This window comes from Rhea pennata, chromosome Z, assembly GCF_028389875.1.
Source record: "Rhea pennata isolate bPtePen1 chromosome Z, bPtePen1.pri, whole genome shotgun sequence".
NCBI lineage: Eukaryota > Metazoa > Chordata > Aves > Rheiformes > Rheidae > Rhea > Rhea pennata.
In genome coordinates, this window is record NC_084702.1 from 57561960 (window position 1) to 57850317 (window position 288358).

Consider the following 288358-nt stretch of genomic DNA (forward strand, 5'->3'; position numbering starts at 1 on the left):
TGGTAGTGAAGAAATGCTGAAATTCTTCAGAAGACTGCCCCTGATATTTAGAAGCATTCAGTGTCCACAGCTACAGACAGAGCCAATGTGACCTTCAAGTAGTTTGCATGATCAAAGCAAAATTGGTCACTCAGTAAAGAAAATAAGACTGAGCTTCCTCATCTGGAATAACATCTAGTCTGTGCAACCACTAATAGCATGAATAAACAATAAGGATGTAACAGAAGTTTATGGCAGTGGAAGAGCAATTCATCTGAAGAAGCTTATATAACTGGATAACATTTATATAACCTCCATTGTTACAGTTTCTCAGTGCTCTATAATCTTATAAAGTGTTTAATTTTACAAGAACTCAGTGAGGTAGGTTAACTACTGACCACCCATTTTGTATGCGTGTAACCAAAGCAAAAGAAAAGGAAAGGGCTATAATCGGACTGATTCGCATAGGTGCCTAACTTTGCTATCATAAATACTTCCTCCACTGATTGCACAGGGCAACAGAGTCTTGCAGTCTTGTAGAGACAGTGCTATGAATTGCTGAGCTCACTCTTAAACTGACATGCCATAGCAGTTGCAAAATCAAATGTTTGAACTGATAGTGTGTGGCTGGAATATGGTCTTAAAGAGTTTGTCCATGGTCATGCAAAGTTTACAATAGAGCAGAAAGTTGAAGTTTGATGTTTCCTCGGTCACACAGATCAGAGAGGAAAATTTTTGGGAAAGCAGGATCTCTGTAAGTAATCTTTTAAAGTAATAACAGTTTTAGGTGAACCAGAGGAAAGCTCACTCCCCTTATCTGGCTTATGAACGTCCTGTAGGAGTTTCTGGCAGGCAATAACATACCTGCTTTGCCCCAGGATTGCTTTCTTCCCAAGAGCCAGTTAGCTCCCTCTTCTTTCTGTGACCTTTTTTTACTTATAAGAGACCACAAGCCTCATTTTCAATTTGACCAAAGATGATTATAATTGATGTGAATTATGCAAAGTGTTGTGCTGCATTTTCCATTCTGGCTGATTCAAAGCCCTGGGTCTGAAATCCGCCTCTGGACTGCCGTTCCCAATCTAAATCTGCAGACCAAGCCTACTTCTAGTTTCAGAATTCTTTGTCTAGCTGATCATAATAATTATGATTTGTATGAACATAAGTCACAAATTTAAATTTGAGTTAGTGGATGAATACCATCAGACAAAACCGCCCGTAAGTAAGTTCCTTGCAATACATAAATAACTCTGCTGAGAGCATAACAAAGGCCCTTTGTGTTCTTGCACAGCGGAGCCAAAAATGTTCTTGAAGCAAGTTTGTTTTCAATATAATTGTATACAGCTCATACATAAAACAGCTTGTCGTGCTGTAGCCAAAATGTAGTCCTTTAGATTCCATGAACATCTTCAGCTATCTATATTAAGAGTAGAAACAAATGTATGGTAAGACTATTTATATTTCACTGTGTCCATTTTTCATTCCATTTGATATATCACTTCTTCTAAGGACACAGCCCTGCAAGAATCTTACTGCTGGCACAAATGACTGCCTGTAGAAATCGCCTTGCAGCACTGGGGCTTTAGTCTGTATTCAAAACTGTTTAGATATAATTTGGTATAGTGCCTGATTGGGCACTTTAAATTTTGCAGTGATAGAACTGAAAATAAAATATAGGAAATTCATTTTCAAATAGAGTAGAAAGGCTGAAGAATTTGGAGGAAATTCTTTGTATTAGGTGTGCTAAAAACAGAAGGATATGTTCAAATTTTCCAGCAAAAGCTTAGATGCCTAAGATTTTATTTTAGGAAACAGAAAGTTTTCCCAGACATCTCTATCAGCTGAAGCATCCTGTCAGGATGAGGCATTTGGAGACTTCTCAACAACTAAATAATCCTTGTGCACTTGCAAATGATGGAAACAATTCTGAATTTCCTATAGTCTGTGGAGAACCAGTTTTCACTCCCTACAAGAAAGTATCACATTTCTGCTGGGAAATTTTGTTCCTTTGTCATTTTTCTTCATGTTGCTGCATCCTTTCATTCCACAGTATAATGACTGTAAAGCCAGATGTCTATTACAACCTGATTCTCCCTTGTGTTCTCTCTTACGCTTCAGCATTTAATATCTTCCTTTTTGAGTGCACTAATGGATGATAACTGAAATGATGGTAATCCACAGGCAGTCTCATTCTTCAGTAGAGTGCATTTCTCTGCCACTGAAACATCTGGGTTTAGCTTGTTCCAGGAAAAAAAATGCCTTTTATAGAAATTATTTTCATTGTATAGAAATCCATACTTAGTAAAGGGCTGTTATAGTGACCAATCTTATCCTCATCCTTACTTATAATGAAAGGAGGATGTCCCTTGGACAAAAGGTGTGCCCATGGCCATGCCATGGTGAGAGCTGGAAGAGACCAAAGGATGATGCCCTTTTAAGCCCAGCAAAGAGAAATATTTTGTGCCAGCGAAGGGAAACTCTACATATAAATTTCAAATGTGTGTCACAAGTAAAAGCTGGTAGATAAAGGATAGAGTAAAGAAGAATCTAAAGGACATCCCTTCTTAATTTAAAATTACAGAGAACGAAAACCCCAAAATTTAACAGCAATTTTTGGACTCCTGAAACTTCAGAGGGAATAGAGTCTGCCAAAGCCAGACTGACTATCTGCATCAAACCTCGAGGTAATTCTGCACTTCAGCCTGAACACACCATAACCATCTATGTATCTCTGAAAACTAATACCACATTGGCTGTCTGGGCCCTAAATTCTATCTTTGGACACTAAATGCCTGGACTCTGATAAAAGCTTCAGACTGAAATAAGGAAAATATTGATCAGATTCACTAGGCAGAAAAGAAAAACTAGAAGTCAAGCTGAAGTTTTTACTAACAAATCTCATTAAATATATGGAGCTTAGACAACCTAGTGCTCTCTGAAGAGAACTGTCCCAGAAAAGGCATGTAGAGAAGTAGAACTAAACCCTTGTTTTCTGCTCAGTTTTCTACATGTGGCATTAAAGTGCTGTTTCAGAATAATCTGCACTGAGAAGTGCTACAGGTTCCTAAACACAGATTAGTTCAAGGTATTACTATTAACGTAGTGATTGTGAAGGTATGTAAATAAGAGACTGTAGATTTTTTAAATAACAATTAATATTGTGGTTTTCAAAAACAAGTATTATTGATCAGTCCCACACTGTGCCATCTGCAGAAAGACAGACTCGAAGAATATTCGGTAGTTCTCCACTAGTTAAGTTCTCAGTGAATATATCTTTGATCTCTGGGCAGTCGCACCACTTAGCCAAAGTGGCTGGACATGATAATTACTTCCATTCAGCCTATTTAAGTTAACAACTGATAGGGACCCCTTGGTTTCAGGAGGGCAGGTTAGCAGAAAATCAGTCGTGTGTGCATGTGTGTGAAACAGAGAAGTGAAGAGAAACACTGCAGATGCAGACAAGGCAGCAAAAAAGAGAGACAACCAGAGAAACAACAGCAGGAGTATGACTATGAACAAAAATAAAGCAAGCAAGAGCTTTTGGGCAAGTCTATACTGGAAAAGGCTTGGAACCAAGATTAGAGAAACTTACTTCTTTTACTTGAATCCAAATATACTCAGAGAAATATATTCAGCCTCTGCAAAAGCACTGGATTACATTAAAAAATACCTAGCTGCATCTTCAATTTCTTCTCTTACTGGAAATGCCCCTTAAGGCTCCTCCCAAACTGACGAATTACTCATGCCAAAACAGGGAAACAATATTGAGGCAGAAAACTTGGGAAGTTGTAGAGTAACTGGAACAAAAATAAAAAAATCAGAAGATTATCTGGCATGTATCTGCAACTGGTTTAATTTTGGGGGGTTGGGTGGATGATTCTGAAATTGAAAGGAGGAATGCCTTCAGCTATCTGCTTTATGATAAGTTACACAATGTCACATCTGTCATTGATGTCTATATAAAACTATTGTCTAAAAACCTGGGTTGGAATTCAGTTTTGATGAGAATGCAGTTTCTTGGTGCTTTCTCTCAACAGCCAAACTCCTTCTTCCAGAACGGAGACTGCCAGCTTATTCTAGTCTGCTTCTTCTTTACTTCACTTGTCTATCAGAAAGCAAACAGAATGCAAATACCATCAGTGTTAATGAGAACAGCAGAAGTTGTTACTGAACCAAACTGATATATTACAAAAAAAATCCATTAATTACACACTTTGCTTGAGTTCCTTTAATTAAAAAAAAAAAAAAAAAGATTTTGATGAAAAGAAGGAAAAAATGTAGAGATTCAGCCTGACCCATCTACTATATTTCAGGGTAGCTGTGCTGCTCCACACATTACTTTAGTTGAGGTACAAACCTGCATACTTGCCAAATACTAGAATATACTCAGAATATTATTTTTCTCTACATTGTTGTTGCAAGAGTTTATGACAGATAATAATTGATGCCCTTTTCGTAGAGATGACTACCCATTGGATTCAAAAGACTGCAGAAGATCTCGTGGCAACTGAGAGCGGTAGCTAGAAATCAGAAATAACCATGCGATTGGATGTGACAATTGCAAAATGAAAGAAAATAGAAGTAAAAGCCCCCAGAAAAGAATTGGCCAAAGATAAACATGTAAAGACTATTCCTTTGATTAAGATTTTAATGATTTTTGAGGGAAAAATAAGAAAATAAAATATCTTTGTAATGTATACACTCATAAACAAGAGGGAGAACAATATGAAACTTTTGAGAAAATATTCTAGGATCAAAAACTAAATTCAATTCAATTGTGAAATTTTGTCACATATCGAGAATATTTTAAGTCAAATTACTTTTTCTAAGGAAAAAATAGTTTAGAAAATCCTCTTTTTCATCCAAAAATGTAGTGAGATATTAACTGGGCTACGCAAAGAAAGCAGGCCAAGCAACAAGAATGTAAGTGATGGAATTAGAGAGAAAAAAAAGGTGGCGGGAGGGAGGGAAGTAAATAAAAACAGAGAAAGCAGAATAGGAGAAGAGAGTGAAAGTAGGCAAATGAGCTGTTTGTCTCTCACTACAGTGCTTTGAAAGGCTTTCTTCTCCTCTTGCCTTTTACACTTAGCATCTTCCCTGAGGATCTCAGTGTTTCAAAACTGCAGAGATGCATCATCATGAAGATGCATTTACATCAGTGCGCATCCTACATTATTTCAACCTCCTTTTTTCTTGACTTGCTTCACACCCTCATCATTGACTACAGTCCGTGAAAATTTAATAATTGCTTAGGTTACATTTCTGAGCCATCAGTCTGTCTGCAACAAATTCATCACTGCCAATTCACGCCCAGCATTATGGTTTCCTGTCCGCACCTTCCATTTCCTTCCAGGCTGCATCTCCTCTGGTTGATACAGTTCATAGGTGATAAAATGTATTCATGTGGCTAAATAGGCAAGACTGCTTCTTTCAAGGTAATGAAAGAGCCAATTACAAGATAGTCCTTAGTCCTTATTCAGGCATCATCTAATTCTTCCTGGGTCCTGAAAGCCTTTTATCTTGTAGATCCGAGGCAGAATAGCTTGGTTGCCCTTTACAAGCCACAGTAATACACACAAAAGAAATGTGAAACTGGTATTTCACCAGAAAATGTTTATTTTTAAAAATCTCAAAATTTAATTTTTAATGCATTCATAATGAAACAAAAATATTTTCCTTTGTCTTTTGAAAAAGACAAAATCATTTTGTTTACATTTCTATCCATCTAAAACAGTTTTTGAAACTAAAGTTATATAAAGCTTATATAACTAAAACAGTTTTTATTTCTAGTCAGAGTGAAAAAAAAAATAAACAAAGCCAAAACGGTCTTTGGCTTCCTTCAAATCTTTTAACACAAAACCACATGCTTCTGCCTGCAAGCCTAAGGGAGTGAAGGGTTTTGGCCTCTCCCCAGAGCCCTCAACTGAGGGGCAGAAACTTATAATCCAAATTGTCCATAGTGCAAAAGTCCATTTCCATCTGTTCAAAGAAGATATTCTGTTAATCTGAAATTGTATGTTAAAGATAGAACTACTAAGGAAACGGTATCATGGGATATATCATGACATGTGGGTTAAGAGAACATCTGCTGCTGGCTGAACAATAATATGGCTCTGATGTGGAAGCCCATCCAGAAAGATTATTTTGAACACTAGGGACAGAAGAAAGGTAGAGAGGTAATTTGGTCCTAAATAACTGTTCCTATAATAGGAACAGTGGCTCACACTATCTGATATTCAAAGGCACAATGTGCCCTGAGAAATCTGAGACTGGGAAAAGATAGCTAGGAAACATCAGTGTCAAGAAGAGGCAGCAGGTTGTAAATATTATTATTTAGAAAAGTCAGAAAAGACTAAAGCTAGGAAAGGTCTCCAGGTGTCCTTCCAAGGCCTGTGGTAAGATTGTTCGTCAAACAAGTAAATCCACTGTGACCCCACTGGGTCTCCTTTCCTTGTCCTGGGAAAGGGTCCTAGAAGCTCAGCCAGAAGAGGGGCTATGTGATACTGCCTCTTCTAGCAGCCTTAGCAAACACACCTGTTGGAGGACAGGACACGCATGCCTATCATCTCTCGTGCCCTTTCCCTTCCCCACCATATTTCTTCTTCTTTCTACTTTTCTTCCTACGCCTTCAGCTCAGTACCTGTCTTAGCCAGCCAGATCATTCTCTTCAGCAGCACTGCTGCAAGTCCAAAACAGGGAGGCAGAGGAAAGCAATGCCTTGAAACAGCTCCGTGATGATACGGGTTAGCCAGGTCTTGGAGTCACCATGTGCTGTGCTCATTCTCTTCTAGAAACAACCTTGTAAATTAAAGCCAGGAGCAGAAACAGAAGGTGCATTTTCTAACTTAGCTGTTTTTTTCCTTTCCCTTTTGTGTGTGCTTATCTTGATTTATCATCAGGGAGGCAGATTCAGATTTTTACCACAACAGTAACTTTTTCTTCATCCAAAAAGGGTGATTATTACCATATTTAATATCACCTAAAAGGCTGCCAAAAAAAAAGCAGTTTCCCTTACTATAAGAAACAAAACAAAACCAACAACCACTACTGCAGTTACAGGGAAACAAAATAAGAGATGTGGTTAAAATCTCAAGAATCTACTTTTCCTGCTTTGTTCTTTTCTTGGTGGCTAAGAAAGGTTTAAACCTTCTTTTCCGATGTGGATGTTTATTGAAGGACATTTGGGCGTCTATGAATTACCAGACTTAAACTATTCAGTTTCATACAGTGGCTCATATAAATACTCCTCTGACTCATCTGTTCCAGTAAAACACGCTGAAATCTTCTAATTAATACAGGATGTCACTGTCACCTCTCTACCCCCCACCAATGACTCTATAAGCACTTTGCCATTGTCTCTTCATTATTTTTCTCTTCTCAGTGCTTCTCCTCTCACTGCTTAGCTGTCATTCCTTGGGTTGCCTCCCCATCCCTCTTGACTTTGGAGCCCCAGCCACCGCTGGTCTCTCCCGGAAATAGAGGCTGTTACACTGATATCCTTTAGTGAGCTGAAAGGCTATCCTTTACGCTAAAACCTGTAGGGTTTACTTACTCTTGGTTACCTAATCTTTCAGTAAACATGAGAAAACACAACACTTGGATGATGACAGGACAAATCCCGGGGTCTTGTTATAGTCCAGCTCATTCTTATTCTTGCCTTCAAGATTCTGGCCTATGGCTGCAGTAGAATTTGTAACCACTTTTCAGTTCACCCCTCCTCTGGCCACAGCAGCCGTGACAACAATTCTATTTCTTCCAACTGCATCTCTCTCTGCACTGTCTTCTGTGTAGCTGCTTTTCTTGGAATGACTCTGTCTAAGCATGCCAGGTTTCCAGGCATCCATCCTCTCCTAATTTAGTACTCCCTGTTAATATCACAGATTCTAGATGATATCAAAGAACTTCACCCAATATTAAAACTGCAGAAGGTAAATTCAAGTTAGATGTGAGGAAATACCTTCTAATTGTAAAGAAAACTAAGTAGTGTAATAGCTAGCCTAACATGCCTGTGGAATCCCTGTCACTGAGACCTGAGAAAAGAGGCCACAGGGACATCCATCAGAAGCAGGTTACATGCACAGGACTATGCCTGGGGAGAATGAGATATTCTGCCCAATCTGTTGAGGTCCCTTCCAGCCATAGTTTTTGATTCTATAATAAAAGTAGTAATATCTGACTCCAGGTAACCCAAGAAAGCCTACCATGAGCTCTGCTCAAGTGGCCAGTTAAAAGTTATGATTAAATTACACTGAGACATGACTCCTGATAATTGTTTAACGTAAGAAATATGTTGCCATCTACGGCCCCACTGTATGTTGCCCTTTTTATATCTGCCTTTTCCCATACCACCTCTCCCTATTTCTTAGAGTCTGCTCCAACTGCAAACACGTCCAGACAAATAGCTTACGTGGAATACTACTTGGAATGGAAGATGTTCCTTTCAAGTCAGTGAGACAATTCACAGTAGTAAAGTTAACCATGTCCACGTCCATAAAATATTAGTGTAATGACAATCGAGATTCGAGGAACTGAAGACTCACATTCAAATAACTAATAAGGAATTACAAATTATCTATATTGAATTTATACTTTTGATGACTGAAATGGCATTGAAACTTTTGCAGTTCTACATGGTAAAAATAATAATAATAAAAAAGTTTTCATTGCCAGATTAAATACATTTGGTACTACTCAAAATCCTCAGGAAAATTCTTAATGTAATTTGTGAAATTGAAATGAAAGGATGCTGAACAAAGACACCTGATGGGAGCCTCCTGTTATTTGCAGGGTAACCAGTGAAACATCTCCATTCCCAGAAGGAATTGCTTGAATTGTTCACTGGAGCAAGTGTAAACTAGATGTGAAGCAATGCAACTGTTGATTCAAGATGTTGAACTTCTTTGACATAGCCCATAAAATCAGAACACATTACATTGGACTTAGTCACATCAAGTGAAGATCTTTAGTAGATCAGTTTCTATCAGCAGACCTATTCAAAACTCTGGCTAAAAATGAACAAAAGACAAAATAACACAGAACAAAAGAAGTCCCTCAATCTGCTCTAAAGGTTTGCAGAAAACAAAAAACCACGAAAAAGAATGCAGCTGTTAATTACAAAAGAATCGGTGATATTAATAAGCACAAATTGAATGATTAATACATAAATGAGTTTGCTGTGTGGGTACACAAACAAGGAACTACCGAGCAAAATAAACAGGACCATCTTTCAGCATTCAATAAATAGAAATAACACAATCATTAAGAAAAGCATTCTTACATCACCAGAAAGGATGCCATAAGCTGTGCAAATGCAAATGCAAATGCAAAAAAAAAAAAGAATTTACCAAGTAACTACTGAGTACTCAATTAACAATACTTAAAGAAGAGCTTGTTCTCTTTTTCCCCAAATATATTTGTCTAAAAACAGATACATCTCTTCCTTCCTTTAAACATTGGTAGACCTATTTCTGATAATTATGGTTATGCCAACTTGAATATCTTCAAAGGGAGAAGTATATAGCACATATTTTTGATATAATTAAACAGAAAGAATTTGCCATGGTATGATGACAATACATTACAAACACGAACTTGAATGACAACTCAGAATTCTTTAGAACTTGAATCAGCAAAGAATGTTAAGATGTGTTTGTTGTATGATGCAGTTCTAGAAATAATGACTTGCTGGAAAAGACATCAGCTGATAATTAGCAAGAAGCACATGAGAAGTCATTAATGAGAGCCATTCCTAGGGATGACCATCTACTTTGCAAAAAGCAAGCAAATACACAATTTTGCTATGAAAATTGGCTTGCCTTACATATGCTATACCATCTTAAAATCTAACAGAGGGTTGCTAAAATATATAGTAGCTTATATTCTCATTAGGTATCCTTTCAGTAATGCCAGGCACGGAGTAAATTTGTAGAGCAGACTTTGAAAGTCAATTTTGATAATATGAGGAGTAGAGCCTGAGCTAGCAAAGCTGAAGTGCCAGGCCCAGAACTCATTGCTTGGTATGCTGTGTCAGCCTGATCTCCTAAGAAAACAAGGCTTTTACAATTGATACCAATAGGTCCAGATCTCTGCCACTTCACTCCTAATAATATTTGAACATGCTAACCGGTTTTAACCAAATCTGAAAACAGCAATGAATCATAATTCAGGCTGGATGAGATCTCGGGAGGTCATCTAGTCCAACTGCTTAAGTGTAAAGGTAACTGAGTTTTTTGTAAGTTTCATAAAAATCATCTCTTAACGTACACATATAAATACAGCTTATACTTTGTACCAGCTGGTTGACCAACCAAAACATACATACCTATATCAACATAGCTTTGGGCAAATCGAAGCACATACTGACTCTTGCCCACATAGGTTGGAGCCTAGGGGGGCACAGAGTGAGTTAGGATATTAAACTATATACGATGATATAGAACATAAATCCATATAGAAACAGTTTTGAATAATTCTATTGGTCATAATGTAAATTATTTGCTTGAGGCATAAATCTTGTAATTGAAAACAGTAAGGCTCATTAAATGGGCTAGAAAATAGTAATGTTAGTCTTCTGCATAAAATGTGACCTAGGTAACCTTCTGATTTCAATTAAATAAGCCAGTTGTCATTTCTGCTTACAAACATCCTTGTAAAGTAACATGACATGGATGTTGTTACTTTCTGATTACAGGCACTTCACAGTAGATTTTTTTTGCACGAAGGATTTGAGATACTGCTTAAGAGGAAAAGTATTTATTTCTAAAAATAAAAATGTATTGCTCTCCCTTTTTACAAGCCTTATTTGCTTTCAGCCCAGCTATTCATCAACAGTCATGTGAGAGTAGTAAAGAATCACAGAAAGAACCACTTTCTACAAATGCTGAACTTTGTTTGGATACAAAAAAAGTGCATTATTTAGAAATAATGCTACACCCTCTCCCATCCCACATCCTTGAACTTCTCTATTTTGCAACAGAATGTCTACTTAGAAGCTTGCCAAACTGTAATGCCTAGTGACATTACAAAAGGAAACAAAATACTTCTCCCCTTAACTACTTTAATTTAAGCTACAAATCATAGATCCCTGTGAAATCTATCTTGGATTTCACTACCCTTCAAAATCTGCTCATGTAGATGTAAGGAGGGATTTGTCCATTCATTTGGTAGCATGTGGGCTCCTCCACAGATCTGGGCTTCTTTTTAAAAGGACTGTTCTCCTACCTCAGTGCTGCCAGTGAGCTCTCACGGCAATTCAGCTAAAGATGGAACCAGATGAAGATACCATCTGTTTCTCCCATACTGAGGAACTGGATCACACTCAAGTATGTAGCAGCTTAGGGTGTAGCTATGTCTAGCTACAGCAACTTATCCTATCCAATATTTATCCAAAAACAGTTTAATCAGGATGAGAATTTCCTTCATAAGTGAAGCTAAATGTCAGGCCTTCTGTTTAGAGGAGAACACAGGAGATCTCCCCGGGTTAGGGTTCTCATCCTTTGATATGAACGCTTGAGATTAAGATTTACCTACTTTATCAGTGGCTTTATTGAGACCTTCATGCCATAAATAGAATTTATTCTGTTGTGTGGAGTGTTTCTGCAGTGCTCTGGAGGATTCTGTTGCAAGACTTCCTCACTAGCATGCATTTCTCTATCCAGCAGTCTGCTCTCTTCATTGAACTGTCTCTAGTCTCGCAGGATCCTGAAGTGCTGGAACACACACCGGGCAAATTGTAGTTGCTATCAGTTATTGCTTCTACTAAAAAGCTGATACAACTTGGAACTTTTCTATACCCTGCTGACTTGCATTTTATTAGGAGACAAAATTTCAAAATGCCTAGGAAAATACTCTATGTTTAGTAAACATCATACAAGTTTAATATTATTTTTATATTCCAAAGTCTGTTAAATAATACTGGTATTAATCTGCTTTGTGTTTTAACATCTGCCCCAACTCTGCTTCTATACTAGCATACTTTCTTGCTGTGTTCTGATGAGCAGAGCTCAATATATATATTTTCTAAGATGTTGCTCTTTGAAGACTTTAAGTATGTCTACTCAGCAGTCAAACCTGTGAATCTTGCTTGAATGTATACAAGGTAACTTGACAAATATTAGAATATTTTGGTAAAAAAAATATATCAATGTTCTTGTGATTTTATAAATCAGATACTTCATTTGATAAGTGATCAAGCTTAGAATCTTTTTTGCCTACAGTACTATCATTTAATTTATGATCAACTTCTTTTTAAGTGTTGTGATTTTGCCCAAAAACCACACTGCCACAGAACTACTATCAATTAGCAACAGTGTTCCTATTTAATTTTACACTTATCGGATGTATTTGTTACTCACACTATCGCATTAATTTAAAACTCAAGGCCAGTATACAGACAGAGCAATGAGGATTAATTGGACAGCATAAGCCAATGTTCCTGACACTCCCTGAGGTGTTGACTTGCTTGGGAGTATCAGGAAGCAGAATTCCTTGACTGGTAAAACAGCTTGGAAAGTTACATACAGTGCATATAACTTCTGACACTACTCTTTTCAGTCAAGTATACTTTATTCCTTTCTTTGCTCAGTGGAGCTTTTTTGTCACCTTGATAGACAACATTTATCAGACTGAAGCTGAGAGTTCTTGAGCACTGGCTAGAAATGGTGTATTTTCCCTTAAGCAGATATTTGAGCAACTTATATCCACTACTCAATCTATTCTTAGCTTTTTAGAGACTGTATTTAGAAATTGTACCATCCAAGTTGTGACCCAAAGCCTGTGTTGGCTGTGCTCACAATAGTCTGTTATGCTCATCTCAGCCAGCGTAGACTGCAGTGACACAAGGCCTGCAGAAGCTTGCAGAGGTCAGATGGCCTGGAAATGTAACTGGAAATATAAGTGACTCATCTAATAGTCAAAGTTTTTCTCTCTCAGACCAAAGGAAAAATAGCTTTATGGGAAATGTTTATGGGAAATGCCAGGATCACACACTAAATCAAAAGCTAGTGGGGCTTCAACCCACTCTTTTCATCCAGAAGTCAATCCATCTGATGAACATTAGCTACTGTTCTACAGATAGCTCCTCAACCTCTCAAAGACTGCATTTTAGCACCTCATTAAAAAAAAAAAAAAAGAAAAAAGAATAAATAAGTCTAGAATTCTATAGCTCCATCTCCTTTTTGCAAATGGGAAATTACTAAAGTTTCCAACTAAAATAAATATTTCATCTTAGTAATTTCATATGATGGAAGGAAAAAAATAGTTCCTCAAAAGGAGGTATTTTCCCTGATTTAGATGTGAGGGATTTCTATCTGTTTATCCTAAACTTCAGGTAAATCTTTCTGGATACATTTGAATTTTTAGTATAGGCCTGGTGTAATCTTGCAGAGAGTTCAGTCTGTCAGCCTATCAATCTCTCTATTGGTCTATCAGGGATAGAGAGAAGGGAACATCTAAGGCTACTTAAAAAAAAAAATATGAGTAGTTTTCTTGTCATATGTCATGCTGACAATGATCAATCAGAAGACAGACTATTCACTACTACAGGAACTATAGTTTCCATTTTTATTTTTTAAAAAAAGATTTACGTAGGTATTTTGTCTAACTCGACGCTTGTTCTGTGGTTTGTGGCTTCCCCTGTCTAGTTACAAATGTTCTTGAATGACTGAGTTGAATTGTGGATGTGGCTAAGCATATTGTTTCCTCTTTTCTTGATTAACATCTTCCAGTGCTCTGCTAGTGTCTTGTATTGCTGCACAGCTAGACATACTGTATTTAAATCCAGGCAAGTATTCTCTTTATATTTTGAGAAATCTTGAAATAATTCAGACTGGAGTTTTTACTCTTATCCTCAAAGAAAATGTCACTTTTTGCAAACTCTTTTATAAAGTTATCTTCATCTGACTAAGCAAGAAAAAAAAGTATTTTTTTAAGTTAGAAATATTTGTTGTATTTTTGCACTTAATATAAAGAAAACAAGTACTTTTTATAACTTAAGATTTCTCAAAACTACAAATTATTCCTTCCATCATCAGGATCGTTTTCCCTATCCCCATGTACTTGGGTGGAGCATATCAGAATGAAGTTTCTGTAAATAAACAAGTTGAAGAATTGCTTTGTAAGCCACTAAAGAGCTGGAAGCACCATCATTCCTGACTCATCAGCCTGCAAGACTGCACTGTTCCAGTTGTGCCTCTTGTTGCAAATTGCTATTTTTTTTACCACAGAGACCACTGATTAGTGTTATATAATTTAGTAAAATTCTTACTTTTATTAGTTAAACTTAGAACTTTTTCCACTGTAATGTCACATTCAACTTGGAAACTTCGTTTTTGTCTCTTCTGAGTTTTTACAGGGGGATTCTTGACTACTACCAATATAATTTTTTCTTCATTGAGTTCAGTCTGCCTTTCACTTAACAGCCAAACTAACTTTGTTAGAGTATTTAGGGGGTTAAAAGGGAGAAGAATGACTTTTATGAATGATTTATCTCAAGGAAAGTTTAATTTGTATTTAAACTACCGGGCCCTCTCAGCAATAAGTGAGAGATTATATTACTCATTTAGCTTATCACACATTTGTAAAGCTTACCATACAGTAATAATTCCACCTGTTCTACCACTGTAATAATATTTGGTTACAGAAAATTCTCCAGTTCAGAGCCAGCATAAATATTCACTGTATACAGTTATGCATTGCTGTTATCCTGGGTCTACTCTGCAATGCAACTCTTTGTGCTTAGAAACTACTCCAAACCTCTTCTTATATCAAAACAATTAAGGGTAGACATTTGAAGTATTCCAAAGTGCAGATCCAACTATTGCTAGAAAATATGCTTTTGGGTAGATGCTTGACTGAAAGAGTGTTAGTAAGCCATCACAAAGTCAACAGTGCTTTCATGCATTTCCTTGTCTCACTTCCTATAGGCACACTCTGAGAAACACTCTCCAACTTTTGCCAGAACAAGACTCCTGTTAACAGATGTTTCTATTTGGCTCGCCCACATTAAAATTTGAATCACACCACCAACAGAAACCTATTAAAAATGCTTGTCAAGCATAGCTCTGTTAGCCAAATACTTACTAGCAATTTCAGAACAAAGGAAAAATACTCAATGCCACAGTATTTTACAGCGTAGTATGAAATACCCTCCCCTCTCCATCTCAGCTACTGTAGGAAACTCTGCAGCTGCTTGACCAACAATACAACAGTCTTGCATTTGGATAAAAATCATGTTACAACAGCAGTAGTTTGGAATTGATTAAACTCTAAATCAGGCTTCTCGGATGACACCTGGCTTTCTCAGAAATGCTTTGTACTAAAACTAGTTTATCCAAGGTGTTTAAACATTCAGATTAAGGGTGTAATTTCAGTTCAGCCTGAAGCATTCTGTAGGAGTCACAAACTAGGTGCTAGAATGTTTGTATAAACATTTAAAGGAGTGTTTTTGCTCTTGTCCACAGCATCAGTCTGCCAAAGACAATTTATACATCATTGGATGAGATCACTTTGCAGTGGTTGAGGTGATTCACTCGAGAGGACTAAACCTTTCGTCACATGAAATAGCTCATCTACCCTAAACATGTGCTGGTATGTATGTGCAGTTCCATAGGGTTTCATCTTGTCACCAGCCCTATTCTCCATCTATTACTTATGGATCTCAATCTACCTGCAAACTACAATTAATTCAGCTGAGAATCTTTGCTCTGTCTCCTTCTGTGCTAAACTTGGGTCTTATAGTTGCCTTGTTTTACCTACACCAGTGTGAACTGAGATTGTGTCTGAGAGCAAGCAGGTATAGGCCGAGGGAAATGATACTGCAAGGCAGAAAAAGCACAGTTTGCGAACCTACCCTTCACTGGCTTGCTAACTCCAGATCATATAAAGTATTACTGCTGGAGACTGCCCAGTGTCAGCAACAACTCAAAGTACTGCCTGCCGTAAAAGTTCTGGGCTTGACACAATTCTTTTTAAAAAAGAAATGACATCAATTAAATTTGTAACCTGGGGTTTCAGCTTACTAGGGTAGAGCACTTTTGGCTCTCAAAAAGCTTTGGTTCCTTGAAACATAATAATCCAGTTTGTTAACTGAGTAACTTCTACTTCAATAGCCCTTTTCATAAGGTTAACTAGGCCTCTCCTGTGTACAGTTTCCAGTTTAGTGATGGGATGCACATGCATTTAACTGTCATGTCCCAGGCAGCAGCGTTCCAGCAGCTCACTTATCTCCAGGCTGTCCAGGTTTTCTTGAGAGAGAGACATTCGCCACTAATTGCTTCAGTTCCCACAAACTTTTCAACTTTTTAAAGTGTGGGAATCAACCACAAACCAAGCTGATTTGGAACTCCTTAACCCACTCCTGCTTTGTGATGGCATATATTCCACCACAAGTTCTGTTCAAAAGCCAATTACTAGCCTTTAAGAATGATAATCTGATTTTTTGCTGTTTCATTCTAAGGTGAAATTGTGTAATCACTATTAAGAACAATTCACTTAAATCTGAAAAGCTTGCCCTTTACATTTTTATCAATGTCAAGTTATGCATTTCTCACAAGTCACTGTGAAGGCTACTCAGTGTTCCTAGATAATGTAATTTTGAATAAGTTCTATTTCCTTGCAACTTTTTTTTTCTGTGAGGCAAAATAAAACAATTCAAGAGCTGATAGCCAAGCCTCTCCGCTGCATGAGAGGAGAGGCATATCAGAAACTTGTTTGTAGCTGTGCAATTTTCATTCTCATTCATTTCCCAAATGTTACATTTTCCTGAAATCTGTTTTAAATTACACCAGCTTATCCCTCCACTATACAAGAACAACCAGACTTCAGAGACTTTGGCTCTAGAGTAACTTGCCTGGAATACCAGGACTCTGATTCTTTCACTGATGAGAGAGTCTGAATCCATGTTAGCCTGTCTTAAGCCTGGATAACATATTCTGGCTTGTCTTCATTTTTAATAATGCATGAAAGAAAAAATTTTAAAGACAAAATTGGACTGCTAATTGTTGAAAAATTATTTTTAAATAAATAACAGACTACAGTCCCTCCTCCTATATGTTCTTGCTTGGATACTTCTAGATGGTGTATAATCAAATCTTCCAAGTCATTTCACATGTTTGCTGATCTGATGCTTGAATTTACAGTAACAGAAAAGAATGCAGTTTCTCTAGATTAAAGCATACATCACCCTTAGCTTTAGGGCCCAGATATGGTCTTTCCTCAAGCTTGTCCTTTTTTCAACAGCCATGACTCTGGATATTCAAGACGTAACTGTGATTCTCCTGGATACAGGAGGTCACTTTGTTAATGACTGGAAAATGTTTGAGTTGTCAGAGGCTATCCTCAAATATTTTACCTTTCACGAACAGGATGCTAGTCAACGTATTAACCTTAGAAAAAAGGAGTAACTCTGACTCACTCGGCTTTGCTGACAAACTCAACTGAGGTTTTATTCCCCCAGTGCTTCCCCTACTTTGGAAGATGGCAGCAATATCACTGGCGGGGCAATGCACATTGTCTACTGATATTACTTTTGACATAAATGTTTTGGGACCTCTATATTAAATTATTTCCTTTCTCATTTATACAGGAAGTAAAATGGAATGTCCCAAAGGGCACCAAAAACCTGACTGTTGGCCTTGGAATTGCAGGTGATTAATCATTCCTTTAGGCATGCTTATGAGAGTTGTCCATGCTGGCTTACTGTAACCTACGTGCTCTGCAATGCACTTGGAAGTCTCCGAGAGCACTGAAGGCACTGCCAATTCTTAAGTAGGACAGGCCAAAATGAGCATACAGCTGCTGTGTCTCGGCACAATCAGTTAACTGCGGTTACAGAAGTCCAGAATTGCTCAACACAGCTCCTTCAGAGCTGCCCCCAGCTCTCATTGCAGATGCTGCTCTTACCCAACAGCAAGTGCTGCGTGGAGCACCACCTCGCACTCTCGGGAAGGACCTTTGAAATACCTGGATTCAATCTCTAGTCAGAATTAAGCAATACAGACAAGCTAAAATAAGCTACCAAAGGCCACATCCTTTATTACCGCGCAGAAAACCACTATGGGGAACAGGAAAAGCACAGACATCCTCTGCAGATACAGCCTTCCCGTGAGAGGGGTCACTGCCTCCGCAGACCCCGTCTGCTCCCCACCAGCAGCGACCCCAGAGGGCAGGGGTAGCTGCAGGCGGGGCGCAGCGGCCTCGCGGGACAAGGGGCCCCTCGGGGCCGCGGGCAAGAAGGGACGGGGCCGAGGCGAAGCTGGGGGAGCCTCAGCGACCGCGGGAGGCAGAGGCCTCTACCTCCCTTCTGTCCTGGGAGCCTGGGTCGTGGCGTGACAAAGGGGGCGGGCGGATTTCGCCCCTCAACGGCGCCCTGCCCCTGGGCGGCCGGGGCTCAGCCGGTACCTGGGGACATGACCGGGCTCGGCCGTGGCGAACGGGCGGCGCGGCGCGGCCCTGCCCCGCGCGGCGGCTGCCGCCAACGGCCGCGGGCAGCACGTGTCCTCCCCAGCATGCCCAGCGCAGGGCCGCTGAACGGCTGCACTGTACGTACCAGGGAAGGGGCGGGGCTCCTCCCGGGCCCGCCCACCAAGAGGGGGAGGGCGGGGGGCCGCGCGAGAGGCCCCTCTTGTGGCAGGCAGGAGGGGGCGGGGCCAGAGGCTTCGGCCGTCGCCGTCGGCCGGAGGGAGGGAAGTGGGACCTCGGAAACCACGGCGGGAAACCAATGGGAAAGGCGCCGCAGGGGCAGGGGGCGGGGCTTCGCGAGGCCGCGGGGCGGGGCGGGCGGCGAGTTGCCGCAGCGCCACGGCCGCTTGTAAACAGATTCTGCCCCACGTGACCCGCGTGAAGTACCTGCGCGGGCCGAGCGGGGCATTGTCCGCGGCGGCGGCGGGCTGGCGACCGGCGGCGGCGGGCCCCGAGCGGAGGGGCGGTGATTCCTCCGCGTCCTCCCTCCCTCCGCCCGCCCCGTGGCGGCGGTCGGGCTCCAGCGCATCCCCCCCCCCCCCCCCCCGTCCCCGCTCCGCTAAGATGGCTGATGGTGGGCAGTGAGGCCGCGGCGCGCGGGGCCGCGGGGAGCCGTTGCCGGCCGGCGCGCGGCGGGGGCGGCTGACGGGCCGGGGCGAGAGCGGGGCCGGGGCCGGGGCCGGGGGGAGCCGCGCAGCGCCATGTCCGCCTTCGCCCTGGAGGAGACGCTGGAGGCGGACTGGGTGGCCGTGAGGCCTCACGCCTTCCAGGAGCGGGAGAAGCACAAGTTCGTCTTCATCGTGGCCTGGAACGAGATCGAGGGCAAGTTCGCCATCACCTGCCACAACCGCACGGCGCAGCGCCAGCGCAGCGGCTCCCGCGAGCTGCGCCGCGGCAGCCCCGCGGCCGCCGAGCCGCGAGCCGCCCCCGTGGCCGGCGGCCCCGCGGTGCGCAGGAGCGCGGCCTGGGGCGCGGAGCCCGGCCTGGGGCGCGGCGCCGCGCAGCCCCGCGCCGAGGCGCTGGCCAGGAGCCCGCTGCGCGCCAAGAGCAGCCCGGCGCGGAGGCCGCCGCGGGGCCCGGAGGCGGCAGGTGCCGCCGAAGACATAGAAGTGCTGGAGCTGGGGAAGGAGGAGGCGGCGGGCGCCTCGCTGTCGCTGCCGTGCCCCCCGCCGCCGGCAGCCGAGCCGGCGGCTCCCGACGCGGAGCCGGCGGGGGAGGAGTGCAGCTGGGCCGGCCTCTTCTCCTTCCAAGACTTGCGGGCTGTGCACCAGCAGCTGTGCTCGGTGAACTCTGAGCTGGAGCCCTACCTGCCGGCCTTCCCCGAGGAGCCCTCGGGCATGTGGACGGTGCTGTTCGGAGCACCGGAGCTTTCTGAGCAGGAGATGGATGCGCTTTGCTACAAACTACAAGTTTACTTGGTCCACAGCTTAGACACCTGCGGCTGGAAGATCCTTTCGCAGGTGCTTTTCACCGAGACTGACGACCCTGAAGAGTATTACGAGAGCCTGAGTGAGCTGCGACAAAAGGGATACGAGGAGGTGCTGCAGCGGGCCCGCAAGCGAATCCAGGAGGTGAGGCTGGCACATAGTCCGGGTCCCTTTACCTTGATGTTGCCTGTTTTTTACCCTGTGCCATCTTACTTAGTTGTTCTCTCTTGCTGCTCCCCTCTCCCTTTGCAGAACTGATCAATTCACAAACCAGAAAAAAAAGGTACAGGAAGAGAAAGCTGTCTCACTTAAAGATAAAACTTCTGAGACTCTAAGAAAATGAGGCTTAACCCTTTCCAAGATCTCTGGTGTCAGGATTAAGAAGGTGCAGATTTCCCTGGTCGTTCAAGTGTGGTGGAATTCTTGTGACCAAGAACCTGCTGGTTTGGGCAGGGTCCTACCACCAGACTTCTGTTGTTGCATTTGCTTTGCACCAGGATGTATTGGAGTCTGGGTTTTTCTGTTTAATAGGAGCAGCAATATGTAGTGTTTGGCAGTACAGTTTAGGCTTCTGAAGACAAAAATTTCTAGTTTCCTACAGGCTCTGGGTGCTGAATCTAGTATTTCAGTTGAGATGATGTTTCTGTTGGAATTGGAGTAACTACACTTACGTTAAGCTGGTAAATCTTCAGAGCCTGCTTCATGGTTTTTAGGATTTTACTGGCAAGCTCTCTGGTCCTAGCAAGTTTTTACTGCATTGCCATTGTCAGTCAGCATCTGACAAGGCTTGGATGTTTCAAGTCATACCAGCTCTCTCTTTCTCTTACTTTTTTCTGTTTAGGGGAAAAGTAGTTGAGGAGGTTGATACTGCTGACACTGCCTCAGCCTGTGAGATTTTTTTTTCCTGCTTTTTTGTGGACTGAGGTACCCGAGGACCCAGATTTTCCCCAGTAGTTTTGAGGATTTTACACCTCTTTTTGTGTTTGTATGTTCTGGACCAAGGCTACACAAGGGTCTATCTAGACATGGCTTTATGTATGAATTAGATTATGGAATTTCTAATTTTGGAAATACCTTCTAAATTCTGTTGTATGGATATAAATCAAGGTTGGCTGCTCCAGCTCCTTGTATGCTGCCAGTACTGCATGTTCAAAAATGTGTGGTAGTGAACTTTTTTTCTCCTGTATGAACAGTTCTGTTAAAAATGTGGATGTGGGAATGATTATCTAACTCAAAGTGCATGTTTTTTTTGAGAACTGTTGGTTCAGAATTACTCTGCAAGAACTGTTTGTTATCTGAAGAATCTCAAATTCTGTTAGCATCACTAACATGGGCAAAAAATGTATCAGTTATTGGTAGATTATACAAGCCTTATCTGTCAGGATTTTTAAACTACAGCATCTTATTCTCGATTAATATTCAGAATGTGGTGCAGATGAAATGTTAGCATGTATATGTGTATTTTACCACAGTGCAACCTTCCTTCCCCATGGTAACCAATCTAGTGGTGTACCTAAAGTCAGTCAGTTCAGTTGTACTTCTGTCACTGTCTATTGTGTAAGTTGATCCTTCTTTAATTAAAGGTAGTTCATGTTTAAGAAAAGAAACCAATAGAATGAGCTGCTCTTTCCCTTCTGGCTCTTGGGTTTCTATTTTCCTTACCACTAGTGGTTTACTTTGTTCATGATGTCTGTCTTCTGAGAAAATATCATTTGTCATTGTAATTCTGAGAAAATGAAGCAATAGATGATAGGTATTGCTGGATATTTCTGAAATAAAGGTTTTTCACAGCATCAAGAAAAACCTACGGAATCAACATTTCATCTCTTTTTTTAATTCACTTTTCCATTTGTACTTGAAATCTTCCTGTCAGCTGTTGGGAATGTGGAATTCCTGCAATTTTAGATGAGTTTACCTCTTATCAGAACTTTGAGGAGAGATGAGTAAGGGACTGTGTAGAATTTGCAACTGAAAAAAATATCAAGGAGTATAACAAATAAGGAATGCAAGCTTGGTCTAAAAGCAAGTTTAGAACATGAAGACTTGGGCTTAACATTTTAAAGAATGCTTCTGAGGTTTATAATTATTTAATATTTCAGAATATTATTTCCAGGACAAGTTTCTCTGAGCAATTAAAATATTATTGTGAAATGCTTGCGGAGTCTGTTGATTGGTTTTTGGGATGGAGAAGCCAAGTGAGCAGCAAAATCTCTTGTGTTCATTGTTTCAGCATCCCCTGCTTGGCCATCTGCTGTTTCAAAAGTTAGTCACTAGCCTGTTTATTTTCACAGCAGTTAATAATTGCTGTGCTTTATAATAGGCATTTTTATCTGTTTCAATTATAAACCTTTAATAAGCCAGAAAAATGTTGCAAGTAGAAACAGATCCAAGATCAGGAAGAAAAAATAGTTGGAGAGGAACTATATGACCTGGAATTAATTTCTTCTGCATAATTTGCCTTTCTGAAATAGTGTATCTTTTTATTTTTTTCAAATAAAACTATTCTGAAATATTTTAGGAACAATTTATGCTAAAGTAAAAACTTGTATCTGTAGGAGGAAATATTTTTCTACTTTATTTTTGAATACTAATAAACGCTTGTTTGGAGCCCTAGTTCATTAAGTTTATGCCTGTTTAAAAAATTAATCAGATACTTAACTAGAAGACAAAGCTCCCAAAGGTAAGCATGACAAAGAATCAGTTAATGGCTAGATAAAAAATGTTATTATTGTAATAGAAAGGCTGCCACTGAATCCTCATTTGGGATTCCATCTTCTTGGCCAGTATTACCAGTATTTTAAACTTCTGCCTCTGGAAGGCAGAAAAAGTTCCTTTCTGTACTCCTGTCACTGCCAATTTCATGGCTATTATAATGTGGAAGATGTTATTGTAGGATAAGTGTACATACTTGTAAATTTTTGTCTGGTAATATCAAAGATGGTGGTGTATCTCTTGTCATTGCTATATTGGGAAAAGGTTGCATGTGGCTACCATTTTACTGAAGAAGCGTAGTTATTTGTGTAATACGAACTAGATTAAGAGGGATTGGGGACTGAATCATGCTGACAAACATAACCCATTGCACGCTTATTCTTTAGACAACCACAGTTGTATTAAGTTTGACAGGTGACAGTCTATAGGATCTTGAATACCAGTTAACAGAACTAGAGACTTGCTTTCATTTTGTTGTTGTTCATGAAAATCTTTGAATTCTGGTATCTGCAGGCAGACTGTTGAAAGATGGTCTTTGTGTTCTGCGTGTTCAGAAACACTTTTTGTACGTGATTAAAATCTGAAGACATTCTGAGACCATCATGTTTTCTATGGCTAGTTTAAGATTGTCTTGGAGTGAGGACCTACTGATAATTTTAAGCTCTTTCCCCTGTGTACTGGAAGATTTTACTAAGCACCAGAAAAGCCCTGGAGACTTTAATTTGATGTTGATAGGCTTCATTTTACTTTTGATTTCTAAGGGCTAGAAAGATTAAGAAAAGTTTCCATCTAAACCTTTTGTCTATTTTGTTATGGATAACAACTCATTGTTGTATGAGAACAAAACACAGGTGTGTGTGTGTGTGTGTGTGTGTGTGAAAGCTGTATTGTCATTTTATTTTCTTATTTGGTGTGTTTATACTTTTTTTTCCTATGACGTTTGCACAGCTCTAGTAGAGAAGTTTTGGTTTTGAATGAATGAACTCAGATTGTCAAATCATACATGTTGATAATGACTTGGTCCACTTATAACTGATTTCACATTTGCTGATTTCAAAGAATGTCACGTATTTCTGTGTTCATCAAAATAACCTAAGTAACAGCTGTGGTTTAGTCTTTGTTTTGTTGAGTCTGTTCTAATATTTAGTGAAAATAATATTTGTGATGGTCTCAGTAACCAAGAAAACTTTGTTCAGTACTAAAATAAATGTGTTAGATAGCATGGCACTATATGAATACTGTGACTATTCCAGAAGTAAGGTAGCTGTTTCTATTGGCAGTTTAAAGAGTTGGAAGTTTTTTGTATTATTGAAACATTGATTTTTTTTTATATATATATTGATTTGTATTAACTTACTTCTGGATTACTGAACAGTTTGGTGTTGAAATCACTATCAGTTAGATTTTCATACAAACCAGTGAAATACCTTCTGTGCAAGAGGCAAAGACAACTGAATCCTGTATGTTAACTGCTGTAATTAGATTTAGAAATTTCATAAGGTATATTGTGAGAAAGGAGAACACTGGTTCAAATTTAACTTTGGGAACATAGTTAAAAGAAGATGTGCTGTTTATATATTTTTTTTTTCTGTTGATGTGAATAGAACAGAATTAGACTAATGCTTAGCATTCTGGAAATCCTACCAATTTTTGCTAGAAAGCTGTTTGTATGTGCTCATTAGCTGTAGAGACAGCGCTTGTTTTCAGCAGAACTGTTCTGATTTTCTCCTCAATACTTCATAAATAGACTGTTTAAGTATTGTACCAGTACTGTAAGTTAGTGCTAACCAAAACTTAGCATCTGTTAGCAGCTGTAGGGTATGCTGTGTAGAATAGGTAAGTAGTCTCCAAGTTCCTACAAAACAGCCACATGATAGTAATGCGCTGGCTAGTACTTCTGTTGCTGTCCAAACGAAGACATTTTCTCAGTGTTTATCCTTGCCAGCCGTCATCATTTTATTTACATAATCTGCATTTGGAGTCATTAGCAATTATTTATGGCTGTTTTGAACTAGTCTGAAGTTAATAAGAATTTTAAAGACTCGGCACCTGTAGAGGTTGGACGTCATACCTGATTCACTTGCTAAGCCTGAGACCCAGCAGTAAGTATACTGTGCTGTATTTTCAGATAAGCAGAATGACATGTGGAGTGATGCTTTTCCCCCTGTCTTCTAGAAATAATATAAATTAAAGTCACATTGATATTTTTCTTTTCAAAGTGTTTCAGTGAATTTCTGAAATGTGTCTATATATGTAAATATATGCTACAAGTTAAATATTCTGTTATGGCAGATGATACTAATGGAAGACATAGAAGGATGGAAAGGATTTTATATCATGCTTTCTTGAGATTCCTGAACCCTTTTAGTAGAAAGGGTAATTAAATAGTGCAAAGCCTAATCATATAGCGAATCATATAGTTGCCCAAAGTCTTAAGATATGATTGCATTACCACTCTGAAACACATGATTTAAAATGGTTTCTAGGATTCAGTATTTGGAAGACATTAGATCACATCACTACAGTGTTTGCTTCTCTCCTTAGCTTGTGAAGTAGAATGTTCTAAGCTCGATAAAAATTTCAAATTAAAAGGTAAATAGTAGATTTTGCAATCATTTGTCCATTTTCCATTCCAGTGTTTGCCATTTGACATCTTCCCAACTCAGTGCTTCCCCCCCCCCCATTGCTGATTTCTTTAATTCTGTTTTATGGGTAGCATCAAATAGCTTGAGATCTGTAGAATTGTGCTTGTAGGGCTACTTAGAGGTTTAGCTGCTGCCGTTGTTTTTCTCAGTCTTTTTCTGTTGTCTTTTCCAGTCTCAGTAGGATTCTTCTCCTAGATTTTGTGTAATACCACCACCTTCCCCCCCCCCCCCCCGCTTCTGCAAGTCACATATGGCATACATATGTGGATAGACTTCATGTATTGTTTTATTAATGCCTTGTTAGTTTGGCAAGAGCTAGCTAGCTAGCTGAAGATGATCTGGAACACTACTCGATTTGAAAAGAGTAGAATGCTTTATAACTGTGTATTCCTTCAAGACACAAAGAAATGTAAAAAATATATATATACACAAAGAAAAAGAACTGCTTGAAGAATTTGCTTACCTGACAAAACTTAAATCTTTCATCAAAATAATAGTAACATTCTATAAAAATATAGCAACACTGTTCAGTATGACCCTTAGCCCAGTAAACTTGACCTTAATTTTTAGAAATTAAAGAAACAGTTTGCCAATCTCTTAGTTCTTGTCCCTATCCAAATACCTGAGAAGAGAATTAGGAAAAAACATTTTCTTATGATTATGTGGAATTTCCTGTGTTTTGATTTGTGCCCATTGCCTCTTATCCTGTCACTAGGTACCACTGAGAAGAGTCTGGCTTCATCTTCACATCGTCCCATCAGATATTTATAAACATTGATAAAATTCCCCTGAGTCTTCTCTTTTCCAGGCTGAACAGTCCCAGTTCTCCCAGCCTTTTCTGATCTGAGAGATGCTGCAGTCCCATAATCATCTTTGTGGCCCTTCATTGGACTTGTTCCAGCAAGTCTTTGTCTTTCTTGTACGGAGAAGCACAGAGCTGGATGCAGCACTCCTGATACGGCTTCCTCGGTGCTGAGTAGAGGGAAGGATATATTTGAGCTAGTATTCAGAATGCTATTTGTTGAATACTGCTTGTCCATAAAATAAGGTTGTGTTGTGAGATGTTGAGTGTGTTGCTTTAGCTGTTGAGGGTATCTTTTAAAAGTAGCTCAATCCACCTTGTCCTTTATTTTCTCCGGAGAAGAATCAACTATTCAGATTTGGTGATACAGCATTACCCACAGTAGAATTATAGTATGGGTATACTGTACAAAAGTAAGGGAAACAAATGAACGCTTATTGAACTCTATAGAGGAATCTGTGCCTAGAACATATTTTGCAATTTTGGGTAGTTCCAGTGCCAGATGCCAGTAGTATGAAAGTTATTCATTGTTTTTTCCCTCTATCCCAGAAAACAAGCAGAACTAATTACAAAGAAATTAATTTCATTTTAAAAAGTTGATGTTAATTTACTATGTATTAAAAACTTGTAAATAAGATACTCTGCTGTCATAAGTATTTTACTGTGTTGAAAAATGAGTGTTTAGAAGTTTTATACTGCTACTGGTACTCAGCATGACAGTAATCTGGAAAAGTGGCATATTAAGATAATGGCAACTGTAGTTTTAACCATATTATTTATACTGATCTTTATTAGAAGACTGAGAATTTTTAAGGAAGGGAGCCAAAGTTAATATGCATTGGAACAATTTATTTAAAATACTTAAACATCTTTTAGGTTACTAACATCACCATAACTATTCACAACATAGTTCACTGAAAGTCCATTTGAGTGCAGTGCTATTTAGTACCAAGCATGGAATAATGTTTAAGAATGAGAATGAAAGAATTTTTGTGTCCTTACAGAAAGTAATAATATGATCTGATCTAGAAATCTGATGGTGATACCTGCTAGAATATGGATGAGTCTTTAAGAAAATTACTGAAGCCTATGGATAACTCAGACGTGATTATAAAAATGGTCCAAATCTTTTGGGCAGGGAGATCCGATGATCTCATAGCATCTTTTAGTCATAAATACTATAAATTAATATGGGAAATGTGTTTTTGTTTTAGTTGTTGAAACTTGGCCAACCATTTTCTGAAAGAGATAGGCCTGATTATAATTAAACTAAACCATTATCAGTTGTGAGAATATTAACAAACAGTGCTAAATTCATCCCTACTATAAAAAGTTACTTATCCCACTGAAAGCTTTGGGAGACATTCTGCTGTAAAGCCTGTATGAGTTTTTTAACTTGCATTTTTTTCAGAAATGTCTCCTTGTTTACTAGTTCTTGCTTTTCATCTCTGTCCTTTCTTCTTAATAACTTCCTGTTAGGGGTTTATTTGTGGAGTTTGAATTTTACGTTTTGATTAGCTGTCCTAGCAATAGCCAGAGAGGTATTTTGATGTGAGGACAGCGCCCTTGGCAGGCTGGCGTTTGAAACTTGTCACGTAAAGCTGTGTAGAATAGATGCAAATAGAGTGTTGCTGCTATGTCTGCCTCTTAGTCCGTTGACTGGTTGCAAAAATTTTGGCACAGATTGTTTTTAGTTGAAAACCTTTTATTGGTAAGTTTTTTTTTGTTGTTTTTTTTTTCCTCTGGATTTTCTCTCCAACTATTTGTGGTATTTGTACCGTAAAAGCTACCAATGGGATGGAATGGTAAGGAATTTTTTTTGTAATCTATGAGGCAGACAAACGTTAACCATTCAGAAAAGTTGGAATGATTCATGGACATTAATTTAGTTTTTGGCTACAGGTTCCTTCTGAAAAGGTGTTATAAAATACTTTTAGTGTGTCATTCAGCAGTGTTTTTCAAGGTTTCTGAAAGTGCAGTTGAGTACTTCTGCTTTTGGAAAAGATGTTTAAAATTGTTGTTTTACACTACTATTATAATACTTTTCAAGATGCAGTTGTAAACAACTGTTCATATGATCTTCCTTTAGAGAAACTGTCATGTTATTGGTATTAATGGAACAGGATTTGTTTTTCCTTTGAAAAAGATGTTTTAAAGATTTAATTAGCATTTGTTTGTGATGACTTGCAGACAATTTATGTGGGTCATCTTAAATGAATTGTAGCATAACTTTTCACAAAACAGTATTGCATCATGGCTTGTTTTCAAATGCTTTAGAGAGAGAGTTTTGTAAAAGTTTTTTTTGATAACTTGAAATCATAGATTACTGAATCACAGAATGGTTGAGATGGGAAGGGACCTCTGGAGAGTATCCAGTCTAACCCTCCTACTCAAGCAGGGTCACCTAGAGCATGTTAGACAGGATCATGTGCAGGCGGGTTTTGAGTATCTCCAGAGAAGGACACTCTCTAGAGTCTCCTATTATGTTAGAAGATTATTTTGTTAGAAGGGATCTCTGCAGATTGCCAAGTCCATCCTGTGCTCAAAGTAGGACCAATTTAGATTAGTTCTTCTTTTAAAAAAAGAACTCAAATGATACTGTGTACTTTACATCTCTGTTTTAAGGAAAATTGAAAAATGCGTGAATGCAATTGTGAAGCTTTTGAGGGAGGCAAAACTGTAGATCAGTCATACACATTCCTAAAAAGTTACAGTTTTCCTAAAAATTACTCTATGGCTTCAGAGCCCAAATTATTGCAGTTTGCCACCACTAGAAATGAGTATATGACAGGAGTTTTGTTTTTAAAAAAATCCCAAAGTACTTTAAATATTGGATCAATCTGAGAAGAGTTGGATTAATAAATAAATTGTATGTATTATTTCAACTGTGTTTTATTGTGCTTCTTTTATCTGTATGGTTCAGCATTCAGTTTTATCAGAAATACTAAACACCCTTGTTAGAGTTGGCTGGATTTTGTTTCTCCCTAACATTTCATTGGTATGTCCTTTCTTCCCCTCCCCATTTCTCTGTGAAAGTAGGAACAAAAGCCAACCCAAATGGATAACAACACAGAACACAACCTTGATACTAATTTAAATTACTCTGTTCTGAATGTTGTACTGTTAGGAAATTCATTTAATAGTTTGATAATTACATGCTATTTGCTGTTAGAGTGGGAGGAAAAACTGTGCACAATATGAGATGCCAGAAGTTTCTTGATACCTTATTTAGCCTCTTACTAGTTAATAATACTAGGCTGTAAATGTGGGGATTTTGTTGCTGGGGTTTGTTTTTTAATGTTGTATTCAGCTTTTACATTAAAAAAATCATTTTAGTTTAGAAACTTACAAAGTTTGGCTTAATCATGCATAGTGTTAAACCTGACTTTCCGTGCCTTCGCCTTTGGATAAGGTGCTGTAGAGGTTGGTTCGAAGTTGAACTGTAGTAGCCTTTGGAAGTTGCACAGAGGTCCATTGGAATTACCCAGCAGCTGTTGCCTAACATTTGAAGGTGGCTAACAAGCCAGCCACCCTATCAAAGGGAGCTGAAGAGCTGGCTCATGTCCGAGTACATAACTTACCTTTCATCAGTTTACTGATGCTGAAATGGGGAGATCCTACCTCTTCCTTTCCTTGAGTTGTGCTAATTCAACTCATTAAATTGCGAGAAATTAATCTGAGAGAAGTTCCAAAAATACTCTTCTGCCAGATACTCAGTTACTTTGTTGAAGGGTCTGAGAAGGACCAAGCCAGTGTAATGGAGGGAGTGGGAAAATGTACCTGAGAGCGGATGGAACAAGGAACTGGGGTGGAGGTGGAAGAAGAAAAGGAAGGAGAATGGAAAGTGGGATCTCCTTTCAGTAGGAGCAAGCCATTAGTTCAGCTCAGTTTTAAGAAATAAATTCACCCTTACTAGTGCTCTGAGTCTGTTTTTGCCACAATGCTCTATCTCCTTTAAACTAGATTTTAAAGAAGTCTAACATCAGATTAATATTTTGCAAATATTATATATCAGGCATTTAAGACTATCTTCTACCACACCAAATGCATTGTAAAACTTGTAAGAATACTAATTCAGTGCTGATGATGGAAGTTCCATGAGTTGACTTCAGAGTGAAGTTGTTTATACCTTAGAATTTTTTTTTCTTGTTTTGACATTTGTTTTCCTAGGAGAATTGTTTCCTCTTTAGCAGATTAAGTGTTTGGCTAGACCTCTGTGCCCCAACATTGCAAATCTCACACAAAGGAAGGGGCTCTAAGAGTAATGTCATAATATTCACTTAAATAAGTGCATTCATTGTATGCAAATTTTATTCGATTTAGGTGGTTGTTGGTTTTGATACTCTTGGAAATGTTTCCTAATGAACAGCAGAGATAAGAAACACAGAATGGAGGATCCGTGGACCAAACGTTAGTGTATTTTGTGGCACAGCATGAACACTTACCTTAATGTGTGTTCTCACTTATCTAGTTTTTGGGTGTTTTCGATCAAACTCCTGCAGGAAAAGTTAGAACTTATTAGGATGCGAGTAGAGTATAGCTCTTGCCAAGCCTTCAGGGTGAGGTGTTGCCTAGAAGTCTTTTGCTTTAATGTTACTATGTTCCAACTGATCAGTGATTCATTAATGACTTTCTTTTGGTATTTTGCCTCTTTCCAAAGGGAGGAATAGGAATCTCAGAGTTAACTTTGAAATACGGAAAATTCATCTATTTTGTTTACCAGGTTACACTATAATGTAAATACTTATTTGTATGTTACTGACAGCAGGAAAAAAAGCATGACACTCCTATGTAATTAGCCTTTGTTTACTGTGATTTAAATAGCTTATTTGTGGCTGTGCCATTCCAAGTGATACATTGAATTCAAATAGCTGGTATGGTTCAATTTGATATGATGGTGTAACTCTGGAATGGCACATCACACAATAGGGTGAGTTATTTAAATCAGACAAGTGCTGTCTTAAAATAAAAGCAACTCCTACCATGCTGCCACACATATACTTTTATTGTTTACAGAGAAGGAGATGCATGTTTTTTAATCGTTGGCATCTCTCTCTGGAACTTTCAGAAAAGATCTAATGTGCAATACTTTGTAGTTGGAGTTGGCAGCTTTAACCTTGAATCTTTTGATATTCCAACAAATTATACACCCCACCCCACACAATATACATAGTTCTACTGAGATGTCTACTTAAATTTTGTGTGGGAGGAGAGAAACTATGTTGTTCAATAGCGATGCATACATAGAAATGATGTTTTGTCTCACTTGGCTACCTTGAAATACTACTTCAGTTCTTACCGATAGTTCAGTTTTTCCTTTTTCTGCTGACTAGTATTGCAGGTTGTGTATTGAAATGAGGTGCATTTTGGTAGGCACTATAAGTGGACATGACAAAAGTGGCAGGTTAACGGCTCCTGGGGCAGTAACAGAGTTTAAAGGAAGATAACTGGTAAGAGTGAAAGATGGCCAGTCTACAATCTGCAGAGTGATGGTCCTTGCCTGCTGGTGTGCTGTCCACAGTCCATTTCTCTAGTAGATACTAGGTAAAAGACTGTTTTAAATAGGGTTTAAAGAGTAATGCGGCTCCCATGATGTGAGCACAGCTCTTCACAGGCCTAGAAGACAGCATAAAACATTCTGTGGAAGTGTCTCTTTTCTTGCTTTGGTACTAAACACCCTTGTTACTACTTCCCAATACCTTGTTTTGGTTTGCTATTTGTTTCTTAGAATAACTACAAACCTTGATAAACTTGTTTGCTATAATTGCTTTTAGTTTGGCTTGATTATTTTAATTAACTTAGTCCTTTTATAAACAGCCATACAGAAACCCCCGCCAACACCCAGGCATTAACCTTTGCTTTGCATTGGCATATAGTTCAATCCCCTATCCTCAAAAGCCTGGCTGAGAAGATTGAATCCTTCAGCATTTTGTCCACTTAGTAGGTGGATGATTGCTTTATGTACCGGTTACCTTTGTGGTTTCCAAATCGGTTACATACGCGACTCGACTGTTTGTATCTTCCTCTGATCTTAAGAAGTTAGACTAATGTAGCACTGATTCCAGCGCTTCTCATGCTGGGTAATACTACCTTGTTTACTTATGCCACCCCAGCTGTCTGTATACATCTTTTGCATTCTCTTAGATGATTTCCATCCCAAACAGTAAAATCTGTTTTAGATCTGTGTTGGAGAATTCAGTAATGCAGTCATGCAAGCAGAAAGCTGAATGTTCTGGCAAGACTTGATCTTTCAGAAACAAAAGGTAACATTTTAAATAAGGGATCATGTGTATTAGAGAGAGGAAAAGTAAATTACCTAGCTGTAACACAGATTTCATGCGCTTGAATATGTTGCTGATTACTAGGAGTTGTGAGTATGTTTATTTTTAATAGGAATATTTCTGTTTTAAAAACTGCTTTCTAGAGAGAGTTTTAAAAGAGTTTTAAAGTTTAAAAAAGTTTTAAAGCATGCTTAAAAACATGCTTTAAGCATGTTCTGATATATCAACTCACAGTCTAAATTCAATTACTGACATTGCATCCAAATTCTATGCACTCTGGAGTTTTATTTCTTTGGAACTTATTGTCTGGAGCTCATTGTAGTCTATTGCTAGTTTATCAATAGGAGGATTAGATGATTTTTGTACTTAGGACTGCTGTTTGGTAGAAAGGATGGAGTATATAACAACTGCTTCATCTATAGCAGTATACTGCTCTCTGAAAATAACTACTCTTCAGTTTCCCTTGTGATTTTAAATATGCTTCTCCAATCAAAAAGCTTTAAAATTGTTTCTGAAAATGGCAAGTAGTATGGGCAGGCTTCTGAGAACCTAAATTCATATGACAATAGGTAATTCTATTGTTATTGTTTTAAAATTATGAAAAAGCCTAGTTAATGACTGAGAAGAATCTTTAATACTTATTTTAGCTAAAATTGGATAGATGGCATATTATGATGTTTTACAAAAATACACAAAATAGGAATAACAGATGATGTTTTGAGAATAGCAAAGGAAATGTAAGAAAAGACTTTTCATTAATTAAATCAAGCTTTGGATTTTGCTCAAAACTGAGGTTAACTCGCATATAATTTCACTGTCCTCTGTATTGCCTTTAAAGCTTTATAGAAAAAGTAGTGGTTTTTTTAAATACTGAAGACAGAAATAATCTTTGTTCTATAGTTCAAATAAATGTGCTGTTAAATTGGAGAAAAAAAAGAAAAAAAAAAAGGCGTTTCCTGTGGGTTAGAGTCTATCTGCATAATGGTTACCCAGAATATATGGATTCATTTAGTTGTGAACAATGTAACATCTGTGAAACATGATTCTTAAAATAAATGCAGTATTCAATGGGTCTAGCACTAGTCAAGCCTGTACAGGATATTACTCTTCCCTCCTCCACCCACTTCTTTTAATAATATAATTTAAAAATTGCAGAAGTCAAAAATTTATATTGAGGCTGTTGAAGTAAATGAACAGTAACACTGAATGTCTGTGATGGGAAATAATCATCAGTGGGACATAAAGTATGCCACAAAAATTTGTTCACTTATTTTTATGCTAATACACGGAAAACTGCATAGTTCTAAGGTACCAGGTTGATTTAGGCATTTGGCCAAGTTAACTAATGTCTCTGTGTTACTAAAAGGACTAGCTGAATTTTCATGTATCTGATACACACTATCCTCTTGATACTGGCTATGTGAAAATTTGAACATATTCAATTAATGATCTGTGAGACTGGAGGGCCTGGTTTGCCTTACGACATTATTAATTTTGTGGGTTCTGTGCTAGACCCAGCATTATTGCTACATGACAGTCTTGAAAGCTAAAAGCTGAATGGCAGCCAGCTAAAAAATGGTTCATCTGACTTTGCTGCGGGACAAGAAAGCTTCCACCAGGCAACTTTACAGAGCAACGTGGGAGGGATCCTCTAGGCGGGCAGCTTAGCGCCAGCTGTCTCCTGTGTCAGTGTCCCCTTCAGGGCTGGCAGGCAGCCCTGTGGCACGAAGGCAGCCTGGACTCTTCATCAGGTTTATAAGTAGCAGTATCTGAATTACGAGTCTTCTGTTCATGCCATACTGTACTGATGAAGCTTGTTCTTTTAGTGGTAACCACGTCAGTTCTAAGAAGTGAGTGAGAGTATTTTGACTCTTACGTTTAAACATCCAAACATAACTGTCATTTCATATGAGAATCGTTTTTTCTGTATTTTGCTTTATTGTCCCAAACTGGAGGCTTTCATAATTCTCTTGTGTTTTCTTTCTCTCGTTAGCCTTTAACTCAGATGAAGTTTGAGGCAGCAATGTTATATTGTTGATTTGGCAGGACAAAATTATGTAGATGTGCTTTTGAGCTGATACGCAGCATTTCTAAGGTTAACGATCAGATGTTTTCCCCCGAAACGTCATCTGACTGAGTCTGTATGGGAACACATTAATGGGTGGGTGGAAGTGATGACGCTGTCTCTTCCAAGGCTCATTCTGTCACGGCTTGGTAACCTTCCTGCCTGTTGTGAAGAATGTCCCTAGTAGATAGCTATCTGGTCTTTGATCCAAACCAAACAAGGTGGTACTCCTGGGTTTTCAGGTTGGTTTCCAGTTTTGTTATGTCTTTTCTGACAATTGTAGTTTATATGAGCCTTCATCTCTATTTGCATTCAAAAAAGTGCTCTTTAGGCACAGGAAATAGTCTGTGTTGGTGCTTGGCTCAGAAAGTAAAAATAGCTGCTTACCTTTTGTTAACAATTTGAAAATGCATATTTTATATGTGAATAACTTGCCCTCTCTTGTACTTAATAGAGTTTTACTCCATGATGGTGTAGTATTTTTGGAGGAGTTGAGGAATAGTTGGATCTGCTCTCTCTGCTTGTGTTCTAGGCTTAGGATTGGAGAATCTCCACTAAAAGCAGCAGACCAATAGGATTGGATATTGGCAAGATGTTGTAAAGATCTTCATTTACTTCTCTTTTCTATCTGCTGGAACACCATGATACTTCACTACTGTATCTGTACCATTTCCAGCCTTCTGTAAAAATTATGACTGTCTTCCAGAATTTCAGAACTATTAAATATGCCTTGAAAATGGTCTGTGAAAGGAGGAAAAATCCCATATATTGTATTGTTCCATTCTTGATATTAGATTACTTAAGGTTATCCTTTATTGGTGAAAAGTTTACTTTTTTGTCTGTGGGATTTGTATCCTAAAGAATAGTAGGAGTTCCCAGATGAAATAAATATGTAAACACATGTGTAATTCCTTATTTAATAAGCAGATATTAGTAGCCTGAACATTGAAAAGAAAACTAACATTAGAGTGTTGTAGAGCTCTTAAGCATAATAGAGACCATTCTTGTAATGGGTTATTTAGAAGATTTGTTTTCTCAGGATCTTGACAGAGAGATAACTACAGCTTTGGGACTATAGAAGGGTTTTGTGATAGTGCCAAGTGGAAGTAGGAGAAGGCTTGAGTATGGCAGCTGCTTTGACACAGTAGCAGCAAGTGAGAGGAGCTGAGGAAGAAGGTGGCCTTATAGACTAGGAAATTGCTGGCCAGAATAACACATAAAATTCATAGGAACCTAGGACTCAAAACCAGGAGCATCTGAGTCCCTGCAATTGTAGGCAAAGTTACATGTGTTCAACCCAGAAAGTTTGTAAAGCATTAATTTTATAGCCTGCAAGCCACAAAATACTACCCAATATTGTCCATAAGAATTCAAATGGCACAGAATATTATGTGCTGCTGGAAGAGAGCAGAAGCACGTAGCAAATGATCTTGCAAAGAAACGATTTTCTACGTGAAATGATCTAGATAATGCAGCAAATGTTTCAAGCTGCTGAGGAATAATGTTGCTTCCTTTTCCCTCTGTCGCTCCTGAATCTCTTTGCCTTGTCTCTGCCAAGCCTAGCAGAGGGAAAGCTCTTCCTAGCTTGTCATCTGACAATCTGCAGGCCCCTCTTCTCTTCTAGTAATGGCACTTGATGCAATTGAGTATACTGAGAATATTTCAGGTAGCTGGGCATCCAACTTTAATAAATGGATATAAGATACAATACCTTTATTCCTTAGTTTCCCTAATCTGTGTTCAGTTTAAGTAAATCTGGACTGTGAATATGTGCTTTTGAGATGATACTATAAAGGGCAAAGGACTTGGACTTTCAATGTCTGAAAGTTACATAAGAGGAGAATTAATTTCAGATAATCTTATTTTTGTAAACATATTGAGTACTTCCAATATCTCTGTGAGATTAGTTTTAGTTAAATATTTGAATAATTTTTTAGAAATCATAAAAGATTTACAGCTGCATGTGAGGTCTGCCCAGGCAAATGCCCAAAATAGATGCAAAGCAAACATGGAAATTAAAAAAAGGAATAGTGAATTTGTACAAACAGGAATGGACAGGCATAGTAGGAAGCTACTGTTTTGGGGTTTTTTTTAGATGACTTAAAAATAATTTTAGTACTTTAAAGTTTAAAATACTTTGATAATTTCATTTAGAAAGACTCCAATGGAAACTTTTTGAATTTGAACTTTTGTGCCTGAACTATCTAAGGTAAAGTCATAGAACAGAAGGTAAAATTACCAGAAATTTATATCATTATTTTGTTTAACACAGATTTGTGTGTCTGTGTGTAGTAGTGTAGCCCTGATTTGACAGGTGGCTGTGTGGGTCCAAAGTGCCTGCAGGCTAGAAGAAAAAAGGACTAGAAAAAACAAAATGCGATTTTTCTCTTTATTTCCTTTCCTGTCACTCCTCCTTCCCCCCCCCCCACCTGAAAAGTGGGAAATGTGTGAAATAGCATATTGGATTAATACATTATAGATTCTTACACTGAGTTGCTTTTCCTGCTGTCCTTGCATCTTTATGCTCATGTTTATTAGCGTTTGAAGACTGAAAGCAGTAGGACTGAAGAACATTTTGAGTTAAGGTTTTCAGAGAAGTACTCATACTTGGCTGGCTTAGTTCAAGATGTGGGTGGGGATTAAGATTTTTCTTAGTATGTCTGAGTGATGACTTTGTGGGTGAGAGAAGATAACAGAAGAGGATAGGCAAATAAAAAAAAAGTAAAAAACATTTAACAGGAGTGTTTGAATACATTCACTGAACTGGCATTTTTCTCGCTTTTTCACAGCTTCTGGAAAAACATAAGAATACAGAAAGCATGGTAGAGCTGCTTGAACTGTATCAAATGGAAGATGAAGCCTACAGTAGTCTTGCAGAAGCTACCACAGAACTCTATCAATACTTACTACAGCCATTTCGAGATATGAGGGAACTTGCAATGCTTCGAAGACAGCAGATAAAGGTATGGGAATATTGATATTTCAATATGAATATATTAATATTTTCCATATTAATGGAAAAATCATACATTTTATTTACTTGTAAAGTTGTGATCTAGGTATTTCTTACTGGCTAAATTCTATTTTTAAGAAGTTGTTGCTGCTTGTAAGCTTTTGTCTATTCTAAAATACATCTCTATGCAATTTGAAGGCTTTCTGTAGTTCTCCTTAATTTTTCACAGATCAGCACTCTGCAGAATATAGTTATGTCTGGGCATATAAGGCTATGCACATATTATCAGCAAACATGCTGTACATGTGTATTTTGAAGTGCATTGGGCTTTTTCCTCTGTTTTAAGTGCTTAAATACCTAGTGAGAAGTGAGTCTCACCTAGAGACTGCTTTTATTATATAGTATATGCAATGAAGATTTCACCACTAAATGACCCTATTCCTTTTGGTTTCTGCACTCAGAGGAGCACTTTTGAATAGTGAGCACATCTCTGCACACGCAGCTAACTATTACCTGCTTAACTTCCTGTGTTTGACTTTTTAAATTGATTCCTAAAGTGAGTAGGTAAGACTTACAACTTTGTGTTTTCTAGAGTAGTGACTAATACCTAGAAGAGAAGGAGACACATGATCTATAAGATTGGTATTATTGTAATTTTTTTAGAGATTGTTTATTTAGTAGCTTATTTTTTATTTTAGTTTAAGATAATGTGATAAAATATTAGGAGTCAGTGTTTCTTATGTTGTGAAGCATTTATACATGGAGAGTATATTAATAACATGTAATTTGTTGTAACATTTTAAAAATATATTTTTCCAAAGAGTTTAAGAAAAGTATAGCCAGCTAAAGAATAATACATTTTTATAGAAGTATTTTATAACATGTTATATGTGTATACACATGTACATTGTATATACATATAACATGTTATATTTTTACTATTTTAAAAAGTAATTATAACCTCTTTAGACATTTTACCTTTTCTTTTAGAGACTTGACTGAAAATGACAACTATGCTCTGTTGCATGTCTGAAGTACTTCTGGACAGATCAAGCAGTTCTTAAACAGATCCTAGACTGTAGCTTTCGTAGTTGTTTTGTGTTGTGACATAGGAGCTAAAATGGGCCTGTTCTAGTCTAAATTGCAGTTGTCATTCTGTTCTAAGCTTGCTTCTTTATTCAGGTAGCCAACTTTGTTTTTCCTGGTTTCAGTTTTAGAAGATAGTGTTTTTTCTCTGAGTTTGAGTATAGAACGAGGGAGCCAGGCAGGAGGATTCAAGATTTCAAACCAGTTTTATTTTTACCTATTTCTGTGCCTATAACTAAAGTAATTTTTCAGAAACATAAGCAACCTGAAACTAATTCACTGAGTTAATGTAATGATATTTGAACTAGAAGTGCTTCCCCAGTGTGGTAAGTGTCAGTGCATGGATAATTGGGATGCATATCTTTTTATACTGTTGAGGATTACGAGCAATATGCTGTGTAAAAGCATTGTTCAGAGTATTATGAATTAGTCTCCATTTTATTTGAATTTGTAGTGTAGAAGGCTTTTTGTTCTTCTGTCAAGCAATAAAAGATAAACATATTGAATATGGAACATGAATTAAGAGTCTGTTTTTGGGGGGGTTTTGTTTTGTTTTTATAACCTCATTACCTCATTGATATCTTGGTCTTCAGTTTTAAAAGATCTCCTTTTTGTTTTTTCCTGAAAGAGTAACTTTGGTAAACTTCAGAGACATGTTCTGTGGTTGATTATTTTAGTAGTACGTTACTGCATCTAATGTACATTAAGTTCCCTTCCTAACTTGGCAATTTTTGAGCTGTAAAACTTGGTCATCTGTATTGTGTGGTAGAGAAAGTTGCCATCTCTTGTTTCGCATTTCGTTGTCTGAGAGAAAGCAGTACTTGTATCTAAGATGACAAAATATATATTATGCTGTGTAGCGACGGTAGATGAATTGGTTTATAAATAGAACTTGTACATGAGATGGTTTGTGTTAACTTGCAGCATGTGTGTTTGTGGAAGGCTTGATAATGGAGCAAAGCTTTTACAAACCCTCAGGGCTGGGGTTAGCTCTATTCTTGCACTTCTTCAGTATTTCACTTCAGTATTTCTGAAGCAAGTACCTTGGTGAAACGGGAGCTGAGGACAAACAAAACTGTTTAAATGAAGACTTGCAAGGAGAAAGATAAAATTTGGATGTAGAGTAGGGTAAGGAAAGAACACCGTGCAGAATGAGTTACTAAAATTGAAGAAAAAAAAGTTACAAGGATAATTCATGTTGAATACAAATAGCAGTATTTATTCAGGATTGCCCATGCCTTCTGTAATTACTTTATTTGACATTTTTAGGTCTTTGCTTTTCTGTTTTGGATATCTGTCTCTGACTGATTTGTGTGGAAGTTGTTTTGTTTTGCGTTTTTTTTTATTAATTTCTTTTTAATTATCTAAATAACTTTAATTTTGTCTTTCAGAATGAGACAAGGGAAAAAATCAATTACCTGTGGTGCTTGAGAACAGTCTTTAGTGTCCTCTCTTTTTGGAGTATGACATAAAAATTGAATGATAGATCCCTTAGGTATTACTTTTCTGCTGTTGCTGTGAAAATTTAGGCAAGGGACAAATTTGTGGGAAGGAAGGGAGAAACAAACAAATGCACAAAACTGTATGTGCTTAGCAGAAGCCTATTAGAGTAGAACAGCTGTGCAGATGCCTTCTGCACTGAATGTGCTCCCTCCTCCTGAGAATTTTAATGAACCAAACAAAAATATGTAATGTTTTTGATCTTAAAATTTGTGGATAGAAACGGGAAACATCTTTTCCAGTTATCAAAATAGATTATTTTCCTGTAAAAGTTTATTCTTAATGTAAACAAAATTAGCAGAAAGCTGGGAAGTATTAGACATCAATATCTGGAAAACTGGAGATACTGAGTTATGCTATGGTAGTCTTTATACTCTTGGATTCTTTCTGGGAAAGGTTGTGTGCCAGTCTCTGTTTATATTCTCAATTAGACTGTCCTGTCTAATCTGATCTTCTTGATTTTTAAAGCTCTTCTTTATAAGAATTATAAAGAATTCAGACCAAAATGTATTACTGTTTTTTAAAAACTAAGATTTTGTATACCTTTTTCTTTTGGGGAGGGGTGGGGAAGGTGCTCTATGCTGGCAATGTGATGAAAGGCAGGCTGGTAGTCTTCAGACAGTGAGGAGCCTGAGCTCTTGGTATGAGACTGCTGACTACAAAACCATGGCATGTAACCAGTGTTTGGATCTGTACACTCCCCAAACGCCTCCTTCCCCCCCCCCCCCCCAAAGAAGTAGTTCCCTCGCAAAAGACTTGGCTGGAAGACTGGTCAATAAAATGGCAATTTCGTTGTCAATAGACATAAAGTAATGCACGAGTGGAATGCTGATTACAGCATTTGTAGGTAATACACACATTTGTATGCGCTTAATTAGCTATTACTCCTGAGCTAAAAGGTATGAGAATCACTGTGGGGAGTTTGCTGAAAAGAGCTTGCTGTTCAGCATTTTTAAGAGGAAATGAAAGGTTTTGAGTTACCAGAAAAAACACGAAACAACATTGCGCCTCTGTAAGTATCCATGATATACTTGCATCTTAAACACGGTGTACTTTTGATTCTCTCCCTCTCAGAAGGATACTGCAGGATCAGAATAGTTAAAGGATGGCAGCAAAGATCGTAAGGGTAAATGTTATGAGTAGCCTCAGCACAGAGACAGAGAGCATAAATGAGATCACTTTTGTTTGGAAAGTGTAATGTGCTCTCAGCTTGCTTTTGTTCTTTCCTATTATTAACCAATCTGTTTTTGGTATATCTTATTTTTCTCTTTTCCTGCCTATTATGAGTCCATCTAGGAGAACAGTAAAGAGGGGAACTGTTAAAAGGTGACAGATCCCTCTCTAAGTTATAATGTGACCTGGCCTAAATCTATATTCTGTCAGTCTTGCCCCTTATTGTCCCAGCTTTCTCCAGAAAGAACCTGGAAGATAATGAAGATCCTTGAGGAGTATTCCTTTAGATAGATACTATCTGAAACATAACAGAATTCTGTAGTTGCAGGTCTGTTTCGCATATATTCTATCCATAAGCTTACTTTACTCTCTTTAGTATGAGTGTTTAAAAGAGGAGGAAAAAAAAAAAAAAAGGCAGAGTGAACCGTAATAAGTGTCTGTGAATTCTTCCAGAGGAGAATGGCTCTGTACTCCAGTGCAGGAGTCTCACCTTTCTGATTCAATCTCACTTGCCCACAGGCTGGAACAGAGACCTCTTTTCAGTTTGTTTCCTCTGAAGAAGTGATTGCTTTTCTTTCAGGAACATATCTGTATAGTGTAGAATATGTTCTTTTATGTTCCATTACTCTGAACTAATAGTCAATGAAAATAGATATTTTCAAGAAGTGTTGAAGTAAATGGCTTCTGCTATTTCTTGGGAAGCACACAAGAAGAGGAAGAGCTACTTTTGTGAAAGTGCTCATAATTTTCTTAGTTCCAGTGCATTATTCAGTGATGCAGCCTGCAAAATATAAAAGCCTTCAGAAACAAATTTTATCTTAAGATAAAAGTTATGGTAAAACTGGCTCAGGAAAAAAAAATAAGACTTGTGTTCTTCTGAAAGTGAATATAGCTTAGGACGAATTAGCTGGAATGTCCTTTTTGGTGAAACGGTTACTAGAAAGCAAGCTGTAAATTTGGCTGTGTGATCTACTTGCAAGATGAGAGCTTTTCCTCTTAGGCTATGCTTTTTTTTTTTTTTTTTTTTTTAATAGAACTTTGAGTCCAGATGAGAACAATTCGAATCAGTAAAGTGAGTTTGAGAAAATATTAGGGAACTGAAAAGTCTTATAAGTTAGAAAAAAACTTCAATCATATTATCAGAGTTCCTTAATTTTTAACTAAAACAAATTTTTACTGAATCAAAAATAGATATGTATATTTAAAAGAAGTAGCAATTAGATGACAGTATGATTTAGTTTTTCTTTCCTCACTCTGTCTATTTCTATCTTTTGGTACCTTCTCTTAGTCATGTCTAAGTTGGACAGTAGTCATTATAATTATATGTTACTGTTTATTCTATAAAACATCCTGTGCTTTTTTTTGTGGATTATAAAATCAGAAGATGCTGGCATCATAAAGATGCAGTAAGCAAAGGGAAGCCTAAACGTATTATGCATGCGTTGCAAACAGTAATGGAATGCGGAGGCATGTAGGAGCTTCCTTTAATTTCTTAATAAGTGTTACTCCCTTCAGATATATTCATTAAAGGGGATTATTTATTAGAGGAGAATATAGCAAATAAATCTTTAAACTCGTGAACCTGTTCACATTGCTGTTTAATGATCCATGTGTATTTCCCATTTCCTCATTAAATTCTCAGCTAGGATTAGCTGTAGATTTGAGTCATCTCTTCCTCCGTTGCATGAAGGTGTTGTAGGGGAAGAGGCAATTTGCTAGTTTGAGAAAATTGATCAAGCTGCCATATGTTCCTCATGAGTTGCAACCTCCATAGAAGAGTTCTCCCTCTCTCTGCCTCAACTTTTGTCCATATTACTGCTGTTATCCTCCCTTGATTAAACTACTGGTGTCTAGGTCTTGCCTTCAAGTTCATGTAATAAGGCACAACACTAAAAAAATTATTTTTATATATAAAGATATATTAGATCTTAAATTTAAAGTTTTTTTTTTATTATTTTATAATAATATAAAGTGTTTGGGTATATTTGCTGCAGTGGTACTGTGGAGGACTAAGTGGAGTCCAGTGTGGAGGAAGGATTGTCTAAATGGAGAAATGAACTGGAACATAAGGCTCAGGCAACCATTTGGCAGGGGACAGTGTATATCTTACTACTGACTGTTCTTCATCTCTCTGTTGATTGTCTATCCTGCTGCATAAGGGTGTGACAAGCATAAATTTCATCAGTGACTGAGATAATCTAATTATCTAGGTAGGTTGCACTTAAACAGATTTTTTTCCCCTCCCTTAAGTAATTGGTGGTTGTCAGGATATACATTCACAGTGTGACTCTTCTTTTTCTGTCTCCCCAGAGTGTGCCAGGTACCTGACCAAAAGTGGCAGTTTGCATGCTCTCTATTGCTCTCTGTCTTTTAGTTTATATCAGTTATTTGGCTTAGGCTGTATAGAATGCCAGTAGTTATATTTGGAATGGTTACTATTGGTATTTTCTTTTACACTTGAATCTTATTTTTAATGACTTTGTTACATTTCTTGATGGAGAAATTAAATTGAGTGGAACCCACTGGCTAGAAGTGAAGAGATTAGTCTTCCTCTGAGCAGCACTGGAGCATGTCCAGGTGGTTGGAGAGACTCCTGGATGCCACAGGTCTGTGTGACAGGCAAGCCTGGAGCAGGGAGCTTCTGGCTTGGGCAGAAACGCTGCATTGCTGCCAAGAGAAGCACGGAGAAGCAAGCAGCTGGGCCTTGGAGGTGACAGCTTCCAAGGGACCAAAGGGGACTTTGCAAAGTTTGCTGCCACTGAAAAAATCAATGAGCTAATAAAAACAAAGCTGGGAAGCAAGGACCAGCCTTTAAGGACACAGTGTAGAGCGTGTTCATGGAATACCACTCTGGAATGTCCTTCTGACAGAGCCTGTTTTTTTTACAGGATGAAATCCTCTCTTGAAGTGAAGTATTAAAGCAACCTGATTGCTTTCCTTCCCCTTGCATGAGAATACCTCTAGCTGTTTTAGGTAAAAGGCAACTTTTGTTTGAAATACACAATGCAAAGCTCCTGGCATGCTGACAGACGCTTCCCTGAATATTGTTTGATTCATCTGGCTACTGCTGCTCCATGAGTTGTGTGAGATGCCTTCAGCTGGCAGCAAGTGCCCACAGTGTATTACCTTAAGTATGCTATCCAAAGAGACAAATGCCTCTTTGATTGAGGACCAGTCACTTGAATCAGCCCAAGAACCTAATCTGAGTATGTTGCATCTCTCAATTCCCAGGACTCTGTCCTTAAGCCTGCTTCCTCTTCCATCATTTTGTGGGTTCAGAGTCTGGAAATGGACATTTTGTGTGCGTGTGGGGGGAGACAGGCCGCCTTTCCTGCTGCATAATGCAAGGCCCAGAGCAACCTTGTGTACGGTCCTTGTATATCATGAACATGAGACGTGCCTGAGTATTTATTCTACAAGATGCTTCAAGAAGTCACACTCTTACAGTTATTGAAGGTTCTGTCTTGCTAAATAACAAGCTATGTAGGTCCAGGCTGTAAGACTGCTAAGTAACAGGGCAGGCCAGCTCAAGCAGCATTAGTGAAAAGCGTCCATCCAGTGTGTCTGCTGGCTGGGACTCTCTTCAGGCTTCCATTAAGCATGACACTGTTGCTGAAGCCTCAAGGCATGATGTTGGGCTGGTTCTTGGTGACCTACTTCCAGACAGAACTTCTTGTGCTTTTGGTGCCTTGCCATATGTATGCCCTCAGTGTGAGTGAAGGTATGGAAGAAATATTCAGCGCTGCGGTTAAAGAAAAGATGCTTCCCTTTTTTTGTTGCTTGTAAATACCTGTGCTGGGGAACAACTTTATGGCATAAATCTCAGGCTTTTGCTGTGTGTGAATAACATTTTTGGCAGGCAAATCTATATGAAGAACTATTACATTGAGACTTTTATTCTCTTAGAAATGACAGCTGACAAGCATGCTACTCACATTGCTCAATGATCCCGTGTCAATTCCAACAGTATCTTTACCTAGGAATAGAGCAGAAAGACTTCTGACTGCTTTTTTTTTTTCAGTCCTACTTTTCAAATGAACATGCTATTTCATGTTCTCAGTACTTGAAAAACATTAACTTCACTAGTCGTCATTCACTGGTATATACATATGCTTTTACTTTTTTTGGAAATTTCCTTGTCTGTCTGCTCGTAAGCATTCCCTATGGAAATCACGGAACATTTGTGTTTCAACAAATTGCCCAGCAACCCATCCAGTAAAATTAATGGTCACCTATCATTTGTTCACATTTTTACTTTGCCTGTTGCCTTTACAAAGAATTTAGTTTAGTTCTTGTATATATACTTCTTGTATGTTTCTATTGTTATTAAACTGTGTTTTCTAAGAAATTAACAATTACATAGAGGGCCTTGTGCATTTTTGCTTCTGAAAGTCATTTATCTTAGAAATGGGGTAAGTAGAAATTCAAAGGTAGATCCTAAACTGTCACTTAAAAGTCTTCTGTTTGTAGTTTGCTCTTTGAGACCAAGTTGAAGTTTTGTAAAATTAACATAAAAATTTGAGTCATTAGAGCTTCAGGTTAAAATAGCTAATGACCCAGAAGATTATGAGCACTTTTTAAAGTGTCTATGCTATAGGGCGTCTTCTTGATTGATATAAATGAAAAATATTCAAAATTAAGACTTTGGTCTGGCAGGATCAGGGTTAAAGAATTATTTAATTATTTCAGTAGATAGTCTGTTGTCTGCAGTGGGGGCTACTTAGTGAGGACTAAGATTATAACCTTAATTTTGAAGATGTGTGGGGAAACAAAACCAGTTTTGGGAAAAAAAAGCTGTATGTTTACCCCTTTTTAAAAGAAACCTTGAATCTTTTACTGACTTTAGATAGTTATCACTTCAAAACAAAATTGTTCTAGTTTTAGCAATGAAAAGATATTTAAAATCCCATTTATTAGGAAAATGTTTTTAAAAGTCATATGCAACAAAACGTAGAACACTACATCCCCTTCATCCCCACTTCATCCCCCCTGCCCCTCACTTCATTTTGAGGTAAGAGCATTCATTTACTTCAGTATTGGAGTGTTACCTGCTGGAAGAAAGCCTGTGTAGAACATGCTTGCTATATGAAGATAATAAGATATTTAATAATAAGATACTGGCAAATCAAACTTATATTTGAATTTGTTGTGCTTCCAGTAAGAACAGTAATGAAGCCCTGAATGCATCTTTTTCAGCAGAAGGGAACACTTTAAAGTCTCCCTCACCCTCCCTCTCTCCCCCTCTCCCCTTTGAAATGGATTTCTGTTGGCAAAATAGCAACAATTCATTGTGTTATTAATTATGGATTGATTTATTTTCAGATCTCGATTGAGAATGATTACCTAGGCCCCAGAAGAATTGAGAGTCTGCAAAAAGAAGATGCCGATTGGCAGAAAAAAGCCCATGTGGCTGTGCTTTCTATTCAAGATCTTACAGTTAAATACTTTGAAATAACAGCTAAAGCACAAAAAGGTAGTTATTTTCTACTATCCTATACTTGAAATAAAAGATCTTTAAAAGCTGATTTAATGTTTACTATGTTCTGTATTGTCCTGTGTAGCTCTCCTCCCCCTCTCGCAATTACTCCTCCCTGAGAAAAATGCAGTCATCATTGCTCATTCATTTTTTCTGTATGTCTTTTGAATCTTTCACAAATGACTCTTTCCAGAACATCATCAGAAGCAAATAGAATAGATTTTAATTTCCAATGACCTTCTCAGTGTCATTGCCTTAGCTGCTCTGTTTGTCTGCAAAGGATTTATGGACCAGAGTCCCTGATGGATTTTGTCCTCTGTAGTGAATGTGGCAGACCACCATAGCAAGTGTTCATTACCCTTTCGTCTCTCTCTCTCTCTCTTCTCCCCCACCCCCCCGTCTCCTCGGGTACCTTTCTCCTGTGCCTTTCAGTAGATTTTTTCGTAGCTCTAAATATTAAGCAGCAACTCAGTTTATCTACTCAGTGAAAATTGCTCTGTTGTTTAGAAGTCTTCATGCAGCAGTTTTACTAAAGAGATGTTCCGGTTAAACCAGGGCATGAGACTTGCACCTTTGTCTGCACTCTTTTGCTAATATCATTTTAACTTAAAGCATGAGTTAATTAGGGCAAACCTGAGGATGTTGTTTCCTATTGCTTCCTTTAGTTTGACTATGGGCTGAAACACTGAAAGAGTTCGTGTCCCACTCTTGTCTAGCTGACTGCAGGTTCCTGTCTCTTTGCATTGGTAGTTGTAATTGTGCAACCAGATGAATTAGCTGTACTCCTGGAAGAAAATCCTTATTGATGAATAGGTCTCCTGTCATCTCCCTGTATAATTGCTAGATCTGTCTCAAGGGAAGCAGTCAGTGCAAAATGAATCCTTTCAGTAACAACCCAAAATAAGAATAAAATGAAACTGCAGCTTATTTTGCAAAAGCAGCTAAACCAGTTCAAGCATATTGGAATCTATTTAATTAGAGCATGTTTTAAATGTTTATAATTAAATTGGTTCCTTTTTATATATAACAAAGACACCAAATAAAAAACTATTAGTTGGTAAAGAATGTATTTTTATTGTTACCTCCTTTCATTTTGTTCACATACTGTTTTTATGTACAGGATCTTTTTAATGTTGGGATTATTGGGGAAAAATACGATGAAATGGAATACCTGAAGACTATTAAAAACTTCGGTGCACAGGTTGCCTACCTGTTTTGTTTTTGTTTTGCTTTTTGGCCTCCTGTGAGTCTATCACCGTGATGTCTTACATACCAAAATAATAACAGACAGCACAAGGGAAAAAACAGATGAGAAGAGTGATCTTTTTCTTTTCTAATTACCTAGTGACAGCATGTAGTATCTTCTAACACTTAGGGACTGGATGCTGCCCATTTTGATTATGTGATTTTCATGGCTTTTGCTTTGCAAGCTAAGCCTACAGCATCGCGTGCGTATTAAAAATGGCAAAAATCTCGTGTGTCAGCCGAGGTGCTGTCTGGGGCTCAAGAAGAGCAAGTCTGAATCAGGCAAAGGACTATTGCTACTCTGAAGTCTTTCTGGAGAAATTCTGATTCGTCTCTGCATAACAAGGCCATGTTGTACTTTGGAATTAATACTGTAAAGAAACCTGCTTTCTTATTTTTTTAAAAAATCGTTACTTTTGTTATTTAAATTCAATTGAGTATTCTTATAGTATTCAACTTGAGGTCTAGGTGAAATTTTTGCTTTGCAGATTTGTATTAAACTTATGACTTCACTGTAGAAGTTGTCAAGGGAAATTGGAGACTAGTAGCTTTTGATTGGGGCTTTCAGAAGCAGGGAAAGTCTGGGATGCAATATAAGAACACAGGGTTGCATTAACTGAATATTTTTATTAAGTCAAGAGATTTTGAATCTCTGGTTCTGCGCAAGTACTTCGAATGTTTCGTCTTTGGGTTAACAAAAAAAAAAGGTGAACAAATCAAATGAAAAGGAATTATAATGATAAGATGGTCAACAAATGTCTAATTGCCTATTTACAAGAATCCCAACAGTACTTACATCTTGGATATGAAGGCTATTAGTCTGCCAAATGACTGCTTTGGATGCAGAAGTGTGTGTAGTCCTACCATAGGATCACTGCTGATCTGAAAAGTAAACTGCTAAGCTGACTGCTTTTTTTCCCCGTTTTGTAGCTGTGTACGATCGAATGCGAGCAGACCAGAAAAAATTTGGTAAGGCAGCATGGGCAGCAGCAGTGGAACGAATGGAAAAGCTTCAGTATGCCGTTTCTAAGGAGACTTTGCAGTTGATGCGTGCTAAAGAAATCTGTTTGGAGCAGAAGAAACATGCACTGAAAGAGGAGGTAATTTTTCACTGCAATAAATAGAAAAATAAAACATGCAGAAGAAGGAGAAGAATGCAGGACTGATGCACTTTGAAATAAAAATAGACTTGTTATTTTTCAGCTTTTCACAATCAAAATCTATAATTTGTTTCCCCCCTCTCCCATTCTATCATGTTAGACAAATAGAGTTCCATTGCATTTTTGTGCCACTTACCTGTTTTCCTTTCACTTTTTCCTAATCAATCTCCTTACTAATAAAACACAAAGGTACATTTGATTACAAAATGATTTAACATCATTTTGAGATACTTTCTTGCATAGTAACAAATGTTGCATTTTTTTTTTACTGTTAATTTTTATAACTATCTGCTGAAACGAATAAAATGGGGAGAAGGATAGGAACAGGAATTTACTGCTATGTAATCTCCACACTTCAGCTCTCAGAGGCGTAAACATCTTTTTGGAGTAACTTTTACATTCCAGATGGAAGGTATCTGAACATTAGTAAATATACACACAAGGACTAGCCTCTTGTACTGCATTCACTTTCTCTACTTACTCTAACTATAAGGCAGTGTTACGGAGAGGGTGGTGCTGGCAACAGTTTTCCTGAGGAAAGAGACAGTATACATTAAATTGCATTTAAATGTCTTGGCGGAAAGGAAACACACTTACTGGATTTTATGTCATCTGCTATGAAGCAAAAATATTTCTCTTCCTCTTTTAAAATTCTTTATCTTATGGATATTCTAGGAACTTCGTTATCATACTAGTATTATTTTACATCTTACCCATACAGTTACTTGGTTTTTGAGTGCTTTCCAAATGCTTGTTTGTCAGTAGAATTTCACTGAACTTGTGGCTCCTTTATTAAAAGATTGTGTGGAGAACTCAAGACTTTAACACTGTCTAGATTGGTAGGTTTGTAAGCCTGATAGAACTATATGCCCGTTTTAGAGCTTCTGTAGAAGTAAGTATCCTTGCTTGTGTAGTTTTCATTCACTATATTAATCAAGCACTTTTTGTTTCTTGAAAAGTGTTCACATTATAAATATCTAGAATACTACCATGTTTTTCAGGTTACCAAGATATGCAAATAATCTGCCTCTTTATAACCTAGGTGGTAATAAAATGTATTTCATGATGTGTAATACTTCAAAAAGACCTTCTGTGAATAATTGCATTTGCAGAAACGGCATCTTCTGATTTTGACTTTAGTACAGAATTTTCCAAGTACTGTATGCAAAATTGCTAGTTTAGCTGGAGAAGATAGAGATTAGTATAAAAATTGCAAAGTCAATGAGGCCTATATAAACTGCAGGTAAGAACAAGCTGTGTTGGAAGGAGAATTGTAGAATTAGAGAAGGAAGTTTGTTAGTGTGGCTTCTCAAGAATCAGTTTCTGAATTGATCTTCATGTTTATTAGTGATGTTGTCACAATAAAGGTTAAATCTGTTGAGGACAAAGTTGGGAGACTTCCTTATGAAAGAATTGAAATGTTATATCATACTATAAGAATTGGACAGTCCTGGAGACTAACATTGTAGAAACAGAATGGATTTACAAATTGCGAAGTGCAGCATTTGATTACTATACTTTTTTTCTTTTAAAAAATCATGCCATTACATATGGGTTCATCAATTAGAAATAATGAATCAGTGGAAATATCTGGAGATACTACTTGAATACAGAGTGATCTTGTACATGTATATGCTGTACTGTAAAGTAGTAGCTAGACATACCTGAGTTAACTCTTAAGTTTGCCTGCTCTGATAATGGAAATGACAGTCAAATTGCCATGGTACTGGCCAAAATAATTTCTGGGAATTTTTCTGACCAGTTATATTCCTTTATTCTTCTGCCAGTGCTGGTCTTAAATAGCTCTTTTTCCTGCTGTGCCTTTTTTTTCTCTGATTTATTTATAGAAAAGTCATATGCCTGCTCAGCTTTGCTTTTGTTGGAAAAAGCAAGACAAGATAGGCTCTGTATTCACCTGATTGTCCTGGTAACCCCTCTGTGTAGTTGTTCCACTTCCCACTTGTTTCTTCAATAGAGGTAGCCAAAATTACCTGTGTTATTCCAGAAGTAAAGCTAGTGCCGTGTACAATAGTAGCAATACGCCTCTTTGCTGAATGTGCTTCTTGCATTAAACGTCAAGGAGCCGTGTAGCCCCTGCCTCTAGGTAGCTCTGTGGAGACATACCACTGCCTGTTACTCTTCCCTGTACCTGTACAGCAAGCATCTGTTGCATTGTGAAGGTCTGGATTTAAGATTTCCCAAAGCCACCAAAGCCATATTCTCTGCTGCTAGACAGGCTGCAGCCTCTCTGCTGCTTGGTGAGGCTGTCGGGTACAGCTGATACTCGATACCGCAGCCAGCTGCGCCCTGAGCGTGGTCCCCTGGGATACATAGCCGTTTTCTTTAGAGGAAACCACGCTAAGAAGGTAATCTGCAGAATATTGTTAGAGGGTTGTATGGACTATGAAATGATATACTTGGAATTACCTGTAGCTTTGGGGCGGAATAGCTGCTCTGCTGCTATTTGATTCTTTTGAATCTTTGTGGATGTTATTTAGTGGATAAAATGTCATAAAACTGTGGGAGGTGGCAGTTGAATTTTAAGAGAGTCCTCTTTTTAGTATTTCACTTAATCTTTATACCATTGTAGCAAATTCTGTTAAAATAAACCAAATACTAGTATTTTCTTTGTGTATGTGTGTATATATGTATGTATGTATATATGTACATACATATACATATATACACACACATATACACACGCACACGTATAGGTTGTTTAAAGACTATTCCAGTTGCATGTTAAAAACCACTTAAAAAAAAAAAAGGCCCAGTGAATGATAATGTCTTAAATTTTAATAAAAGACCAATTTTAAGATCTTGATTTATCTAGGAGAATAATAAAAATTACAGTATAATGAAGGATTTGGGCAACTGAGGTACAGTAGGAGAAGCTGCCTTAGTTGTGAAGTAGGGCATGTAACTTTGCAGATGTACATACCTGGAATTTGAGCATCTGTGATGTCTGAATTGCAGATTGTTAGTTGTAATCACTTTTTTTAATTTTACAGATGAAACTGTTTGCTGTGTTGTTATCTATATTAAAAAGAGAGGAAAGACTTAACCACAAACTACATATTGAGCTTTATTATTTTCCTGATTTGTTCTTCTTGAATTCCATCTGTTGTTGTCCTGAGTTTCGTTTGAAGGGAGCAGTGAAAACTTTCCTTTTGAGGTAGACCAGAGTCTGTTTTTGTGGACTGGTTGCCAAGTCTTGTTCTCATGACAGTAAACAGAAGCCTTAAATCACAGTGAGAGCTCTTTTGTAATTCTCTAAGTATGTAAAATAGTTTGGACAAATGGAAGTGAATTTGTGGACATTTAAATTCCAACAAATCCCTTTTTTGCAGGCATAGACTTCAGTAACTCATGTTCTCTTTTGCCCTTTAAAAGTGGATAATTCTGAAGATTCAACTTTTACAGTAAATGTTTTGTGGTATTCTTGTAAATAAAATCATTTTCCATCAAAGTACTCTTTCATTTTGTGTATATATACATGTATATATACATACATATATATATTAGTTTCATAATTCTTTCTTTTCTGTATATTGAGCATGGTCAGTCCAAGACATACTTGCTTCCAGTGACTTTGAGGATTTAAGTACATCCTGGAATTCACAACTGTCATTTAAGTTTTGCCTGAGTTGGAGGCATCAGCAAAAATTAAAATTTTGTTAAGAATTCTATTCAGAATGCTTGGTTAGCTATCTATAGCAAATGATCTTTCTGTAAGAAATTAATATAAGATGCAGTATAATAGTTTCAGAAAAGAATATTTCAATGTGATAGCATTCCATGTATCTTAACTGCTTGTGTTTTGGACACCATTTTGGAAAGGTTAAGTAGCAAACTAATTTTGAAATTTAAAATAGTTTGAATTTGAGGAATTGAAATAATAGCTTGATAATAATACATACTGTGTTCTGGGAAACATTAAAATCTGTCCATAGTCCCCTAAATCTGGAAATTTTGAAGATTTATTTAAGTATATTTGAATTGTTATTTTTAAAACAGTTTAGTCTTCACTTTCAGCGCTCAACTTGACAAACTAAAATTGGCAGTAAAAATGACCATTCTTATTTTTTTCCTTTAATGCTACATAAGAAGTTTGTGTAGTATTCTTAAGTTCAAAGGATTTTTTTGAATTTTTGATTGAAGTGAAACAAAAACAAAAAGCTATTTTTAAGTGGTTACTTTTCCTTTTTTTTTTTTTTTTAAGAAAAAATAAGATTCTAAGCACCTCAAGTAAAAGAGGAGGTACATTATATAGACAAAACTTCTAATAGGCTTCTAATAATGCAGTTATTAATGGATAATTTTCTAGCAATCTACTTTGGTTTTAATAGCAAAATTCCAGGTAACTTCTTTTGAAATTGAATGATTAGAACTTAATTTACTTTTATATTCTTTTTACTGGCTAATGACTAGATGATCTATTTTAAAGCGTAAGAAAGGCAAAATCCAGTTGAAAAATAATAGAAAAATCACAGTTCAGAGGCAATATTACTGTTAAATATTTATGAGAACAGTTGGTTCAGCAGGTTGTCTACATGTTTTTGAATATTTAGTCTTGGAAAACAAAAGTTTATAATAATAGTGATAAACTTTCATCATAGGGGAGACATGCTTTTTCTGATGGCTGGATTTTCTTTATATAGCCCAGCATGCTTTTTATGAGTGATCCTCTTAACTTTATTTTCTATGACATTTTATCATGTAGTATCATGACCTGACTATAGTTGACTCTTGGTACGTTATTGGATGAAAGGATACTTATGTACCACAAGTTGCCAGATAGGAGTAGGAACTTGGCTTTCATAATTGGCAGAGTACTTCTTGTTTCCCATAAAATCATTTAAGAATTCTTTAAAATGATTTTCTACTGCTTTTAAAGATGCACATTCGTATTCATACTTCAAGACTGGAGTTTTTCTCTGATGTTTACTCACCTTCTTTGGAGATTTTTCAGAGTAACAGTGATGAATTAAAGTGAGTATTTGAATTAGAGAACAGTCAGTATTCACGTGCGGTATATTAAAACGACTTTGTATTTTATCTGAACAACAGCGGATGACTTAGAGGACTGGATAATAGAAAATTTAATAATAGCTATTGATGTGTTGGATGAGTAGCAGGAATTTTTACTGTGAGCTGCAAGTTAGTCAGTTTGTAAATGAGAGCAGGTGAGGATGACCGTGGTCTCGCTGGCAGGTAGCGCTGAGACTGAGCCAGCAGTGCGGCGAGGTGGTACAGCAGCAGAGGCCTTCCGGGCTGGCAACCCAGGTGTCACTGTGCAGGGCACTTGCAAGATTTTCTTCCACACCTTTCTGGTCACCCCAGCAAGATTAGTTCTAACTGGAACAGGTGCAGAGAAGGGCTACTCTAGTGATCGAAATAACCAGGAGTTTATTTTACAAAAGGAGTTGCAGTATCACAGAATAGCTGGTGTTGGCAGGGACATGGGGGGATCGTTTGAGCGAGGCAGGATCGGCTAGAGCAGATTGCCCAGCCCAGCTAAGGTTGTTTGGGCAAGTAAAATAAAGGCTAAGGTGATGCACAATCTCCTCAAATATGCTAATGGCATATAAATTGGCAATAAATACCAGTTAAGAAGAGCTATGTGTGTTGATGCTGAGTGTTGGCAGAAGAACAAATGGAATTATCTGTTTGTGAATACATTTGGAAATATGGAAGAAAACTGCAGTTAGGCAAGAGGATCTGGAACAGCCTTCCAATAGGAAGAACAAATGCGGCGTTTTGTGGAAGCTTAATGTTTTAGTTTTACAAAACCAGCGCAGCAATAACAACATGGACATTATTTTAAAAATTCCCATGGTGAAATTGGTTAATTTTAGTTAGCTGCATGAAAGTGTTCTGTGATGGTGGACAGCTGGATTGGATGACCCTTGGTTCTATGTTCCATATTTCTCTATTTTTCTATTAACTTTGTCATGAGTTCTCTTAGTGTGCATATTTATGGTTTGTTAGAGGCTTTCTATGTTAATCCATGTATCTTTATTGCCTTTGTGTTGATTTATAGATGATATTTTTTTGCCATAGAACTGTTAAGAAAGCTAAGTTGCTTTTGAAGTTCTTTTGCTTAATATGAATGAAATAACAAAGACCTTAAACAGTTAGCTAAATTAAGGCTACAGAGATTAAATTATTTGCTTGAGTTAATACAGGAAGTTGAAGCACAGTGGGAAACTGAACTCAGATCTCTTAACTTGTAGTTCTTTGTCCAGCTGCAAAATGTTTCTTTCCTGTAATTGCATTCTTGCTTTAGAAGTTCTCTGTGCTTCTTTCACTGTGGTGACCAGTCTAAGATTTTTTTTTACATTCATATCTTTCCTACCATGGATACAGCAAGTTGCTAGTACAGATTAGATAGCAACTCTTATTCTTAAAGATTGAAAATATTCCATGTTAAATTTTTACTAAACAGTGCTGTAACTTTCTTCATAGTGCTAATGTTAGAGTTTTGATACGTATATAATATCTCACACAAAGTTTAATACAAACGGTTTAAATAAGAGGTCCCCTCTTCTTTCCCCCTTCTTTCTTTTTCTTTTTTCTTCCTTCTTTCTTTCTTTGTCTTTCTTTTCCCCTTCTTTCTCTTTTTCTTTTCTCCTTTCTTTTTCTTTTGCTTCCTCTTTTTTCCCTTTTTTTTTCTCTCCCCCCCTTCTTTTTCTCTGTTTCTCTTTCTCTTTCTTTCTTTTCCTCCTGCTTTCTCTCTCCCTTCCTTTCTCACTTTCCTGTCCTTTCCCCAAGGGGCTGTTATCTGGCTAGGATATCTGGCTGAGTGCCATATTGCAGAATTAATTTCCCATTGCTATTGCACTTGAACTGAATATGATGTTGTTGTACCATTAAAACGGACCAGTTGTCTGGCTGCATCTGTAATGTATGCCTGCAGGGCTTTCTACACTTCGGTTGTCGGACAGCTCCTTTATCCAGCAGAAGGACATTGATGCAACTGAAACAAATTTTGAGCTAGTATAACTTGATTAGTTAATACTTTCTAAAATGTCCAATTTACAACTCTCTGCAGTCTGTATATAAAATCTGTGGACTTAAATTTGGGACTATCTTGTTTAAAGAAAAGATGCATACTACTTTAAATCTGGATGAATTTCAGAGCTGACTGACAAAGCACAAGTTCTTGCTTGTGGTAAAGCTTGAATGACATTGAATTAATTTGCTGAAAAAATATTTTTTTGCTATGGTATGTCATTTTACAATGAGAAATGAAAATGCCAAATACTAGGATTCCCTGCCTGGAAAATTAACGTTGGCCCTCTTTTATGGGGAAAAGAAAAATAAGGTTTAAGAGAATTGGTCCTTTTATCCTTTGGGAAGATAGCCTCTAATTTGCTACAAGTGTGCAATCAGTATGTCACTTACTATTTTGGTCACAACTAGTAACTCAGTAAGGATGCAGAGTAATAGACTGGCATAACAATATGTCTTGGTGTCACCATTGGCTGAAACATATAAATTATATAACACTTGAAGACTTAATGATCCTTTTGAGTTGATAACTTACATACATAAAATGCATTCAGTAAATAGGCCGTGAATTAGAAGCAGTTTTAAAAACGGAACTTAAATGGAAGACCTGTGAATCGATTCTTCTGTCAGTCTTCCATGGAAAGAAGCATGGCTCAGAGAACCGTTTCCATGGTGTGTAATTATCTGTGAAATCCCTATCAGTGGGTAATGATGCAGACGCTAAAAGCTTGCATGCCATCAAAAAGAGGTTGGACAAATTTGTGTAGTAACATCAGTAAGACTACATAATACGCAAGGCAGTACTGTGACTTAAGAGGTCTTGAGCTGCAAGTTTCACTAGAGGCTGGGGAAGCATTTTGAGGAAATATCACTGTACTGCCTACGATGTTTTGTCTTCCTAGAAATTTGCTGTTATTCTTTGTCTTAAACAGGATATTGAGTAAGATTGATCTTTGGTCTGGCTCAGTACAGATTTTTCCTGTTTTAATATAGTTGTACTTAAGCATTCATGTAAAACAAAAAACAAACAAACAAACAAAAAACCTTAGAAACCCATTTCTGGCATAATTACAGATATTACTCTATGAAGAAATCACCATAAAGTAAAAGTCTATCTAGAATCTAGAATTACTTTCATCCTTCATGAAAGAGAAAGTATGAGATTTATTTTTTGAGAAGGGGGAGAAAATTTGGGTGTGGCTCTAACTCTTTTCCTACTAGGAGGTCTTAGAGGTGCCTAGCTTTGAATTCCCTCCAAAGCGAGACACCACATAAGATCTCCTGGTATTTTAGTATTTCTTGAGTATGAGATTTTTGTGAGATTTTTGGAGGAAAAAATGAAAAAAGTATTATGAAAGCTTGTGGCTAGGTAGATGTTCTACTTTGTTATGCTTATATCTTATGCTTATACAATATAAGCGTATAAAATACAATAAAAAGCACCCATTTATCTCTTCACTCAAACTTTTCTATTTGTAGAAAAACTCCTCCAAGTTAAGTTACTGTCATTTCAAGAGGATCAGTGCATGTAATTTTTCCTGTTCTCGCCCCTTCTTACTTTTTTCCTCACAAATTTGGCTTTAATAACAATTTTAACTTTAGTTTTCTAGATGCTGTTAGCAAAACAACTTTTAGACTTTTTGGATTGAAGATAAGAAAATATTCATTTCATTTTATTTCTTTAAAGAGTCAAGTACTGGAATAAAAGGGTGATGGGAGTATTTCATGCTTCATATTTATTGTATGACTTGACAGTCACAGAAAGTAATCCAATGCCATGGATTCTACTGCCCTCATATGTAAAATACAAGAAGTATCAGAGATGTGTGAAGACATGTAGCTTATCAAACTTATCAAATACGGTTTTCTGTCATTGTTGTGTGTAATTTTACCATGTTATGTTCAGTGTACCAGACTGTATCTAGCTGTAGTCATATTTAAGTTGGTAGTTTTGTTCTCCTGATATCCTAGAACTATGTGTATTTTCCTTTTCTCTTTACATTTAGATGCAAAGTCTGAAAGGTGGTACAGAAGCCATAGCCCATTTGGACCAGTTAGAAGCTGACTATTATGATCTGCAGCTTCAATTATATGAAGTGCAGTTTGAGATCTTGAAATGTGAAGAGCTGCTGCTGACAGCACAACTTGAAAGCATCAGAAGACTGATGTCAGGTACTTTATGCATAATAATAATTAACATATAATCTGCAAAAGATCATTCTCTTCATAAGCTTCCAGTAAAGCCTATGGGAATTAAATGAGAGTAGTTTCTTTACCATACTAAGAGCTGGATCTTTTACCATAAGTACTGTTAAATTAAAATCTGCATCAGGTCATATACAAAAAGATACAGAAGTTTTGGACTGGTTCTCATGTCAGGAAATAAACATATAAGATACTATGTAAAGTTTGAAAAAACTGCTTTTAGGGAGGAAAAAAGTTTTAATTATTGGACTTTCATTAAAAATTTGTATTGACCCTAATCATATTCTTGAAGTTACTGATTCTCAAAAGGAATTCCTGCAAACTTGAATCCTTCAGCTAAATTTTGAAGCTTGTTGTATTGCTATCTTACTGATTAGAGCAGTGATGCAAACCTTACAGTTCCATTTGTACTCACAGACTCTGGAAATGGTACAGGCAAATCATACGGTGTTTTTGAATCCTGTTCTCTCCTTTGGACCTTTCTACACTTAAAGCTTTTATTCATATAAGCTTTGTGTTATTGTTTAGTACACAGTACTTGCATAGGAAACTTTTATTGAGGTTAGCAGAGTCATTTAAGAGTAGAGATCTGAAATGAGGTTGCATTGTGAGTTGCCTCTGGAGAAAGAGAAAACATGGGCATCCTGGAGCCTTCTCTCCCACTCACTGTTGTGTGCATCTCCTCCTTTCATGCTTGTCGTCTCACGGCAACAACATTATTTATATGTAAAGAAGCTGAGGACTGAAAACTTCGTAAGTGACTTGAAAGAAATGTGGCAGCTTGAGCTTGTGCCTCTGTGGGCAGCTAGTTAGTGCTTAATAGACAGATAGTTGTTCGCACTTGGGAATCGATGCACTTACTTTTGATATTGAAATCGCTCTACAGTTTGCTTATGTGCAGACTGAAGAAAATCCCTTGAGCAGGAGACTGAGTAGAAAGGAAATGTGTGTCAAAATCCTTACCTTGTTGAGGTAATAATAGCAAAACTTAAGGGCCCTGAGAGATTAGGCCTGCTGTAAAAACAGCACAGGTCATTGAGTTGTCATTTACATTTTCCTCAGAAATCGCAAAAAACCCTCCACAACCTGACTCAAAATGAAACAAAATCCCCCATTCAACAAACCAGACAACCCTTTCCTTCCCCAATGGCAACTTAATTGTTCACTTTTCCGGTTTCCTTTGCTGTTTTAAATTTTTAAAGTACACTTTAATAAAAAAATCAAAAAAGATTTTTATTTTTGTATTAAAGGTAGCTGTTTACTTCAGAAGTAATTACAGTTTTTAACAATTCTCAGCTATACCATAGGACAGAAAATGAAAAGTGTCTTTCTTAACTGTGTGGGAATTTTGTTTGAAGGACGAAGTTATCTCTTTGGAATTTACTCAGACAAGGTGGGGATAGAACAATTGTGAAAAATGTTGCATTTAAATGGCTGCATCTGGTCAAAACTATTCAGTATCTAGTCTGACTGAAGACATCTGTCAAAAATATAGTGGTCTTTTAATATTTGGTGTTTCCTACTGAGCTGAAGAGAGAAGTATTGTCTTGCATCTTCTGTTGTTCTTCCTTTTTAAAGTGTAGGTACAATCAGTATAGTACCAGCCTTTTAATTGAAGATGTTTGTATGATTTGAAATATATGTGGTTTTGAGACTTCTAGAAGCTGTTGCTGTTTTTTTTCTCATTAAATGTATTGGCTCTGCGGCTATTTATCAGAATGTTTTGGATTCTGTTCTGATCTGTGCAAAATCAGCAGAAGAGCAGATGAAGCTCCAACGGAGAATCTTTTGAGAACAAGATTTGATTTGACTGCCAGTTTGAATCTGCAGGTTGTAAGTTAGGAGCAGGAGAACATTTTGCAAATGCAGCACTTCGGATCTGAAAATTACTGAATGACAGTAAACTTTAGTATTATAAACTGCAGTGTCTTACTGTCATTAATCAAACACCTGCACTTAAATTCTCAAACTTGATAGGTTAGTGTTTTAAAGAGTCTTATCCTGTCCGTACAAACTATCTATGCATCCTTGTAAGATGGATTTTTGGTGATTTTAGTGCTGTCAGCAGAGAACATGATAGTTGATTCCTATTTTATTTTGATTTTGGATGGCTCTTTTTTGTTTAGTTGTTTTGTTTGGTTGTGTTTTTTTCTTTCTTTTTTTTTTCTTTTTTGAACAAATGCAAATGTTGTGGACCTTAGGGGAATTATTTTATTTGATTTATTTTAAGTGTTTGAGTTGCTAGCAGTTTAAGCACTTGCCAAATTAATATAAATTTTAAAAGTTCAAAAGATGTTTGTGGACGACTGAGAATTTTTGATAGAGGATGTAATAGAATTGCCAAATTTTCTTGGATATTTGGTATTTATAAGCACTGTTTAATGCTACATTTTTTGGAACTGCAATGTTTGACAGCTCTGTAGCTGAGCTATTAGAATTTCATTTGTAAATTCCTCTATTTCTGTTCTAACTATGTGTTTTCCTGGGGGGGAGGGGGGGAATCTTTTGATTTTGTTTTTTTTAGTCATTCATGTCTCAAATGGTTCTAATGACTTGATTGTTTAACTATGGATGAATTATTTGTTGTTTTTTTTAAGCTGAATGCCTAAGTAAAGACTCAAGCAGATCTGTTTCTATTAGGTTCCTGTTCCTCCTTTTCTGGTAATATCATGTCTTCTGCTGAGCTGAAAGTAGCATGATACAATCTGAATTCTGTTCTATTCTGTGAATTTTGGTTGCAGCAGAGACCTTGCATGCAAATAATATGAACGGCAATTTTTTTAAAATGGATATCATTTTGAAAAAATCCCTGCCATTCTCTCCAAATTATCTTGTAGCAGAAGTAGGAGGAAGCTAAATAAAATGGAAATTACAGCCTTCTTGAAAGGCAGTTGATGCAGAAGAAATGAGAAGGTAGTGTGCCAGTGACACAGGGAGCAAGCAGTCTTCGCTTCTCCTTCGTCCCAGCATTCTGCAAAGATTTATAATTCTCATTCTTTTCCCTCTTGGCAAGAGATGAGAAACCAGCCTTAGAGATGAGCTCAATGTTATACTGCGTGCTTCACTCAGGAGGCTAAAAATCATGAGTGTTGATAAAACTGTTAGTAATGACCTCCTTTTCAGGCATGTAATGCTTTGAAGGATGGCCTCAAAGCTACCCTCCCACTGCTGCCTCTGAGCAGAAGCAGTGACTGGGAGGTCAAAAACCTCCTAAGAGAGAATTTTTAGTGTTGTTGTGTTGTCCAACTCCCCTTTCATGAAATTAATAGTAATTTGTGATAGAGGAATCTCCTGGCAAAGGTTTTTTGAAGAGCCTGTATGTCCTGAGCTTTGTAGTGATAGACCAGCGGGTATTACTGTGCATCAGGGGTAACTTACACTAGTTAAGAAACCCAAAGATATACACGGGCATCGTGTTGAAGTTAGACTACAGACACATTTACGGTTGCATTCGTTTTTTTAATACGCTGAGCTTACCTGCGTAACAGGCTATGCTTCATTAGTGTTGATTTCTGTTCTTCATGCAAATTTTAAAGGCTTTGCTCTTTAGTGCTGTCACTCTGACCTTTTGTTTTTGCTCTTCCTCTCAAACGACTATAGCATTCCTCTACATTAAATCTCGCCACTCAGGAGGGGGGTTTTGTTGTTGAACAAAACAAAATGTTAATCAAATACAAAATATTGATTTGACTTTTTGTTGCTGATATTTTTAAACAGAGAAGAAAGATGAAGTAGTGTATTATGACACTTACGAAAGTATGGAAGCCATGCTTGAAAAAGAGGATATGGTAACATCTGTACATCTGCAAAAAGAGGAACTGCAGAAATTACAACAAAAAATCCGCCAGCTGGAAGCCAGGCGTGGACGTATTTCAGCCAAGAAAGCCTACCTCAGAAATAAAAAGGTACTTTAAATTGCAAAATTCTAGCATAATTAGCAAACTTAGTGAAACTTTAAAAGATTACATTTCAGATGCAGCTTCTAAGTCTCCCAGAATTTTCATGGATTATATTTACTATTTACTAAAATTTTTATGCTGTTAATAGACAAAGACAATGGCATGTTTTTATCCAATTGACATATTTAAAATATGGTATATCTGTTTAGCTTTTAGGGAACCTTTAATCAGAACTGCAGGAGCAGAACAGGAACGGTAATCAACAGTTATTCTTTTCTATTAATGAAAATACTTGTGGAGATTGTATCATATTTTTACAGAGAGTATATTTGTATCTTGCTTTTTAATTCAAAGAGAATCTTCAAGGATATTGTTTTACTAATGAGTATTTCATTTTCTCATCTCTTCCTTTTAACTTATGTATTGTGCTATTGATTCTCTGTTTCTCGGTATTCATCAAATACACATTAAAGCCACTATATATTTTTAATTTGTAAAACTAGGTAGTGGTTTTTAGCTATTTTGTGCTATTTACTATTAGTGCAGAAGATTGTTTGTAATATGGCTAATGTTTTGAAATTGTATATTAAGTGTAGGTGAGTATGTCCATTCCTTTTTCCAGAACAACTTGTTTATTATTCCCTAGCAGTTTGCAATTGCATCAATATGCATTATTAATGAGCAAGGAAGCTTAATGAATATAATATATCAAAATTCTGAGACGGCAGTGTAATACTTTTTAAAAAAATATGTTTTCATCCAGTGTTGTATAGTATAAAGCTATACAGAAATCTCTGCTTAGGAGCAGAGGATGGGAGGGTTATATATTACCAATCATATCACATGATGTGGGAGGTCACACCTTTATAACAGTTTCAGTAGGTTCAGGGAAAAGATTTGTCTTCCCATTCACAACTAATACATCTATATCTAAACCTGAAGCATAACAGAGGAAATAAAGCAATAGCCAGAAGCTGGTTGTTGTTCCCTGCTGACTTAGGGAGGAGAAGTTGAGAAGTGACCCTGAAGCAGGAATAGATTTTTCTTTTTCTTTTTTTCTTTTTTAGCATGACTTCTTATCTGTATAACTAGTCACTTGCTGCTGGTTCATTCGTATGTAACAAATACCTTGTTGAAGCTGAAGCAATTGCTCATTCTAGGCCCTGTCGCTAGGTGCAGCGTGCCTGCTTGTGCACCAAAACATGAAGCAGAGGGTGTGTAGTAGCATGGCTCTGCATCTCGGGAGTAATACAGCCACGTGTGCGTAACACTGTGCTGGAATAGTGTGGCTGTACTGTTTTCAGGACCTGAGGTAATGTGTCCATGTGAAACTTCATTGCTGAGCCTGGACATCACAGCACTCTCTGAACTAGTTCCAGCTCTCTGTACAAACTTCGTTGCCCAGTGTAGAAATACCTGCAGTTGAATGCTGTACTCAGATGCTTAGCTTTCAGCTCCCAAAGAGAACGTAGATTATAATAACACACATTTAAACTTGCAGGAAGAAATAATAGATTTTGATTTGAGCAAAAAGAATAAGTGGAATCAGTTGTTCTGTGCCATTTTACAGTACTTATTGGGAAGAACACAGCCATTTTTATGAATATTTATGTTAAACAGGCATTTACTGTAGCTGCTCTTGCTATTGCTGAATGCACCTCTAATTCAGAGTCCTCCTAACTTTACTGGTGATTACCTGGAAAGTCAAGAGTCTTGCGTCTTTGATTCAAAGATAAGCAAGCATGATGTCTTGAATTACTACTGAATGATGTTGCAAATCATATTGTTAATGAACGTTACTTATAGTGCCTGCTGCGCGTAGTTGTACTTTATAAACCTGTGAGAAAACAAACTGCGAACTCTTCCGAACAAGAACCTTAATTTACACGTGCAGAACAACGATGCGGATGGGATGCAAAAGTGCAATCTGGATGGCGAGAAGGAGCAAGTCAATGGCTGAATGCTAAGTGGAAAAAGAATGAGTTTTTGAGGTTGGATTTGGAAAGTACACGTGCGTTCAGGAAAGAGATTTTCCATACAGTATGTCCCACTCTCGCCATTAAGAAACATTTATTGGTGAGCTGAGAGTCTAAGATCTCCTCAGTGCTTCGCAGATTGTGTTCCTGACTCTGCTTGATTCAGCAAAGTATCTTAAAACATAACGGTAAACAAGTGGTTTTCTTCTTGATAGGTCGATAATCGATAGCAAAAGTAGGAAGCTATGCATTAAGTGGTGCGTACCATAGTGTTGTGATATATGTAGGAATATAGAAGTTATAGCTGTTGCTTATTAGCTTTTTGGTAACTGAAGGTACAATGGGAAGTAATTCTCTTAACATCAAGGTTTTTACTTGTTTTTTTGGAGAAGGCTATTTCATCATCGAGCTGTTTGAAAGTCCTGCCTGTGTGTGAAAGAGGATCAACTACTATGTGTAGACCAAGACTTTACAACACCTATATACTTTTGTGGTTGCAATCTCTCTTCATTCTACTTTTTAGAAATTCTTTTTTTTTTTTTTTCCACCTGATGCTTCTTATTTTTTTAATACTGCTGTCAAATAATTGTAACAAACTTCTTTTTTTATTTAGAAACTTTGGCTAAAGGTCTCTTGTTAGAGCCCTGATTGAGCTGTGATTTTGAGCTACAGACAGCACCTCTGAAGATAACGGTTTTACGGAGGTTGTGTCCTGTCTCCTCTTGCGCTGCACTAACGGGAGCATAGGCTTCCTTCTCTCATAATTTCTTCCCCAGACCATACGTGCATTCGTTGAGCAGGCATTTCCTGGTGTTCCTTTGTGTTGATGCTCGGGAGCTAGTTGTTCACGAATCGGATTTCAGCAGTCGTCTCGTTTTCCCGTGTTTCTGGAAAGCGGGTTTTGCGCGCAGGTGTGTCTGTTAGCCGAGTCCGCCCCCTGCTGGCTGCGCGGGGGCACCGGTGCGGCTGCAGGCTCGGGGGTGATCTGTTAGGGAGCTAGGTAGCACGGAAACGAGGTGAAAAAGACGTCGCAGAAGGCATCTAGAAAAATATTTTTGAAATTGAATTATATGTGGGAAAAACTATTCCTTATCCTAAGTGGACAGAGAAAAGCAGCCGGCTGGGGAAGCTGTTTGCAGCGTGTTCGTAGCGCGTGCTTTGACCTCGGGAGCTTCCTGCCAGGCTGTTCTGTGCGGTTGATGTGTCACCTGTGACTCTCTGCAAGCATGCGGTTTAAGGAATAGCTAACGCCAGGGCACGCGCTACGTAGTAATAGTTGAAATATGATTACTTCATGTGCTTTCATATTATTATTATATTTTAAAGACTTAACAAAACAGAAATCATACAAAAATATGCTTTCTGCACATACAAAGCTTACTAAATGAGAGGCTGATTTTTCTTTTGGGATGCTTTTCAATTTGAAAGATTGGTTCGTTGGAACTGGCTAAGAGACCTATATTAGTGTTATATTTAATTTCTGTATATTATGTGCCAATATTACATTTAACTGCGGTAGTTTATCCAGTGCAAAGGGCTGAAATGGTCCATTGGCTCCCCTTTTCTGCTTTTCAGTAGAAGTGCAATTTGACATTACAGAGATCGGTCAGGTGAATAAGAGAGAAACAAGCAGTATGTCTTGTTGCTCTCTGAATTCTGTGCAGTTGGTCCGCATCCTTACTGAAGTGCGGCTCCATCCGACGTGATGCTCCAGCTGAAGCTTTGCTGAGTGGAACAAGAGCGTTACTGGAGACGTGTTGCAGGCCGCATGCACCCAGTGCACCTATTATGCTTTGTGTTTTTTTGTTTGTTTGTTTGTTTGTTTGTTTTACCAGTTTGAGATTGTTGATTTATGGTCAGCTTGTCATCTGCCGTAATCCTCCGGATCATTTTCTTCAGCGCTGAAGCCCAACCATTTGTTCTTCATCCTCTATTTGCAGTCATTTCTTCTTATCAACAGCTAGAACGCTGCGCTTGTCCCTGCGAAATTGCAGCCTTTCTTTCCTTAGATCATTTCTGTAATTACTTAAGATGATTCAGAATTCTAATCCTGTGCTGCAACATGTTTTCAGCCTCTCCTAGTTTTTTGCTTTATTTCTTGGAGCCCTAATTACATTAAAGTAGGTCATTTCTTTCTTAGTATACAGTCAGTACCAAATATGTTCTGGTCCAGTTTATCCTCTTTCTTTATGTATTTAAAATATCTAGCGTTATTGTTCTTGTGCTGAAAGATTTGAATATTGATGCTAAATAGAAAATATTTCAGAAATGTTACAGCATCTCTGTAACATTTTGAAGTTATTGCTGTGCTTTTGAAATGTAGAGATTAGGTAATTTGTACTTTTGCAGTTACAAATTTAATGGATTAACATTTCCGGTTGTATCAATTGAACTCTTTCCATCAGTATTAACCCCACTACACAAAACAAAACAAAACACTAGCAACAGTCTTTAGCTATATATCTACCTCTGAAGTTGGGAAGAGAATTTTGTGCAACAGCTATACTGTTGTCAGAGCATTACCTGTAGCAGAACTGATGCTCTTACTATTTAGAAACATGTAAGATGTTGTGTTTCTCAGATATGCAGGGGCCCTGGCTACCTTTTATGGAATCCCCTTGTGTCCTCAGTCAGCTTTTAGGAGAATGCAGCTTTTTCTGCAGTTCCGTAGAAGTTAATGTTGCACTTTTTGGTCCCTCCCCAGCTCGTCCGCCTGGTTCTGGCGCCACCGCGGTCCCCCCCGGGCCCCCGCGTGACCGTGGGGCGGTGAAGCTCGGTGCTGCACGTGCGCAGGGCAGCCGCCCCGCTCCAGCGAGCCCCTCGGTGCGGCGCGCTCGCAGCCGCCCTCGTGCTGCGCGCTGTTGGCTGGCGCTGCCCCCTCCGTTCCCCTTTAACCACGCGCCTGACCTTGTTCGGGCCTGGTTTCGTTCCCCGTGCTGTCTGTCTTCCTGGCCTGCGGGACGGACCTGTGCACAGGTCCGTCCATCTCTGGGCTACTCTGAGTTCCTATAGGTGCCTTTCCTTTGTAGCTGATGCTTTGTGCAGTTCTGATTTCTTTATAATCTGCCTGAAGTTTGTGTCCTGCCTCATCTTGTCATCTGTTGTAACTTGTCCTGTTTCCTTTTTAGTTTGTTGTTCTTACTCTCAGGCGACTTAATAAGTGCTTCCTCTTAAATGTGACATTTCAGAGGTGAATTCTGTATAATAAGGGAACCTGTTTGTGCATGCATGAAATTATAACAGTTTCATCAATGTTCGTACTTGCAGATTGGTTTTACCTGCAAAAGATGAATTGACACTTCTGAATGGGAAGCTTCCTAGCTGCATAAGCAGAAATACAGTGTGTTTGAGAGTTAGTTACTATTATCCATGTATACTAATACATGGAACTACACACAGATTTTATGATCTCCCAACTATTTGACAAATCATCATGTCTTGCCACTTCTCTACTGATATCATAGAACAGACTTGTCAAGCACTGCTACTTGTATATAATCTTTTGGCAGTTAAGAGTAGTAGGTTTGGGTTTTTGTCTTGATTTTGTTTACATTTTATGGTTGTGTTTATAAGTTAAAATAGCCTGGTTGAGAAGTTGTCTGAGATTAAAAAATTACAAAAATATATATATTTTTTAATTCTTAGTGTGGTTTGCTAAATATTACATTTCACACTGCAAACTGATACTTGAAATATATGTTTTATAGATAACATTTTATTTCTCTGCAGGAGATCTGTATTGCAAAGCATAATGAAAAGATCCATCAGCGTCACCAGAGCGAGGAGGAGTACAGAATGCACCATACTGTGCAGCTAGTAAGTTTGAGTGTGCTGCTGGTGAGGTTAGCCTTTAGCTAATTGCTTGTATTCCTCATTATATTTTCATTAGCAGTTTTCCGTGATTGCTGTTTTAAACAGATGAAGTGCATCCTTGACCTTTGGACCATGGACTTCTGTACCAGGTTATGCTGGCGAGAGGAAGTATATGGCTGTGTTAGGATGATACCAAACCTAAGCAAATAAAACAGTTCATTAATTGCAAGTTCTTAGTCTAAGTGATTACTGTTAGGCTAGGGGTGCATGCAGAGCTTATTCACATTTGCATATAAATAATTCTGAACACCTCTGAACACAGTATCAGATATGCTGAAATGAGTTTTTTTAAAAAAAGAACGTACATATTTATTTTCATGTGATAATAAGATTGCTAAGATTATTCGTTATTTTTCTTTCACTTGCTTTTTAAAGAAAAAAGTCATTTGAATCATGTTGTGTAAAGTATGTAGTTCCAAACACATGCTCCATGAGTCTCTGAGCAGTCTTATCACAGAAAGTGAGCTAGTTAATCCAACTATTCTGTTGTACGTAATAGACTTATCTTAAAGAATATTCAAATTTTGGGCTAGGACTCGGGAGCTGATATAGTATCAATATTTAATAGTGATGGCTTTGTCAAAGATGCATTGAAATCCAAGTCTTTTTAATTCAGGCTCCGATTAGATCACTGAAGGTGATTCCGTTTCATTCTTGCACATTTTTAACATTGATATATTTGTCCAGGGAGTCAGCTGCATAATCTAATTTACGAAAAGGCTACTAGTGAAAGACGACATGAATTGGCATACCCTTTCAGGAACTTGGAGCAATAAAGCAAAGGCCTTTGCTGTATGGGTTGCAGTTCATTTATCACTTTTAAGAATAAGACTTGCCAATGCTGAGGATCTTTTTCTTTCTTCTCAGACATTACTTTTTTTTTTTCTCATGGGCTTGACAAATTATATTAAGAACATTATGCTATTTGTAATCTCTTTTTCTATTAATAAATTGATTGAAAGTTCTACTATTATTTTAAAATAGGTTTTCAGCTAATTGTTTTCAAAATTTTTCATGAATACATAACCTCAAAGGTGTCCAAACCTGAAAGCGGATAAGAATTGCAAATTCACTATTCTTACATTTAAAAAAACCCCTCAAGTTCAAGCCTTTGTTTCAGGAAAAGTTCAACCTGATTGCATATGAAACATTCAGGTGTGCTGGTAGGAGAATTGTTCTTTTTTCTTCTTGCTGTAATCTTTTCTTTATGCTTCCCTTGTAACTTTTTAGCCTCATTGTTTTTCTTTTTAACCACATGCTGCTTGTCCTCGCCTCCTTTTTGTTTTCTGTCCTTTTTCAGCCATGCGCTCCTCTTCCTCTCCCTAAAGCCTCTATACTTTCCCCCTTTGAAGGTGCAGAAACTGGGCCTTTTATAAGGATACCAGGAAACTCGCTGGCTTGTGAAAATGGTATGCAGGCACTGCTTCTGTGATGGCTAGAGGAGAATGAAAGTTCACAAAGGTGATCTGAGCTGTTAGTGATCAAGATCAGCCTTCAATAGTAACGCTTAATGTTATGAGACTTGTAAGAATTAACGCTGCTGTTTCTGCTTGGAAAAATTTCTTTACAGTCATCTCTTCTATCATTTTGTTACTTTCCCAGTTGATAATTTCTGAATTTACAAATCCAGTAACTTTTTGTTAACTAGTGTCCACTTTCAATAAACCTGTCTGAAGAGTAGTCTTTCATTGCAAAGATGTAGTAATTTTGCTTAAGTTTTATGAAAATGGATGAATAGTAAAAGGAGGTGGATTCAAATGTGTGTTTTCACTGAGGTGAGATTCCTGGACAAGAAAACCATGCAACTGTGAGGAACAAAACTGGCTGTGAGGAAGAACTTCAAACCTTTATTTAGACAAGATTACAGAAAATCAAGCTGGATTAAATAATGACATATTAAGTTCATTAAATACAAAACTCTAGTTTACTATTATAACTTAATTATAATAATTTACTTCAAAGAATTTGCTAAATATCAGCTTCAGAATTGTGACGCTGAGTTCTGTGGCTTCTTGCACTGTGAAAATACTAATATTACTTATTTTAAATGTGCAGCCTTACAATTATTATCCTTTTGTTCCTGTTATGAGAGAAAATGAACACTGGTTTGCTCTCTGGCTAATTTATACCATTTTAATTTATACTTTTGAGGCTGATACTCTGTCATCTCTTCTGTTATTTATCATCTTCCAAGGTGAAAGGTTTCAGTGTTTTTCAGTCTTTCTTTATTGAGTTTCATGTTTCTTCAAGGTTATAAAATACAAAATGCATAATAGCTACTATTTTTCTTCTAAGGGGAAAACAAAAGCAAAGCTTCAAAGTTCAGAAATACGTTTATTAGAAAAGAGATTGTTAGGTGGTTCCTAGCAATCAGATAAAGAGTTACTTTAATTCATGTTAAACATAGCACTGGATGTAGTGTCCAACATTTGCCATATATGTTTTTCAGAAAAGAGATCAGCTGCAAGATGAAGAGGAAAGAAAGAGTTCCTGGGTTAGTCAGGAGCGACAGAAAACACTGGACAGACTTCGCACATTTAAACAGGTAACAGAAGAAGAGCTATTCTCCTTTTCCACCATTTTCTTTTGAAGAGAAGATTTTCACTGCGTTCCAGGAGCATACAGAGTAACTGAATACTGCTGCATAGAGCATACAGAGTAATTGAGTAATTAACTGTTCTTTAGAAAACTTACAAAAGAATATGGCATTGATGGCAGTGAAGTTCTGTGGCCATTGCCCTCCCAAAGCCGTGATAAACTTCTGTTTGCTGTCACGTATATGCATTGTGACCAGGCGTTTAGCGGACTTCCCTAGCAGAAGTGTAATCCAAGTGGTATTTTGCACAAAGAGCGTTATCGTTTGGGGTATGCCCTCCCACTCGCACTGATCTTTAGACACTTGCCAGTTCCTGGCCCCCCCATTACGATCTTAAGCCTTAGACAAGGAATAGAAGATGGAGAGAAAGGGAGGCAAGGATGGGAGGGATGAAAGTGCAAGACAACAGAATGTACTGATTGGTGAAGACTATTTTTGTTTATGTTGAATATGTAATAAAGTACTAGTATGGGAGGTTGGATCACTGGAAAGTGGTATTGCTCAGCAAAATACTATTTAAATCCATATTCTTTGTAAAGCTTTTATACTGCATAGCCTCTGTAGATTAAAGCAAGATTACTTACTACAACCAATACCTGTTAATGAACTTACTTTATATTTGAATATGTTTGTGTTGATATGAATTCTGTTGCTTTGGGCTTGCCACAATGTTTAAAACGGTTTAGGCTTGACTTTCAGAGACAGCTTTTACTTTTGCATAAAAATGGCTATGGGTGAAACTAGTTTGAAAAGACAGGCTGCAAATTTAGGAGCTAAATCAAAAACACATTGGAAATTCTCAAAATATTTGATATTTTCAAGAGACACCTTATTAGTAGCAAGATTCACATCAAAGACCAGTGTATCAGCAGGTTATTTAGGACTTTGTTGCAGAGACAACCATTGCCTAATTTTAGAAAAGGGAAGCAAGAGGGAATTTTGAATTATAGTTTCCAGAAAAACACTATTTTAAACACAGAATCTGATTCTTAGTGGATCTCATTTTTAACCCATGTATATCCCTAACTAAACCAACCAGATCTATATTAAGGCTTAACCAAGAATTAAAATTAAGAAAAATGAATAATTTTTGCGTTAAAGTGAGGATATTCTTGCTTTGCTTTTACATTCAAAACAAAATGAATGAAAATATTTAAATGAATTGTGCTTGTCAGACAGGCAAAGCCTAATGACAATTGCTTAGTATCTAAAATAGTGTGTTGCATGTACGTATCTAATTGTAAATAACTGCTTCACTTTAGCGGTACCCTGGGCAAGTAATACTTAAATCAACCAGACTACGACTGGCTCATGCAAGAAGAAAATGTACAGGCAGCTCAATATCCTGTGTAGATCAGCCTCAATCTTTACCAGCAACGATACAAACCCAAGAGAAGAGTGAAGAGGTGGAACTGGAAAACATAGTTCAGCCTTTGCAAGTGCAGGAATCCAGAAGCTTAGAACAACTTCAAGATATTTTGTTACCTCCCAATGGCGTTACCTCTGAACTGCCTCATGTTAGTGCTTCTCCACACATTAATAATGAGCTTCAACCAGAGACTCTTACTGTAGTACCACTTCCTCCTCCTTTGCCTCCTCCACCCCCACCTCCACCCCCACCTCTGCCTTCCAAGGAAGATGCTACCAAATCCTTAGAGAAAACCGATAACGTTGTTAAACGCCAGAGCGAGGAGAAGGGAGTCCAGCACTCTTCCAGTGTCCCAACAGCACATCTGTTTGACAGTAGTCAGCTAGTCAGTGCCAAGAAGAAGCTTAAGAAGACAGGTGATCTAGAGGGTTTGCAGAGGAGGAGAGGTAATGTTTTTGTTTCAGTGTACTTAGTTGTAATGTACCAATTCCTCTTTTGAATTGCTATGTAGGAAAGTGTATGCTCTGATGTGTGAAGTATTAATGCAAAAATTGTTAAATACTTTTCAGCTGAAGACTGTTAACAACTTGAAGAAGTGTTAGGATCTCTGTGTCAGTGCACTGTGTACTTGTTGAGTTAAGCAGGAAATGCTTATGAAAGGGATTATATGCTAGACCACGTTATACTGCCTAGAAGAGGGAGCTACGCACTGACTCAAAGAGTCTTTTTCTGTCTTGTTTGCAGTTAGCAGCAAGTATGATGCGCTTCCTCTGAGGATTCATTGTTTTTCAGTAACAGAATTTAACGTAATTTATGACCTAGTAAAAATGAATGCCTGTCTTGGAACATGGGGAACCTTTAGAATGCTTTCTTCAGGATGTCTTCAAATTTTTGTCCAAAAATCCACAAATCCTCAAGTTCCCCAAGAGCTGAGTGACAATATTTACATTTAACAACAATTAAGAATTAGATCTTTAATCATTCAGCAAAACATGTTAATAAAGAGTTGAAAGATCAAAAAGTTAATGGGAAACTGAGGTGAGTGGATAGAGCGCAAGGCCAAGTTGGGAAATCTGTTAAAAACTTATTATGTGGTTCTGTGCTAATTATTTTTAACCATCTGTTTATTCTTCTCCTGTATAAAATAGGGAGAACGATATACATGTTTGAACATCGTAATATTGACTTTTAGATGAAAAATGCTATATTAGAGCTAAGTTTTCAATTTGAAAATCAGTGATGGGATTTTTGAAAGCACTCAGCTGCGCTGCTTCACTGAAAGTTGCTGAGAAAAAGTGCTTTGAGAGGGCCTTGATTCACATTAGTGTAATATGATCGGAATAATCGTAAATTTTTTTATTAAAAATTCCAGACATCTTGATCAGTTAAAACTGTAGGAAAAGGTTGACATTTTCACTCATCCAGATAAAAATCAAAATTAGGAATGTTTTTGTCTTACCAGACAAACAAGTATGTTTCCTCTAGAATTCTTAATCCCCTGAAATACCTTGAAGCAACTGAATAGTAACAGAACTGTTAGGTTCTTCAGAGCCGTGCAGGTTGCAGATGTAGTGTTTTAAATCCATTATTAATTTTGGTGCTGCAGGGCTCCATTTTTCTTTTCCTGTGGTCTGTTTATTTTTCTGATACTATTTTTCCACTAGTTCAGCTTTGACCCATTTTATCTATCAATTATATATAAAACTGTATTGTGTGGATAACTTGATATGTGTGACAAATACAAAATCAAATTACATCCTCCCTCTTGAGAGTATTGTTACTATCTGCACCTGCTCTCTACCTGCTGCTCTGTTCCCTAAGCTTTAGCCTAATGTTCCAAACCTCTTCAGAAATTTCTCTTTTACTTGACAGATGAGTGTTTTATTAAGATCTGTCTTTTTCCCTTCAAACTTACTATCCTTTTTTCTTTTACTTTCAGTCTTTGTCTTGTCTGTTCTTGTCAGTGCCTTTAGTCAGATGGATGAAGTCTACTCATAAATGCAAAGAGTTTTAAAAATGTATTCTACAACATAGAAGAACTGGAGATGGATATTCATCTATTAATTGATATGTTGCATTGGGTGTGTGCTGTCTTGTGCTAGCTAGTTTTCAAGGTTGTACCATGAGTATTATACCACATTCTCAGACATAGATATCTTGCCTATTTCCCGCTCTTCAAAGAGCTAAAGCCTCGTTTTATTTCTGCAGAGGACTAGTTTCAGGTTGGTGGTAAAGGAAGAACTGGTGGTGAAATAACCGTTACTTCTCTGCTTTCAATAATTATGAGGGAAGAGTATTTATATGAGCATACTGTGACTACGTGCTCATACGTACCTGAATCAAAAGCTCCATGTTGGAAGTGGAGGAGCAGAAAATTGTATGTTGTTAGAGTTGACTGTACTGCTGCTTCCCTCACTGGTGTAGAGTAGTAGTCCTACAGTTAGGTAAAATCAGCTACAAAATGCAAGCGGTGAGAGTGTGGGTTCTCCTCTGTGCTTGCGCTTCGGTGGCTGCAGAGTCCAGTGCTTAGGATACGTGCTCGTGACCTGAGTTTTGATGTCAGGGTATAGAATGTAAGAAGGGGGCAGGTTCAGCTCAGTTGGTTAGAGCGTGGCGCTACTCGTGCCAAGGTCGCGGGTTCAGTCCCCCTACGGGCTGTGCTGAGGGTTGGACTAGATGATCTCCAGGGGTCCCTTCCAACCTTACCCTTCTCTGATTCTATGTATTTTAAGAGTTTTGTTCATTGTAGCCATTTTGATTCTCCTGACTGCAAAGAGGGAAGTTCAAGGTTTTACTACATACTTATATGTAGTGAGGTCACTTGGTTTCAGAAATTGTATTTGTTTGTATAATCCGTTTTGACCTGGTAATGAGGAAGATAAGTTTGGAGGCTAAAGTCAAAATCCAGCTACAGAATGATAAAATTGAAAATACTAGTCTCCTTTACATGATACGGAACTGTTGCATTAGTTGCATGTGGCTACTTTTTCTTCTATAGGAAATATAAATGAAGATGCTGACTGAATAAATTTAATAAAAATAATACTGAAAGTCTTTTGATTTACTGCAGTGAGTTCTCCGATGGATGAAGTACTGGCTTCCTTGAAGCGTGGTAGCTTTCACTTAAGAAAAGTTGAGCAGAGAAGTCTCCCTCCTTTTCCTGATGAAGATGATAGCAATAACATCTTGGCACAGATCAGGAAAGGGGTGAAACTGAAGAAAGTGCAGAAAGATGTTTTGAGAGAACCTTTTACAATTCTGCCTGATACTGACCCTCTGACAAGGAGCATCCATGAAGCATTGCGACGAATTAAGGAAGCATCACCTGAATCAGAAGATGAAGAGGAGAGTTTGCCTTGCACAGACTGGGAAAATTAACCTGTAATTAACCTAAATTTTAAAAAAGTTATTTCTTCAACACTTTTTCTATAACAATAGCTGCTAAGCCTCAGGTTATGCATTCTAGGAGACTTAGTATGAATGCAACTAAACTATCCTTGACTTTCAAACTGATAGAAGTGCAAATATGAACTTAGTTTCAAATACGAATTTAGACTTTTTAAAGGTATTTAAGGTTTATAGTAAAAAACAAAAAACAAACTTTTTTAGGCACCATCTTAGAGGTTTTTTTGCTTGAATACTTTTGCTGAATATTAACAGAACTGCTCCTGTAAAAAAGCTCTATTTTATTTAGTAAATTGAAGGGACTGTTTGCAGCTTACAGAAAAGCTTTAAAAAGCTTTTAACTAACAAAGCAGCACAATCACTCTTGGGCACACCCTATACTTCAGGTATTTTCTGATTGCTTCTGGCATTGTAAAAAACATAGTGTGTTTAAACACTTCAGACTGAATAGCTCCAAACTGAGGATGATTAGATTTGATCACTGTACACACTGAAATCTTGTTGGCTATTACCCTTTGTGGCTGGCTGATAGCTTGCTTTTGAATCTGTGAAGACTTTGACTTCATGGAATTTCAAGAATATAAACAGTAGATTTACAAGTACAATTTATACTTCTGCTATTCATGCAAATTCCACCAACTTGCATTATATTAAACTTCTGTGCCTGAAAGTACAGATACTAGAATTCAGCAGATTAAGTTAATAAGTTCAGAACAAAACAGAAATTGGCAAGAGATTAGTTTTCGTAATTAAAACTGCACTAATAGTACAAGGAGATTCTTGATTACAACTGTTCCTCTATGGTGGTTCTTTTCTGCTACTGGCACATGGATGAAATTAAGTGTAAATAAAGGGTTCCGGTAAACTTTTCTGCAAATATCAAAAATTTAGAGAAAAGATACGTATGACAATCTATTAAGAATTTAAAAACCTGTTCAGAAATGAAAGAATATTTTAAAAGAATGGAAAACAAATATTTATAAACTTTTCAATATATCTAGCAGTAGGAAGAAGATAATGTTTTTCGATGTTTACAGTGAGGCAATTCTACCTTAGTTATTACCATAGCTGGGGAGTGACTATTGATAAAGTGCTACAGCAGTTTAAAAAGTGATGGTGACTTACCCCGTCATCTCCTGTATATCATGCTGATTACAAAATACTGTGTTTCAAACTGTTCTACTGGTATGCTATTTTCAAATACTACATTCTAAGTTTTTTATAAGGAAAAAAATGTTGCCTTTATTTCCTCATGATGTAGCCGTTGACCACTAGTAACTCAGTGCAGTTTAATTACAGCATGCTGCTTCTATACCAAATGTACTGCTGGTTTTGGACATGGAAATCCAAGAGTGGAGTTGTACTCAACTCTCACTGAAACTCACAGCGGAAGCAGTTCTACTTGGATCTGCCTGTAGCCACTGACTACTCTGACTTATTTTATTTGCATCCTGAAAACTCCTACTGCCACAGCCATTGAGCAATTAAGTCATAGCTAAAATAAGAGAAAACATAAGTTGGAACTGACTTGACTTTCTCAGTGCATTTATTCTCTTTTAATTTCATAATTAATTGACCAAATTTAAACTTAGTGATTTAACTTTGTGGTTTTAATAGGCCTAGCTCATTCTTTGGGATCTATTTACATTTTTAATAAGAATACTTTTTTTAATACTATGAGACATAAGAATGGAAGGAATATATCTAAGAGTAGTATGAATCATTTTACCCTAATTGGTGAACTGCTAAACATTCTCCATTGGAAGTACCTTCTCTTTTAGAAGTCTTATGTATTTATTGCTGGACAATATACGTGCATATGGGTTTTTTACCTTTCGCAGCCCTTTAGAAGGAAGTCAGAGTGCAGGTTGAAAGTCACTGCTATGACGTACCTTTAGTGCACCAATTGCTGTCTCCTTTTCAAGACATACTATGTTGGATGTAAGCTGTTCTACCAGTCCACAGTTATGACGCTTTCCCCCTTTAAGATGCAGTCCTGCCAAATGCTGAGGTCTGAGTATGCTCCTTGGAGATTTTTCACACATCTGGGGCTTGCTTTCTCTCACTAACAATATATCTTATTAGGAAAATAACATAGATCAGATTATTTAACAGATAGTACAGATGATTAAAAACCAGATGTATATGCAAGCTAACGAGTCAGAAAATAAAAGCTTGCCCATGCAGTGGAAGTGCATGAAATAATCTGATTTTAGGAACAGAGAGACTGAAATATAGTCTTAGTGAAATTCAGCTAAATAAATACTTTTTACGTAGATGAATGTGCTTGCTTGAACATATGAAATGATTACCCAGAATTCATTACACAAGAATAAAATCTAATAAAATCTGTTGTAGAAATGGCAGAACAGTTTTCTTCTGTAAAGTTAGTAGTTTAATACCATGCTTTATTAAAAAGATTGATCTGTTGATTTTTAAACTGTACACTCTGCACACAGTTGCATAGAGATTTTAGGTTGAAAACAGTTAAACAAATTATGTGGGCCCATACATTGCATAGTTTAATACATATTCATCCTTATGGGCTAAATGTAATGCAATTAATTTACCTTAAGAAGGAAAGTTAAATCCGATATAATGATGTATGTTTATCAAATGCAGAAAAGTGTCTTGAAGTATATGCAGCAATGGAAAAGGAGAATACTAACAATGCAGGACTAATAGGCTGTTTTCTTTAATTATTGAGGTTTGAAGACATAGTAACTGATTGCTACAGGCAGTCTAGTTCTCTCTTGTATACCTGTTTTGTGAGTTAATTTCTACATAAAGTTACATGACTGCCTTTTTTAGGAGCAGTTTCTTCCTTACAGTTGCACTAAACCACGTAAAAAATACTGAGGCGTTTTGTGTATTTGAAGTTCTAGCTGAACAAGCAGTATAAAGATGTAGTAGCTCTGTGTGAGAAAACAGGCACTTATGGGTTATCAAAAGCAGCCTGAGCCCTTCTGTGTGCATATATGTAGTGGTGGCACCCCCAAACGCCCGCGGTGCATTTTGAGCACTGCAGGTAGTGTGAGTGCTGGGGTCCTGAGAGTAGTGGACAAAGTAGCTGGGTGAAGAAAAGACCTGTCGTTCTCCACAGTCTTCTAATGCAGTATTTGAGGCCTCTTCGAGCTCTGCTCTGTGTTCACTGCCAACACCTCCGTGAGGCAGAGGCAGCCCCGGTCGTACGCTGTGTGTCCTGGCCCCTGAGTTAGTGTCCTTAGTCTGGGAGCAAAGAGAGAATCAAGGCTGTTAGAGAGACTGCTCAGTATCGCATGCTTGGAATTGCCTGATGCATTGAACAGAGGGGATTTGTTCAGCTGTTTAGCTCTTCAGCAGTTCCTTTTTTTTGTTTTGTTTTGTTTTTTTAAACAGGTGATTCACAGCCACTGAAGTGAGAAAAGAAACCCCAGTGGAAGATTACTTTTCCTCTTCATTTCTGAAAATTCAGAGCCAGCAGTTTTGACCATCAATTCCACAGTAGGCTTTCTTTGGCAAAGAAATAGGCTTTCTTTGGCAAACAATTCAGTATGTGTGGGGGGGGGAAACCTGAAATGTTGATTTTTTTTTTCAGGTCACTTTTTTTTTTCTTTAATTTATTTAAAAAATTCTGGGTTGGACAGCAAGCTAAGTTTAGATGTGCGTTTTATATAATTAAGAAGAAAAGATCTTCCAGATGCTAACCTGATTCTTAAGCACTTTTAATATTTGTGTGACTAATGTGTGGCCAGTTAAGTGTGAGAAGAGGATTTTTTTGAGTGGGGAGAAAACTTGTTGTTAGAATAACTTTGGGATCCGGTTAAACATCAAAACAGCTGTAAAACCTACCCTTCTCTGCACCTGCACTGAATGTATCATCTGCTTGAAAACTGACTAAAGAGCTCCTTGCAGCAAAGCTTGCTATGTAGCAGTGTGATATTACAGAAAAGAGCAGAATTCCTAATTTACCAGGACAGTTGCACTACAGTAGCTGAAATTCAGTATTGTGCAACTAAGTTTTTTTTTTTTCCTTAGTGTGAAGAAGAGTATGTCAGTGTGAAAAATAACAAGTGACTACAGCATAATGAGAATTAAGAGTTTGTATTCAGTACATATTCCAGAGTGTGTGTGTTTCCAGCATGGTACACTAGCAAGGCGTACTGCGGCTCCTTTTTGAAGGACGTATGTAGTCTTACAGTTTTTTAAAGTAGACATTTTCTTGCTTTTTTAAAATAATATTTAGCTATGCTGAACCAAGTTAATTATATCGTAATCATTTGTTATAAGAAGCAATATTTTATAATTTCATACTTAAAATTATTTTTCTCTCTTGGTTAGAAATGGCTTTTGTTTGATTAGTGTAAGTAGCCTTCTTTAGAAAAGATCAAAGCACTTAAACATACTGATACTTCAGTTATGAAAATTACGCTTCTTGTCTTGGTTTTTATTATCCCCTATAGTGGCCACAAGTATTTCTTTTTCATACCCAAAAGCCTGTAGGCTGAAAAACAAGTTCCCTTTTGATCTTGAACTTTGTTAAGAAGGAGAGTTGGAACTTCCTCTGCAGTGTATGCTTCGAAATAACCGTAAATCTCATGACTAATGGCTGCAGGCAGCTACTCTTACGATATTACAATTCTGAGAGTTACATCAGTACAGAGATACAAGTAGTCTTGTACCATCTAGAAAGTCACCCTCTATTACGATTTTAAGTAAACTAAATTTTCACTAGCATTTTATTTTTAATAGCATGACATTCACTGTGTTTGAGAAAAATACCATCCCTTTCCTTTATAGGATATGTTCTTCACTGTTCCTTTTGTGAAAGACAAATTACGATGTGGTGGTTTTGGTTTTTGTTTTTTCATTAAGTGGAGTTATGTATTGCTGCTGTCATATAATGGAATACATACAGTGCTAATGTTTATAACAGGAGATTTCATGTCTTGCCATTTATTTTTTAAAATAGGAACAGGAGTACTTACCTTAGCAATAGGTTATATAGCCTAAAGGAACCTCAGATCTTGGACCGTTCAGCTGTTTTGCTGTGGCTGTCCTGAAATTAAAGTTCTGTCAAACATCCCAAAAGGATGTCACTTCACCCTCGCTATTGACAGGCATTCTCTCAACCTTGTTGCCTTATTTTTAAAGTTAATGAACACTCATTTTCTAAGCACCTGTGAGCAGCATTATTTCAGAGTTGTATCAGTTCTGCTTTGTGAATTACGTGTCAGGTCTGTGTTCCTCTCTCATGACAAGACCAGCTCTGTGAAACACTTGAGTGTTCCCAGGCTTTCCAAGAACCTGCAAATACCAGACACTGCCCGCGCCCCCCCAGATCTGTTTCTGCAAACCCAGAGTTGCATGATCTGGTTGTGAGTTGCCTGATGCTGTATTTGGGCAGCAATTATTAGAGTACTTTTCAAAATTTTTCATAATCATTTCACATAGCCTGTACTGAAGGTGGTGGTGTATTTTTTTTTTTCTCTACATTTCCATTTTCTGTATTTCCAGTCACTCCACTCTTTAAAACTGAATGAACTTATGGCCATAACACAAAGCAGATCTATGATTTTGGATGGTAATTCAGATGATACAGTTCATGTGCAACTTAGTGTTAAATTTGTAGTATTGATTGGGCAACGTCTATGTCCATCTTCTCCTGTTTCCTAGCCTGCATTTTTATTCCTTATTGTATGCATATGGGACACTGGCAAAATTCCAAGTCAAGGGAAAGTAGTATGATTTAACATATAGGTGTAATGGTCGTCTTGCACAATGCTTGTGTCCCCAGTTTATCACTGTTGCGATGTATCCAAGTAGCTCCATGCTGTGCTGTACTGCAGGGTTTTCAGACTGATTTGCCATGTGGTCTGTCAACTTTGCCTTGAAAATGTGTGCATGATTTCAAAAAATAACTGTTCTTGGTATGTTTTATACCTAGCTAAAATCTAAGGATTCCTATAATAGCTTAGTTTATAGAAATGGATTTCTCATAGGAACATGTATTTTATGCGTACTCAAAAATTAGTTATGCCGAGTGTAGTGGTTTATATCAGTTCCAGTTGCCATTTTCAATGTGGAAAGTAAATATTTTTTCACAGTATGTGGAAAAAAAAAAACAAAATTGAAATTTTAATCTTCCGTGAGTCGCTAGATGTCACGATTTCACATAATTCTCCACTTAAGTATAAAAATTGTGCATATGTAATATACAGGCTGATGCATAAAACTGTTCCCATCCATCTTAGTGGTGTGAAGATTTGTAGTGGGGCAGCTGGAGCAGCTAATGGGAAAAGTCTAAGCATATTCACAAGAATCTTAAATTGCGACAATCCTGCATTGAGTTTGGCACCTGTCTAGCTGAGAAAAGCTCTGATAAATATGTAAGTGCTTGAGAAATCATAGTAAGCATCTTCAGGGAACGGACATTTATTCTTAAATACATGCAAGGAAAGAGCCTCCATGGAAAAGCATACAGATTTCTGGTATTTGCCGTTGGTGGCTGGACTTCATTGTTGGGGTGCGCTGCTCTGTTGCTAGTCATTTCTCTTAAGTAACTCGCCAGCTTTCAGGATCTTCCCATGCCTACAAACTTGCTTTCTCTGTTCAAACCAAAACTCTTCTAGTTTAGTATAACAAATCCAGTGAGGTGAAGAGTTAGGATGTATAATGGTTGTTCTGCAAGTGCGTATTTGAGAACTGAAAATCTTTCATGAGTGGGAACAAGAAATGAAATACTAAATTTCTACTAAAATAACTAAAATGTAAGGTAAACAACAATAACTTTTTGATCAGAAATGGAATTTGTATCAACGTAAATTTCATTTTTTCCTTCACAGAGGGCCCAGATCCCTTAAAATAACCAGTATTCTTATTTTGTTCACTTTCTTACTGTGTTTTCATATTTTAGTAAAGCTGCCTTTTTAGGGGAAAAGCTTTATTTTTCTTAAACATCCCTTTCAAGTTTAAAAAAATATCTGACAGCCTGCATTCTACACCAGATATCTGTAAAAATAAATTAGTATGATCATATGTTGTATTCTTTGTGGCTGCATCAGGGGTAGAATTCAGCATACTCTACTACATTATTTGTAAAGAATCATTTTGGCTATGAGCACTATATTCTTTAAAGTCTAATATTAAAGTAATGACTGTTACTGAAGATGCAACGTCATGAGAAGAGAAGCAGAGAACTTTACTGGTTAATGTAATCCTTAATTCTGTTTGTTGCACTGAATTTCAAGAGTGTAATTGTAACTCAAGATTACTCACATGTGTAAGCAGATATTATTTTCATTGTAATGCTTATGTAATTAGCTTACCTGTATTTCCGGTAATGATTCCATAAGCATGAACAATATATTGTTATGGTTAGTGCTAGAGAAATAATGTTAAGAACAAGCAAAGATTATTACAAAGAGAAGGCGTAAATAGAAGCACCTTACTGGGAGAATATGTTGCATGATTTGACTGCTACTGGAGGTGACACAGTAGCACATTGTAAACTTGATTGCAAATTGCTCTTCAGTGTAGTAAGCACATTGACATATTGCTATCAGTGCTGTAAAAAGTACAGCGATGGCTGTTTTTAACCTATAAATATACTGTAACTTAATTTTTTTCCTACAAAATGAATTTATATTTAATTGCTGCCTAATACCTGTACTTAAAATTAGAATTTTTAGGAAGGGCAAAGGTGGGTGGGCATGCCCGTGTATTTTGGGAGGGGCTGTTGTTGTATATACATTTCTTTGCACTTCCCACTCAGTTTGACTCTTAATCCAAAACTCCCAGCTCTGACCATGGTGAATTTGCAACCTGACATATATGTATTTGTATTGTGATTCAGGTCTTCTCTATTCTGTGGCCTTGAGCTTCAGAATTTGACAGAAAAGGTCATCTTTCCATTCTCAAATGTGAATGCTCTGAGGTACCTCTAATATGGAAAATGACCAAGCAATGAATTTTACTCTGTTGAGTGTAATATCAATGTAGACTATTATTTAAAGCTGATATCTAAGGCTACTAACTAGTAGTGTGCCCATTTGGGGGGGGGGGGGGAAATGATTGCTGTTCTAGTGAGTAAAGGGCAGACACTTTTATTCAAGAGACTGTCACCAGTTCAGTGACTTATTTGCCTTAGACTAGCTTGATTTTTAAGATTCCTTTAGGAAATTTTTTTGATTTCTGAATTGGCAAATAGGCGTTGGGAACGAGGGACACTCACTTAGCATCTCCCAACATGTTACTGTGGTTGCTCTATATGTTTTGGGTTTCACGTATTTACAAATAACATCATCATAAGATGAAAGCTCAAGAAATGCAGATGGCTGCAGATTGTCTTACATGAGTGAAGGCAGTGAAGGTTACTGAAACTAACTGCATTTTTTTAAGCCTGTTGAATGAAAGAGAAATAATCAAAGGAAGGCTGATTTGCCATTCACTAGCTTTGTGCAATACTGTAGGTAGAATCAAACACGAGCACACTGTGCTTGGCTTTAAGAAAGTTCTTTCACATCATTATATTCAAAGGACCTATTAAATGCATATTTTATTGTAAATGACTCTGCAAATTTACTATACCTAATAATGCTCAATGTTCTAAAGTGTTAAGCAAAAAGCGTGTTTAAAATAAGGTTAAAAAAACCTAAGCAAGCATTTCTAGTAATACCTAAAAACTACAAAGTTTTGACTTGTTTGCCTTTTGCTCTTTTTTATTTAGTGCAGCTTTTCTGCAATGCAAGTTTCTTGCTGTGTATTTCATGTTTTTTACTATCATGACTCAAGTTTAAACCTGTACACTAAGTACTGAACTCACCTTCTTGTACATGCGATGTAACATCATACTCACAGTTTTGGTGCTTAAATATGATTCCTTTTTTCTTTATTAAAGGATATTTATTTGATCACTGTCTTGTTTTAAACTCAAATGCATACCTGCCTTTAAAAAGAAAAATTTAGTACAGTTTGGGTCCCACAGAAAATTTCATATCATTCATTTAAGTTTCCATTATTATCATTCTTTTAACTCCTCAGGCTGCCTAACTCGGTCATTGCTTTATGGCAGATGGTTGTGCCTAAGCTGTGCTGCACCATAAAAATAATTATAATTAGGTAACATCTTTGTAAATTAAGTCACATGAAAGGATGAGATTTTTATAAAAGAATCTTGCTTTTAAAGGATGCAGGATGGTTGAGCTTAAATACAGATCAAAAACATTTTCCAGATGTTTCTATAAAAACATGAAAACTCTTTTGACTGTCTTTTTACTCTTTTCTCGTGAAAAGAAGAAATACTGAGTGCCTAGACCCCTTAACTCTTACCTTTTTCAGGCTGACAAGTGCCAGTACTATAACATGAAGAAAGAACAAGCCTCCAAATGCACTCACTCAATTTAAAAAGATCAGTAACAATGATAATGTAAAAGACTAAAACATCTGACTTCTCCAGTTTTTTTCCTATATATGTACAATACAATCATTTGGAAGCAAACTCAATTACATATAAAGAACTCTTATTTTAAAAGGTTTGAAAAATATGTTGCCTATGCAACCTCAGTTTAGGTTTTCTGTTAAATGTGCATTTTGAAGTTTACTGCATAATTGCAATTGTTTTGTCTATGAACATCTTTTCTGGTTTCGAGTACAGCAGATGCCATTCTAGGTGGGGCTTCTATGATGCCAAAGTGAGTATGAAGGGTGCGTGTGTGTGTGCGTGTGTGTGTGCGTGTGTGTGTGTTCAAATGTCAGTCTCTTGCCCCTTACGTTTTGTGAAACTCTGATGAAAACAATACCCCAAAGCCTTTCTGTCTGACAGATTTCTGGTGCAATTTATGGACAGCACCTTTAAAAGTCTTTAATACTTTCCACGGTAAGAATTGTGACAGCCTAAACACAGCCATCATGCTGTGTACCTCTGTAACACTGTATTTATACAATAACTTTTTGTTTTGAAAAGTTTTGCTTTTTTTTCCTGGAGAAAAGAAACCAAAAATATACAGCTGATCATTTCCCAGACTACATTTGTCATTTTACTTATCTATATATTCATTTTGTGCTATTACTAATCTAAACGTAGACCTTATTAAAAATATTCATGGTGTGTGGGAATATGTTTGTATTGTGCATCTTTTTCCTTTCACTCCTGTGTTTCTGGTACAGGAACTATATTGCAGGTAAGTCAATGTAGGCAAGATTCTAAGCACAGATGATACATTAATACGAGAAAAAAATAAAATGTGTATTTATGGGAGATGTCTTAACAGATACTACTTTGCGCATATAATCCTGAGAAAACGGGAAGAAGCCACCATATTTTTAAAACCAAAGTGAAAGCGGTTGTATTTCTAGTACAATTGAACACTGCAAAATGTCTTACGAGAAAATAGTATACAGTTTTTCTAGTATGTTTTTTCAGTTCAGATGATAGTGGCATAGGCTATTGGTTTTGGATTGAGCTAGAACCAGTATGAAATGTGTGAAGTGCCTGAAATTAGCAAGCTGATCATCATTACTGTGACTTCTTTCGTGAAAGATCAGGGTTATATTTGCAACCAGGGGCAGTTCCTAAATGCTTTCACTGTGCACTCAGCAGTGTGTGATCACTCTTGGTGTGGTGCGTGTCTCCATACCTGCTGCTCTGCAGAGAACACTTGCCCATAAGAATGTTTGTTGCCATCAGCTGGTGCCGGCTTTGGCACTGGCTTGAGGAGCTAGGAGCTGCATTTCCTGACTTACCTTTGTGAGTATTCTTTCTTAACAGCTTGGAAGGATATTTATTTATTCATTAACTTTCATTTCCAATGCATGCATTAAACACATTTAGAAGGCAGAAGTTAGTTACGCAGAAGACCTAACTGTTTGTACAACACACAGAAGATGGGAGATGGGTAGAACCACGATTTATTATTTTTGTTAGTTACATGTCAGATGTAAAGGAAAGGTACATCATTGTAAATAAATCCTCATTGGGCCCCCGTCCTCAAACTTAGAGAAATAAAACAACATTTCTTTCTCACAGAAATCATTGGCATATTTAGGCTTAATTTCTTTTACACCAGTTAATACTCGGCAGAGGGGGTGTGGGGAAGGGAGAGAACTAAAAAGCGGAAGTGAGTTTGTCAAATCTCTGCTGTCAAAATGTATGAACTGCTCTTTTTCTCAGCAGTTCTCACCACTGCTTCCCATCACAGACAGAAACCCATTTTGCAAGTGTTACTCTTTCTAGAGTGGAGGGAAGCTCACAAGCATCCTGGACTTCTAGGGTAGCTCTGAACCAACCAACCAGCAGTGTTTCACCACTGACGGCAAGGCCTGCGCGTATGTCACCAGCTCTAATACCATGTCTGTATCTTTCAGGGATGAGGGACATACATACATACATACCTAATTTACCTGTTAGAAACATCACTTTTTGCTGATACAAACTGCACTATAGCAGAAGACCATTGTTTCAAAGGTTTTACCAGTCAGTTATACCAGCATTGCAACATAACCTGTCTTGTTCACAAATGCTGCAAGCTTCTGGCCAATCTTCTGTCCTGCAAAACTGTAGACCTGTCTTATTACTACTGAGATGCCTTCCTGTCCTTTCCCTTTACTCTCACTCAGTTGTGTCACTTTCTCTCTCCTGTATGCAGAGCTACGCCAGTGTCATGTTTTCTGTCTAGACTTTCATAGGCTTAATGAAAGACAGTGTATCTCCCTTGGCACCCTGCCTCAGCTTGGAACAGGAGGGACCAGTGGCTAAAATCGTGCACAGGTTCTTACCTGTGCCACTGCAGCTGCTGTCTGTCTGCATTAGCACTGGGGCTCGCGCTCTTCACATTAACCAACAACACCTGTAGCTAAAAATAATTCAGACTTTACCTTCCAGGCTATTCCCTGCATTTGCCTTCATTCCTGTTATGTGTGTGGGGGATATGTTTGCAGGAGAGGCTTGTGAACGCGATAGTTGGTTCGTTACCTTTATATCTTCTTTTCACTCTTTCTCCTCATCACTAAAGACAGTAGACTTGACTTCTCTGAAACATTTCACTATGCCCTATGCTGCTTATATAAGGTCGAGGACATTCACAGTCTTTCTTTAAAATGTAGCTTAGGGTCTACATCATGCTTAAACTTCTGCTCTAATTTGTATCACACTCCCTCTGCATACTATTTTCTAAAAGTCATAGGAATGAGGAAAAAATAAGAATCATGCAATTCATACAAAGCGTTATATTAGCTATACATTTTTTTCCTCATTACAGATTTTATTGTAATCCCACTAAATTTTTGTAGAAATGTAACTCAGCTCTTACCTTACAAAGTTATCAATGCATGCTCTAATTGCCATGCATGTTAACTGCACAATTTTAAACAACACAACAGCTGTTTTTTATGCATCAGATTTATACGAAGCATCATGTAAAAGTCTTCCCTGCTCCCCAACTTACTTGTTGTGAGTAAACTGACTGTGACCTGCAAAAACAATTGGACAAAGAAACCATTGAACACTGCTGATCACTTGGTTTCTGCTGCCAGCTCGGTGAAAGGGGGGGGGGGGGGGGGGAGAGGGACCCAACACATAGCATAGCTCTTTGTCGCAGGAGCACATACATATACTTGCATCATTCCTATAGCAGTTCCTGAAGACTATCCTGATGGAAGAGCACAGCCTCTCTAAATGATCCATTCTGTTTTTTTCTTCCTTAATAGATAACTGAAACACGAGCTCATCACAGCTCATCCTGCCTGTTACCACTGCATGAACAAATTATTTCCATTCTCCCTGCCACAGCCTTCTATATGCTGCTCCCCCGCCCCAACTCTTTTCTTTAAATTGAGCAGCCCTGAAGGGGTCAGTCTGTGATAGACCCTGTTGGGTTAAAGCTCCTGTGAGAGCTCTGCGCAGTCAGTCACTGCTGCAGGTGCTCGTGGCCAGAACAGTGGACTGAGCAAAGCACCATAACAGACTGCTACGCAGCACCTATATACTGTAAGTTAATCAGTTCAGGGAAAGGACAGACCGGTGGAATGCAGGCTGCTACATTTCTTCAGTTAAAGGTACAATTAATTAAAAATGCTTTATAGACCAAATTTCTGTTCAGGAAATGCACTTTTCTGAAAATGTGTCTACTTGGGTAATATACATTTTAGGGTTTTCCCCTGAAAAGCTGCTGCAGTTTGCATGCCATGGCATGCTTTGCTAAGCTTTCTACACAAACTAACATACATATATAATTACAGCAGTTACAGGCCCAAATTTATAATTCTTTCTTTTCATTTTACCACAGAACCCAAAAACTACTTACTTACACTTCAGCTTTTCCTTTCAATTTGCAGTAAGAACCCATTCTCTAAACAGGAATTCTGTAACCAGCATCTGTCAAAACACTATTTGCTGTTTGGGCTAAAGCTGGGTTCTGCTCCCAACCATCAGCTGACCAACAAATCTACCTTCTTTCTGCCTAATAAGGGCCAGATGATACAAGAAATTGCTGAATTTGTTTAGTGGCTACTCACTCACTCAGATATGAAAGATTCTTTCGATTAGTGAAGCATTTAGTAGTGACTCTACTAACTTGGTTAAAGCATTAAACCAACGCAAACTTCAGAGCCTGCTCCCTTTGGACTGATCCAATGGGAAGAAACTAGCTGAATCCCAAGAGTACTCTTAAGATTTTTTCCATTATCCGTTCAGCATGTGGTTGCACTAGCAAGTCTTGTGATTTCTCAAAAAAAGCCTTGTAAATATACTGACATGCTGCAAATTAAAATAATTTCTTCACCTGTTATTTGCCAGGACCCTTAAGTAAATGAGGGCGTGAGCCTCTGAAACACTGCTATTTGCCATTACTGCCAATTATTTATTTTCCAAGTAGATTAGATACACACCAGTTTTTGTCTAAAATAAGCCCGGGCTATACTTACGGCTGTTCTGGAAGTCAGCTTCCAAATTCCTCAGACAGTGGCTCCCCTTGGTTGCTACACCTCAAGAGTGATTTTTAAAATATCATGGCAAATTCCAGAGCCAGCTAGCACGTCCCGAGCCTCTATTGAAGTTTAACACATTGTCATTTTGTCCTACAAGTAAGTCCTCCTTTGCACCAGGTTTACTGAAGTGATTGCCTACATTTGGATGGACTGAGGTTCTCTGGTGTGCCTCATCGCTCATCCTTGTGGCTGGCTTTCTCTGTGGTCTGTCATGCCTTGATTTTTTCCCGGATCCTATTTTTAGATACAGAGGTCCTTGCTACAGCTTCATTATTGCAGTTTGGCATTTTTTTTCTCAGTTTCCTGGAAAGACTTAGGACCTACAGCACAGCTTGCTGCTTACCTATCCTGCATGTCCAGGCTGGAAGTCTTGTAGCTAGATTTCCCAATCTGATTCAGACACGTTGTACCTGCTGTGCAGAGATTTGCTCTAATCTTTCAGGTTCTCAGCAAAATTTCCAAATTTTTCTTTAATTCCTTTGCAACGTATTCGTCTCCTCTCCTAGATATTCACTGACATTCTCTGGCTTGACCAGAATTTTTGCTGCCTGGCATATAATGCCTTTCATTTAGCAGAAAAATCACCTGTTTCTTCCCTCTGAAAACAGCCTACTAACCCTGACATATTACTGTGCCTTAACCTGAGGAGTTAAACAAATGTTATAGGAATTTGCTATTAGGAAAAATTGCTGACAGCCAACCATTTCCACAATACAGTCATCATAAATAAAGAAAGAGCATACAAACTCCTGTCTTCTGAAAATACTAGTTTTGCTCACTGTTCTAGTCAGCTCTGACTCAGAATACTCTGTGTTGGCATTCCCCAGCAATGCTGGCTTTGAACATGCCTGATGCTTCCTTCCTGCCACTCCTCTCTGCTGCTTTGGCCTTCCTGACTCCTTCACTGAGGTAAGAAATGTTCAGAAACACCATGGGCAGCACTGCTGCACCTACATTTATCTTTTATGTGCTTTTGGTTTGGGTGGCTGATGTGCCTGCTTGGAGAGGAAGGCACTTTTTTTTTTTTTTTTTTTTTTTTTTTAATCTATCTGGTTCCAGGATAGAGTTTAGCGCTTTCTTACACTTACCGTAAACTTGTACTAGGCTGCTCCAGGTTTAAAAACAAAAGATAAAGTTTTGACTTGAAGATGCAAACAATAACAATGACCACCCAAAATAATGCTTTCATGGTTTTTTCTTTCAGAGAGGTGGGAAAATGGTGCTTATATCAAACCAGCAGCTTATTCTGCTTCTCTCTGATCTGTTGAACAAAATTCTCCCTCCATCTTCTGCTCCTGCAAACAGAGTTTTCTGCCCCTGCTCTGGAGCAGGACTGCATTAGTAACATTGGTGCTACAACTAGAAACAGACGTTTCTGAATGAAGGATGACAAAATTCTCTGGGATAGTCAGCGAGTGAAGTATATATAGCAACGACTGAGTTGCTTTTACATGCATAGCAGTGAGGATGCTTAAGCATGACTCCAGTGAAGGCAGCCCACACCGGCTGCATGCTTGCATTGCTCAGCGACACAGAACCATCCTGGCTCCTCTCACGAAGGGTGAAGGAGCTGGGACACTGTGCCTCTCGCTGTTTTTTAAGCCATATGTCTCTCTGGTTCCCTGCACTGCTGAGGTTACTGAGAAATGACACTGCTGGAATTATAAAAGAACAGCATATTCAGATGCAGATAATTTTTTTTTTTTTTTTTTTTTAACATTTCCATCTGGGGTAAAGGGCTGTAATGCCTCTCCTTCGGGAAGTGCAACAGGATCACTTTGCTTCCTACTTCCTTTTCTTTTTTAAAGAGAACTCCTGTCATCATTTAAAGAAATACAACCCAAACTCAGAGAACCTTAACAGTCCTGTACACACTCTGAAAAACTTAGCTTGCAAGTATCTAAATGACCATATTTAATTTAGCTCAGAAGGGGGGACTCCCAGACACAGATTATATTTAAACATACCTTGTCAGTGCAGCTCTTCCTCTCTCCTTAGCCCCTGGATGCACATACTGTCTGCGAAGGGTCTGCACTCTGCCTCCTGCTTGATTTACGGGGAAAAATTCTTTCTCTTCAAAAATTACTGCAGTCACAGAAATGCAAGTTGTCTTCATAGAAAACTTCTGGCTTGCTATTCTGCATCTAGCGGAAGCAAAAGTGACTGACACACTGCTGGATTCATGCAGTGAGATGAGAATCAGACGAGAATCCCCAGAGCAGGGATGGACAAGATCTAAAACTATCTCAAAATTAAAGAAAGGAATAGAAAACCCCCCAAATCTAGCTCAAAACTTTGCTATTCAAGCACCACAGGGGACAGGCACTGATGGCAGAAAAAAATAGGAAGTGTCTCCAACCATTACAGATGACTAATACAAATACCAGATTTCCAGAGTTGTGAAGTTAAAAGAAGGAAAGGAAGTGGGGTTGGCAGAGTGGCAGAGCTCTGACCATGTTTATAAAGCAGACCTAATCCTGCTCTTGAGAAGCCTATAGCAGTCATCTTGTTGGCACCCATTCAGTAGTGGGGTTTAGGGGCAAGCTGAATGTGCTAAATACTAGCATGATGTGAAGACCTAAGAAAAGCAAGACCCCTTTCAATAAACCTTTTGTTGCTGATGCGCAGCTGAGGTGTGCTGCCTGTTGCTGTACAATCATTCTTGCGCATCTTAGAGCTACCAGTGCCAGGTAAGGGAATCCTTCTGACAACTGTTTCCCCCCCCCCAAATCTAAAACATCTTTGAAGGTTATTCCTCCTTCCCATGCCTACCAGCATGAAAACTGACATTTGAAAAGGACACAAAATGCCAGCTGTCTTTTCCAGCTGGGCTCTGCTCATGCGAGACCAAGCTGTGAGGGAGAAAGCGGCTAGAATTATGCTTGGGTTTCTTTGGTCCTAGGCTGAGCTGCCGAAAGCACGAGGCAGTACTAGCAGATAGAAGTCCCTGAGAGGTTGTGACAAGCAAGCTGCGAGATCCCCACATGGTGCAAGAACCCACTGCACTACCTAGAGATTTGCCTGTGCGGGTGGCATTGAGATAGGAAGAGTTGCCAGAGCAGAGGAGATTAGCTGAACTGGAATCTAGGATCTATCCCCAAACTCTGTTCATTGTTGCCAGGCATTTAACGTAACGGGTAAAATTAATCATACTTATCTGACGTAACTGGAGTAAAACAAGGAACGAATGCTCTTAAGTGAAAATACAGATTTAAAAATCTATTATTCAGTGATATGTTCTCTGCTTAGCACCATTTGGAGGTAATGCACATATGCAGTATTATTAAGAAAATGTAAACAAGACTATTTGAACGTTGCTTTACACTATTAGGTCCCTTTCCTGAAAAGAAACAGTGTGTAACTGTGCACTTAACTGACATGTCCACTTACTGAGAATACACACTTTTGGCCAACGTTTCTTGATAGTTTTTTTTTTTTTTTAATTGCCTTTTGACAGCCAAAGCTGATTTCAAATCAGATTTACATTTGGCCTCAATCTAATCCAAGATTTCTGTAATCAACAAAATTAACTGATTTTATTGACATGCACAGTTCTGCAGAGAATTAAAGATTGTGACATTTTTCCATTCCTCTTCCATGATGTATTTATGAAAAAGTCTTGATTTTGCTTTTGAAATGAACTTCCTAATGAATATGGTGTACATAGAATGCTGTTCAGTAGCCATTTCAGTACAGAATATAAAAGATGATTAAAAAATAGAGGTTCAGACCCTTATTTAAGTTAAACCTGAAGTTAGTTCCTGGTAGAAAAATGAGCAGAAAGCAGAAACCTTCCACAACTGACAACTGAAAAGGAACACCTCAAAATACTCATCTTTAATGGATGCACTGTTCATTCTCACAGGGTTTTCTTTAAAAGAATTACCCTGGGAATGCCACCAATAGCATTAAGCAATACTTATTTGTGTTGCATCTGGTTTAGCCCTTTATTTATTTATATTTTACCTGAAAAATGTTTCTTCTTAAAGACCTTGTAACAATGATTTCTGCATTATCATTTTGTTCTCCTCTTTCCTGGATATTAGCCAGGAAAAGGAATTCCCAGTTTGTAACAGACAGATCAGTTCACATATTTTAATTTGTACACGTAGAAAAATGCAGTTTCTGGATCATTGAGGCATACGGATTAGGAACACGACACTCCAAAAACTAACTATCCAGACAGGGATATACTTACAAAAATCTTTTATGTCAAAGTCAGGATTTCACAACATAACATGCTAATGCAAAATCCAGTAGCACCTGAAAGATTAAGGTAGCTGCTGCTATCACTTGCACATACTTGGAAAAGAGTAAGAAAAAAATAAAAGTACATTCTCCAGAGAACAGCAAGTGTGTTTCAAAATAATAGTTTGAACTAATAAATAAAGAACTAATGATAGTTCTTTTCTTTCTGTTTTTTTTTTTGTTTTGTTTTGTTTTCTTTTTTTTTTTTTAATTCTTGACTCCATACTTGCCATATAACAAGTTATGTGCAATGTGACTGCTCTTCTCTCCTGGGCAAATTCATGTAGGCATTTTCAGGCTATAGTACTCAAAACTTTTCTGATATATATATATATATATATTCATCTGAAGATAAATACAATGTCTAAACACGTGTCTCTGGGAAAAGTCATGTTTCAAATAGGCAAATTATTATCTTAAAACAAAAGTGGAGAGGCTACAGTAGGTATAGCCACCTAAATATGAACTTTAGATTAAAATTTCTAAACACTTACCTACCATAAATAAACATTTTAAGTACTCTTAATAACAGGATGTTATTTATATGTGCACGTATGTCCACCTTATCACATATATACATTTGATGACTATTTGGGAATTCAAAGGTGCAGCCCTCAGTAATTGTATTATTTAAAAAAGTGAAATGAAGCCTATCTACTGTATGAGAAAAGAAATTCTCAAATATCAATTTCCAATTTTAAATTTAATTTCAATAGGAAAATATTAAAAATGTGCACATCTAAATTTTTCCATGTTCTGTATATACATATGTGTGTGTACGTATACATAGAAATACTCCTGTACCACACATACACAAAATTTAAGTGGAAATATTTTTGTCCACTATTCTCCCACATGTAAATGACATCATATTTCTAAAAATGTCAATAATAATATCATTAAAAATAATATTACATTTATTCCAGTATCAACTTTCTATTGTTTTTATTCTTTCTTCCTCCTAATTATGTCCACTGAGCACTAGTCAGCCAGATTCCTCCGTACACTTTCACAAATGTGATACCAACTGGATGTTATTGACGTCACTAGGGATGCATCTGGTTTACAGCAGTGCAAGTGACAGAAGAATCAGGCCAAATATCCTCAGGTAAATTAGAACCTGGTGGCATCTTTTCACCTGGATCTGATGAAGCTATACACATCACCATCTACATTCCACCAAATGAAAAACAGGCAGCTCACCACAAAGTTTTCAACCAGTAGCACGCTGAACCAAGCTCCCCCCGCCCCTTCTATAAATAAAATAGGTGAGAAAATACCCTAAAAATATGGAGAAAACTCAAACATTGTGTACATTTCATACAGTATAATACATGACGGTTTAGCATTTGACCTAAACCATTTTCCTGACTAGTCAGGAGACACCTGATAAATCACTGGTAAAGAAAAAAAAATGTATTTTATAAATAAAGCATGTATTTCTAATATAAATGAGAACCTGTGTGTATTATATGGTATATACATACAGTACACACATAAAAGCAAACCTATCATTTCTAGTTTTGAACAGCAGTCTCTAAGTGGAGAAAATTGTATTATACAAATTTAACAAGCAGCTAAATTTCATGTTTAACATTCAAATTAATTTGGGGAGCAAACAAAGGTCAGTGCATCTTTCGACTCTGAAGTCCGACACTCATTCATCTATTTTTAAAAAGCCCTCTTCAACATTACAAGAAATTTATGGCAAGAATGTACTCTGACGCAAGACACGTGACACCTGGCTTACCTTTAAAAGAGATTTTTTTAAAATAAATCTATTATATAAAGAAATGTGTGTTTGCCAAAAGTCTGTTAAAATTACATCAAAACAACTTTAAAACCTGCTCACTGAGGATAATTGAATTCAATTTCCTGTTTTAAAACATTTAGTTAACAGTTCTAAATATTGCCTGGTGTAGCTTCAATAAAGATGTGATATGAAGACCCTTAAAAAGCAAACGTCTCCATTTCAATTTGCTATGACAACAAATCTTCTAGAAATAGCCTTCTTGGCTGGACAAGTTCAATGTATGAGTAATCCCTTGCAAAAGCTCTATGCCTTAATGATGTCTGTTACAAACAGTGCTCCCCATAAGCCATTATCCACAAAGCCTGAAATTCATATGACATAATGAAAAAGTCTCCTGCAAAACAGGTTAACAGTTAATTGAACATATATATTTGATATTTAATAATGCCAGAAAATAAATCACTGGCTATTTCTTTCTATTTGAGCAAGTAAAATTTTACATTTAAATTTTTTTTTCTTGGGGAACTCACCTGCCATCATTGGGTGGCTTCAAAATATATAGTAAGGCGGAAGATAGTATCTCACTGTAATTACATGAAAAAGTAAACCTTACACTGGACAATATTGTAGAACACCAGAGTAAACTTCATAAAGAAATATGGTATCTCCCAGTATGTGTGTGTGTGTATATATATATATATATATATAAAATAATTTATATATATGTGTGTGTGTTTGTGTGTGTATGTATGTATGTTTGTATACATATAAATATATATACACACACACACACACACACACACACAGAGACACAAAAAAACAACCAACCAACCAACCAAAAAACCCCGAAGGAAGAACTTCATACAAGCAGGTATAGTAACTTTGTTTCAATTAAAGATGCAACTCTCTCTCACTCTTGGCAAGAATAAATTTGTAACGGCACTGCTTCTCAACAGTGCAAAGTATCCTGAGAAATTATTAAGATTACAACAAAATACAGGGCTGTCATCACTAAGTTTTTGCACAAAACACAGCAATTAAATATCTTAAATAAATAAAACAGCAGATAACCTATAGTGTATCCAAAACAAAAAGGGGATGTGACCTGGGACACTGCTAATTCTTCCATCACTAATAATTAGAAAAGGATTGCATTCAATTACTGTCAATATCTTTCAAGTTAACTATGGCCAATAATGTACACAGAGGTAATTTGTAATTCAAGTCTTTTTGTTTGTTGTTGTTTTTCTTCAACTAGCTACAAGCTGAGTTCTAAATTTTACACTCAAATATGACTCAAATTTAAAATAAGCCCTCTTAGAGGGGCATTTTCTAATTTTGTGCAACTTTGATGCAGAGCCCAACACAGTCCTATGAAGAGAGACAGTGCATCTTTAAGCTGATTGGCACTGAAATCCCGTTTTCTTTAGCTGCATTCTATTAGCTTGGCCAAGTTATCTCGTAATTCTGTTAGTTCAAATATTTTTCCATCAAGAATTTCTAAAAGTGTCTTCAAGTTATTGCGAAAAGCTTCTTGCTCATTCTGACTTTTCTCCAGACGTTGCTCTAGATCAGACAGCTGTCCTTCCAGGTCTTTGTTTCGAATTTCTACTTCCTTCAGAGAAAATACATAATATGTTAATGTGTTGTCTATAAACAGATAGCAGTCCAACCTTCTGCTGGCATTCATGTGCTAGTTTTGTCAACTCTGTTCTGTAAATCTGTAAAAAGATTTGCGATCCTTCCAAGTTTCCACTAAAACAAAATCAGAATCCAAATTTTTGTAAGGATTGAATACGTACTATCAGAAGCAACTCCTTTCTTCGATCTTTTCATTAATTCATCTAAAGAATAGAAACTTTTGGATATGGATAAAACTATTTGATCAGTGATTTGCACAAGAGTCCATATTATACAGTCTCATAACTCAACAAAGATGACTGCTTCATGTGTGAATTAGTACTGCCTTACTACTGCCCCTACTATATGCTCTTTCACACCAAAAATTGAGACTGAAATACAAACTAGCTATACTGATCGCAAGGTGAAATCAACTGTAACAAATTTAAAATAGCAAATGCTAGCTGAATATCTTGCTTGCTGGAAAAAGTCTTTCAAATTTTGTCCTCTGCTCTGGAGCACTAGCCTGCAAAATCTGTAATGCAACAGCTTCTGGAGCACAAAGCACATGGGAATTACTAGTGAGCTTCCATCCTACAAGTCGTTTTAACCTAGCAGGTGGAAAGATGAAGTAGCAGCACTTGGAAGGTAGCTGAGCATATTTGACACTGAGCAAGTTCTGCTCTCTTTCATGGGGAAAGAGAAGCCCAAGATTGCCATGAGCAACGGCACAGCGCCACTTTGCCTCATGCCAGCTAGAGTGAGGGGGAGAGCTCTGTGCTGGGGCCACTAACAACTCTGGGCTGAGTATGAAAGAGAAGCGAGCTGCTCTAATTTATGCAGGTTGAGTCCCTTCTCACGTCAAATTACCAGTATGTCTGGTCTGGAATAGCATATTGCTATTTGTCTCACTCACTGTACATTTCTTAATTTCATAATGAATTTCATAGTTTCAGTTATGAAAAGCACTTTCAAAGACAGCACAGGGACTGTGCGCTTAGTGCACCACACACCCTGAGCAGTCAATCTCTGGAAAAGTGCAGAACAAATTAGTATTTATGTACATTAACATTTTTTAATCACCACTTACCTTTACAGCAGCCTTTTGTGTCACAAAGGACTATTACAAAATTGTATTTGGAGCACTTAATGGAGCTGCTATGAGTTTTTACACCACCTTGTTTTGTCCAGTCGCTAGAGAGAGCTATTTGGCATCCTGCTGCAATCATTTCCTCCCATTCTGACTAACTCTCCTTTCTGTCTTCCCACCCTTCTACTGTTTTTATTATTTTATTTTTCTCTTCTCTTCAAAACAAATGCACATATTAGCATTTACACTGGTGATCTCAGTTGCATCACATGAGACACCATGACCCACACAGAATATGTATTTGGGCATTCAAGAGTGACAGATTAAAAGGCAGCTTTGTGCCAGAGTCAGTTGCCTAAAACATATTTTCACTTGTAAGGGGTGAGATGGCAGTGTCCATCTGCTGTTGTACCTCTGCGCAGATGAGTGATAAGTCCGATAACCCGTATCGGACTGTGCTGGCTCCCAGTGTCCATCACAGGGGTGAGGTCTGGGACCCATGCAGATGGAAACGGCAGAGAACATCAGGGAATCACAACTGAGAACTTAAAACCACAACCCTTCTGAGCTGTAGCAAGGCTGGGAGCCAGACCTGATTTTCACCTCTGTAAGAATGCTAGTATAGCCAAGGGTTACACTCAAATTAAACTTGAATACTTCGTTTGCTTCTTGTTTGTAAATGGGCTAGTTAAAAATCACTGAGTTTTGATCGCTGGTCTGGAATAGTACAGCTGAAAGCAGGAATTACCCCTTGATTCCATGATCAACACAAGAATTATTTTAATTAGTTAAACATGGAATAATACAGTTGTGGATGCATTAAAGGAAACTAATTGAAATAGAAACAATATAAATTAAAATACATTTACTTACATAATGAATAACTACCTCACAGTTGATATAAATGAGCAACTATAACTGAGGCCCTATCTTTTATAGGTTCTCCTCCACTGGGCCTACACTCCTGCGCTCCAAACTGAGTATTAGACAAGCACTAAAATGACTGCACAAAATTGAGATTTACTGTGTCATAATGACTGTAGTAGAGGACAAAAAAGGAAATTTAGGGTTCTGTCAGCTCTGCAGTAACGAGTCATTCCTTTCTCTGGCCACACACAACTGACTGCTGTTTTTTCACCTTCCCTCATGCTTCTCCTGTCAGTACTCCTCTTGTACTCCCCAACCTCATATGGCCTAGGAGTTCTCCCTGCCACTGTTCTTAACCAAGAGATAATTAATTTCTGTACGTAAAGAAGCCAGCGATAAAAGAAATCATTTTGCAACAAATTCATGGATATGAACATTTTATTTGAGAACACACATACCATCTTGGTCTGAAGAACAGCACATTGGCCTGTATCTAGCACTGAAAATCTTCTTTCAGGCCCTTTTCAAATGCTTTTAAACTTAAGAATTGTTCTGCTGTGAGACGTTAGGGTGACAGCACCCATGTTAAAAAAAAAAAAAAAAAAGCTTTATTCTAAATATAGTAACTTCCTTATTCATATCTACCATAATGATTTTTCTTTTAACTCTCCATTACTGTTCCTTGCCATGTATCTTTCAAACTAGAAGAGTTCCTTTCTTTTGTTTAAATTTCCACCTTGTGTATGCTTTTAGTAGTTTGTATTCCATTCTTAACATCTCTTTTCTAATTAATATCCATTTAGTTTCCCAAATATTTCCTCAGATACACTTTCTTTCATACTTCCTCCTATTTTAGTTTCCTTAATTTGTGCTTAGCATACTTAACGTGTTATGGGAAGCAGGACTAACTGAAATATGCCAGAGGCTTTTGCTCCTAACTTCTGGAAAATGCTGCTCCCCAACTTCTACAGCAGATCCCAACACACATGTATCCTAGATTAGTACTAGTGATCTTTGCAATGGCATTGCATTACAAATTCATATCCAGTTCACGTGCAGTTTACACAGTCTGCTTCAATATTGTTACTTTTTGATGGGAAGCAACGGAGAGCTGTTCATGCAACGTATTCTGTACTCCTAGTTGCAATTAATCTCAGGCAATAATCAAATGACTCTTCTAACACATTTAGCACATTTAGAAGGTTTATTTTATGCCGTCTTTTTCAAACTCCTCTTATAGCAGGCATAATTTCTTGTATATATATATATATTTCTTGTATATTTTATTCATTTAGAAAAGACATAAACTAGTAACAAGTTAAGTTTGTTGTTTGCACTGTAATAATCTCTTGCAGCATTCAGTGCAAGGATGAGAATAAAATAGTCAAACTATACACAACAGCTATGTTTTGGAATCTGCCATGGTCATAAAGATGTCCTGATTTACTGAGAGTCATACTGATCATGACTCATTGATATGCCTTCTCTACATTGCTAATGAAATTATTAGGTAACAAGGGCCTTGATACTTACCCTTCACTGTAATAACAAACTGCTCCTCACTGGAATTTACCAGTGATGGATTTCTAATTCGTTCTCTTATATGAATGTGTCAGAAATGCAGTATACCTTGATAAAATAATTTCTTTGTATAGTGGTTTTCATACAGGCTGAATTCCAAAATATTTAGAGTTACATAATCTATTTGCAAACAAAAGCAGGAAAAAGTAAAGCATAAGAAAAAAGAGCAGGATGAACAGATATGGACCCTGGAGCAATCACTCTGAAAACAAATGATGAGTCAACTAAGTGAACAGATGTAGGATGGTTAGTTTAGAGCTACAGAAGAAAATGCTCTGCACTGACGTCACAGGTGTAGGGTAAAGAGGCTCAGAGAGGGCCAATGTTATCAAAGCAGAAAGACTACAGTAGTTAGCAAAGATGTAAGATCTTCTACACTGGCTTTAAGATGAAGAAAGACAACTTTTAACTTGGATACTATGACAGCTTTACACCTTTTTGTATAAATTTTGAGAAATTAAGTGATTACTTGCAAAGTAACATATGGACATCTATACGCACTATATTCATTTAGTTACTAAAGATATAAATATACCCAAAAAAGCCACCGAACTTCATAATTTTTAACAAAGGAGGCTTAGCTTTTTCTAATTCTAAAACATCTTTAATCTTTTACTAGTCTCTCACAATTCTGCTCGCTAAGGATAACTAATTCCCAGATCATTATTACTTTTCTTGTGATCTTATACTGCATTTATTGTATATGCTACTGTTAGATCAATTTCCAACTTTCTTTACAATTCCCTTTTGGAATCTCTCAAATAAGTTCCTTTGCATCTGAAAACTTCCATGCTTAGTCTAAAGCCAGCAACAATTTTTAGGAATGTTGGAACAGGCTAGGTCAGATATATTCAAAATAATCTTTAAAGAAACACCATCATAACATATTTTTCACAAATAATTTGACTTAAGAACATGGAACAATGATTAACTCATTTTGTTCTTATGTGGTTTATTCTGCAGGCTAAGATGAGATTCAAAGAAGTTTGAATTCATATAATGAATTTCAAAGGAAATCTGCATAATAATTTTTAAGTTGTGGATTGTTTGATGAAGTTTGTTTTTAGTATGACTTAGGTCAAGCCTTGGAACAGTGCGGGTCATCTTTAAGCACTTTAGATTTCAAACTATTTAATGCCTGAGTTTCCACCTGTGTCAAAATTCTTAAGCCTGAATGCAGAGTTTAAACTCATCTAAACTTTGGGCCAGTCTCATTCAGAAGGCTGGTGTTTCACAAGAGAGGCATGTCTATGTTGGCTAGTTAGCCTAGCAACAAAAGGACGTGGGCTCAGCGTACAAAGGGAGGGTCTTAGCCACCCATGCATGGCTTCATTCAGGAATTATTGAACCAGGCAGTATGCCCTATAAATCCCACAGATTCAATAGTAGTTTACATTGAGTGAAAACATTTCTATTACAAGGTTAGTAAACTGGCAGACTAAACAGCCTTTATACTGGGACTTACTGTAAACCAATTCACAGAAGTGGAAGGCTGCGTATGCTGTTTCTAGTAGGGTAAGGTATCTAGCTTTACACACAGTAAAATAACAAGCCAGAAAAACAAAAAGTAATTCCAAGAAAATGTCAAATTTTGCTTCTAAAGTCTCTACTACACAAGAACAGTTTAACCTTTACCTTATCAGCCTATGTTTAAAAGCTAACTACAGACTCGTTCTAACGTGATCATACAACACCTGATAGTTCAGTGGCATACCAGACCTGTGGAAAGACACTACTGTGAAAATGAGATCCGTATTGCCCATAACGTACTAATGAAGGACAACTGCTAACAGGAGAATATTCGGTGGAATTCTAAATGAGATCTGAACCTTTTCCCTCAAGAGAAAAATATCATGTTACAGCAGGTAGAAATTTTGGTACAAATACTCGAAAAGCATCCTGACCAAATGCTTTGTGACACAGTTGAACTTATTTATCTGGTAACATCAGTAAAAAGAACATAAGTTGCTCACGTGAACTGCTCACCTGTTGATCATTTTTTCCTTTTCTCTAAATTAATATAATGCACTGTAGCTCACCTGTAACTTCTGGGTCAAAGAATCCCTCTGTGCCTGGAGCTCTCTGGCATTGTCAATTTCTTGTTTCAATCTTTCTATTTCCTGGGGGAGAAGAAATGCTCTCTTTAACACCACCTCATGAGACTTAGGCTCCATGCAGGTAAGCTGGCTACTGATGCTTCTCTGGAGCAAACCATTCTAGGGCCACCAAAACTGCCAACTGGCTACTGCCTATCATGGCACAGGGAGTTCAAGGTCTGCTTCCCACATTCTTGCATCTCAGTGCCAAAAGATCAATTCCAGTGTGAACAAACAATACAGGTAAGGATTTAATTTGCTATAAAAGTCCAAGACTCTCTTTCCCACAGAAAAGATCTGAAACATTTCTTTTGTGGAAAATTAACGGTGCTCATAATTACAGAAACAATTTTATGCTTTAAGTTCTATTTTAGTCTACCTCAGCACTCTTTTAAGCCAAAAATCCAGTTTGCATCTGTGAGCTGCTTATTATGTCACTAGCAATGGGGCTGAGCATAAAAAGAATTGTCTGCTGGTACCTTCAATTTAGGAAGCAGAAAGTAATAAGGTATAAAAATAACAAAAATATATGAAATAATGAATAATGAAGGAGAACTTTGCTTTGCTTACCCTCTAGAGAAAAGAATAGAAATTGCTAATGAAACTAAAAAGTATCAAACTTCAAAAAGCTTCCTTTCTGAGAGATATCTTTGCATCCAGTAGCTCAGCATAATTCAAAGGAGCACCAATATAGGCAGGCTTAAGACCTGGATACTAATCTCTTAAGCATGAGGGAGTTTGGAGAAGGCTTTTCCTTTTGGGATGAAATTCTTTGTAACTGCTGTGTCTCCTGCACCCTCCTTTGAAACAGCACCCTAACAACAGCCATCGTTAGGGACAAGAAATAGAAACAGACACGCTGCTCATCTGAACAAATATGTTAATGCCTACTGTGAATCACAGAAGTCTCAAGGAACCTGTTATTACACAGGGCAAATGCTCCCTCAAATTTACTCCTTCCATCTCCCTTTTCCACCACTATACAGGGGCAATTCTGTATCATTTTAGGATACAAATCCATTTTCCCTTAGGACGTGTGCCAAAGCAGGTGTTACTCTAATTCCTCATATTTCCTGCTGCTGGTCCAGCCCAAGGCTGATGGCACAACAAACATAATCAAATACAGAGTGGGGGTCAGCATACATTTAAGAAAAGGACTGATCTTAGGGATCATAGAAGTCATTTATATTAGTCAGAAATAGTCTGATAAACAGACTGGCCTGAAAAAGAGATTGATCTATTTCTTGCTATGAACTCTGTTCTCCACAAAAGGGAAAGCTGTACTTACAACCGTTCCACTTCTGAGTGAATTTGGACTGCATCGGTATGATGAGAGCACTAACGAAATCATGTGTCCCTATGCAGACTTACTTTTGCAAAGAACAATGTTTGGTAAAAGCAAACAAGAAAAAATCGTATTTTTTGTTGTTCAGATACCCAACTCTATATTGGGCTGACGTAATTATATACAGGAAAAATATTAACCATTTCAAAGAAGCTGAAAAATGATTTTTTACTTCATAATACCTATAGGAAATAGCATAGTATTTATCAACTCTCATAAGGTTAATATTGAAAGCTTTTAGCAATGATACACCCGAAAAGGTAAGAATAAATGTTAGGAAATACCTCTTCCTTTTTCTTCAGTGTAGATTCTAATTCCTGTATTGTCTGGTTTAATTCTGTTTTGTGTGTGTGGACTGCATTGGCTTGACTGCTCACACACTCTAGCTCAGTCACCTGTTGAAATACGGAGACGCAAGACATACAGAATTAATGGAAAGAATTTCAAAGTAACATTACTACTTTGCATAAATAGCTGCATTTAAAATATACCATTAATTCTGAGTGATATACATTAAATTGGTAAGGGTGTTTCTATGAAGCTAGTATAAAATTCCTTGACAAATTGTTTTGCATAAAATGGTTGCTATGACTTCTAATATTTACTGTAATATCCTAGAAACAATATATTTTATATATCGTAGTTTAAAAGAACATTAGTTAAAAGTAATACTTACTAATTATTGAAAATTTTATGGAAGAACCTAAATTACCATTTCAGAATGAGTAACGCCTAAATGATTAAACACAGATCTGTCAGCCTAACTAACCTCTCCATCTGACACTTTTTAGTGTTGCACCATCTTAATCAACTAAGCCACAATGCTCGCCCACTTCCTAGCAAGCCAATTAACATTTCACAGTCTCAATTTCTGATTCTGCACCACCAATGTAATAGCAGATACTCAGCTATCAACATGCAGCTGCCAACTTCTTACTTCCTCTAGTTTCAGATCTCTTCTCTTGGTCACAGAGCCAACAGTTAATTGCACAATTTGGATTTGTATAGTTCCTCTTTATTAGCAAGCAGCACACTATCTCCATCTGCCCTTGGATGAGATAAGATACCTGGCACTGGCATGCTCTTTTTTATTTTATCTTTTAATTGAAGAGATGTTAACATGCCTGCTATTCACAGACAAATGGTCATCAGAAAATAGCTTATGCACCAGTGAAAAACAATCCATGCAGCAAAAACTTATGTAGAAAAATCTTCATTCATTCTTCTCAAACTTCAGACCAAAATATTAGAGTCCTTTCAAACTGCATGTCTGCATAGATGTTTGCACTAAAACATTTTTGTTTAATAACAAACTGTCAAAATAGTAAAAATGCTACTATTCAAAACCCAATATCCCATTTTTTTTCTAGAATATATGTGCCTATCAATCTCAGTAGTGTCTGTCTACAGAAGCTAACAAATCTGGCCCAAAATTTCTTTGAACCAAGTGTATTATTGTGCTATCCAATTCTGCAACCAAAAAACTTTTAGGTCTTCATTTAATTTCTTTAGAGAAGTAGCCCCTAGATGGAGGTATGGCCTGCGTTCTCCAGGACAGTTTTCTTTCTTAGAGGACAAAGATCTTGAGGAATCAACGTTGGTGCCCTCCAGTACTGATGTAGTCCAGGTAATGAAGCCATTGTGATTTCAGACTCCAGGCTGTTTGTAGGCTCAAAAGGTAGATTATTGAGTGCAGGGACAAGTGAGGAAAAGCCAAGGTGAAATACGAAAGTTAAAACAAAATCCCTATCAGCTTCTCCTTTCTGAGATCCAGGGTATAAACTTTCACTCTAACAGCCATGACTAGTCTAGTTTCTTCTATTGGAAAATTACGATGAGACATTTTTGCACGTTAGGCTTACAAATAGAGATTACAACAATTCTTGGGAGGGGTAAGGAGAGCAACTTGCTACAAAAAACCCAAGAACCATCTTATTTGCTGGGACTGTCCCAAAAGAGGTATCTGTGCTCATGGCAAAAAAGTAATAGCAGTTAGCTCAGTTTTATATGACACTGAGCATTATTGTTACAGTTTTGGATCATTTACTTAATTTTAACAAATTGAGAGAAGATATTTCTATTTAGATTCTTTGTGAGTGATACCAATAGAAGTATTTCACTACTGTAATTACAAAAACATAAACAAGCAGAATTGCACTACCCAGAAATCTATGGCTAAACAATGTCCATTGAACTGAACCAGTATCTAGACACAACTGGAATCACAGAGTTGCTGAATAATTTAGGCCAGAAAGGAACCGCGGAGGTCACCTGATCCAACCCCTCTGCTCAATACAGGGTCAATCTGAAGTCACATTTGGTTGCTCAGGGTCTTACCCAGTAAAGAATCCTTCCTCTTCTTCCAGAGCTGCAACACGCACATGCAGGCCCCTATATTCCTGCCCTGGGCATATGGTGCCTTACAAAAAGCTCTAGAAAATTTCTAACCTTTACTAGGGCTCTCAAACTGAGTCCTTCACCCACCTCCATCCTCTCTTGAGTTTAACATGGTAAATTCAAGCTCTTCTGCTGAACTGAGTCTTGAATTAGAGGTAGAAGCCTCTGTGAATCCAGAGTTAGTGTTGGGAAACCAGGTTCAAGCTGTCTTTTACTTGTTATGTAAGATGGACTGGAAACGCAGGCACACTAACCACTGTGTTACACAGTAACCCACAAGCAGGTCAATCTCTCTGTTAAAGGCGCGACACTCAGCAATACCTGTCGGTCTTGCCAAGCACTGGCAAACGAATGCTCTTTACACAAGTGGAATAGCCCCAACAGGATGGACAGGGAAAACCCAGTCCCCCAACCACCTCTGATCTTATGACAAAGAAAGAGCTTGGACCCACTGCTCCCCATAGTGTTTTCTCCGGGCTGGTTCACGTGGCAATAATGCATCTGCACTGCCAGTGCAACCCTGGAGTCGGAGGCTGGCAGATCGAACTGGTGTGGATAACATGTACTGTCCTCAGCAGCTTGTATCGCTCCTAGCTGGAAATGCCTCCAGCAACAGCCCTGCCAGTTGTTTGGGTCACACAAACTCTCCCCAGTACGCACTGGCCCTGCTAACTCAAGACACCTATTGAAATCGCTGAAGCCAACACAGCTGGTTTTGCTTGAGCAGAGCAGGGAGTGCTCTCACAGACCCTCATGCCAACAGCATGGGGGGCAGCACCCTCTGTCAGAAGGGCAATTAATTATTCACAGCTAAATGGGCTGTAATGCCTTACACTGGGCCAGGTTTTCCCTGGGCAAACATCCATCTCTCATTGCTTATGAAAGAAAATAATGTGCTGTTCAACTGTTTTGTTCACTGTTCATTGAAAAATCAGTAACTTGAAAGAAAAAAAAATCAATTAAAAACAGGTTTACTTTAACCACAGTCTTATTTAAATGCCCATTCCTACAGAGACCTGAAAAGATTTCAGATATCTTCATGATGTTATCTTCCTAAATGTAACTATAAAAAATAAGATCGTATTGTGACCCTTTTAAAAAATCTGTGGACTAAGATGGGCTGGAAAATGATGCAATATAAAGAATGTGCATTTGAAAAAAAAAAAAAAAAACCCCCGAAAGATAAAGCTCTAGGCAAAAATCTGGATAGCTTTTACTTGCTCTATTTACTTTGTTTCAAATTGAACTTATTATTCTCATGACCAGTGGTCCAAAAATCATTAAAAATAATTGTTTAGGCGTTATACACAGAAGGGGGCATAAAAGAAAGCTAAAATGCTTTAGCAGACCCTCCTACCTGCTATTTTCAGGGGCATCTTCTTGTTCATTTTTTCATGTTTAAGAGAAAGGCTCAATCAATCATTCAAGCATTTGCACACCAACAGCAAGCAACGTAACTGTGATTAAGCCTTGTTTCCAGTACAGAACTCGGACCGAAAGAAGTCTTTGAACAGTAACTGATTGCAAAGATTAAACAAGGTTCTTCTTCTGTGCTATTATAAGACCAGACTGACTTACCTATCCAAAACACTCAATACTGTGGCTTCGTATTTGAGACTTAAAAACAAAAACACAAGCACAGTACACTCTGCCTCTACTTCGGAGGAGTGGGGGGTACATATTTAGAATCCAGGGAAGGATTGCATGAAAGGAAAGAAAGTCTGAGAAGGGTTTTTAGTGACTATTTAATGAGCTAATTCTTCTAGTATATGGCCATTATTATTTTTAACTGCATACTTCAGTGAGAAACATAAGTCAGATAAAACAGGACAGCAAGCCAACTTGTTCTAGTAAAGCCTAAAACCTTCTCAGTAGAGGCCATAGCAGAATTTCCTAGAATTTTTCATCCAGGGCCAGCAGCCTATAAGTAGAGGGGTAAGTCCAGGCAGAAATTTTCAGTATAGCATGCAGCTAGCATACACTGAGCTGCAGAGAAGCCTGGAAGAGGAGGGAGGCTTTGGGCCACGTAATAGAACGAGAAAGCAAAACAGACTTGACATGAGCTTAAGACAGGGACTGCACAAGAGTTTCAGAAGACTGAAGAATCCCTCAAAGAAAACAGACCAAATCAAAACACAAAGAAACAAAGAGAAGAGATTCTATCAAATCCCTGCACAGACGACTGCTTGACAATGGAAGAGTTTGGTCAGAGAGAGGCAAAGAAATGGGAATGACAGAAATACCAGGAGCCGTCTCCCTCCCAGAATAGTTGCTGCCGGAATGAATCAGAGCTACTTTTGCTGAGGTTATTTCATTTTCTCAAACCATTTTCTTGAGACCAATTCATACGCTTCTGGTCTCAAACAATAATACGTTTTACTTGGTACCTTAAATTCAGTAACAACAGATCATAAATTTCTTTCTAAACTTCATACAGAAATTACTTCAACTACCACAGAAATGCAAAGACAGACAGGTTAAGCTATTTTCAGCATAGCTTTGGCCTATTCTATAGATACACCTGACGCTGTTAACTTGCTGTTTCCTACAGATATTTTTATCCCTTGTTTTTATTGTGGAACACAGTATCAGAGGTCTATTGACCCAGCCTATCATGCAGAAGAGACAGAGAGCTCATGTGTAAGACTGAATATATGCATTAATTATGTGCTTTTAGCTAGTTGACTTACGTCCATAAATAAATCCTAACTATGACTATGATAAAAATATTGCATCATTAATTCAAGATGTACCCCCTACAAACCCGTTGCTTTCTACAATGAGAAGAGAAATGATGTTGTGTGGCTCAGCAAATCTAGCAAAAACTGCATAAAGCTTTGTGTATTTATGCAGAAGAACCTTCTCAGTTCTTCACGGTGGATAGAAAAGACACAAGCCAGCACGCAAACAAACTGATCAGTAAAATAATTCCGGCACGGCTTTCAAAAAATAAAAATCTAGAAAGATTTTTCGTGCTAAGAAATGTGAGTATGCAGGAAACAAGGAAAATTGCTTTTCAAGGTTGCTGCTGAAGGAACAAAATGTGCACCATAGTATTATTCATATACATCATTTCTGACAGCAAATTAAATATTGTAGTTTCCAAGATTTACCCATAGATAAATGACAACCTGGGGGCAGAGGCGAGTTTTGTGCATTACCAATAATATATTACTTTTTTGAACTGAGAAAACAATTAAAGATTTTGCTGAAAAGGACATATTTTTCTCTGTGGGCATTGATGCCTCAAGCCATGGAAATATCAAAATATTTTCCACAGTTATTCATTACTACTGAGATGAAAGACAAATAATCCATCATCTGCTTGCTTCTGCGAAGAAAACAATGAAATTGCAGTAAGAATATTTGAAAATATATAAAGTATACTAAAAGCAATAGTTTGACCTTCAGCCATGCATGACTGCATGCAACTGATAATGCTAATACTAATTTCAGGGGACATCCTTTTGTCTACAATCTAATTAGAAAATATTTTTTCCAGCTATTTGACCAGCTCACAAAATACATGCAACAGCAAACATGGTACAGATATGTCATCCTTTAATCTTGAAGACTTAAGTCTCATTTCTTCATTCTTCAACAGAGTTTTAAAATTGTAAGAAATATTTCACACTATTGAGCCTTGACTACAAGAAAATGTTGTGGCATGCCTCCACAAAATATGTTTTAAAATTTGCAGATAGAAGGATCTTAAAGATTTCTTAGCTTTTTGAAAAAGATAGGATGAAGACCCATATGAGGATAGGGATGAGGGGCTCTTCAGTGAAAAAAGCTTTTTTCTTTCCCAAGTGACAGTGCTTTGCTTGTTTTTTCAAATAGAATCTTCATTATGACACTTCTATATAATACCACATTTAGTGAAGGTGCACTTCCACAAAAACCTGATTAATGTCTTGGGTCATAACTGCAAACCTGCTCTAAAAACAAATCAAGGTAAACAGGAAAAGATAGTAAGGACTTGCCTTCAGTTCACACCCCACCCCGGCCCTCTGCAAAAAAACCTAAATTCACATTTTGATTTCAGGAAACAAAATTACCACAACCCGATTCACCTGTTTTGTCCAAATAAATACAGTCTTTTTAGGAAACAGTAAGTATTAGCTAAGTAAGTATTGACAAAGCCTAGATACAGATTATTCTTATCAAGGATCAAAGCATACAAAGAAAGCTGAGACTACATGCTAAGATTTCAGAAATCTTTTCCCAGGAAATGCTCTGATACTCTAACTTCAAGATTGACAACAAATCCCATTTTAAAAACAAATAGCCTATTATAAAAAAAAATAAAAAACAATAGCTTATTATAACTGAAATGCATATTAGGGGAATAAAAATATAGATGAGACAGAAAAACACACATCACTTGAAATAAAATGCTCTTATTTTTCCTTTGCTTATCCCCTAATTCCATGCAAAGGAAGTGGTCAGTCTTCACAATGTTTTCTGTTCTCAAGGATTTTTAAATTATTACTCCAGATTTCTTTTAATTAGAAACTAGTTCCTCTGTGAGAAGGATCAGTATAACAGTCCTAATGCAGATAATTACAGCCTGCCCTAAAACACAAAACTTTTTTTCTTTTTAAAAAAAAAAAAAGCCTGTCCTCCAAAATTAGAAAACAGTCACTATTTCCCCATGTCTTCTAAAATCACAACTGTAACAGTTAAAACAATTAGCCTTCCAGATCATGCCGCATGGTTTCTAACTCTAATACTCACCCAGAACATTTCTCTGGAACATTGGTTGACATTTAAGATTACAACCTCACTTATAAAATCACAAAAGGCTGCCTTTGCATTTTAGGGAGTTTTTAGTGTAATAAGGGTTTACTTGTAAATCCAGATTAACTATATACATGAAAATACGAATTACTTGTACATAACGGCAGCCATTTTTTATGCACTCATGATTTGGTCCATCTGCACACATACATTTACTTCAGTTAAATAAGAAGTCATAGAAAATGCATAGACAAATACTAGCCAAATGATAATCCCACTGTTTTGGCATTAAACTGCCAAATTAACTATGCTTACCCTGCAAAATGCTTATCTATTTTCATTATAAACAAACGGTACCAAGCTACTATCTAGTCACCTGCTAATTATTATAGTTTAAGAAGGAAGTTATGCTTTCATAACATTTTTCTTTTAACTAATCAAACTAAATTTAACAAGTTCAGATGATTCAGATAGTGGGGTATGAGGGACATAGACTTGAGGGGAGGATGACAAGAGATGGGCATCACATAATAAAAGGTAATTGTTAATAAATTTTTGGATCAAAACTCCCTTTAAAAATTTTTAATTACCATGCTGTCACCTTATTTTAAATTTCCACTTTTAGAAAATGTCTTTCCTCAGTCATACAAGACCAGACTGAGACATGTTAATAGGCTTCTGTGAACAGTTATTCACACAATTAGTCCCACAGTAGTGCTAAGAAGTTATTCAATAGCATTGACTTCTCAGTATGTAAAGAAGTCCACAACATGGCTGTGATTTAGCAAGCAACTTTATCATACATCTGCATGTTCAAAATTGGGTCTTAGTTGTTCTATTACTAGTTCAGATAGTGGAAACATGGATGTTAGTGCTAAAGGGTCTGCAAAACTTTAAAAGATTTTCTACAGCATTTTGGGATAATCTGAGCAGATGGCTCATATGCGGTTCCATAGCTCTTGTGGAATTTGCTAACTGGATTTAAAGATACTTGTTTTCTTTAAGTTGCACAGAAGTAGCCCAGGAAAATAACCCTGGTTTTATTTCTTTACGCACATGCATTCTTTAATATCCACTCTAGAATTTCTTTTAACAGTGGTGAAATCAGGACCTACTATTTTTCAAGGATATTTTTTTAATGACCACATAAGATGGCATGATATTTGTTTCATTCACTGAATGAAACAGACGGATGAAGAACTAGAACACAATAGGCTAATTTTGTCTTATTTCCTAGGAAATAATAAAATAACAAGCTAGAATTCAAGAGTTACCTCTCTATTCTTTTAGGAATACCCAAGAGCTTGATCATTTGCCTTCATCTCATTCAGGCTGCTTTTCCTGCAGATGAATGATCTTCAAGGACTACAGCTCTTTTATTATGCACTGGTGTTATTACTCTGTGCTATTGCCCACTGTCATAGGATGATTTACTTTAACAGTTAGCATGCAAGAAAAAAATGCACAATTTTCTTTTTTTTTTTACATGACAGAGATGAAACTTTGGGTTACTTTGCATAATTCATATCACCATTCAATCCTTTGCACAATATCAGGATTAATGTTAGTGCTGAAGCCATTTCATTTGTCTGTAGTAGCTCACTTTAGGTTTTTTTATCTGTTACTGAGCTGTTCTAAACTCATGAATTCCTTTTGACTTCAAAAAGATATGCAGGGTGTGTAGGAGTGCTCCCCCAAGCCCATTTAAAGAAATCCTTGTTGTTAAGCTGCTTCTGAGCAGATTAGTGGGAAGGAGGCTCAGAGCTCTAAGGTAAGCTCCTGACTGGGCATCATATCTTCCCAAAACTGTTATCTTTTTGTATTTTAGAGGGAAAAATCCAAACATTAGGGTAGTAAATTTTTGAACAATGTAGTGTGTGACAAAATACTGAAGTGTAGTATTTTTGACTTGAGCTCACAGTATACCAGAAGAGAGCACAAAACTTTAATTTATTGAGAACTTTGCACTCAGCCACACTGAATCTGTATTATATTTCCTCTCAGCTTTAGGCACTACTAATGCAGAGAACAAATGGGAGAAGGAAAACAAAGGCATCAGAGAAAGCAAATAATGTAGGTTAATATGAATAATTGAAATGATGGATGAGGAAATCTTAGACTTAATCAGAAATAGTAGATAATAAATTAAATTAAATAGAAAACAATCAAAGAGAGAAGCATTTTAGCTTCAATATCAATATGCATTACTTCTCCGCACACACCACATTTGACACAGAGGATACAAGTCTGCTGTATCTTGCAGATAAGATGACTCAGGCACCAAAACTTATTTATATACACCTAAAGTACATAAGGACCGAATACCACAAGTACATTATATAAAAACCACATAATATATTATTAAATTGAACTAAACATAGCAAAAAGTAGTGGAAGATCTAGTCTTCATTTTGGAGGCTGGTCTACTTCCTACAACATTTGCTTTGTCACACAAGTATCTCGCTCCAGCACATGTCTACTTACATTGTTCCTCCTCAGTGGGCAAGATGCTGACAGCACCAACTTTTGCCTACAAAACAGCATCTAGATTTCAATTTAGCCTGCAAATTCATTTCCAAACCTCCATGTGTTCTTTAAATCACTGTTTCTAAGACTATTTCTAAAAACCTGGTCTATTCAGCTTTTCTCAACAAAGTTTCTTTTGGATCAAACTGCATTTTTCTTCTGAATCGGCAACAGACAAGTTGTGGTATGGCAAATTCCAATTAGAATTAGAAAAAAAATCTTCACAATGAAGGTGGTCAAGCACTGGAACACATTTCCTGGAGAGGTTGAACGATCTCCATTTTTCAGGACTTGTCGTGGCCCTGACCAACCTGATCCTACTCTGAGTTGGACCTAACTTCAAAGTTGGTCCTGCTTTGAGTGGGTGTATTGGAGCAGATGACCTAACCAAAGTCCCCTTCCAAGGAAAGTTATTCTGTGATTCTGTGAACTAAAGATGGGATTCATCCTACCTGACTAGAATTAGGGCTATGGGACACCTGTTCTTCATGATGTTTTTGTCCCTCTATGACTTATAAAAATAAGATGGCAATCTTAGACTAGATGTATAACTTTTACGTAAACTCAGGTGAGATGGGTTTCAATTTAAGGAACAGGTTTTTTGATCAATTTCAGCTATGTGCTTATATTAAGCTTAACAGATAAACCTAGAAGAATGGTAACACCATTCAGTGACTTAACACTGCTTGTTCCCACATACACCATAGCCAGCAGTCTTCAGGTCTGCCCTTTTAATAGCATGTTTTCTGCCTTTGTAATGGAGAAGTATCTGACTTGTAGTTTCTTGTTAAAACCAGAGAATATTTCACATTTGAAAGATCAGTCTTGGGTTAGACCAGCTGTTGTATCTCATTATATGGATAACAGATTGAGATTAATTTTTTTAACATGATCTGCATACTCTTGCCCAATGAGTTTGACTTAGTAGGTTAGCCACATCTAACTTTTTCTAAAACCAGTTCCAATAAAAGACAGTACTCTTGATGAACTATCCTGTAGTAATTTACAGGCATGCACAAAGAGTCATAGACACAGAGCATTACTATTTTGCATGTGAAAAATAAATAAGAGAAAGATTTAATATGAGCATGTAGAAGGCAACCATAACGGCACAATGCAGATGATTCCATGTTATAAGATTTTGTGTTTTATCAAAATACATAATAGACAATTGTAAGAAATTTGCTAGGCAAAGGTTAAGAAAAACAACGTTATTAATGCATGTAGGCACAAAGACTTGCTTACTACTGTTGTTAATTGTACAATGAGGTACAAGCAGAATCTCATTTTAAAGTTACCTACATTCATTAATTCTATTTTCCAATACCAAATTTTTAAAAAAGACTAAGAGTGACAGTATAATTACGTAAAAGAGATCTTCTACCATACTGCTATGCCTGTTTCGTCTTTGCAACAAAAGCTGTGGATACATTTTATTATGAAGAATGCTGTCTTGCTAGGTCTGCACTTCAGTGATGCCTTCTTCACTGGAAAACTTATGCTGGAGGTCAAACCTACCCAGTCTTCTGCACTGTATTAATTAGTAGGTTATAATTTAATCAATATTAATTACAAATGACAGCACTGTTATCTATTAACAAACCTGGAACACTATGTTTAGAGTTTCTGCCCTTCCAAAGGAGAAATTTAAATGAGGCAGCAAAGTGAAAATCTCTGTTTATACAAACATATATTACAAGCTTGTGTCTTGCTGGAAATTTTCTGAATAAAACCAGTTTTGTCTGCAACAGCCAATTTCCTGAAATGAAAGAACTTTCAAAAACCATCAGTTTTAATTGCACTTCATGCACCTCATGCATTTCAGCCAGCTACCACACATGCAATTAGGGCCCACTAGAAACTGCCATTCTTCCCTTTAACTCATCTAACTAGGACTTCAAGATCTTGTCTTCAAGTCAGTCAGGTGTAGGACTGCCCCAATAACTTGACATATCCCCATTTTTCCAGGCTCGAGGGAACTCTTGCTACTCTTCCAGACCTCCAGGCAGATGCAGCCTGCTGAATTTCTCATTCTCAAATCACTACAATTCTTGTCCCTGTGACTGCTTACAATTGCCAGTTGTAACAATAATATGGATAGGTCCACTACACATTAAAAAAAAAATGCTTTGCAATTTGCAGATGCATCTAACTGTATTTGCCATACTTTATTTCACATAAAGGAGCAGAGCATTACCAAATTAAAAGATTTGACCTATTTGCTACATGTCCTTTTCCTTCTGTCAGTATATCCATGAAAGTGGCTTTCATGCAAAGATATATATGGGGCTTGTTTGTTTTTATTTCCTGCTCCATGATATTTTTCTAAGTTAACTGACAGTAACATAACTATAACACAGAACCATCAAAGACAGCTTTCCTCCCCATAAACGCTAGTTTTGCCTTCACTTTGCATAAAAATATGTGCTAAGCTTTGATGACAAATTGAAATGAATAAAGGTGGATATGTTATACCAATATATAAACATTTACAAGAGAAAAAAAAAGAACAGAAAAATATCATACACTTATTTTTCTAATGCAATCTTCAATCTTGAATAGTTCCTTAAATACCCACTGCTGCCTCCATTGGACTCTAATTCCTGGTCTGCAATATTACAGTGAGAGAATGGGACCATACCCCTCCTGTACGAATGCATGAGCAGATCTTTAATTACATATGATGAACTTGATATACTTTTTTTTGATATACTTTTCTTTAGGTGCAAGGATGAAAGGAAGGTGTTGGTCTTTGATATATGTGGAAGCTGGAACATGGTTCTTTTAAGCTACAGATCTGAGGTCAAGTTTCTGTGGGCTAAAATGCAAAAAGGAGTCGAGTGTAATGCTACAGAGAAGGTTCTGAAGCAGATGTGATGGAGCTCACAGAAAATGAAGAGAGAGCAGCTAGCTAATGTGTCCTAAGTAGTGTGGCTTATGTAACTCCTCCTGCAACAAAAACCTCTGCAGAAAAGAAACTGCTGAAAAGGAACAGTATTTCCTAACTGAGGAATATTCCTTCAGTAGCTCCTTCCACCTCCAAGACATACTCCAGCTACAGCTGCTCTGGACCTTCACCTGGAGATTTTGTGGGAAAAGATATAGCTTCCATCCACCCTTGCTTTTGTTCTTTGTAAGCTTGTCCTCCAGCTTACCTAGTCATTAGGCTCCAGGCTGTATCCTTGTTACAGAGATGAGTTTCTAAGTCCTCTGTGTCATGTGGAAGAAAGGATATTCATAATAGAATTTGGGTGCACTAGGGGTTGACAGGTATCCACACAGAATAGTGACACATAAAAGGAGTGTAAGCACTTTTGGCTGCATTTGCCCAAGTGCTTTGTATGAGAATCCTGTGTATGTCAAAGTGATCATTAATTTCTGTCTCAAAGACTTACCTAAAGCCCCAATGTTAAGCTTATTTGCTTTGGTCCAATATGAGCATATACAGTTACCATCACTTCCTTGTCAGATCTTTAAGGATCCTGGCTGTTTGTCTTTCCTTACCCGCTTATGAAGACGTTCTGCTTCCTCCTGATACGCAGCAAGCTGTTGTTTCCATTGTTTTACATTGGCAGTGGATTCCAGCAGGGCTGCCGTGAGCTTAGCATTATTACCCTTGAGTGTGGCCAGTTCTGCCTCCCAGTGCTTGCTGATTGTCGAACTGCATAGACAAAATAAGAACAGTCAGAACCCTGCAAACCTCCTCTTGCTTTTGTTTTCCTTTAAATGTCTTATATTTTTTTAATATTCAGAAGAGAATTGAGCAAAAATCCTTTAACTGAAAGCTCAAATGAGAATGCAAGTGCTCAAAAATCAACAAAACTTTAAATTCAGAAAATACTCAAGAGAATTGCTAAAATAGGGATATAATTATGTGAAAATAAATTATACCCTCCCAGTTCAACATTGCATTTTATTTTATAAGATACTATAGATAATGAAATTCACATCAGTTTCCCCAAAGCAACAGCATCTAATTCTAGAATATTTAAATGATTAGGCACCATTTTAATAGATAATATAGTACTTTTTCAGCTATTACTTCATGAAATATATTCTAGGAAAAGATTTGTCACCAACCTGATCTAACCTGATTAAAAAGAACTAATGTAGTGCTTTGGAACTGACAGCTTATTTGCCTTAATGCAAGCCTTCTATGCCTGAAATATATTTTTTTTATTAAATACCATATTTAATTTGTAGTTACAAATTCAAAGACCTTGAATTTCACCACCATAAAACTATCACTGTTAATATGCCTTTCTTCAGCAAGATCAGCAAAGAAACTAAAAATTAAGGAACACGGAGCTATTATTGCTTTATTGCAAAGAGGGAGCTGAGGTTGGGGTTTACTGGAGTAGCCTATGAAGAAACAATTTATTCTCTGAGCAAACAAAGGGCTTTAATTTTCACAGCTCATTAGTCTGCCATAATCCACAGTCCCTACTTTGCACACAGTATGTAAAGCAAATCCATCTCAAACACATCAGGTGGATGTATTTGTATACAAACAGGTCATTAATGTTCACTTGTATAATGCTGATAGAGTGTGAGGTGAACACCTATGTGGAAAACACATACAGAAAATCATTCACTTTGTCTAATTAGATTGCTAATGAAGGTATTGAAAAGTGATGATCTCTAACTCTGGCAAAAATTACTTTGCATATGAATACCATTTTGCATATACATTTATAGCATGCAATTTGAACTCTGCACATATGAACAGCTAATAGTTCTGTCACCTTTTTACCCACCAACTTTCCTTTTTTCACTTCATACCTCTGCACAGTCCATCCAACAACAGTACCTTTCAAAAAGGTACTGTTGATTACTGTATGATTACTGTAAAAGATCCTTAGGTATTCAAAACCAACTAGCCACTAAGGAATAATCATTATCAATTCAGATCACATCTACTGTTCCACTAAAATATGAGGTCTGATTCTTCAGTGCTCCTGCATTTCCGTCTAAATACATACTTCTTACCCTTTGAGTACAAGTGCTTTTTTTTTTTTTTTTTTTTTTTTTTTTAATTCCTATAGCATTTCTTGATCTATTCCACTAATTAGAAGCTCATCACTGGAAATTTTAAAACTTAAATGACTGAATTAGAATAATAATAATGATCCTACTTCATCAGGGAACACTGACTCATACACTAAAGAAGGTAAGGACTAATTTCTGTAACAATGTCTACTGTTATGTTTCTCTGATCAGATTTACTTTTCATTTAAGGTAGCACAACAGATAACAAATTCTGTAAAAAAGAAGCTAACAAAAATCTAGCTCATCATCACATTCACGTTTCCTCTGTGGGGTTCTGATCCTGCAAAAAAATATCTACACCAGAGATTTCATGTAAATGAGTAGTTCCATTCAGTAGCCCTGCTACAGCAGAACTAATACTAACTATGTGTGTGTAATGCATACATTTACAAAACATGCCTTGCTACCCATCTTTCCTCACAGAAGAACGATATGTATAAGATTTTATATTTATGTAACATAGCAGATTAAAAGCTTTGTATCCAATACAGTTACAGGCTGAGAACTCCTTGATCATTTAATGTCGTAATCTAACATGTAAAAAGGGTAGTGAATGGATTTTTTTCAATATAATAATCTATGTGCTCAGAGTGATACAACATAAATGAGTAAGTAGGAAGTTTCAGAAGCTAGCTCCCTAGCTGTTGCTTAATAAGAAAATAAGTGGGATTCCTTGTGTTTTTCACCTTTATGTTTTTCCAGTGTGCTTACTACCCTGCCAACCCCCCCCCCCAAACTTGTGCTCTTAAGTTATTGCTTCTATACCAGAATGTCAGCATTAAATATGAAGCACGTATTTTCTATTACTGCTACAGTTACCTAGATTTAGAACTCTGAAGTTGTCTTTGGAGCTGTTAATTTTTAAACTTGCCATTTTCAATAGGACTGTACCAGTATAATTTCTCAAGCTTACTTTTGTCCCTATGTAATCTATATAGTAGGCACAAATACATCTATTGAAACGTATGTGTCATTTTGTTCATAATACATTGTTTTTTCTATAAATAATTCCTACTGTACCTTCCACAGATTGTACTATGGCTCTATAAATATATTTACTTAAATTAGTCTAGCATTATACCTTATAATACATACTTCCCAATAGTACTTCCCAACTACTTAGGCTTATTATTATTTTTTTAGCAACATTCCACATTCTCTGAAATAAATATAACTATGGGATAGATATCATACAAAATACTAAAGACTTGAAGGTTTTGCATTTCCATGCTTGATAAGATCAGGATCTGGCTGAAATAACCTTAAACCAATCCCAGTAGCGCTGATTTACTTTTTTTTCAAATAATTTCTTACACTTTTAACAATTTCTTGTAACAACATAATTATTGCTCAATACCCTCTTCCAGTGTATGTTTGAAAACACAGAAAACACTTAAAACTGAGGATTGTGATCACTGTTAAAACTGGGAGTCAGGATCATTAACTAAGATACGAGAAAGTAAGAATGTCTAATCAGACACCAATATAACCTTATAATATCTACAGACCCTAAGCATTGAAGGAAGAAAGGGGCTGTGGTATGTCATCCTCCAAGTACTTTCACACAAAATGTGGGGTTTATCTAACTCATGGCATATGTACTCAGCTGCTAATTGTTGCAGACGGCAAGACTGTGCATGGAAGTTAGCAGTGGTGGGATGCTATATTTCAATCTGCCCACAGTTGTTCCAGACAAACTAAAAATTGATAATTAAAGTTAAGTTATGCTTTTTGAAGTATTTCAGTTAAAACTGGTCTTACTTTGATTTAAATTAATTATTTTAGGATGAGGTAAAAGGACTCCTACAGCAGGCTGTTCTTAAGCCACACTAAGAGCATCTGCATTTATGCCTTTATCTATAGAGCTATGTTGGTTCAAAGTCATAGACAACTCCCAAACCACACACTTTTGGCACAATGAGAATTCTCCTTCAGTTCAGAAAACACGGAGGCTAGCATCTGGGACAAGAAATACATAGATCCAGAAGCTGAAAGCACAGGCATGGAAAATTCAAAGGGCTCACGACATAGTCCGTGGCCAGAACTTTGATCATGACATGGCTGCACTACAGTCCCTCAGGATAGGTATGATAGGACTACAAATACTCTTTCTTTTCAAAACTTTTGCTTAATTCCTGTTTGAAAGGCTTTTATTAGAAGAAATCAATTTTACCCTCAAAGCATTAGATTTTGTCACAAGAAATATAGAGCTGTCAGATTGTCTTAAAAGTTGCAATTATCTATCTAAATGAAAAACAAAATACCCTTCATGTGTTGTGAGATTATTTGTCTTAAAAGCACATGAAATTACTTGCTCAAAGTGATCCAAATTGCAACGTAACTTCTACCAGAACACCTTTCAGGTTTATACTACAAGGCAAAAAGCACAGCTGTATGTATAAATAAGGGAGAAGAGAACACACACATTTTGAATCCTGCAGCATAGGAGTTCAACCTATATTTTGTTTTGTTCTGAAAATCATGCACCCCTTGCTGGCAATATCACAATTTTAATGCTTATTTCTTCAGACTTGTCAGAAGTAATATCACTGACTTCCTGGTATGTTTTAAGTTTCAAGATGTCTTTCAAAACAGAAACATTCTTAGCACTTCTGCTTCTTGCCTGTTTCCAAGCATGAAAAATTCTACGGAAATTTTTTAAAACGTTAGAACATAATATAAAGCCCACTCATTTTCCTGGTGAAATTTCTGAATGTCTGAAAATAAAGTAACAAGCAACTTTTCAAATAGAGCCACAATACGATAGGATAAAACAAACACAAGACGGCAAATGGGCTTGTGATGGACAACAACAAAATACAAGTTTTATTGAATGAACTGATAATGTTATACAAAAAAATGTTTCCATAACAGAGGCTTAGGTTATATTGACTGTAAAATTATCTTTAGAATGTCAACTATATAGAGGATTATAACTTGTTAGCGAGTAAGTGCTCTGAACTTTCCCTAAATCTCAGATCTCTGGTGTAGATCATGGTATTTAGCATGAGTTTAATATCGGCCATCTCTACAGTCAGAAAACACTGTATGGTGCTCCATTTTTAAGGTAAAGGATTCAATATCAATTTTTTTTGATACCTACGACAGAACAATTTGATCACTAACGCAAAACACTCTCAGAGCAACTGCCTACTGGTGTTCTATGTCGTAACTGTGACACTCTCTTAAAATTAAAGTAGAATTCAATGATCCTCCATATTTTTAGGCATTCTGACCAATTAACAGTGAGCCTATTGCCATTCCCATCGGATATTAGTTACAACTCCAGTAAGTCACTAAGGAATAGCTTTGCTATCTGTCCATCTGTGACCTGAATAGACTGCCAGAGGCTATAAATGCATGATTATCTTTCTCAGTAAAGTAGGTCACTTAACAAAAATTAATCCTAAAAGCTCCAGTCACCACATTTTGCCAGTTGGAGGAGAAGACTTGGAAAGGCAGGAGTGCAGGACTCACATTAGTGAGTTGCATTTAGATGGAAGTTATTTCAAGAGATGCCTTCATGAAACACAGCAAAAGCAATCCCAGTCAAGAGAGACTTTCTGCTCTTCGAATTAATCAGTAATTTATCTAGCTGGCTGAGTCATATGCCGTACAAAAAATATAAAACATGCTTTAAGTTTTATTTCAGATTTATAGAAATAATCTATGTACAGCATTTTGCTTTATTAATATTTTGTTTTTAATATTTGATTGAATAAAAGAATTACTGCTTAAAAAAGGAATAAATCTGAAACTGTACTCTACTGTAGCTGCAGTTGCAAAGAACTACATTTACTCAAGAGTAAGTAAACTCTTCAAGTACTGCTATGATCTGCACTGCAGATAACTGGTGAACAGTACTATCTTGGAATAGCAGAAATGAGGAATTCGGTTGAACAGACTGGAGCGCTTCTCTACAAAATTTGGCATCTGCTATAGTAACTAAATCCATAAGACTTGACAAATATGATTGGAGCATTCTCCATGTAGCCGCTATGCAGATTATAAATAGTGGCATACTTTGGAAGCAGACCAGGAATCTTGTGGAGTGAGTATTACCACTCTGCAGGAGAGCTATGTCAGCCAGCTGGTAATAATGCATTAGCTGTGCTGGCAGCAAAAGGTGATCCTTTCTGACAGTCTTCCTGGTGAACCTTATAGAATAGCTCTTCCCCAAGCTTAAGGAAGCAGGAGGGGAATTGTGAATGATTTGGATCTGTTATCACAGTATCAGAGAGCACTAGTGTACCCACACTTTCTTCTCCACTTTTGAAGTGCAAGGCAATAGTTTAGGTTCATGTAAAACTCCCAGGGGAATCAGGGAATTAATTCTGCACGAAGTCTTCATGGAGTTCCCCATATGAAAGAAAAGCCATGAAAGTTCTTCCACTAGGGCTTGACACTGAATATTGTTCCTGGGTGAAGTAATGAAAATTGAAAACACTGCTGCGACAATAAGAGGGTGAACTTTGAAGAGTGCTTTAAGGTGACTCCATATAATGCTGAGTTCCCAGGCTGGAATGGTGAGAACTCTGCAATGGGCCGTATTTCTTATCGTCTCCATCCAAGTGACGTGACTGTCCCATTAAATATGATTGTTTACTTGGTACAGAGCATGACTGCAGCATCCCTTAAGTTATTTTGAAAATCTCACAAGAAGCTTCCTCTCTCACTCATGCTAAGAATGAAAGCTAAGCTCCTCACTTCATATCCTGACTTAGAAGAAATTTTAAACAGGCATTTGGGGAATTTCATCCCTTTTCAGATGAGAAAGGGCATACAGTGTGACTATTAAAATCATAAAACCAATTCATGATAGAAATGATTTAAACATGATGGTTTTAGAGTTTTTCCAGCAGCCAGTCCAAAGTATCACATGCCCTTGGGCACAAAACTGAAATGTCTTAGTCTCTCTCTTGAATATTCAAAGCAAAGTTGGAAATAAAGCAGAAAGGGGTTCTGCCATTTTTTTTAATTATACCTAATTAGGAAACTTAGAGTGGGAATGAAAAGGGAGCATTGGAGTGGTAGCCATCAGGTCCTATCTCAGGAAGAGTCATGAAAGAAGTCTTGACTTGTTCTGCCTTTTTTGTCTTTGTACAAAGCTATATGTTTGTACAGGCCCAACAGATCTCACCAGCCAAAAGATTCTGAACTTACGTACATGAGGCACAATCACCTACAATATACTCAAATAATTCAAGTAAAGGACCAGCAAAAGAAGGAGAGCAAGGGTAAGAATGACAGCTTTTGCAAAAAGGAAATTTTAAAAAGAAAAAATCTCTTGGTGGCTACTGCTTATTGCTTTTTATCTGTTGTTATGATTAAGTGGGCAACTGCAAAAGGAAGTCATATTGGGTATTAACTGAAGTTTTGATAAATTGGAATTTATTAAAAAGAAGGGGAAGTCCCCTCAAAGTTATAATCAAGAGATAATTACCAGGAAATTGCTTTGAGTTAAATATTTTGAGCAAGGCCAATGAAAAACTAATTAATATTCAAAGAGATCCTTATCCTTAATTAGAGCATTCAAAAGAATTTCTAGCAAAGGAGGATAGCTCCCCTGGGGAGAGAAGCAGGAACATTAACTGAGCATGAAAGATCTTTTCTTTCCTTTGGGATACGGAATATCTACATGATCTCAATGGAGCAACATCAGCACAAAACCAGGGAAACATAGTTGTGAATCAAGCTCTTCAGGTGGAAGGCAGTTGAATAGCTGAAATTGCCAGGTGAGAGCATGACTTTAGCTGAGAGTCTATTGTTCTTTACAAATGTCGAAAGTTAATCTCATTTCAGGATATGCCTTTTTTTGCACACTCCTCTGCAGAATTCAGAACAGCAATATGTTTGAACCCCTAATTCCTATGTCAGTGTACAAGGCAGGATGTGCAGAAGTCTCTTTTCTGCAAAGTTCAGAAGAGGGCTGCTTATGGGCCAATTATAGTGTTCTCTTTTGTGTTGCTTCCCATGGGTGATGTTTCTTTTGTATTTAGCCTTTCAGTTTGACCACGATCTCAGATTTTGAATCGTCTGTAACCTGTAGACATGTGGCCTGTAGACAGGGAAAGAGTGGTGTCCATAGTTCTGTTACAGATAGTTGTGTTATTAGATGTGTCTTTTTCCTACACTTTAGCACAGTGAGGCAGGGTCAAAATCATTGCAGAAAGGATTTGACAGATGAGGCTGACCAAAGAAGTTGAATAATGGTACAGACTCTTTCCACTACGTGGCAGACCACATGCCACACACTATGCAAGGTAAACAGGTGGCTATATCACCACCACCTAAACCAGCATTCTGTACTTAAAAATACAGCCTCAATTCAAGGCTCACAAGAAACCACTACATAGACAACTTCTCAATATGGAAGTTTGTCACTGAAGAATGCACAGAGAATTAATTCTTCTTAATGAGGGGCAATTTCACAGAAATATCCTCCACAGTAACCCAGCATAGCATTCTAGTAGAAGATATTAAAGCCAGAGACAAAAATTCCTAAGTGTGGTGTTCACTGCCTATGGAAACACCAGGAGTCAATAGCAACAGAAAAGCTCTTGAATGGCACTCCACGGGAAACAGAAGATTGTTTTGTTTGCGTTAATGCTCAAACAAACAAAAAAAACCCAGCTATGATCCTTATCAATCAGGGATTTAGACCCCAGGTCTGACCCAATTTCTAGTGGGGGGAAGAAAGAGAAGGGTCACTATTTTCCACAAGAAACAAGGAAATAAGTTTCCAAGTTTCTTGTAGTGTCCGCTAGTGTGTCTGGGTGTATTTACATAGGTGACATTTAAGCTCTGCTTTTTTGTTAAACTGTTGGTGTTAGCAATATTTTTACGTTATGCACACTGTCATAATGCAAAAAAAAATAAGTGATCTGTATTTAACCTGACTCAGAGTAGTGCTGAGAAAATCCATGACTTCTCTGAAGAGGCTCAAGTTTTATTTTTATTACTAGTTTTAATCAGATCTCATTCCTGTCTTAACCTAGTGTATTTTTACTATATAAAATTAAATTATCTCTTCATTAAGGCTGTGCAGTACAAAGCCAAATCATTTAACTGTTTTATAATTTCTATCCCTTTGCAAGCAGAACTAATTAATATCTTGCAGATCTAGAATTTTATCACATCCTCTAAAAAAGTAAAGAAAAAAAGAAAAAAAAAAGAAAAAGAAAAAAAGATTTGCCCTTGGTTCTTTACTGAAATCACTTATAAGTATCACTAGAAATATTTTACTCTCACATTTGTAATACAACTCATTTTTCACAACTGCTGCTACTAAATCTTTGAATGCATTAAAATAGAACACTAGCAGTAACTCTTCGCTGTTGCTATGGTACTGAGTATTTCAAATATTCCAACAAAACCACACTTTCAAAACAACCTAAGTTATATAGGAACTTACATCCCACTGCCTAAAATGACCAGATATTTGGCTGCAAAGAAATTTAAACAGGGATTACTATGGCACTTAGTCACTTTATGAAAGAAATTAAATGATGTGGTTATCTGTCCTACAGATATGAGAAACCTGACACTAAAATGACCTGAAATATGGTCACTGTCATTCTGGAATTCATTTGTACACACACACACACACTTAAAGCATTTTAAGTCCAAATTAATTTTCCTGAGGTCCCTGGCTAGACAAAACCCCATGTTTCTTCTGTAAGTCCTACCTGTAATGACTATTCATATGGGCACTGGTAAGAACCATGCTGTAACAGAAGGCAAGAGTATTCACCTGCCCTACAGTTCTTTTGCCTGGGCCCTCATTTATTGTGTGACTGTCTGATTTTAGGGGTTTTACTGAACTGTGCCCGCAACCATCTCTCCCTAAATTTCAGGAACTTCACTACCTTCACCACAGTTACTGACAGAAGAATTTGCTCTTCTCTCTCTCTCAAATATACTGTGACATAACGACAAGGAACAATTCTGTTCCCAGGCACCACAACTCCACTGTTAAGTCAAGCCGGGCCAAAGAGCTGAGAATCTGACCATCCATAGCAAGGAGTTAGCACCCTCCTCCAAACTGCTCAAGTCTTCGCCAGTTATCCAACACAGACCTGAACACAGTTCGCAGAATAAAACAAGCACATAGAGGGTTTAGCGTTCTCCCATCCACTTAGTTGTCCAACAATGCCCTATCAGGATTTACACAAGCCACCACCCTGTAATATCCATCTGTAAAACCTCTGGGCATGCAGTGCACACCCTCACTTCCAAGCTAGGAGAATACCACTCCAGTGGGTGGCAATGCGGCCCTGAAATCATTGCAGCTGCAAAGGGGCTCTACACAAAATACTGTCTTAGGGCCACAAGGGCACTGCACGGGCCCAGAAGAGATTGAGCACCATTGCTATAACATGTGGATGTGGTTTGGACCACGGCCCTTGGCCTGTTTTATTTAGCCATCTGGACAGGGCCAGCAAGACTGTTACAACTACAGCACGATTCTCTAGGGAGCAGTGAAGCGCCTCAGGTTTGTGCAGACAGAACAGAGGCAGCTGCAGCTGTGCAGGAGCTGGTGGCACGGCAGAGCTCGTGTGCTGCAGGGAGGGGGCCAAGGGGAAGGGCGCGCAGTGCCTCTCTCCCCTTGCCCCCCGTAAATCTGGCATACACAACATGCAAAAGGCAGAGATGCTCTGCCCAAGTCTGCCTGCGTTTCTAGGTATTTGTCACAGCTTAACCCTGACAGTATTGCTTTGTACTTCTAGGAATGACAGCAGGTATTATGACTGCTTGAAGATGAAAGATTTACAAGTATTTATTTTAGATGTGTATTTGAATCTTCTGAGATATCCTGTGATATCTCTAAAAATCTCCAAGATTCCTTAACGCCTGGTTCCAAATTTTACTGTAGTAACAAATACTGAATTTAGCAGAAAAATAAATTAGTACAGCTATTGGGCCTTACAACTGCAGAACAAAAAACAGAAAGACATTCTATAGAAGGGCCTACAAAAATATTTATATTTGTGTAGGCAGTTGGATAAAGATTTTGAATGATCACTCTTAGGCCCCAGCCCAGCTGGTACATTAGGTTATGTTATAATATCAGATAACAACTACTGGTGCAATTCATTGTTGCATTACCATTGTCAATTTGCTTATCCCAGTAAATACAACAACATGCATTAATTACACAGTTAGTGCAGGAGGTGAACTGACAGTTTACATGCTGACAACAATATAATTTTATTCCATTAAGGAAGCAGAAGCTATGCGAGATCATGGCAAATTTAATTAAGGTTCATTTATCTCCTATGATAACCATATAATTATTTAGAGTCAATAGGCTAAATATAAAGCCCAAACTAAATCATCTGCTGAGCTGTTAGAGGCACTTTAAAGAGCAAGCATCACGCTGAATGGACTCTATGATTGTAATAACATACATTGAGTGTATGTTTAAAAAAATAACTTAGTAAGGAGTTGCAAAACTTACTAATAAGTACTTCCACTTGTGTTGTTTTCCATCTCAGCTTTTTAATAGAACGGAAATATTTTTTGTTGTTGTTGTTCAATCCCAGGAAAAAAATTGACTTTCTTGCACTACATTGATTTAGAGTCAAATTTACTAAAAAGGTGAAATGGATGAAATTATACGGAAATTCCCTGACACTGGAGCTCTTTCTGTGCCCTGTATCCACAGGTTAACAGTCTGAGGAAGCCCTCCCTATGTACATTTCTCTCTCACCAGCTAAAAAAACCCAACAAAATCTGCACCAAACCAAAACAAACCAACACAATTTCTGATTAAGAAAAAAATGAACATGGTATCTTCCTTCATTCACTGGTAGTTGCTAGTTCTTATGCAGTCAGTCCAGACTTCAGTTCTGTGTCCTAAATGATCTTAGGCTTCCTTCAGGCCCTTTCCAGAATACTACCTGCATCAGATGATTGGTCTCATAATTCATCTGCAAGACTTAAAGACTCATAGAATCACTTCTTCCCAATTCAAACTATTGCTTCAAAGAAGAACATAACAACCCCTCTCCCCTTGCAGTTTACATAACTCATCACACACCCAACTGGGACGCACATAGTAAGCAGCTTCACATGAGATATAAGTTATGATTTCATAGACAGCAGAACAGATCACGAGCTCTTACCCCTTTCCAAAGCTACATCTATGTGCCGCTAATTGAGCGGTTTTAGAATATGCTTATTTTCTAGCATTGCTATCCCTATTTCATTTTCATGAATGGCATCCAGAATAGAAAAAGAGTAGGAAAAACAGCACGATGTCAAGACACTTAAAAGCCAGCTTTCCTGAGCCTCCCACTATGCTGAATATAAGGCCCAGCAGAGATGCATCCTAAAGTGCTAAAGTAAATAATAATAATATTAAAGTCTCTAGCAAGTATAAAAAGCAGACCATAAGCAGTGTTGTCATGTAATCGCATTAGTTCTAAATTTTAGATTTATTTCCTAAGTAGAGCGAATGCATAAATCTCAGTCTTATACAGTGATCTACGCACAATCCGTGCATATAGGAAGCTATTTTAGCCATCCTCTTGAAATTCAAACCAACTTAATCTAAATGAATTTCCTATATAAAAAAAAGAATTGGTCTGAGACAAGCTACAGCTTATTTCTGTTATAGGAAAGGAAAAAAAAACCCTCATGATTTCTTTTTTCTTTGGCAAACTAGAGTTGAATAACTTACTACAAGCATGAAGCACAATTCACTCTTAGAGCCTTCTTTTTTCTTTTTTTTCCCTCTAAGCCATATTGATTTAATGAAATGACTTTTTAAATTTGACAAATAGCTTATGAGTTGATAAAAAGCTCTTATATTCTACTTTACTGTTGATCAGTGCTAATTCAATTCAAAACTGACAAAACTTGATGACTGTTCAATATCACTGTGAAGTACTTTGACAAAGTTTATGAATTACCAGTTGTCCACATCTCACCAAAATGCTATTCAGCAACTTGAATCCATCTCAGCAGAGACCCCTGCTATATGTTCGAGACACTGGTCAACACAAGTTACTTTCTGCCCATACTAAAAAATGCCAGCGGCATCTGCAGTAATGTTAAATGAACTCAAAAGACATGACACTACAGGTACTTGAAACCTCCTCTAAATCGTAAAACTGATGGAAAATTACAGGAGATGTTGGTCACCATTTAGCTATATTCTACATTTTATTCTTCAAGCTAACTCTTCTCTCAGTAAGTGTAGGATACATCAAGTACTTCTGTTTTTGACAGATAAAATATTCTACCTCTGTTGTTAAATATGTTTCTGCCCCAAACCTCCACCCATGTGCAGGAAGTAGGTTGATGCTACTAAACTTCCACTGCAAGGGGTCTGCCTACCACATTCTCAGAGAAAACAATCAAAGGACAGCTATCCTGACACAATTATCATCATTAACACGACTACATGCTTTACTATAAGCAATTTCAGCACATCATAATGCAGCTTTAGAGTTTTTAATTAATGAATTTTCACTCGATTCTTTAGGAGACTTAAGAGATCTTGAAAGGAACCATCAGGAGAGTAGGCTGAGTGAGACAGCAGACCAGGGAGCCACTGCAGGGTGACAGGATGCTGGAGGATGCAGTGCTGTGGTGCCTCCATAGAAAACAAGAAGCACAACTCTGAAGCAAAGTAACTTAGTGGATGAAATCCACCTTCCCAGGTTTCAATGTCTGAAAGCTCAGAGAAGCAAGTGTCCTCAGATGGCCATTCATCCGACCCATCTTAGGTGCCTTATCTAAGACAAAATGCATCAGGCATAATCTCCTCAGGCATAAACGCTTAGGCCCAGCATCACATGAATATGGCAGTTTACCCGTTTGCCCTCAGAGAATACAGGCCACAGCATTCTCCAAGGAATTTTTACCTTATTTAGATTTATTTCCAAAGCATATTCTTAAATAAGAAGGCTTCTACTATCTTAACTCATCTCACATAAATAACATACTTCAGAGAGGATCATACTAGTAACACAGTATGGATCTCTTGGATCAGACTAAAACCAAGCTATCTACTTTATGAGAAAATTAAGAACTCATAGTCCCAGGCCGTGTATCTCTTGCAGGGATGCAAAGGGATACCTCAGAGGACACACAGTCATACAGCATATGAAATTCAGTCAACTCTCTTCCAGATAAATTCTAGGAAAAAAAAAATCATTTTCATGAAAGCTATTGTTTATATATGGGATTCATTAAAATATGATTAACAGTTCTTTAAAAATACACTAAGTTAGTACTCACGATATGTATTTTTAATATCAAGAGTTTTCTAAACTGCTTTTCTCAGCTTTGCCAAATTCAAATTATCTCACTGTGTTTAGTTTTTAAATTAATTATTTCAAGAAGTGGACAAAGGCAATCCATTTAACTGAATCCTGTCAATAAAAATATATAAAAACCTGCAAGTGGCTTGACAAAGGTCACCTCAGTGGCTTTGTGTGACACACAAAACCTCGTTGGCTCTGTGAACTGGTAAGGCCAACAGCCAGCACAGTTAGTTCCTAGGCCAGGCTCCATTCACACCCGAAAGTAAAAAATACGCCAGGGCACAGATGTGTTCACTCAGCTCTATCCTATTCCCCTTACTGTGTGACCACTGGAAGAGTTCACACCAGCTGCTCAAGCTGCACTCTCTAGATAACTTTAATTATGGTGTGATAGGATAGCAAAGGATCAAGGGTTATAGCCGCTTTCTAAACTCACTCTGTGACTGCTGCCTCTAAACCCAAGCAGAACTTGGCACGGCTGAACATCTACCTCACATCTTCAGCAGAAAAAGTACCCATAACTTAAATTAAATACCTGCTGCCAGCTATCATTGACCATAGAAGTCAGAGCCAATCTCCAAGGAGAAAGTTATCTAACTGAATAAAAATTAGCCAATTTGTAATTCCATATGGGCTTCATTAACACAACTTGAGTATTTTACAACTGACAAAATATTCCTCTGTGGAACTATGTTGCATGTTTTAGGTGATTCCACAATTAATAATTCACAAATGATTGAAAGTAGAAACACTCTGACATACGGTACTTGGTATCCTGTAACTGAGGAGAGAGTCCCTTGCCCCATATCTAGTAGTGTCCTTATAAATGCCAACAAGAATAAAAAAACAACAAGGTCTTAAGTTTAAATCATTGCAGAGGAATGACTTCTGTTTCCAGAGAGTCCATTTTCCTGAAGGAGAGGGGGCAGTCAAGAAAGTACTACAGAAAAGACTAGAAGAAGGAATAGAAAAATACCTGAAGTAAATTATTCATTTCACCTCCAAAGTTGTTAAAGGCTGAAAGTATGTTTATTTACATTCTGCTTGGAAGTTCTGGAAAAATCAGTTTTATACTGCTTCAAGAGTAACAACTGTTTAGTCATTAACGTTGTCACCATACTTGTATGTTTATCATTAAGTATTCCACAAGCCAACAAAACTATAGCCACACAATACATAAGATTTCAAAACTATACATATATGTGTGGGTGTGTGCGCGCGCGTGCACGTGCAACTAACTATAGAGAAATAGCCTCTGAGAAAACTAACTTCCCAGATTCCAGGTAGCTACCTTAAGTCATGCTTAAGTCATTTTTAAAGTCCTCAGATTGAATGGTTTGCCTAAATATTAATATGCATTTTTCTAACTCCACATGAAAAGCAACGTTTGATGCCTCAAAAGAACAGTGTTTAAAAGAGCTAGTATTTAAGAAGTCCTCATTTGCCAACTGTAATTAAGTATCAAGTTGAGATACTGTAATGCCTTATAGTCACAAACACATTCTCCTTTATCTACAACAGGAAACAGGAATGGCATCCAACAGCAAATGCTATCCATAGAAGTTTATTTTATAACTACATACAATCTATGTCTCAGATGATCTGCAACTACAGCTGAGACCATACAGAAGGCAGTGTGATGAGTTGGCATGAGTAAGTGAAGGGCTAAATTTATGTCTATCAAATGCATTCAACTGAACTTCACTTTCAACAAGATGTACTTAGTTACAGGCTTTTCTCTTTTCTTTAGTATTTCCCCAAGCTATCCATCAGGATTTTGGCCTTGTTGCCTAAGGAACTTAACACAGACCCTACATCAGACAGGATGAGAATACAGCAGACAGGAAAGGTACAACAACAGAAGAGTTATTTTGTGCATTCACCTGCTCTTCTGAAAAATACAATATATCTGGAATGGGGCAGAAGCACCAAGCAACTTGGAAACACAGACAGCCTATATTTGAAGATAGCCACTGACTGAAAGGTCTGGAGTGGGGGTTGGTTGTCTGATTTTTCTCCCCCCACCCGCTCCCCCCTTTTAAACAGCTTACTTCTTTGAGATCACTTCATTTTAGCTCTTGTCATCTCAGTAAAGTAGGAAGTTGATTCCTGGTGTACGCATGACATTATATAACTACTTGAGCAACTGGATATTTGGAAATATTTCTTCAGTAGACAAATACACTTTGGCTTTCTGAAGTATGAAACAGCTTTCACTCATTTCCATTTTTTTTTTTAATTATTTTTCAGCCTGTGGACTTGAACTTGAATTGTTCAGTACCGGTTCATTTTCCTGTATTTGTAAGGAATACGATGGAGGCATTTTACCATGACTACAATCACTGCTACAAGTTACGCAAGTTCATTCATGTTTCGTACACTGATTTTACAAAATAATCTAAAGCTGACACCAAGTGAATCTTGAGATGAGTAGGGTAAACAAGAAGTAAAATAAAAGTGAGGCAGATTGTTCTGCAGGATACTTAAGTGATCTGAAGGTCATGAATCTTCAATTCTCTTCAATTTTCTTTCTTTAAAGGTGTGTGCCCCCATTTCAATAATTTCTATGGGGATGGGAATGTGTATCCTGAAACCCAAGGCCAGACTATTTTCCAGTTTCACGGAACCAGATGATGACTACAGAGTCTATTTAGAGGCAGAAAACAGTAAACGAACAAGTCTGAAAAAGTTTTTTCTTAGAATTTTCCCACCAACAGTTATATAAATGTTATATTTGGCGTTGATAAAAATAAGTGGACAAAGCCTTGCACTTGAACTGAAGCAGTAAAATATTACCTACTAGAAGCTTTTAATCTTCTAGTCTATTATAACTGACTGTTGGGGCATATTTTGATCAGGTCTGTCTTCAGAGAGAGGCAATGCTCGTGTACAAATGGGTGCGAAGCCGGTCATAGTCTTACCTGCAGAATAAATTGTAATAGGAAAGTCTGATTGCAAAAAGTCAAAATTCCAGACTGAAGAAAGCCCATCACCACCTCGTGAAGAATGAATCCCAAACTAAAGGTAAGAGTGTGAATGGTTCATGTATCCTGGTCATTAAGTACTTTCACTGATCAACATCCCTAATGAATCCAGATGAGACAGTGCAGTTTGAGTAATCAGACTTTGTTAGAAGTCTATCTGTATCCGACCTGCAAAACACCCCCTCTCTCTTCTCCCTCCTCCCAAAAAGCTCCTTTCTTCAAGGGTCACAACCATCAGAAAATTCACTTTGGACTTACAGGATCAATATCTATGATTTTTTTCCAGTAACTTCACATTATTAGCTTTGTTTCCATAAAAAAAATTTTAAGCAGATGGCTGAAAAATATCTGTAACTATGCACTGAGCCTTCCAATCCAAACAAGACATGACATTTGTAGTTTTAAAATATGATTCCCCCTCCCGCCACAGGTGATTTAAAAAATAGCAATTCCATAAGGTGGTTATTCCCTCTTAAAATTTTTCATTGTGTTTTTTCTGGAGAGCAGTACATTGGGACCTGCAGCATTTCTTTGGTGTCTGTTTGCTTTGATTCTAAAGAGACCTCAGTTTTTAAAATGATATTTCAAAATATGTTGTTGGAAGAGATCTGTGACAGCTGCAAATGCTGACATAACTTCAATTAAACCCTGGCACAGACAGATCTCTGCTTTACTAAAGACAACACATTGGACTTCGTGCGGTCCTGGAAAAGTTCAGTCTCCAGCTTAACCCTACTTACTGGCTTTTCTACAAGGGCTCTCAGAAATGCCAGACACTGAAAGCTAGAAGAATGAGTGAAGAACACAGGAGGTATCAATTGTCTATATATGATATCCTATAAATATAATTTAAATTTGTGAAAAGATGATTGCAATGTTTGAGCCTAAAACTCACAAAGCTATGGATATTCTATATAATATATATACACAAATCATCCCGTGTAAAAACCTCACAGCTACTGCTCACAAATTAAAACAAGCATACACACACGCGGTATCAAAAGTTACAATAGAAAAAGTTCATTATTAAACTAATTTGCTAGGAATATTTAAAACAACAGTAACAGTCAAGAATAAACGTGTATAACCAATCTCAAACTGACTATGCAGAGCTCCTTCCAGTAATGCTTCAAGACAACAAAAAAAGTCTATGTGTTAAGAGCAAACTCCTAAAACGAGGAAGTAACACACTTCAGAGAAATGAATTCATGAAAATGCCTAAAGCAAATTCATGACTGAGTTATGCAAGCAATCAACAGAATAAACAAAGAATTAAGTATCATAGTCCCAATTTAGAGAGCCAGTGTTTAGTTACTCAAGTACTATCCCACAATCTTCTAAAGTCATCCAGCTTTTAGACTAGTTGAAAAAATGCATATACTCTTTTAGAAAATGAAAGTTCATTCCTTAATCAAGTTAATTCAATCTTTTTAAAAAATTTAATTCTTATTTATGTGATTAAAGAAAGAAGAAAATTACATGTCCCAAGTCAAATGATTTTTTTAATATAAGTTATCTAAGGATTGTATTCCTCTAAGAATGTACGTGACAGACACATTGGAAGAGTGCTCAGTTGTCCCTGAGGATGGTATTTACATCATTAATTTCAAACACCCAGCTCACATCATCTGAATCACTCCTTGGAGTTCTCACTAAATAAACAGCAGGAAGTAGGTAATTCAGATGCTCCAAACAAGAACGTGCTTAGATGCACAAAGGAGACAGCGTAATTATTCTCTTAAATGTTCAGTTATTTTTAGTTTTGGCTCTCATTCATTCTTAAAACCTTTAATATTAGCTCTATCAATTGCAGAGTTGCTCCATTTTAAGGAACTTTGCAGTACATACTCTATAACAATTCTCCCAATAGTAGATACAAATCCTTCTTCACTTCTCCTCCCACCGCCATATCTACAGTAATCTTATATTACAGCATGAGCTTTGTTGCGCTGTTTGACACACTACGGTTTGAAAATGTGTAATGGCTTACTATGTATTCCAGAAATTCGTTACAGAACTTTCAAAAATTGTCACAATCAAGACAGATATGAAAAAAATAGCTAACAAGTCAACATCTATTAATATCCATCAACAGCTAAGTCCCATCAACCTAAGCAAACATGCACAGATGGGGGGAGCAGTGGAAATTGGGTCAGAGAATGAGGAGACAGCAATCACTCAGGGTGCTTCTTTGAGAGACTACCATAGTCCTAGTGGAGCACAAGAGGCAAAAGAACAGCATAGCTAAGACCTTCACAACATCAAGCAAGTATTGGTTGAGATGAAGTCAAGTTCTGCTGTTAAGCTGCTATACTAACCAATTCTTCGCTTACACTGACAGTGGGAACATATCACCTTTGAGTTTCTTCTAAGTGTGCCTCAAGAGATAATCTTTCCTCTGCAAAGTAATTGAATTTACTAGGGTTTTTTTCTAGTATTCCTTAAAACGTTATACTTCATTATAGTACTGTGCAATTTGAAAACAGTTATTGCCTTCTATGTTACAGAGAAGGCTTTTTAAAAAAGAGAAAAAAAAAAAAGAAAAGCCTGGGTTTATCAGTCTCCATTCTTCTGGAATAAAGCCCAGAGCAACCTGATCTGCTCTCACAGATGATCTGCTGTAAGTAAGAGCTTGAACCAGAGACCTCCTGAGGTCTCTTCCAACTTGAAAGCTATCCTACGATCATGCTAAACATCATTAAAAAAAAAGAATTAGGAAGATATAAATATAAACACTATACAGAATATCCAAATACTGGGATTTGAATATAAATTCAAATTGTAAAACATCAGAAAAAGATATTAACTTAAAACTCTTTTTTTTAAAAAAAAACCAACAGTTCAACATGATCCACAAAGTACTTTTACTATAACATAGCTAAAATATTAAAGCTTGTAGAAGCGAGTCATTTTAATATACAAAGTGAAAAATCTACTAAACAGATTTCTGCATACAACCTTTAATGAAAACTCAGTGAAGGAACATGAACTAGCAGCAAGATTTGGATTTTTTTTTGTTACAGCATTGGATTTACATGCAGCATTATTAAATGGTAAGCTATCTAGACAATAAAATACCTAAGATATAAACATCATTTGAAATAAGTCCATTTTCACTAAGGCAATGAGTCAATTTCATATTAAAAACCTGTTTGAATACAAAAATAGGAATTTTAACGAACAAGCAACAAGCACACATACATGTTTTGATCAGACAATATATAATAGAAATTCCAAGTTTCATCAAATGGAACACCATTACGTATTACATGAAAAAAATGAGGTAACATGTTCAAGTCAAGATTTTCAAGATCTGTCACAAAAGAATTCTTAAATTTAAGTCTTGTTTCTGAAAATGCATGTTTTATCTCACAGCATTATAAGGTGTCAAGAAATGGTATAAAACCTGTAACAAACAAATTATTCATTTTACAAAGGTGAAAGCCACTTTTACCAAAGTTACCAAAAAGCCCAAGCAGCAGTAGCAGAGTTCATCAGAACTCTTTAGCTCTTCAGTTTAAATATTAAAAATATATTTTGAAGCTTATTAAGCCTAGAACATTATTCCTTTGGGCTTATCTAGACAAATAAGAATTGTACACTGTGCACCAGCATGATAAAAAGTTATGCTTAAAAGCAAGGTGCAGTCACATCGGAGGTGGTTATGCATGTTTCAGCAACCTTTTTCTCTCTAAACCCCATTTTACAATCAATACTTTTCTTGTATTAGAAAAAAAAAATCAGATTTTAAGAATGTGGAAAATATTGCCAAAAAAAGAGGAAGATTTCTGAGGAGATTGAGAGTTATTTGGGAAAGATGATCTGTGTGTGTGTGTGGGGGGGGTTGCTGGTTTTTTTTATTTTTTAAAAAAAGTTTTCTATATTTTAAACAATAGATTTGATAAACTAGCTTTTGTTAGAAATAATCCTCCATGCACTAGTCATTGCTCAGAAAAGGACTGATTAGAGTCTCAAACAAGATGTTTTAGAACTTCTAATGCCTTGCTTAGGCTCCTTTAATTTTCATTTATTCCAGCAACATTCAGTAATGAAAGTAGCGCTCAGGCTATACTATGTTATAAGAAGCGGGAGTTGCCAAGTAATATTCCTCAGTAATTCAACATTAACCAGCACAATTGCTTAAAAAAAAAAGTTTAATTGCAAGAGTTTATCTTTCTGCATAATGCTCATGTAACTATTTAATATCCTTCCCTCTCAAATGGTTGACTAGAGTCACACTGCCTGTGAAAAACTTTAAGACTTTCCCATCAGGGATAAATTGAAGATTGTTGCTCTATTATGCTCACAGGATATGAATGAGATCGTATATATTTATTAGAGAAGGTTATACTCAACACTCAATTATTTCAGTAAATAATAAGAAATCAAAGTTCTAATAACAAAACTCTGCTGACTTAAGCAATGCTTCTTCTCAATTCTTGAATATAAATGGTCAGGAAACAACTACAAATACCAAAGCAGTCTACACTTACATTGCTCAAATAATGCAGCCCTACAACTGCTTATGCTAACACACACAAAGCACAGAATAGAACGCTTGCAGAAGAGGAACATCTGGCCAGAGAGGATATGTTGGAACAAAACAATCAAGCATTTTCCACACGTGTAGATAAAAGATGACAACTAATAAATGCAGACTAAAGCACGACCTCCACACTTTAGATTTCTGACCTTGTTAACTCCTATCAGTCCCTTCCAGTTCACACAAAGACCAGAAAATCCCTCCCTAGCACTGTTTTGCTAATAGCCTCCTTCAAACCTTGCCCCCAGCCCTGCGCAGTGGCCCCCCTCTCAGCGGCAGCGCAGTCCCCGCCAGGAGGAGCGCCGGCCCTCCTGGCCGAGCAGTGCCCGCCTCGCCTCCCCGGCCTCGCGCACAGCCGCCGTGCCTTCTTCCCCGCCGCCTCCCTGCGCTCCAGCCTACCCTCAGGCCTGCTGGTTTCGGTGCGTCACAGGATAGCACGTACTGCCAGGTTGGAGCAGAACACAGCTATCTAATTTATAGAGAAAATGAACTTGTTATGCTAGTGGTATTTTAATGAAGCATAGCCAGACTCAGTAACTCTCATCTCCCCCATATCTGAGCTCTTTGAAGGGAATATCATATCATTTCTTCTCTTGTGAAGCACCTAAAAATTAATCAACAGCTCCAGAAAAACAACCCAGCAAATAGCTACAAAGGATTGCCACATACAAGACAACACTCATGTGCCCCTCCAGCATTATCCTCCTTGCTCAGGGGCATTGACTAAAAGCTACCTTCGCTCAAACACTGGGTGCAGGAGGAAGAGGTTCAGTGATCAGCAGGAGTTAAAATTGAACTCAGGAAAAGAGTTCAGCATGGCATCGCTTTTCCATCAAACATGGAGTGCTGCTTAGAGCTAGTAGCATCTAAAGGACCAGGGACACAAAGGAACACAAGTCCTTTCTGTACCCTAGGAAAAAACACAGGGAGTTGGATGATTAGGGTGTAGAGATTTTTTTTTTTTTTCCTAAACTGGGGCAAGTAGACTGACCACATGGAACATCCTACCAGCCAGCACAGGCAACTAGGAATGGCCACATAATTCCCTATTAAATATTGTAAGAAGTCACTTCAAAAATGTGTCCTTTTAACCATGGCCAGCTCAGTCCTGCAGGTTCACTCTCCACCTCTTCTTTCATGCGTGTGTTAGAGTGCTGTTCTAGAAATTCTCCATTATAGCTAACAATTGAATCAAATTAAGGCAGCTGTCTTCCAAACTAAGTTTGGACATAAACTTGAAAAACTTAGCAGTTTGGGAGAAATTAAGTGGCATTTTTTGGAATATGGTTTTTTTAAGTATCAGTTTCCATGTAATTAAGACAGTGTTCCTTGACAGAAAGAAAAGGGTTTTTCTGTTTGCCTTTTTTTTTTTTTTTTTTTTTTTTTTAATACAAAACTGTTTTCAGAAAGCACTTGAGAGCATTTTCTGTCTCGGTTAAACACTAGTTATGAATAGTCTCAGTTGCGCTTTTCAGTGTAAGTAACTGTGGTCAATACAAGTCTCTACTCGATTATAATAACAAAAACCCTAGCTAGACCAAAATTCAATTAAGGTCAAAGGGTGTTTAAGAGACTTGCCTTTTCTTCAGTAATAGCACACTGATAGACCCGTACCTACCATTTGCAAGACAATCTTGGGTCTTTTGAGACTCACCATGAGAAGTTACCCTCTAAATGTAGCGTTGACATTGGATGATCAATTCTAGCTAGTGGTATCAAACAGGCTGATAAACCAAAAAACTGTCATTCTCATTGTACACATGAAGTAGATAGAATGCAAAATATGTAAATTTCATAACCTCTATTCTAGACCATCAAAAATTACAAGTGGGCAGTTTCCAAAGATACCTAGAAACATTCTTCAATCATTCTCAATGGAAAATATAGTTATCATATTGGCATATCAGAAAACATTTACACATGGAAAAAGAGAGGGAAGATATTGCAGCTACCTTTTATTTTTTCCTCTCTCTCTTTAAACACTCTTAGTCTGTGGACTTTGTAGACTTTATCACAACCCAGAAAAACATCGATAGAGAATTCCAGCACACAAACAATTTCAAATGAATTCTTTACAAAACACTGATAGATGTGCAGCATTTGTAATATTCCTTCAACATGCAGATAGCACTCTTACAAAGCACCATTTCTTCAACAACAGAGTAGATGCAACAGTAACAGTTGTAGTATAAAAATAAACACAATCACTCTGCTAAAAATTTAGTGCAAAATAATGTTTTATCATTTGAAAATGATAAAGTTTTTTTCCAGATACATTCTCTTACAAAAAAAATTAGAAATCTTGAACAATTCCAATTCTATCTCTGCTCCTTCTAAATTCTTTGCATGACATTTTCAAGGTCTAGAGTTCCAACTTTTGAGGCACTGATCAAGAGCTCTTAAACTCTATTTAAATTGAATCAATACCATGCCTCAAAAAAAGAGATCGTGTCTAGCTTTGCTAATTTATTAAATATTGAAGTTAGTCTCCATGATCTTATTTAACCTGTTTTAAGAGTATCCCACTTTCAATAACATCTAAAATGCATTAAGATAGGTGTATCTTGCATAATTTGTATCATTAAGAAGTCCTAGATTTCTTAAACAATGAAATGCATCATTCCAAGTGCAATGACTTATAATTCAGTCTGAAGCACAACTACACTTCTCATGTTTTAGAAAAACATTGAAAAATGTTTTCAATCAGAGAACTGTTTTATTAAAAGGCTACTTTAAATAGTACAGTCCTGAAGGGCTGCAGGAGTCCCTTATCTTCCAATAACTCATCACTGAAAGGCTGACATCCAGTACCATCAGTCATTAAAAGAAAATCCACCAAAAAAATTTAATTTGAACATCTATGAAGCGGTTAACTTCACTAAGAGCTCAGATATTTAAATACTGCTTCCTGTTAAAGGGACACCTGCACTCATTAGTATTCAAGTGCTTGTACTCATTATAAATTATAAAATAAAACCCCCAAAATCTTTATTTTTCCTTTTTTTATGGAAATAAAGACTACATTGAAAATCTGAAAGCCAGTCCTTTATATATTTTTAATTAATTTAATTCATAACTATGCTACTTGGAAGCTACCTCATGGAAGAAGGTCCCTTTAACAAGGAAGGAAACCAGTATCACTTAATTAGGATGTGTGAATGAAATCTGTACCTATGTGTAAATGGCAATGCATTCTGGGTTGGTTCAGCCCTTGGTTCTGAGTTCTGTGTCACTTCTGGCGTTGCTCTCTCATCATCTGTTCCATTAATACTTTCTGGTGTTAAAGGAGACTGAATATCCCCTCCAGCTGATTCCTTAAGTAAAACAAATAAACAATACATTACAATTACACACTGACCTACTCAGAAAGACAATGTGCATATAAGCTCTAACATTAATTCTTAGAAGATTAAAAAATTAGGCAATATTAATATGAGGCTCACAGATTTCCAGCATGTTTCATATTCATATTTTATCATGTGATCACTTAGTATATTACTATAAAATTCAGATCATCATACACAAAACATAACTGACTCATGATTTATTTGCAGGTATCCAGTCTTCTGCTGCTTGGTTTTACAGTCTTGTGTGTCTTCTCTGATATTACATTCAGCCTTCAGGCAGGTAAAGAACTGGCTACTATTCACACCCTGGATCTCTTACTTTATATTCTAACACAGAGAAACAAACAATCTTGATATTTATTTCAAAATCTAGCTTTAGTATTTTTATTAACCAAAGTGAACAGTGGGAGGCCATTGCTGGTAACACTCACTGTTTCTCGTACGAGCCATTTGTAAAGAAAGCTCATTCAGCAGAATCCTTGCAAAGCTTGCATAGACATGTTAGCCTTGACCTAGCCTTTGCTGTTCACAGTTTCTGTCTGGGAAGAAGAATACTCCAGCTACACTCAGGCAGCTTCCTCTGCTGGATGCCTGAGAAACTTAAAGGCTGACAAGGAGGTATAGTGCAATTTTATCACACCTCATCACACCAACACCAGACTATTTGCTGTTTTCTGGTCACTAATTAGTATTTCCATCTTAAAAACAAAGAAACAAACAAAAACACCCAAAGAACACTGTAGTTCACATCCTAAGTTAAAATACCATGGGCTTTTCAAACCCTGTATATAGTTTAATACTTTTCTTTCCAAGTAAGAATCATTGCTCTTATCTCAGGAGGTAAACGAGTCACATAAGCTAAGCAGTTAATTTGGATTTTAGAACATCTTAGTAGGCTCTCAGTAATCAACCATTAACATTTAATTCTAAGATATAAGGCTTTCATGAGCAGAGTTCCATGGATGGCAAGGAGGGATGCCTATACAGTAGAGAACTGCTAGACTTGCAACATTTCCAAAAGCTAAGCATCTCCTTTGGCCTTGCAGCCTCTTACTGTCTGCATGGAGAAGAGAAAAGGCTGCTATTTAACATTCTGAATGTGAAGCACAAGCAGTCTTTGAAAAGCTAGCTGCTACTCTTCTCAGCTCTTTGACATTCTGCATAGAAAGCTGAACAGTAGTTCAAGAACAGTAATCATGAAAGAAATTGAAAACTGAAAGTATATGAAGATGCTCAGGACCTTAAAAAAAAAAATCAGTTTCTAATTCTGAGCCTTCAGTTGTGTTTGTACCCTTCAACTAGTTTACAGGGATCACACTTTTTGAAAGCCAATACTGAATCTGATCTACATCTATAGAAAGAGTTGTCCTTGACGTTAAAGTTTAATTAGATGAAAAAATTCAGTCCTGTTAAAGGAAACTAGATCCAGTTGTCCTTGTCACCTTCCACAAAGGACTACCATCAGTTAACCTAAAATATTGTAGTTCCAAGTTTTCACTGCACTTGGAATTACATTCAGCATTTGCAGCAGAGTGCAACAATTACCAAAATCTTTTATTCCCACATATAGTATTTCTCTTACTCTACAACTTGCATTAGTGGGTGATACAGAATTGTTAGAATTAACATATGGTAATATGTTAGTACTAATTTAAAGTTTTATTATATTTTATATTTATCAAGTTATGCAATGCAAATGCACAAATATCTCCACTCTGTGCCTTCTTATTAAATTCCTACTGATTAAAAAGCAGAAAATTACCTTTCACTGATTTATTATATAAATGCAAATTATCTACCATATAAATGTTAGTATTTATAAATCGAAACTATTACTTTCTTTCAGAAGTAACCTTGTTATTTTATACTCAAAACTATTATCTTAATTGTTAATATTTCAAAGTCAAAACTAAACCTCAATTTCTACAAAACTGAATTTTACTGAACTGAAACCATATTGAAATTACCTTGCCAACTCCACTCTCCTTTTATACTTAATCAAGCACATGCATTTTTCCATACTAATTATGGATTTTGGTCTGTTTCTCCTCTTCCCAAACCACATTAGATGTTCTAAAATACCCATACAACTTTCCAAAAGAATGTTTTACTTATATCTTTTAGCTAAAATCCCGACAACACTGTTAGATAAAGGAAGAGCTTATTCATAAAAAAACTCTTTTCTGTATGAATGAATAAAAATGATTTCAATATAAAAAATTAAATTGCAAGTTCCAATCAGATTTATTTTTCAGTAAGGAACTTTCATAGATTTCTAATTCAAATGCAACTCAAATGATAGATCAATGCAGGCAAATGTCACTGTCTATATAATACCTAAAGGTTTGCTACTTACAAATTCATGATAGATAGATCTGTACGTAGCACAGAAGCATCAAATTCTAGTATGTATTTCTTCTAATAATACAGATTAATCAGTGTTCTCACATACTCAAAACTACCCTTGCTAGGTAAATAACTTACAATCTGCAGCCAACTATAGAGAAGCTGGTCATGAATAAAGCACCAAATATAACAGAAAAAGCTACAAAATCAAGCTGGCAAAACTAAGTTTGCAAATAATATATTCATACTTCATAGTATTTAGAAAGAACATAAGAATTTTAGAAATGTTTTTGGGAAGATTTCACAAGTAACAAACTGTTATTAGTGCCTCATATCCACTTCAAGTTTTAGAGAGTTTGGTGAGAAATTATGGTAAACTTAAAATATATATATATTAAAATACAAGAATATATAAAAATATATATCTCACAGTAACTTAGTTCTAACATTCAACTGTGTAGACACTAAAAAAGTCCTTATGTTAAAAAAAAAATCAAACCTTCTTATAAACCAATGACATATTTTAAGGCCTGATATTTCCCATTCATGAGAACTACAAATAGACATTTTATACATTTGACAAGAATGGATTGTCAGCTCTTCTGTAGCATTAAATCATTTTCTCTTAAATTTTTGGAGGATATTGAACTTCAAATCACTCATCAGCCCTAGACTTTGAAATGGGCTATGGATTAGCATTATTTAAAGCAACAACAAACAACAAAAAACAACAAACAACAACAACAAAAAACAACAAACAACAACAACAAAAAACAACAAACAACAACAACAAAAAACAACAAACAACAACAAAAAACAACAAACAACAAAAAACAAAAAGTGTGAATCAGGAGTATTTTGCTATATAAGAGTTGTTCAGAGGTCTGCACTGTCAGAAGGATCCCTAGCATTACTAATCAGTAGGTTGGATGCTGGTGATGCAAAGCAGTATAAAAAGGACACTGTCTACCGTCTATAAACTAAGCATAGTATATGGGAATTCATCAAAAGATATCCCAGGCAGATTTCAGAGTCTTACAAACAGAATGTATGCACTCACAAGAAAGCTTCTAAAGTAAAACAAGCAGAATCCATAACAGAGATTAGGCTATCTTTTAACGCTGGGTAAGTACAGAACAGAAACAAATAGGGAGTAGGTGCTTAACAATTAATTCTCAGTTCCAAAAACTACAACAAAGCAAACCAGTTCCTGCTTGTGACACCATTTTCTTAGGAAGCCTTCCCTACTCTTCCCTGTAGTCACTGTTCTTCAACAAGCTTGTTTAGTATTGACTAGCAACAGCATAAGACTGACAGCTATGGATGCAGATGCCGTAATAGGTATGAAATGTTTGTTCCAGGACAGAAATTCACACAACAGCCCAGAAAGGCAGTCATTCATAAGCTTTTACAATAAAGTCTGTATTTCTACAAAGAGAAAAAAACAATGAGCAATAAAGCCACAGAATCACAGAATAGCTGAGGTTCGAAGGGACCTCTGGAAATAAACTAGTCCAACCCCCCTGCTCAAGCCGGGTCACCTAGAGCATGTTACAGAAAAAAAAAACCTGAGGTCCAGACTCCAGCTGGTCTAAGACTCATGCTGAAGGCTGCAAACCTACAACGTGAACAGTTTAGTTTATACTTGAATCAGATTCAAGTTTAGTTTGAAAAAGGAGAGAGTAAAAAACTAAAAACCCCACACCACTCCATCAACCAACAGTTTTCAGGCTATAGCTTCATGCAAGGCTCAGTAAACTCCAAATGAAAGTGTTGCTGTTCAATTCATAAGCAAACCTGTAACTGAAAATAGACCATGGGTGATTTGTCACGGTGAGATCCATTGTTTTGTCATGAGCAAAATAATTCAATGAGGAGTCTGGGATAGAGCAGGTGGCACAGCAGTAGAGAGTATTTTAGTTTTATATAAACAAGATAAGAGCCTCAAAGATAATTTACTAGGTCCGAGCTAAATGGATACCAGATGGGGTACTTATGTGCATAGGTCGTCTCCAAACAGATCAGATACAAATAAAAAATGTGTATTATACACATCCCTCCTATTACAGAGGGCTAGAAAGCTCAAGTTCCTTCATGAAGATATGTTTTTATTTGAAGAAAGCACTAGGCACTCAGAATTTATATATAATAAAGCAGCATTTCTCTTGTAATTTGTTTCTCCAGGCCACTGTCCTTTGGACAAGGTCTTTTTTACAGTTTTTACGTTTACCAGGTAAATGGTGACTTTATATATCACCTGATAGTCTGGGAAGCTAAACCAAAGCCTACTGGTAAATAGGAAGAGAACGGGAAGTATTAAGGAAACAGTAAGAATATACAGTTTAAATTTAGCAGCAGAATAGCTTAGGGAAAAGGAATCCCTGCAATCAAGTAGCTGCAAATTGGGCTATGTATTTTTTTTTTCCTACTACATGCTCCACAATAAAAAATATCCACAGAATACATGCCATCAAACAAAATAGCATATCTCAAAACACTCCTGTGTGGAACTACTGCTTCTTGGTCACTGAGTAAGTCTTCTGGTGAGAGAAAAATCTACCAAATAGTACCAACACTTTGCTAAAACTCTACAGCTTAGAGAAGCAGCCTAACCTCAGTAGGCTTTGGATAAGATTCTTGTTCAGAAGCTATCCTTCCAAACAAAGACAACTCTGAAAAATATTTGAGTTGTAAATACACTTTCTATTAAAGTGAGATTTCTGTTATCTCTTCCATTTATTTTCTATTAATTCTTAATTTCACTTCAACTTTTGGCATGAACACAATGCAGGACATTCAGAATAGAGAAACTTGCACATGTAGGGTTATGTCAAAGCTAAACAGTAAATCCCTTATGCAAGGTTTTATTGCACTACATGCAGAGATACTTTAGATCTGTAGGAATATCCTGAAAGCAGAAGGCATATCTATTTTTTTCCTCTAGAATTATGTAGCAAAGAGGGTAAACAATGTACCATATCCAGCACTTTAAACTGGTATAAGAAGAAACTTTCTAAAGCAATACCAAGAGAAATAACACATTTTATATAAACTTTACATGTATATTTTCCTGTTTTGATGTGCAGTATCTTTCTACTTATTCTTAATTTGGTGCAAAAGAACTCTGTAAAAGCCAGAGAGAGAATTAGAATTGACACTTGTAGATAACCGGGCTAGTGTTACCAAGGCTTGCTCGCACACTACCTCCCAATACCTTTCCTGTCAAAAGCTTCCTGAAAAGCCATGTTCCTGCAAAATCTTGACTAGCAAGAGACTATCTCTTTCCTCTTTTCCTCTCCCTCTCTGCAAAGGATAACTACACAAAATGGAAAGAAAAGCTGTAAAATGATCAAGAAAGGTAATAGTGGCATTATGGCATTACAGCCACTTTGGGGGAGTTGATCAAAATCAGCAAGTGCTCCTGCAAGTGTTCTTAGGGTCCCCACTGCCAAGTACCCCTCTTCCCCCAAGTCATCATCCTCTCTGAATTAGCCTCAGTGCCATGAAATACCCAGGAAGTGCAGCAGTCTGCCATGAAGCCATTGCTTTTCATCTGCTCCCAACCCCAAAGTTTCTGATTCAACTCCCTTCTCTTTAGGGAGCTAATAAGAAGCATTAAGTACGTGAAGACTATTATGCGGATGTGTCAGTACTTGCACTCACTGTATCTTTTGGAATAATGCACTAACTTATCAACACAGCTAAAAGCCAAGAGATGAAAGGTAAGGCCTGAATACGAAATTATTCTTAAGTGTGCAGTAATTAAATTGCAGCTCTCAACATGCATTACGGAACTGCTCAAGGTAACATTTCTGTAACTGTCTACAGTATAAAATGTTAGGCTCCAGTATCAGGCATTAAGAGTAATCTGTACAGGAAAGTGAACAATATTAATAGCTCATATAGATTAAGATGAAAGCTTTAACTCTGGGCATCCTGCTTCTGAGTAATTCACATTTATGTCCAAACCAAATATGTCACTCCATTAGACAACGTTAGATTTAACTTATGAGTCGAAAATATTACTCAACATGTCAAAAGAAAAGCACAGTAATTGTTTTGCCTATAATACTGAGTAACTATAGAGGCCTAACTGAAGTACTTCACTGTATATAAAGCAGTTTATAGGTTAGAATACTGAAATTCTTATTTCTGTCATCAACATGCTTATTTATGAAATTTATCAGAAGCTTAGAGAAAGTAAAGGAAACTACTAAGAAAAACAAACAAACAAACAAAAAAAAAAACCACTGCTCCATTTTTTTCCTGGCAGTACAGCAGTACAGCAAGCCATAGCTCTGTGGTAGCAACAAACTTATTTGTCCAGCATGTTGCAAACTGCCTGAAATCCTTGTTTCAAAGATTAGAAGTATGTTGCAATACAAAGCATCCAAGAGATGCACTGATTCAGCGAATGAAGATGCACTCCCTGGAAAAAAAGACTGCTGCATTAATCCTACTGAATTCAGGAATACCTGCTTAAATTTTAAAGCTGTTTCTTCCTTGCCTTTACTATTGCTTAAAATAAATCAAATTGCTACACCAAGAATCAGGGACACTGGAAGGGAGAGGCATAAGTCTCATGCAATTTCTTTTCCCAAAGCAAACTCAGAGTATCCACTTTCAAGAAAAATAATTGTAGGCATGACTGATGTAATATGACTATATTAATTTATCTTTCTGTTGGGCCTATATTAACCCAGTTCATATGTTCTGAGATTAGGGGAGGTTTTTTTGGAACTCTTTTCACAACATGTCTACCTGTGATAAAACTCCAGAATCTGTACATCAATCTCTCCTCTCGCATCAATGCATTTCACAACTAAATACTAGATAGCATGAAATAGTTTTTTAAAGTGTTTGGTATTTTACCAACTCTGATTTTTGCTGGAAGGATTCTTTATAAAGTCCTTTACTATATGTTCCCTTCAGTTTCACAGATACAATGAAAGAAACACACAAATGGTCTTTATTACAGATTTACTTAAATAACTGCTCACTATCTTTACTCAAAAGACTTTTTTGGGGAAAGCTCAAAGAAAGGAAGGAAAAAAAAAAAGCCTAATTTTACTTCATAGCAAGTCCCTTTGACACTTCCACAGTGTACATTAAAGGTATTCTTAGATTTGGCACTTCTAGTTGACTGTAGAGGTTTCAGGGTAAACTGTGAAGTATCCCAATCATTTCTAATATGACATAAGTGGATAATATACAATACAAATTCTTAAAACAGTAAGCAGCACAGACTATGAGGTTCTAGGCTTCAGACAAGCGATAACTTACTTGTGAGGGTGTACTTGTTAGCTCCATCTTTTCTTGAGATTTTTCCTTTGCTAGTCGTGCAGCTTCTTTGAATTCCTGAAATTTGTCCGCAAACTGAAGGTACATATGTTGAAAATGAGAGAAAGAAAGAGTAGGCGTGAAGTAGTTACATTGCATGCAGAACAGAATGTTATACTTAACATTTACAAAGTCAGATTCTGTCAGTAGAATTTTTAAATTTTTCTCCTTATTAGATAGTCATTTAAGTGAGTTAGTGACAAATACCTTTCAGCTATTACAACTGTTGATATGATAGAAAAAATATGATACAACAAAAGTAGTGTTATCTCTTACTGATAGCATGAAAAAAAACCACTTCAGTTATGGCTAATAGTGATAAACTGCCTTACATAGCTGCTTTCAGGTTCAGATTTTATTGTCTTCCTTGCAATGGACGATCTGGTTCTGAAGCCTACTGAGGTCAGTATTACCCTAGTCTTCAATGATTTTCGTTCTCTGATGTCTGAAACAATACTAACTTATCCCAAAATTATAACAGTATTCAGACTGCTGCTTATTTAATTAGCTATTGAAATTACAAGTATTGAGCCAATTGACATCAACCAAGATAAAGAATGAATCTGTTGAACTATACACTCATATATACTGAACACCAAATTCAAGAATTGCACATTGAACAGTCATATGAGGCTTGATTTCTCTGCTACGTGTACCTTCTTTCTGAAAAGAGTTGAAAGTGCAATTTAGAAATGCATGTGCCTTTAAAATTGAGATTAATTTAATAAAATGGCCTAGATTAGCTTGCTAGAGAAGAATCTAGCCTTGTAGTTCTCAACTTTATACTACACTAATCACTAGAGTAACCAAACATTTATTTTTGCTTGCTTCTTTTATATAGAATTGTATTATGATCAGCTTAAGATAGAATTGATTTTGCAAAAACATTGAAAACTTCAACAACAGTTTCTAAATTTCTCCAGCAGTAGAACACGAAGAAATTGTTTTGCACTACCAGCATTTAGAAGAGATGAAGGCTACTTCTGCATGTCACAGTTTCCTCAACTATTTTCAATCAAAACCTCACTTGCTATCCAATACCTGAAAAGCCTTACTGTTTTTAACTTTCTTCTTCTCCCAGAAGACTTTGAGGAAATAAAATTCTCCTCCACTGGAAGCCTGTGTTTCATTTGTCAGGTCATTTAAAAGCATGTTTCCTGCATATTCAGGAAGAGAGACAAAAGATACCCTGGAACTCAAATGCAGCAGCAAAGAAGGTCTCAAAATTAGGAAGAGATCACTGTAACTAGATGGCATTCATTTAAGACCTGTAGATAGATCTCAAATTACATTAGGTAACCTAATATTTAAATAAGCATTAGGACCAGAAGATTGATAAGTGGAAAACATTAACATAATGTTTAGAATAAATGGCTCAAGAAATACAGAGCAGTAAATACAAACTTCTACATAGTAGTGGTATAAATTGTTAAAAGAAGTAACATGAAGAGAGAGAAATAATGTTCTGGGAAAGAGTCAGAGCTAAAGCAGAGGAAATTCTCACAAATTTACTAAATTCCTTCAAGCAGTGAGGTAATAGACAACGGCAATCTCTTTTGATAAAATCCCTAAATAACAAAGATCAGATCTCATGGAATTAGAAGAAGGGTTCTCTGAAGGATTAATAATTTAAAGAAAAGTTGTGGAAAGAGACTATGAGAAGATCTCACAAGTACTTATTATAGTACTTTTGCCATTTATCATATTCTTAAATTATTTGGAATAAATCAGGTCAACTATTTCAAAGAGAAAAGACAGCACATCTGAGAGAGTATTTCTCTCCATACAACAGGTTTCTGTCAAAAGCACAGCCTTATATTGTGGTTGAGAGATTATGTCTCAAAAGTTTTATGTGAATAATATAGGACATCCTATTTCACTTACTACAATTGCTACTTACTACAGCAGCAAGAAGAATTCTGCTAGGAAATCCTGATTTAGTGAGGGAAAGCAGTATTCTTCAACATAGAAATTATCTTTTAGGTATTACTGACCTCTACATCATTCCAGATGAACAATCTTGTGGTGAACTTGTAGTCTGATATATTACGAAAAGGTCTGATGAATATGAACTGATGTTCAATTTTCTTTTATCTTGTTTGCATCTAAAGAGTTAATTAGAATGCCTTTATTTTTCTATCAAAGATATTCTCACTCAGCTAATTCTCAGTCGCTATTATGATAGATAAAGAGGTTATCACTGTTGTAGTCTACTCCAGTGAGCTGTATCAATTTAGAAGGACAAGGGCACATAAGCCAAAAAAGAATAGTCAAACCCTTACTACAGGCTTTAGGATCTGATTAGTGACACTGCTAAGCTGACAATGATGTGAGAACATACAGTTCACTAAAAGACAAAACTTCTCAGTCCTGATTATTTGCTTCATTCTCCAGGGCCCAGAGGCATCACTGCAAGGCAAATTACATATAATAAGGCTGTTCACTTAGGGACTTTATTAAATCAAATATAGAAAAGAAATTCCAAAACCAATTTTTAAGCAGCTTCTAGGAACAATCTGTTTCTGAGTATATCCATTAATACAGCTTATTTGTGAGTACTATCACTAATATTCAGTAGAACCTTCAGCCCTGAGTTAGATTTAATGCCTTATAGTACCATATGTATCAAAGTGATTGCTTTGGTGTACTGGACTACAATGCTAGTGCACTGAAGTGAGAGTTAGTAATCTTCTGTCTTGTCTGTCTGCTCAGAGAGATGTGATTTGTCTAAAGCTGCACCGCAGATTCAGGGTTTATATTTCAGTTTTCTGAAGACCAATATAGCTACCAAGCTCAAGTGACAAAAGTTTTTTTTTGTCCACATCAAATAATCATTTGTTAATTTTACAACACAGGAAGTTTCACCTTTTTGAGTTTTAGCAGCAATGATTAACAGTTTTAACTCGCAAGAAAATAATTCAGATACAATACTGTGTAAACAGTTTGCTGAAAAGGTCCTGAAGATTCCTCACCATAAGCTTCTGAAGAGGTCTGCGACTTGTTATTTTTTCAAGATTGTTGTGATTTTGGAAGAATACGCAAATCTGAGTAACTTCTGTTCAGACAACTACTTTTAAAAAAGTATCTGCTTTAGTTTTTCAGTTGATTGTTACAACAGCAATACAAAGTTTGAAGCCAAGGGCTTATTAAACTCTCTTATATGTCAGTTTGAGGGCAGCTAAAGAATAAGAATAAAACAACTGTGACTGAGAAGGCAGTATCACTTGGGGAGAGCAATGAAGTGAAAGAAAGGACAAATGAAAAAAAATAGAACATTTCTGTGACAAGAATAACCTACTGTTGAAGCATCCTATGATTAAGGGAAACAAACTAGTAGATAAGAGGCAAACTAAATTAGCACTTATACTATATAGCTTTAAATACTAACAAAAGTTACCATTATTTTGGTGAGCAAGTGCCTCTAGCATATATTTCAGCCAATTTACACCAACTGAAATAAATGACAAAGTTTAAGCTTACTGATGCAATAACATGTGCATAAATGTACAGTCATGCAATTATATATGCATATATGCAATAAACATTATTCAGAATGAGGCTTACATTTTATAGAAAAGAAATCTATTTGATTATTAAAAGAAGAATGCTTATAAAGGTATCATACAGTCCAACTGAAGCAGATGTATAGATTCTTCCTACTTTTTTTCTAAAAGACCCATGCTTATCCTTGAACAATGACTACTACTTTCTCAATAGACTGCTTTTTTTTTTTTTTTTTTTAAATAAGTGAGGCAATTACTATTATTCCTTACTCAAACATGTACTATACATTACTACACATTCCTTTTTATTACACATGGGTTTCCAGATCTTTAGTACAGTTTGAAGACAAAAGATCTGTTTAAGGTAGGGGCATATTCCTAGGCTGAAACACTGAAACAAATTCTTTATCTGAGAAAATGACACTAGCTTCTACAGGTTCTTGGACTCATCTATCAGAGGAGTATCAATAATACACGGTATTGGAAATGGGGTGCTCACAAGAACTACGCTATCACTTTGATAAGAAAAGGGTAACTAGTTTCCTTGGACTAGGGCAGGCTTCCTTCCCTCACAATTAGATCAAGGTGTGTGGGGGGGGGGGAGGGGGGGGGAAGAGGGAGGAAATCACATAGGGCAAAATGTTTTTTTTTCCCTGTATTCAAAAAAGAAAATTTAGTTGTTTTCTTCCACATTGGGGATTTCTCCTACTAACTTTACCTTAAACCTGACAATGTAATAATATGCACCACATAGCAGAAAAGTGAAAGTGAATATGGTTTAAAAAAATCTGAAATTCATCTACATTTTTTCCTAGAAGATCAATATACAGAAGAAACTCTAAATTCTTCACTCCTTTCAATTTTATCATGAAAAACTGTAATGGAAGAACAACTTAAAAAAAATAAATCTAATAAATGAATAATCAGAGAAGGAATAAATATCATGCACTGCAATAGCCTAAACCGCTCTCCTTTCTTCAAGGATTTAAAACAAAAAACAAAAAAAAAAAAACCACACCACACACACACACACACACACACACACACCAAAGTGTTAAAATCTTAATACCACCATTACCTACCTTGTCTTTTTCCTTTGTAAGGATGGATACACAAAATTTGTGAATAACAACAGTAGTGAGCACCGAGTCAAGATGCAACCAGTAGTAATTAAATATTCTTAGGTCTCTTGATTTCCCAAAAGTTTTCATTAGTCATACTTACTTTTGAGAGATGATGTTCAGATGAAAATCCCAAGCCATAGACTGTATTTGCCCTGCTGTCTGCCCACTGGCCAAACTTCTGGGATGTTTTAGTAAATGTCATGTTGGGGGTGATAGTGCTATTTATTATTGCCTGAAAAAAAAGCAACAGTTGTAAAAGTTGTTTTTCTGATATTTGATTACTCATAACTGAAAATTACGGATAAGTACAATGAGCCACACACTGGCAACTAGAGAACAGTTTTCTTCTAATCCCATCACAGCTAAAATTATGCAAGCACGTACTGGCACATATTCTGGAACAGGAGCAAAAACTGGGCAGACCACCTGTTTGCAATTGCAAGCAGTAATTTAATAGTGAGCAAGTCTAAAAAAGGTCCACTAAAGCATCCACGTAGGCTAATGAGATAAGAACAGAACTAATAAAGTCTTTGTTTGCCTCACAAGTGTATTTCTCTGTCCCCCAAGACAGCGTCTCTCAAGCTACACCGTAAATTTGTTGCATTTCCCCATTGCACATGGCATTTCACAGGAAAACTACTTTGTAAGTTTCTGTATTGCAAGAAACTGTTTTTCCTTTATATATACACCCCCATGATTACAAAACAGGGTCATACATCAACTACAAAAGAACAGCTATGCTTGGAATACATTTTGTTCTTTAGTTTGTGATATGTATAGAATGCAAGTGTATCTTCTGTCATACACTTTTGCTAAGGTAAACAAAAAATACAACTATTGGACAATACTGTGGTTCCATAGAACCCAGCTGAAGATTTACCATGGATTTTCATGTATTTCCAACACACTGAAACATATTCTAAATTGGTGATGTGAAATTGTCCTGTTAAAGTATGTCAAGATAAAGTCTTATACTGATAACAACGGTTTCCATTTAACTAAAACCCCATTGGTTAGATCTTTCTCCTGTCAGTTACTGTACTCCAAAGGTTTTTGTCAATATCCTCAGAGTAGGTCAAAGACCTACTGCAACTATCTCACATTACGGAGTTAGGAACCTTTTGAGTATTAGTGAGCACATGTGTCTTGTCCTGTTTCCATGAAACCACAGACCTCTTTACTCCCCTCACAGTTCAAAGCCAGCAGTTATTGAGGAATCCCAGGACAGCAACAAAAATCCGCAGGGTCCAAATCAACTTTTCTGTTGAGTAAAGAAGAGTATTTTTTTTTCCCCTTTGAGTAGAGGAAACCGATGTGTGGAGAATAACAGCCTTTTCTCAGGATGGTAGCAGTGAGAAACTTCTACTTCATAGAGACCAAGTACAGCTTTCTCAAGCTCGAGATCTTCTAGAAGCCAAGTCCAGCCTACAATACTTGAGTGAGATGGCCTCCTGGATGGATATTAAAATGGCAGTTATGGTGTTTAATCAGCAGCTTCTGCTGATATTTATATAGCACTGGAGCACAGCTATCATCACCATTTTTGTCTGAATTCTACTGGGCAAGCCTAAAAAATGTACAGCTAAGGGGCCAGTTAAGCCAACAAACAGCTTCCAATGTATATACGCTGATTCTCAGTTGAGGTTGGGGAGGAGTGTTGCAGGAAAGCTCAGAAGAACACTGAGCATTGCAACATGTAGAGAGGCAAACAAAGATAACGCAGCACAGGGGAATTTAACAAAACTGGTGTCTTCTACAGTGGCCTTGCCAGCTCTGTTATGTTTTCATTGAATTGGAAGAGCAAATCTGTACTGAGCTCAGGATATCAAACAAACAATTCTCTCTGATTATGTTTGCCTCAAAATGCAGAGTTTGACTACTACTATGAACAGCTCCTGCAGACTTTCGGTATGCCTGAAGACTTGCTTGAATAAACACATCTCAACAGGTAAAGGGTAGGATTTGCTGCGTTACTACAGAATGGAAAACCATCTCCATCATTAAGCGTCCACAAAGTTTCTCATTACTAAGTACAGATCATCTCTGGAATTTGTACTATTGGCTTCCCACTGACCTCATAGGAAAGGGTTGCCTATGCTGCATAGGACAGGAGAGAACACAAGATAGTGGAGATGACTAGGTAGTGGAGATGAACAATTCTCTCGGAAAGGTACTAGTCTGGAGCTCTATTTTTCTTACATGTTTCTTGTCCTCTTATGCACTATCAGTGCTAGAAGTCTTCCTTTTGAAATAATCTGGTGGAACCCCAAAACAGAGCAGTGCAAGTTCACTTACTGCTTTTTAGATAGAAGCTATCACTACTGTCTATCTCTTGGTGCAGAAGCTGCCAAAATTAACATATTTGGAATTAGCTATCCTGAGAACAGAGTAGAAAATGGTCTTCCTCCCAGCTCTAGCTATGTTGCCTGTTTGCTTAGGCTATATGTGTATCCAGCCACTGTCTGATTAATCTAATATCACAGATTTGAGACTGCAGTTTTTTGTCATGGATGTAACCTTCCTCAGAAGACAACTCTCAGGACAGGAGCTTACGACCATCCAACAGGCAGGTTTAAAGCCTTGAGGTTTACAATCTGCTGCAGTGACAGTGACTTATCTGGTTGCAAACTAACCCAACAGAAAACCGAGAAGAAACCAACCAGACTTCAGCTGACTGCTTACTGACCAGGTGGCTGGCTACACAAGAGAAACCAGGAAGTGGCTGCCTAGGCCAGAATGGATACCTGATTTGTCAGCAGTCTCCATTTAGGTTGGGTTACAGCAACTGTCAAATTGCCTCCTTGCTTTTGGTAGGATGAAAACATTAAAAACAAAACAAAAAACCAGAAATCCACCACACACACTGAGAAATGGCTGCTGTCCCTCCACCACACACACTGAGAAATGGCTGCTGTCCCTCTGCCCTTTATTTTCCTGCAGAGAAAAATAAGGAGGCTTCATTCCCATAAAAAGTGTTACTCCAAAGACAGAAGTTTCTCACTGTGAAGATTACACTCAGATTCTATTGATACGAAGAATCCTTCATTAAACCAATCCATTTTACAGGGAAATCAAGACCTTGAATTCTCTCTAAATTTAAAGCATTAGTATGCTAGATCTCTTATGCAAACTAATTATGCAATAAAGCACTAAGCTAGAGCATACTACAGATATGCTCTATACTACTAGTAGTGTCAGCTAGTTTCAAAAACTAGTATTTTTTGGAAGTATCTTCAGCTTTGAAAAAAGGATTTTTTTTTAAAAAAATAGAATTTATAATTAGATCTGTATTGTCTACTCAGGTACCATTTTAACTGCTCTCCTCTACACAAGGAGATTTCACCGTTGAGTCACCAGTATAAGAAGTGTCAGATATTTCATCAAGTTTAAGAACATTGTTAGTATAAATGTACAAGGATATCTTAAAAACAGAACACAGTCAATCTGACAGGCAGACATTTAGCTTTTGAAGAAAACTGATGTTATCATCTCCAAATTTGACTGGAATAATAAACTAGCTTTCATGTTTTCCTTTCAAATAAGTTTAGCTATGAGAAAATAGGGCACATGTTTAAGCTGTTCTTTTGACTGACTGCACACCCAACAGCTGCAAGATACACAGTAGTAGTCAAATATGATTTTATCTTGTACTAAAGATACACACTACCTTTGAACTTCTTCAAAAGGGGAAAAAAAAAAGGAATCACTAAAGACCTGAGTTTAAATGTCTTTTCTGAAATCTGTATTTAGCATTAAGCAAACTACCACTCTAATGTGTGACTAGTTTATTTTATACCATTGTTAAAAGGTAAAGACCAATCAGTTGCAGAAACACTCATGGGTGACTTTTGGCTCACAGATAACATGCGAGCAGCTCATGGAACCTACAGACTGGAAAACCACTCTTTTTTTGCAGTCTCTATTTTAGATGAGCATGAATTATTGTATTTTTTTTCTAGTCTCCTTTCTTTTCTCAGAGGCTGCAAGAGACTGAATGAAAAAGAAAGAGGAACTATAGGAATAAATTTAACATCTGTTTGCAATATTAGTGGAGAAATAATGGAGCCTTCTTTCTATCACCCAGGAGATAGAAGCATCAAGATAACTTTTTCCAAGAAGACATGAAATGACTATATAATTAATGAGAACTGAAAACCTTAGCAACAACTGCTCACTGTTGTCATGTCATATTACATAAGAGATTTTATTTTTCAGGCCTCCTCTCAGTTCCTAGAGTGGCATGAGAAAAAGACTGCATAAAAGATACTTACTCAAGAGGTTATAGAAATCAGCTTTAAATTGCATCAAGTTATTATTTTACATCAGGATCTCCCTGATATAGGCCATAGGGATCAAGATACCCTATGTGATTATAAAATATAGCCCATACACTGTATACCTTATGATCCTAGAAAACATTTTATAGTCAAGTTAGAGGGTGATGAACTTCTTGTACAAGGTATTTTAAGAGGAGACAGTAGTTGCTACAGAAAACAATGTTATAAGAGAGGCAGAATCACAGTGAACAGATTTAAAAAGACCATATCCTCTGTAGGAGAATACCACCACCTTTTGGAGTTATTCTCCCAAGATTCATGAAAGGACAGTTAAATCTGTCTGGATTGCCAACATTCACAAAAATCATTATTAACTCAATGGGCCTGACCAGCTAAGCTCTCTTTTACACAGGCATCAATCTATAATCAAGACTGATGGCGGTTATACAATTCTGAGAAGGATAACGCTTTATGTTTGGCTGCTGCATCACCCAGTTAATGTATTTATTTGTTTAGGCTATAAGAACAAACAGAACATTTTTACAGGACTGAATCAACATCAATCAGGTGGAGGAATACAAACCTTTTAATTCGTTTTTAATACATGATGCAATGTGACCTGCCTCACCCAAATCTGGCTCATGAATAAGGAAAAAAAACAACAAACAAAAAAACTCACAAAACACAAAAGACTTCCATAAGCAAATTAAGGTGTCAATCTGCAATATGTGGTAGCATCTTGCAGACAAGGGTGAAGATCACATCTTAAAAAACGTAATTTTGTTTTCAAGAAAGATCTATCGATGCTGAGACAATCAGTAGAGAAGGTAAGAAAAGAAATCATATCTAGCTTTAGTTTTCAACCAGAGCCAAAACTACTTTGCTTCAAGTTATTTTCTGAATGTAACCAAACTAAAACTTTTCCAGTTACCAATTTAGAAAAACAAATTTCATTAGAAGCCAATATGAAGTACAGCTCTCATAGAAGATCTCTTTGTACTCTGATTTATAACATTCAGTTTCTTGCAGAATAAGGAGTACCTAAGGCCTCCTCATTCTCCTCCAGGGCTGCATGAAGCAAGCTAGCAAAGTTTCCTAATGCTCTGTCACACACTCTGAAGAAAGAGGAAGGACCTAAACAGGAGGCAAAGTGGGAGACAGAAATGTGATTATGACTCAAGTCTCAAGTATTTCTCTCTCAAAGATGCTTTACTACAGTCTAAATGGACACATACTTGAGTTGCTATCACTGCTCAGCACCTGAGCAAACTGAGCAGCCATGTGCACATCATTCTCTCCAAGGTACAAACCCACTGGGTGAATAAACCTCACTAGCACTGAGTATTTCAATAAAACACAGCTGGATCATATACTATTGCCACTGAGGCAGGCACAGGAGAATTGCAAAGCAGTAAATATGGCTTTACAAAAATTTTTGGCAGATGGCAACATATTAATTTGAGATAAAATTTATTTTAAATAAAATCTTTATTCAATTTTATTTCAAAACTCAGAGCTGGGTAATTATACTACATAGCCTTTTCTCCTTCGAAAATTTAACACCATTGTCTGACCAATGGACACTACAATGCACTGCAGGCTCAGATGCTAGCAGTGTTACTGACAGCCAGCTATATGCCGTATAGCAGAGATGATCCGGATGCACTCTGCTCTTAAGAATGCCTTATATTTATATTTAGCCCGTCATACATATTACATTTTATACGCAGAGATGTTTTAAAAAAAGGTACTATGATTACAAAAAAAAAAAAAACAAACAAAAAACAAACACTCTAGGAATTATCTCTAGGAAGAGGCTGAAAGCCTCTTAAAACTCTTCCATATCCTAGCACTTCACCTATGTACACCTCGGAGCAGTGTAGCTCTGAACAATGGGTCTTACCTAAAACAATGGGCCTTAATCATGATTAACTCTCAGTTAGAAACTATTTTCTTCTGAAGCATTATGTATCAAAATTGTACCAATTGCAGAGAGAGGAAACAGGAATGATAGACTGCATTATCAATATACATTGCCAATAGTGCTTTAAGTGCAAAAGAAATGCTACAATACACAAAGAACAAATAAATAGCTAACAATTGCTTAACAACACAACTCAGCAACCACTTTTAAAGAGTTGCAGCTTTAGACAAAGACAAAAAAAATATCAGTGGATATCAGTATTTTGCAAACTGCGCAAACCAATTTAGGTACGATAGATTACAATTACTATCCTTGATTTCAAATAGCATCTTGTCTCAATCTTACAGTCACACAGAAGACATTATTTGTCAGAACCAGAAGTCATTTGAAGGAAGGCTGGGAATGGAAGAAAAAGTAAGAATTAAACTTGGCAGAAAAATTTTGCTGTATTTTGATACCAGCATCTCAAATCACTTTAAGTATCACCATATAGATGATCTGACAGAAAATTCCTATATACGTGTATATACTACTAGAAGTTTTCCTTCCTCATTTAAAACTCTGGAAATTAAACAAAAAAAAACTTTCAATTTTCAGTAATGGCCAAGAAATTTTTGTGAATACTGCTATGCTCTAACAGTATTTCAGTTCCACCAATCATGAATTCATGGGTTCATGAATTGATAGGTTCTAGGAGTTGCAAGTGAAAATCTCTCAAAAGGACTATAACTTTTGATTACACTTTGTACACATTTAATGCCCTTATTTCAGAGATTTCTGAAATACTGTTTGTAAAGCTAGTTTTTATACTCACTTTAAGGACTAGGACAACCTCTCCCCTCAAATTGAGTTTTGATAAAAGCTTACCACAGAGAGCTTTATTAGGAGGGAACAAACCTCCTAATCACAATCTCTACAGAAAAAAAAAAGGGGGGGGAAGATTGTATAACAAAGAAGGATTTACAAAGTGATTATTAGTACTGAACAGATGTCCTTCATAATGCTGAAACCAATGATAAAAAAATAAAGATGAACATAGATTCTTGTAACCCTACTTATAATTTTTAGCAAGCCTCACAGGGAACATCTTTTTATCAAAGTAATATGCCATTATTAAATTAAAATAAATATGAATGCATGAAAAACAGCATTTTCCAGTGAACCTTTAAACATTTTACAAAGTAATCTGTCTCAGATAGACACTCACAAAAGCATCTGAGAAGATATACGAAGGACAGCAGACTGGAACAACAACAAAATCAAATAGGAAGCAAGTTCTCTGAAACAGAACTTACCTTTGAGCCATCCAAACTGATTATCCTGTAGACATTTCTTGTGCTGTCATAGAAGTAGGACACAGTAACAGCATGCTTGCTGGTGGGAACCCAGTTCTTCTTAGTGTTTGGGTCAATCTGGAAGACGTGAGCTCGGGTGCTGAAGATGGGTTGTTCCCTGAAGGAGTAGAAAGTAGAGCAATAAATCTGATCTGGATGTAATATGGTTGCACATAAGTGATCTGCCAGTTCTGCTTATTAGGATGCATGCACTTCACTAAGCATGATAATTTTTTCCTAAGAACATTATGTGCTGCTGCATACAGCAGATAAAGCACATTTATATAAATATGCGAACAAAATGCAAGCCTTTTAAAGTAAAAAATTAGCACCTAGCTGTAGAGCCAAATAAAGACAGAAATCTCTAAATATATATTCAGCACTGATCCATTAGCTCCCCAGTCCCCACCTTCTGTCTATCCATTTAAACTGACTATTGTCAACACAGGTGAAACTTCAACTGATTACATTGCAGAATGTCTTTAAAACCTGATTTTCTTTAAAACATTTTAATACTCAGATTATTCAAATCAATCTCTGGTCATAATCTGAAACTAATACAGCTAGTTCAATATGATTATGCTAAAACTGACATTCATTAGCATCAGAAACATGTGCTACAAAACCCTTACTCTTTGGAGCTTTTTCCTAGAAAGACACTTATGTATGTTTAACCTACATGGTTCGAATTTAGCTACTAAGAGAATAAAATTATGTAAGGTAAAATTATTACTGTACTTTAGAATTTGCAACTTACTTTTTCCCCGTGATCATTAGAAAGATGTATAATATTGCACAGAAATCTAATAGTATTTTAATATCCCTAAAAGGGTTATAAGTTTAAATTTAGCTACACTTCATTGACCAATAGTGTGGTGAATTCTTCAGGGAACATTGCAGAATTTTAAGATGGGTTAACTCGGCAGGTTTTTGAACCATTTTACTTTCCTCCCTTTCTAGGATCTGAACAAACATATCCTTGTTCCTGCTGTTCTCTCCCTTTAAGTTAGAGGTAACAAATAGTTTTTAACATATTTTTCTGCCCAAAATAAAAGCCAAAGAGAAGTTTAGGATTTTGAATGTTCCTAGTCAAAAGGCTTCAAACTGGCCTCATTTCCAAGGAGTATATGCGAACACACAGAATCATCTCTACTACTTGGTAGCAAAAAGAGCCAGAACAAGCTGCTTGCAAAAACAGATTATTATTCAGCTGGAAGTTAATACTCCTTGAAGCCCATCTGCCAGAAGATACGGTGTTCTATGTTAGGTGTTAGGAGTGATAGGACAGGTACAAAACAGGCCAAAGAGCACTGCTCCAGTGAAAAGTGAGGAGGGTCAGGGTGATCAGTGCACGTGCTAGTCCTGCAAACAAATGTCACAGTACCCACCCTCAGCTCCAGCGCATGCTCTCCCTCTAAATCAAGCTATATGAAGTTGAGTGTTTTCCTGATCCCAATCCCTTTCATAATTGCAAAAATGTTTAGATGACTCTTATAGTTTAAGATAAACTTTACACCAATTCTTACCACTCTACACTTTCTTCAATCATATTTAATTTTTTTGTTCTTATCCTCAATATTATATATAAACACATTCCATTTACCTCCCAATTAAGCATATTCAAATGTAATCCAATGCATATTACCATAACACAACCAATTCGGTAAAACTGGAAGTTTAAGAGCCCATCAGAACAAAAGTCTTAGAAAGCCCTACAAGTGTTTAAAGATTAACATTTGGAGATGAAAAAAAAAATGGCCCTTAATACACTGACTAAAAAGACAAAAAAAAGGGCTGAATCCAAATATTAAATATGTAGCTAATATATACACATTTGACCCAAACTAATATTTAGTTCTATCACAGTACAGGATATCATACAACTAGACTTTCAGCACACCACAGGTCAGAATTTTAATATGTAAAAGGTAGAACAACAATATGTAACTAAAGCAATTTAAGTCAGCAAAAGTTCAATTGTTCGATCCTGAGCTGATGCTGTTCCGTGCTTCTAACACAGAAATCTTCCACAGTCCTTGCTAAGCATCCTTAATTTGTTTGACTCTATGACCTACGTATCACTGTTGAACAATCACAGGTGTTCTCAAAGATACACCAGAGTACTTTACAATTAGTTATAGAACAGCATTAATAGAGCTTACTTGCAGTGTTTTTACTGCTTTCAAAAAACTAGAGCTACAATCTGTCCATGGGTAGTTGAAACTACAGGTTTGCTGAACGAAAAGCTGTCTCGGTGGCAAAAAGCATAGCCCCCTCCAGTTAAACTAGCTGAATAAATCATGACTGGGCCTATTTACTGGGGTAATTAGGAGTTTTTTCCCCTACAAGGATGCTAAACTTCAGATACCCTTATGGTACTAACATAAAATACATTTTGACATTTGATGAGTATTTGTACCACCTATTTCTTCAAACAAATGGAAGTTGCACATGTTATGTCTACGAGATGAAGTTCATTAATGCAAATCAGTGACTGATTCTATAAAGACCTCCAGAACTACTGTAAAATTAGATAAACTGTACTTGTTTACTTACAGTTCAGATCTACTAAAACATTCTGATACAAAGAAGTTAGTATACAAAACATCACAAGATTTACAACTTCAGCTAATCAACCTTTACTCTGAGACTTTGTTCTTACATTATCCATGTAGGACACAATGCCCTCCTAATCAAGAACTATCTCAATACAGTTCAAATTAATACAATTGAAATCATATTAGTTATATTAAATGGGTGAATTCTTTTCATTTTCCCTTGGTAAATGCTCAAACCCAGATATTTTTATATGTTTATGTAAATGTATTAAAAATATATATAATATTCTTGCCTACATAGATACGAGGAGAAAAGCAGTTTTCAGTAAGAACAATACTGTAAAAAGTCTGTCAGATCCTTACTTTTTCCTCCCTTATTCCTTCACTACCATGAAGAAGCATTTAGTACTCATTAAAAGACAGCAGTAAGAACCAAGAAAAGAACTAATCACTAAATACTAAAAGTTATCATTTATTTTTCTGAAAATATCTTGATGTTGAAAAATAAAAAAGAAACTCAGACTGCCACAGTAACACAGTCAGGCTATTAGAAATACTTGCTAAAGTATAGCAGAAACATTAAGGCTAATATGCTGTTCCACATCTTGCCAACACTAGAAACAAAGACCATGATTCTACGTGAGATCCTCCTCCTCTTTCTTCTCTCCCCACACTGTTGTTTACCATGACTTTAAGCTATTTTTGTTATCATACTATCTACAATTTCTCATGGTTGGAGTTCCATTGTCTTAGTTACTCTAAAAAAGCAAAAGCCTACTCCAAAGAAATTGTGAATTTCTACATTAATTTTCAAGAATCTAAAGATTTGATCAATTGAAGTGTTTAGGCTTGAAATAAGATATTATGCACTACTTAATGGCCACAAAATATAGGAACTCAAAAAAAGATTTAGTGCTCTGTCCTTATTCTCATTTTTATGAAATTAAGGTTTTGTTGTGGATCATCACAAGAAACAGCCTTGCTGATAAGCCACAAGACAGCTGCCAAACTTGCTGGATTAACCAGCTTTAGTCAGCTTTAACACTTTGCTTTTCCAAGTGTAAATTTTAGCCTATGTTTTTATCACTTATTTTCAAAAGCCCACAACAGACACTTTGATGCCCAGTATTGTATAATTTTATGAAGTTCAAATCTGTGAAAGTATTTATCTTCTTTTTTTCCCAGCCTGTAAACTGTTCCTTCCCTTCTGCCTTTGCCCACACTGCAAGTATGTCTTATGCTTTGTCTCCCACTCTTTCTCTCCTCATTCGCTGCAGTCTCACACATAATCAAGCAAGTTTCAAATAACGGTACAAATACACAGCATGGTTTGAAATAATTACAATCCTAAGAAGTTACATATCAGACTTTGAAAATATTAAATATCCTTAGATGTCAAGGAACTTTAGAACATAAGGGGAAACTTCTACAGAATTGATGAAAAATTTAAAATATTAAAGGGAATGTAAATGAGCAAAAGCATTGCTGGACTCTTCTCTTAGACCAACTAAACCGCATAATGGTGATATTACTGTTAAATTGACTTTGAGTCACAGCTGTTTTTAGAATTCACATTAAGTTAGTAGCTTTAGTCCAATGAATGGGAAAACACTAGATGCTCTAAGTTACTGTTAAAGTTAGAAGGGTTATTCTTGTTTACTATTGGGGATGATACTGTGATGGGTACTTCAACTCATATGGAAGTCCTTGAAAAATCTCACATAAAAAGATGCAGTGGTATTATTTCTAAAGAGGGCAGGCAATTATGGATTTGGTTTTGGTTATGCTGATCATAAATTTAATCACATGGGTAACTATGAATCAATCAATGTCAGGAAAACAGTCTGCATACAGGGATTAATAGAGGCAGATGGGTGTGTAGAAAAGAGAACAGAGAGAACAAAGATATAACAGAAATACTGTGCTACCCATTCCAGCAGAAATCTGACAGCAGCTTCACCCAGTTTTACATCTGCATCATTTTGTTTCATCCTAAAGAGACAGCATACTATACAGTCACATATTGTGCACTTAAGAAGCTGCTAGCGATGATGGCAACCACTTGCTATTCTTTATCAAGGATTTTTAAAGTATTACAACAATAGCAAAATTAATACAAACTGGTCTAAAACCAGACTGTCTCATGGGTTGATCTCCAGTCCAACACAAGGACATTTCCACCTGAATCCTTCCTGGCCCTCAGGTGAGAGCATCCAATCCAACAGATTCTTCCGTGACTAACAGGAGTTGAGTTCTCACTCTCTCAACAAGCCTACTAGCAAAGCCTTTTTGACCTAGCTCTATTTTCACAAAATTCTCCAAAATCTACTACCTTTGAAATGTCAATGTTCCCGCCCCCCCTTCCAAAGAAAAAATAAATAAAATTTGAGTTATCCAGGCAGGAGAGAGAACAGTTGCACTGTACTTGCATATCTTAGAAGGAATCCCAAGTTTTTTAAAACCAGAGTTCTCAACATTTTACTGTTAGTTAAGAAATATAAACAAGACTTTTACGTATGCAACTAGGTGCAAAAAATACAGTTTTACGCAAGCTAGATTAAATTTGATACCTATGAGTATACCTATTGATACCTATGAGATAGAACACCAGTGAAGTCAGTGATCACTGACTTTCATCAGTAGAGAAAGTGTCTGATCAGGACTATATGCATCAACGAATAAAAGTTTCTGTATGACACAGGAGACATGTCAGGAAAGCAGATAGACTCAAATTCAAAAAAAAAATCTTTCCTGACATACTTTTTGAAGTTTTCTGATAAAATTTTCACAGATCCACTGATGTGGATGGCAACTTTACAGGTATGTAATTCTATAAAATAGTCCATTTGAGAGAAAAATTACTTACTGTATATATGTTAATTTCAGCTGAATGCTTGAGAAACCCATACCTTAGACATTTCAGAGAGGGAAGGGAGAGAAGGAAGTCAGAAGGGTATCCTTTAAGCACGCACTGTAAGACAACTGCAGATAGCACTAACAATTTATAGTCACTATAAAATTGCAAGAACTACCATTACCATACTTAAGGAAAATAAGACTCATGTTTTTTTAAAAAATAAAGATTGTGAAGAGCAATGAGAAAGTTCACTTAAACTCATTCTTCTTCTGCCTGAGCTTTCCATTTCATAAGAGATCAGTGAAGGGTGGCAGCTACTGGTTAAATTTAAAATAATGAAGAATTTCTGCAGCAGAGATTTTAAATTAACTGGAGCACAGCACAGACATTACAATCTCACAAATTTAACATCAACAGCATGGAAGTTGGCAGATTTGCAAAGCACAGGATAAATCAATGCCTAGGTTCCCACTTTCAACAGAGGACAGGAAAAGCTAAGCAGAGTAATTTTATTGTAGGGATGGTGGTGGTGAAAGGAGAGAATATTGCATGTGCCTGCACCCCCAGGCACAGGAAAAGGGAACAAGTCTTAGACCAGGGCCTAAGCAATAAGCAATCTGGCTTTGATGCTTGCCAGACTTACCTTCTTGTGTTACAGCAAGTCATTCGTTTGACTCAACTGCCTCTTCCTTGGGTCCCTCCCTCTTAGAAAATACACTTTTCCAACCTATTTCCCTAACACTTCTGTTAAGGCATCACACTGACTCCAGAAATCCTACAAAAAGGAGGGACAAGAGTCCCATAAACAGCTGTCCCCTTAATATTTTTCTCTGATACTCTTTGTTCTACTCATTTTCATGATCCCCATGTCACATTCATTTTGACACTCTGAATAATGTTTATATGTATATAATACACACACAGACATCTCCCACAATGTATGTTAAACACTTATATGGACATGAAAAAAGTACTGGGAATTATCTCAGATTTGTTAGGACAGTAGATAAGATGCATGCACAATTCAAAACAAAGTTACCTGGTAACTTTAATTCAGTTAGCACACTGAGCCACACCAAGCAAACAGATCTGCCCTGAATATCTTGTATCAAGAGCAACCCCCTCGCTCCTTGCTTCCCCCCATTACCACTCTCAGAAGGTGCAAAATCACTGAGAAGCCAGTTTTATCTTCCCTCCTCTTGAGATGCCTAACATTAAGTGGAAAAGATTTAGATAGATTAAAATTTATGTAATTGATGGAATAATTCACTTTAGTAGGGCAGTGTTAACTTCATCATATGCAATTTTTTTTTAATTTCTTTTTCATTTCTCAAGCAAGTTTGAGGTAACAGTAGAGAAGTTTTAACTGAGTCTACTAGTTGTATTACTACTTCTAAAAACAAAATGAAAATCTGAATGACAGTGTTCCATTTATATTCCTTCAAACAAGCAATGGATCAAATTTATCCCTGATATAGTGGAAGCAAGTGGGCCTTACCAAATATGCTTAAATTTCCGATCAACAGCAAAAAAAGTGTTTTGCTTTCTCACAACTCACAGAAAGCAAAACCTAGAAATAGTTTGACTTTGGGAGTATGCACATCCTCTGGAGGAAGAAAAGGACAGACTCCACAGCATTCAGCAATAAAATCCAACATTACTTTGATGTAAGTTATTACGGCCCTTGTAACTCAAGCATTTCATTCCACCATGTAGGTAGTATCTCAGTAGTTATTTGTTCTCACCATATTGAGCCTCAGCCAGAAGTCAATCTCCTAACCATACAAACAGCTTGTAGTCTAGCACTGCTGCTTGCTGGGGCTCCCAAGACTGTAAAAGCATCCGCTTAGCTTTAAGAAGCTGAGCCTCCAACATGCCCTCAAAATTCTGGTTCAAACAGAAGCAATACACACTGAAATATATTTTCCAGTTAAGATGCAAATGAATATATATTCTGATAACAGATAAAATTAAAGCTTCTATTCTACAGCAAGGAAAAAAGCAACAAAAATCTTTCAGTTTCTTTGGCATAGTGTCAGTTAATCTGGATTTACCAGCTTCATAGGCTAGAGAGTTTAAAAAAAGAATTACCTCTAAGGTATGTACAGCATTCAGTTAAAGGAAAAGGGGGGGGGGGCAGGGAAACAGTAAACACTGGAGTTGCTTTCTCTTCTATAGTTCTGGTATTTTTTGAAAGGTCCAAATTGGAAGAGATGCCTTTTCTCCACTGCCCCCAGCTATCCTGTGCTACTAAAGTTCTGTGGGAAGGCAATCCAGCAGAACTGTTTCTGGAAAAAAGCCACCACACCAGGAATTTATCACTGACTATGAATTTATCACTGACTACAAAAGTTTCACTAATGACTGCATGAATGTCCATATTGCTAAGATTCTCTTTTTGACCTTCATCCAAACTTCAAAAAAAATCATTTTCATGCCATGAACTGAGAGCTTTGCGAGTCAGATGAGAATAATAAAGGCATCAACACAGACAAGTACTCCACTTTAGTTTCACTCTTCTCACTTCAGTCTATTAAGTTATTCCAGGGGTACAATCATCTCTTCAGAATTTTTCAAGGTTCCTGTTTATTCCTCTAAAATGTGCAAGTAAGTGGACAAAGGTATCTCTGAACTACCTTTTACCTTAGATTTGTTTTCAAGTTACAAGTCTGGAAAGAGCTATTTAGCTTTTAATGACTTAAGAACAGCTAAACTATATTAGGTTGTATTTTTGGATAGTATTTTCACTATCAGTTATGTAATTAGGATAGCAAAAATAAATCCAAAGTTGTATTGTATTTCTAGATTTTGCTAGGGCCAAAAAATCTTGACAAGGAAGTCAAAAGAGGAGTTTTTCTATCTTTGTGACTAGACAATTAAGTTTAAGATGTATAGCTATTTTTCATATCTAGTCACTAAAACTGTTAATCAGAAGCACACAGGAAAGAACAGAATCTAACGTCAGATTATATTCCATGAACTCAGAACCCTGGAAGAACAAATACTAATGAGACATTTCTTAAAGTAGTTTAAATGTTAATATTCCTTCAGCAGCCCTTACATACAGTAAAACAAACTAAGCTGCATTTGTAATAAGAAACAGGCAGGCAATAGCCTAAAATACTCATTTTCCTCTATTCTACTGTGTGGAAAAACAACCTTGTCAGACTTGCAGCAAAAAGACATGTGAGAGCAATGAATCCTAAAGAGCAGTGTAGGAAGGGAAGAAATAATGGCATTCATATCTGTCACAAAATAGCTTGGAAAGGTCCAAAAGCAATTGATAACCATTTTTTGTTTAATCCCTCCAGTTCTTTGATAATCTCTGTACAGAGGCAGTCTTTCTTTTGCAAGCTGTATCTAAAATGCTCCATGCAACGGCACTGTGCATCAGTCAGACTGCTCTTACACTGTTCATGCAAATATTAATGGAAAACAAAGCAGCTTAACTGTTCAGCTTGAACTTCTGCTGTTACTTAGCACAGCAACTTAACACACAGTAATATAATAAATTACATTTGCTCCCATCCCCCAACAATTTTCTTGAATTTAAAAGACAATTTCCTCTTCTTGAATAACTTAAGTTTCAGCAATCAAATTAATGATCTTTAAAACGTAGAGAATTCACCCCAGGAGCTCACAAAATCCAGTCTTCATCAGACAGGGACAGTACCTACAGTCTTCAGAACCTAGAGCTGCAGTAAAAGTGGGGGGGGGGGGGGGGGGGAACACTACTATAACAGAACAAGCACTGCTCTCTCCAGAGTAAGAGCACAGAGCTGCCTTGGGATCCAGAAAAGCTGCTTGTGAGCCAAAACTGTGCTCTGCTTTATGAGCAGGCAAAAAGAAGGCAAAAAGAAGGCACAGCAGAGCTCTCTCTTCCAGGGACCCAGAGGAGGAAAAAGGCTCCACCAGGACAAAGGTTTTTGGTTTACTGCAATTTTCAGAACACAAATCTACTGCAATCAGGCACATTTTCTTTGTCACATTGCACAAATACTCTAGAATTAGTTCATGGTCTCCAAGATCACTGGTTCACTGTTTTCCTTCACAAAACTATTTTCAGTGTATGAAAAGCTACTGCCACTGTCAAATGAGTAACCGGACCAATGGATGCTGACTGAACAAGATGAGAATCAAGCCAAACAAGATGGGGCCACTTTGGTGTTGTCACTGAGGCGTAGATGGTAAGGAATAACACACTGCTAGCACACTAAGTCTTTGAGGTTAATCGTATTGTTTGGTGAGATAAAAGGATCATAAGAAAGCAGTGGTAGAAGTTCCAAACACATCAGTGCCTTCAAACAATTGACACACTGAACCACTCTTTTTCCTGATATGAAAGCATAAGACTGCCCAAAAATCAACACACTGTTCTCAAGTTTGGTTAGATCAATAATTCAGTTACCATCATGAAATCCTTCAGCATCATTGACTGCTGTCACTGTAGGAAGAAGGAACCAGAAGGAGAGGGTTTGCACTAGGACATGCTGGAAGCAAAGCATTTGGTCATGTAGAGCACTGAAGCTATAGAGTGGTAATCTTACATTGGCTTAAGTTCATAAAACACTGACTAGTTCAATATGCAGTGTAAATGCAATATTTTCTTATTTGACATTAAGTGTGATTTTGTGCACTCTATCAAGTCTCATCATTGCCTATGGCAAAAACTTCTGCTCTGAGAGCTGTATTTCATAGGTACATGGCAATAAGAGACAAAGAGCATTTGGCAGTAAAAGGACAGGCCCTCATCCCTTTTGATTTTGGGATCAAAAAAAAAGAAATAGAAGGATAAGATGAAAGAATAAATTAATTGTTTCAACTGGGATAGTCAGCAATTACATGGTAAACAGATACAGTACTTAAAAATAAGTATTCTTAGATAAAAGTTTAACTGATGTTTTTTCAGATCATCTTTGTGTTAGAGAGCAAATACTCAACCAGTCCTAGTTTTGCTTAAGTACTTTGACAAAATTCAGTTACCACAAAGAATAAATTTCTCAGCAACTTGTTCACAGTAGGAAAAACAACGAACCGTATGTTCCCTGTTTATGAGTCACCTGGAATTTGTCTCTACTGTATTTTCGTATCAAAAGAAGGGTTCCTGCCTTGGCACCAAGGTTTTTCAGCAAATTGTTCCTGTAATGCTTCTTACCAGTTTTCCTTCATTACCCTCTATCAGCTTTAACCTTCCACTTGCTTTCTTTACATCTTCATACAGAAACAGTCAAACCCTCTTGTTTCTCACCACATTGAAGAAGTCCACTTCACCTTTCTCTTCATCTCCAAGTTACTAATTTTTGTATGTATTCTATCTGTGAATATCCTTTTTATTCTAGAAGGCTTGGTAATTGCCACTCCTTTCATTTCTAGCTTAAAAAACCCTGCAAACATTAACTTTAATATTAAGAAATTGTCAGTTGCCAGTCAGTTCTGAAAGCTTTTACACTTATTATGCAGAAATAAACACACTGAACTCACTATCACAATGTTCACTTTAACTGCAGACATCTCAAGGTAGAAATTACACTTTCATCAACACCAGGAGTATTAGAACTCATGTATGGAACAAGAAAAATAACCAGACTGAATAAACTTTCATTTCATTATCACCATCTACTGATTTTTCAAACAATTCATGTTTCCTTCCAGACTGCTATAGCAACATGCTGAATTTCCAAAAAGAATCATTAGTCCACACCACAAGATGAGATTTAGTTTATTTCATTTGTATCAAGGAATTGAATTAAACTCCTAGAAAGGTAAACAAATTAATTTTATATTCATAATCAACAAATCAATTTGAATCATCCCACTGAGCACTACAGGAGCTATAAAACCTCTTTAATTCACTTCGAGTATGCTGTTACCACGCCAGCAAGTCCCTCCCCTTTTTATAATTTACAACCTAGTAAATGCTACAGAATTTAGGAATAGCTGCATTTATACTGAGCCATTACTGGAAGTAACAGATCTCCTTTTCCTTGATTTATTCACACCACATGGATGCCAAACAGGCTCTGAAACTCCTTCTAGGGCAGGACACCCAGACCTCATCCCTGACAGGCCTCCAGAGCAGTTTGTTTATCAGATCACTAAAGGCACTGCTCTAGGATGGCTCCGACTCCTGCGTCCCCAGCAACAAACCTTGCTCTGTCATGCCACTTCTCAAAGCAATGGCAAAACTTTGCCACAGCAAGCATGTAGGGTGCACTGTTTAAAACACACCAACAGATCACACACTGTGCATGGAGAAACGATGCCCTTCACAGCTTGCTACACAGGCTGATGTAGGCAGGCATAGGTATACAGGTTCACACAGTAAACGTCAACCAAGGGATTATGCCACCTACTGTGCCATGGGAATGGGTTCTGACTGCTGGAAAGGAGCAGTCGTGCCTGGACTGGGTTACTTCACTAATGAATATGACAGAGGGAAGAGGAATGATCTTTGGAGCATGCTGGAAGTACCCAGCTATATCAGTATTACCCTTGGGTATTGCTGACAGATCAATTTAAAGAAACATTTACTGACTGCTCAACCTCTTGCTTGGGTTGCACCAGTGGAGACTAGCAAAGACAAAGTATCATGTGTTAGCTGCGCCAGAACTAGTTATCACCTCATTTGTAAAAGACACTTTTTGTGTAAAAGACATGGTTTATACCCCAGAAAAGTCACCTCAATGATTGTAGTTTCAACCAAGTTATCCAGCAGTTATCAGGACTCCACTCAAAAGCAAGTTACTTTATTTTTGAACTTGTAGGACAAAATCAGATTTCAGGACATTGTCTAAAAATCTGACAAACAGAGCAACAAAATACACACTACACAGTATGTACAGAAGTACTAGGTCAACATCTGTGTGACAAGTAAAACTGGAATTTTCTTATCCATAGGTGATTAAAATTACTTACCATAAGACATATATTTAACAAAACAATTTAATGAAAATATTCAGGCAACAGATATATGCTACTATAGTTAAGAAAAGTATCTGATCAAAGACCAGCAATCTGTTTATTAAGATCCAGTTAGTTATTTCTGTAAATATTACCTCTTTTTATGAACAGGAACTACGTTCCCTACATGGCAATTGAATGAACTGGTAGCGCTCAAAACATTCAAAACTATATAGGAGCCAAGAAACAAAAACACTTTGCTCCCCTATTCCTTTGCAGAAATATCTGAATAGATATTAACACAAGATAAAGTCCTATCCTTATTATATGTTTGAAATAGAAGTACCATAAACAAGCAGGGTTTACTAAATACTTAGAGAATGCTTGCTCTATTTCAAAATATTTACTCAGGTATGCAAAACGTCTTGTCGTCTTACCTAACCAGAACTTTCCGGGTTCATCCCAAAGCAGTTTGTTTAAACACCAAATACAACGCCATTTAGTAGATACTGATATTTCTTACTCTCTAAGAGGTTTTATATTTAGAAAGAGAATACATACTAAGCTATACACCTGCTTAAACTAGTAAACAATGTTTACTAGAGCAGCGGGAAGTAGTAATGCCATACTTAATTGCAAACAAATAGTTCTTTAGGAAGATAAGCAACATACATGTAAGATGACTGTTTAGAACAAAGTTGCAGATTGGCCAGCTAGATTTTGAAGCATCAGTTTTAATCATTACTTAACCTGCTTTGTGTGAAGTTTCATCATGTGACCACCAACGTGCCACACCTCTGCCTTATGAGCATAGTAGTTTATAAGCTCCAAGGCATCTGACACCAGATGTGGTAAGGTTTTCTTCTTTTTTAAATTGTCTTCATTAAGATTTCAGGTGACATAAGCAGATCAGCATGATTATCAAGTTTCAACTAAGAAGGTTAATCGCTATTGTGCCACAGGCATTCTGTTTAGGAATAGTTCTTGTTCAATACAAGATTCTCATAGAATATTAGCTATATTTTCAAATGTGAAAGATATTTGACTAATGATTAATACTGTTGGATATGAACATTTACTCTGTGCTCTAATCAAGTTCTTAATAGGAGCAAACAGCCAACTACTTTGCAGTAAAATTGGTACTTACATGAGGTATCATTCAATGACATGCATTTTCAGAATATGATTTACTTACCCACAACCTGAAATCATCTGTCTGTCCCTCCCAGTACTTCTCCTCCACAGTGAGGAAGCTAACATGACATTCTGTGCAAGGTGGAGACTTCAATAACTAGGTAAACATCACCCATTTTCTTCCTGAGAAACCTGAAAACGTTGTCTCATATACAAGTCAGGGGATCACTGAGCCAGAAACTTTTAGAGATTAGATAGACTCATTAGGCTCAAGGACCTGTATAGAGCCATGCAGGACATCAAATTAAACCACTATTTCAGATTCCTGCTATGTAAATAGTTTCCCAAGGTTACAGAACTGTTTAGATAGTTGAATTTTATAAAATAGAAAGGATCCCTTACAAGATCTAGATTTGGGTCCTATCTGTAAGGGTTGAGTCCATGCAAGTGATTTGAAAATTACAACGTTCATCTTGTAGCACTCAAGAGAAGCAGTATTCTTCAAATTTAGATTCAATGAAGATTCTAAGGAGCAGAGGACAACTGTTCAAACTTATTTTCATGCTAAGTAAAGGCAGGAGTTTGTCAGAACCATTGAGGAAATAGCAGATTTTCCCCTTTTCCTGTGAGCTTAGCTCTAAATTCACACTAATTCACAAATCATAGAAGTAAACTGGTCATAGCTGTTAGAGAAAAGGTCCCTAAAAAAGCTTCCATTAGATTCCAGTAATAGAACTGTACTAGCTTTTATTCCAATTTGATCTTTAAAATTCTAAGGTGTACCAAAATGGAGGATAAAAAAAACCCAAAAAACTCACATTGTAACATAAGGTCACCAAATATATAATTATCAGTAAAAGTAATCTGAGCTCTAGAGTGGCCTATTAAGATCCATTTAGGTGGCAAAGAGACCATTTGCAACCAAACTTGAGGTAAGATGGGCATCTAAGAATTTGGTGCTCAAAATTTACAGGAATTCCATCACAACTGATCACTACATGACCACGTATGCTTCAGCTGCAATGACTTTTTCCAGAAAACTTCCCAAAGGCCCTGGGAGTTTTATTATTATTCATAGACAGCCATGACACTGCCCAAGCTGTGCAGTCTTTCTGCAGAACAAAGTCTAAGATTTAAACCAGCAGGACATCTATTTCCAAGCACGGCCAATCCTTTCCTGGTAGAAAATTAATTCCTATATAAGCCTTGGTTCTCAGACATTCAGAGCTCTCCACATCTAGCTTGATAAAGCAGTGATAGGAAACTCCTGTATGTTCCATAGAAGAAAAAGAACAAATATTGACATGGAAGGGACATACACCATGTTGTTGATAAAGCACATGGAAAATGGAGTACCCAGAAGCTAAGGTACCCAGAAGAAATTATGTTAAGCCAATAGAAATTGCTCCTAACTGCAGACTAACTCTGAATTTTAGTCACACAGAAGTTAGTCAAAAATCATACCTAGTGCAAAAGCTGAATATGATGATCTCCTAATCTCAAAGTGAATTAGCCAAGTAGCTGCTTAAAGACTCAGTTCTTGTATACAAAGAACTTGACAGAGCTATAGAGTATCCCTTATTTCCTGTGCTTCTTTTCATTGTCATGGAAAACATCATGCATCCTAATAAACACCTACATGGCAGCATACTCCACAGTAAGTCACATGTTGGAGAAAACATGACTAGCATTCTAGTGGACTTTACTGCTTAAGTCATTACATCTTGAATTTTCTTGAAACCAACTAGAAGATCAGAATCAATTTCACTTCCATTAATGTAGGAAAACAGGAGCCTCTTCACAGGATTCTTGAATATGGTACAGTACATTCTTTCAGGCTTTTTGTGCCGACAACCAGAGCAAGCAGATTAGTGGAAACGAACAGGCACAAGTAGTAGAATTGTAAGAACACATGTCAAAAGTGATTTACTTCACCAATACTTCACTGTTAAGTGTTGACCATTTAAAGGTCATTCTTCAGTCTTCAAAACTAACAGAAGATCTCATTATATATACTGTTACAAGAATAGTTTCAAGATTAACTGTGGATTCAAGACTATATTGCACTGTTTACAGAATATCAGGAGTGGCATAAGAGTTATTTAAAATGAATTTCCAGACTTAAACTCTAGAACAGAGGAACAAACTAAGACTGGCATAGCTACGACTTAGGGTCGCCCCCGCCCACCGCCTTCTTCCTCCTCCTCCTCTTTCGAGCACTTCCTGTCTGGATAAACAGGCACTGCTGTAGCAAAAGGTAGCCTAATTCACCTATAATAATATTTCCCTTCTGCCAACCCAAGTATTTGCACAGCTCAGTAGTCAGCTAGGTTATGGCACGCATTTGGCTCACTGAACAGTCAAAGGTTTGTGCTGCAGTAATGGTAACAGGAAAAGCAGTTCCCACGTTCTGCTGTCTCTGCTTATTTTTGGTGGTGGTGTGGGGGTCAGTTTACAACTCGATGATCAAGATGTTGGCAGCAGAGCCATGGAGGCAGACAAAATAGCACCTGTGAACAATCTGCAAGTATATGGAGGAAGAAGAAAAACCTGAGAGGAACTATGTATGCCAAGTTCCTCCCTCTTTAGTCATGTAAAAATCATTAGTCAAAAATAGTCATGCTGACTGCCTAAGTCAACTAGCTTGATATCTGTAGTTAAAAAAAAAAAAACTAGAAGATATTGGAAGCGTCATGATATGCTTGTATCTGGCAATTCAGCATGATCTATTGCATGCTTAAACAGTGTCTCCCTAAATTAAATCTTTTAACGATGACCGGCATTCACCAATACTGGCCACCAGAAAAATATGTCCAAATACAGTGTCTTGCCAGAAGCATATTTGTGACGCAGTTCCAGGAAAAAAAAATCAATATAGTATTCAAACACAGTTCCACTACCTTACAGAAGGAAGCAAACAACATTAATACTATTACCAGGGCTCTGTAGAGATGCAGAGCCCAACACTGCACATGCAAGGCTCAGATGGAACAAAACTGCAGGTCCCTCTCCTCTAAACTTCCCATTCTGAGCACAATACTCAAAGTGCTCAGTTGTGGACAAAAATCTAAGATACAGTAGAACAGGGAAGAAACTTACTATCAGAATAGGTACAAAAACAAAAAAAGTAAAATTTAATTTTTAATAGTGCAGTGTTTCCACACACATTGCACCTTATCTTTAAGGCTGAACACATTTGAGAAAGCTCTCCAGGGAAGACAGTATGAAACCCTGAACTAGAAAGCATGCTCTTGCAGGACTTTCTCTGCAGAAGGTTTTCACATAAGTAAAGCCTTTAAACATACATTTTACCTAGCATGGTATCTTAAGAAAAAAAGGGAACATACTGAGTTCTCTTGCTCACTCTTTTTTTCCCCCTCCTCTATTTAAATAATACAGAATAGTTTGTCCCCTTATCCATTGTGACAGTTTCCTGTTTCTATCACTATAACCCCACACATGCAGAAGCCTAAGATTTCAGAGCTTCTAAATATACAGCATCCATTTTCTCTTGAGAGAATACAGGGTTGTCTCAGGAACAAAAGGCACATTGTTAAAACCAAAGCACACTGAAATTCCATATATAAAGGACAACCAAACCATGCCTGCCATGAATAAGAGTTCCAAGTCTGATCTCAGTCTCTTCAGGTATCTCCACCTCCCTTACTAAATGCCTTAAAGTATGATCTCTCAAAGAGAAGAGCCATGATCCCTTGACACTTGCTGTAGGCCCAAACAGCTTCAAAAAAAAAAGTGGGAAATTGTAGTTAAAAACTGAGTGGGAAATTGTAGTTAAACATAACTGAAAAAAGTAAGTTTCTAGTCTATAAAAAAAAGTTCATATTGTTTAATTAGCCACTGAATTAGCCACTGATCTGGAATATACTGAAAAGTCATGAGCTTCACTAAAAACACATCCCAGGAAACTATACTAATGAGAAACTATTAATAAATCAGTATTATATCACTAGGTAATGCTCCTCTTTGCAGTACACTGATGCATAGGCATAGATTTGAACCGTTTTGATTTAAAGAGCAATCAGCTAAGAGCTTTAAATCAAATTACAGTCTTATAAGACAGCAATAAGAAATATTTTCCAGTGAACCTTCCATGAAAGGTCTTGCTCCCAGGTTAGTTCTAACTTCTACTTACTTTTACTCATTGCTACAATTAAAGGCATTGCCCTTCCCTGATTAGAACTGATAGTTACATTGCTACAAATTATTACAGTCTCCATGGCTTTAAGACTACGTATTTCCTCAAGTATTGGTATGAAATCTGGTTACAAGTCCTGCAAGGTAGTGGGCTTGGGATAGGGCAGACATTATTTGGGAGAAACACATCACAAGAACACATGTACAAGACATTCATCTGATGTTTGTCTTCAGACAGAGTAAAAACAATCAAGATGAAGGAGAAAGATTCTAATTTTCAGCAGAGCCAGCACTTCACCAAAAAAGGTGGTCTATACAATCTTTATAATACATGGCATCATAGAAACAGATCAACTGCAATCATAAGGCATTTTTAATACCATTATTAAATCTGCATGGAGGCCAATCACCATGTCATTCAGGAGACTGGTTATACATTGCCAGGCCAGAAGAGCTGTTTCAGTTTTCCCATGCTTATTTCATGGTCATAAAGCCACTGTGACAGAAGATAATTTAAGCACTGTAGAAGTCTCCACATGTTATTGCCTGACAGTTTTCTATTAAGCATTTCATGCTGATTCGCATGAAATCCATCCATCTCGATATTTACACCTTACCCATTCAGCAATTTTTCAGATAATCAAGTTTTGCAGGTGTTACCTATAGTAAGTAATTTTGAGCCATATTTGTTATACTCTATACACTGTCACAGAAGACAGTGTAAACTACTCTGCTGCCATAGCTTTCTGACCTCAGTAAGTGCCTCATTTTACCCTTGAGTTAGCAAAACGACCATGAATTCCAGTAACACTGAACTACTGCCAAGAAGCCATACCTTCTGCTGCATTACCTACAACATTTCTGTGTTAGAGAAGCACAGCTGACATAAGGGACTGTTCTAAGATGAAGTTTTGGGAGAGCTAAAGCTGCATCATTAGTCTGTATGGGAAAGAAACAGCCAGGTTGAAGAACTTGAGTGAAGTCAAATTCAGCTGTTGACCATGCTTCTGGCTCCTAGCTATACAGTATTAGACATTAACAGCTTTACAGCACTGCATTGCTACCCAGCTAGAGAGAGAAAACTGAAATTAAGGACTAAACATTGGTGGCTTGGAAAGATCAAAAAAAAAAAAAAAAGGTAATGAACTAAGAAACGAATTCTTAAAAGTACTTACACATAGCAGTTTCCACAGCAAAATTCATCTATCCCTATGTGCAAACAAACTTTTCACATTTCATTTTAAAGCTCCAAACTGGTTTTGGAAATGTAATTACATTCTAGAGTTTAGAATCAGCATGATTTCTCAATTCTCCTGCATCTCTACTATCTTCTCTTTAGAATGGCATCCTACATCACGAATATGTTTTAAAGGCATTTGACCCATTCTTCAAGAACTGTAAGAGTAGCAGACCAACTAATAACAGCCATTTTCCCCTCAACTGCCACCCCTCCATATTTCTAGGCAACTACAAGCCTAATAAGTGCATCCTAAAATATTCATTTTCCCACAATATTCTCTAGCCAACTTAAGAACCCTAGTATTCTAATTCTGCCAGCTCAAACTGACAGATATATCATAACCATCTTTAAGATAACATACTAAATATAGTCCAATAAAAGTAAAGAGTAGCTAGTCTCTATAAATACACCTTGATTAACATGACATGACAGAGACAAGCACGGCTTACAGAAGCTTTTACTTGATAATGCCTTCATCATTCAGCAAGAGCAAAAGGAAGAGCTAGTGAGGTAAATCTGGACATTTGTCACAGCATAAAAGGCCACTAAGGAATGTAGTTAAGGGGAAACGGCTCATTAATAAATCAGGACTTGATCCAGGAGATTAAATTTAAACAGAATACCAGATTCTCAACCTCACCAGCATTCTTGCCCATGCAGCCTCCATGCTGCATCTAGGATGAAGTGTATTTATCCTAGCCTGAGCAATGACTACACTGTAATCCACAAATATTAATCCCAGACCCCTCTGCGCCTCACTGAACTAGAAAAAGTTCCAAGGATCAGTAAAATAAGGTTGCAGTTTTCAACGTGCTATTTTTTCTGGTTTGTGCACATTAAGGGAATAATCTGGACTACTAACACACATTCTGTGTTTACTTAAGATTTATTTCTTCAAGGTTTAATATAATCAAACTTCTGCTCAGAAAAGTCTAACTGCTCAATACTAGTAAATTTTGTATTCCTCAGTATTGGCAATACAAACAACTCACATTACAAACCAGGAAGATACTGAGGTCTTCCAATTTACACAAAAATCAATGTTTTTCCTGCTGAATAACACTATATTCAGTGTTGTCAACCCAACACAAGGCCTGCACAAATAAATGTGTTTATCACCTAACAGTTATTAATGATAAGAATTTCTCTTTATGCAACAGAGATGAGGAACTGGGAAAGAGGGGAGTGCTCAGGTAGAAAAGGAAAAATGGACATCCTATGCTCGACCATCTGGTCTGCACAGTCCCTGAGGTCTGACTCATTCACCTTTCCCTGTGAGATAAGAGAGAAACCCCAAAACGTATGAAATACAACACAAATGAGAATTGCTCTAAAACTACCAGACCCTATACATCATTGTGAAGTTTCAGGTTTCTCAAAATAAATGTTTAACAGCAGCACAGTCTCAGAGAGCAGACACCTACAGTTTGGTATTCAGCATATACACAGCACAATTAGCTTGCTTACCTCATGGCATTCAAGGAGCTGAACAGGCTGAGCTACACTGACAGAACATAATAATAAATAACTAAATAAGAAATAAATAAGCCATGCTATTTTGGCAAGCCATTTCCTTTCTCTCATCACAAGTCTTTTGTGCTCTAATTATTGGAATAGGTAAACTCTTCACAGAGTCAGGTACTACAAGCTCAATTTACAAGCTTATGAATGATAGTAGCACCTATTAAACAGTGAGTAAAGTACACTGACCCTTGTGAGGCTGAGTACGTGGATTATCAAACATTTCACTGTGCAACTCACTTCTAGAGGGTTCAATTTAAAGAATTTAGTAGAATATCACAGTATCTTTTTTTCCCAAAAAACTACAGCATTGAGTCTAGTATCTTCCTCTCTAAACACCCTGAAATCCATGGACAACTGCATTTAGATGCTAACAGGAAATGGCTTTTGAAATAGAATCTGTGTTCTGAACATTAGCAAATGACCCATTCTTAACTGAGTGATTCACAGAGCTGGTGTTTATCCTGGCTCCGATGCACGCACTCACAGTTAAATAGCAGACAGATTATTAGCAGCAAATACCTACAGTTCTGATTTTGTCATTCTTCTTAAAAGATTGTTTGTAAAGAAATTCTATATTGCAATATTCCCAACATGTACTGCCTAAAAACTCTTCAAAATATTTGCCAACAAGTTTTGCCTTCATGATCTACATGGGTAAGATACTGCTTGAAGAGTATTTTACAAAAACTTCATACTATTTCTCCAATTATTTTTTATAGACATTTAGTATTTAGGAGCATTTCCTACTCCCTCTGCACACAGATACCGTTTTGTACTGTTTGTTAAGAAGCTACCCCACTCCAGAAGTACCAGAGCTTGTGAAAAAGAATCTTTCCTTTTTATAACCTGGGTTTTGCTTCTAGAAGTGCTAAATTCTAGAGAAAGTAAAAAGCTTGTTACTCTTCAACAATTCCTCAGTATTAGCAATAAGATGTACCTAACTAACATATCTACAAACATAATATCAATTTGAAATAAACAAGATGTTTTCCATTATTTGAATTAAATAAGCTGTATAATTCTGTGTCTGCTTAGCTGTTTTAAGAGTATATCCCATAAATACTATATGGTCATTTAGACTTTTGAAAAGCCACATTATCACCTTCTTGAATATTGTCTCTATGTAGACAGCTGCAAGCTAAGAACAGCTTGGACTTATTCTGTTTGTACTTTTCTTCCATTAAAAGAAAACAAAATAAAACAAAACCCAGTAGAATAATAGCTAGTCTAGGTAGTCATTCCTTCCTACATCTTGTCTGGTGTGCCCGTGTGACTAGGATGGAGCCAAGGACCCAGCTCTTGCTGCCCTGCAATTAAGAAAGTTAGTACTTCAAGAAATCAAACTCTCTTTAATAGCTTCTGAGGGGGAGAAAAAAAATGTTTTTCATTTCCCAATTAGTATACCAATTTCACAAATTTCTCAATGATGAAAAATACAAGACTTAAGCACATGCTTCAACATTTAAGAACTATGACTTATATGAATAATTTAATAAAGTCTTAGAAACTGTTAATACATTAAGGATCTGCCTCCACCTTGCAGTTAACCAAATCATGACCGAGTTTCTGCTGCTTTTGAATATGGATGAGTTTCCACTCCATTCAGGGATTATCAGGCAAGCACGGTAGCAGGTTTTGCTTCATCAATCAACTATAAAAATTACTAAGAATAAAACTATGGGAAGTTTTCACGAGTATCTAACTCACTCTGATATCTGCTAAGTTAGGTACAATTCGTTTCCTTTTAAGAAGTTTCTCCATTCTATTTTCTCTTAAACCTCAAATGAAAGAGCCAGGTTACCTAGGGGACCTGCTATAAAGCAGATTTCTGTAACAGAAGCCTTCTTCACTATATTGAGAAAACGCACGTTTATTCTATATTCTCTGAAGACTCCGTAGGAGTTAAAGCAAGTCTTCGCTGCTCCGGAGTCCCACCAAGCCACACTGAGCCCGCAGCAGGTGCTCCAGGGCTGACCATCGCTAGGAGGGCAGGGGAGATTCCCCCAGGTGGGATGCGGAAGCCGCGGCGGCTCTCCGAGCGGCGCCGGCGGGCAGCGCCTCTGCAGATCCCGGCGCGCCCCGCACGGAGTTGCGCCCAGCACCACCACGCGCAGGGTTCCCGCGCACCGCGCCGCGGAAGCCGCCGGCCTCCCGCGGGCAGCCGCTGCCCCCGCCCGCCCCGCCGAGCGAGGTCCTTACCCCATGGCGGCCGGCGGCGCCGGGCACCGGCGGTGCCGCGTCCCCGGGGCGCTCCTCGCCGCGCCTCGCCTGACCGCGCCGGCAGCTCCGCAGCCCCGTGGCGGCGGGCCGCTGCGCTGGGCTCGCCGCGCCGCGCAGGCCCGGGGGGCCGCGCCGCCGGGCCGAGCGGGGCCGCCCGCGCCCTAGGCAGCGCCCCCCGCGGGCCACGCTCCCATGGCCGCCGGCCCCGCTCGGCGCCCGCAGGTAGCGGCTGCGGCTCCGGCGGGCGGGTCCCCTCCTGCGGGGAGAGGTGGCGGCTCCGGGCTTCTCCGCGCGGAGCTGGCTGCGGCGCTTCTCGCCGGGGACTGCGCGGCCGCCGAGCGCCTCAGAGGCGGAGCGGGATGGGGCTGGCGGTGCGCGCAGAGCTCCACGCCGCCGCTCCCCTTAGCACCCCCGCCGGCAGCGCGGCGGGCACCGACGCATTTCCCCGAGGAGGCAGAGCGAGCTGCTGCACCGGCGCTGGCATCAGGATCCCGGCGTGCGGCGGCTGGCGGCGGGCTGCGGCCGCGCGTCCCCGCAGGCACCGGGGGCCGCGCTCCCCCGCTCCGCCCGCCCCCGGTTGCAGAGATGCGGGGCGCCGCTCCCCCTTGCCGCGGCGGCGGCTCGGCTGCTCGCCGTCACGCCTGCTGCTGCGGCGAGCGGGCGGGCATCGTCCTGGGGCGCGGCGGGTCCCTCTCGACCAGCGGGCGGGGCCGCGGCCGCCGAGCTCCGCGCTGCTGTGCGGTGGGGCCGCGAGCTCTGCCCCGCCGGAGGCACCGGAGGAAGGAGGGATGGAGGAAGGGATGGAGGGGGGAGCGCCGCGTCAGGCGGTGCCCAGCTGCTCCGGCGCCCCTGAGCCGCTTCCCCTGCCCGCTCGCATCCCCGCCTCCGCCTCACACCTCCGCCACCGCCTGCCCGTCCCCTCGCGGCGGGCAGGCGCAGCCGCCGCCGCGCTCAGCCCGCGCCGCTGTCCCGCTTCTGCCGCGGGAAGGGAGGAGAGGGGAGGGGAGGGGAAGGGAAGGGAAGAGAAGCGCCGCGCTCGCCTGCAGCCCCGCGGCACCCTACAGCCCCCCGCGGCCGCCGCACGCAGCAGCCCCGCTCCTCCTCGCGACGGCAGCAGCCCGCTCTGCCTCCATCCTCCGCCCGAGGAGCTTTAAATAGCACACGTCACCGCGCTCCCTACGCACCGGCGTCACCCACCGCTCCCGGCGCTGACGTCACCGGGGTGCGGGGGATGATGTCAGAGTGCTCCACGCCGCCGGAAGCGCTTCCATAATAGGCAATGGCGGCGGGGAGGGGGGAAGAGGGGAGGGAGGGCTCGGGGCCCGGCGCCACCGCCTCCGTGCGCCCCCCCGGGGCGCCGCCGCCGCCGCCCGCCCCCGCCGCGCCGCGCCGTCTCCACGGCAACGCCGCGCGCTCCCGCCGCCGCGCTCGGCCCGGCCGCCACCGCCGCTCGGGCCGCGTAGGAGCTGCCCGCCGCAGGAAAGCCGCGGGCTCGGGGCTCGGCGCCCCCGCGGCGCACGCGGGCGGCGGCAGCTTGTCAGCGCTCGCCGGGGGCCTGGGAGCGGCGGGGCGCGGCGCCCGGGGAGAGCTGGCCCTGCTGCCCCAGCACCTGCCTGGCACTTGGTTCCACCTGCTTTCACAGATTCCAAACCCAGCAGCAGCCGCGCTAGCGAAACGGGAAAGGAACGCGGCCGCCATTCTAACTACACTGCAGAGATGCGGATCCCAACATGTCCACGCCAGCAGTACAGCAAAGAAACGGGCAGCATCATGAGCTTGCCAGAGCATACTGTTTTTGGCTCAGTCCTTCAACAGTACCATGCAGACAGACAACGTGTGTTGCTGCTTCTGCTTCATCAGAGAAGCCCAGGCTCCAGCAACCCCACTATGTTGCTGGGCAGCTGCCTCATCTTAGGTTCAATAAGTATTTCCATTAACTCTCCAAGTTTTGCTAAATATATAAATGCTAGGTGTAATTATTCCTCAACAATGCCAATGGCACTGGGACACCAAAGACAGAACATACATCTCAGCTAATTGCTACTTCTAGGAGTACTTTCGAGTATTTTCCTGTTCAAGCAATATTGTAGCCACCAAAGGCATGTTAAACATTCATTCAGATGTGAGGAGACATACCAATGAGATGCTAGAAGTCAAACTCCAAGTAAAAGTGGAAGGCCAACCTTACAAATGGGTTATTTATGGCACTCTAAAACACACCAAAACCCACACTGACCTGGCCATAGCTGTTGCTTTAACAGCAAGTGCATCCTCTCTTAAGAACTCCACTACATGAGACAAAGCGTATTCTAGAAAGAGGCTGGAATGAAACATAGTGAAAGGATTTACATAGCAATCTCATCTCACCAGAGTAACAACAGCCATTCTCAAAAGTGATTTGAGTTTCTACATGCACATATTTTGCAGCTCCTTGCCTTAACATTTTGACCTATAAATGTAATCAGCGAGGGGTAGGGTGAAGATGAAGATGACAAATAGCAAGGGAAATCTTCTCAAAACAAAAAATAAGCACAAGAAATCAAGCATGAATCATTCCTATCAGCAGCAGTGAGGTGTTAGGCAGATTGCCTCACAAGGGAGAAAACAACAGCTTCCTCAGTTTCATATTTCTCACATGCTACCTCATAGCTTAAAGTGTAGGCGCAGAGCTACAAAAATTTAACTTTAGACTTGGTGGTATTAGTCTGAGGTTTGTTGTGGGCAATGCTCAAAACATGCACAGTTATAGTTAAACTGCATTACTTTTCTGGACTGCCAGAAAACATTTTTGTTTGTGTTCCCTTTGAAACATCTGAAGCAATATGCATTTTCCACTAAAATCAGGCAAAGTCTACAAGTTTTTAGATATAAAACTGTTTGTAGGCACCCCTTTGCTGCTTGGGGAAATATGAAGATCCACAGCAGTTGCTTCTTCCATATGATAATAGTGATAAGAACGAAAGATTGATCATAATGATAAGAATGAAAGAGACCATGATCAAAATAACTCATTCTATGTATATGTAAACAACACAAGGCTTATAAGTGTATTACTTGATGTTGAGTAGTTAGGAGCCTAGATTCATTAGCTTCTAAAAGTCCCACGTGACATTTTGCATGCAGTACTGACAGGTCGAGAGCAAAGAAGTTACAGCTCTAAATCTACATGAATAACTGTTGCATCAGTTTTGTTCTTTCAGTTCAAGCTCCTGCTAATAAAAATACTTCAGTGTTTCTTCATGTCTAAAGTATTTTGTTCAGATATCCCAGAGATGGCTTCATCTGTCTCTGCCTTTCAACTTGTTCACATATTTGGCTCACACGAAGTATGACATTTTCCCACTGCATAGGTGCAAAAGCAGAATTCCATGAGTCCGAATATAAAAAATACAAAAGAAACCAAACACATACCAAGCCAAAAGGGAAAGAATTGCATATTCACATGAGAACCAGAGGTATGAACAGATTCAGGGGCAAAGAAGAACTAGTATCTCCAGATCAGCCGTATGTGGGGTACCAACAATGTCTTTACTGACTTGTGAAATGCCGTATACATTTCATGCTGTTCTATAAGTAATGATATATGAGTAGAGAGTCAGCTAAGATCCTGGGTGGAGGAAAAGGGCTATAGGGATACAGGAAGCATCCCTCCAGACAAATCTTATGGTTAATCTTTTTTCTTCTTAATTCATCATTTAAAAAATATTAATTTAGCATTACAATTAAGTATAGCAGCTCCAGGTAATTGCTTGTTCCCCTTCCACATTTGTTACTTTTTCTCTAGTTTTCTCTAGTTCTCTACTTTTTCTTCACTGAGCTATCTCTAAGTCTTAAGCTTTGTCTCAATTATATACTTTTACAATTTTGATCCATTTCCAGATTGACTTGGTTAAGTTAATATTATTTTGTCTTGTAGAAAAAGCCTTTGGTTAAGATTGCTGATTTTACTGAAATCATTTTTTATCTTGCTATTCTCCTAAATAATACAAAAAACATGGTGACATCTATGAATTAGGATTGAAGTATATATGCAGATTAAAAAAAGAAAGCTAGGCAATTAAGTTATAGAGAATATATACTGCATCATTAACAGGAGAAACAATATAGAAATACCTCATCTTGAAGACTGAAGTAATACAAATGTGGTGAAATTTAATAGTGACAATTATAAGTTCAGCTGTAAGGTTTTTTTTTTGTTTGTTTGTTTGTTTGTTTTAGAATTCTTCTCTGAGTTTGTCTGGAGCACTCTGACAGAGGCAGTCTCGCGCTTTAGAGTACACTGTCTAATGCAAGCTATGGGCAGGTCAGCACCTGTGACTTGGCAAAGGTGGTAAGAAATGCTATCATCAAACAAAAAGAGACCGATGGCTTCAGACAAGGCAAAGCTTAAGAGCAACATATTCCTGGCATATATATTCATAGCCAGTGACTGAGCTGCCAAACCCTGTTCTGACACCCATGCCCTAAATGGCCATGCCTGATGGGGCAAAACCTGCAAAATTGACAGCAGTAACAATACCTCTGGAAGGAGTGTTGGGTTGGACCTCCTGATGAGATACCCATAGATGGGAGAAAGCAGATGGCTGTGCTCTCTGAATCTCAAACCTGCTGAGTACTGATGGCCAAAGTCCTGAAACAGCATTGGAACAGAGTTGGAAAAGCAAGGAGCACCACAAAGGTCTGCATTTTGATTAATCTTATACTGCACCTCTGCATTCTCCATGCAAAACCCGATGTGTATCATTATACAGTGATTATGAACCACCATTATGATATTCCTATGGAAAAAGCAAATGTGGTGGTACAAGAGACAGCAAAATCACTGGTTAAAGCACAGAAAAGGTTTGATATGTAATTCATTGTTCAACTCTAGTCAACAAATTCCAAAAAGGGAACTGTAGTTGCACCAAAAGCAGAGAAAATTTGTAAGGGTGTTTAGGGAATCTGAGAGCTGTTAACTGCAAGTAGGAAAGTAAAAATTGGCTTGGTGGTCTATCAGACTAAAATCTGAAACAAAATACTATTATGCCTTCTAAATATTTTCAGTGGGAACAAAAGAGCTATTAAAAAGCAAAAGAAAAAAAATGGGTTTAAACTTGCTACAAATAATTTTTCCCAGCAATCCAAATGTTACTGATCTTCAGGAAGCTGGGACAAAAGCAGCCTTCCAAAATAAGTATTGGGATCAACAGAAACAGTGACTGAAGAGTAATTACAGCACTCAGGCAGCAGCTCTCACTGCCTCCATGCAGGAGAGCTGAAGATAGCTGGAGGGATGGAGCAATCACTGTCTCCAAGGCTTTGGGCTGGGAGTACTGCTGCTGCTCCCTTCCATCAACTGCCATTTGATTTAATTCCAGATGAGTGTGAATTCCAAAATCCTTAAGGAAGCCAAGTATATTTATCCCCCTTGAAGATGACGGAGCTAGCACTTAACTCTTTCCTCAGTTCTTTTTGTACATCACTGATATTCTGTATCTCTTCCTTTCTCCTGTTCTTTTATGTCTTTTCCCTGCCCTCCTTTCTCCTGTCTAATCACAAAATCTCTCTCCCCACACACGCTTCTTTCAGTGAGTGGGATCACTTCTTCATCATTTTCCCTTGTAGGATCTGTGTTTAATTTATAAATGAAATAGAGGGAAGATGGGAAGAGAGTAAATGGCATCTTCCTCCCTTAGCCCAAGATCTCTGGCTGCATTTTCATCAGTCTAGAAAAATATTCATTGTCATATCAGGTGGTACAATAGTTGGAGGGCCTGGAGGGATTCGGGAGGAATTTAAATTCACCATTCTTTCTCCCAGAATAGATAAAAAAACTTACATGTTGCCTTATATTCAAGTAAATGTGGTACTCTTAAATGAGGACTAGATTTGTTTTTGAAATCAACTGTATGACATAATTCCCTGAGATGCCTTACGGTCCAATATTTCTAACTCTGTCCTGTTGCCAGAGAATGCTAGTTTTCCGGCATCCACTTCCAGCATCTCATTGTTTGTGATTGTCTTACCACCAGAAATAGATCACACATCTCCTACACAGCTCTGTGGCAGTACATCCCTACAGGAATCTTTTAAAGATGCTGAGCCCTGAGTAATGCTTTCATTTTTAGTCAGGTTTATCAGTGGCTGCAGTTCCCTCCCATGTTTTTTCTGACCACTGAAGAGGCAGAATCAGTTTATGCCAGCAGACTGATTATGTCAGCTTGTCGTTTCTGTCTAATTACTCCAGGTTTATCTAGACTCATTACTTAGCTTGGTTCTCCAAATCCTTGCAAGGTATTTTAAGCAATTGCAGCTGAAGATGCTGGAAATATTGAAAAAAATAGTGTAGTTTTTCTTAAGAGTATGAAATGTAGCCATAACAGTACAGTATTGTGGATCTGAAACTTCTCCAGAAACATTCCCTTCTTGGTAAAATTGTGCTTGAAAGCAAAGAGCCATCTCTTCTAGCATGTACTTTGTGGGTCACATCTAAGAAACTGCATTCTTACAAAAAATCTTCAGTCATACTTACATTATAGACCATGTGGTCTGTGTGTTCAGAAAGACTAAGTCATAGCAATCACATGGCATTTTTCTTTTCGATCTGTCCCACAAAACAAGACCAAGTTTGATTTCCTGGAAAGCTCCTAATAAATGTGAAATGTCATCCATGATTTCTGTATCCACACTTTGTATTATTCCTATTTTTGAAATAATAGGTTAATATTCTTAAGATTATTTCTCAGGGTCTGAAACCTTGTAGTATAGTGAATATGAGAGTGCCTTCATATATAATTAGCTTCTGTTTTTAGCGGTTCCTTTTTCTTACTTATTTTTAAAAAATTATTGTAGAAGTTCTAACAATAGAATCTCTCCGTGGATATTTCAAGAAACTGCTTAATTTTCTACCCAAGTTTTCCTTCTTAGAAATGACTTTTTCTGAAACTTTGAAGGAGTCATAGCTGGATAAAATTATCCTGCTTTTCTGTAAATTTTTCCACAAAGAGCATTTGGAGCTTCCAACTATTTCTACAGAGTTTCCATGCACTGAATTTCAGCAATTGCTGAGAATTAAGTTCTAGCATATTAATTGTTTTGTTCATTTGAGAAAATTTTGCCCAAGTTTTTTTTGAGAAGCACTATCATCTTCATGCTGTGAAGCACAAAATTGAAATTTGATCACAAACATTCTCAATATCTTTTTTTTTTCCTTATTCCTTTTCTGTTCCTCTGTCAGTTTGGTCTAGTTTACACCAGACCAAGCTTTGATGACTCTTCACGCAAACTTGGGGAATGTACTAAAAAATCTGGAGCTCAGGCTTAAGAGAGAAGACTTTTAGATTGGGACCAGCTTGAGAAAATGTTGGTCTAGCTTTGACATTATGGGAAAACAGTCAGAAGTTCAAGTGAAAAGTTTGACTACAGATGAAAGAGGGAAATAACAGGTAAAAGAGTGGGAATCAAGGATGTAACAGGGATGAGATAAAGACCCAGAGCTAAAATTAGATGAGACAGGCTTGAAGAAGGTAGCAGGCAGGGAAACTAATTGAATGAAGAAGAACCAGGATGGGGAGAATCCAAGTCAGAGTGGAGAATGGCACCTTTAGAGTGGTGGGACAGTGAATAGAGAAGTCTGCTGTGTAGAAACTGAAACTGTGAAGTCAAAGATAAGAATACAGACATGAGGAGTCAAAAGAGGACAGAGTGAATGAAAAGGGGCATGATAGAAGAGGCAGAACTGTTCAAATTGAATGGGCAAAACTGGGTGGCCAGTGTGCTTAACAGGGCAGGTGTTTCCTCCAGGTACAGCTATAGAATCCAGAATGACAATTGTCATTCCTCTGTTGTCAGAAAACAGCAGTGAAATCCACAGGCTAAATCCACATTTCACCTCTATCTATTGCTGTCTACATAATAATGGTAGGTTGTAAGTTCTGCCAGTTGTTTTGAATGGTCAAGTGACAAAATGATTCTGTCTTGCTGGTGACCCATGTGGAATCATACAGTCCGCACAGGGTGGGACTTGTCTTTTATGATTCAAATTTCTGAAGACACTTAGAGACTGCAGAAAGTGTTATTATAAGCATAAAAAGCTTGAGAGCTTAGGCTCTCAAGGGTTAGAAATGCTGGAATTGATGATGCACAGGCAAACTTCATCATTGCCCTATGCATATACATTATGATAAAATAATTACATGTCTAATACATTTTTGCACAGAATTCCTACTTCATTCAATGCCTAGGATGGATCTGCTAGTAAGACAGATCTGCAGAAAAGGAGAATTTCTAGGAAGCCTTAAAGCCTTAAAATTAAAGGCTATATTATGCAAATATAATACATACAAAGTAGCTGAACTAAAGTTGCACAGCCAAACTTATTTCTGCCATTTCCTAATCTCTGAATGCTCAGTTTTATATTTTAAATTCTCTTGGCATAGTTGTTTCTGCGTCTAAGATTTATGTAAGGGAGAGTGAGGCATTATTTGAGGCTTTCCTTTGAAATTTGACCACAAACATTGATCAAATAAACATGTATTTGAGGTTTTCCTTTTTACAACTCACTGAAATAGAGTAGTCGGACTGAACCTTTCTCCTCTATCTCTGTCCTCATTTTCTTCTGTGTTTCACTTACTACCTTTGTCTTTTCAGTTCACTTATACTCTTGCTCCTGTTTGTCTAAATGACTTTAACAAGCTCTGTACCAGCCCTGTGTCAATACCCACTGTCTTGCTGCACCACAGCAAGGATATAGCAGGATATAGCTGCCCTCCTACTGCTTTCACACAGACAAAAAAAAAAAAAAAAAAAAGTTTCTCCTCTTCTCCTAACAGGTTCAAGCACCTCATTCTGTCTTTTCCACTACTCTGTCCTTTCTAGTCTGTCAAACTAATGGCTCATGGGCTGGGTAGGGCGTTTAGTGCAGTCCCATCCACCCATCATCTCCTTTGGCTGTGGCTCTGTGGCAGTCCTGGAAGGGACAGAGGAGAGCTGCTGAGACCCTACACAATGTTCTGCAGTTGCACGCCTTTTCCTGGGCTTGTATGCAGCCAGATATTTGAGCCCATAAGCTGCTATTTGTCCATGTATCTTTGACAAAAGTACTCAAAACCAGTGCAGACCAGGTTGAATCACCCTGACTAAATATTTTTCACCTTTAGATCTCCTTAGGTGCTACTTCATATTAATTTTAGCCATATAACTGTAGACACATCATTATACATCAACGACATGTAGTCATGTATACTCGTGTACATGTAGTCTGAGGCTGAAAGTTAAAACAGAGCACAATATCCTCACACACGCCATAAGGAAGACCCCACTCCTCACCTCACAAACACAGTTTTTTACCAATGGTAATACTTTAAAATTTTTATAACACTCACTTACCTTGGAAAAGCACCTTGGAAAGTCTTCTAGTAGATATCTATGTCCTCATCTCATAAGAAATACCATAAAGAGTACAATTCTCACTGCAGAAAATTTACAAAAAAAAGAAACTGAGATGGAGCATCTAGAAGCAAAAGCTGATTTTCAGAACCAACATGATTTAGTTATTTAATTAACTGCATTATACATATCCTTGTACTTGTCTCTGAAGGAATTCTAAAACTTATATAAGTACCCTCCAATGATACTGTGCAGCGGCTTCAAGGTTAAACATTTCAGTTTGGTGGTTCCACAGCTGAGTAAACTGTTTTCCTAAAAACATACTTCCCACCCTCCCACCCAGGCCACCTCTCTCAGTTTGTCATTATAAAACACGTTTATGCTTCTTTTTTTCATTCTTTATTTTTCATATAGTAATATACTTGATTTTTAACCATCATCTCAAATTTCTTGATGTTTAATATGCTTTACTGGAAGCAGTTATGAACCTACAATAACTTCTGTGATTGATTTCTGATATTTGCTCTGAAATATTTTTTGTTTGGATTTTTTTTCAGGTGAACATAGAATATATAATAAATAAGAGAGATTCAAAGATTATTTTTATATCTCTAATAGTATAGGGATATGATGTAACTTAAAAAAAAATCCTTTTTATAGACACTATAGCCAGTATGACTGAGAAAGTGTAGGGCACAGAGCATAGAGGCCACTTAAGCGCAGCTTACAAATGTTCATACTTTCTTTGTCTTGTGCTTTGAAATACACCAGTTTTCCTCTTTCTTCAGTTCTCATATATTCCCTGAAACACAATGTTGCCTTATTTATGTCTATCTGTATTCTAGGCTATAATAATAACTCCAGCTTTCCTCATACACTTTCTCTGGAAATAAATCTGTCTCAGTGTATGACTTTTGAAAATAAGTACTGGGGCTTAGTGATTCTTTTTTGCTGGTTTTCATAATAAAGGATGCAGAGGATCCAGATAAGTGTCAAGGGCCCCATCCTCTCTATATTAAAAATAGACATGATGGACCAAGACAGAAACTTAGGCATTTTAAAAAAGGGATAGGAGGGGGCTAAGTACCTTTTTGGCTTTCTGTCAGCAGATGACTAGTGCAATAAAACAATAGACAAACTAGTGGAGAACTGGCCTCCTTAAGTTTGACTATCATGTCCTCTTGGTGATCCCAGTGACACAGGACTCAGGCCAGCCACCTCAGCCATCAGGAGGCAGTGAGACGCACTCTGTCTTCAGCTGTACTTAGACTTGGAGCAGCAAGCAGCTCACATATCAGTCCCCCTTTAGAAGGGCCAGAAAGGGCAGCAGTTTTACAGCAGCTCTTTACAGCATTCTACCAGTTCTCTCATAATGAAGAGAAATCCAACTTCTCCTGAGCTGCAGTGGGAGATTTGAAGATGTGCATTTTTTTTTAATTTATTTTTCTTTTTAAGGTAGTAAGCATTTCCTGAGGAACCTCCTTAAATTTACTTTTCTTTCTTAAGTTTTAAGGGGTTTATCTGGAGATTTTGAAAAGATTTTTTTTTCTGTAGTAAGAAAATTCTGTGGCTTGAGGAGGAAATACGCTATATTTTTTAATAAATCCAAAGGGATTGAATCCTCCACAAATGATAAAATTCAAAGCCTTAATGTGAGGTTTCTTTATTGTTCAAAAATAAAGTCAGTCATATTTTGTTATCATTTTGGTCATATTTTGTTATCATTTTGGTATTCAGATTGTTTCTTTGATGTGTCCTCTTTTTATAGCCAGCTTGCCTCTCAATTTCCTGTAGTTTAATTTTAAATTTACTGCTTATTCTTTATTTATTTGCTTACTGTCTGTACAAGAGTGATGCCATAGCAGCAGTTAAGATCTTAAAGGATTTATGCCTATTGGATAGGAAATAAACATATCCTGAAGGAGCTCTAGAACTGATCCTTTAGAACAGTCTGGTTGTTCTCTTCTAGCTTGCAATTGTTATGTTCCTGCTACATGTATTTAGGATTATGTTAGATGTTAAGATGTGAAATTAGTTGCATCTATAAAGCAATGTTCAAAAGACGAAGGAAAATCATGATGTGTCCATTCAAGAAGAACTAGTTTAATTCCTTTTTACCACTATAGTTCTTAAAAACAAACAAACAAACATACAAAACCCAAATACCTTAACATTAACTAGAGATGAGAATTAGAGGTAAACACATCCACTTATGTTCTTGGATACCTAGCTATGCCTTCAGATTGTAATGTCACTTATGTCAATGAATTGTCCAGCATTTATAATAGTAAAGTATCTGCTTACCTGTTTGTAGGATTCAGGATTCAATTTTCTGAGAACTCAAAGGCTTTGACAACTTTATATCTTTTTCTCACTCTGGAACAATACAGTCTTCAGGAGAATAACACTGTTGAAGGTCATAAGAAACCAAATAGCATGTATAAGAATATAGTGGTTGTATTCTGAGGCCCAATGGAGTGGCCTGCCAAGTCAGCTACACTACTTCTCTTTAAATGTGTTTCCTGGCTGGTGTGCGCACTGCTGGCATTATTTTTTTGTTGGCTTTTTAAAGATTGTATTAGTACAATAAAGTATCTGGATCATGTCCAAGTTTAGATCCATTTAATCTCACCATAAAGAAACAAGTTTATTACAGCAAAAGGAAATCAGTGTCAAAATACATACTTTATATTTTATTTCATCTCTTGTGCTGATTGTGAAAAAATGTGGATATATACTTGGAAGTCTGAATACTACTAATAGTGGGGTGATGCATTAGCTGCAAGAAATGCTTTATATTAAAGAACATGTATTCACTGTGTTGTTTTCCTTTAGCAATGTGGAATAGACCATTACAACTGAAACAGCTTAGGTATATATAAAAGGAATATTTTGAAGGGCCTAATCTATCATTAGCTTCAGATATTGACTTTGGGCTCTCTGATTAAATAGAAGAGCAAAACAGGCAAAGACTAGTGTATGGTTCTATGACATGCATTAATAAAATTTGACACTTTATAAATTCTGACAATGTAAACATGAATTTTACATATGTTGGTGCATTCATGTTAGCTTTGTGAATGTTTTTTTAAGTGTACATTAATTCAGAAAAGTTTGTTTCCCTAGAACCTATCTCTTGTTGCTGAATAAAAAGAAACTTTGCCATGAGGTTCACAACATAGAGCTAAGTTAGGGTCCTGCTCTGAAACACCCTTTAGAGAAATAGATATTCACAGTAGAGACAGTATGGGGAAACTAGTATTTCTGAAATAGTTTTTCTCCAGAGGCTCCACTGTGAAGTTTTGAGTTGCTATGGAACACATCTAAATTGGAGGATCTGAGAACACTTCCTAGATCTCACTAGAAGGTTGACATGTCCCCTGGCTGAAGCTAGCTACTTGTTGGGAAGCTACCACAGTTAAAGTTAATTCTATAGCCTGAATTCAGATATCAGCTTCATGTCCTTGCTTCTCTGATAAACTAACCTTAAAGAAGTAGTGTTCAGTGGTAGATCATATAAAAGATCCCTTCCACTTGGCTTCTCATGGCCATAGATATTAGCAATCTCCTCTCGTGTTCTGCTCACGTGCTGGCTGTCAGGTGCCTCCCCAGCCTGAAGAGTTCATGAAACGGATGCCACTCTTGGCCACTTCTTGCTATGGTCCTTGTGTCAGTTCACATCTCTGCAGAGCCTTGCTGATTCAGGAGCTCTGTAAAGCTGGGTCAGGTCTGGCCCCAAATTTATATTTTTATTTTGTCAAACAGAAGTTTTTAAGAGTGAAGCTTCCTTTCTGTCTGTACCTTGATATCTGGAAACAGGCTAACACTGCTTTTTCAGCATTTTTGAATTGTTATTTGCAAATTTTCTTTGCAGGTGACTTAGAAAGTAAAATTTATAAAGGACTAAGATATCTGGCCACTAGGATCTAAGTCTGTCCCATATTATGAGTTATTAAGAAAAGATCTATTTAAAATTTCTAGAGCCAAGATCTGGGCTGTAAGGAGAGTAAAGCTTGCCACGGTATGAATGACTGAAGCAGAAATTCAATCAATGAAATTGAAATAGATGAAATCATCAGCTCGTATTAGCAGAAGTACTGGTGCAATTCATCTTTGTTGGGCCATTGAATAGTGTAGATTAAGAGTATAATAGATACTCCACTAGAACAGAGGAGCAGTCCACCTACACTAGACTTTTTTTATTGATTAATGTGTATGGCTTTCAAGATCACAGATTTTTCTTTCAAGGTACTTCTCCTTCAAAGTATTTTTCATTAAAGTCTAATTCTGAACTCTTTTTACCTTATAACTGGCTTTAGTGAGCACTTTAATTATTCATTCAACATTAAACAATAACTAATGTATCTCCCCCAAAAAAGTATTAGTTTATCAATACCTGTAAAGCCTAAATGATGGCTTTCTAGGAAGTAGTTTCAAAAGACATCAGTGGATATAAAGATTTTACTGGCCATCATGCTCACCTGTGTTAATTTTTGTACATTCTAAAAAAACATTTACTACTACCCAAATAGTGCTGCCAAAAGTGCTGCCAGCAGCCTGAGAAACAAAAATCAATGTTTTTTTTTTTATTATTATTTATACTTTTGTGACAATCTTCCAAATTTTAATGAACATACTGTGAAGTTTAGCTGCAAAAGTGCCCTCTCCTTATTCTCCCAAACACCATACAAGCTGTTTCCATTCCCTGCTCTCATGGACAGACAACATCCTTCTTCTGAGTAATGTACCATACAATCTGCTACACCTCAGATATACTATCCCAAAGAGGTTAAACAACTTGCTGCCAGGTCTCTGGACTTGAGGTTTCTAACTTGCAACATCTGTACATCCATTACATATTAATAGACCCAAAGGTTAATTAAAATGAGACAAAACTTCATATAAATCTGCCAAATCTTTTGGAAGGCAGATACAGGAATCTTGAATTGGGCAGAATTTGCAGTTTAGTAGGCAAATGCTAACTTTGCAAGGACTTCATACTGCTTGCCAAGTTGTTGGGAAGGAAATAGGAGGAGAAGGAGCAAGAGTTATATATGAACAAGCTGGAGTTGGGGAACAATGCACATTCATAAAGTACTAATACTGTAATTTCATGCTTTTTTGGAAAAGTGGACCATTATCCTGCTTAAACTTCCCAAAAATGGGCTGTGTTTCCTAAGATTTCTCTCTCCTTGTGAAGTTAGTCATCTTGTGCTATTCCAACTCAGAAAAAAACACTCAGCAGGTAAGTTAGCTTTTCTAGATACACATCATATGGTCACCTCAATATCATTGCGCAAGGTATTTTCATGCAGTTAATCACAGCTAAGCCTATTTTCTAAGGTTTGTTGAACAGCCAGTGTAATCAATATGTACGATAATTAACATTCAATATAATCATAATCCATATAATAAAAGGAGGGCACCTATAGAATTGTATAAAAAGGAAGTAATTAAAACCATAGCATACTACCTACCCAGAGGTGTACAGTTAAGGTTGTCATGGGAACCTTAACTCTGCATTTCCTGCCTTTTGTGATTTCAAATGCTCAGCTTCAGTGTTGCTTTAATACAGTATTTCACACTGACTACTTTTACCAATAGAAAGATTATTTTGATACCTGGCATTTCCAGGGCTCCCAGTACTAACCTAGTTTTCACAGCAACACTATAAATTATTTAGAAGAAACTGCACTAATAGATAGCTCACAAGAAAGTCTGAACTTGCCTCAAGCGGGTGTAATGTATTATGGATCTATGGTAGCCTCCTCATAGATAAGGCGCAGACGGCTTCTCTTTCGGAGCCCTATTTCATTTCCTCTGTGATATTGGCTGAAAAAAGGTATCTGTCCTGAAAAATGCCAGATTAAAGTTGAAGGCAAGAAGGAATATATCTGCAAATGTAAAAAAGGAAAAATCAGATTATTTGAGTTGTAACTCATTAAAGAATATATACCAAGTGTATCTGGAAAAATGCTGGTTGTGAATAAAAGCAACATTAAAGGTTACTGTTGCAGTAGACAGTATTGTTTCAATTTTGAACCTATAAATTTTGATAGACTTCTATAACTGACTTTACTATCAATACATATGGGCATTCCTTGCACACAGATATCTGTCCATCTGTTGGCTGGTTGCATCTTAGAAAGAAAATTATTTTAATAGTTAGATAGTGGCATAAATTCTAGTAATTTGAGAGAAAGAGATGACTGGATTTCCAGATCCAAAATACATAGATCCTACTCTGCAAAATCTGCTTTATTGAACAGCTTTGTAAAAGACATTTTTAGTTATTCCCATCTTTAAACTTCATAGAAAAGCCTTGAAGAAAGCAGATACACACATACTGTCAAGTTTAAGGTAATCTTAAGACTTGACAATGTCCTGATTTCTTGAGTAAAAACTCTTAAATATTAGAACGTTTTATTTCAAAGTTTTTATGGTACATAAAATTATGGTACATAAAAATTTACCTCATTCTACCAAGTGAAGTGGCATTTTAAATTTAGGCAAACTTTACAAATAGCTTTTGTGTAAGGAAGCTTGTGATACCCAGAATAGTAATATCTTTTAAAAATCATTCAGGGGAGATAAGAGTAAGGAATTGCTTGATAACCAGGATTAGCTGATAGACATACATCTCTGTCAGCAAAGCTGCTAAAGAAAAAATCCTCCAAAAAATACCGTCGTCATCTAGTTGACCAAAAGTAGTTCTTGAACACTGGAGAACTCCAGAATCAAATAAACAGGCTGTTCAGCTGCATTTTCCATGAAAAGGTAAACAAACAAAAACAGACATAAAAACTTGAAGGAGATAGATAGTAAAGAAATGCAATGTAATGGAATTCAAGTTGACCGCCAACAGCTAGCTCTTACAAATCCACCCAATCTTTCACTGTGCACATATGAAACACTAGGAAAAGATTGCAGGTGGCACGCTGTGTTTTATTTATCAGCCCAGACTGATCAGAGCCCTTCCAGCTTGTTCAAATCTCAGTATGCTGGCTGAGGCCTAATAACTTCTAAGTGTATGCTAAATTCAATAAAGTCAAGTATAAAATAAAGGTAATGTTTTTCTGCTTAAATGCTTTAAGATAGATAAAAGATTGTGTCTGTCCATCTGTTCACGAACCCCTCCTTTCTCACCTCCTCCCCCTTCCTCCCCCCCCCCCGCCCCCCCCCCCCCCCCCCGGTCCCCGGGTTGAGTTTCTAAGGCACAAAGTTACGTTAATCATTAGGCATAGCCTCCAGATCCATTAATGGTAAGTTGGGGTTTTTTTTAGCTATTGGTAAAAAGACCAACTAGGTCACAGTGAAGTATCAGCTATACCTTCATAACAATAATCAAATTCCCTGTTAAAGGACTAACCTTCAGAAATTGGCTTGTCATGAAGACCTTTCAAAGACTTTACTGATTAACTTAGGGCTTGGGGAAAATGAATATCCTCACAGAGTTAGGATAGATTAAAAAAAAGCAAGACAAGTAAAACAAAACAATTTTGTAGAACTGTGCAGAAGTAATTGCATCCCCCACTGTTTTCAATCAAAATTAATGACTTCATGTCTGCATTTTAAAACTTGTCTTTATTCAGACAAAGAAAAGAGAAAATACTGAATTTTAGGAAAATCCAGAATCTAGCATTTCCTTTAAAAAGAATTAAATCTAAAGGCATTTAATTAAAAAATTCACAAAACAAAAGCACTGAAGTCATGAAATTACTAGCTAGACAATCATAAATTTAATTGGTGCATTAACCATTTATCCCAATAGCTTTAATCCCCATCAAAAACAAATACTGTATTTTCAACAGTAATCTAAAATGGCATAGTGCAAATCCAAATTATCTGAAGAAGAAATGGGGGATCATTCACGGGTAGACATGATTCAAGTCATCCTTAATAAAAATCACCATACATATGTATTTTGCTATAGATCAGCAGAACAGATTTATAAAATCTATATTTTATAATTTTTAGCTACAATTCATAAATGTAATATACATACCTGTATAGTTAATATACATATAGTTAATATACATTAACATACATATGTCTATGATATATTAAATGAATTTTATAAATACTGCATGGTATGTTATATGATATGTATATACATTTATATAAATTAATTTATTGTAATAAATGTATCAACTGATTTATCACTTAAAAAGCACTAGAGAAAGCAGATGTGGGCATAAAATAAAAATCATTGCTAAGTCAGAAACAGGCTGTTGTATACTGACATAAAATTTGTTGCACCTGTTTAATAAAAAAATCTATGAATTTTACTTTCAGTATTTTCTTGCTAAGGTTGTGAATCTTGCAGTTAAGATGGATACTGACATGGACATCTGCCAACATCTAGCAAGTGATTTATGTTTTTTTAATATTGTTTCTTAATGTGCATCTGATTTAAGTTCTTTGTATTATTATTATAATCCTATATTGTTTTCATGAATAAAGCTGCTTTTGCCTGGTACAGAAAATTTATTTCAGACTTAAGTCTCTGCTTTGGCTTCAATCCCAGAATATCCTGATTTCTAAACAGACTGCAAAGTGTATCATATGGGTATCATGATTAAAAAGCTGCAGTCTTCATCATGGATCCTGAGTCATATTAATCCCTGTTACAGCTCCATTTATTTCACTGGAGGTTACATTTCTTATTTTAATATACTTGCCATGTTCTGTCTCAGTGCAAAATATTAAAATGGATACATGTAAAATGAAACACTATGCTGATACAACTTTTATTATTCCAGATCTGGTCCTGGAGACCAGTAAAAAATGAATGATGATACATTGTAGCTGTATCCAAGACTGAAAAATGTTTCAAGAAAGTTCAACAGTTTCCCGGTAGGGGAGCATCACAGCTAACTGAGTACATGCTTTCAATCATTCTTAACCAGATAACACTTTTAAAAGCTCTAGTATCCAATGCTCTTTCATAACACTGAGGTTCCTTTAGTAAACCATATTCTAAACATCCTCCTGGAATAGTTCCCATAGGCCTTGTCTGATGCAAAAGATAAAGAAAGGAGCCTATAGACTTCTAAGATCAAAGGTTTCCAAAGAAGATTAGACTTTTCTCCACCTTTTCTACTTGAGCTATTGAATGTTGAACTACTTGAACCAAACTTTCCAACACTATTCACCTTCAGAGAGCAACTAAACCTGGAACATTTTGGCACAAAGAGTTTCAAAAAACTATGAACAACATCAAATGGAACTCTAATGCTGCATAATTGTTTCCATTCTATGACAGATGCTGCAGCTGGTGTATCAGAGATTTCTTTTACAATGACTTCTGGAAACCATTTTCTTCTCTGTCCTTCAGGACTAAATATTTTTCATAGTTTTTGAAGGCTGAATTCAGCCTCTGCTTCCACTATAAATCTTAAACTCTTTCACTCTTCATTCAGATTCTTTGTTGTTGTTCTAATACATTTGTCCTACAAACTGCTTTGTTATAATAAATATACCATATCAACAATCTCTTTGGAGGCATAAACACAAGATCATTTCTAATCATATTCTATTTGGGGTGATCTGGTGAAATCTCAAGTGCTAGTTCTCAAATTCCCTGTTTCTTAGGTTGTTCAGTAAAGTGTCTCTTGACTAGCAGTGTGATTCTTTGTCATGAATGAGTAAAAGAAGTGGTAAGGTTTTGTAGGTCTTTTCTGGCAAAAGAGGATCTAAGCTATCTATTGCCAATTATTACTACCACAACTTTCTGAGCTCACAGTCAAGATCAGGAAGCAAGAAACAATGCACATATTGAAAAAGCCAGAACAATACCTCTCAGCATGCCAGGGCATAGAGATTTGTCCCAGAAGGCTGATGGTGTTTTGCAAACTGTTAGGCTATTTAGGTGACTCAGTTAAATGTGTGGCTATTTTGCCAAATAGATAGCAGGTATGACATGTGAAAGAACACTTAAGTGTGGGCAGTTTAATATCTAGCTCAAGGCAAACAGAAAATAACAGGTTTTGCCTGCTAGTGGAATGGAGAAAAAGCAGACAAAAAACAGCAACACAAGCTAAGTGTCAAGAGTTCTAAGCCTCTCTCTTTTTTACTTTTAGCTGTCCAACAAATGTGGGGCTTAATACACTACTACAAACACTGCCTATTATTAGTATACAATTTATTGTTGGGCCATGGCAAATGTGAAAAGCCTTGAAGAATGGCATGTTACGTTTTGATTTCATCTAAATGTGAAAGCATATGAAGAGGGCTGAGTTCCAGAGGAAAATCAAGTTAAAATCTTGTGTAACTGCACATTGGTAGGATTTGCACGAAAATAAAAATCTATTATACTACTCATCCTCTGTTTAAGCTCCCTTGGCATTGAATTCCTTCACAGAGCAGAATTCATTTTCCATCCCAGTCCTTCCCATTGCAAATTCTTATCAACACTCAAGCAGCTCATGCCTTCTGAACCATAACCCTTACCCCATCTCTATGCTTTCTTGTGGGCTGATCTTAGCCAAAAACAGCAAACTATGGTCAAGATGGAAAGACTCTCAGGGGAGAAGTTTTTTGGTTGTACAAACCTGCCCTTCACAGTGTCACGCTAACAGTTCCCTTAAACTTTACCTCTCTTCTAACCCTAAGCCTAGAAGTGACTGAAGTTCTCAGGAGAGAATTGGTTCTGCAGTCCAAATCTTCCCTTGACACTCTATTTGCAACCTCACTTCATCTGTACACCTAGGCTTGTCTCTTTTCTGGCTCTAACTGTGACAGTGCCTGAGGTCTTAACTCATGACAACCATGACTGTGACAGAGATGAAAAAGCCCTCTGGGGAGAATTCTTCTTGCAGCCAAGCCTTCCCTTGGCAGTTCGTTTGCAGCCCCACTTCATCCAGACCCCTATGCTTTCTCTTTTTCTTTTTTGTTACATCTGTCTGCAAGGGGCTGCTGCCTTAACTTACGACAATCCCAGCTGCGGCCAAGATGAACAAACTCTCATGTGAACAAGCTCTCAACCTAACCCTTCCTTCTCACGGAAGAACGCTTCAACAGTTTCCATGTATATGAATAAACTCGTTATTTCAGTACCTACTGAATGCCAAGAATGCACTGTGGTAATTGCCCTTCTCCCCAGGATGGAATTTCGTCTTGATTTGGCTCCTATCTTCAGATCTCTGAATTCTGATCTGAATTTTTCAGGGTACAATCATTTAAAGGAGCTCTTGATACTGGCCCTTGAGATTTGCCCTAGCATATCTACCATCTCTGGTGGCCAAGTTCTAACTTGTTTATTCAAGTATTACCATTTTGACACACTTCTGCACTGTAGTTCAATTACAAACCACCAGCAAATTTAAACAGGAAACTACCTGTACTGTTGTTCCTATCTTTTGGCTTTGGTCAGCACTGCTTATCAGTTGGGCACTGTCAGCTGTAACCTCTTCCTTCCATTCCTTCTTCAACACAGAAAGGCTGTCAGACATTTGTCAGACAAGACACTAGCAAATGACGACTGCTGCGGACAGAGAAGAGAGCTGCTGCGCGGCCTAGCTGGGTTTTGGCGTGCTCCTTTGCAGGCACGTAATGCTGTTGCAGCCGCGGCCGGATCCGCGCCGCTATCGGCCGCGACGCCATCGGGCCGGCCCGCCGCGCTGCCGCCCCTCCTCCGCTGCCGCTGCCGCTGCCGCTGCCGCCGCCGCGCGCCGCCCAACGGCCGCCCAACGGCCGCCCGACCCGCGTTCCCTCCTGGGGCGCATGCGCGAGGCGGCCCCGGCACGCTGGCGGGGGAGGGGGGTAGAGGGGGAGAAGGGCAGCGAGACGACTCCGCAGAGCGGCCGCTTCCTGTCGGCGTACTTTTTGGATCCGGGTCAGAGGGCAGCGCTCAGCTGGAGGGCCGTTTGTTTGCCTCCGGCCCGCGCTGCCTGCGGAGAGAGCGGAGCTCAGCAGAGCTCGGGGCAGCGCCGCGCAGCCGCCCCGGCCCCGGCCCCGGCCTCGGCCCCCGCCCCGGCCCCGGCCCCGGCCAGCCCCGCGGGGCCGAGAGGCTGCCTGGTGCCGGCGGAGAGTCTCAGGCCTGGAGTGAGTGCCGCGGGGGGCGCGGGGCCGGGCGCGGCGGGGGCCGCGCTGGGAGCGAGGGCCGCGCTGGGAGCGAGGGCCGCGGGGGCGCCGCGGTGGTGAGTCCTCCGGCGCCGAGCGGAGAAGCCTGTCAGCCTTTGCTTGTTTACCCGTCGTAGCTGAGCCCCTGAGGCGCGCGCCTGGCCGGAATGCGCGCCCGCGGGAGGCGGCTCCTGAGCCGTGGTGCTGGTGGACCTCTTTGCGGAGGGGCGTTCGTGTTTCTCGTTTCCCATCGTGATAAGCGGTACTGAAAGTCGTCATAGCTGCTCTTGCCGTTTCCCTGCGACAACAGCGTTGCTACCTTGCTTTGTTTTGGGTTTTGATTTGGAAAAAGTAACTTAATTGATCTCCCTGCCCAATACTTACTACTCTAAAGGCCTAAAACTTGTTACTTTCCAAACTAAACCGTGAATTCTGATGTATGTTTCTACTGTTGATGAGTAACATCTGTCAAATCCTTACGTATGCCTTATGTAATATTCGGAGTGCCTGAAATGCTCAGAGTTGAATGAAGGATGTCAACAGTCTAGTACTAGAAATAGAAAAGTGTAAGAGACTTGTTTTTGTGAAATGTAGGTCCATTTTCTTTAACAAATTATGAATCAGTGGAGTCCTTGTTATATTTGCTTTCATCTTTAATATGAGCTAATTAGTGTTTCTGCATATGTGTTTTGTGTCTTTCAGATTGTACATATATATGTCTCAGACTACACATAAATATCAGGTTACTTTCTCATTGTGCAGTTTCATTTTCTCTGTTCAGTATAACTTACCGTATCAAATAACTTAGAGTAGGTTGATGCTGCCTACAGTCATAGTAGGAGCTGTCAAGGGGGTGAAAATATGGCAGCAGTTCCTAGTTATAGGTGGAAGAGAACTTTAAGGTGGTAACAGTGAGAGAATATATGAGAGAATGCCCATTAATGTATTTTTTTTTACAAGTACTAAATTCTTGATTTGGTAATAGAGATCCTAGAATGAAATTAAGTTTATTCCATTACTTAGCTGTGGATGTGGTAATTGGATTTCCATGATAGTGCATGGATCTATTGTACTTTTTCAATTATATCACTGCTCTATTGCAGCTCTATTGGGTTTATGAAAGATCTTTATACCATAATTAGGGAAACAATGCCATTGGTTTTATGACTTATAAACGTTCCAGTTAAAATAGCAATTTGATCAAACTTCTTCCTTTGTTTTTGAATCCCAATATTGCTGTAATTGGGTAAATATTTATGTGCAAAGTGTTAAGATCAACTTGTTTGCAGAATTTTGATTTAAGACTGAAATAAAACTGGTTGATGAAACTTGAAAATAATACTGCATTTTCATTGCAGCTGAGATTATATATATAGTATGGGTAACTAGGTTTAAAAAAAAAACTTCTAATATGGTCTTTCTAGATAAGATGTGAAAGTTTTCCTACATGTAGATTGAGCTTTAGTTCTGAAATAGTGATAATTTGTAAAATTATATATTTCATATAACTATATATTACACATAGTTTAATCTGTTGTAGAGGCAAAGATTTTCTTTTTCATCTAATTTTTCCGCTAATGTATAGCGTGTGTAATGATGCAGGAGCAAACAGTCAGTTGCGCCAGAATCAGTTTTAAATTTAGAAGATATACAAATGTAGACTTACTTCAAAGAATCCATTCTGCAGGCACACACAAAACTACATTATGTATGTGATAAAATCATCTACAATCACTATTCTTTTAAGTAATTTGTAGAAATCTATTAATTGAGTTTTAAACCCAAAAGTTTAAAATATAACTATTATTTTGTTGCCTGACTTTTTCTTCTTCTTTCTTTCTTTTTTTTTTTTCTTTGGGAATGTAGGTAAAAGGATACATGTTTGCTTCCAGCAAAGAAGAGCATGTTCCCAAATTCCTCCAACTTGGGTCATCCACCCTTCCCTCCAAAACATCAGCAACACAGTGGTTTCTTCGATAAGCTTCCTCTAAGCATACCACCTACTCTTCTCTCTCACCAGCAAATTATTGATGCTCAGTTTAACTTTCAGAATGCAGCGTAAGTACAATAAGATTTAATTGGGGCTGGGGGAATTGAGTTGCAAAAGATAGTTAACTGTCTTTTGAAAGAAGTGCTTCTGTTTATGGAGGATGATTGTCAGTGTTTTTAATATTGTACTATATAAAACTTGAAATAAAAAAAACTTTGTGTTTTTTTTTTTAAAAAAAAGCAACTGTATCACTTCTGTTGGTGACTTGCAAGTTTTAATGCTCACCTGTGTGTAATAGATGAGATCATTTCACTAGTTACAGCTGCTAATCTACAATTTAGTTTAAACAAATTCAATTGTGTATGTGTGTTGAAATGTGTATATTCACTGGGGAATCCAGGAAGGAGATGAGAAGGGGGAGAAATTTATGCTTGGGGTGAAATTTGAAAAATGGTAGTGCTTTTAGCCTCTTAACTTTAATGCTGCCTTAAGCTAATTAGTTTGCCAAGCTTTTGCATCTGTGCTCTGAAGAATGACCACCTTCCATATTTTCAATTAAATACATACTGTATACTTAAATTTGACCCTTGAGGAGAAAGGTCAAGTATATTGTTTTTCCTCAGTAAACACAAAACTCTGCAAGTTCTGCCATTTCTTTCTTAGAAACAATCAGCCAAAAAAGATCTCTTAGGTATCGCATGAATATTAATTATGGACTGTAGTCTTTCTAGGGCTCTGTTGAGTGGGAACCTTGCAACTCTTCCAGCTGTTACGCCTCAGCCATTGACTTATGGAAATGGCAGTCCAGTACATACATCTGCTGCCCCCACATCATTCCGAGGAAGAAAGTAAGTTCTTCAGTATGTGTGTCTGTGTGTATAATTAATTAATCATGATTATAATGTGCGATTTTTTTTTTTTTTGGTGCAGCTTGACTTTTCATAGAACTTTTAAGAATATTGAATAAAGCCTTTCTGATGAAGTAGGCCACATTCACATGTTGTGGCACTTTAAAGCATTCGTGTACTTGCTTTTGAGAACTTTAGTCAACATTAGTGATTTAATATGTGTAGCTTTTTTTTTTTTTTTCCAACAGTTGTGGCCTAACAAAACTGACTTGTTTTATTTTAATAATGCAGTAGATCCTAGTCTGTGTGCTTGACTATTAGAAGGCTTGTGTCAATACATTGAAAGTTTTGTTGATTTATCAAGTTGAGAGTGAAATTGCTCCTTCAGTGTTTCACGGGAATCTTGATGTTTTTCTGATGACATACTAGATATTTCTCCTGCTTTTCTTAATTATTTGAAAAATAAAACTTCCCATAAGTTCTAGATTCAAGCGTTTGGGGGAGGGATTTTTATGAAAACATGATTTTTCTCCTTTTTGGAAAAAACTTCCTTTGTGCAACAATAAGAAATTCCACATGCATGTGATTTTATTTTCTCCTAGCATTTTAGAAAAATGATTTTACTATCCCACTTATCAGTTTAGAAATAGTAGTTGATAAAAGTTTGTAGAATTTTTAATAATTCTGTGAATCAAGTGGTAGGGAGGAAACCTTAAGTAATCCTCTCTTTCAAAGTCTTGCCTGTTCTTCTTCCTGATTTAACAGTTGAGAGTATAGGAATAGTTAATATATAGTGTTAAGTTATACTTGATTATATAGGTGTCTCTATCTAAAGAAAGTCCTGGTTTCATATGCTCTGCTCTGCATATCTTTTCCCTGAGCAATCTGGCTTAGGAAAGCTATGCTGTGATTCTGTGATTTGCAGTCAACTCTTTAGAGACTCTTTAGTTCTTTAGATCTTGAGTCAACTCTTCTTAAAGTATTTTCCCTGAAGATCTGTTCATGTAAGTTCATTTCAGCTAAAATAAGCTGAAACACCTTCATATTTTGATTTAATGTTACATTATGAGGTTTTGTTAAGATGGTGGTAGATACTGTTGTTAGTAACTTGTATCAGACAGAAGTAGAAAACTTAAACTGAAATGATGACTTGAGGTCTTGTCAGTTAAAACTTCAATATTAATCTGTCTGGGACCTCAAGCAATTCTGATGCCAACCTTTAACTACAAGGAATAACTGTTGTTTTATTAATAGTTAATTTGTCCATATATAATACAAACATTTGGATTTCATGCTTTTTAAAAAATGTATGAATATCCCCATACTGGTTAGCTTATATGCAGATACTTAATATACTAACAAAACATGAATGTCCTCTTTTATGTTCTTTAGTAGACTGTGGTATTCAACCACTTCACCTTTCAGTACAACTTTTTCTTAATAAAGAGTTTGGATGCCAAGGAGCTGTCCATAAGATCACTATCTCTTTTAAAATACATACAAATTTCTGTAATTAATGAGTTAATGTAGAGATAAAAGTTTGTTTGAAAGTAAGACATTAGGTTTATGACCTACATAGCTTAATAAAATCATTAGTTTGATTTATCAAATGAATAGTGGTTCTTTTTTGCCCAGATTACACATTTTACTGTCTGTACAATCTAAGCCTACACAGACAAATGCTACATTTTGAATGGCTATTGTGGTAAGTTTTTTTTTTTTTGTTTTTTTTTCTCCCTTCCCCACTGCTGAATTTCTTATTCATCACTGGGTATTCAGAACTCACAGAACTTCTCACTGCACTTCTTTTGATTTTAGTTTTAAAAGATATGTAGTCTGTGTATATCTTTAAAAAAAATAAAAAGAATATATGATCACAAATGTAGTATGACCAGCATTCATCTTTTCTAGCTATACTGCTGGACTGAACTTGCCATTTGGTTTCAGTTGGTTAATACTCTTGTTAAGCAGTTGCCTCAATCCACTTCAAGGGTAGCTGCACTTTTGCAGTTGTGTGTTCTCTTGCATTTCCCATTCCAGGTTTATTTCACCTAATATCTAGGATGGGCACGCCTTTTGATTTTGTAGAATGCTTGGTTTTAGTGAAATAGTCACAGTAATTAATCATTTGTACTGTGTAACAAGTGTACTTCAGTTGTATGTTGGAGTTTGCAAGCTAAAGGAATTACTGTCTTGTTTTTTGTAGGAGACTAAGTGAGCAAAATGTTCCATATGAAGTTAAACGGCAGCGATTTCATTCACCTCATCACGAAACAACTGTAGTTAACCAAACAGTGCCTTTACCAGAAGCACGTAGATACTCCTTCCCAGGATCCATTCCATCTCCACTGTTTCATGCACATTATGTACCAGATTTAACTGGATGCGTCCCTCCGTTAAGAGATGCTTCATTTTCAGACCCTATAGAGACCACACTCCCTGTGGCCAAAGATAAGGTAATGCTTATCTACGCCTGTGCTTTACATTGTCTTGGTGAGAAGGTGAGACTCTGTGATGCTGTGGGAGACAACAAAAACCTTGGCAGGGTTCTTTGACAGTGTCATGATGTCTCTACTGCTGAGCTTCATTTGTAAGGAATAGCAGTGTATCAGTAAATGTAGCTGCCACTATAGTGTTCCCAGTTATGTATAGCCTCTTTGTTCATATGTTTGGTTTTGGAGGATTTTTTTTTGTTTGTGTGTGTGTTTTCTCTCTCTTTTTTTTTTTTCCCTCCCCCTTGTTGATTTCAGGAAATCAACCTATCTGATCCAGGTTTAGTAGGAATTGGAGTGGTCCATGTGTTGCACGGTTGAGGAGCGGGAGGGGGAAAATCCTGATGAAATAAGCCTGTAATGTGGGAAAAGCTCATTCTGAATAAATATGATATGAGGTCTGTAAAGATAAAGATGCTCTCTGCTCCTCTTCAGAAGGAGATAAAAATTAATGTTCATGTATACATATGTAGAAGAGAGTCTTCTTCAGGTGGACAATGGAATTGGAACTGTTTCTTAAAAAAAAAAAAAAAAAAAACTTGCAGCTAATCATTCTTCATATTTCATCTTGCATCAACATGATGGAAGGTTTCTTTAGTATTTATAGCATATAGCAATTGCTATAATGAGGAAACAGTTAACACCTGCTTCCACCAAAGATCTGACTACTTCTTTGATAGTTTGAGTGGGGTTGAAATTAAAAAAAGCTAACTTAAATCAGTTTTCAATCTTTATTTCTCTCCCTATTATAGGTAGTCAAACTAGTGACTTTAAAGTCAGCGGAAGATACCTGTGGTCTTTCACTGCTTGATTCCTGAAAAGCTGCAGATACTGATGGGGCAAAACTTATTTTCTTAGAATGGATATCTTTTCTAAGATTGGACCAACTTTAATATTAAAAAACTGCAGGAATCTTTTGTGGGAAGCTGTTAAATAGGAGTTTAAGCAGAATAAAACTCCAAACAAAGGAATAGATTATGGAAAACAATGCTGGCATTTAATTTATTTGCTTGTTAATTCAATCTTCTATTTTTTATAGAATTGCACACGTTATAGGAAAGAATGTTTTACTGCCCTTTATCTTTACTTTTTGAATGTGTGTGTCAAGTTAAGTCAGCAGGTTTTGGAGCTGTTTCAAGCATGTCAGCAACAGACCTGTGATTTGAACAGAAAAGAACTCTGCAGAACAGAACTCCAGAGGGAAATTCAGCGAATATTTCCACGTATGTTCTGAATTTGACCATTTGGTATCAGTTGGAATGTTCTTCACATTCACAGTTCTCCATTCTTCCCAAAGTAAGACATGTCCCATCAGTTCTTTTTCTGTGATTCTCTTGTTACAGAGAGCAGACTCTTTTTGGTTGGATCCTCACTGAATGGCTTTGGCACTCGTAGCAGTGACGGTGACTTGTGCCTTGTGGTTAAAGAAGAACCAGTAAGTAGTTTAAAAATACAGTTAAAGTCTGTTTGCTTGGTCCACTCTTTGGAACCTGAGCACTTTGAATTCAGTAACTATTTTAAAAATGCATGTACTTTTATCAGACTTGATTCTAAAATAAGAAACAAATGATCAAACCCTTTGATTTAATGTATTTCTGCATTAATAGTAGCTATGAACTGTGGCTCCTGGTGATGTTGCAAATATATGAATTTGACCTTATATTCCTTTTAACCCTTTGAAAATTAAACATTACATTAACTTCACAAATGGACAAAGCACAGAGTAACAGAATGCTTTAACCAACAACTCTCTAATTCTTTTAGATGCAGGTACAACTTTAAATGCTTTTTTTTTTTTTTTCCTTTTAATTCAAATATTTAGATTCTTACCTACCACATTGAAAAAGCCAGACATTTCCATAAGTGCATGTTAAATAACTTTCCTCCTTTTCAGAACTGTTTCTGTGGTAAGACTGTTGCATAAAAAGGCAACATTCCACTGACATAAAATTCTATAAGATAATGTAAGAGATTGTTAGAGGAATAGTAACAGCAAAAGTTTTAGTGTGTGGTCAAAAAAATGAACTTGATAATGCAGACTATCTTAAATATTTCTGTTGAGAGAAAATTTTTATACCTGGAATTTAAGAGAAAAGACATAACCAAAAAGGCAAACAGAGGATGTTTGAGGAAGAATTGAAACATCGTGAATGAAAAGAATTACATTTTTATAAGTGGGGCTAGATTTCCTTCAGAGTTCTAAGATTTCTGAATGTCTGCAAGTTAATTTGGATCTAAATTATTTTGTGTAGTTTTTCCCAAATTAAATAAATATGTAGACTGAGGAATGTGTTGGTATACATGTTTACTTCTTATTACGAGATTTAATAGACTTTACCTTTATTTGAAAAGTAAAGCATCTAGTTATGTAAGGATTAAAAAAAAAAAAAGAGGGATGTAACGTATTTATTCTTTAATTTTAATATCGTGTTTCAGGTAAATCAGAAGACTGAAGCAAGGCATATACTCAGCTTAGTCCAAAAACTCTTCAGTACTAAACTTTGTAAGTTCCAGGCTACAGTGAGGTGCTAAGATTATTGGCAATTCTGGAAATAGTGTTGATGTGCAGTTATAATTACTTGTGTACTTGAATGCTGTCTGGTTTCTAATTGTAGCATCTCTTTGCAGAAAAGCTAAACATACTTGGTAACACTTTTTATTTTGTATGATGGAACTGATGGATAGTAACTAGAACAACCTTAACAGCTACCCTCCAAACTAGTGGATTTCAAAAATGAGTAGCATCTAAAATGACTTTTCTTCTAATTGTGTTCCATGGTTCAAAAGTGGATTTCTGTTTGGAAACCTCTGTTAGTGAACTATTACTTCTCTTTTAGGTTGCAGCTCTTTCCTTGAGACAGTACTCTAAAAAGTTGTAAAATAAGATATTACTCTCAGTAGACTGTATAGAAATTGCTTTTGGACCTTGATACTAATGAAATAGTTAACTTAGGCGTCTAGTGAAGAAGATATTAAACATTGACGGTACCTGCATGTATAGGAGAAACAGGTCAACTCAGTTCTTGTAAGTTGTTGTTTAGCATCCTTTTAGATGAAGAATTCACAAGGGCAGTTTTTGACTTAGAAGTAAAAACCTCTGACTTCAAAGAGGCTTTTGTACCATCCTTTGAATTATTAATAGACGACAGGATCTTTTATATCAATGACTGTCCGCTTAGTTCTCACACTTGTGATGTGTTCTTCGATGCTGCTCCTTATGTTGCTGTTCTGAACTGTCCTGCGCTGATAAGAGGAACAAATCATAAATTTCAGTGCTGGCTTCAAAACACCTTCACTGGGGAGGATCTGTACCCGGATTTCAGCAGCTCACTTGAGGAGAGCCTGATGTATCCATCTCAGTATGGACATCTGGTATTTAATGGCTTAATACTATTATATACTGGTATTTGCCTTAGTAGTCTAGAACTTAGCCTTGTATGTCTAGGATGCAAGTCATTCCAGTGTCTTCTGAGAAGCACAGTGATAAAGTACTTGTGTTTTCAGGGACCTGAAAGGGAGGATTTAAATCAATTATGATCCTCTTTTCTTTTTTTGAGAGGCTGTGTTCTGTGAGATGGCTTTAGACATAACCAAGTTTGTTTGCTGGGGAATTCCAGTAACAGAAAGACATTGCTGTCATGTGGAAGTGATCCCTGAAGGTTTTTATTGTGTCATGGCCTGTATCTAATGCATGACAAGAGGGAGCCCAGAAAGCAAGTACCTTTCCTGAGCTTCATTTAGTCAAGTGTTCTTTGGAAATGCTCTTTGGAAGGTGAGGCAGGACAAAAAAATTGCTGATCTTACAGCTCCTGCATGACTGTCAGTTGTCATCTAGACCTCTTAAATCATTTTTTCTTAATTCTAGCATCTCTGTTGGCATGATGCTCTCTTATACCTATCCCTTTATCATTTTTTTTCTTACAGTTTGGATGCTTTATTACTAGAATTCATAAATGGAAATTGTTGAAATTTGTTTTGCTCAGAAATAAAAAAATTCACATGTTTCAAAATAGAAATACTTTTCCATATGGGTCTTTCCATAAGGATTTACTCCATTTACAAGCTATAGCTCCACTATACTGAAGTTTAATACTTCTGAAACAAATAAATGTGTCGGTTAGTTTGATTAAAGCTTATTTAGGCAAATATAATTGCTGTCATCCACGTGTTCAGAATAACTTTTCTTTTGAGGATAGACTTTGAAAGCTGTCAGATAGGTTCATATGTTTTTTTTCTCTAGAGTGGTAGACAGTCTTAGCAGTATGCTTCAGTAGTATTCTGTTTATATACTTAGAAATGGCTGTTAGTTGTCATCTCCAGACTGACTGTTAAGTTAGATTTTTTTTTAATAGCATTGCAATTTTTATTTAAATGATCTCCTACCTCTTTCTGTCTTCAGAAGTCATCTGCCACTTAATCACTGAAAGTGGGATCTACAAGTACAGAGGAAGTGTGTGACAATTGTAATTGTTTTGAGACATTATGTACAAATGGAATCTAGGGCTGTCATTCACCTTTTTGTTGCTTAAAAACTTGAATCACAATTCTAGGTCCAGTGGTCATGAGGACCACACTTGCAGTCTTTAAAGGCAGAGCATGTGCGCATGTATGCTACTACTATGTATAAAAGCAAGTATAAGACTGCTCTGTACAGAGCTTCTTTAAGAATTAACAGTTTTGTTAAACAAGTCTTACGTGTGCATTTTATGCTTTTTTTGCATGTGTTCCTCTCTTTTAATGTCGAAAATAAGTACGATGATCGGAAAAGGTTTCGTAAGTTTTGTGCTGTCCAGTTAATGCCCATGATGGCATCCTGTAATCTTAAAGTAATCCTTCTTTGACCATACTATTTGAATTTTTTTTCCTTATTTTGCGGAAGAAAGACTACAGCTGTATTCACATTCTCAACAAGTGTGTGAGCTGTCATTATACTTATTCCTTGCCTCATGCAAGAAAATAGAAACAAACATAGTTTAGGCCAACTATGAAAATGAAGTAAGTATGTGCCAGGATGTGTGTGAGAGAAGAAGGGTGAGAAGTCATCTGATATTCTCTAATGCTGAATTCTTGGACTGCAAGGTTTTATAAGTTAGAGAGGATACCTGTGGAGTAGGTAGTGCTCCAAGCATTTTTAGCCTTTTCTCAGTTGTAGAATGAGAGAAATTGCAGTTTAGAAACTTGAGAGAAATTATTCTAAATGTGCTTGTTCAAAGCTTCATTTTTCTTTCTTCCTGTACTCCACGGTGTTCCTGTGCATTTGAAAAGGAAAGCTATACAAAAAAGTGATTCTTTGCTTATCCCACCTTGAATGATAAATTGGGAAGCATTCTGAGCTCAGCTTAGTTTGTTTGTTCCACAGTTGGTCTTTCTTTTAGGCAAATAATCTTGGAAACTTTACATTTATAATCTTTTACCTGTATATATGGTTAACTGATTGTCAGATAACTGATTCTGGGAAGATTGGGAAGTGGATTAAACTCTAGTTTATTTTGGCTTCAAGTTTACAAAAGGTAACAAGTGTGAGTATGGAATTTGAGGCCATTGAATATTAAGACTTAGAGCAGAGGCTTTTCTTTGTCAGTCTCTGCATCTAGATCTCTAACTGAATTTAAGATATGTTCTTTCTTTCTTTTTTCTTTCTTTTTTTTTTTTTTTTAATAGCTTTGTCATAATGGTAAAATGGGAGAAAGCTTCTAGTGTCTATTCAGCTCTGTGTTCCTAGGGGACATACTAGTCTCAAATTAGGTGCTGTGTGCAAGAGATATGAAGACAGCAGTAATGTATTGAGTTTCTAAGGCTAGCAGAGTATATAGCCTCAGGTAGATCTCTAAGATTTTTGCACATATATATTCAGATGTTTACGATAGTTATTAACACCCTAGAACTGTATGCTGAAACCAACACATTTTAGAAATGCATAAAGTAAATTTGGGGTAGTCACTGTTATAATGTATTGAAGAGAGTATATCCATCAGTATATCCCCTGATGATAAACTTCAGATTGATTATTCTTTCAAGATTTATCCAAACTAGATAGGATTCATTTGAAAAAAAAATTGCAGTACTGGATTCACTGGTGCTTAATATTTGAATAAGTAAGAAAGAGCTCATTTTCTCTTAATTACACAAAGAGGTGCAGTAGTGTTGAGACTAAAATATCAGAATGGAGTCCACCCAAGAGCTGTCTAGCAGGCAAAGTGCAACAACCAGGGGAGTCAATGTGACTTGAACTCAAAATCCGTGAATAAACAACCTTGAAGAACTTACTGATATGTGAGAACATAAAATACTGCATGATGATATAGACCTAAGTTGTCCCCCAAAAAGGGTGGAAAGCAGAATGTTCCCTTGAAAGACATTTCATTCTCTGTGCATTCCTACCTGATTAGGATTAAGATCTTAAAGCTTTTCTCCCTCTTTCTTGCTCATGGTAAGATTATAAATGAGTTAAAGCAGTCAGTTTTAAACGTGACCTGAAAACAGTATTTCTCAAACTTGCCCTATCTCCCTGGCATATTCTTTGCAACTGTACAGTATCTCTAATGTTAACTTATTAACTAGACTCTTAACTTGCTTTGCTGCATTGTACAGATGGTAAAACTTAATGGGTTTAGAATGACATCATGTAAGAGTTCAAAATGTCTGTCTTAGCTAGAAGAATACTCAAATGTAAGTGTTCTCAGCTGAAAATATAGTCAGATTAAAAAAAAAAAAAACAAAACAAAACCTAATTTATTGCTTCTATTCAGACTATTTTGGAGTAGCTGCTCTATCCTGAACTCTGTTTCTTGTTGAGATTAATAAGTTTCATCATATGATATGATCAATATATATTAATAAACTAGTACTAGCGTGTTGTTACTGTTGAAGTCTTATTCTGTATTCTTTTATTAAAGGTATGTAGTTCTCTAAGGCCTGTATATGGTGCTCATTCAGTTTATAAAATATTCTCTGGTATCAGTGGAAGAAAACCATTTCTATTTAGTCACCAACATAGTTTTACAAAAAGTTGCCACTTTGAAAGAAAAGTCCATGAATTCTAAGCATCAACAGTTAATTCGTCTTACACTGGGTTATACCCTCCTGTATCTTTCATGACTGTACGTCTGAACTTCTATGCCAGCCAGGTTCTTTCTATGGTATAATCCTACTGATGAGATTAGAGTACATATGCAGGATGCTAAAAATCCTTTTGGTATATACCATGTTTGGGATTAATATTTTGTACAGTTGCACTCTTTCTGTAAAAGAAGAGATTTAAGCTGTTCCATCTGAAATTATGCAAAAATGGGTTATATATGAGTTTAGTCTTTTTTAAGTGATTATGTTCTTTTTCACTACAAGTGAACTGTCGTTTTTGATTTTTTTTTTTTCTTTTTTTTTGTAGACATGCTAGTTGAAAATTATGGAGCAGCTATGTAGAATTCTTTGCATAGTGATCTTTGGCTCTTCTGGTCATAGCAGCAAGATCAGATATTTAGTTTACTAAGGCATTTATTCAGTCTCTGTATGCACTTTGAAATTCTGCAGTCTGTGTATATGAATGTCTTCCCTGGTATTTATGAAAATGTAATGCTTAATGCACAGTAGAGATTCTGTTAATGGCAATGGCATTATCAGCATGAGCCAAAAAGGGGATACTCAGCAGCAAGTCACTGCCTTCTAACATCCTCTTTGTTCTTTTTCACCCTTGGGGAACAGACTGGATTGGATGGGGTGTGTGGTTTTTTTTTTTTTTTTTTTTTTTTTTTTTTTTTTCTCTTCCCTCTTTTCCTAGTCTGCCAGTGTGACGTGAGTACCCGTCCAGTGTTGGGAGGTGCTGGCAAACAAGGATATGCTCGGAAGTGGATTACCACTAGAATGAATCCAGTGAGGTTCTGCAAGGTTCTTTAGAAATCATAGCAAGGAAAATGTAATTATTATAGTATGCATGTATGTGCACACACATGTGCATGCTTATGTGCCATAGGATGTGTGTTGTGCACCTTTGTCTTATATCTTGTAGTGAAAGGCAAGAGCCAGAGAACTTGGCTTGCTTTGTAGCCTTACATTCAGAGTTTTCTGGGATGCTGGAGGGGGGATGTTTAGATGTGCCTGTGAGTGCAGCTAGGGAGAAGAGGACACTTGTACTGAGTTGTGCAGTTAGTGAATGTGCCAGTTATAATGTTCTTTTCAAATTAGTAAGCTAGTAACAGTATCCCTTTTTTGATTGCCAGTCAGTGTGTTATTAGGGTCATACAATGAATTCAGATTCAGAAAAGGGTTACAAAAGGGCAAATCTGTCCAAACATGCAGCTTCATAAAATGCTTCCAGAAGGCCTCAAATATATAAAAACAAAATTTGTTCTTAACTGAATATTATGTTGTAGGGTTTTACTTCAAATCTGAAACCGTTACCTGAATGCAATATAGCTGACACTTTTTAATCAACACTGTTGGCATCCAAACTGACAGAAAAAATGGCCTCTCTTTCTCCCAAAAAGTGAAGACTAGCTTTTTTTTTTAAGGTTATTTTGTAATCTACACTGTTCCTACATTGGTCATGCTTACTCACACTAATTTTACCTTAATTTGTTCAAATAAGGAGGAAATGTGTAATGTTAAATATGGTCAAATTCAAGTGGTCTTACATTTTGTAACATAAAACAAATTACTGGAACTGTGTTGTTTGTCCAGATTCATACTGTTAAACTATGGATTCTGCTTTTCTGTCTTTCTTTTCCATTATCTTCTTGGGTATGTTTCTTGTTGAGAATTATGGTCAACTGCCTTTTATTGAGGTATTGTGAAGAACTAGGAAATCACAGATAATATAATGCTGCAGGAGTTTTGGGGAGCCAAGTGTGAAGACGCACTTGGTGATAGTGCATGGTTCTGGCAGGGCCTAAATTTTGGTTTGGATGGCCTGGCACTAAGCCTTCCGGGGGAGGAATTGTGTGGTGGTGGTGGTTTGTTTTGTTTTGTTGTTGTTGTTTTTTTTAACAGTAGCATTTGCATGAGATTTAACTAGATATTTTCTCCCTTTCAGCGAGCTACATTGAGCGACCTCAGCTAATTCGAGCAAAAGTGCCAATAGTGAAGTTCAGGGATAAAGTCAGGCAAGTACTCTTTTCAACATCATTGCTTAGACTCTGATAAAGGAAAGTACTCACATACGGTGTTTGTGTGTGAGTACTTCTGTTGAAGTTGTGCTTTGTCTGTTTACGTTGTACTGTAGTGAGATTGCGAGTGTGTATAGCTAATGTGCAGTGGCAGTCAGCTTACCTCTCTGCTAACCTGCAACAGTGGTTGGGATGTTGTTTAGTTTGTGATGTGAATTAATAGCATTGTTTGGTGTATTTCTATGTTAAGTTTGTATGTAGCAGACTCCAGTTAACAGATGCTTCCTCACAGGAAAATAAAGATGGGGAGGAAACTACTGTGAAAGATGTCTTAGCTTTCTGTATAAACATCTTAAATATTGAGCTACTTAAAGAGTAATTCACAGCTTCTGTATTGTATAAACACCATAAAATAAGCCTTACATTTTTGTAATAACATTGTTTTCTTGATTAAAAATGTACAAACTAATAATTTTAAAAGAGCAGAATAAAATTCTGCCCTTTTCTAGGGAAGTAGCCTGTATTTTAACAAGGTATAGTATAACACGCTCTATTCACAGTATGAGGTACTGATTTGCTGGCCTTCTGTTTTTTGAGAGGGTGGTAATTGGAAAGAAGTGGATGTGTTGTATGTAATTGTATTCGTTATACTGTTTATATGAAGACATGAAAACAATTGAGGGATGCGCTGGAACAGAGAACCATGTAGTTGTTATCTTGATGGTATAAGTATCTGACACTGAGCTTAAAAGTACAAAGCACTTTGGCTGGGAGGAAGATTTGAACATTACTTAGACTGTAAGACTATGTTGCATAAGAACTATATATATCACTTTCATGTAATAACATAGTTTCACTATTCTTAGTAAATAGGACTTTGAGCAACTTATTTTGAGGCTGTCTTATCCTGCCCCCACACTTCTAAAATTCTGCAACCCAGTCTCTCTGGCCTTTAATAAAACAAACCAACCCACTTCTCTGGGCTGGTTCTCTTTGTGTGTGGCATTCTTTTATTGGTGCAAAAACCCTGGTGTGAATAGAATCTGTTATGTTTACAGTTTGAACTAACAAACATCTTCCAGTTAACCTCTTCTTGCATTTGAGATTATACAGTGCATTTTAGGGTTTTTGCTGTATACTTTTTTTCATTTATTCATACTCTCATATTTACCTCTGCGATTGCCTGTCTTTTAAAGATTCAAATAATTTTTGTCTAATAACTTATTATTTTAACCAGTACAGTAGCTTGTTTTTCCCATGCTTTCTGAAAGTATTAGACTTGTCAAGTTAAAATTTGGGAGTATACAGCTTGCTTACATGCAAGAATGCTAGTCTTTCTATGAATATGTTAAATAATAATTTCCTGGTAAAAATCTTGAAGAAATCAGAGGTATAGGATTTTTTTTCCCAATTTTAAATCAGACTTTAAAAAGAAACTTTAATTATGAAAATGATATGCTAAGAAAATGGACATTCTTTGTTGGCATTTATAGTCCATACTATAGTCACTTTCAAAAAATGTGACAGTCGTAATATTCGTATACCTTACAGACAAGATTTTAAGAACTCTCCTTCCGACTCAAATGATATCTTCTCAGACTAGAAGCTGCCCATTACATTTTAAGGGAAGAATAAAAAGCAGTACAGTTCACCATTTGTTTTTTCTTCCCTCCATGTCTTCAACCAGGTATCTTTCCCTGATGTACCTTTTCACTTCCACTCATGTTTTATCTAACTGTCTCTTTCTACTCTCTTACCAGCCTCTTTCCTGTGTTTTCTATCAAATCATATACATACTCATTCACTCTAAGAGATCTTGAAAAATGGATTGGAAACCCTGTACCCAGGGGACTGAAACTAGTGTAGCCAAAACTGGAAACTAAATGTGAGAAGCTTTCTGTCAAAGCCAATTTCCTTGAAGCCCAGCTGCTGAGGAAGGCTGTAGAATGCAATGGATGCCATCTCTGCAGGCAGAACCAGATTCTAATGTGTTGTCAGTGGTCCATAAATGCCTGAAAATTGCACCTTGCCCACTTGATTTGGTGAAAGGAGAAGAAGGATTCAGTCTGGTTTTTTGTTTGGTTTCCTTTTTGATCTTGAAGGCTTCTTAATGCCCTAATAGTAAGGGAATATTACTTATACTTAAAGATTTATTATTTCTGTTTTTTTTATAGTCTTTCCCAGGAAGTAATTCTAATACTGCCTGTGCTACCAGTCAGGCCTTTGATTAATAACATTTCTGTAGTGCAGAGGATGCAAAAGCTTTCTGTTCTACTGCATTTGATGTGCAGTTGTCTGATTGACTCCCCCTGCCTCTTAGTGCTTTCGGTAAAACTTGGTTCAAAACAGCACAGATCCCCTTTCAGCTGCTGTAACTGCAACATTTATTAAATGTGCCCATTAAAGTATAATAGAACTGAAATAGAACTTGTTTAATCAACATCTAGTAAAACATAATCTTGCCAACCTGAAATAACTGGAATTACATATGCTGCCTGACAATTTTCTTTACTATACTTGCACCTATAATTAATGTTCTTATTGGTGTTTATGCTTATTTTAACAACTCTCAAGCAGTAGCTCAAGCTTGTTTATTTCCTGTTGTGTTATTGTTTACTACCCTCTCAAAACATCTAAAAAGTCATGTTTAATCTTAATTCATGTTTTAAATTGTGTAATATTTTTGATGCAAAGTATGTTTTAATGTAATGTCAAAAAATGTTCTGTATGTTTATGAATATAAGTAGTTGTACATTGCAGACACCTACTGTTTTGTCAACACATTCTTGTTGCAAGTTAAAATGTTGTTATAGTTGATTGGCCATAAATTTGGATATCGTATCTTGAGCACTGTATTTAAACTGCATATGCAATATGAAATTCAGATTATGTAGTAGTAAAATAAAGCAGGTAATACTTGTTTGCTATGCTCTTATTTGCTGTGAGCAATATGAAACAGTTACTAAAAATTGCATGCTCTGAAACAGTTAAAATTTTCACAGGGCATGCACTGTTTACTAATAAATTTCATTTCAAAGTGCATGTTCCTCATCTCTAACCACCATTGCAGAATCAAGCAACAGTATGGGTACTGAAAGGCATTGTTAAATTGGAATGTCTCAGGAATAAGAATAGTTAAATTTGAAATATGTAAGGAGATTTTTACCTTCTGCTATTAAAGTTAGTTCTCCTTTTCAGTTCATTGGTATAATATGCTAAACTAAAACCTTGGAGAATCCTGTCTGGCAGCAAAAGATGTTCTATCAAACCCACTATCCATAGTAAATTATGTATTTGAAGCCTAGCTTGGAAAAAGATTTGTTAAAAATCCAACAATTGCTTGATATGTCAAGTTGTCCTAAGGTCTAAATTTAGTTTTACCTGCATCCTCCACATAAATCAACAACTATATTTTGATAACAATGGAATTCTAGTCCATAATTGTACTCTGCACAAATCCAAATGGGAAATCGTAGCCTCAAAGAAGGAAAATCCTAGACTATTGTCTTAAAGTTGCACTTCTTTATATCTGTTACTAATAGATAATAAATATTCTGAAATTGAATGTCATGACATTTGATTTGTTTTCTCCTTCTCCATAGCTGTGTGGAGTTTGACTTGAATGTAAACAATGTTGTAGGAATAAGAAATACATTCCTCCTGAGAACCTATGCATACAGTAAGTTTTTAATAGATTTTTTTTATTTCTGTGAATTTTTGCCTGCAGTTTTAATTTGTATTTTAGTCTTGATAAACTAATAAAATTCAGTTGAATATAATATGTTAAGTTACTCTGTATTACTACCTAATCAGCCACATTAGATAGCTTTAAGGTAATTTATTGTTGCTCTAAATGTGTGGAGAAAAACATCAGTTAGCTGTGTTTTTAATTGACTGTTATAATAATCAGAAGATAACAAAATATCTTCATATTAAGGTCCACATATTTATTACAACGGCTGCTTGAGTCTTTTGCAGATAATGAGGTGGGGGAAGAGGAGCATAACCAAATACATTATTGTATTATTCCCTTTGTACCCATGATTATCATGTGATACCAATTCCCATTTCTTTTATTTCCCTACAGCCACTGTTAGGTATGTGTGATTTATAGCTATCTGAGGCTATGTCTTATACAGAGTCTTTTCCTTGGAAAATCTGAAATATTACTTCAGTAATAGTGTTTAGACTAACCCCCAAACAAGACTGTGTTGTGTCTCCTCAGTAGTTTGCATTTCAGTGGGAGATTGTGGAACAAACTTCTAAAGGGGAAGTAATAAAAACAGCACTCTTATGCTAAGCTAAGCTTTTATTGCTTAGCATAGCAATGTCATCTGGTGGATAAGTGTGTAAGGAGCAGACCTTGGGCTAATGCCTCTGGGCCACCTGCATTTCTCCCTCTACCACGTCCTTCAGTTCTTGCGTACGTGAATTCTTTCCTTTTTAGGTTGGGAAGATATCAGTACAAGTTTTGATTACTGGATATTTTTGATTAGTACTTAGAACAGTAGTTTCACAGTGTCCCATATTCAGGGAGGATCCTGTCCTGGAGAAGTTGTTTAGCTGTAATTTCCTCATAGACCCAGGAAGGCATTCACCTAGAAAGGGATTTCCTTCCAAGCTTAAAAAGTCATAGACAGCTTCAGGTAGGGAGTCACTTCACTAAGTCTAATGTTAACATTGTTGTTCCCAGCTTCTGCCACTCATTTCCACATCTCGCCACTTACTTCTCTCAGCAAATTACTAAGGGACAAGCAGGAATCCAGATGTGAAAAAAGTAGTGGAAGGGTTCCATGTGGCCCAACTTTTCTCTTTCTTTCTGCCATGGTGTCCACCTTTATAGGGATTGCAGGCTCCCTAACATGCTCAGTCAAAATTAAGTTAATGTCTTCTGATGATAAATATCGCTGTATTCTTGAGGTCAAGGAGTGAGTTACTTAAGGGGGACTTTTGATTGAAAAGATTACCTCCTCAGTGTGCAGGACCTTCATAAATAGGCAATCTTTATCAAGCATAGTCTGTCTTCTCTTTTTTTGGATAAGAAAACTCTCACGTGACTTCAGGCAAACAAAAACAATGAAAATTTATTGGACGTCTAGTCTCTGCATACTTTTAGAAATCATATCAGCCAGGGTGGATAGCATTAAAAGTATTAGCCTGCTCACTTAAAATTTGTGTAGCTGAATGGCCTCACCCTGTATGTAAGGAAAAAAAAAATAAATTGCTTCTATTGTGTAAGGTATATGGATATTTTTGTTCTATGGGATTAGATGCTCAAGCAAACAAGGGGCTGGTTAATTTAGTGAGCATGATAAAAAATATTTATACGTATTTCTGTGGATGCTCTTCTGTTTTTTCTAAACCAGCCCTTCTATGTTGGTGCATCAGGTGCTGTAGAAGAGATCAAAGATTATATGACTAAGTGGAGCAGAAGGTCCACAGAAGGAGAAAATGTAGGTAGATTAAGTAGAGCTAGTAACTGGAATCTATTGCTTTTGTGTTATTGGTTGTTCACCTAGGGAGGTATGTCTGGAATTAAGTCAGCAATTGATGGGTGGGATTTTTCAATTAGGGTGGAAGCTGGACATTTTGAGCAGATGACATTGCTGTGCATTTTCTTGAGGGATTAGATTGTTCACTGATGTAAGAATGTCAGAAAAAACTTGCTGGCAGCGTTACATGCTAATTTCATTATATATTAACAATGAATACTGGCAGACGCAAAACCTGACCTCAGAATGAAGTTAAATGAAATGAAATCCTTTCCAATGTGAGACTCGGAGCAAAGTCCAGTTTAGAATTTGAGCACATTTGCACTTCTGTCTCATGAAAAATCATGTTTCTGTTATTGAGAATGTTACTGTTATTTTCTGTATATTAATTATACTGCATCTTATTTAGTAGTGGTCAGAATTTTTAATCCAGCTACTAGTTAATGATGTAGAGGATCAGATGACTGGTGGCAAGGGTTTTCTTTTTAAGAGATCTTCTGGATTTAATTCAGGACACCCATTATGAAAAGAACACCATGTTCAGAGGCATGTCTGATGAACCATTGTAAATAGGTTGTAAGAGGCAGCTGATTTGATGGGATTTTCAGAATAACAGAGAACATAACTGGTGCTGTTACAGAAACTCTCTCTTGTCCTGGATGAAACAGTTGCCAGTTGATGTATTTCTGTCCTGATGTGCAGCATACAAAACTTTGCACAAAGATGTCAGGTTAGAAAAGATATTCCAAAACTCATGCTTCTCTGGTCTGTTGTATCACAGTTCACTGGGCTGATAACTTCCACATGTCTGCAAATAATAAATGAAGTATGCTGTGAACTCCCTATGAGATGATGATTAGTGATACCTCCCTAAAATGTGTTTAAAACCTTCATACGGAAGGCTACCTACATTCTCCTGCAATTCAGAAGTTCAGAACGGGAATGTGACTTTAATATTGGTGTCTTTCCTGATGGAAAAAAACCTTGATTTAATGTGATATTTTATCTAACGGATCTCATCTACAAAAAAACTACTGAGGACCAGTCAATTTTAGAATTAGTGTTTGGATGCAGTGTTTACTACTTTCATTGACCCTGAGGAAAAATTAAGAATGAGCTCTGTGTCTTCTGGTCAGAAGAATTCTTTTCTCCATCCTCAAAGCTTATATAATCCAAAAAAGTTTGTGATCTGTCCTGGAATGTTTCTTAATTCAGGAAATTATTACAATGAATTGGAGGGAACTGCTACATTGACTGGCACATCCAGTTTTGTCTCATCTGCAAGTTACCTGGCATGGCCCTTGTAATGCCTCTGTGGATCTTACTACTTAAAAGATACTTTCAAATGCAGTTTTTTCCTTGATTTTTATAAGGTGAATAGTAGTTGGAGGATAACCAAGTAAAGTCTGTAAATGGCTTACAAGAGGTAACTTTAGAGTGCAGAAGGAGTGTCATATTGATCAAGCAGGAATAAAATGAATTGATCACTGTCTAGTTATTGTGCTTTTTTGATAAGTATTTATTTTACTTACAGTTGAGAATCGAGTTCGTCCATTAGTACTCGTTGTTAAGAAGTGGGCAAGTTTTCACGACATAAATGATGCCAGTCGTGGTACTTTAAGCAGCTATAGTCTTGTGTTGATGGTTTTGCACTATTTACAGAGTAAGTATATTTTGCCTTTTGAAACTGTTCCTTTTAAGTTCGTGCTTGTTTAGTTTTAAAGAAGAAAGCTACACATCAGGCAGGAATCATTTTCCACGCAGAAAAGTCTGAAAACAAAGTGATGTTTTTATTCTTTCCTTAGTGCTGCATTTTTATCTAACAAGTGGACCTCTTCTCTGGAGTCAGAGTTATTGCTTAAAAAAAAAAATCAATGTGCCTGCAGGATGCTGTGTAACTATAAAATAAACTCAAGCTCTTGTTAACAAAAACTTATCCTTTGTTAGATATCTGATGTACATTGGGTAGCGAATTTCTCAGTAGTCCCAAGGTAAAAGGATAAACATCACAATTTCAAGTTTCTTGTATTTGGGAACTTCCAAGAAAATTGAAGGGACAAGTTCTGTGGGGTGATTTTTCTTCATTTTGATAAGCTGAGGACTGAATGTGGGGGCATATATATGCAAGACTGCACATGTAGTTAGACTTTGATTACTGTCTTTTGCGAGGTGACTGCTGTCTCATGAGAAGCTGGAATATTTGAAAATGATGGTATTTTTTTTTTTTTGTGACTTCAATATATCAAAACATTGAACTTTTTGTCCGGAGCTGGGAAGCCTAATTCCGCAGGTAAAGGATCCCTGTAGAGAATTCAAGGAAGCTATGTCATCCAAAAGTGTTCCTGAAGAATAGATTGAAATGAACTCATCCCCCTATTAGTTTCTGTTACTAGAGAAATCCATGTTTAATCCATGTTAAGTTGTGATTCTTGATTAAGTCTTAAGGAATTATCTAAGAAACCATTTAGGTCAGTATGAGGTTCTCATTTATTTGGAGATAGGTGATTTCAGAAGGGTAGGCCAGTAACCCCTTGAGGTATATGTCTTGTGGAGTAACATGCCTGTAAAAGTATTTTCTTAATTCCTGTCAGTTCATACATAGACTTTGTATTTTGCTGTTTATATTCATTCTTTGTTTTAGTTTTTTGTAACATGCTAACTGTCCTTGTTCATTGTATTTATTTTAATAACAATGTATTCCTCACATTTAATGATCACATCTACAGATAAACTGTGTACATTTTCATTTTAGATTTTTTCCTTTTGACAATCTGCAGTGGGATTTTTATTCTTGTTTTGTTTTTGTTAATTGGATTAAAAGAGACAATAGTTCTGTTTAGTTCCTTTGACAGCTTCTTTGGCCTGGAATGTAGATACCCACTGTAGAGGGGGTAGCCAAATACTGAGTACTTCCAAGATCATGCTGCACCCACTCTGTACTAGGGCTGAAAGCTTTTTATGACAGTTGAGTCAAGCTGGCAGCTTTCTTTCAACTGAATAATATCTATAGGATAGACCTAGGAAGGCATTTTATCTGTTTGAGATCCAGTTAGCTGGGTTATTTTGAATTTTTGATCCCTGTGGTGTGTGAATATCATAAGGATATCAATCATAAGGATAGTAGGATGTAAGTTAGTCTATCCTGTGCCTATGTTCTTTCTTATTCATTTGCTGTGGCGATGTTCCATAGACTTGTGTTTAAAAAAAAGAAAAAAAAAAGTCTGTTACCATAGCTCTGAAACAATATTGTTGAGAATCTATATTAAAGACCTGTCACCTACAATAAAAAAAAGTCATTGATTGGAAGAGATGAAATGGCAAATTAACTTAAAAATGAAGTGGCTGCACTGATTATTAGATACAAAAGTGGAACTAGTGAGAGCTACTGGGTGCAAAGATTGCTGTGCAAAAGTGAAGCACATGCAGGAGATGAGGAGTATCCTTACACTGTCTAGCAATTAGTGACCATCTTAACAGTGACCTGAAGCATTTGATACAGCTGGTGTTAGGCTTTTAGTGTAAGCAAGCCTTTTCACTTGGAAATTTATTCTCAAAGTATATTTTCAGAATATTACAGTAACTCTAGAGACTGATTGGGAGAGTGGAATTGCATGTAATAGGTGCTGTGTGCAGTCATGAATAGCCAATTACTGAGTTGTGCATAAAAGTAATGCACAAAAGGGAAGAGAGTGGGAGTTGCAAACAAATATAAATGTGTAGGCTTGCAATGATGTTAACAACTCTGCAAGCATGAGGGTATTTGCTGTAGTCATCTGTGGCAGTGGCCACAGCTGTCTGGGGAAGAAAAAAAATGGAATAATTCTTTTCGTGCAGAACTGTGATCAGTCAGCTGCCTATGAGGTATCAGCAGTCTGAGGCTAGAGGTGGGGAGTTTTTAACTTGTGCTCCATAAGCCCTTTCTGCTTTAAAAAAAAAAAAAAAAAGGGGGGGGGGGGGAGAGAGAGAGAAATGTGGCTCTGGAGACACATTTGGTGCTAACTGAATCTTAATGTTTTATTGAAGTGTTAACTTCTTTTACTTCTGCTACATGTATACAATGTTACTGAAAGCAGCTTGTTTTCTAATCATAGAATTTGCTAGTAGGGTTTTTGTTGATGGTACTGGGCAGGAAAACAGCCAGAAATAAGTTTTCTTTTAGCAGTAAATATGGTCTCTCTTCATTAGTCAAATTTCTTTCCTATACTACTTAATCTGTTTCCATTTTTCTTATCGTATTAGTGTGGAAGTCTTTTGACCTAAGGTTGGTGTGGCTTGAGTTTATTTTATAGGTGCATCAATGTTTTATGCATGAACTTTCCTCCAGGTAACAGGTCCAACTATCTCGTACGGTAGGAAAAGAAACTCAGGTGGCAAATGCTAGTGGTAAGTGGTAACTTCCCCTTTAACCCCGTTGTCCTAATGCATCATGCAGACCCAGAAATTAACGTGAAATATCTTTATTACTCATACTGCTCAGATTTTGATGCCTATTCTTTCAGTATGGCAGAGAATTGGAAAACATCCAAGATCTTGCAGAAACAAGATACTCTTTCATATTTCCAAACGCCTACAAGCAAAATAAAATAAAATGATTATTAAAACAGCTGTGATCATCATCTTAGCAGTCCTGCTGGTTAATATGGTATACTCTTTGAAAATATCCCAAGCATGTTCTGAGAATTCTGCTATTCTAATTTTTTTCATCTCTATAGGAAAAAAAAAAGATGCTTGAATATCTCTTTCACCTTTGAAACAAGGTCTCACAGGGGATTAAATCCCAAATCAAAGCCCTGTGTGTTGACTATAATTATTTTCCCTAGTGAATGATATAGACCAATTTTTTTAAAAAACATGCTGATGAAGTAATATTAAAATCTTACTATCAGGATGATATTAAAATCTTACTACCAGGGGTCAGTTCTGTAACTGCTGTAAGAGTTGACAGGGCTGTAAATTTTTCCGTCTTCTAATGCATCTGTAGTACCACCTGACCTGGGAGATAATTCTTTATTGTATTTTTTTTAGTATGCAACATACTTTACCTACCCCTGACTTTCTTAAAAGATTAATTATTTAGGTTTTTTTGTATTTATTTGTATCACTGGTGTCTCTGACCTTTATAGCCTGCTTGCTGTTTAGTAGGCCAGTTAACAGTATTAGGTTATATCTATTTTTTTTTTTGAGGTTTTCACTAGCAATGGCTGCTAAATATGTTGGGCATTTTAGGTATAGTTCAAGTTAGTTTTGGAGACTCAACGTTAAAAAAAAAAAAGATTTTGCAGATGAAGAGTATACACTTACTCAACTTATTCAGAATCTGGAGACTTCCCATGCTGTGATATAATCTATATTAGATGATTTAAAAAAAAAGAGAGAAAAAGTATGAAGCTATGATTGACTGCTCTTTAGGGAGTCTAGGTGAGTTGCCTGTGGTCTTGAATTAACATGAATTTTAAAAGGCAGATGGTACCTGGCTGCTGTAGATTTTGTCTTCTACAAATAACAATATCTTCATAGTAGCTTCCCTTAACTGAATTAACTTCCTATTCTACCATAGATAAAATGTAGTAAGAGAAAGATTTGTGGAATGATTTTTATTTTACAAAATGCATGAAAGTGAAGTTCTGAGTAGATGTTTCTAACATGGAATTCAGTCCAACCTTTTGGTGTAGTTGATATGATATTGTTTCCTGTGAATTACATGAATCACAGCAACTTTAAACTTTCTTTTTATAGCCCTACCTGAACCCATCCTTCCATCCCTCCAAAAAAATTACCCAGTAAGTGTTTCTTATGAATTATTACTACATCATATATGTGTATGAAGCTTATCTAAAATACATGAATTCTGAAGTATCTGTAATGGGTTAAGTTAAGCATAGTCTGTAAACACAGTCATTGATACACTAAGTGTGAGCGTGAAAACAATTGGTTGCTACTTTTGATCATTTCTTTAGTGAAAAGTTTGTTTTTTTTTTTGTTTTTTTTTTTTTATATATGGGAACGTTATACTCGCTTGGTAACTAGTGCTGTTCACCATGATCTCTCTATGTAAGGCTGCAAATGCTCTGGTGTCATTTGTAACTTTTTCTGACTGTTATTTCTTAGTACATTAACTATTGTTATTTCAATCTGTACTATATCAGAATTTTGTAACTTCTGACGGCTGTTGAGTTGCTTGTGTACTCAATCTGATATTTATTGATTCAGAGGATTAGTGGTATATATTTACTATGGAGGCTCTTGCGACCTCGCAGAATTGGGCTTCCATTCGCACATGGAAATCTCTTCTTTGGACTTTGCTGTTATGTCTGGATTGTACTCTGATTTCTGTGAGTCTGTACACCTTGATCCTCAGCAGAATCAAGGCTGTAACTAGTGATCCTTAATCTAAGGAAGAATACCTAGAAATAACAGCTACTCTCCTAAATACGTGTCTGAGACAAAGGAGCTATTGCTGAATAGTTCTAAACAATAACTTGCTTAGAGGAATTCATTGTTCCTTCCTCCTCACCTTTCTTCTCATGTATCACTTTAACTCTTATTCATAGCTGCTATAATTTGGTCTTACTGTCTATGTGTGTTCTTAATACTACTGATAATTGTGCTGAGTTAGTTTCCCAAAGCCATTTTTTCTTTTTGCATATACTTCCGATTATACAGAAATGGGAAGAGTTGATGTCAGTGTATATCAGGGAGAAATACTGTGATGTCCCTTATCTTGGATAATTAAGATAACTAAGATACAAAAGAAGGCTTTGAACTACAGTAAATTGCAATTTTATTCCTATTTTGTAATCCTATTTATGTTAAATTTATGTTTTGTTAAATTTGTGATTTTTTTTTTTTATTATTTTACTACGCACCTTATCTTTTCACTATGCTGAAAAGCATTTGAAACTTTTTCTTGTGCATGTAACTAAATCTGTGGGGAATTTTTAATTATCAGATTTGCTAATTATACTTTCCTAAAGCTCATTCTGTAGTAGTGTGGCAGGTGATTTAAAGAAAACTAAGAATCACTAGCTTCTGATCTCTTTGTAACAATTATGCAAATGTTTATGCTTATACTGTTTGAACTGTGTAAATGCTTTTAGAGTACTTCATTTGAACAATTAATATTTGTGATTAAAGCAAACTGGAAATTTCGAATTTGTACAAAATGCAGGAGTTCTTATTGTACCCTGTGAAAGTGGTAAAAGTTGCAGGTTCCTATGTACTTTCTAGAATGCTGCAGTAAGAGTAACATCTTGTTTTAACGTAAATTTGTGTTATCTTGTATTTGGGAGGACAGACAGAATATTCTAAAAAATATAAATATAAAAAATATTTTATATACTCTGCACCTGCTTACTATAAAACCAATCAAAGCTATGAATTAAGATACTTTATGCTACAAATCTGCAAATGTATTTTTGGTCTGTCTCTGTTAAGAATATAATTAAGTGCTTATTTAAGTGCTGTGAAAGTTATAATTTCTGGATACTGATACTGTAAGTAAATTTTAAATTTAAATTAAGAAATACACTAGAAGAGTTCTGGCTTTACCTCTAGCTTACAGTAATTACAAAGCTTGGGAAAATGCCAGTGTCCTAAGAAACAATGTATTTTACTTGTGGTTGTAGTTATCAAAGCAGTGTCCCCATTCTAATATTACGCATAAATACTGTATCTCTGATACAAAACCTCCCTACTTGCAATCAGCTTTTTTTCAAATCAAATTTGCAGCTCTAACTGCAGCTTGAAAAGACTTCTAGGCTTTGAAAAACTGTCTGTTTTAAATCGCAGGTGCTATGTAGAAGAGAGGGACGTGCCTTGAATAAGAAACAATAGGCAGATTCTCTGATTCGGTATAATCCCTTCCACAGATCCGTGAGAGTGAGAAGTCCTGGAAGGCTCCCAGCTCTGCCCACCCGCAGGCTGTGTTGCCAGGGGGAGTCTCCGACTGGCACAGAGCTGACGTCTTGCAGCCACAAGTTGAGCGGGAGCCTTGGGGTGCAGCAGAGATGGGAGCCCAGCTCTGGGGCTTTCTGGCTCGCAGGCAGCCCTTTCCTCTCCAGCCTGACCACGTAGACTAGAGTAGCCCACAAAACGGCTTGATCCGTCCCAAAGCTTGTAGAGAGCTTGCCTCTGAATTAGGACTTTGACAGATGAGCCCAGGGGAATCTGTAGTGGCTTAAGGCACTGCTTGTTCTGGTGTTTTGCCTGCACATTTGCCAGAGGTAAATGTTGCTGTAACTGGGTATCAGAAGGGAACATATGCCAGAGTCTCTCATGTTCCAGGTCAGTCTGGCACATAAGTTAAATTCAGATGGAGGTGGGTTTCCCCTAGTACTCTGGATTGGGGACTTCAGTGGCTCTAGCATGAGCATGCTTTTGTTTCTGCTGCCTGAGTTTCACAAGCAGTGGTGTCTTGCAAAGGGATGGGGCAGGAGATGGGATGATACTTAAGCTACTTTTGCTGCTTCAGGCATTGGGAGTCAGTCCATGGACAGGTGCAATTTGCTCCCCACTTAGAATTGCACCTTTTCTTTTTTGATAAATTCTAATGGAATGTTAACTTGTAAAACTGGAGAAAGGTAATTTTTGTATGTGAATACAAATGTGCCTATATATTTACAGATACCTATCAAAAAAGGAAAAATATAGTGCTGATGTTACGATTATAAACTTTTTGAAGGAAGAATCTTGTGCAGTCAGAATTAAGCTCACTTTATATTTGAGCATCTTGATGTATAGATTTTTTGGATGGACTCTTGTATTCCTATCCAGTGTCTAAGGGGGAAGGAGAATATGCGTCAACATTACTGAAGCTTGAGTATGATGTGTGTTGCTGAACACTACTGTTCCTTGAGAAACCGGCCAACCAAACTAAAGAGGAGAGGTCCTTCCTCCCCTCACACACACACCTCAGACAGGTCCTGAATTTTTTTTTCCATTTCTTAAGATGTTATGAGGCAAAGATACAGCAAGCAAATAAGGGACTAGTTCTAAAAGAAATCAGATTTCTTGCCTCCTAGAGCAAATTAAGAAGGGAAAACTTTCAGGGAAACCACAGAATTGCAGAATGGTTGAGGTTGAAAGGGACCTCTGGAGATCATCTAGTCTAACCCCCCTGCTCAAGCAGGGTCCCCTAGAGCATGTTGCACAGGGTTGTGTCCAGGCGGATTTTGAATATCTCCAGAGAAGGAAATCCACAACTTCTCTGGGCGTTTCTACTTGAAACTCAGCTAATTTTAAGGATGCTTTGAAATTCTCTCTCATTACCAGCCTCCCCTTGCTATATTATCTGTAATCTATACCTTGCTCTATTTATCTAATTATTCCTCGAGTCCATCTAGCAGGAAGATCTGTTATCCCTGTTTTACAGTAGGTGAATGGAGGTGGGGAGAGACTAATGGGGTTTCATGGGTCGTCTGTGGCAAAGTAGAAGAATGAACTCAGATTTCCTGTGGCTAATCTGATGTCTTATTCACTGGATACTGAGTGATTGCACTGTTAAATGACCTTAAACAGGCTACACTGATGCATTTCAACAGAAGTTTTCATTAAATCTTCCCCATACCCTTTCTCAGGTTAAAGTAATAATTAATTTGGTCTTATAGCAGTAAATCAGCTATAGAGGAAATTGCTATTACCAGATTAGAAATTTTTACATATAAGAAGGACAAAACACTTTTTTGTTTCTTTCTTCTCTACAAGTACTGATCAGCAACCCTCAATTTTTTTAAAAACAAAAACCACTGTATCATGAAATACAATTCAGGATTTGTATCTCCTCTACCAAGAGTAGGAATCTGGAATGTAGTCTGCTTCCCGCTTCTTAAAATGAGTCCTTCAGATTTGCTGCAGTGGTGCTTACATGACTTCTAATCAATCAGTTGTAAATTCAGTGAAGAAACAGACAAACTGAATATTCTGAAAAATGCATTTTTTGGACTATACTTCTAGCATAATCACCACTTTCAAAATACAGTTTTCTGATCATAAAACTGCAAGTTTTCCTAAGTTCATATTGTATAAACTGTCAACAAATCTTACTGTTAAAATATCTTTGGATAAAATAGTCCATATACTCTTGCTCTTTTCCTTTTTCTGTATTTAAGCATACATGCGCACAGGTGTGCAGGTACATCTATTTTTTTTGCCATAAATCTTATTACAATAATAGCAGATATATTGTCTTTTGCTGTTAGTATGGTAGTTACTATTTCATTGCTTGCTTTATTCAAATTCAAATTAATACAGATTAATCTTGATTTAATATATAAAGATATACATAAAACACAGACAATATCCTTGTTTCCATATTTGAGCCACAGTTAATGTCAAGATTGCTAAGAAAAAGCAATGTTCTGTCTAAGTTAGCAATAGTACTAAAGAAAATAGTTTATTCTGAAAAATAACCCATAGTCTAGGGTTTTTTTAGCTACTCAATATACTAACCTCATTGCAGTGATTTCTTTTTCTTGCAGCTGAGAAATTATTGATAATTTGAATATATAAAGCATAAAGGAAACAGTGTCTGCTAACGCAACTAAGTAAATGTTTGGTGTCAGTAGACATCTGCCATGGTAATTTCACTGCATTTTTGTTTTTATTGTTCTAAGTCAACAGCCCTTGTTGCATTCCTCTTTCTCCCCATGTCTATTTCTATGTGAGCTGTTATAAAGCTAATAGTAAGTCCATTTAAAGTCCATTTCTTACAGCTCTTCGGCAGCTTTCTGTGGGCATGGGCAAAGAGTGATTTTTCACTCCAGTAGGTATGAGATTTACTTTAGGCTTAAAAATGTGTATTCTGTACAATCTATGGAAAGCTTCTGTTCCCCTTTTAGATCTTTAAATGTATACCATATATCTGCTTTTTATGTCCTAGTCCGTGCTTTTGGTGTGTTCTGCCGGATTGTAAGGTGTTAAATTCTGAGTTCTGGTAACTATCATAGTATCTTATACACAAATAATACACAAATTCTATGATGTGAGAACAAAAATCCAAAGTTTTTACAGCTGGAAGGATGGCCTTTTTGTGGAAGATACGTTGCCCAAGATCCCATAAATTGGCACCCAAAAAAAAAAAAAAAAAAAAAAGGAAAAAAGGACAAGAGTCCCAAACTTTCAAATCCTATAAGACGTTCCAGTAGAATGTAGCATCCTGGGCATCCTGGTGTTACCAGCTTTTCAAAACTGTTTCCCTAACTAGCAGCAGAAGGTATCTTCTCTTCCTTGTACCTCCAGTCTGTCAGAGGAACCTAAATGATACGATGGATATTTAAGGAGTGTAGCAGATTTAAAGCAGTAGCTTAGTCTTGAGCAAGGAACTTTCTATACTGATGATAATTTTCCTTTTCAGTAAATCTGTAATATTTCTGAAAGAAAAGCATATTTCAGCTTAAATGGTGGCGTCTGTATATTCAGGTCTGTTGTATAACTCACTTTTTATTCTTTCAGATAGCTTGGATAGAGGAGGTGCTATCACTATCTTTGAACTCATTGTGTGGGAAGATGCAAGGTTATATTACAGCTAGTGGGATTGACATGCAAATTGGATTTTGTGCTGTGGGAAATAAGTAAGGCCTTCCTTCTGGAGTGAGTGTTTCTATACCACAGTTATGGAAACGTAGAGAAACCTGCATTACCTTCACACACCTTAGCACAGCTGAAATGCAACCAACTCAGTGCAGGCTACCTAGTTTTACTAGTATGTAAACATGAGTTCATTTTATAGATTCTTCTATCTTAAACAGAAGGTAAGCAATGGTCTCACTCTTCTGGCCAAGGTGATTCTGCTTGAGCTCAGTGGGAGTAACTGGTATTCAGCACAGCAGCACAGAAGGAATAGAGCTTTTTTCCTTTTGATTTGTACTTGAATTTCTAATAAGAAAATAATGGGGAGCCTTTTATTTTTGTTACAAATAAAAATACATGCCAAGATTAAAGCTGCGTGTGTGTGTGTATATATATAATATGTATACACACACATATATATGTGTGTGTGTATATATATATATATATATATATATATATGTATACACTCTCTGATTTTATTTTGACAGGACTCTTTTGATCCTGCTATGCAGTTGCACCTTGTTCATCAAGCCCCATGTACCATTCCTCCTTACCTCTCAAAAAATGAATCAAGTCTTGGAGATTTGCTAATAGGCTTCTTCAAATATTATGCCACAGAATTTGAGTAAGTATTAAACTCCTTTCAGCATTCTAAAATAGGTAGAACTTTGTTTTTTTTCACTTTGATACATCAAAATTTTAAGTCCATTAAAAAGGAAAGAATAGAAGCAATGTGAAAGTGGTAACTGACAGAGAGGAAACAAGTGAAAAGAACTGAGGACAGTGGGAATGCTAATATAAAAAGTGTTGTCTAAAGTCTTTTGATTAGCCAAGCTGCTTAGTCTGTAAAATAACTGCTAAGAGTTAGATAGGTCTGTCCTTCCAAAATAGCCGAATTTCTTTTATATTACACTGTTTTAAAACTGCAAAGAAAGTGCAAGAAAGATCTACTCCTTAGTTTTAGTTTAAGATATTGCTTATGATCTGGAATTACTTGAACCCTAATAACTGCAGTTGTTTTCTGTCATCCCAGGTCAGGGGAGATTATTGACCAGATGGCTCCTTCCTTTAACCATAACAGACATGAATATAAGCTATTTTTACTGAGGAATTGTCTCATATCTATGTGGTTCACTAACCTTGTTGATTTGCTAGAATCTGAGTTTAATTTTGGCATCTGGACTATCTTGTGAAAGAGAAATAGAAGACAAAGGTGTGAGAGAACCTGAGAAAACCATGGATTATGAACATGTTACCAAATTGTCAGCTGAGAATCTCTTACAAAGATTCCTTGTGTGTATAAAGCATTAGGTGATTGTTTTAAATAGGATTGTCTAAATATTTGGCTGTTCAGGTCATTGATTCATATGAGTTACTGTCTGTTTTGTTTATATCTACCGTAACTGTTCTCTGGAAGAAGGACAAAATATGACTGCTGCTGACATTCCTTACCATTTTTTCTAGTGTTCATATTTTACTTTAGTATAAGAAATAATCGTGAAATCCTTGAAAGCAAACGTCACTGGGATGTGCACTGCGTGTGGAATTCATAAGTAAAATCTATACGACTTGTGGCAGTTCATGAGCTTTATGCATGCTTTAACCTGATCTTAGGAGAGAGATTCATATAAAGGGCTTTCCTTTAACAAGCCCTGCAGATAAGAGAATTGTCTTTTCACAGAATCACAGAATGGTTGAAGTTGGAAGGGACCTCTGGAGATCATCTAGTCCAACTCCCCTGCTCAAGCAGGGTCACCTAAAGCATGTTGCACAGGATTGCATCCAGGCAGGTTTTGAATATCTTCAGAGAAGGAGACTCCACAACCTCTCTGGTCAACCTATTCCAGTGCTCTGTCACTCTCAGTGAAGTTTTTCCTTGTATTCAGGTGGAACTTCCTGTGTTTCCATGCTTGTTCTAAAAGGTTCTGTTGAGTTGCTTGTCTTTTCAGCTATCCAGGTGCTGTTTGCTGTTTGCAACGTCCATATTATAGGACATTGTTGTGTGGCCCTTAAAAGGACATCTTCAAGTTCCTAATTTATGTGGGACACTAGATAAATCCTTTGCTGCTCATATGTATAACAAGCTGTTAATCTCATCCTATCAGGAAGTGGTCTATTTAGTAAATATTTTTCCATGAGGGAAGAAATTTGTTTTGCCTGTGCGAACTAGCAGGAGAGGTCTTGTCCAATCCCAGGAAAAACGAACCTGACTTGACTCTCCTTGTTCATGTGTTTGTCAAGGTAGTCAGGAGCAGATTTCTGTGCAAGTTGGGAGCTGGACTCTGTTTTCTGTTGCTTAAAGATTTTTTTTGTCTGCTGTTAGACATTGAGGATATACTAAGAAGGATGAAAAATGACAGCACTCCAGTATCATTACTTGAACTGATGATAATCCCTGAGTATTATTAGCAATGATCATTGTCTAAGGAGAAGGTGGTTATCAGAGGCATGGAGAAGCTTCTGATTAAAACAAAGGCTGAAGAGCTTAAGGGGCTTAGTTTAGGTATAGAAGAGGATGGAAAGGGAATCAAAAGGCCTTTGAATACTCTAAAGACGACTGGAATGCAAGTGAAGTTTTGAAGGCTTGGATATGAAAACCCACTAGAGGAAAAATTAGGATAAGTAGAGAATGACAGTAGGATAATTGCTGAAGTCAAGAGAAAAACATATTTCAACCCTCCCCCCCCCCCCCCAAAAAAAACTGTGAACATATTGCCAGTTTTTCCAACATTAACTACCTGTTAAATATTTAAACTTTTGACTAGTGATATTATGTTTAAAAAAAGCTATAGAAAAATACTTGTAAAAATTCCTGTGTTGTTATATAGCTGAAAAGTCATACCAGGAAATGACACACCTAATGCAGCAACTTGCTATTTTTTGCTATGGACATACACAGATGGTGATATTCAAGTAAACAGAACAACTCCAGCCTGATAACTTTAAACCCTGTTTGAAAGGAGTAGGGTGCAGATCTCAAAGATATTAGAGTTCCTTAAAATTTTAGGAAAATTGATAATTGGATGGAGGAGAGAAACCCAAATTAGTGCCCACACTCAGAAGAAGACAGGCAGAACATGGTGTTTACATATTTTCATGTGTCTTGATAGTCAGCCACTGAGAACAAATGTAGTTCCAAGCTATCTGTAGTGTATGTTATCTTTGCTTTGAGGCAGCTGATAGAAACATGTTGGCCAGGATAGAATTGTTATTAGAGGTGGGAATGAGGATGAGAGTTAAATACATGCGACACAGGACTCTTAGTTCTGCTTTTTGTGGAGCAGTTTTTTTTACTCCTAAACACATAGAATATTTTCATTGCTGTAATCAATAATTTTGTCATTCTTTGCTTTTCCTGTAAGACATTTACTAGTATCGTTTTTTATGTGCAGAATTTTTGGGTTTATGTTCAAGGTAACATGACTAATAAGTTAGGTCACATTTAAATGACCTGTACTGTGCCAGCGAACTCTCGCTATTGAACTGTAATGTGTTTGATAAAAAAGAAGACTAAAGAAAATACTACTACAATAGTCATACAGGTAACTTTTTTTAATAAATTCCTATCTATGAAGTAGGACACAGAACTACAAGGTTTAATACACAGGATGTCTTTTGCTGAAAGAACAGCATGTAGTAAAAAATGATCAGATAATGTGTGAAGATCATTTTGCACAGAATGAATATTTGAAGTTACCTGCCTGCAATGCTTAACTAATCAGCTATTTATTTGCATGTATTGATCAGGAAGATGGAGATAAGTCACTTAAATTTTCCCCTGCAACCTAACAAAGGCCAGTAGGTATTTCCCCTAAAATCTGTGTGTTATTTTAGTTGATATAATGAGTAATACTTAATGGCAGGATAGGACCGATGAGTAGGGCACAGAGGGAGAAAAGAGCCCTGCGTGCTGTGTAGCCTTAAACAAGTTTATCTCTGTGTTCTGTTTTCCCCTTTTGCTATTTTATCCGCTTCATTTATTTAGACTATAAGCCCTTTCAGGGGAATTTGATTGCCCCGTATTTGCACAGTGCCTATCCCACAGTCCTATTCTTTTTGTTGTATAGAAAGTAACTTTTCTCCCCTTCATAAGTTATCAGCAATGTTGTTTGGAAATCTGTATGTGTGTGTTGGACTTAGACACCACATCTGGCAAAGCTTAAACAATCTGCTAGCGTGGTTGTATAACTAGCCTGCCATAGAGTTAAAGTCTCAGAGTCTACATAATATTTCACATGATTCAGCAGGCTAAAAGTGTGCTTTTAGTACTGTTTTAGCTTTCAGTATTTCACATTATCAGAGCTCTGCTGATATGCAGCAAATCTGATAAAGTATAAAAATGTATGGAGGTGTTCTCAAAAGAAAATATTTGGAAGCTTGTCCCGTGTTTACCAGGCCCTCTTAAGAGTATCTGATTTCATTGGTGCAGCTTTGAGTGAAGTGAGTGAAGGCAGCAGGTTTTGGTTTGGCTGGCTTTTAACAAAGCGAGACCTTGAAGCAAGGCCTTGCTTCTCTATCCTGAAGTTACTGCTGGGGATCTAGAGATTATCATTTGGGCATTTGGGACCCTACTCTTATACTTATTATTTCAAGTTATGTAACAGTTTAAGATCATGCACTGATTAAGATGTATTTGGTTAGGTGTGATAGAAGACCAGTTACATTATCTTGACAAAATATCTCGTTGCTCTTAGCTCTCTTCAGGGCAGGATTAGTCAGGTAGTAAAGTGATCATTTTTTAATAATAAATATCAAATATATTTGCCATTTGTACCCAGTTTAATGAGGGTATTTATGCAAGTAATTTGGACTCATAATGCTTGGGAAAACAATACTGCTTGTTTTAACCAAATGTAGACCAAGTACTCTGCTGCATAACTTCTTACTAGCCTGGGTGTCTCTGATTTCTTAAATTAAGCTTTTAGACAAAGCAGATGATGTGACCTGTCAGCTGCTTCTGCTCATGACCAATGTTCTGGAGCTGCAGTTCAAGTTTCTTCAATGCTGGAGTCGCCTGTTTGTTTCTTTTAAGTGATTCCTCTCAATTTCTTGTTAGATTTGTCTCTGGCAGATTATTAAGAGGACATGATGGCTTGATGTGCAGTAAAGTTTTTGATACTTCACAATGTTTCTAATTCTCACAAATGTGGTCTATTTTGGAAATTAGAGAGGGCAAGTGATGGATTAGACTGAAAGCTTCCTTTGCTTGAATCTTTGAATGCTAGAAATGATCATCAATGGCTGTACTGATTTTTTAAAGAATAGATCAAGAGAAATCTAAAAATATACAGACATATGTGATTAAGTAATGCAAGGTATTCTAAAGTATGCTTCATGTGCTCTGTCCCGCAGCCTTCTGAATTATCAGAAAAAAAGCTGAACTCTATTAATATTCTTAAGTAGTAGAAGAATAATGTATGTGTTCTCCTGTGGAAGTACAGTTATTCAAACAGCTGACTTTCATAAGTAGCTTTAATCACGAGTTGTTTCCAAACTAATTTGTAGAATCTGTGGGGGCTGGTGTAAACTCTTATCACTATTGACTTAGTGGAGTTATGACAGCTGAGCTATGACCTAAGAAGCACAGAATTCTTCCAAATTTAACTGATGATTTACAGATTGTATTTGATTTACAGTTGATATTTACATAAGTACAGAGCGTTAAGTACACTCAGCCAGGTTGCTCTCTCTTTACAATAAGGCGAAAGATCCATATTGTCAGCAGCTCCAGTCAGCTGCACATAAAACCTGCTCTCATTCCTTATTCACTGCTGCTGGCAGTATGCTGCCCACCTATTTCTAGTCCTCATCTAATGGCAGGGAGTGGTGGTGACCCACAGCTGGCATTTCTGGCCTTTTGCTGATAATGGTAGTTTCCTGGTTTAGTTGAGAGCAGCTGGGAACTGGCTGTGTAGGATTGATTAAGATCATAAAACTGAAAATGGTTTGAGGAGTTTGCCATTATGTTTGACATATAGTTATGCCAAGCACATGTATCATAAAGATTTCTCTCTAAACTGTAGTGCTGTTCCCTCTTTGGTAAGATCATTTCCAATGTTTTTGCTGCTGTAAAATTGTGCACAGAAGGTAGGTTATATATGTGTACCTGTTGCACTGATATTATAGCTGTAGAGGCTGTAAAATTGAGTATAAACAAAGCATAAATGTTTTCTAATAGGTTCCTTGCACCAAGTATGCTGACCTGTAAACATGCTATCTTTATATTGACTTGTTGAATACTTTGTAATGAAATCCAGTATGTAATTTCATCTGCACTTAAATTTGTTACCTTCCTTTCTCCCCACAGAAAATTCTGAAAGATTTACAAAGATCTAATTTTTAAAAAAATGTAGTCTAAATGTAGGTTTCAGTCTTCAAGATGATGATGGTTTCTGAGGAAATTGTCATGAATGTATGCTACTCATGGAAACCTGTGCTATTCTGTTTTACAGGTGTTTTCATAAATGAATGTGTCTGTGGAAAAATGTTTCTTGTTTCCTACCTGTCATTCCTTGTTCATATTGTGAAGGTTAAACTGTTACACTCTGTTATAGATTATAATAAAGTAGTGTGCTATCCAGGATTATAACATAGCCATTTGACATCTTTTTTTTTAATGTAAACTGATGTTATTCTTTCAGAATCAGCAGTTTATAAGGTCTGTAAACTGTTCTCCTTTTCCCTAGCTGGAGCCATCAAATGATTTCAGTTCGTGAGGCCAAAGCTATTCCAAGACCTGATGGTATTGAATGGAGAAACAAATTTATTTGTGTGGAAGGTAAAATGTAAAGCTGCATTATCATTTTTAACCTTTAAGACCCTAAATACCTGAATCTGTCACTTGGACTTTACCTCAGTCACATTTTCATAATGCACATGTAACATTTTAATAGAAAATAGTATTACCAATGTAGATTGTTCTGTAATTATGTAACAGAGTCTCTCTAAAAACATTCGAGAAGGAAGCTTTAAGTTCTGTAGTTCTAAAAATAGTTCTCCTGACCTTTTCTTCAAGAGGACTCATTACTCTGTTACTTTGGAACATGGACCGGGACTTTGCTGTCATCAAGGCCATTCCTTCTCAATGTGTGTTTTGCTGTTCTATAAAAATAGTCTTCAGTTTTGTGAAGTTTGAGCTTCTGCAAAAGCACAGTGGGCACATAATCAGATTCTGCTCTAAGAATATTCTTTGTTCTAGTAATGCTCTGGCATCTGAAGTTCTAACAGTGACCAGTTATGCATATGTTGATCCCTTTGTGGCTACTATTTTTGACTGGCTTATGAATGTCTCCACAATAACTGTATGTTGTTCTCCAGAATTGGAGGGGTTCCTTTTGGAGTTGCAGCTCTTGGACATCTTCACTCCAGTGCAATTGGGCACTAGCGTTTTATATGGAACCTGTTTGTGTCCTCTTGATGTCTTAGAGCTGCCACAAGGAGCAAAAGAAGGAAAACGAACAGTTTGCATACATAGGAGATGAAGCTTGGACCAGGGGAAAAAAAATAATAAATCAAGAGCAGGATTATGATGTTAGAGGGGAGAATGAAAAGAAGAAAAGCAGGAAGGCACTTGGGAGCTGCAGTGTAATAAGAAAAGCAAAGTGTAATAAGAAAATAAGCAAATAAGAAAAGTGAGAATTGGAAGACAGCAAGTGAAGGGAAGTTGGTTGGACAAAAGATCATGAATAAGGAATGAGAGTAGAGTGGGGGCAGAATTATAACAGTGGCTTAGGACACTGGGGTGAAGAGGAAAGGTCTGAAATGAGGGAGGGAACCTGGGCCATGGACCTCAATGGGAGACTCAATTAGGATCAGGAGATCAAGAGTAAAGTTTTAGGATGAATGAGGAATGAAATTTTGAGAGGAACCAAATGGTATGTAAAGAATTGCTAGAGACTGGGAAAATCTGGAGAGGAGTATAGCAGAAGTCCAATGGTTAGATGTAAACGTTCCTCAGAGGTCTTGGAGGTGCACATGTATGTGTGCATACACAATTTCCTCCATTGTGCTGCTCTTTGCAGGGAATAGTTACCTACTGGTGAAATTAATTGTTCTGTAGAGTAGAGCTATCCAATGTAACTGTAATCATATGGATGAGGATGTGAAGCCACATGGTAGAATTTGTTCTTTGTCTTGGAAAAATTGACTGTCAGTCATAGGGAAAAGTATACTGAAAGCTGTTAAAAGGCAAAGTTGAGCATGCGTAGTTAAGGAATGTGAGAATTAAAGAGAATCTGCACAACCGAAATGAATTGGGACAGTGCAGAGCAGATATTGCCAAGGCATTGCCATTCTGAATGTGGGAGGTGGAAATGTTCTGCAGCTGTGTCTGCTGCTCTCACGGGGTGCTGAGCTGGGGTGGTGCGGGGGCTGTCTTAGGCTTGCTCTTGCACTCTCTGGACACTAGAAAGTATCTGAATAGTTAGTGTTTTCTTCCATTTGGTTGGAAAACAATCTCAGCACAGAGATTGTGCATTTTTAAATTGGTATTCAGTGTGCTTGATTACATATAACTTTTTCTTAAGAATGCGTTTTGCATTTGAACTATTGAACAAGCAAATGTCTATAGTTGGTACACTTGATTCCTCCTGTTACCACGTGGTTGAAGACTTTATTAGTGCATTTAATCCTCACGTATCAAGTTTTTATTAATGATTTTGAAGGAAAAAAGTAGATTTCCTATTTCAACTCAAAGTATGCTCCATATCTGTAACACCTGTTAAGGTAAACTAGTTTAACAGAAAATAGTTTCTCTAATGTGAAGAGGAGAAGCTTTTAAAAGCTAGATGAACGTGTTGATATATTCTAATTTCCAAGTCTTTGTCAGATTTTTCCATTTAGGGGACTAAAATTCCAGTAATTGTTGTTATTTGTTGAATATTATTTAAAAACATTTTTTAAAAATATATGATGATATATTGTAGAAATCTACCTGCAAGTTGCCACTGCATATAGTGCTGTATTTACCTTGTTGAAAGAAAAAGGTGTGTTCTGTTTTTCACTTCTTTTAATGTGCCTTAATGCTGATTCTCACTTGCATTTCTGCTGTTTGGAAAATGAATGTAGTATGTGTGCTTTTCCCAGACACTTTAAGATATGGCAAGCTACTATCATTATGGCGATACCAAGAGAACTGCTTTTCAAGAATACTGTTTGGGAACAGCCCTTGTCAGAACCTCTAATCGCTATTCTAAACCAGACTGTTCTGATTTAGTTTAACTCTTGTCTGTATCGTATATTCTCCTTTGGAAAAAGATACAGTTTGGAAAAACTAAGAACTTGGCAGTTCCGTAAGACAATTAATTGACAGGCATTTAGGGAAAACTGTGCTGTGTCTGTTTTGTGCCTGTTTCATGCTTGTATTTATAAATCTTTCAGCCCCATGAGAATTTAATCCACATGTTAAGTTAAATTCCTTTCTAAAATAATTCTTCAGAGCTTATTTTGCTGCAGTTTTGAAGTTTAAGGGTTTTTTTTTCTTTTTGTTTGGGAGGATGATCCCCTTCCCTCTAGTATCACAGTGTTGAAGTTGTTTCATTTTTCTTTTAATTCCATGTGAACAAAATAATTTATGATGGAGTCTCACTGTCCTGATGCTTAGAAGATGTTAGTGGTGTAAATAGGTGCTGATTGCAAAATTATTCTTGCTGCATTCTAAGGAATAAATTTGGCTTTTGACAGTTGGTAAATATGCAAGAAGAGTAAAGGGAAGATGTGAGTCAGCTTTTGTGGCTAGGAAGAGTGCCTTTTTTTCCCCACTGTCAGTTTTAAAGAATGTTCAGCTTTGCTCTTGTTACTTTTAAAAAATATTTTTTTGATACAACATTAAATACATAAACATCCTAGCATTAAAGAAAGTCAACATCAAATGTAAGAAATGTAGAAAAAATGCTCTACTCTTTCACATGGTGAGAGAGATGGAATTCTTAGTAGCAGTAGATCACTGTATCAAATTATGTGACTAGAGTTAGAGGCTTAGATATTTTTTATTATAATTATTTGCTTGCCAGTATTCTGCCCCAGTATGATGCTCCAATGTATGACAGTCTACAGTAAAAATAAATCTACTTGTAAATATCCATTAAAGTACTTTGTTCCAAGTAATAATTGTTGTATCAGGCATATTCCTAGAAGGTTTTTCTTTGAACTACCTACAGTCTCCTTAATTGAGAGTTTAAATAGCTTTCAGTATTAAAAGCCCAATGCTATGGAGCACTTTCCAGATTTGAAGTCGCAGTCTCCATAATGTCAAAATCCCTTCTAATGTGTATAATATGTCATTTCACTCTGTCTGTAGCTAAATGAAAGCAATTCATAACCAACTAAATGTTGTATAATTTAGCAAAGACTTCTGTCATTCCCTGGTCCTAAAGGACTTTCATGCATGCTGCCAGTGTGAAATGTGCCACATGTTATTTAAGCATTTCTCTAGCAAGGCAAGAAGAAAAGCTGTATAAAATCTGTTTGTAGTGCATTGTAATGAATAGTCTTTGCATTATAATTCTTTAGTATCTGTTGGTTTACTGTACTGTAGGCAACTATATCAGTAGCAAGAAGTACTATTAAATCTGTCAATATAAAACAAAAAGTTCCCGACTACTGATTATACTGGCAAAAAATTGGTAAACATCACATAATTCTTTAGTCTGTTGGAAACAGAAGAGGAAAACCTCAAATTGTCAGCTTATGAATAGAGAATGTAGAATAGGTTTTAATAGCAAAGTGGACTCAGCTGCTAAAAACTCTTGGGATGTGATAATATGTTGACTGCTTTTTTTTTTTTTCTTTGCCCGACTACTTGCTCAGTGAAGACAGCCTAACGCTAGTGTTCCTAACGCTTTTAATGTTTGTGTTTGATCTTACAGAGCCTTTTGATGGGACAAACACAGCTAGAGCTGTACATGAAAAACAGAAGTTTGACATTATCAAAGATGAATTTATGAAGGTAAAAATTGCATCCGATTTAATTTTTTCTGGCACTTTGGTCTTCAAGATATTTGTGCAAATGGTGGTCAGTGAACCTGCTTGTTTCTGATGTTCATGACTGCCTTTATACTTTTTTTAAAAAACAAAGTGTGTGTGTGTGTGTTTGTGTATACAATTTATATATTATAAATTTGTATATATATATAAATTCTGAAAAAATTGGGGGGGGGGAAATTATGTAAGTATTTATTAATGTCTGTATACCATTAAGAATCTGGCTTAAGTTGAAATGAGTGTCTAAAATAGTAAACTTTTTGTCTTAGAATTATAAATATTACACCTGAAAATATTTTAATGATAGTTGATAGCTTTAGAATCACAACTTTATCTGCATTCATTATTTCAAAACTGTGTATCTATGTCTATATCATAATTTGTTGGAAACATTCCTCTTTCTGCCAAAAAGGAGGAAACAAATGCCAAATATTTGCAATAAAACAAATGTTTTAAAGTGTTGTCTTTATATAGTCAGAAAAGGGTGACTCTTTGCTTTGCAATTCTGTTTAGAAAAGTCAATTATCTTGTATTTAGCCATTTAAGCATATAAAATACCGAACTGTTCACGCTGCTTTACACAGAATGTTTGATTCTGTGAATTTGCTACAGCAGCAGTTTACAAAGTAGCTTGGGCTTATACACTATGAAATCAGTGAACTTTCTTTTCAGAGTTTTCAATAAAAAATGACTTTAAAGCTGTGTGACTTTCTGAAAACCTGTCCTAGTGGTGGTTTAGTTCAAAATACCTGGAAACCTATATGCTTGAATGTTATGGTTGTGAAAACGTTTCCTCCTTATTAGGAGCCATGAGGAATGTCAGTTACTTAAAACAACAAATACTTATGAATGGGCTCTGCATAAAAACAGGAGGTTCGGTGCAATTATTTGCAGGTTCGTGACCTAGCAGGTATGACAGAGTTGTCTTGGGTTCCATGGCAGAATGCAGAAAAAAGCAGGAATAACCTATTTTAAAGACATAAGCTCTGGAAATGTCAGAGGACATCTCTGAATTTGAGACAATCATTTTTCAGTCAGAGTATCAATGTAGTGCTTAAAGAATGTTAACATCTCAGTCTTCACAAATCCTCTGCTGCCTTGAAAGGACATACCTTTCTCAACGGTTCATTGCATTTTGTGCATCTTTGGATTCTTCCTCCCTAAGAAAGAAATCTCTTTTCAAGAGGGAAAAAGTACCAACTTTTTTTTGATCTGTGGGGCTTAATGCTTACAATAGTATTTAAGTATTAATGGCAAAGAAGATAATTTAGCCTTTTAAAACCTTGTACTTTTTTCCCAGTCTTGGCAGATATTACGAGACAAGAAAGACTTGAACTGTATATTACCTTTAAGAACAACCATACAGAAAAGATAACCGACTTCTTTCATTTCCTCCTTATTGGATCCTGCTGAAATAAAGAACAGTGTCAAAATCAAGATGCAGTTACCCCGTGGTTTTTTATGACGTGTTTTTCTCTTTAAACTTTTGTTAAGGAAATGTTTATAAGAAAGATTGCATATTTTATTATTGACATTTGTTAATACAGCTGTTCATTCAAAGATATGTTTTCTGAAAATGCTTGCATTGTTGACTTCTACAAGAGACTGTTGTGACTCAAAGCAGCCCAAAGGAATAAATCCATTTTAAGGAAAGTATTGGAATATATTGACTTGTTGTTTCCATAATCTGTGTAATCATTAATTCAGGCACATTTAACCATGAAATAAAGGAATTCAGAGCTAAACAATGTACGAGTCTGACTGTATCCTTAAGCCATTGCACCCAATATACACTTTTTTATGAACAGACAGCCTGTGCTGTACATCTGCTTAATGCAGTATGCACTTCTGCTCAACTTGGCACCTTCCAATTTTATTTCCCCTTTTCATGGAACAACAAGCAACAGTTTATGAAAATTCAACTAGATTATACTTAGTAGTGTTCTGGATACGAAACTGGAATTTTCAAGCAGCAGATCTACTACAAAGAAGTTGAAAAAAATCAATGTATGTAAATACTTCATATTCACATAGTGTCATCCAGATACCTTTTAGTGCTTCTTTTTACATATTTGAAGTAGGAGTGATGTTAGCAAACACACACTCCCCCCCCCCCACTACAATATGCTAGGCTTTTGTTTTAATTCTGTGTAAATATTTGTAAATTGGTCAGCTACTGTAAATTAAATAAGTAATCTTAAATTTTAGCTTTTCCAAAAAAAAAAAAAAAAAAAAAAAAGAAAAAAAAAGTTGTGGAACTTTTTAGACCTGCTGTAGCACAGTTTGTGCCTCTCATGTATTTGTTATTGAAGACCAATTCATTGTTATATCTGTACTTATCATTGATGTCAAATTCATATTTTGTTTTTTTTAAGTTTAATATTTTGTATGATGTCCAGTGGAATAAAGTTTATATGGAAAATACAGTTCTCTTCTAGTTTGATGTTACTTTGTATTGGATATTTTAAGTATTTGCTATCTCCTGTAACTATTTAGAAAAGGAAACACTATGTACAGGTCAAGGATCAAACTTCTGTATGGCTTTTAGCACAACATCTGCGTACAGGTAAAAGTTTCATCCACTGCTGTTTCTAATGAAATTCTGAAGGCCCTTGTAACAGTGTAAAATAAGAAGCAGCAATGTTTTTCCTCTGGAGATTTTAAGTTTTAATTTTTTTCAAGCTTTTGAATTTAAAGTTGTAGTAAAGTTATTTGTAAACTATTTACATATTGATCACACACACTTGATTGTGATTTAGTCTATGTAATACCTTGGCTTGCTTTTTAAAACAACCTTCTTTTACAGTTAAACAGTTCTCTTGGTTTTATTGGACTCTAGCAATCCACAAAAACATTCTCATTCCATATATACATTCCTCCTCACTACCCCCCTTCTTAGTAATGTGGTAGACTTGGTGTCAATGAAACATTATCTTTTATAAATTACCTGTTTTATGTAAAATGCAACCAAACTTTTTAGTACAGAATCATATCTGGATTCTAAGATGCTCTGCAAGCCTAGATTTTTTTTTATATATATATATATATATAATATATATAAAATAAGCCCTTCTGTAAAATGTAGTGGCTCTGTCTATGAAATTTTCTATAAATAAGGTAAGTAAACAGGGACATATATGTTCAAACTTGGAAAAACTGACTTTCAAATGAGTATGTCTCTCTCATAAGACTTTGTATCTGGGAACTTTGTAGCTGAAAAATAAATGTCACCCTAAGGAGTTAACATATTTCATACTTTAAATTGTTGCACTATGTTTGAAATTGCTTCTTCGAATCTGTTTTAAAATGGATCAAAAAAATGCTCTCATGTTTTCCTGCAACTTGGTAACAATTGGCCTTATAGACCTACCAGCTCAGTGATCCGTTTAATACAAGCCAAGATCTGTAACTACAATGGCCTGTGCATTTAAAAACAATCTTACTGCAATTTTGTTCTTAAATTCCTGTAGTTTTGATAAGCTGTATTTATAATCGGAAATGTGAAGTCTGGATGGTGATTTTCCCAAATGTAGGGACACAGACGTTCATCTCATCCTGTTAACAACAGAACTCCCCAGAATTTTACAGTATGTTATCTGAGCTGCAGATACTATCCAGTGACAAATGCAAGGTGACGTGTCTTGGTCTAGCTCAGTGGCCAGAGTACTGCAATGTTCCTACGTGAGATGATTTGTCTGTAGCTATCTGCAAGTGGTTCATCTGGCAAAAGCACAGAGAGTGGCAGTACTCATATACTAAAGAGCAGCTTGAGTGCTTCAGAAAGCAATATGAATTTGGTGAAATTTGTAGTATTCTTCCTTCAAGCCACACAAAAGCAGCAGTGCTTTCTGTGGAAATGCCAGACAACCAGCGAACGTAATGAGGCTTGTTACATAGTGAGCTGTAACTTTTGACATAAAATACCAGAATTGCACAAAATAAATTGTTTTGGGATGGGAGTGGAGGTTATACATAGCCTGAAGGTGTTGAGAGAAGATTTAATGACCTAGATTTTTTATCTACTCTGGGCAGGTATCTAGAGCGAGGAAATCTCCTAATGGCTATCATAAACATGTGTGTTAATGCAAAGTTTTCCTTTTCTGCTCAACTTCAAAATGAAAACCTTGGTGTACCCCCTATAGGGACTGAGGAATAGTTTCCTGTGAGAGCTTCTGTAAAAGTTGTGCTTTTTCATGGCTGACTGAGGTCTCAGTGTCTGTGCAAGATGACAGCATCTCTGAGGCTTCTCACTAGCTTGAAGAAAAATGCTTTGGTTCAACTCAGTTATTTCAGAAGCAGCTTTGACTCTTAATTTTGGCATTGGTTTCACATGTCATTTCTCCCTTTATGTGATGACATCAGCAAGTTCTGACTCTTATAGGATTTTAGGAACTCTTTAGTCTTCTAGCTGTGCTTTTAATAGAGGCTCAGATTTGTATGGGAGAATCAAATGACTTTGGAAGCAAGAGCCTCCCATTTAATAACATTAGTACCAAAATTGTCATAGGCTGTGTACTGTGAAATCTAGTTTATCTTACCGATATCTTGCTCTTAGTTTTACTTAAATGTGTTTTGAACCAACTTGGGGAAAAATTAGCATCAAATAAAGCGTACATAAAGTAGTCTGTGTATCTTAAGGTGTTTTGATGTTATGAGATGTTGTTTTTAAGAAATCCTTTGCGGAGAATTCATTGTATAATGGTTTTGAGAATCAAAGTGAAGGGTGACATGGTGATTTGGGAGAAACAGGGTGAAATGTTTATCCAGCAGCCATAGTAAATAGATGTAAGAGAAATTGTAGTTAAAGTAGCCTTTGTGAAGAGCATCCTGAACGCTGATTTAGAAGCAATGCTTTACTTGAACTTAGGTTTCTGGACCTGATTTATGGTATATTTGGTGTTAAATGTACCTCTATCAGAGAATGTCACTCTTGATCCAGTGGGCTGCTCTGCTTGCTTTGGGGATCTCATGTATGTTTAGGAGAGTTGTTTTTGTCAGGGATCCTGTTGATGTGTTAATGCTTGTAAGTACTGACATTACATTTATTATATGAAGAGTATGATGCTTGTAAGAAGAGCATGAAAAAGCCAAGAGCTGGCTATTTGGGTCTACTCACAAGTCAAATTAAATTGTGAAAAATACACCAGCTCTGAAAATAACTTGAATGGGTCCTGGGAAAAGGGCTGTCACCTTCCTCTTGCGGTGTTGAAGATTGAATCAAAACTTGTGTAATGTACAGATTACTTCTGTAAGTATTTTCTACAAGCCTGCAATACTGTTGTCTTCCATATGTAAGGAATACCTTAAAAGCAAAATCTCCATTGTGCTCTGTCCCCTCGTGACCAGGGAATGTGATAAAATCTGGAGTTTAATTTTAGTACCCATATTCATTTAGTATCTATTCCACCATCCATTTGGTGTAGACTATGCTGTGTAAATTGTGTACCATAGGCCCCAGTGGGTAGGTTGGGGGATTTTTTTTTCCTGTATGTTCTGTTTAGGAAAGGTTTTACAACATGTAAATTTGTCAGTAGAATTTTAATTTTGCATTGCAGGGAAAGCTTGTACTTGGAAATACCAGCTTGGGTATTTCTGTTCTTTTAACTCTAGGATGAGTTTGCTGATTGATTTTCAATCAGCCATTTATTTGAAGATCCAAAAAGGGAAAAACGAGAATAGAGTTATACTGTGTATACAGTCTTTTGTACCTGAAAACTTTTGGAAGTTCTTTGTTTATGATCTGAGTCTGACTGTCTCTATTATATATAGTGTTTCTCTCTCTCTCTCTCTCTCTCTCTCTCTGTGTGTGTATATATATATATATATATATATATATATATAAAATATTTATATAAAGTGATTTCTTTGGTTCATACTATTTGGAAATGTTTTAATTTCATCTGTGAAAATCACTGCATTTTGTATGGAAATGGAGAACAATAAAGGACAAAGGTAACTTCACGTAACCTCTAGATAGTGATACTGCTTGTCTTTGCTTCCAATTACTGCCTGCGACAGCCTGCTGGAAGGAGAGGGGAGGAGGTTTGAACTGCCCCGTGAATTACCGCCTGAGCAAGTCTGGGGGTTCGGACAGGCCTGAACGCGCCTTTCGGTCGGGGCGCGCCGCGGCGGGGGCCGAGCTCCGTGCCCGCCGCGGGCGGCTCGGCTGCGCCCCCGGCACCCGGTTGGTGCTAGGACCCAGGGCCGGCGGCAGCCGCTCGGTGCCGTGACTTTGCCGCCTGCTATTTAAAGCGCGCGCCTGAGCCGGGGGAAGCGAGCGCCGGCGGGCGCGACGGCTGCGGCAGGCCGCCCTGGGGAGGACAGGGACGGGGGAGAAGATCACCGTGAGGGCCTGAGCTGCGAACGGCATGGAGGGGTGCCGTGGCGCCGAGGGCGACGGGGCGTCCGAGACCTCCTCCGTCCTAGAGGATGAAGAAGAAGAGGAGGAGGAGGAGGAGGAAGAGGAGGAGGAGGAGGAGGCTGTAGATCCCGAGGAAGCAGAGGAGCTGGCTAACAGGTACGGGCTCCCCGGGGAGGCGCGAAGCAGGGCCCCCGGCGAGCGCTCGCCTCTGGGCCCGGTGCGGGCTTGTCGCCCCTTTCTGCTTTCCTCCCTGTCCCCCTCGCTGGCCGCAGCCGCGGGGCTGGTGTTCGTGGGGGCGATCCTGCTGCCGCAGTGGAGGCTGGTGCGCTGAGCGCCTGCCCTTGGCTCCCCGGAGGCTTTTCTATTTAAAGAGCTGCCGGCGTGCCAGCTGGGCTGGCGTCGCCCTCCGCTCCTCGCTGTCGGCCGGTTCTTCCTCGCGTATTGCTCTTAGGTACTCTGGAGAGTTGCCTGTCTGTGAGAAAACAGTCAAATATCGGAATGGTGCGTTTTAATTTGCTGCTCCTGCTGTCCGTCCTTCTTCCCGCTTGTCCCTCCCTCTTCGGTCTCTTCTTTCCCAAAACAGGAAAAATTTGTTCTAAACCTTCACTGCCGCTGAGGACCAGAATTTGTGTGGCTCGTTTAGGGGCTGAAATGAGGAATATTGCACTTTGCATTTCATTTTATTTTTTTGAAGTCTCACGCGGAAGCTCTTTGCCGCCCCCGTGTCGCGCTCCCACGAGGAGGAGAACGCGGCGAGGGCGGCAGGCTCGCCGTGGGGCCTGGGGCCGCGTGTGGGGCCTGGGGCCGCGTGTGGGGCCTGGGGCCGCCTGCAATCCGATGCCTGCGGGCAGCTCCCTCGGCCGTGCCGATGTGGAGAAGAGGCAGCGAGGCCTGAAACTGCACCCGGGTGTATCGAGTTGCAGGATTTCTTCTGTGTCTCCAGCAAAGCCTATCGGTTTTAAGCAGATCCTGCAGAAAGAGCCAAAAGCCGTAATGCTGATGTTTTTCTTAAGAAATTTGGGTCCTGCAGTTTCTATAACCTGAGTGCTGCGGAGCTGTCCTCTATTTACACCCCTCTGAGCGTGTGACACTTCGAAGCTGTTTCTAGCTGTCCCGATCTTTGTCGCGAGAGTTAAGAGGGCAGAAAGGAGGTGGTGGGACTCTGCACATCCTAAACCATCCTGAGAGCTGTGGGAAGGGAAATGGAGGCCAGGACCCTAGGGAAACGCCCTCGCGGTGAGAAGGAAGAGCTAGTTTTCCAGGGATAGGGGTGGACGCCCCTAAAAGCCGATTTTCTTCTGAGAGATGTTGCTCTTCTCAGCAGCCTCCTGGCAGAGGAGGGACTACATAACCAAAAAGCTCGAATGGCACACGTGTAACAGTAACCAGACAAAACCCAACTGCAGCCGATGGAAAGGAGTCGCTCGTTGCAGACAGTTAAAACACAGTCAATCAACTAGATATTTTTAACGCGACCTGCAGTTAAATAGCAAATACTACTATTCACATTTAACACCCAGGTAGGAATGTATAACATCTCCCTTTGAGGGTGCACTTACCATCGCAGTCAGCTCTGTGAGGGCGGCTTTTATTTGGGGTCTGCAGACCCCCTGCCTGGGCCTTGCTCGGGCTGGGAGCCGCCGCAGCGCAGGGCCGGGCCTCGCAGCGCAGCGACGTTAAATTTGGTGCTTGACTGAATCGCAGCAATCCTTCCCTTCAGCTCTTGGCATTGCGAAGAACCGCACTGTTCGTTCTCCATCCTTGCTCAGTTTGAAAATAAGATAGCTCAGAGTTTAGGGAGGCTTTGAAGCAGCTGTGCTCTGTGGTAACTGAGTATATTTAACGAGGCCGTACTACTGAACTTTGATTAGTTTAATTAGTCTAACGAAGATGTAAAATTTTGAGTTTTGGCACAGATACAGAAGCAGTACTGAGAACTCAGAAAAAGCTTATCGACGTTAAATAAAACTGATTCTTTAACGCTTACGTTTTGCGGCCGTCAGCACGGCTGCTGCGGTTCGGGTCCGCCCGACGCCGACGGGCCGCGCAGAGCCGAGGGAGCGCTGGCTGGGTCGGGAGAGCAGGGCCGAGCCCCGAGGACCTTCTCCTTCAGTCTCTAACCTAATTATTGCTTGATAAACACGCTTTTAAGCCCCGCCACGGAACAAAATTTCTGTGGTGGTTTGAAAATACATCTTAGAGGAGACGTGGCCAGGACCTAAACTTGGCTGAAGACAGTCCGTGCTGGCCCTGATGTCACTGGGTTATTTTTAAGACCTCCGAGCTGCCTGCAGCTTTGCTGTTTCTGTTCTCCCCGAACAGCACCTGATTCTGCAGTGCGGCGCCAGCAGAAAACTGCTCACTGCCTCCTTCGATTTCCACTCAAATAGATGCAATCTCTGTCAAGCACGCTAAATATTCCCACTCGTGTTTTACAAAGGCACAGCGGCCGGCGCAAGGCCAGCAAGCGCCGGCGGGGCCGGCTCAGAGGAGCCTCCCGGAGGGGCCCCGCGACGCGGCTGCCGGAGCCCAGGGCCGGCCGGCTCCGCCGCTGCCCCGTCCCCCTGCGCGGCTGGGGCGCTTCCAGCTGAGGAGGTGCCTTCCTCTAGGAAACCTGCTGCAGCCTGGGGGTTTCCCTTGAGTGTGCTTGAAAAACAAAAGAAAGAAGAAAAGCTGCAGCGGCACTTACAGCTTTTACAATATCTGCCCATAAAAATTGGAAAACCTGGGGATTGGCATCTTTATTAATCTTTCCGATGTAATCTTTAAATCGTTGTGCGTTTTCTAACACAGGCTTTTCGTGCAAGCGGCGAGACTGACAGGCGGTGTCGGAACGGGTTACGAGGGTGGAATAAGGCGCCGCATCCTTGTCCGCGCAAGTAACCCCCGCGACGCTCGGGGGCTGCGCAGCAGGCTCGGGTGTTTGGGCGCTTTCCTGCGGGAGGCCGTCGCCTTGACCGGTGTCTGTTGTTTCTAGTGCCACGTAGAATTAATCGTTTAAATAGTGAAAATATTTTGAAGGGATGTGTTGTATCTTTTTAGGAAAATAACAGACATGAGCATGGAGTTAAAGACTTTTATTTTTGCGTTGTTAACTTTGAGGCTGGAGTCCAGCTGTGGAAGGATAACACCTAGCTGATTTACCTACCCGCGAGAGCATCTCTCTCTCTCGAATTCACCTGATTTGCATTTCGAGACAGCTGATGTTACCTAGTTCTATCTTTTACCTTTCCAGACTGATTTCCTTTTCAGTGAGAAAGTGTCAGGACATGTCTGTACACCGGGCTTGTATTAAAATGTCTTTGCAGCCGGTTTACATGCGTTTCCTTGGAGCTGGCTGGCCTGGAGGGGAAACGGGGCTGCTTTTATCTATTCATTTACAGATAATCTATGGCCAGTAAATGGGGAGAAAAACCTGAAGCTCTGCAAATTGCCTTAATTTTTTTTTTTTTTAATGAAGCAGTCCTTTCAAAGGAGCGGTAGGAAGCTCTGAGGGGTGGAGGCTTTCGAGTCGGGTCCAGCTTGGGGTAAGCTGTGAGACAGATGGCAGCGGAGGCCAAGCGGAGAAGCGGGTTGCAGCGTCCGAGCAAGCGAAGGAGGTGCAGGACAGCAGGTGGGGTGGCGGGGAGGAGCGGGGTGGGAAAGGCCGTGCTGGTGACTTACGCTTACAAGGAAAAGTTCGCCGTGCCCTCCCCAAAGTGAAGTCGGAAAGGTGTGGGGAAAGGGTGCGTAACTTCAGTTTTCTCTCTTAGCCTAGGGAGCCTGAACTGGGTTAGAGCAGCATCTTTGCAAACACGAGGAAGGAAGTAGCATGTCGCATGGGAATGCTGCTGAGGTAGAGGTGCTTTCTGTACGCTCTGTCACACGGAAGATTAGTTAAATTCGCCCCCACACATGCCTGGGAAAACCCTTCCACTCTGTATTTTCAAGCTCTGCATACTGGCTGAAGAAAAAGCAAGTCAAAGTACGTATTTCTGGCCAAAACTGTTTCTGAAAGACTGAACTTAACACACACAATAATTTTCAGTTATCTCAAGCAAAGAAAGTATCACAGGTAGGGGAGGTGTTTTGCTCTCTCTATGCGAATGAAAAATGTAAAAAGGCTTGCCATAGATTTTGGTTTCTGTCAGAGGGACAGAACAGGCATCTCTTGGAGTGGACTCAGATGAACCTTGATGGCTTCCTCAGTACCAATGGTATTGGGGTTTTCTGTTTGTTTTTTGTTTTTCTTTTTGCTGTGGACAAGTCAAGCTAACATCAAACCATGATATTGGCAAAGGAAGAACTAGCAGCGAAGGTGATACAGATTTATTTGCTTTGTATTATCTTCCCTTTTAGAGCTAGCCTTGCTAGAAAGTAGTGCACCTAGGTAGGCGATCGCCTGCACATAGTGGGGTTTTAGGCTTTGGTTTTGTTTGGAGGTAGAGGGTCGCTTTGGCTAAGACATCATTATTTCATATTGCGCTGTCAGACTTGCGTTGACTGTGGGCTGTGGCCCAGGCCATGCTGCTAGGCATGGTCTTCAGGTCAGCATGGTCAGCAGAGCTGGCTTTAAGTCCCATCGTTGGACTGTGGAGAGCGCGTTGTCCTCACCTGGCTGGCCAGGCTGTCAGGGATGGGCTAAGGGGACCTCAGCCTGGCCCTGCCCTGTGCAGCTCCCTGCCTGCTGTGCTGCTGTGAGCGAAGTCCCCTAGGCACCGAAACGTTGCCTTAGCAGCACCCCAAGCGTCGGCAGCATTAGAAGTACTTTTTTCCTCTGATAGACACCAAGCAGTTTTTGCTCCTTGCAAAATCTCACAGTTTGGCAGGTTTTCTGGATCTAGATGTTATAGCTCTGCTCGGAGTTTCCTGCTCTCTTCTGCAGAAGGTCCCTGAGCTCTGCTGGGTGCTCAGCACCCTTTGGCGCAGCTCTGAGTGCCCCGTCGGGACCTGCCCGATCTCGGCAGCTCGCGGGTGTCTGCAGCACCCTCGCAGAGTTGAGGGCCGGCTTGCGGTGGTCCATCAGGCTCATTCAGCTTCTCGGATCCCGCAGGCAGGAGCCCACCCACATTCCTTCACTTTTGTTTAAGGAAGCGCTTTATCTTAGTCACATCGGGAGTGACCCCTCCTGGTGTCTAGGAGAAGCCTGTGGCTGCAGGTTTGCGCCCTTCCACGAGAACGACTGGGGCTTCGCCGCTGCATCGCTGGCTCTGCTCCGCTGAAGCCTCTGCCTTTGCCGGCAGATGCTCTGCTTTTCTGTCCATCAACTGCTGACATGACTTCCCTAAATGAACTGCTATCTACCCAAGGAACAGCGGGCTTCGGCTTGTTACTGGTTACCTTTCTACGCTTTTTTGAAATAAGTATTGTAACTATAGTAAGACTTTTTAAAAACAATACTGTGTTTTTAATGTATTTTAATTGCTTTTGCCATTCTTCACACTCTTATTTCTAAGACTTTTTTATTATTATAAAGCTTCTCAGGATACATTTCTCCAGCTTTTTTTAAATTGAGAGCAGATTTAATTACAGCATATGATAGGGACTGGTTGCATATTATAAGATTTAAAGTTATCTTCATAAAATATGATTATTTCATTGCAGGGGGCTCAGTATATTTTCGTTGTTGAGTGTATTATAAATTACCTTGTTAAATACTTGGAGTGCTTAGAGGATGAAACACACATGGAAAGTAACAAAGTAGTGGATAGAGTCGCTACCGCATTGCACCTTGTATAATTGTTTACGCATCTGCAAAGGAAGTGTGAGTGCTGTTAAAATGCTGACAGTGTCTTGTACATGTTTAGTGCAAGATTTAAATTATACTGTGAGATAACCAGGCACTGGAGAGTAAGACTCCAGAATCAGTTCAGTCTCAAAGTGGTAAAATAAAGTCGAATCAAAGACTTTTTCCTGCATTCTCAAGAGCATTTATACATCTCCACTTCATTGAAATAAACTTGCAACATGAAGTCTTACAAAAATTTATCTAAAGTATATTCGTCAGATGAAGTATAATATTGTTTATGCTCATATTTCTTAATTTATGCACATGCAGTAGTTTTACAAGTTTGAAAAATATTTTCAGATGCATTGAATTTTACTACAATAATTTGATTTATTTGTTCTGTTTTGTTTTTTAGTTTAAAGGATCTGATCCAGAATGAAGATGTGAAACCCAAGCTGCAATACATCATGACTAACCCTTCCTTTTCTATGGTAACAGTTCAAAGTGAAGATAGTGGAATAACCTGGGAAACCAGCTCAAGCAGATGTTCTACTCCCTGGGCCTCAGAAACTAGTACAACTTCTGATCTTTATAGTATGGAAAGTTCACCAGTAGGTTCTCCTCCAGGAAAAGTTATCTTTATTATGGATGAAGGCAAGATTATTCGGAAAAGGAAGCGTAAACCTTCAAGTAGGGCGATGATGCCTACAAATCTGAAGAGAGGCCAGGGCAATAAAAAACGTGACTTTTCTGGAATGCAGAGACAAGAACCAAGAACTGTTCTAGCAGATGTGCAGGGCTCAGTGTTAAATGTTGAACAAATGGATGCACAAGATACAGATGAGGAAATGTTAGAAGACAAAGAAGATTTGGAGAACATTGCAGAAGAACCAGTAAAACGTGCTCCAATAAGATCGATTTTTCGAGAAAACAAACTGAGAAAAGTAGGGCCAATCCTTGGAGGACCAGTAAAAGCTAGAATCCAGCTGTTCAATTCAATTTTTGGAGGAACTGGTCCCTCCCCTGAAACACTAGAAAAAACTGGAATCCAGAGGTCTAGTTCAATTTCAGGAGAATCTGAACATTCTCTTGAAACATCAGTAAGAGAAAGATTGCAGAAGTTCAGTTCATTTTCAGAAGGAACACGTCCAAAACCTTTCCATAAAGCAAGAAGTAGAAATCTTGAAACACCATCAGAGAGAAGAAAAGAGCAAAGACGGCAACTCACGTCACAAACAAATCAAAGCTATTCGTCACCTACAGTGCCTCTTGAAAAACGGCTTCCTAATAGAGATGACATTTCATCTCAAAATATTAAACCTGTTAAGACGAAAAATAAACCTAGCACATTTTCAAACTCTGGTGCAGAAATAACTCTACAGCGTGAAGAAATAAAGGAAAGCCAATCTCTATTTGAGACTCCAAGTAAGATGTCGAGACAGTCACTGGAGTCCTGCCTTCCTGAAGAGGCAACGAAGCAGCAAAGTTACGCATACTCCCCTGAGGCCAAAAGAGCAATGACACAGCAGTCAATGTCTGTTCCACTAGATCCTGGTGATAAACCAGAGAAACAAGTGACGCTTCTTTCAGCTGAGACTCCAAACCAGAAACCAGACCGATCACTGCTGACTGCACCAGGTCTTCTGGCTGAACCAAAGGAGCAGGAAATTCATCCCCAGTCTGTTCCAACAGGTTCTGTTCATGAATTAGACGGGCAAGCTCCCCAAACTGTTTTCCCTACGTCAACAGCATCTGTGTCAGAACATCCTGAGAAAGAAGTACAGAAGTCAGCAATTCAGTCTTACTTACCTTGTGCTCCATCAGCTAAATCCAAATATTCCACTCTATCAGAAACAAAACAGGAGGATGAGATTCCTCATTCATTGAAAACTGCGCAGTCAGAACCTGAACATGTGTTTTTATCGCATTCTATAGACGAAGCAGAGAAGCAAGAAACTCAGTGTCACTCATCAGTAACTGCACAGTCAGAAATTGAGCATTCAGCTTTACTGTATTCTGTTAAAAAAACAGAGGAACAAAAGACTCCAGTACCAGAGACCCCAAATGTTCATTTAGAGAAGCAAAGCATTCAGACTCATTCCAAAACTACTCAGCTGGAGTATGAAAGACAAGATTTTCCTGCCTTTATTCAGGAAGTAGAGGAGCAGGAAACTAAACTGTATTCACATATTCCTGAAAAAATAGAGTCTAAATATTTTGGCATTTCATATCCGGTTCAGACAGAAACACAGGAAACTCAGAAATTTTCACCTGTAAATACAGCAGTAGATTTGGATCACCCCAGTATTTCTATTCAAAAAAACAAACAAACAGAGAGTATACAACTGGAAATGGAACATGCAGATTTCTCATATAGCGGTGAAGTAACTGAGGAATCAGTGAGAACACAGATGGAAACAGAGTATCCAGACTTCTCTTTTTCCAAAGAAACAGAGGACTTGGAGAGTGCACAGCCGGAGATGGAGCATCCAGATTTCTCATATTCCAGGGAGAAAACAGAGGACTCGGAGAGTGCACAGCCAGAGATGGAGCATCCAGATTTCTCATATTCCAGGGAGAAAACAGAGGACTCGGAGGGTGCACAGCCAGAGATGGAGCATCCAGATTTCTCATATTCCAGGGAGAAAACAGAGGACTCGGAGGGTGCACAGCCAGAGATGGAGCATCCAGATTTCTCATATTCCAGGGAGAAAACAGAGGACTCGGAGAGTGCACAGCCAGAGATGGAGCATCCAGATTTCTCATTTTCCAGGGAGAAAACAGAGGACTTGGAGAGTGCACAGCTGGAGATGGAGCATCCAGATTTCTCATATTCCAGGGAGAAAACAGAGGACTCGGAGAGTGCACAGCTGGAGATGGAGCATCCAGATTTCTCATATTTCAGGGAAAAAACAGAGGACTCGGAGAGTGCACAGCCGGAGATGGAGCATCCAGATTTCTCATATTCCAGGGAGAAAACAGAGGACTCGGAGAGTGCACAGCCGGAGATGGAGCATCCAGATTTCTCATATTCCAGGGAGAAAACAGAGGACTCGGAGAGTGCACAGCTAGAGATGGAGCATCCAGATTTCTCATATTCCCGGGAAAAAACAGTTGAATCAGAGGGTACACAGCCAGAGGTGGAGCATCTAGATTCTTCGTATTTCAGAGAAGAAAGAGAGGAATCAGAGAGTGCACAACTGGAGACTGAGCATCTGGACTTCTCCTTTTCCAAGGAAAAAACAGAGGAATTGCAGGGTGCACCACTGGAGATTGAGCATGCAGACTTCTTGCATTCCAAGGAAGAAAAGGTGGCATCAGAGGGTACAGAACTGGATAGAGAACATCTAGATTTCTTATATACAGGGAAAGAAACAGAAGAACTGCAGAGTGCCCAGCTGGAGAAGAGTCATCCATCTTTCTCATATTCCAGGAAAGAAATAGTGGCATCAGAGAGTGCACAGCTGGACACAGGGCATCCAGATTTCTCATATGCAAGGAAAGAAACAGAAGATTTGCAAAGTCCTCCACTGGAGGAGAAGCATCCAGATTTCTCAAGTGCAAGAGAAGAAATGGGGAAATCAGAGGATGCACAGCAGGAGAGAAAGAATCTACATTTTTCATCTTCCAGAGAAGAAATAGAGAAACTGGAGAGTACACAACTGGGGACTGAGCATCTGGACTTTCCCAGGGAAGAAACAGAGGAATTGCAGAGTGCACCACTGGAGATGGAGCATGCAGACTTCTTGCATTCCAAGGAAGAAATGATGGCATCAGGGAGTGCACAACTGGACACAGAGCTTCCAGATTTCTCACATCCCAGGGAGGAAATAGTGGAATTGGCAAGTGCACAGCTAGACATGGAGCCTCCAGCTTTCCCATATTCCAGGGAAGAAACAGAGAAATCAGGCCATGCGCAGCTAGAGAGGGAGCATCCAGCTTTCTCATATTCCAGGGAAGAAATAGTGGAATCAGGGAATACACAGGTGGAAACCAAGCATCTGGAATTCTGTTTTTCCAGGGAAGAAACAGGGAAACAGAAATATGTTCCTTTGGAACTGGAACACTCAAAGTTCCCATATTCTCACAAAGAAGCAGAGCAACAAGAAACAGCACAGCTCGTGCTGGATCCTTCAGACTTATATTCAGTGGAAGAAGAGAAAGAAAACACTACAGAACTTGAATTGGTGTATGCATCTGATATATCTGATTCGACTGGAAGAGCTGAGGCACAGCAAACTGGGTACTTGGGGTCAGAACATTCAGATTTACCATATCCTACAAATAAAAGAAAGCAGCAAGAAATGGCACAAGTAGATTCGGACAATTCTCATTTGTCGTATTTTGGTGTCAAAGTTGAATACCCACAGTCTGCGCAGCAGGATTCACAGCTGTATAGAGATAAGCTGTATTCCCTTGACAAGGCAGGGAAAGAAGAAACTCGTCAACTGCGGTCAGAGCATGCAGTTTTATCATGCTCTCCTGTGAAAGAAAGGCAAGGTAGAACTTCACAGCTGAGCTTGCAACAAGCAGATACATCATATTCCACAGGCAAAACAGAACAACAAGAAATGTTACGACCAAAGTTAGAACAAGCAGCTTCACCATATTCCTGTGGAGAAGCAACACAAGAAGCTGTACAAAAAGATTTAGAAGGTCCTGAACTGTCATCTTGCATTAGCAAGGCAGAGCACCATGAAAATGTACCATTAGTTTCAGAAAACCTTGATTTCTCATTAATTACTGGAGAAGCAATGCAAGAAGGAATGGAATCAGGATTTTCAGACTCTTTGTGTCCCACTGACAAACCAAAGCCCTGGGAAGTGGCACCATCAGAGCAGAAGCATTCACTTCCCTTCTACTCCATTGCTGACAGTCAGCAACAAGAGACTGCGCCACTGGATTTGGCACAGCCAGATACAGTGTACTCCTTTGGCAAAATGGAACAACAAGAACAACGAGAGCTGGAACAACAGGAAACATCCCAACAGAAAGCTACAGAAAGGGAACTGGAGCATTCAGATTTGTTAGAAACCTGTGGGAAAGCAGAACCACAGGAAATGGAACAAATGGATTTGGCCCAGTCATACCACTCATATTATTGTGACAAAGAAGGACAGCACAAAATAGCTCAACCAGAGTTAGTGAATCTGCCTTTGTCATATTCTCATGGGGAACATATGCAAGGAGAAGAAATAGAAATGGAGCCAGAGTATCCAGAATGGGCATTTTCTGCAAGTGCAGAAATGCAGCAGGAAATGATAGAACAGAAATCAAAGCAACTAGATTTGTCACACACTGGTGGCAAAATGAAGCAACAAGAAATAATACCTCCAGAGCTGGAACAAACATTTTTGTCATCTTTCACTGAAAGAACAGCATCACAGGAATTAGAAATGAGGTCAGAATATCCAGATTTGTCATATTCCTTTGGCAAAGCAGAACAACAAGAGACATTGAAACATCCAACTTTATCATTTAGTATGAAGCAACAAGAAACTGCACCGCTGGCAACAGAACGTCCACATTTTTCATCTGACATCAGTGAAACAAAACGAGGAGACACTGTACAGCGGGAGTCAGAACATCCAGAGCTGTCATATTTCATAGGAAAATCACAACAAGAATCAGAATATTTAAGTTCATTAGAAACCCTGGGTGAAGCAGTGCAAAATGAAAAAGCTATGCAAGTGGAATCTAAATATCCAAATTTGTTGTATTCTGTTGGTCAAAAAAGCCAACAAGAAACTTCACAATTGGATTCCAAATATCCAGATTTATCATGTTTCCTAGGTAGTGCCAAAGAACAAGCAACTCTAGAGTCTGAGTCAAAACATCAAGACTTGCCTAAAGTGACCAGAAAAAGCATTCCACCAGCAACTGCAAAAATAGAATCAAAACATCCAGATTTGGCTTATTCCCTTGGCAAAGCAGAAGAGCCAGAAATTGTACCACGGGAAATGAAACGCCCTAATTTGTCACATTCCACTGATGAAAGAAACCAACAAGAAATAGTACCATTGGATCAGAAACATAGCAAATTTTCTATTGACAAAGGAATGCAGCAACAAAACACAAAGCAGCAGTTAGAGCAAACAAAGTTTTCATATTCTGCTGGCAAAACTGAGCAATTAAAACGTGCTCAACAGGACCTGGAACAAACCGATTTATCGCTTCCTATTGACAAGCCAGACTCTGAAATGGCCCAGCCAGAAATGGAACATGTTGATGTGATATGTCCTCCTGACAAAAGAGAGGTACAACAAAGAGTACAACTAGAATTAGAGCAAACAGGTTTAACTTACTCTTTTGGAAAAACAGAACAGAAAACAGTGCGGCCAGAAGTGGAACATCCTGGTTTGGCACATCCTGCGGATGTAATAGAACAAGAGGATGTGGCACAGACAGAGCTAGGACATCCTGATATGTCTTATCCTGTTTTTGAAACAGGAGAACTGCAAACTGCACAGTTAAAATCCAAACACCCAGGTCTAGCATATTTTGCTGATAAACTGCAGGAAACGACACAGCTGAGGGTGTCACAACCAGATGCATCATATGCCCGTGACAAAACAGAACAGTGCCCACCTGCCCAAATGGACCTGAGCCACACAGACTTGTTATTCTCTGCTGACACGGCAGGACAGCCATGGATGATGCACACAGCCTTGGGGCACCCTGATGCCTCAGCATGTTCAGTCCATAGAACAGAACATCCGCAAACTGTAATGGTAAGAGGTCCAGATGTTTCATCTCATAGTGAAAAAGCAGAGCAAAAAGAAATGTCAAAACTAGAGTTGAAACATCCTGATTTTTCCCGTTCCATTGATAAAACACAGCCACAGGAAACTACACAACTGGGGGTAGGAAAACCAGATCTCTCATCTTTACCTGGCAAAGCAGAGCAGCCACACAATGCTCAAGAGGAACTGGAGCAGTCAGGCCTTGTGTATTCTTTCAGCAAAGCTGGACAACAAGAGAAAGCCCAGCCAGAACTGGAACATCCACAGTTATCTTATTCTGTTCATGAAGCAGATGAAGAAAGCACAGATTTAGCACATGCTGTTGGCAGATTAGAGCACCATAGAGTTATACAAACAGAGGCAGAACAAATGTATTTATCATGGCCAATTGATGAAATGCAGCAACCACAAATTGCTCAACTGGATTTGGAACATCCAGATTTATCTTATTCCATTGGCACAGTACAGCAACAGGAAAAGGTTCGACCAGAACTGGTACAGCCAGGTGATTTTTCATCATCTCACGGCAAAGAACAAAGGGAAAGTGTAAGAATGCAGTCAGATCATCCTGAATTGCAGTGCTCTGTTGGGGAAATAGAAGGATTGCAAACTTCACAAGTGAGATCTGAATATGCGGACTTGTCATTTGCTGTTGACTCAGTAGGACCTCATGAAGTGGCACAATCAGAGTTGAAAGAATATGATTTGTTGCATTCTTTTGTAGAAACAAAGGGATCACAGGCTGCCCCACTGGAGTCTGAATATCCAGACGTCTCAAATTCCTTGGACAAAGCAGAGCATCCTGATTTGTCCTCTTGCATTAGTAAAGAAGAGCAAACTGCGCAACTGGAGTTCAAACAACAAGAGAGGGGAAATTACAAATTACACCCAGAGCAACCAGTGTTGTCATGCTCCCACGGCAAAGCAGAGCAGCCCAAAAGTGCCCGAATGGAAGTGAAAGTCCAGGAATTCTTGTATTCCTCTGGCAGAACAGAGCAACAAGAAATAGCAAAACAGCTATTGGAGCATGCCAATTTATCACATTCCACTGATAAAACACAGCAACTAGAAACTACACAACTGCAGTTAGGACAACCAGATTTATCATCTTGCCTTGGCAAAACAGACCAACCAAAAACTGCTCAAGTGGAAGCAGAACATGCAGACTTGCTACATTTCACTAGCAAAACAAAACAGCAAGGAGAGGCACAACCAGAGTTTGAATATCCTGGTCTGCTATATTCCATTGGCAAAGTAGAGCAGCCACAGGCTCTGCAGCTGAAATCAGAACAGCTTGTAATATCAGAGCATATTGGACAAACAGAGCAACAAGGACGGGCACATCCAGAGTGGGAACTTCCTGATTTATCGTATTCCATTAGCAAAGCACAGCCACAGAAAGCTACGCAACTGGAATTAGGACAACCAGATTTATCCTATACCCTTGCTAAGATAGACGAAATACAAACTGTGCAAGGGGAATTGGAACATGCAAATTCATTGTATTCTTCTGACAAAACAGAACAAGAAAAGGTATCACTGGAGTTGGGACATCCACAGCTATCTTATTCTGTTACTGAAGTAGAACAGGAAGTTGCCCATCAGAAACCAAACTGTCAAGATTTGTCATATTCTATTGGCAGATTAGAGCACCATGAAATTGTACAACCAGAGGTAGAAGAAATGGATTTATCATATCCAGCTAGTGAATCAGAGCCTTCACAACCTGTCCAATTAGTACTGGAACAACCAGAGTTTTTGGAGGCTTTTGGCAGCCTAGAGGAAAAGAAAACGGCCCAGCCTGGCTTTTTGCATTCCTTTGGTGAAGACCAGAAACAAGCTTCACAGGTGGACTTGGAGCAACCAGTTTTATCATATTCCCTTAGCAAAGCAGAGCAACAGGAAACTGCACAAACAGAGTTTATGCATTCTGATGTTTCTGATGTTTCATATTCCACTGGGAAAGCAGAACTGCAAACTGAACAACTGAAATCAAAATGTCCAGATTTGTCATATGCTCTTGGCAAAGCGGAGACTCATGGAAAGAAACAACCAGAGTTACTGTATTCCTATGGCGAAAGAGAGCAGCCACAGCTTGCTCAGCTGGAGTTGGAGCATATAGAGACATCATTCTTCGCAGGAGAAATGGAGCGGAGGGAGGGCGCCCAACCTCAACTGCAGTGTGTTAATTTGCAGTACTCTGTTAGTGAAATACAGCAACCAGAAACTCCTTCTGTATCATATGCCTTTGGCAGTACTGAGAAGCAGGAAACTGCACAACTGGAGCTTGAACAATCAGATTTATCAAGTTCTTCTGACAAAGCAGAACAGCGTGAAACTGCCCTGCTGAGAGCAGAGCGTTCAGAGAAGCAGGACTCAGAGATTACTTCATCTCTAACTACTCATTTGGAAACTGAACAACAAGTTTTATCCTTTTCTGCCGAGGAATCAGAGAGTCAAAAAATTCAACCTTATTCATCTCTTCCTGAACAATCAGTATCTGTACCTGTAGGTGTTTCACAGTCTGTTTCTGAAATAAAAATGGGAGAAAGTCAGAAGTCTTCACCTATAACTGCAAGCCTGTCCCCCGAGCACTCAGATTTATCTTACACTCACGGTAAAACAGAACAGTTAGAATTTGTACAACCTGAGTCAGGCTTCTTTTTTGCAAAAAGTAAGAAAATTGATCTACATTCACCTGTGGCTGTACAGTCAGAGACTGAACATGCAGTTTTACCTGAAACAGGAAGAGAGCAAACTCCACACTACTTTCACACAACTACACAATTAGAATCTGAACAATTAAATCCATCATATTCTATAGATAAAGCAGAAGCCCCAGAAAGACAAGATTATTTAACTGTCCCTGCAAAACTGGAGTCTGAACCCTCAGTTTCATTTTATTCAGTTGATGAAACATACCAGCAAGAAATTCCACCTTATTCAAAACCTGCCTCTGAGTATTTGGTTCCTACATACTCCCTTGCTGAAGAAGAAAAGCAAAGCATGCAGCCGTTTATTCCTCAAAGAGCACAATCAGAATGTAAACATATAATTACACATCCTGATGAAACAGAACTGCAACAAGTTCAGCTGTATTCATCTAAAATAGCAAGATCAAAGACTGCAGAGTCAGAGAGTATGTCTCTAATGCACATACCAGACCAAGGCAAGCAAGAATCTCAAGATCAGTCATTGGACACAGACTATTTGTCATCAGAGCAGTTAAGAATTCCCCCCAAATTCACTGCCGAGCAGGATGAGCAAGAAATGCAACCTGATGTGCAGCAAGTGACAAAGTTGATGACCACAGAGTCCAAGGCTGTAGCAGACCAACAATCAGTGTCATCAGATTCATTTGTACCTTTTCATACACTGCCTGAAAGGTCAGTATCACTGGTTTTCACTGATGATGAAGAGAAACAAAATATTCCATCATCTTTATCAGACATAGTAGACATGCTTGGAAAGCAATCAAACATTATTTCAAGCAGTTATGAAGAAAAGGATAGACATGAAATGACATATTTTACAGAGCAAAAATACACGTCCTCAGAGCAACTGGGAGCTGTTTCATCAGATCTTATTTATGAAACTGTGACACACAAACCTCAGCTTTATTCTAGTGAAGGAGGCAGCCTGTCTTCAGCAGAGTCGAAGTCCATTTACAGTATTTCTTCTGATGAAAAGCAGAATCCAGATATTCCATCTTCTTCTTTTGGGCTAGCTAGCTGGCTGGCAGAAGAGGTGAAAGCTCGTTCAATTAGTCCAATAAGAGCTACAGAAGTAGACAAGCAAGGAATTCAGCTTTCTCCAAATGAAGCTTATGATTCTGGATCAAAGCAACTCCCAGCCGGAAGCTGTGAAGAACTTACAGTTAATGGTACTATGAAGAATAAACCAGGTATATTTAGAGCTTCTGATATAGCATCAAGTGAAATTTCCCACGGATTGTCCTCAGAAACTAGTCACAGAATTCAAAGGTGTGATTTACAATCTCTGGGAAGAGATAATCCAGGTCCAGAAAAAGTTCCAAAGGATGAAACTAGCACTGGAAACCTTACAAAAACGGAAGCAAGGCAACATCCAGATGTAGACAAAGTAGATGAAGTACCTGAACATCACCTTGCGGGAAAAGATGAAGAAATAGAGCATGTGAGAGCTGTAGAAGATAGTCAACATGCTCCTGAACCTACTGAACAAAAAGATCTATTTAATATAATTTCAGAAGGCTATGAAATCCTAAATATTCATGCTCCTACACATATTTCTTCTGTTGATCAAGAAGAAAGTAAACACATGCCGGATAAACTAGAGTACTTGGAAACAAATCCTTCATTTAAGAGAAAATTAGCAGATGATGGCCATAGAGCCTTAGCTTCTGGAACAACCATTGAAACTTCAGAAAGTTCAGTGCTGGGAAACCCTGGAAATAAAAATCATGAACTAAAAGAATTGGTCAAAGATGCTGCTGCTGAGGAAACTGGAGAAACAGAAGAGGAAAAGTCCATGTTGCCAGAAAATAATAATGACACAGTGTTGGACTCTAATAATGGTATGGCTGATATGGATTATTTTGAAAAATATACCTTGATTGATGACAAATCTCCAATTAAGCCAACTTTTGAGAGACCAGATTCATTGGTTTCTATGACAGAAAATCCTAAGGAAGCTGTGGAAGAAGCCGCATCTTTTAAAGAAAGCTCTGAGGTAAATACTTTGGAAGAAGAGTTTTCCTTACTTGAAGATCTGGATGAAGTCTTTTATGGTACCACAAAAGGAGAAAGTATGGAATCCTATGCAAGCGTTTCAAAACTTTTACCTGTACAAAAATCAATTGATATTAGCAATAAAAATGTTATGAACATAGAAGATGAACAGAAGTCACCAGGGACCCCACTGTTTGATTCAGAAGAAGGAGTGTTAGAACGATCCCTGTTGTTTCCTACCACTGTTGCTGCAATTAATCCAGAGCTTCTAGAGGAGCCACCTGCTCTGTCATTTTTATACAAGGATCTCTATGCAGAAGCAGTGGGTGCAAAGACAAAGGAGGAGACTCCTTCTGATGAGGAGAGTGGTAATTCTAATGCATCGTTTCCTAGTAGGAATTCAGACACAGATGATGGAACTGGGATATATTTTGAAAAATACATTCTTAAAGATGAAATTCCTGGTAAGGACATAGGCCATCCTCAAAAGGATCAGATACCAGAAGATCAGCCTTTTAGTGGAGATATTTCTGTTCAGAGCTCAGGGAACAAACACAAGCAGTGGTCTAGTGATGTTTCAGGTGTCAGAACTAAGGTTCTTCCAGAAAGGGGACTTGTGGAGAGAGAGGAAGTCCAGGTTGACAGTGACATAAAAGCAACAGTTTGTAAACCAGTGCATGCCATTCCTTTTGGAAGCAAATTAAATCTTTCAGGTGCAAGAAGTGCTACCAGTGAACAAAGAGAGGAAAACATACCTGTAGAAACAACTGAAGAATTACCAGAGCAAACAAGTCACCAAGAGTGTAGGCAAAGAATGGATTATCAGGGAGCTGCACTTCAAGAAGCAGCCAATAAACAGGAAGAACAACATGAAATAGCAGCAGTTCATCAAATGGAAAAACATATCCCATATATCAGGTCACCAGTTGAAGATAGTGAAGATGATCAATATGCCCAGGCAAATCTTTCACATGTCCCAATCCTTCAGCCAGCAGAGAAGCCAGGCAAGGAAAGAGAGGAGCAGAGCCCTGATATTTGTGAAGATCTCGCTGAGGCAATTGGCTATGATGTGATTACACGAGAAGAACTTCTACAAGATGAAATGTCCTCTGAACTGACACACGAGGAGCTTTTATTTGAAGATAGGGATTCTTTTGGGCATATTGGTGACAGTTACGAATTTGTAGATGAGCCAGAACAAAGAACACCTGTTGAACTTGAAGATTCAGGTTTTGTGGTAATGTATCCTGAAAAATCATCAACAAACATACCTCAAGTTGAGAGTCCACAAAGAGAACCGAAGAAAGCACAAGTAGATACATATTGTTACTACTGCAAGTGCCCAATATCTGCTATTGATAAGCTCTTTGGAGAACATAAAGATCATGAAGTCACAACATTAGATGCTGCTGCAACCAAGATGAAGGTAAGAATTAATTTGGGTGGGAGAAAGGAGGTGGCTGGAGGAAGGAGGTACTGAAGCTAGTTTCTCTAGGCCTATTCTGTGAACTGGCCTTTAGAGAGTAAGTGTAGAGGCTACGTCATAGTATATAAAATGAAAATTTTTCCTAAAAACCCATAAGAGATCTGGAAGGGAGAGTTTCTTATCATTAAGGTGTTATCTAGACTCATAAACTTGCTAAGATGATCTTTTTATTTATTCAGATGTTTGAATGATCTTATTTATGTGTGGCTTTTATGGACTTTCCATTTTTTAGCTTTCTAGTTTGTGCAAGTTTGTCTAGATTGTAGGCACAGAGGGAGAAATGAGAGGATTGATGTTTATATGAGGAGAGAAATTTAGTAAGAGCAGCTCATTTCACCTGACAGAACAGAAACCTCTGCATACTGGTACCAACATCACCATAAAATGTTTTCCATCCCAGTTACATGTGTTGGTTGCTTGGAGATATCAGAGTATTTTCAGTGTACGCTACACAGTTTTGTTATAACTCTGTCCTCATTTTCTGTTCAGTTCGTGTTAGGCTTCCCCAATAGTATTTTTAAGTGTAGTGCATGTAAGCATTTAGCAATTCCTACTTCCTCCCACTGTTTCTAAGCTGTATCATTTTAAAAGATAGATATGAATGCCATCCATTTCACTGGAGTGTGCCTTCAATAGCAATACTGTTGAAAATGCTATCATTTCTGTAGAAGCTCATTTTGGCTGTTCTGCTTGTAAAAATGGCATGTTTGTGGTGTCTCACTTTTGCCACATCAGATTTGTTTATGTGCAAGAACAGATGTTCCTTCCTTGATTATGCGCTATTTAATCTCACCCCAGTGCCTGCAAGGTGAGCTCTTTTCTGGCACATGTAGAGTTACCAGTAATGGAGAGTTTATAATTTCATGAACATCCTGGAAGGGCTTATGTCACTGATTTTTGAGTTATTTTTGTGTTAACTCATAGGTAAGAAACAAGCATTACAAGCAGGAGAAGTTAAGGAACTAGTTGCAAATGTCAATATTTACAAAATATCTCTGTGGTGTGCAGAGGTATGAAATGTTATCACATTTTGGCTAATTATCATTTCTGAGTGAAATATGAATGGCCATATACAAAGTAAATCTGTAATAAAGTCACAGATCCCAGCCATCCCCCAAAGTAACCACATTGCAGTAAGTCGAGTTAAACCACAAATAAATGCCCTGTGATATCATTCCCTGGCTGTGGAACCTGGACACGAAACCAATAATTAAATCTGGCCACAGCACAGGCTTGGCTTCACGTGATTTCTAGCACTCAAGGCTCCCGTTACTCTAAGACGATATTTCTATGTTTCTTATTACCTTTGTATAATTACTGAGAAAACTTTAAGATAGCAAAACACTTGTCACCTGAATTTTAACTTTAGGAGCACAGTTTCACCATAAGAGAAATGAGCTATGGATGGTATCGGTCAGATTAGATTGGGTATCTTGAGAAACAGAAGTTTGTCTCTGGATCTCAGTGACTGGCCCTAAATAGAGCCTTCAATTTTACAGTCCAATGTGACATTCATAGTTAATGGAAAATCACATGCTAGTTTTCAAGCAGATCTAGCTATAGAAGTTTGCCATGACAGGAAGGTGTTACCAAAGCAAGGTAACCTTCCTTTTAGATTTATGCCAGCTAATTAAAACAAAGTATTTTTGTAAATTATAAATTGCATCTGAGCAGATGGCCAGCTTGCTATCATGAAAGATCAAGAAGGACTACTGCCTAAGAGAGATTTCTGTGTCGTTTCTGGCACTGTTGTTCCTAGGACTTCTTTTGTTTGCACTTTTAATTCAGCCAGTGATTTTGATAGGAGATTTGGCTGTCCACACTGCCAGTTTAGGATTCTGGTTTGTAAGAAGTATCTTTAAAATTATAATTAAAAAAAACAGTACTTATGTTCAGTTTGCTGCAGGAGACTTTACCGCATTAGCTATTAACCTGACAATTCCCTGCATTTTCTTTCTTTTTATGCACCTGTTTCCCCTCATGAAGGTCTGAGTACCCTTAACTTCCAGCATAACTATTTTGAAAGTCACGGTGTTCAACAACTTGCATAAGCACTTAGCACCTTGTTAAGCTGAGCTCTTCTCTTTTTTCTTTCTTTTTCTTTCTTTCGTTCTTTTTTTTTGGGGGGGGTGAGGTGGAGGGGGGTGTTGGAAACAGTTTTGTCACTCTTCCTGTTGCTATTTCTGTGCTTGTCTTTGTAGCCAGGGAGACACATGAAATTAATTTAGCGATTATTCCAGTGGCAGCTCATGGCAAAAAAAAAATATGCTTTGTACAAAAGCTTTATAAAATAATATACTCAGTTACTGAAACTTTTAAAATTTCAGGATCAATTAGATGAATTGCTAATAGCATTGGAAGAAAAGTCAATGAAGACTGAAGGGGTTGTGAGTGAAATTGAATCTCTATTTAACTCTGTTGAGGTAAGTGCAGTGTTTATCAAGCTAGTTTTCTTACTCTCCACAGAAGTGCTTCTAAGATATGTTTCCTTTGTTTTGTAGTGTCATTTTTTTCCACTAAAATGGGCTGCTTCTCCAGTCCTCAAACTCACTTCTCCTGCCTCAAGTAGTTAACTTGAGGGAAATAAAGATGCAAACATTTGCTTTTTCTGTATATGATTGCAATGTGGAATAAGTGACTGGAAGAAAAAGTTCCCTTAATTTTGTTTGCATTTATAAACAGCTCACACTGTGTCTATATCTAGAGTCCTGTGTTAAACCTAAAAACATTATCCAATATCCAGAAGTTCTTAAGCCTTGAGGACTGTATTACTTTCAGTCAAAAGTATGGATTTATAGGTATTTTATAATCAGACTTCCTGTCTCTATGCTTAGCTGTAGAAGATAATTTTTAAACACAATACAAAATTCTTCCATTAGTTTTTAATGTATTTTTCTAGCATTATTTCTCCTAGATGAGCTTGCGTACAGAAATAAAAATCTCTTGTCAGGATGCCAGTAGAAGTCTGGTGGGTGGCTCATGTATGGGTAGTTGAGAGTTTCTGTGTATTCATTAACTGCTGTAATTTTATTCTGCAGATCAGTTTACATCTGCTTTTATTTTCTAGGAAAACTGTAAGAAAAATGCAGAGTTACTGGAAAAACAGAATGAAGACATGATTAAGAAAGTGGTAGCACAATATGATGAGAAATCAGAAAACTTTGAGGAAGTGAAGAAGATGAAAATGGAGTATCTGTATGAACAGATGGTTAACTTTCAACAAACTGTTGATTCAGCAAAAGAAACCTTGGAGACAACAGTAAAGGAAATGGAAGAATTTGATGGATTTGTTTTTCTAAATGTAAGTGACTAACATTGCAGCTTTACTAATACTAGTTAGGAAAGCATTTATACACTACCTGAACTGAGAATAAGTTACTTTTTTTAAAGACAGCTAAATCCTGCAAGTTCAGTTATTCCACTCTGAAAGGGCTACATTCTTTGTTTTTGTTGTGTGAATGCTCAGAGAACTGCAGAGGTGATGCATAGGATGAGAACATGAGTTATGCCTTTGGAAGGGGTCTGTTTTGCTTTGTGAAGAGAAGGCTGTGTTGTTTATTAATTTTTATTTCATAAAATAAATATTATTTTAATATGTAAATATAAAATAAAATATATAAAATAAATTTTATTAATTTATTATTAATTTATCTAGAACTGGCTATTCAAGAATAAGAAATAATAGTAGAAGGTACTTTTCTGTAGGAAAGGTGAAACAAGAAAGTCTACTTGGAAATTATCCAGATTGAAAGATGAGGGTTTTTTTATAGATGTTTTTGTTTTTTGTTTTAAATAAGAAGACACTAAGTGTAATTGTACACTCAAATTATTGAGGTTAAACTAAAAGTTTACTACTGAAAAATTTCTAAACGGGCTAGATTCAGGAATGTGCGTGTAGCGTGCCTGTCTGTAATGGTCTTTTCTGTATTTAGAAAACATCTCTTATGAATTTGCGTGGCTCAGGTTACCTGGCTGATAAAATCCTCAGTCAGTCTTATCCTGAGCTTGGTTTCACAGTCTTGTAGGTAATTAAACATTAATGGACAGAGGCCTGCAAGATTATTTTTGCGCTGCAAGAATTGTCTATAATTCAGCTGTGGCACGTCCTTCTCCTAGAAGTGTATCGGCAGTTTTGAAGGGGAAGGGATTTCTGGGACAACAGTCCCCTCCGGTTATGAAATTAGTTTGGAAGCTGCAGAAATTCTCCTGGGGTGTAAGAAACAAAAAGTTCACGTTACTGTTGGAAGACATATTTAAAATCATTCTTACAAAATAGCTCCCCAGACAGAAATTCCCTGCTCGCATACTAGCAGTGACAGAAGCGGTGAGCAGTCTTTGGCATTCCCCACTCATATGAGTTCCCCGAGGACTTAAGTGTCCTGTAGCCAAGTGAATGCCTGGGAGGTGGGCTATTTTGGGATGAGTGAAAAATATATCATATTTTCCTGAACTTCACTAGGTACTGGAGCAGTCCCTTTGGCAAAAATGAATCTTTGTAATCTGTAATTATTTTGGGGAGGGGGGGGAGGAGAAGGATGATTTTCCACAACTGTGAAGGCTTTCTGTTAGTAGCAGAGGACAGGAGCCTTTCTTTCTATGAGACAGCAAATATTAGCTGAAAATTTATGGAATATAGGAGAAACTTTGACTCCATGGGTACAAATCTCACCTAGCATCTGGAAATCAGAAGTTAAAAAGGAGATTTCAGACCAAATTTGGATTTGAAAGTGTTCTTCATGCACAAGTGATTTCCTTCTGTAAAAGCCTTGATTTAGAAAAGCATTTGACTGGACACCAATCTTTATAGCTAGATATTGAATATTGACCCTCGGGAGTTTAAAGCCAAAAATGGACTTTAATAGCCTGCTAAGTCAGAGCTTTGAAGTGGAATATTCTTAAGGAGCCAAATTCTCTGCTGGTGTGAATGAGCAGAATCCCAGCCAACATTAAGTCAATAAAGCTCTGTGTATTTTATGTCTACGGAGAATTGTTAGATGAGTGGCTATTCGATATTTTCAGGCTTTTTAAAACTGTTAATACATTTATTTTTTTCCTTCCTTAGTCATCTAAAGAATTGAATAAAAGGTATATGAAGTATTCATTAAGTGCACTGTAGTGAGTACTAGGTCTAGCATGCTGGATGCTTTGTTTACTATTTTCAAGCTTTGAAAACACACTGCTAATATTGGTAGTTACTTCTACAAACTTTGCAAATAATAAAATTAAGGGAATAAGTTTTAATTTTTTTACTGTAACTGACTGGTTTGAAGTGTTTTGCATGTGTTCTGTAATGCATCAATTAGATAGCATTTTAAAATGTCGACTCAACTCTATACTTCTACATAGACATTCTTAAACAGATGTTCTTTGTAGTTAATATACAAACATATATTGAAGAACATTTTGACCATGCTTATGTCTCTTAGACATCACTGTTACGTTCTTTTTTCATGAGCCTGATTCTGTATTATGTGGTTTCCATGAAAGATCACAATGCAAATTATTATTCACATGGCTGGACTAGGTTGCCAGACTACATTCTGAACACAGCTCCAGAAAAATTTGAAATTAAGCAGCTATTTTAACCACAGTTTCCATCTTTGCTCTCTTCAAGAGCTCACCAGGAGAGTAAGGAGCAGGGTCTCTCCTGCTCCCCCCACCCAACTCCCCCAGCGACACCACCTGATTCAGGATGTCTCAGAGGGCTTGTGCCTCACTGCGCTGACCAGCATGGTTTGTGTGGTTTGCCTCGAAAGAGACTTTTTGTGAGACCCAACCTTTATGAGGGAAGTGTTCAATTACAAGCTCATTTTCTCCCAATAAATTTTCTGGGGTGACCTATGAACACTCCGGCCTGGCTCCAGGCTCCTCCTGTTTAACCACTCATGCTGCAGGAAATCCTGCCCAGTCTCCTCCGCTTGCCAAAACCGCCGCTGACCTTGCCCCCAGGGCCCGGGCGCTGCGCGGTGCACAGCACGCGCCCCTGCCAGCGCTGACTCCGCCGTCACAGCGCACGCATGCTTGTGTGTGCTGATGCACGGCGGTACAGAAATGACAGCAGGGTTCCAGCTTGTGGTCAGATTACAGCTCCAGGAGAGTGGGCTGAAGCGGCTGTGCCAAACACCCTTTCATGGTTCCCATGAGTTTACAGAACTAGGGCTATAAAGTTGGACTTCCCTGTTGTATGCCAAGATGTGACAGTCTGGCCAAGTATCTGCATGTAGTTTACTGCATAATAACGTGGTAGAACACGTAAAATGTGACAAAATAATTTTCCAAGACTTTCTATGTTCTTGATATTTATTTATTAACTTACACACTACACTTACAGTTTATTCTGTCTTGTGCACGGTTTTGGCTGTTTATTTTGATAATATCTGATTCTATGAAAGAGGTTAAGAACAAGATCTGTATAACAATGCATGTTTTTCTAAAGAAAATGTATTCTGTGTCTGTTGTGCTCTGTTAAGACTACACAGTTAACTACTTCAGTGATGGACAGAAGGCAGGGAGTGAAATTCAGTTGCTTTGAAAAAATAATCTTTCATTTCCTTGAAGCTGCTTCTGCCTCAAAGTTAAAAATACGTTAGCTTTTTCCTATAATGAACTCAGAAAATGTGGGCTAATTAGGTGGAATCCATTTTTCCTCCTGTTTTTTTGCTTGTCAGAAGCAGCTGCTTTATATTATGTCTCTGGAGTCAGCTGCCTTAGTTTAGCTCTAACATTTGTAACCTTTAAAAGCACTCTGTTAGTAAGTCCAAACCACTGTATTCTTGGTAATTTTGCTATGAACTTCAAATCTTCATGTTCTCATGGATCAACCATATGCAGACTGTGTTTTCTCTGTGTTCCTTATGTAAAATCATGGTATATGCTAAATATTCAAAATTAGGAAAACAGTTTCTCCTTGCATGTTGTCCTCAAGTTCATGGGAGGTGTTTAGGGACGTACATGTCACATGTGCTTTGGTTCTGGCCTTTGGAAACTATGCAACACCACAGGGGATTTATATGGTGATGTGTTTTTTCCCAAATAGGTTACTTTCTGCAATGGATACTACTCTCTCTTTAGAAAAGGTGCCCCATGCATTTTCACTTTTTGAACACTATGCGGACAGTCCAGGAAAAAGCAACCACTCCTTAAGTCACTTGCCTGGTAAGAATCTCTGAATATCTTCTTCATAAAAGCTAACGTTTTGGCAATGCTTTGGAAATGCTTTAGCTTTTAGAAAGCTAAAAACAGAATCTATTTGAGAAGTATAAATTTACAAACCATATAATTAGCAATCAGAGTTGAATGTAAAATGAAGTCTAATTGTGCACAAGTGTTTGGCTTACAGTAGGACATTAAGATGAGTAGCAGAGAGGAAAGTGCTAAACTGTGAGATTCTTGCATCATTTAAAATATCTGTACTTCAGACTGACAGCAGGTCTCTGGCTCTAAACCTCTGGAGGCTAAAGAAGCTGCTGTCTGCTTGTGGGCAGGGAGCGAGAAGCCAGTGAAGGGGTCTGCTGTGCTGCATGTAGTAGGAAGCAGCCCTGCCGAGCTTCTGTGGGCAGCAGAGCTGCGGCTGGCGGAGGAGGTCGCAGCGTTTCTGCTGCATGAGCACAGGTACCCTCAAACCCTTCCACGGAGGCTCAGGAGGGGGAAGAGGTTACTGTAGCTGGAAACACTCTCTACTCTGATGGGCCTTGATCATGTCTTTATCTAGTATTTTGTTTCCTGTAAAAAACCTACATACATAGGTTTTGTTATGCCCATGCATATACCTTTAGAAATCATCTGGATCCAGACAGCTGTCCATGAAGAGTTTGCAAACACTAAGCTGTGGGTCACTTTTCCTCATGATAAAGTCTCACTTCAGTGTTTCTTTCTCAAGAGAGATTTTTCCTGGGGAACTTGCAACACACTGCCATGCTCATGGCCTCTCATTCACCTACACTCCCACCCTGCTGTCCCCATCCCTCTCCTGGTTTTGAAGCAATGCCTCTGATGAGTTTGGTCTATGAGCGGACGACTTACAGCATCTATTTCCATATGAGCTTTTGACTCTTGTTTGGAATAACTACTGCCTAGCAGGGCACTGGCATATCTTTCCGATCTTCAATTCCATGTCAAATTTGTTTGAATTTCCATGAGGGCTTCAGAACTTAGCAGGGGTTGTTGGGTAGATGCTTGTGCATACAGCATTATCTCAGCCTCATTTCTTTAGGAAAGCAGAGTAGCAGATCTTTGTAACCTTCTCTCAACCACTCTAAATGGAGTGGTGAAGATGTGCTATGTATCATGGTTTGATTTCCCGTTGCAGTCTCATGGGTCCCGTAAGTCCCAGTCTTTCCTTCAGCACTGTTACCTGCTGGCAAGGTGGTACCTGAGAACAGCCTTGTTTTGTCATTTTGTATTTCCTTTTCGCATGGGTCAGTTCAAGATTTTTCCCCATACTGATGAGATCTGCTTTTCAGTTTAATTTGCATTAGCTACTATGTTTGCTGAACAACAAGTAGCTCCAGATTGGGTTTGCTTTGACAAACTGGAGATGAATGAGTCTGTCCACTTGCAACTGACCTTTAATGCTTCTCATCCTTTATATTTTCTTCTCCTTTCTTTCTAAAATACCTGATTTTCATCCTTTACTTCCACTGTTAAGTACTTTAATTACTATTGCGGTTTTGGTTTTTTCTTCGGTGAGCAGTACACTAAAAAATGTAGACTTTTTCAAGTTTCTGCCCTTTCCTGCCTATTTTCCTGAAGGAAAATAGAGGTAAATGCATGCATAAAACTCTATTTGGAATTTGAAACCTTCAGTACCTTGTAAAATACTGGAGGCAAATGTCAAGCTTTCTCAGAATTTGTTTTGTCTGAAAATATTTGATGAAATAGATGTGAATTTGCCACACTTCTCAATCCATGTATTTTTCCTTCAGAAGGAACGGTCTTTGAACAATTTCACATAACTTTATTTTTACCACTTCAGAAACAGTTTTCTTCAAAATACCTTCCATTTCCAGCAGTGTTCCATACCCACAGAAAATGTCCTTTTCCCTCAAATCCTTCCTCTTTTCACTTATAAGCAAGCCTGTTAACAAATTCATACGCATCAAAACCCATTGCAGTGTGCCCTTGAACATAGTAGAACTTAGGCTCTGTCAGAGAAAGAGTAGGAATAATTTGAAAACCAGAACATTATTATTTCCAAAGCTTGCCATGAGTCCTGCCTGTATAAAACAGAAGACGAGGACCTTTGCTGATTGCGATATTCTTCCATCAAAGTCATAGAGGAATGTAACTGCTCTCTTTCAGGTCCACAAAACCAAGGAAATGCTATTCCTCATTACACTGACAAGGTGTAAATATGTCTATAAAATATTTGGGATTATTGTTCTGCTATCTTGGAGGCTGTGGAAATCGGGTACAGTAAGGGAAGAGCTCCCTTACACCACAGCACTTCAGTGAAAACTGAAGCTGATCAAAATATGACCCGCTTTTCTTTTGAAAAATGTCATTTATTTGAACAAACTTGAGGTGCAAATGTGTAAATTTCAATAAAATGAGGGACCAACCTGTTGTTAATAGAAAAACATTCTGTTTCTGAAGACAGTAGGTCAACTTCTTGCTATAAATTACTTCCCTTTAAAAGTTTATTTCATATCATGTGGAAGGAAATTAGAAATCAAATGTTTTTCAGTGTTTCCAAACTGAATTTTGATGTATAAATTTTTTTTCAGAAGTTTCATTCATTAAGAAATTTTCTGTTCAGTTTTGGAATAATAATAAATTTTGCAGTTGTGGGATTTCTGTAATCATAAACAACAGTTTCTAGGAAACTTCACAGAAAAAAAAAAGATTTACTCATTGGGTAAACCACTGAAAGGAAGTCCTTTCCTAAAGATGATCAATTTTTAAATCGGTCAAATCTAGATGCAGTCAAGAGATAAAAAGTAGATTGTTTTTAGCAATAAAAAGAAAGACTTTTTCAATGGGAAGCAGATGTAATCCTATGTACTTGAAGCTCTCTGTATAAATCATAAGGAAACAGCCAGCATCTGCATTTGCCTTGTTCGTGCCACAGGGGATCATCATCATTACTGTGAAGATAACTGAGAAAAGCAAAAGCTTTGTGCTCAGATCCTACCAGAATGTATGCAGTACGGAAATTTACTGGGTGACGAGAGATAACCATATTTTTGTTCCCTGCAGTCACTTTAACAACGAACATAGAGGATGTGGGGGTTGCATCTTTCTTTCTCTTCCCTCTCTGTTAAGCTGTGACCTTAGCAGGGGATAGTGTTTTATCAGGGATGAATCTGTGCAGATGAGCAGACAGTCTGGAGTGTTTATGAGAAGTTTAGGGGGCTCTGGAGGACTTTGAGGCACCTTAGTGAGGGATGCATGTAGGATGTCTGACGAGGTTAGGGTTCTTCAGCTAAAGCAGAGCTTGGGCTTACCAGCCCACAGAGGAACCTCTCTCCTCTGAGTCTCCAGGGACCACAGCTGTGCTGGCAGAAGCCCCGTTCCCATACCTGCAGCGCAAGCCCACCTCTCTGCGAGTGGTGCAGCTGATCCCCAGGAGCCCTTGCCCCGGCTGTGAGAATCTGAGTGTGGGAAGTCTGTGCCTACATTTTCCTACTTATTTGCACACTCTTGCTGTTGCCAAGGCTTCTGTGCATCTGACAAACTATTCCTCCCCTCAGCATGGTGGGTCCTTTCCCCCAGACACCTCTCTGGGGATTGATTACATCCTCATCTGGAGGAGACTCAGTTCTTTTGTGAGCCTCCCATCAGACAGCAATTTTGCACTATTCGCTATAAACAAGCATTTCACTCACTTCTATCACAGGCATCCTTTCCAGAGGGCAATCTCTTGCTCTAATTCTTGTGCTGCAAGGTAAGATTAAATAATGGAGAGGACAGTCTCCCAGAGCACCTGCAGTGTGCTTCAGGAGATGGACTCTCTGAGGACATGGCCTGAAATTGCTAGTATCTTCTGAGGTTTCATCAGGACATGCGCCTCCAAGCGGAGCACTGATTTGGGAAGCTCCAACTGTGAGCAAAAGGAGCAGGTCTCCCATCTGCTGTGAGAGAGCCCTGGTCACTGCTGTGGCAGCACTGCCCCATGGGAGAGGACCTGGACAGGCCAAGAGGGCCAGGGCCACCCTGCCCCAGACAAAGCATAGGCATTTCACTGCCTTTCTCATGCAGGAGCAAGCTTCTTTCCCTTCAGATCGCTCCTGGGCTCCACCTTTGTCTTCACCTACCTTCACTCCATAACATCCAGCCTGCATGCTTGGATAAGTATCATATTTCAGGATTATTTTATCCGGTGATCTCAGTACTGGATCTTATTTTGTCCAGGCTATGAGAGAAATGGACAGCCAGAATCTCATGCTGAATAATTAAGTTTTTTCTTCCCTATTTTAGATGAACATATTGTTCTAACACTGCACTAATGCTGTCCCTATTCCAAATATTTGCTGTATTTGTTCACTTAAATTGTCATCTCAAATATTGGTAGTTGAGTGGAAATAAGGGATCTGGTTGTCTCACAATTAACATGTAGTTAATTTGGTTCAAAATACTAAAGTGTGAATAACAGCTAAAGATCTTTGTTTCAGTCCCACAGACACCAACACTGATAGCACAGGAACCAAACTCAGCTACAAGTACCTCCATCGCGGTCTACTGGACTGTGAATGAAGGGGATGCCATCGACTGCTTCCAGGTCTATTGTATGGAGGAGCCTCAAGCTAACAAAGACCGAAGTGGTGTGTAACGACCTGCCTCTCACCTTTGTCATTGCAGTAGCCCTTGTGGGGGGGGGGGGGGTGCATACGGCTCAGTGATAGGAGGGGCTGTGAAGAAATTCTGCATAGGACTAAGGACAGGTAACTGAGGAGGAGAGCACAAGCTGGATGGCACTCCTTTTCCTCCCCCTGCTTCTCCAAAACGCGAGGTAATTATTTTGGTCCATAAAGTGCAGGGCAGTTGCTTGCAGAGAAGCAGCAACGTCTGTCTAGGCACTTTTATGGAAGTAGCCCAGCTGTCAGAGTGGATGTGTTCCTATCGCACTGTTGATACCGACGGGAACCAGAGACAGCTCCCAGAAGGAAGGGCCTAAGTAGAAATTTAGGGCCCTGCATGTACTTTGGAAATGTGTCCTAATAAACTAGGACAAGAAAGGATAATCAGAAATGCAGTATTTCCACATGTGGGCACAGATTTTTTCAAAATGACATTAAGATATTTTAATTCTTAAATATGGAAATTGAGAAAAGAGGATTGAAATGCTTGTTCATTTAAAAGCTTAGGCTAATCATAAAATCACTTAAAGCACCTGGGTTCTGCTTAAATAGGTGTATGTGTCTGTCTGCGCACTGAAGGATTCATCGGACATAAATCATGAGAAATTATGCTCTAGAGAGCTAAAAACAAAGTTGACAACTCTTGATTGCGCATCTCAGATTTGCAGCCTGTCATGTTTTAGACTACTTTCTTCTTGCGTTCAATGGGCACTGAACTCAAGGGCAGGTCAAAAACTTTCTGTCCAAACGGATTTTGAGTAAAACATTGAGATCTTGGCTAGTAAAACCATCTGGATTTTCAGCTGACTCTTTTTTAATATATTAGTTGGCAAGAGAAATCAGAGGCCCTGCAAAAGAAGTGCATGAGTATCATGGCCTGTGTGTGTGTGTTTCTCCTAGCTTTAGTGGAAGAATACAGAGTGACGGTGAAGGAGAGCCACTGCATTTTGGAGGATCTGGAGCCAGATCACTGTTACAGTGTGTGGGTCATGGCTGTGAACAGCACAGGATGTAGCTTGCCCACTGAAAAAGCCATTTTTAAAACAGGTATGTATACATTCTGGCATTTGGTTATTACAGGTTTCAGATTCTTAAACAAATTCTAGGTCATACTGTTACTAAAACAGAAGAAACTGTTTAGTTTAGTCCATCTAGCAGATCATAGGCAATTCATAATAATGTTTGCCTTTTTGTGAAAAGATAGCAGCATGATTGTTCCTAGGAGGAAAGCTGAAAGTATTCAGATACGAAGATGTTTTAAATCTTGTGCCTTGTGCCGAGGGCATTGGACGGGCAGATTATGAATTTCCCCTACATGCTGCAATGCTGCAGGGCAGCTCCAGGAAAGCTACCTAACTGCTCCATGCTGCCGCCTTGCCTTTGGAAAATAAGGAAATCATTGCATTTTTTTTGCCTCTCTGCCATCCTTCCGAATACATCTATGTTGCATTGATTTAAATGATAAAAAAGCAGGAGGAGGCCTGCTTTATAGTGGTTGCATGCAGCTTCTAGCTCAGTGGGGCACAAATCTCAGGTGTGGCTGAGAGGCTCCGCTGTTGTTTAAGTGGTATAAATTATGATGAGTATTTTGATGAGCATTGCTTATGAGCTTCACTTGACTGATTAAGTTTTCTGAGATTTAATTTCTTAAATAATTTGTATTGACAAAACTGTTGCTTCTTGAATTATGAATAGGGTAATGCATCCTGTGCTCTAGACAGTGAGGCCTCTTGCCAGATGATTTTTTTAGTGCTGCAGGGTAAAAACAATCATTAAGTTCATGAATTTACAAAATATGGACAAGGATATTTAACAATTTAATGTTGAAGTAACTCTGTACAGCACTGTACAACAGTGTACTGTTGAAATCACTTGGCAGCAGCCATAGCTTCAAGTCTTTTGCTTAATCTACTGGACATCAGATTTTTGGATAATTCTCTTTGATACTCAATTTATAGTTCATATTTTTAGCAAAGATTATTTTCCAAAGAGTTCAAAGCAGAAATTTAAATTTTACTATTTATCAAAAATGTAGAGCGACATAGAAATCCTCTTAAATGGTCAAATAATTAATGAGTTATTTCTAACATAGAAATAATAATTTTAAAAGGGTTCTCACCTCTCTCAAACCATTATTTTTAAGAACTGTATTTGCCTTTTGGGATCAGATTCACCATTCTCCTCAAAACTCAAGCCTTCTAAAGAGGTTAATTTCTTAGAGTTTTGGGATTGTTTTGCCTCTTTCTTTTGGAAAATAAACAAGCTAGTGCAAATTACCTCATTAAACATCCTCTGTCAAGCTAACAGGTAGATTTGTGGGAACATTACTGAAGCACTGACAAAACTGTTGCGTCCCCTTGATGTCAAAGGTGGAAAGATAAGCAGTGGTGACTCAAACCAGTTCTTCAGTGTGCTACTATAGAGCCCAACTACTTTGATATTAAGCTAGAATACTGTGATTCTTCAACTAACCAAATTACTAATATTTAAGAACTCAGAAGAAAGTATTTAGAGATTTTATTTTCAGTAATTCACTGAAAAGGTAGCACATATAAGAAAATACTTTGCTGATATATGCAGTTATGGGCATATATACATACATTATTAGTAGGTTGAAGCTGGATCTTTTCCTGATGTTGAGAAAAACTCACCCCATAGTATTTCCCCATAGGAATGCCACTGAGTGGATGTGGTGCTCCCCCCGCGGTAGTGGCACTTGGAGGCCATGTCAGTCACCTCTCCAAACTCACTGCAGCCACTCTCACCTCAACTTCATCTACTCTTTAGACAGATAATTTCAAATAAATAAAAAACTTAAGGACTTAGACTCTTGCTGGAATATCCAAATGTGATGTGTTGTTTGTACATACATAATTAGGTGCAAGTGTATCAGTTTCTGAGTGCAGGTATTAGTGGATTTAGGTACTAATTTTTCATTCTCTAGAAAGAGATACACAGATATATTTAAAAATGGACAATAATCAAATACATCAAAAAAGAGTTAAAGGAAAATTGCCAAGGGAGCTATGCAGATTTATTACCAGAGGAAAATCTGTCCTGTGGGTTTTTTGTTCTGGTGAATATCTAGGTTGGCTGTTTTTGTAGTAAACTATGAAGTATAGTTTAACCTCAACTGCTAACCTCTTGATTTTCACTAAATCAGGAAACTGCATATGAACTTGTTGGTGTTTTCTTTTCTAATAATAACAAATCATGTGTGCCACAAAACACAGTGTAATTTGAAGGTTGATTAAGATTATCTAGTCTAATTTCTGTTTTTATTTTAGGCATCCTATTTGAAACCTGTTTTCTTTAAAAACAAAATAACTTCTTACGGCATTTTATTTTAATCCATCACATTTATTTTAAGGACTGATGTTAAGGCTGTCTATAGAAGTGTCAACAACAGCTTATAAGAGGTTCGTATATGTTGCTCTTCCCTGGAAAGAGATAAAGCATATGAATATAACGAATCCATTTTCAGGCTAGTGTCTGATG

General features: G+C 37.8%; 4 protein-coding genes across 8 annotated transcripts in view; 3 read left to right on the forward strand and 1 right to left on the reverse strand.

Annotated features, from left to right (window-relative positions):
- The first annotated feature begins 19136 nt into the window (after positions 1-19136).
- JMY (junction mediating and regulatory protein, p53 cofactor) lies at positions 19137-84191 on the forward strand. The gene is made up of 11 exons (XM_062599120.1): positions 19137-20006; positions 37157-37330; positions 46402-46552; positions 48731-48900; positions 57981-58146; positions 61897-62084; positions 67784-67870; positions 70377-70472; positions 71786-72338; positions 74963-75273; positions 78676-84191. Exons 1-10 carry the CDS (start codon positions 19137-19139, stop codon positions 75268-75270), a joined length of 2763 nt encoding a protein of 920 aa, XP_062455104.1. The 3' UTR covers positions 75271-75273; positions 78676-84191.
- Positions 84192-94947: 10756 nt separating this feature from the next.
- Positions 94948-184201, reverse strand: HOMER1 (homer scaffold protein 1). Its single transcript, XM_062599264.1, has 9 exons — positions 184136-184201; positions 161530-161686; positions 154134-154265; positions 149350-149442; positions 141545-141687; positions 117027-117183; positions 104144-104254; positions 102458-102538; positions 94948-96875 (listed from the first exon to the last, which is right to left on the reverse strand). The coding sequence occupies exons 1-9, from the start codon at positions 184138-184140 to the stop codon at positions 96687-96689; spliced, it is 1068 nt and encodes a 355-aa protein (XP_062455248.1). The 5' UTR covers positions 184141-184201; the 3' UTR covers positions 94948-96686.
- Positions 184202-205372: 21171 nt separating this feature from the next.
- TENT2 (terminal nucleotidyltransferase 2) lies at positions 205373-249804 on the forward strand. Of its 4 annotated transcripts, none has more exons than XM_062599083.1 (15): positions 205373-205570; positions 207455-207646; positions 208301-208426; positions 210633-210882; positions 212027-212141; positions 212262-212353; positions 213355-213421; positions 219947-220016; positions 223622-223698; positions 227046-227174; positions 231248-231291; positions 237565-237701; positions 243763-243854; positions 247942-248021; positions 249357-249804. In XM_062599083.1, the coding sequence occupies exons 2-15, from the start codon at positions 207492-207494 to the stop codon at positions 249429-249431; spliced, it is 1509 nt and encodes a 502-aa protein (XP_062455067.1). In that variant the 5' UTR covers positions 205373-205570; positions 207455-207491; the 3' UTR covers positions 249432-249804. The 4 variants fall into 4 exon arrangements, with proteins under 4 accessions (XP_062455067.1, XP_062455068.1, XP_062455069.1 ...); XM_062599084.1 differs by lacking the exon at positions 205373-205570 and adding an exon at positions 205708-205850; XM_062599085.1 differs by lacking the exon at positions 205373-205570 and having other exon boundaries at positions 207632-207646; positions 208261-208426.
- A 4529-nt stretch (positions 249805-254333) lies between these two features.
- Positions 254334-288358, forward strand: part of CMYA5 (cardiomyopathy associated 5) — a 45523-nt gene continuing 11498 nt past the window's right edge. For both annotated transcript variants that reach the window (XM_062600268.1, XM_062600269.1), the window contains exons 1-8: positions 254334-254573; positions 260540-273002; positions 275390-275485; positions 276130-276363; positions 278125-278147; positions 280099-280217; positions 284675-284824; positions 285761-285907. In XM_062600268.1, the coding sequence (XP_062456252.1) occupies positions 254425-254573; positions 260540-273002; positions 275390-275485; positions 276130-276363; positions 278125-278147; positions 280099-280217; positions 284675-284824; positions 285761-285907 (13381 nt within the window). In that variant the 5' untranslated portion in view covers positions 254334-254424. The remainder of the gene's footprint in view (positions 254574-260539; positions 273003-275389; positions 275486-276129; positions 276364-278124; positions 278148-280098; positions 280218-284674; positions 284825-285760; positions 285908-288358) is intronic.

Coding starts and splice junctions, on each gene's coding strand:
- JMY (XM_062599120.1), top strand. CDS start 19,137: ATGTCCGCCTTCGCCCTGGAGGAGACGCTGGAGGCGGACTGGGTGGCC. Junction 20,007..37,156: donor CCCGCAAGCGAATCCAGGAG/GTGAGGCTGGCA, acceptor GCTTTTTCACAG/CTTCTGGAAAAACATAAGAA. Junction 48,901..57,980: donor AACATGCACTGAAAGAGGAG/GTAATTTTTCAC, acceptor CTTTACATTTAG/ATGCAAAGTCTGAAAGGTGG.
- HOMER1 (XM_062599264.1), bottom strand. Junction 154,266..161,529: donor TCAGTTTGGATGGCTCAAAG/GTAAGTTCTGTT, acceptor CTTTTTTTTCAG/GCAATAATAAATAGCACTAT. Junction 141,688..149,349: donor TAACAAGTACACCCTCACAA/GTAAGTTATCGC, acceptor GTTTTACTTAAG/GAATCAGCTGGAGGGGATAT.
- TENT2 (XM_062599083.1), top strand. CDS start 207,492: ATGTTCCCAAATTCCTCCAACTTGGGTCATCCACCCTTCCCTCCAAAA. Junction 231,292..237,564: donor CCCTCCAAAAAAATTACCCA/GTAAGTGTTTCT, acceptor TTATTTTGACAG/GACTCTTTTGATCCTGCTAT. Junction 248,022..249,356: donor TCAAAGATGAATTTATGAAG/GTAAAAATTGCA, acceptor CTTTTTTCCCAG/TCTTGGCAGATATTACGAGA.